Source organism: Coregonus lavaretus, assembly GCF_964263955.1.
Source record: "Coregonus lavaretus genome assembly, chromosome: 9".
NCBI lineage: Eukaryota > Metazoa > Chordata > Actinopteri > Salmoniformes > Salmonidae > Coregonus > Coregonus lavaretus.
In genome coordinates, this window is record NC_139996.1 from 23,693,717 (window position 1) to 23,912,858 (window position 219,142).

Here is a 219,142-nt window from a genome sequence, read left to right on the forward strand (position 1 = left end):
CACTGAGCTAAAGGGTAGAGCTGCCGCTTTCAAGGAGCAGGACTCTAACCCGGACGCTTATAAGAAATCCCGCTATGCCCTCCGACGAACCATCAAACAGGCAAAGAGTCAATACAGCACTAAGATTGAATCGTACTACACCGGCTCTGACGCTCGTCGGATGTGGCAGGGCTTGAAAACTATTACAGACTACAAAGGGAAGCACAGCCGCGAGCTTCCCAGCGACAAAACCTACCAGATGAGCTAAACCACTTCTATGCGAGCTTCGAGGCAAGCAACACTGAAGCATGCATGAGAGCACCAGCTGTTCCGGATGACTATGTGATCACGCTCTCCGTAGCCGATGTGAGTAAGACTTTTAAGCAGGTCAACATTCACAAGGCCGCAGGGCCATACGGATTACCAGGACGTGTACTCCGAGCATGTGCTGACCAACTGGCAAGTGTCTTCATTGACATTTTCAACATGTCCCTGATTGAGTCTGTAATACCAACATGTTTCAAGCAGACCACCATTGTCCCCGTGCCCAAGGACACTAAGATAACCTGCCTAAACGACTACCGACCCGTAGCACTGACGTCTGTAGCCATGAAGTCCTTTGAAAGGCTGGTCATGGCTCACATCAACACCATTATCCCAGAAACCCTAGACCCACTCCAATTTGCAAACCGCTCCAACAGATCCACAGATGATGCAATCTCTATTACACTCCACACTGCCCTTTCCCACCTGGACAAGAGGAACACCTATGTGAGAATGCTATTCATTGACTACATCTCAGCAGTCAACACCATAGTGCCCTCAAAGCTCATCACTAAGCTAAGGATCCTGGGACTAAACACCTCCCTCTGCAACTGGATCCTGGACTTCCTGACGGGCCGCCCCCAGGTGGTAAGGGTAGGTAACAGCACATCTGCCACACTGATCCTCAACACGGGGGCCCCTCAGGGGTGCGTGCTCAGTCCCCTCCTGTACTCCCTGTTCACCCATGACTGCATGGCCAGGCACGACTCCAACACCATCATTAAGTTTGCCGACGACACAACAGTGGTAGGCCTGATCACCGACAACGATGAGACAGCCTATAGGGAGGAGGTCAGAGACCTGGCCGTGTGGTGCCAGGATAACAACCTCTCCCTCAACGTGACCAAGACAAAGGAGATGATTGTGGACTACAGGACAAAAAATAGGACTGAGCACGCCCCCATTCTCATCGACGGGGCTGTAGTGGAACAGGTTGAGAGCTTCAAGTTCCTTGGTGTCCACATCACCAACGAACTATCATGGTCCAAACACACCAAGACAGTCGTGAAGAGGGCACGACAAAGCCTATTCCCCCTCAGGAGACTGAAAAGATTCGGCATGGGTCCTCAGATCCTCAAAAAATTCTACAGCTGCACCATCGAGAGCATCCTGACTGGTTGCATCACCGCCTGGTATGGCAACTGCTTGGCCTCCGACCGCAAGGCACTACAGAGGGTAGTGCGTACGGCCCAGTACATCACGGGGGGCCAGTATAAAAAAATATGTATTCACTAACTGTAAGTCGCTCTGGATAAGAGCGTCTGCTAAATGACTAAAATGTAAATGTAAATCACTGGGGCCAAGCTTCCTGCCATCCAGGACCTCTATACCAGGCGGTGTCAGAGGAAGGCCCTCAAAATTGTCAAAGACTCCAGCCACCCTAGTCATAGACTGTTCTCTCTGCTACCGCACGGCAAGCGGTACCGGAGTGCCAAGTCTAGGTCCAAAAGACTTCTCAACAGCTTCTACCCCCAAGCCATAAGACTCCTGAACAGCTAATCATGGCTACCCGGACTATTTGCACTGCCCCCCCCCCCCCCCCCCCATCTTTTTATGCTGCTGGTACTCTGTTAATTATTTATGCATAGTCACTTTAACTCTACCCACATGTACATATTACTTCAACTACCTCAACTAGCCGGTGCCCCCGCACATTGACTCTGCACCGGTACCCCCCTGTATATATAGCCTCCCTACTGTTATTTTATTTTACTTCTGCTCTTTTTTTCTCAACACTTTTTTGTTGTTGTTTTATTTTACTTTTTTATTAAAAATAAATGCACTGTTGGTTAAGGGCTGTAAGTAAGCATTTCACTGTAATGTCTGCACCTGTTGTATTCGGCGCATGTGGCCAATAAAATTTGATTTGATTTGATTTAGCAGACGCTTTTATCCAATGCGACTTACAGTCATGTGTGCATAAACTTTTACGTATGGGTGGTCCCGGGGATCGAACCCACTACCCTGGCGTTACAAGCGCCATGCTCTACCAATTGAGCTACAGAGAACCATAATAGATTTCATATGAAGCATATATCAACTTAAAACTCAATTTCCTCATTTATTTCCTCATCTCCTATGGCTTGTTGTTGCCTGTTGACGGACACATCTGTACTGGAATTGATCAGCTAACAAACAAGCTGCAACAAAGAGGTGTTGCCCCTGCCCTGTTCAGTCCACTCAACCTACTGCCAGTGAAGTCAATAGCAATGCAGACATAAGGATAACTAGATTTAGCAAACATTTTACTTCACAATTCTAAACGAGGGAGTGTAAATGGTATTCATCTAGTTAGCCAGCTAGTTAAACATACAAAAAAACAATCTAAAATGAAATATGCAATGTCAAATCTACATGTCTGGCTAGCTAGCTAGCGAATTAGCCTGTTTGTCCCATTGACTTAGCATAGATTTCTGTAAACCTGCTGCTAATCAATAAGCATGCGCACCACGTCGATATTTTCAGCAGTTAAACATAAACTGAACACAGTATTAACGTATCATGATAAGATATTGTAGTGAAGCAACATATGAGATCTGAATGGCCAACATTTCACTCCACAGCTATATAACAGCTGCTGCCACCGAGTGCACACTGTGTTGTGTGTTGTGCAAAATGGTCCCTGTGGAAACCTGTGCTTAAAAAGGGTCCCTGCAGTAAAGAAATGGAGATGTGATTAACGGTGTCCAAAAAATGTATGGCATTAAAAATCTAACGCATCAACACGTTATTAACACCTTAACGTTGACAGCCCTAGTATGAATTGAGCAGCTTTAAAAGGCAATGTTCCGTAATGCTGTGGTTTTCTAAGTGAAAACCTGAACGTGGACAGCTTTAATAGATTGATTAGTTCTGTGCCTGCCTGGGCTAGTTAAAAACACAGAGGACTAAAATGCCTATTCGTGGTCTGAGCTCTGAATTGGAGAGTGGCTTCTTGGTCCTGGGTTTGAATCATCATCATCATCTGGTCGTCTGAAGTCGACGGGATGAATAGTGAGACTTGCACAACTGCCTGTCCTCCGTTGCAGATGGAGGCTCATTCCTGAATCATCAGAAACATCAGTGGCCAAGACTCTGGCCTAAGTGTGTGTAAGTGTCTGTAAATGTGTGTGTGTGTTTGTGTGTGTGCGTGCGTGTGAGACAAGAAGACGGACAGCTGTGTCCGAGACTTTGGCCCGTCCCAGACTGAGTGACAGGTGGTATCTGTCAGGTGTGATAGGGACAGACAGGTGTCTGGCAACACACACTGATGAACAATGACCGTGTGGAAATGAGAGGGCCCAGAAATCCATCTCCCACAGACAGTCTTCATCACTCCTCTGTCCCCAGGTCTGCCAACATGACTTCCGGTCCACCCATCTGTCTGTAGGTCTGTCTGGATCTCCCTGGCTCTGGATCAGTTTGTGTCTCTAGAACTTGTCTGTCTCTCTCTGTCTGCTGCCAGGTCTGTTAGCCCATTCAATATGTCTGTCTGTCACTGGGAGTGTGTATGTGTGTGTAGAGATGATTGGTTCCTTCTCAGTCGGTGAAAACGGAACGTGTGTGTGAATAAAAGGTGATCCTGCGGCAGATACCCATCCTCCTGTTCTCTCTCTCTCTCTCTCTCTCTCTCTCTCTCTCTCTCTCTCTCTCTCTCTCTCTCTCTCTCTCTCTCTCTCTCTCTCTCTCTCTCTCTCTCTCTCTCTCTCTCTCTCTCTACTATCGGTTATCCCACAGGTACAGGTAACAGCAACGCAACAGAACTCTGGATTGCATCATCAAAGTGGTACATGAAAAGGCTCACCCCAAAAACAGTTTCATCATGTTTGTGTCAAGGAAGAATATTTGAGCATCCGACTCAGAATTTAAAACATTTCTTTTTTTTCTTCTTCTCAGAAAGAGAACAGCGCTGGTTGTTGTGATGATTCTGGCACCCGCCTACACCAGCTGTTCACTACAACCTGGCAACCCATCATGTCCACCCTCCTGCGTGTGTTCTCTCCATTCTCTTTCCTCCCTCCTTCCTCTCATCCCTCACTCTGTGTATGCGGTCTGTCACTATGTTGTTGTCAAAGGCTCCTCCGGAGCCTGTTAATTGCGGTGTCGACACAGGACAGTGTTTGAATCAGCAGGTCTAATTGCTCTGTCTAGTAGTGTGGCGGGCAGCGTGGCAGCACAGGGTATGCCACATGGCCTCTGTCCTGCCCCCAGGCCCTGCCCTCCTCTGGCACATCGCATCTGCTTTATGTTTGATGACATGGAAAGGTTGTTCTTTCTTCCCTTTCAGGGACTGTTAAAGGACTCAGAGACCTTGTTAGGAGTGTCAGCTCAAGGTATGCCAGTTTGCTACCTCTGCTTATAACTGTCACTCAAACCATTCTGCTCTTACTTGAGATTCAGGATGTGGGGGATGGAATTATACTGGTCACATTGGTAAAGAGAATCTGCTAAATGGGCAGAAATTGAGTGGTTTTAAAGTGACTTCAAAGCTATAATGACCCTGTTAAGACTTAAATGCTGTCTCACAGAGTTGAAATTATTCAGTCATTTTCTTTCCATAATGTGTGGCTCCAATTGGCTTTCAGATTGAAATACAGGAATATAAAACTTCAAGCTGTATTATATGAAGCTTTCTTGACTATTTAAATTGTCACAGTCATTTTGCGCAAAGTGAGTGTCAACTAAATGCTGAGCAATGAAATAGCATGAGTCCGCCATGTCTCACCCTTGTCTCACCGTGGGGTGATCTTGTCCTGTTGTTGTTGTTGTTGTTATCTGTCACGTATTATTGTATTCTGTCCTTGAGTCTCTCCACCCACTCACTCCTAATGTACATCATCCTGGTACTCTGCTCTCTCTCTCTCTCTCTCTCTCTCTCAGACTCTCCCCATGGTAACCGGTTCATCAAGATGACGGGCGGATAAAAAGTGGATCCTAATTGGATTTGGGTGATAATGATAAAACATTTACATGTAAATGTCTGTAGATGTCCTTATGATAATCACTGCTGATTCTCTGCAGTATTTTCTAAATGCTAAGAGCAGCAGCAGTGATGCTGGGATGACTGAGGAAGAGACTCTGGTGAACAAACCACTGATGGATAAGCATTCACTCACTGAAATGAGCAATCTGCATCTGGCTTGATGAATCCATCCACCCTATTAAACACAGCTGCATGCAGGCAGGAAATATACTGTATACAGAGTCTGGCTATGGTTGTGTGTGCGCCTTACACATTATTCCTGATTTAGAGAAATACTTTTGACCAGTCTCATATAGTGCACTAGTTTTGACCAGAGCCCCACATATTCCAGAAGACAGCTCTTTATCTGGTCTAGTTCTTACATCTCAAAGACTGCCCAGGCCTTTGACTGTCTACCATAGTACCTGTATTTGACATATTGTCAGGCTTCAGTTTATTTTTGTGAAAAATATCCTAAATAATCCCACAAATTACGGTTCTCAAAAGTGAATCACTAGTCTATTCTACTACAAGGACATACAGTGCCTCTGTAATTATTGGGACAGTGAATCATTTTTTTGTGTAATCAAACAATGACTATGAGGGTAAAGTGCAGACTTGAATTTGAGGGTATTTACATCCATATCGGGTGAACCGTTTAGGAATTACAGCACTTTTTGCACATAGTTCCTCCATTTTAGGAGACCAAAAGTTTTGGGAAAAATTCACTTTTATGTGTATTAAAATAGTAAAATGTGAAGTATTTGGTCCAATATTAATAGCACGCAATGACTACATCAAACTTGTGACTCTACACATTTGTTGGATGCATTTGCTGTTTGTTTTGGTTGCCCAATAGAAATTATTGGTAAATAATGTATTGTGTCATTTTAATTGTAAATAAGAATATAATATGTTTCTAAACACTTCTACATTCATGTGGATGCTACCATGATTACGGATAATCCTGAATGAATCGTAAATAATGAGTTACAGACGAACAAATATCATACCCCCAAGACGTGCTAACCTCTCACCAGTACAATAACAGCGGAGGTTAGCTTTTGGGGGGGTATAATAATGTGCATCTGCAACTTTCATTTCTATATTCACGATTCATTAAGGATTATCCATTCATGTAGAAGTTATTCTGTTCTATAATTATTTACAATAAAAGTGACTCCAAAATGACACAATACATTACTTACCATTCATTTTTACGTGGCACAAAATAATCTGAAACACAAACAAAACAAACAGCAAATGCAAAGTCACAAGATTGATGTAGTCATTGCGTGCTATGAATATGTCACGACTTCCGCCGAGGCTGGCCCCCCTCCTGGTTCGGGCAGGCTTCGGCGTTCGTCGTCACCGGAGTACTAGCTACTGCCGATCCCATTCTCATCACTCCACTTGTCATGTCTTGTCAATCACACACACCTGGTGCTCATTCCCCTAATTCGTATGTGTATAAGTGTTCCCTCTGTTCCCCTTGTCTTTGTGAGTGACTGTTTGTTGTGAGCCTGACTCCTTCTTTCACACCTCGTCACAGAATCACTCACCTGATCTGATATGGAGAGCAGGAGAAAACCGCATGCCTGGAGTTGTGGCAAGGATCCAGGAGCATTCCTCGATGTTGGCCAGCTTGGGGGAAGCGATGGATCGGGTTCTTCAGGTGGTAGAACGCCTGGAGAGGAGAGGATCCGATCTATCGAGACCAGCTGGTCAACCGGATCCAGCCACCTACACCCCAGCCCCTGGAGGGATCCAGATATCCCGGCCACCAGCGTTTGATGGGACGGCAGCGCGATGTAAGCGATTCCTACTCCAACTGGAGTTGTATTACTCTAGCATCAGGCCGGAGCCCCGGGAGCGGGAGAAGGTATCCATCCTCGTTTCCTGCCTTTGTGGGAGAGCCCTGGAGTGGGCCAACGCGGTGTGGAACGAGGGAGGTACCGCGTTGGAGAACTACGGGGAGTTTGCTCGCCTCTTTCAGGCCGTTTTTGATCACCCGCCTGAGGGTCGAGAGGCGGGTGAATGACTGGTTCATCTGAGGCAGGGGACGAGGACCGCTCAGGACTACGCGCTGGAGTTCCGGATGCTGGCAGCGGGGTCCGGGTGGAATGAGCGGGCCCTGATAGACAATTTCCGGTGCCACCTAAGGGATGACGTCCGACGGGAGCTAGCCTGCCGGGATGCCATGCTATCGTTCTCTCAACTGGTGGACATGGCCATCTGGCTGGACAATCTGCTAGCAGCCAGAGGACGTCCTGGTAGGGGTCTGCCCGTTCCCACTCCGGACGACTCTGACCCCGAGCAGATGGAGCTGGGGGGAGCCGCCGGTCGAGAGAGCGCAGGAGGACAGCGACACTCTGGTGGCACGAAGGGACAATCCACCTCACGTGGCAGTCAACATTCTTTTGGGTCTGGAGGCAGTAGGCAGGGTACTCACGCATCACCCCAGGTAACGAACACCCAAATGTGTTCAGAGCCCTTTGCGGCACACTGTACTTTATCTATCTCCTTTCCCGATCACTTGGTAGGTTCAAAGTGTAAGGCGCTAGTCGATTCAGGCGCAGCTGGGAATTTTATTGACAGGGCATTTGCACAGCGTCAAGGCATTTCATTGGTTCCCCTAACCATTCCACTCCCCATCAGAGCACTTGATAGTCGACCATTAGGGTCCGGGTTGGTTAAGGAAGTTACGGTACCAGTCACCATGATTAGGCAGGAGATGCATGTTGAGCAGATCACCTTTATGATTGTTGAGTCTCCTGCTTACCCTGTAGTCTTGGGTATCCCTTGGTTAGCCCTTCACAACCCCAATTTCTCATGGCCGCAGAGGGTTCTTACAGGGTGGTCGAGTGAGTGTCCGGGTAGGTGTCTAGGTGTTTCCGTTGGTGCGACCACGGTGGAATGTCCAGACGGTACCCCCACCGTTTGCATTCCCCCCAAATACCATGATCTGGCCCTCGCGTTTTCCAAGACGCAAGCGACTAAATTACCACCTCATCAGGAGGGGGATTGCGTGATAAACTTACGGGTAGACGCTGTACCTCCCAGGAGTCATGTGTATCCCCTGTCGCAGGCTGAAACGGAGGCTATGGAAATATTTGTCACCGAGTCACCGAGTCCCTGCGCCAGGGGTATATACGTCCCTCCACTTCACCTGCCTCCTCGAGTTTCTTCTTTGTGAAGAAGAAAGATGGCGGTTTACGCCCGTGCATTGATTATCGACCACTGAATAATGTGACGGTACGATTTAGTTATCTAAATTCCTTCAGTGATTCAGTCAATGCATGGGGCCCGTTTTTTCATCAAATTAGACCTCCGGAGTGCTTACAGCCTAGTGTGTATTCGGGAAGGGGATGAGTGGAAAACAGCATTCAGCACAACCTCGGGGCATTATGAATACCTGGTGATGGCCTACGGTTTGATGAATGCTCCATCCATTTTCCAGTCCTTTGTGAACGAGGTGTTTCAGGACATACTTGGTCGCGGTGTGGTGGTCTACATCGATGACATCCTGGTGTATTCCTCTACACTTGCTGAGCATGTGTCCCTGGTTCGCAAAGTACTGGTCCGACTGCTGGAAAATGATCTTTATGCCAAGGCAGAGAAGTGTGAGTTTTTTCCAGCAGTCAATCTCCTTCCTCGGATATCGCATTACCACCACAGGTGTGGAGATGGAGGGAGACCGCATTGCAGCTGTGCGTAATTGGCCGACTCCAACCACGGTAAAGGAGGTGCAGCGCTTCCTTGGCTTTGCCAACTACTATCAAAGGTTTATTCGGGGCTTTGGCAAGGTCGCAGCTCCCATTACCTCCTTGTTGAAGGATGGGCTGTCCCGGCTACGCTGGTCTGCTGAGGCTGATTTGGCATTCAGTAGATTGCGGGGTCTGTTCACCTCAGCCCCGGTACTGGCTCACCCCGAACCATCACTACCTTTCGTAGTGGAGTTGGATGCGTCCGAGGTAGGGATAGGAGCTGTCTTATCCCAACGCTCAGGCACGCCACCCAAGCTCTGCAACCGTGCCATCTTTTCTAAGAAGCTCAGCTCGGGAGCAGAACTACGGCGTTGGTGATCGAGAGCTGCTGGCTGTTGTCCGAGCTTTGATGGTGTGGAGACATTGGCTTGAAGGGGCGAAACACCCTTTCCTCGTCTGGACAGACCACCGTAACCTGGAGTACATTCGGGCAGCGAGGAGGCTGAATCCTCGCCAGGCCAGGTGGGCCCTCTTCTTCACCCGGTTTGATTTCACACTCTCATACATTCTGGGTACGAAGAACGTGAAGGCAGACGCACTGTCTCGGCTTTATGATACAGAGGACAGGCCCAGAGACAACACCCCCATACTCCCGGCCTCATGCATTGTGGCGCCGGTAGTATGGGCGATGGACGCAGATATAGCGCAGACATTACACACAGATCCATCTCCACCGCAGTGTCCAGCTGTGCTGCAGTACGTGTCTGCGCTTAATCAGTGATCGTCTGATCTACTGGGCACACATGTCACCCTCTTCTGGTCATCCAGGTATCGGTCATACAAAATGCGCTGCCTGACCGAGAAGTACTGGTGGCCTACCTTGGCTAAGGACGTGAGGGTGTATGTTTCCTCATGCTCAGTGTGCGCCCAGAGTAAGGCACCTAGGCACCTCACAGCGGGTAAGCTACAACCTTTACCAGTTCCACAACGACCATGGTCTCACCTGAGTATTGATTTTCTCACTGATCTTCCCCCCTCCCAAGGTAACACCACTATCCTGGTCGTTGTGGACCGCTTTTCAAAGTCCTGCCGCCTCCTTCCTCTGCCCGGTCTCCCCACGGCCCTACAAACTGCGGAGGCTCTGTTTACTCACATCTTCCGGCACTACAGGGTACCAGAGGATATAGTGTCCGACCGAGGTCCCCAGTTCACGTCTAGAGTCTGGAAGGCATTCATGGAACATCTGGGGGTCTCGGTCAGCCTGACATCTGGTTTTCACCCCGAGAGCAATGGGCAGGTGGAAAGGGTGAATCAAGATGTGGGTAGGTTCCTGCGGACCTACTGTCAGGACCGGCCGGGGGAGTGGTCGGTGTTCCTGCCATGGGCAGAATATGCTCAGAACTCTCTCTGCCACTCCTCCATTAACCTAACACCCTTCCAATGTGTTTTGGGTTACCAACCGGTCCTGGCACCGTGGCACCAGAGCCAGACCGAGGCTCCCACGGTGGATGACTGGTTTCGGCACGCGGAGGAGACTTGGGACGCTGCCCACGTTCGCCTCCAGTGCGCCGTGCGTCGTCAGAAGGCCAACGCTGACCGCCACCGCAGGGAGGCCTCGGTGTTCATACCAGGGGATCGGGTCTGGCTCGACTTGTCACGACTTCCGCCAAGGCTGCCCCCACTCCTGGTTCGGGCAGGCTTTGGCGTTCGCCGTCACCGGAGTACTAGTTACTGCCGATCCCATTCTCATCACTCCACTTGTCATGTCTTGTCAATCACACACACCTGGTGCTCATTCCCCTAATTAGTATGTGTATAAGTGTTTCCTCTGTTCCCCTTGTCTTTGTGAGTGATTGTTTGTTGTGAGAGCGTGTAGCTCGGTTGAGCTACATTTCACTGTGTTATTGCCAAGGTGGATGTTTTCCCTTGTATAGTTTTGTTTGACGCTTGGGGCGTTTGATTTATGCAAACGGATTAAACTCTGGACTTCGGTATTTTACCTCCTGACTCCTTCTTTCACACCTCCTCACAGAATATGGGACCAAATACTTAACTTTTTACTACTTTAATACACATAAATGAATTTGTCCCAATACTTTTTGTTCCCTAAAATGGGGGGACTATGTAAAAATAGTGTTGTAATTTCTAAACGGTTCACCCAACATGGATGAAAATACCCTCAAATTAAGGCCGACAGTCTGCACTTTAACCTCATAGTCATTGTTTGATTTCAAATCCAATCTTCTGGAGTATAGAGCCAAAATAAAAAATATATGTTTCACTGTCCCAATAATTACAGAGGGCACTGTACATGCTCAGCCCTGTATAAGGTACTATATTATTGTAAGGAAACTGAGAAAGTGTGAGAAAGAGAGAGGGAACAGAAATAAACAAGTATGAGGTGTGAGCAGTGGCGGCTCCTGAAAAAATTCTCAGGAGGGGCAATTTTTTTGATGATTTAGGTGACCTACACACATTTTAAAAAAGATTTGTCCAGCAACAACATGAAAACAGGGGCAGCATATAAGTCAATACCAGAAGCATTTATTGACTGATCTGGGGAGATGGATTCCAGTTTCTGTGACAGATTATAAATAATCTCTGATGCCTTTGTTATATTAGCTTTTGGTTGAATGTACTGTCGTAGTAAATATATAATGTTATAGCTTGGTCTGACTAAAATCTTGTGCATGACCCATTTTGTGTTGGGCCTTTGTATTCAATACAATGAACAAGAGTCCTATCTTGTCAGCCTTGTCAGCAGGTGGCTAAGGATAACACCCACGCCATAGGTCTCTCAGTTCTTCCAACTCACGAGTTCTTGCCCTGAGGACACACACACACACACCCACACACACACACACACACACACACACACACACACATCATCAGTGATAAACACACACACACACACACACACATCATCACTGATAACAAACACACACACACACACACACACACACACTGATAACAAACACACACACACACACACAAATCCTCTTCTCTTAGGCTGAACATCTGAAGACAGAGAACCCGACTCAGAGCCAATGCAACAGTGACACTAGCCTGGAGGTGACCTCGCCCAACTCATCAGGACCAATCAGAAGATCAGAACTACTAGATTCAACCTACTTCATTTTATTGTATAAAATGTCAGCACACAATGTTTAGGGGCTCTTCTGATAAACTCCCTACGAGTTTGACGAACGGGTCCGTGCACGCGATTCCAGATATCTTTACCTCTGAATAAACTGCCTTATATTATACAATTATCCACCTTGTCCAAAAGTCTCTACTTGGTCTCCGTTCTCCAGTAAACTTGTTTTATCAACAATAGTAAGGTTCAATGACACAGAAAGCAGTTCAATGTCGGGGTACAGAGTCGCTCTCTTACCAGTATCGCGGTCCGCTCTGACCAGGGTGAAGCCGGCCGGCTCCACCTCTCTGTCCGGGACTCTGTCATCCAGCCAAGTCTCCCAGCTGTATTGGGATTCCGCTGCCAGCAGCGTTTTCATTATTTAGTCCGTTCGTAGCGGGTATGTACACGATCAACAAGATCAGTCCAAAACCGAAGATCAGTCCAAAGCAGAATGTTTGCAGAATGTTTGTAAACTAAGTCTACAAATTAAAAACATAAAATAACGCCACACTGCAGGTCACAACAGAGACGCTGCTAGCCGCCATTGTCTTAGTTACGTTCAACGTTACGTCACGTATGACGAAAGCGCGTAAGTGCAAGCCCACAGACACCCATAGAGAATGTATTGAAAGCTTTGAAATGTGAAAAAAATAGATTTTACATGACAGGCTATGAGAGACTTCTGGGCGATTTTCAACCTGACTGAAATCGCCCAAAAAACGGGCGGGGCCATTTGAAGCACGACTTTAGCCTGATTTGACATTTAGTGGCTGGCAGATCAGACGTGAACACTGATAACTGCTGTTGCCGTGATATAATTGATTAGAAAAAAAATCCCTTCCTTTTCCCGTTTGGCAGTGCGTCGCCCATATCGCCCTATTGAACAAGCCGTCCCTGGGTGTGAGTGAGAGATGGACAGACAGTGTGCAGGCAGGGTGTGAGGAGCTGGAGGAATGACAGAGGTAACAAACAGTCTAGACACGGAATGACTCATTCTGGGAAGAGTGAGAGAGGGAGGAGGAGATGAGAGGAAAATAAACTTTGAAAGGGTGGTGGTTTGCCAGTGTGGGGAGTGAACATAAAGAATGGGGGACACTATGAGTAGGGAAGCTTTAAGGGGGAGCTCTGAGGGGGAAGCTGTATGTGCCGTCAGTGCTGGATGATAAGGACAAGGCTAGTTGGGAAATAAAAGACAGATTTAGCTCTTCAAGGCTGTATCCTCAATACAAACATATAGATCATACATGCGATGTCAGAAGGGCCAAATGTGTTTCCACTCTTTACTATACAGTGACGGAAAAAAGTATTTGATCCCCTGCTGATTTTGTACGTTTGCCCACTGACAAAGACATGATCAGTCTATAATTTTTTAATGGTAGGTTTATTTGAACAGTGAGAGACAGAATAACAACAACAAAATCCAGAAAAACGCATGTCAAAAATGTTATAAATTGATTTGCATTTTAATGAGGGAAATAAGTATTTCACCCCTCTGCAAAACATGACTTAGTACTTGGTGGCAAAACCCTTGTTGGCAATCAGAGAGGTCAGACGCTTCTTGTAGTTGGCCACCAGGTTTGCACACATCTCAGGAGGGATTTTGTCCCACTCCTCTTTGCAGATCTTCTCCAAGTCATTAAGGTTTCAAGCGTGACGTTTGGCAACTCGAACCTTCAGCTCCCTCCACATATTTTCTATGGGATTAAGGTCTGGAGACTGGCTAGGCCACTCCAGGACCTTAATGTGCTTCTTCTTGAGCCACTCCTTTGTTGCCTTGGCCGTGTATTTTGGGTCATTGTCATGCTGGAATACCCATCCACGACCCATTTTCAATGCCCTGGCTGACATTTGACCAAGATTTGACGGTACATGGCGCCGTCCATCATCCCTTTGATGCGGTGAAGTTGTCCTGTCCCCTTAGCAGAAAAACACCCCCAAAGCATAATGTTTCCACCTCCATGTTTGACGGTGGGGATGGTGTTCTTCAAATCAAATCAAATCAAATGTTATTGGCCACATGCGCCGAATACAACAGGTGCAGACATTACAGTGAAATGCTTACTTACTTACTTAACCAACAGTGCATTTATTTTAAATAAAAAAGTTAAATAAAACAACAACAATAAAGTGTTGAGAAAAAAAGAGCAGAAGTAAAATAAAATAACAGTAGGGAGGCTATATACAGTGGGGAAAAAAAGTATTTAGTCAGCCACCAATTGTGCAAGTTCTCCCACTTAAAAAGATGAGAGAGGCCTGTAATTTTCATCATAGGTACACGTCAACTATGACAGACAAAATGAGAAAGAAAAAAATCCAGAAAATCACATTGTAGGATTTTTAATGAATTGATTTGCAAGTTATGGTGGAAAATAAGTATTTGGTCAATAACAAACAAGCAAGATTTCTGGCTCTCACAGACCTGTAACTTCTTCTTTAAGAGGCTCCTCTGTCCTCCACTCGTTACCTGTATTAATGGCACCTGTTTGAACTTGTTATCAGTATAAAAGACACCTGTCCACAACCTCAAACAGTTACACTCCAAACTCCACTATAGCCAAGACCAAAGAGCTGTCAAAGGACACCAGAAACAAAATTGTAGACCTGCACCAGGCTGGGAAGACTGAATCTGCAATAGGTAAGCAGCTTGGTTTGAAGAAATCAACTGTGGGAGCAATTATTAGGAAATGGAAGACATACAAGACCACTGATAATCTCCCTCGATCTGGGGCTCCACGCAAGATCACACCCCGTGGGGTCAAAATGATCACAAGAACGGTGAGCAAAAATCCCAGAACCACACGGGGGGACCTAGTGAATGACCTGCAGAGAGCTGGGACCAAAGTAACAAAGCCTACCATCAGTAACACACTACGCCGCCAGGGACACAAATCCTGCAGTGCCAGACGTGTCCCCCTGCTTAAGCCAGTACATGTCCAGGCCCGTCTGAAGTTTGCTAGAGTGCATTTGGATGATCCAGAAGAGGATTGGGAGAATGTCATATGGTCAGATGAAACCAAAATAGAACTTTTTGGTAAAAACTCAACTCGTCGTGTTTGGAGGACAAAGAATGCTGAGTCGCATCCAAAGAACACCATACCTACTGTGAAGCATGGGGGTGGAAACATCATGCTTTGGGGCTGTTTTTCTGCAAAGGGACCAGGACGACTGATCCATGTAAAGGAAAGTATGAATGGGGCCATGTATCGTGAGATTTTGAGTGAAAACCTCCTTCAATCAGCAAGGGCATTGAAGATGAAACGTGGCTGGGTCTTTCAGCATGACAATGTTCCCAAACACACCGCCCGGGCAACAAAGGAGTGGCTTCGTAAGAAGCATTTCAAGGTCCTGGAGTGGCCTAGCCAGTCTCCAGATCTCAACCCCATAGAAAATCTTTGGAGGGAGTTGAAAGTCTGTGTTGCCCAGTGACAGCCCCAAAACATCACTGCTCTAGAGGAGATCTGCATGGAGGAATGGGCCAAAATACCAGCAACAGTGTTTGAAAACCTTGTGAAGACTTACAGAAAACATTTGACCTGTGTCATTGCCAACAAAGGGTATATAACAAAGTATTGAGAAACTTTTGTTATTGACCAAATACTTATTTTCCACCATAATTTGCAAATAAATTCATAAAAAAATCCTACAATGTGATTATCGGGATTTCTTCTTCTCAATTTGTCTGTCAGAGTTGACGTGTACCTATGATGAAAATTACAGGCCTCTCTCATCTTTTTAAGTGGGAGAACATGCACAATTGTTGGCTGACTAAATACTTTTTTTCCCCCACTGTATACAGGGGGGTACCGGTGCAGAGTCAATGTGCGGGGGCACCGGCTAGTTGAGGTAGTTGAAGTAACATGTACATGTGGGTAGAGTTAAAGTGACTATGCATAAATAATTAACAGAGTAGCAGCAGCATAAAAAGATGGGGAGGGGGGGCAGTGCGGTAGCAGAGAGAACAGTCTATGACTAGGGTGGCTGGAGTCTTTGACAATTTTGAGGGCCTTCCTCTGACACCGCCTGGTATAGAGGTCCTGGATGGCAGGAAGCTTGGCCCCAGTGATGTACTGGGCCGTACGCACTACCCTCTGTAGTGCCTTGCGGTCGGAGGCCAAGCAGTTGCCATACCAGGCGGTGATGCAACCAGTCAGGATGCTCTCGATGGTGCAGCTGTAGAATTTTTTGAGGATCTGAGGACCCATGCCGAATCTTTTCAGTCTCCTGAGGGGGAATAGGCTTTGTCATGCCCTCTTCACGACTGTCTTGGTGTGTTTGGACCATGATAGTTTGTTGGTGATGTGGACACCAAGGAACTTGAAGCTCTCAACCTGTTCCACTACAGCCCCGTCGATGAGATTGAGGGCGTGCTCAGTCCTCTTTTTTTTCCTGTAGTTCACAATCATCTCCTTTGTCTTGGTCACGTTGAGGGAGAGGTTGTTATCCTGGCACCACACGGCCAGGTCTCTGACCTCCTCCCTATAGGCTGTCTCATCGTTGTCGGTGATTCTTGAGGTCATAGGCAGCATTCCTCCTCCTCCAAACACGGCGAGTTGAGTTGATGCCAAAGAGCTCGATTTTGGTCTCATTTGACCACAACACTTTCACCCAGTTCTCCTCTGAATCATTCAGATGTTCATTGGCAAACTTCAGACGGCCCTGTATATCACTGCTAGGCAAATCCCCGTCTTATCTTAGCTCACTGGTCACCATAGCAACACCCACCCGTAGTCTGCGCTCCAGCAGGTATATCTCACTGGTCATCCCCAAAGCCAACACCTCCTTTGGCCGCCATTCCTTCCAGTTCTCTGCTGCCAATGACTGGAACGAACTGCAAAAATCTCTGAAGCTGGAGACTCTTATCTCCCTCACTAACTTTAAGCGTCAGTTGTCAGAGCAGCTTACCGATCACTGCACCTGTACACAGCCTTTCTGAAATTAGCCCACCCAACTACCTCATCCCCATATTGTTATTTATTTTGCTAATTTGCACCCCAGTATCTCTATTTGCACATCATCTTTTGCACATCTATCATTCCAGTGTTAATAAGAAATTGTAACTATTTTGCACTATGGCCTATTTATTGCCTTACCTCCATAACTTACTACATTCGCACAAACTGTATATATATTTTCTGTTGTATTTTTGACTTTATGTTTTGTTTACCCCATATGTAACTCTGTGTTGTTGTTTTTATCACACTGCTTTGCTTTATCTTGGCCAGGTCGCAGTTGTAAATGAGAACTTGTTCTCAACTGGCTTACCTTTTTTATATATGTGCTTTCTTGAGCAGGGGGACCTTGCGGGCGCTGCAGGATTTCAGTCCTTCACGGCGTAGTGTGTTACCAATTGTTTTCTTGGTGACTATGGTCACAGCTGCCTTGAGATCATTGACAAGATCCTCCTGTGTAGTTCTGGGCTGATTCCTCACCGTTCTCATGATCATTGCAACTCCACGAGGTGAGATCTTGCATGGAGCCCCAGGCCGAGGGAGATTGACAGTTATTTTGTGTTTCTTCCATTTACGAATAATCGCACCAACTGTTGTCACCTTCTCACCAAGCTGCTTGGCGATGGTCTTTTAGCTCATTCCAGCCTTGTGTAGGTCTACAATCTTGTCCCTGACATCCTTGGAGAGCTCTTTGGTCTTGGCTATGGTGGAGAGTTTGGAATCTGATTGATTGATTGCTTCTGTGGACAGGTGTCTTTTATACAGGTAACAAGCTGAGATTAGGAGCACTCCCTTTAAGAGTGTACTCCTAATCTCAGCTCGTTACCTGTATAAAATACACCTGGGAGCCAGAAATCTTTCTGATTGAGAGGGGGTCAAATACTTATTTTTGACATGCGTTATTCTGGATTTTTTTGTTGTTATTCTGTCTCTCAATGTTCAAATAAACCTACCATTAAAATTATAGACTGATCATATCTTTTTTTTCTTTTCTTTTTTTTGGGGGGGGGGGGGGGGGGGTAGGATCAGCTTAATATTGCAGATAGATTGTATCTTCTATCAATGTAATTGTCTGCATCACTTCCAATCCCCCATGTTCTTTTTATTTTTTATATATATACTCCCCTTTATTACTTTTCAACCCCACCATCCTTTCCCTACTTGGAGTAAATTAGTGAACAACTATGCCCAGGCCTCTACTTCCGGTCTATACTTACTATCTACACCTTATGGACAGAGTTAATTTTACAATAATTCTATTATATATATATATATATATATATATATATATATATATATATATATATATATATATATATATTATTTTTTATTTTTTTTTGCTCCTGAACTTCTTCTACTCTCAACCTCTCCGATCATTTTCATGGTGTCCATCCGGTTTGCTTCTATATGCCATATCTTTCTAACTGTGCTCCTTCCCAAAAGCTCCCAACATACAACCTATATACTTATTATGGACACAGTATGCTTACATTATTAGCTATCTTTGTTATTATTTGTTGTTATTTGTTATTAGTCCCATCCTTCAACTCTATTCAATACCTCCCATCTATCTCTTAACACCATCCATATAGGATTTCTATTTGCCATATATATTTCAACCGTACTGTGATGTTTTACAAAAATTCTGAACCTTTCTATTCTCATTGCTTCTACAGATTGTGAATTAAAAATAAACATTTTTGCTAAAAGTATTATTATATTATTGATTGATTGACTATGACTTTTCAGATCACCCAGTAATGCTATCTGCAAGGTTAGTTCCAGGTAAATATTGCAATCCTTTAGCCATTCCTGGACCTGTGTCCAAAAACAAGCTAAAAATGGACAGAACCAAAACAAATGATCTAATGATTCTGTCTCTTCACAGCAAAACCTGCAGAGCTGGGAAGATTGTATCCCCCATATAAATAACATTCTATTGGTAGCAAGAATTTTATATAATAATTTAAATTGAAAGACTCTAATTTTTGAATCCGGTGTCGTTTTGCGTGTCAGTTCATAAACACTATGCCATGGGATCGGTACGTCAAAGATCTCTTCCCAACTATTTTGCAATCTATATGGGACGGCTGTCAATCCTTTGGTCCTTAAGTGAAACTGATATACTTTTTTATTTATAGACTGATCATTTCTTTGTCAGTGGGCAAACATACAAAATCAGCAGGGGATCAAATACTTTTTTCCCTCACTGTAAGGTGACATACAACAGAATCCTCTCTGCTTTCTTTTTGATACGTCTCAGCTAGAGAGAGGCCCATAAAGGTTTGTCTATGGGGGATGGAATGAATCCGTTTCTATTTTGTGACACCCCTCAGAGTGCTGGAGGCCTGGGGAAAGGCTGAGGTGAGAGTTTGACTGACTGAGTGAATGTGTGTGTTCCAGGGCTCTGCAATTTCTTTAGTCCCTCTTCGGGCTCTGCCTGTGGGTGGCATAGTCACACACACACACACCCTTTCAACAGCAGGAACCTCTTGCGAAGGCCACTCTCTAACAATGTTTCTAATGAGTCTGGTGCTGGGATGCTCTCGGCCTAAACAGGGTCCTGGTTGGCTGATAGCGTAGCAGGCAAACAGATGGTGGAGATATGCATGCAGATGCACTGCGCTCATCTCATCTGGCCCACTGAGGAGGAGAGGAAAAGATGAACAGCTCGGCCTTGAGAAATACTGGAGACAGCCTATTTATTCACTTTACGCTTCAATTAAGGCCTCGCTGTATTCAGAGCACTGTTGCAACGATAAGAGCATTAGAAAGGGAGTGCATCTCTGAGTAGAAGTAACAAACCATTATCTCCTCCTTCCTGTCTTCCTGTCTCTGTTTTAATGGTTATCCGTACGCCCAGAATATTTTCCGGACCACAGGACTCCTCCTTGCAGGGCCTGACTGGCAAGGTCACATGGTCAGAAGACACTCAGGACCCTAGTTATTTGATTATATGTGTTTTGGTTCTTATATCACAGCCTATAAGAGTGCTGCATTTCGTCTGTGCCAGCCTCAGTACCCTAGCAACCACATGTATGGGTTCTCATAAAGATATGATAAAACACCCTTCTGATTAAACGAGCGCCCAGTCATGTTAATTGTTCTTCTGGTGAAAGTTCAGCCTCAGCATGTACCTGTGCACTAGCCGCTACTGGCAATGCTATTTAATGAGACTTTCTCAATTTAATGATCAGCAGGGAAACAAAGAGAGAGGCCAGCTTCCTCTGCCATCGGCTGACATTTATGTGATCTGCTGAGTGGTGGTGGTCTTTAAAATGACCTGGCAGGCAGTTTGGCAGTTTGTGGCCTAATGAAACATTCTGGTGGATGGGTTTGATGCACCTCTTTATACCCTCTATCCCCTCCAGAATCCTAAATACAGCCTGATTATCATTGTACTGCAGTGGCAGTTTGTAGCCCCATGAAAATGTTGGCGCAGATTGGAGCAGATTCCTACACCCCACCACACTTACGCACACACACACACACACACACTATCTTTCCAAAAGTCTAATGTGTGGTGCACCCATTCCTCCAAGGGTGCTGAGGTAGGCCTCTCCTCTGAGGATCAGGGCCGATCAAAGCCGGCATCATTTCACGCTTACATTTATATTCTCTGCGACAGGCGGCCGGGAGGGAGAGAGGGGGAGGGAGGGAGACAAACCCCACCGGCCAACACTCACACTAACTGTCCTGCATTAGAGGATCTAAAACAAGGATTTTTCCTTCCTACATAAATATAATAAATGTACCATGCATCTCCAATGTCTGGACCGATGATTTGGATCTACCTGTTCTAGTTGTTTAGTCTAAGACATGCACGCACGCATGCACGCACACACACACACAAACACACACCCTCTTTCCAAAAGTCTAATGTGTGGTGCACCAATTCCTCCAAGGGTGCTGAGGTAGGCCTCTCCTCTGAGGATTAGGGCCCATCAATGCCGGCCTTATTTCACGCTCACATTTCCTTCCTCTGCGACAAGCGGCCGGGAGGGAGAGAGGGGGAGGGAGGGAGACAAACCCCACCAGCCAACACTCACACTAACTCTCCTGCATTAGAGAATCTAAAACATAGATTTTTCCTTCCTTCCTAAATAAATAAATATTATAAATGTACCTCCAGAGTGGCGCAGTGGTCTAAGGCACTGCATCTCAGTGCTTGAGGCGTCACTACAAACCCCCTGGTTCGATTCCAGGCTGTATCACAACCGGCTGTGATTGGGAGTCCCATAGGGCGGCGCACAATTGGCCCAGGTTTGGCTGGTGTAGGCCGTCATTGTAAATAAGAATTTGTTCTTAACTGACTTGCCTAGTTAAATAAAGAAAAGAAAAACCTTGCATCTCCAATGTTCTAGTTGTTTAGCCTCAGGCATGCAGTCTGAGAGAGTTTATAAATGAGCATTCCTACGGTTGGACCTATTGTTAAGATGCTTCAGGACCTGTCCTTGCTCTTCAGTCTGTGTGGACTCAAGGGGAATGTTGCAGACAACCAGTCTGTCTCCTGAGTGGCGCAGTGGTCTAAGGCACTGCATCGCAGTGCTAACTGTGCCACTAGAGATCCTGGTTTGAATCCAGGCTCTGTCGCAGCCGGCCGCGACCGGGAGACTCATGGGCGGTGCACAATTGGCCCAGCGTTGTCCAGGGTAGGGGAGGGAATGGCCGGCAGGGATGTAGCTCAGTTGATAGAGCATGGCGTTTGCAACGCCAGGGTTGTGGGTTCGGTTCCCACGGGGGGCCAGTATAAAAAAAATATATATATATATATAGGTATTCACTAACTGTAAGTCGCTCTGGATAAGAGCGTCTGCTAAATGACGTAAATGTAACCACAGCGTCTCAGAAATTAAAATATTCTGACCTTATAGTTTATATTCTTCCAGACATTTTTCCTCGGTGCTCAGTCACTGTAAACGCAGGCACATGCATGGGGAGTTCTGCAGCCTGCTACAGCATCTACATTATTGACTCTCCACAAAGAAAGATTAGACATCTTTTGAATTCCACCATTTCCCACTATTCAGATCTATTCCCAGCTAACACATTTGGTTCCTTGGAAGTTGGTTTCCCATTGGTTCTGGGAATGAAGCCACAAGTTTTCTGACTGGTAAAACTGAATGTTCTGAGAACGGAAGTTAACATTTCACCTGTTCTGGGAACCTACATTTTTAGGTTGCTGGGAGGTTCTAAGAAAGTTTTACTATGGTTCCCTTAACGTTTTCTATTAATGTTCAGAGAACCGAAATGATAGGTTTCAATAAGACTACTAGTTTGGGTTAATTGTTTTGAATACCAAGCAAAGAGGACACATCGAAATTCCTTTCCTTAGGCATTAATCATGCAAACACATTTCTTTTTAATTGTGGCACAGCATCAGGGAGATTCAAACCTATGAGCTTCTGCTCTCTATCCATGGAATTAGTCCACTGCGCCACAAGGATGGAGCTAGCATGCCATGTGTTTTTAATTGATACAAAGCTGTTCATTTTAGTCTATTCAAACAGACCCCATTTCAAAGAAAACAAGCACTCATTAAGATCAGGTTTGGCCAATTAGGGCGTGGCCAACACACCTGATAGAATAGAGAGAGTTTTGTTGACGCTGAGAACGGAATGTATATGTTTTTAAATAACATTCTTAGAACGTTCTTTGAACATTACTAATGTTTTCTTGTGTTTTTTATGGAAAGTTTTCTGAATGTTCTTAGAACATGACTTCAAATAGAACAATGTTATGCTGAAGTAATGACATTCCCACAGAAGAAGATTGTTTCTGAACGTTCTCTAAACATTCTGAGAACATGACTTTAAATAGAACCATGAGGAAACCTGTAGAAAACGTTATGCTGAAGTACTGAAATTACCACCTAAGAAACATATGGTTCTCAGAACGTTATGTGCTAGCTGGGTATCCTGCACCATTTCCAGAACCATAGGACAAACACGTTAACACCAAACTCTAAGAAACATACCGTTCTCAGAACGTTATGTGCTAGCTGGGTTGTTTATGGCCATTAATGCTTGTCCTTGTGATTGAGTGAGACTCTACAGGCCTACAGACTCTGAGAATAGTTTGGCTGCCTGAAAAACATTGGATTATTCACAAAGAAAGGTTATGAACGTGCATTTTAACTGTTCAGACATCATTGCCTAGATCCTGCTAACGACATGGCTCTGTTGCTCTGTCTCTCTCTCACTGTGTATCTGTGTCTCTCTCTCACTGTGTCTCTCTGTGTGATTGAATGGAGTTTGGCATCACCTCTTCTTTATGTGTGTGTTTCTGTGTGTCTGTATGTGTCTGTGTGTCTCTGGTAATTCCTCTCTGGGTGATCAAAGGCCTTCCTCCCCTCTCCCCATCCCTCCCTCTACTCTCCTGTCCTCCCTACCCTTCCTCCCAAAAAGGCCCTTAATCACTTTCCTCTCTCCCTCCCTGTCCTCTCTACCTATCTCCTCCCCCTCTCTCCTCTCTGTGTTCTAGTCAGGGTTGAGGTAAGTCAGGCGTGAACACTAAGCATTCAGCGACAGCCCTCATTATCCCAGAGCCCAGGAGACCTCCGGTGCTACCGCCTGACCATTACCCCCTGCCCGCTTCAAACCTTACCCCCTGTCCGCTTGACCGTTACCCCATGTCCACTTCAGCTCTTACCCCCTGTTCGCTTAACTGCTACCCCCTCCCCGCTTTCAGTGTTATCTCCAGCCAGCTTTCACCCTCCACCGCTTTAACCCGTTACTTCCTACTCACTTTGTCCTCCCTATCCAGACCTCTACTCTTTTCCCCTTTCCTAGATATCACACACCCAGTTCTCTTAATCATAATAATTGTGTAACTCAAACACCTTACTCCTCTCCAGTTCAGTCACTCTCACTGATATCTTACAGTTTCCATTAATTTCTACCTTTTTTATATTTACATTTGAGTCATTTAGCAGACGCTCTTATCCAGAGCGACTTACAGGAGCAATTAGGGTTAAGTGCCTTGCTCAAGGGCACATCAACAGATTTTTCACCTAGTCGGCTCTGGGATTAGAACCAGCGACCTTTCGGTTACTGGCACAACGCTCTTAACCACTAAGCTGTTTTAATCGTCCCAAGGTTATACTCAATGTTACTCTTTCACAGGGCTGAGGTTTTTTATCTAATGGATATCCAAATATAGCCCAGAGCAAATATAGCCCAGAGCAGGCTTGTGAAATATGCAGGAGTGGGGGCATTGCGAGAAGATAGGGAATGTCCCACTTTGGTCCTGTGACGACCCTCCCCCTCTGTCTGCCGTATTCTCGCTCTTTGCTCTTGTTTCCTTATTAGGATGCCGGTGGGCGGAGATGGGAGGGTCGTCAGCTACATGGGAAACACCTGGGCTTGGGTGTGTCCCAGGATAAATGGACCTCTTCCACATTCATTGGGGAGACTCTCCATGCAGACACCTTGGTTGATTTTTGTTGTGTTATTTTTGTGGCTTTTTGGTTGTTTGCTTTGGCACCTTTCAACACCTTGCATTATTACATTTATGCATGCAAAACACTCACTTACACTACTGATTACTGATTACACACACAATTGTTAATTGTACTTAGTTTACTTTAGTTAATAAATATATATATTTTGGTATTCCTTGTCTCCACGTTGTCTCCCTTTTGTTACGAACTTTGAGCCGGTTTGTGACAAGTGCGGGCTCGTCTGGGATCTTGAAAGTGTTGTGTTTGGAAGAAAACGTGGAGTTAGTGTTAAATTCTGTAGGTGCTTTGGTTGTATATTTTGTTAGTTTGTTTGAGTTTGATAGGCCCAGTATTGGTTGCCTTTGTTTTTTTGGGTTGTGTACTGCGTTGGAGAGAGTACATTGGTTAGTTTCCAGGCCCTGCCCAGCCTTGAAACTCTTGCTCTACTCGCTGTTGGGACATTGGTCTGAGGAGGTGAGTACAATCGGCTGTGTACCTCAGTGGGAGATTTGGATAGGGTAGTGACATTTGCTATCCTGAGCTATAGCCTTTTCCCCTGATAGGCTTAGTGACGTGTTATGTTTTGGAATACGTTGGGCATGGTTAAATGTTTGTTATTTTTGTGTGGTGTCTGTGGACTGAGCAGTTGTCTCGGGGGCACATCCGTGGCTTGGTGGAATCTACCAGCGTGCTGGGGGGTTTATTTCCTTGCCAGCGGGCTACAGTGCGTAATTACCCACCGTGAATCCGCACGAAGACTAGGGTTTAGTTATTGTAGGTTTTGGGGAAGCTCCATATCCCATCTCTCTTCTGTGGTGCTCGGTGTGATTGTCATTTCTCGTGTTGTGTCTGGTGTGCTCAGCAGAGGGGTTGATTATGGCGTCTAATGTCGACGAATTCATTTACTTTCCATCAGAGGAACTGTTAGAATTATGTACTAAAGAACAGCTGTTGAAGGTTGCTGAACACTACAAGGTTGAAATTAGTGATAAACGTCTAAACAATTATATTAGGTTAATATTGAAGGCCAATTTGATGGAGAGTGGTATTCTTGAAGTTACCACTGGGGCAGTCTCTGCTGAGGACTCGTTGTCTCCCCGATATGTTACAATGACCGCTCCATCGGTTAGTCATAGTAGTCTTCTTTTTGAACAGCAGAAAGAACTGCTTCTGTTACAGCTAGGGCATGATCGTGTAAAATATGAAAGGGAATTGGAATTTAAACAGGATATGGAGCGTGCTAAAATCAAGCTGCAACAAGAGCGACTAGACTTGGTTAGGGAAGGAAAGCTCTCAGGGGAGAGTTTGCTCTGGGAAGGTGACCCAGAGTTACCTAGGGGACGTTCCTCTTTTGGTCGTGACCCAGACACATTTGATATTGTTGGGAACTTACGGTTGTTGCCTCAGTTGAATGAAAATGACAAATCCACACGAGGAGACATTCTTTTCGTTGTTTGAGCGTGTTGCTGACGCTAGGAGTTGGCCTGATTCTGACCGCACTTTGATGTTGCAGTGTGTGCTGACTGGTAAAGCGCAGGAAGCATATTCAGCTCTTAGTGTAGCCGACAGTGTCAGTTATGATAAGGTTAAAACGGCTGTGTTACAGATTTACGAATTGGTCCCTGAGGCTTACCGCCAACGATTTAGAACTTTAAAAAGGGATGATCAGCAGACTCATGTTGAGTTTGCGCGAGAATTATCTTCACAGTTTAATTGCTGGTGTTCCGCCTCTGCAGTTATGACTTTCCAAGGGCTGTGTGGTCTGATTTATGTTAGAGCAATTTAAGGACACAATCCCTGATCGAATAGCGACGTATGTTAACGAACGAAAAATAAAGACTGTCGCTGAGGCAAAGGTTTTGGCGGATGAATATGTTTTCACTCACAAAAATGTTTTTGCAGAACCCCGTATTCGGAGTGAGTGGGGGCGTTCGCAGAGATTTGGGCATCGCTCACCGAGATACTTCGGTTCACGGGCAGAGTTTTATTCAACTAGGGTTGAGCCTGATTCTCATGGGAAAACTGACTTTGGTCAAGAGTGTCACTACTGTCAAGACTTAGGTCATTGGAAAAACGAATGTCCGGTTCTCAGGTCTAGGGGTAAATTCAGTACAGGTGCTTATGTTAAATCTAAGCCTATGGCGTTAGCTGCGCCTGTTCCACATCAGTTCACTCCTGACACATTGTCTCATGCCCAGGGGCATGTGAAAGTCCATATTGATCCAGACTATTTACCTTTCATTACGGAGGGTTTTGTGTCTATGTTAGGAAGTAAGAACCTAGTGCCAGTGAAGATCCTAAGATACACAGGTGCCTCTGTATCGTTTGTGTTGGAATCTGTGTTACCCTTCTCTGTGGAGACTGATTCGGGGAATAGTGTTCTAATTAGGGGAATAGGTTTGAACACTGTCAGCTCCATTGCATAAACTGATGTTGGATTGTGGACTGGTGAAAGGTGAGGTTGTTATGGGGGTGCGTCCTTCATTGCCTATTGAGGGTATCGACGTGATCCTTGGGAGGGTCGTCAGCTACATGGGAAACACCTGGGCTTGGGTGTGTCCCAGGATAAATGGACCTCTTCCACATTCATTGGGGAGACTCTCCATACACACACCTTTATTGATTTTTGTTGTGGTATTTTTGTGGCATTTTGGTTGTTTGCTTTGGCACCTCTCAACACCTTGCATTATTACATTTATGCATGCATAACACTCACTTACACTACTGATTACACATACCATTGGTAATTGTACTTAGTTTACTTCAGTTAATAAATATATTTTGGTATTCCTTGTATCCACGTTGTCTCCCTTTTTCTATGAACTTTGAGCCGGTTCGTGACAGTCCATAATAAAACACCTGCAGCAGGCAGTTGGAGGGCCACTAAAGCAGGCCCTGGGGCTGAGGGCTGAGACAGGGCCAGCCAAGTTGCCGGCAGTAAAACAGGCCATGCCTGCTGGGAAGACTGGTGACGGGGTCTTTCTCCACTACTCCCCCCCCCCCCCTGCCCTTGACAGTCATTCTCTCGCACATGCGCTGTCTCTCTTTCCCTCACTCTCTTTCGTGCTAATTCTATCTCTAGCACACTTTAGATCTTTCTCTCTTTCTCCCTCTATATTTCTCCCTCTTTCTTTATCTCCCTCCTCCCCCTTCCTCTTGGACTCATATACTGACTTGTATGTCACACAGAGCATAAATGGAATGAATTAATTTATTTACATTTAATCTCATACTAATTCAAATCTTGTCCTTGATAAGCGGAACTAATAACTTAACAGGAACATCCTTGATGAGAGAAAGTGGTAGTCAATTCATTTTACATGTACATTTACGTCATTTAGCAGACGCTCTTATCCAGAGCATACATTTATTTTTTATTTATTTTTCATACTGGCCCCCCGTGGGAATCGAACCCACAACCCTGGCGTTGCAAACGCCATGCTCTACCAACTGAGCTACATCCCTGCCGGCCATTCCCTTCCCTACCCTGGACGACGCTGGGCCAATTGTGCGCCGCCCCATGGGTCTCCCGGTCGCGGCCGGCTACGACAGAGCCTGGATTAGAACCAGGATCTCTAGTGGCACAGCTAGTACTGCGATGCAGTGCCTTAGACCACTGCGCCACTCGGGAAGGTGGCTATTGGTGGAGGGGAGGGAGGGATAGATGGAGAGAGGAATGGAGGAGTGGATGAAGGGAGGGATGAAGGCTGGACACGGCACAAAGATGAAATAACTATAAAAATATTAGATGAATTAGCTGGAAAGTGGATGCTGGAAGAAGGGACAGGGTTGTGGGTTCAATTCCCATAGGGGGGCCAATATGAAAAATGTGTGCACTCACTAACTGTAAGTCGCTCTGGATAAGAGCGTCTGCTAAATGACTCAAATGTATTTTCACAAGAATGTGGTAAAATTGCACAACTCTTAGTACAGATCATCAACCAGGCTGTTCTTTCAAAACATTTTCAATTGACTAAGTACAACACACAAAATCACACATTAACTTTTCCACCAAACCTAATCAGTGTTTTATCTAGAAATATCTTTCATATAGAGTAATTGCCTTTCACAATGCAATGCTCACAATACTTTTCATATGACTCTCTTCTCATTTGTTTAAATATATTTGACCATTACTTAATCCAACTGCACTTAATGGTTAATCACTTAACCGTTTGGTAAACCTATAGATTTTAAACTTGTTTGTCTACTATATATGGATTTTGAGAACTACAGAAATAAAATGTGTGTTTTTAAAGTATAAACATCTAAATTACATGTATGATACATGATAACCATACATAATGACTACTCGTTACTGCTAATTGATTTCACATAGTGGTAATCACAATTGGTCACCATATAAAAGTGTGTGTGTGAACACTTGCAATTTATTTCAACATGGAGCAGGATAGACAGCAAGGGAGAGGAAGAAATCAAAGAGCTCGTGGACAAGGGGCAAGTCAGCATGGTGGGCAGGGGCCCCATCAAAGAGGTGGGCATGGGCCCCTTCAAAGAACTCAATGAGGTGGGCATGGACCCCTTCAAAGAGGTGGACAAGAGAGAGAGGGAGGCATACGGCAGGGAACTGTTGTGTCTAATGAAGTCCGGGCCATCACCGTTGACCATTTGGTAAACAGAGGCCTTACCATGGCAGAGGCTGCTAGATTAGTTCACCCAAATCTGAAAAGATCAACTGTCAATGCGATCATGAGAACATTTAGCCAAGAACACCGGTAAGTCTGCAGGATATGCACTATGCTTTACCATTACACCTCATTGTGTAAATTACATATTGTAATGCATGTAAATTCACAAAACATGTTACATTATTCTTACAGTATGATCTATTGACAGTATAGTCTGTTCCACCCTCAGAATTGACAGAAGACCCCATGGTGGGGGCCGTGTGCTGACCCACCAGCAGGAGTGGGCAGTGGTGGAAATGGTGAAGGCCATGAATGACATACGGCTGTCTGAAATAAAGCAGGCCATTGAGGAGAACGATGACACCTTTGTCAATGTGGCATCCATCAGCCTACCAACAATCGCCCGTCTTTTGAAGAGGCACCAGGTATCTATGAAACACATTTACCTGGTGCCTTTTGAGAGAAACAATGACCGGGTAAAACAACTGCGGGCCGAGTATGTTCAGGTATAGCACTATATACTGTATTACTGTTACTGTTTGATGCACATGCTACTTCACAATATCATGTTGGAACTATACTGTAAAAAGAACTAACCAAAATTTATTTTTAGAGGGTGATGGTGCTTGATGCTGCTGTGAACCATCACAAGTATAGAATTTATGGCCAAATGCATTTAATTTCTTACATTCGATTAAAAAGTACACCTACAGTGCATTCGGAAAGTATTCAGAACCATTCACTTTTTCCTCATCAATCTACACACAAAACCCCATAATGACAAAGCAAAAACAGGTTTTTAGAAACTTTTGCAAATGTTTTAAATATAAAAAATGGAAATAGCACATTTACATGAGTATTCAGACCCTTTACACAGTACTTTGTTGAAGAACCTTTGGCAGCGATTACAGCCTCGAGTCTTGGCGCTACAAGCTTGGCACACCTGTATATGGGGAGTTTCTCCCATTCTTCTCTCCAGATCCTCTCAAGCTCTGTCAGGTTGGATAGGGAGCATTTTTCAGGTCTCTCCAGAGATGTTGGATCAGGTTCAAGTCCAGGCTCTGGCTGGGCCACTCAAGGACATTCAGAGACTTGTCCCGAAGCCACTGCTGCATTGTCTTGGCTGTGTGCTTAGGGTCGTTGTCCTGTTGGAAGGTGAACCTTCGCCCCAGTCTGATGTCCTGAGCGCTCTGGAGCAGGTTTTCATCAAGGATCTCTCTGTACTTTGCTCCATTCATCTTTCCCTCGATCCTGACTAGTCTCCCAGTCCCTGCTGCTGAAAAACATCCCCACAGCATGATGCTGCCACCACCATGCTTCACCGTAGGGATGGTATTGGCCAGGTAATGAGCGGTGCCTGGTTTCTTCCAGGTGTGACACTTGGCATTCAGGCCAAAGAGTTCAATTTTCATTGCATCAGACCAGAGAATCTTGTTTCTCATGGTCTGAGAGTCCTTTAGGTGCCTTTTGGCAAACTTCAAGCGGGCTGTCATGTGCCTTTTACTGAGGAGTGGTGTCCGTCTGGCCACTCTACCATAAAGGGCTGATTGGTACAATTCTGCAGAGATGGTTGTCCTTCTGGAAGGTTCTCCCATCTCCATAGAGGCTCTGGAGCTCTGTCAGAGTGGCCATCGGGTTCTTGGTCACCTCCCTGACCAAGGCCCTTCTCCCCCGATTGCTCAGTTTGGCAGAGCGGCCAGCTCTAGGAAGAGTCTTGGTGTTTCCAAACTTCTTCCATTTAAGAATGATGGAGGCCACTTTGTTCTTGGGGACCTTCAATGCTGCAGACATTTTTTGGTACCCTTCCCCAGATCTGTGCCTCGACACAATCGTGTCTCAGAGCTCTACGGACAATTCCTTTGACCTCATGGCTTGTTTTTTTCTCTGACAACTGTGGGACCTTATATAGACAGGTGTGTGCCTTTCCAAATCATGTCCAATCAATTGAATTTACCACAGGTGGACTCCAATCAAGTTGTATAAACATTAAGGATGATCAATGGAAACAGGATGCACCTGAGCTCAATTTCGAGTCTCATAGCAAAGGGTCTGAATACTTATGTAAATAAGGTATTTCTGTTTTATTTTATATACATTTGCAAAAATGTCTAAACCTATTTTTGCTTTGTTATTATGGGGTATTGTGTGTAGATTGATGAAGATTTATATTTATTTAATCTATTTTAGAATAAGGCTGTCACTTAACAAAATGTGGAAAAGGTGAAGGGGTCTGAATACTTCCCAATGCAGTGTTTGTTGCAATTATATATGATTGTAGAGGATGTCTTCATTAATCACACCTTTGATTACACATTGGATAGACATTATGGAAATTATAGATTTTGTCGGGTAATGTCAGTGTATTGCCTAATGTGAAAACGGTGTAATTTACAGCATTGTAACATATTTCAGCACTTCTAATGGTGATTTGAAACAAGTATCTTGCATTGTTTGCTATTGGATTAACTAGTAGTTAAGATGGCTACATTGACAATATATTATTATGTTGTGTTTTGATAATTAAACCAATGTTTTCATTACATTTCACAAACGTATATTTTGAATCAATGGTTGTGTGGTGAGAGATGTTTACAGTCCAAATAAATGCACAATGACCGGTTTTGAATGTAAGACTGGCAGCGTTACACGTGTGACCAGTTTGGAGTTTTGTACTAAAAGTTATGAAAATATACCACATAATTGTGAAAATAGTACCAAAGCTAAAATAAAATGTAATTGGCATTGCCTATTTGCTGTTTCTCTGCATTGGCAGCTGGCAAGACGTCTGCCATACTAACTACCCATGTCAAAGGAGAGATAAAATTACGAGTTAATTGATTAATAAATTAATGCAATCAGAGGAGCATGAAGGAGACTTCAGGATGATGTGAAACAACGCATGGGTGTGCATATTTGCATAAGAGTGTGAGGGGAGGACTGTGTGAGTGTGTTACACGACACATGCATGGGTGTGTGTGGTCCATTTGCCACCAAAGTGGATGTGCTAATGGACTAGCAAGCAGATTCTTGCTGAAATCATCAGTGGTACGTCAGCTGACGTGTCCTCTGCTCCGTCAGACACACAAACACACACAGAGTTGTCCTTCACATCACACCACTCCTGACGTACTGTACACTATGGTGGTTATTAAGTGTGGGATGGGTGTTGAGGGAGGTACACACACACATCCTCCTATCAGCCAGTCCTTTAGGGACCTTGGCATTTCCCAGCTGCTGTGACAGCAGTCCAACATGACAAGGGCATGTCATCCTGAAGCCTCTGTGACTTTTATTACTCTCACTCAGATGCAGTAGTAAAGAATGATGGATTTAAAGGCATGCATTAAGGATGACCTCACAGTGGAGCACAACTGGCAAGGTTAAATTAACATCCCAGAATGCCTTGTGGCTTCCTCTGTTCCTCATTCTGCTTCTTTCTCCTCTTTCTATTTCTCTCCCTCGGTCTTTCCCACCTACCCTCCTCTTCCTCCCTCTCTCTCACTTTTTCTCTCACATTACCATCGTACTCATCTCCTCTCTGGCTTTGCCTCTACAGATTTCTCTACACTTCTCAAAATCAATTACTTTCATCAAATCAGATGTCTTATTCATCACAAAACCATTAGATGTTGCCAATTATTTTAATGATTATTTCATTGGCAAAGTGGGCAAACTTAGGCAAGAAATGCCAACAACGAACAGTGAGCCATCATACTTATGCATAAAAAAATCAAATAATGAAAGAAAAGCATTGCAAGTTTGAATTTTGTAAAGTTAGTGTGGGAGAGGTAGAATAATTATTGTTATTGATCAATAATGGCATTGAGAACTTAGATGGAGAGCTATTGAGGATGGTAGCTGACTCTATAGCCACTCCTATCTGTCATACAGTGGGGGAAAAAAGTATTTAGTCAGCCACCAATTGTGCAAGTTCTCCCACTTAAAAAGATGAGAGAGGCCTGTAATTTTCATCATAGGTACACGTCAACTATGACAGACAAATTGAGGAAAAAAAATCCAGAAAATCACATTGTAGGATTTTTTATGAATTTATTTGCAAATTATGGTGGAAAATAAGTATTTGGTCACCTACAAACAAGCAAGATTTCTGGCTCTCACAGACCTGTAACTTCTTCTTTAAGAGTCTCATCTGTCCTCCACTCGTTACCTGTATTAATGGCACCTGTTTGAACTTGTTATCAGTATAAAAGACACCTGTCCACAACCTCAAACCGTCACACTCCAAACTCCACTATGACCAAGACCAAAGAGCTGTCAAAAGACACCAGAAACAAAATTGTAGACCTGCACCAGGCTGGGAAGACTGAATCTGCAATAGGTAAGCAGCTTGGTTTGAAGAAATCAACTGTGGGAGCAATTATTAGGAAATGGAAGACATACAAGACCACTGATAATCTCCCTCAATCTGGGGCTCCACGCAAGATCTCACCCCGTGGGGTCAAAATGATCACAAGAACGGTGAGCAAAAATCCCAGAACCACACGGGGGGACCTAGTGAATGACCTGCAGAGAGCTGGGACCAAAGTAACAAAGCCTACCATCAGTAACACACTACGCCGCCAGGGACTCAAATCCTGCAGTGCCAGACGTGTCCCCCTGCTTAAGCCAGTACATGTCCAGGCCCGTCTGAAGTTTGCTAGAGTGCATTTGGATGATCCAGAAGAGGATTGGGAGAATGTCGTATGGTCAGATGAAACCAAAATAGAACTTTTTGGTAAAAAGTCAACTCGTCGTGTTTGGAGGACAAAGAATGCTGAGTTGCATCCAAAGAACACCATACCTACTGTGAAGCATGGGGGTGGAAACATCATGCTTTGGGGCTGTTTTTCTGCAAAGGGACCAGGACGACTGATCTGTGTAAAGGAAAGAATGAATGGGGCCATGTATCGTGAGATTTTGAGTGAAAACCTCCTTCCATCAGCAAGGGCATTGAAGATGAAACGTGGCTGGGTCTTTCAGCATGACAATGATCCCAAACACACCGCCCGGGCAACGAAGGAGTGGCTTCGTAAGAAGCATTTCAAGGTCCTGGAGTGGCCTAGCCAGTCTCCAGATCTTAACCCCATAGAAAATCTTTGGAGGGAGTTGAAAGTCCGTGTTGCCCAGCGACAGCCCCAAAACATCACTGCTCTAGAGGAGATCTGCATGGAGGAATGGGCCAAAATACCAGCAACAGTGTGTGAAAACCTTGTGAAGACTTACAGAAAACGTTTGACCTGTGTCATTGCCAACAAAGGGTATATAACAAAGTATTGAGAAACTTTTGTTATTGACCAAATACTTATTTTCCACCATAATCTGCAAATAAATTCATAAAAAATCCTACAATGTGATTTTCTGGAGAAAAAAAATCTCATTTGTCATAGTTGTCGTGTACCTATGATGAAAATTACAGGCCTCTCTCATCTTTTTAAGTGTGAGAACTTGCACAATTGGTGGCTGACTAAATACTTTTTTCCCCCACTGTATCTTTAATCTGAGCCTTGAGCAAAGTCTTTGTCCTCAGGCCTGGAGGGAAGCTAAAGTCATTCTACTACCCAAGAGTGGTAAAGCGGCCTTTACTGGTTCTAACAGGAAGGAGACGCGTTCTGTCTCCTAGAGATGAACGTACTTTGGTGCGAAAAGTGCAAATCAATCCCAGAACAACAGCAAAGGACCTTATGAAGATGCTGGAGGAAACATTTACAAAAGTATCTATATCCACAGTAAAATGAGTCCTATATAGACATAAGCTGAAAGGCCGCTCAGCAAGGAAGAAGCCACTGCTCCAAAACCGTCATAAAAAAGCCAGACTACGGTTTGCAACTGCACATGGGGACAAAGATTGTACTTTTTGGAGAAATGTCCTCTGGTATGATGACACAAAAATAGAACTGTTTGGCCATAATGACCATCGTTATGTTTGGAGGAAAAAGGGGAAGGCTTGCAAGCCGAAAAACACCATCCCTACCGTGAAGCACAGGGGTGGCAGCATCATGCTGTGGGGGTGCTTTGCTGCAGGAGGGACTGGTGCACTTCACAAAATAGATGGCATCATGAGGAAGGAAAATTATGTGGAGATATTGAAGCAACATCTCAAGACATCAGTCAGGAAGTTAAAGCTTGGTCGCAAATGGGTCTTCCAAATGGACAATGACCCCAAGCATACTTCCAAAGTTTTGGCAAAATGGCTTAAGTACAACAACTGCAGAACTGAAAAGGCGTGTGCGAGCAAGGAGGCCTACAAACCTGACTCAGTTACACCAGCTCTGTCAGGAGGCAAAATGGCTTAAGGACAACAATGTCAAGGTACTGGAGTGGCCATCACAAAGCCCTGACCTCAATGCTATAGAATATTTGTGGGCAGAACTGAAAAAGCATGTGTGAGCAAGGAGGCCTACAAACCTGACTTAGTTACACCAGCTCTGTCAGGAGGAATGTGCCAAAATTTACCCAACTTATTGTGGGAAGCTTGTGGAGGGCTACGCGAAACGTTTGACCCAAGTTAAACAATTTAAAGGCAATGCTACCAAATACTAATTGAGTGTATGTAAACTTCTGACCCACTGGGAATGTGATGAAATAAAAAAAAAGCTGAAATAAATCATTCTCTCTATTATTATTCTGACATTTCACATTCTTAAAATAAAGTGGTGATCCTAACTGACCTAAGACATGGAATTTTTACTAGGATTAAATGGCAGGAATTGTGAAAAACTGAGTATAAATGTATTTGGCTAAGGTGTATGTAAACTTTTGACTTCAACTGTACATATCCCAACCAGAAGCCATGGATTACAGGCAACATCCGCACTGAGCTAAAGGCTAGAAATCCCGCTACGACCTCCGACGAACCATCAAACAGGCAAAGTGTCAATACAGTACCAAGATCAAATCCTACTACACCGGCTCTTACACTCGTTGGATGTGGCAGGGCTTGAAAACTATCATGGATTACAAAGGGAAACCCAGCCGCGAGCTGTCCAGTGACGCTAGCCTACCAGACGAGCTAAATACCCCGTATGTGCGCTTCGAGGCTAGCAACACGGAAATATGTACAGTGGGGAAAAAAAGTATTTAGTCAGCCACCAATTGTGCAAGTTCTCCCACTTAAAAAGATGAGAGAGGCCTGTAATTTTCATCATAGGTACACGTCAACTATGACAGACAAATTTAGAAAACAAAATCCAGAAAATCACATTGTAGGATTTTTAATGAATTTATTTGCAAATTATGGTGGAAAATAAGTATTTGGTCACCTACAAACAAGCAAGATTTCTGGCTCTCACAGACCTGTAACTTCTTCTTTAAGAGGCTCCTCTGTCCTCCACTCGTTACCTGTATTAATGGCACCTGTTTGAACTTGTTATCAGTATAAAAGACACCTGTCCACAACCTCAAACAGTCACACTCCAAACTCCACTATGGCCAAGACCAAAGAGCTGTCAAAGGACACCAGAAACAAAATTGTAGACCTGCAACAGGCTGGGAAGACTGAATCTGCAATAGGTAAGCAGCTTGGTTTGAATAAATCAACTGTGGCAGCAATTATTAGGAAATGGAAGACATACAAGACCACTGATAATCTCCCTCGATCTGAGGCTCCACGCAAGATCTCACCCCGTGGGGTCAAAATGATCACAAGAACGGTGAGCAAAAATCCCAGAACCACACGGGGGACCTAATGAATGACCTGCAGAGAGCTGGGACCAAAGTAACAAAGCCTACCATCAGTAACACACTACGCCGCCAGGGACTCAAATCCTGCTGTGCCAGACGTGTCCCCCTGCTTAAGCCAGTACATGTCCAGGCCCGTCTGAAGTTTGCTAGAGTGCATTTGGATGATCCAGAAGAGGATTGGGAGAATGTCATATGGTCAGATGAAACCAAAATAGAACTTTTTGGTAAAAACTCAACTCGTCGTGTTTGGAGGACAAAGAATGCTGAGTTGCATCCAAAGAACACCATACCTACTGTGAAGCATGGGGGTGGAAACATCATGCTTTGGGGCTGTTTTTCTGCAAAGGGACCAGGACGACTGATCCGTGTAAAGGAAAGAATGAATGGGGCCATGTATCGTGAGATTTTGAGTGAAAACCTCCTTCCATCAGCAAGGGCATTGAAGATGAAACGTGGCTGGGTCTTTCAGCATGACAATGATCCCAAACACACCGCCCGGGCAACGAAGGCGTGGCTTCGTAAGAAGCATTTCAAGCTCCTGGAGTGGCCTAGCCAGTCTCCAGATCTCAACCCCATAGAAAATCTTTGGAGGAGGTTGAAAGTCCGTGTTGCCCAGTGACAGCCCCAAAACATCACTGCTCTAGAGGAGATCTGCATGGAGGAATGGGCCAAAATTGGGCCAGCAACAGTGTGTGAAAACCTTGTGAAGACTTACAGAAAACGTTTGACCTGTGTCATTGCCAACAAAGGGTATATAACAATGTATTGAGAAACTTTTGTTATTGACCAAATACTTATTTTCCACCATAATTTGCAAATAAATTCATAAAAAATCCTACAATGTGATTTTCTGGATTTTTTAAAATCATTTTGTCTGTCATAGTTGACGTGTACCTATGATGAAAATTACAGGCCTCTCTCATCTTTTTAAGTGGGAGAACTTGCACAATTGGTGGCTGACTAAATACTTTTTTTCCCCACTGTATGAGAGTACCAGCTGTTCCGGATGACTGTGTGATCACACTCTCCGTAGCCAAAGTGAGTGAAAAACGTACCGGCGGGAAAGTGGCCTCCATTTGCTATTCCAGTGCATACAGATGACACGTATTTGCATATTATACTGAACAAAACTATAAACGCAACATGCAACAATTTCAAAGATTTTACTGAGTTACAGTTCATATAAAGAAATCAGTCAATTGAAATAAATTCATTAGGCCCTAATCTATGGATTTTACATGACTGTGAATACAGATATGCATCTGTTGGTCACAGATACCTTTGAAAAAAAAGCAGAGGCGTGGATCAGAAAACCAGTCAGTATCTGGTGTGACCACAATTTTCTTAATGCAGCATGACGCATCTCCTTGCATAGTGTTGATCAAGCTGTTGATTGTGGCCTCTAGAATGTTGTCCCACTCCTCTTCAATGGCTGTGCGAAGTTGCTAGATATTGTCGGGAACTGGAACACGCTGTCGTATACAGTGGGGAAAAAAAGTATTTAGTCAGCCACCAATTGTGCAAGTTCTCCCACTTAAAAAGATGAGAGAGGCCTGTAATTTTCATCATAGGTACACGTCAACTATGACAGACAAAATGATTTTAAAAAATCCAGAAAATCACATTGTAGGATTTTTTATGAATTTATTTGCAAATTATGGTGGAAAATAAGTATTTGGTCAATAACAAAAGTTTCTCAATACATTGTTATATACCCTTTGTTGGCAATGACACAGGTCAAACGTTTTCTGTAAGTCTTCACAAGGTTTTCACACACTGTTGCTGGCCCAATTTTGGCCCATTCCTCCATGCAGATCTCCTCTAGAGCAGTGATGTTTTGGGGCTGTCACTGGGCAACACGGACTTTCAACCTCCTCCAAAGATTTTCTATGGGGTTGAGATCTGGAGACTGGCTAGGCCACTCCAGGAGCTTGAAATGCTTCTTACGAAGCCACGCCTTCGTTGCCCGGGCGGTGTGTTTGGGATCATTGTCATGCTGAAAGACCCAGCCACGTTTCATCTTCAATGCCCTTGCTGATGGAAGGAGGTTTTCACTCAAAATCTCACGATACATGGCCCCATTCATTCTTTCCTTTACACGGATCAGTCGTCCTGGTCCCTTTGCAGAAAAACAGCCCCAAAGCATGATGTTTCCACCCCCATGCTTCACAGTAGGTATGGTGTTCTTTGGATGCAACTCAGCATTCTTTGTCCTCCAAACACGACGAGTTGAGTTTTTACCAAAAAGTTCTATTTTGGTTTCATCTGACCATATGACATTCTCCCAATCCTCTTCTGGATCATCCAAATGCACTCTAGCAAACTTCAGACGGGCCTGGACATGTACTGGCTTAAGCAGGGGGACACGTCTGGCACAGCAGGATTTGAGTCCCTGGCGGCGTAGTGTGTTACTGATGGTAGGCTTTGTTACTTTGGTCCCAGCTCTCTGCAGGTCATTCATTAGGTCCCCCGTGTTGTTCTGGGATTTTTGCTCACCGTTCTTGTGATCATTTTGACCCCACGGGGTGAGATCTTGCGTGGAGCCTCAGATCGAGGGAGATTATCAGTGGTCTTGTATGTCTTCCATTTCCTAATAATTGCTGCCACAGTTGATTTATTCAAACCAAGCTGCTTACCTATTGCAGATTCAGTCTTCCCAGCCTGTTGCAGGTCTACAATTTTGTTTCTGGTGTCCTTTGACAGCTCTTTGGTCTTGGCCATAGTGGAGTTTGGAGTGTGACTGTTTGAGGTTGTGGACAGGTGTCTTTTATACTGATAACAAGTTCAAACAGGTGCCATTAATACAGGTAACGAGTGGAGGACAGAGGAGCCTCTTAAAGAAGAAGTTACAGGTCTGTGAGAGCCAGAAATCTTGCTTGTTTGTAGGTGACCAAATACTTATTTTCCACCATAATTTGCAAATAAATTCATTAAAAATCCTACAATGTGATTTTCTGGATTTTGTTTTCTAAATTTGTCTGTCATAGTTGACGTGTACCTATGATGAAAATTACAGGCCTCTCTCATCTTTTTAAGTGGGAGAACTTGCACAATTGGTGGCTGACTAAATACTTTTTTTCCCCACTGTATGTTGATCCAGAGCATCCCAAACATTCTCAATGGGTGACATGTCTGGTGAGTATGCAGGCCATGGAAAAACTGCACATTTTAGAGTGGCCTTTTATTGTCCCCAGCACAAGGTGCAACTGTGTAATGATCATGCTGTATAATCAGCTTCTGAATATGCCACACCTGTCAGGTGGATGGATTATCTTGGCAAAGGAGAAATGCTCACTAACAGGGATGGAAACAAATTTGTGCTCAGAATTTGAGAGAAATACGGTTTTTGTGCATATGGAAAATATCTGGAATCTTTTATTTCAGCTTATGAAACATGGGACCAACACTTTATATGTTGCGTTTACATTTTTGTTCAGTGTAGTAAAGACAAGATTAAATTGAGAATAGTCTGATGGGTGAAAATATGATCACTTGATGAGAGAACAGAGTGTGCAGCCGGAGGCAAGGAACAGAGCGCAAGTTTTATTTTTCAACTTTCTCAAATCATCAATAGCCTATAGTCGCATCATGCAGCCTATATATGTTTTAATTTCAAAGACATTCTAAGGTTTGTATTATTCACAACTAAAGTTGCCAAAATAACTCTAAATCTAGTATATCAAATGATCACTTTTACGCTCAACATAGCCACTTCATATGCACAAACTCTCGCTCCGGAATGGGAAAAATATCCTTTCTATTATATTCAGCTAAGTTCAATTATATTCTTCTTACTATAAAATCATATAATATAAAATAATGGCACGGGACGTATAAGCATATCTTGTCAGCTAAATGAACAAGCCTACAGGCTATGGCATGACGCATAGCCAGATAACATACAGTAGGCCAACTCATATTCTGTTCTTCTGAAATACACTTTCTTCACATCATAATGTTTATTTAGACCTGCCCAAAATAAATAATGTATTTATTGTGATGGTGTATATTCAATTGATTTATTATACTTTTTTAAATGTACAGTGGGGAAAAAAAGTATTTAGTCAGCCACCAATTGTGCAAGTTCTCCCACTTAAAAAGATGAGAGAGGCCTGTAATTTTCATCATAGGTACACGTCAACTATGACAGACAAAATGAGAAAAAAAATCCAGAAAATCACATTGTAGGATTTTTAATGAATTTATTTGCAAATTATGGTGGAAAATAAGTATTTGGTCAATAACAAAAGTTTCTCAATACTTTGTTATATACCCTTTGTTGGCAATGACACAGGTCAAACGTTTTCTGTAAGTCTTCACAAGATTTTCACACACTGTTGCTGGTATTTTGGCCCATTCCTCCATGCAGATCTCCTCTAGAGCAGTGATGTTTTAGGGCTGTCACTGGGCAACACAGACTTTCAACTCCCTCCAAAGATGTTCTCTGGGGTTGAGATCTGGAGACTGGCTAGGCCACTCCAGGACCTTGAAATGCTTCTTACGAAGCCACTCCTTCGTTGCCCGGGCGGTGTGTTTGGGATCATTGTCATGCTGAAAGACCCAGCCACGTTTCATCTTCAATGCCCTTGCTGATGGAAGGAGGTTTTCACTCAAAATCTCACGATACATGGCCCCATTCTTTCTTTCCTTTACACGGATCAGTCGTCCTGGTCCCTTTGCAGAAAAACAGCCCCAAAGCATGATGTTTCCACCCCCATGCTTCACAGTAGGTATGGTGTTCTTTGGATGCAACTCAGCATTCTTTGTCCTCCAAACACGACGAGTTGAGTTTTTACCAAAAAGTTCTATTTTGGTTTCATCTGACCATATGACATTCTCCCAATCCTCTTCTGGATCATCCAAATGCACTCTTGCAAACTTCAGACGGGCCTGGACATGTACTGGCTTAAGCAGGGGGACACGTCTGGCACTGCAGGATTTGAGTCCCTGGCGGCGTAGTGTGTTACTGATGGTAGGCTTTGTTACTTTGGTCCCAGCTCTCTGCAGGTCATTCACTAGGTCCCCCCATGTGGTTCTGGGATTTTTGCTCACCGTTCTTGTGATCATTTTGACCCCACGGGGTGAGATCTTGCGTGGAGCCCCAGATCGAGGGAGATTATCAGTGGTCTTGTATGTCTTCCATTTCCTAATAATTGCTCCCACAGTTGATTTCTTCAAACCAAGCTGCTTACCTATTGCAGATTCAGTCTTCCCAGCCTGGTGCAGGTCTACAATTTTGTTTCTGGTGTCCTTTGACAGCTCTTTGGTCTTGGCCATAGTGGAGTTTGGAGTGTGACTGTTTGAGGTTGTGGACAGGTGTCTTTTATACTGATAACAAGTTCAAACAGGTGCCATTAATACAGGTAACGAGTGGAGGACAGAGGAGCCTCTTAAAGAATAAGTTACAGGTCTGTGAGAGCCAGAAATCTTGCTTGTTTGTAGGTGACCAAATACTTTTTTTCCACGATAATTTGCAAATAAATTTATTAAAAATCCTACAATGTGATTTTCTGGAGAAAAAAATGCTCAATTTGTCTGTCATAGTTAACGTGTACCTATGATGAAAATTACATGCCTCTCTCATCTTTTTAAGTGGGAGAACTTGCACAATTGGTGGCTGACTAAATACTTTTTTTCCCCACTGTAGATGTTCCAAAGGCGAGCATCAGAGGCTTGTATGCTGCTTGTATGAGTGGAGCCTGGAGATGCTAAACATGTCTATCTTAATTAACGGTCAATTATCGTGAGATCGACAGCCTTTTACACGACAATAACTGGCTGACAAAATGTAATGACCGCCACAGCCCTTGCTGTTACTGTTTATTATCTATCCCGTTGCCTAGTCACTTTATCCCTACCTATATGTACATATCTACCTCAACTACCTCGTACCCCTGCACATCGACTCGGTACTGGTACCCCGTGTATATAGCCAAGTTATCGTGCCAGTTACCCCGATAGAAGATTATGGGATAGGGTTTCACACAAGTGTGTTAATATCCATTTAATCAGTTTTATTTAGAAATTCTTTAGTAAGTAATACTTTAAAGCTAAGTCTAGTTGTCTTCTTTTTATTATTTAGATAAAATATGGTGGGGAAATGGTGTTGCACATGTCACCATTAATATCCGCACTATGAGGAGATTTGATGTAAAGTCCCTATTTTTAACTCACCTGCACATTCATTTTCTTTGTTCTTTATTTGTTGTTCCTTTTCCATACAACCATTATGTGCAATTGCACTAAATACCAGCAGTCTTTAAAATGACATTCAGGAGCAAAAGGTTTTCAATAGTTGTTTTTAATTCGGGGGGGGCTAGGGGGCTAGTTACACCCTAGTACCCTAAGCATTTCACTGTTAGTCTACAACTGTTGTTTACAATGCGTGTGAAAAATAAAATGTGAATTGATTTTAACCTCTCTCCCTACACTCCCTACCTTTCTCTCTCTTTCTCTCCCTCTCAATATCCACTCTCTCCCTCTAACTAGCCTCTCACTACATGACCTCTTTCTTTCCCTCTCTCCACCACTTTCCCTCCTTCCCTTTATCAATGTAACCTCTCCCCCGCAGGTAAAGTCATCTCAGGTTGCACTGCTCTGTCCGCTCCCTTTTTCCCTGACAACCAGTCACATCGTCCCCTTTTCCCAAATTGCTGTCTAATTGGGTTTCTCCTGCAATTAGGTCAATAACAAACCTTCATATTAGAATTTAATGTTCCCTAATGAGGCCAGTGGTTGCCGGCCATTACATTAAAGGCATTTGTCAGTCGCCAAGAAGTTAATTAGGTCCTGCAGGCCTGCTGTTTATAAATAGCCTCAGCTAATTGATGGGACTTTACTGAGAGCTCTGAGTGTCAATCAATAGCTAGGTTTCCATCCAATTGGCGACAGATTTTCTAGAATATTCTAAAATCCGCATAAAAACAATATGCGTATTTTCCCATCAGAGATGTGTTCCCATCAAATTGACTTGTTGCTGATAAAAGGCTGTGCGTGATGACATGGAGCACATAAAAATAACTTTGTGGTTAAATTCCCATATAACAAATAACAAATCAACTGGGTTTCCATCGCATTTTCAACTCTACTGATGGATTTGTCACAAAAAATGTTGCGTTATATAGCAAATGTGCAGACTGGTCTTGGCAAGTGCGCTCTAGCCACCCAGCAAACATATGGCAGGTGGGCCAGTAGCGGTCCACCGGTGGCAAAGTTAGCGGACCACCAGCGGCAGCCGGCACTTTTCCGTCAGAGCTCCGCTACTGGGCCGCTGGTTCATAATAAGTATTTGTTGGCGGTCCACGGTCGGTCCACCGTTCATATTATCAGTATCTTTCCACACAGTAATGAATCCAAAATAATGTATTATTATAATTATTATAATAAAGGTTTCGGCGTTCGGCGTCACCGGCTTACTAACTACTGCCGATCCATTTATCATCACTCCATTTGTCTTGTCTTCAATCACGCACACCTGGTCCTTATTCCCTCATTAGTCATGGTATAAGTGTTCCCTCTGCGTCCTTGTCTGTGTGGGTGATTGTTTATTGTGGAGGTTAGTGAAGCTCGTGTATCGACGGGAGTATTGCCCGTGTGCCTTGTATTTTCCAGTGCGCCTGTTTTGTGCCCTGGAGTGTGTTTGACGTATTTCTGCGTAAACCTATATTTTGCAGATTAAAGCCTGTTATTCTGTGATTTACACTCCTGCACCTGACTCCTTCATCACCACCTCATCACAGAATCACCCACCCGCTATGGTGTCAGCGGGAGAGACGCACATGCCTGGAGTCCTGGAACGGGTCCAGGAGCATTCAACTATGCTAGCCAGCTTGGGTGAAGCGATGGGTCGGGTTCTTCATGTCGTCCAACGCCTGGAGAGGAGAGAGCCCGATCCGTCGAGACCAGCTGGTCAACCGGATCCCGCCACCTACACCCCAGCACCCGGAGGGTATCCCAACCAGGGGAGTTCGACGGGACAGCGGCGCTGTGCCAAGGATTCCTTCTCCAACTGGAGCTCTACTTCTCCAGCATCCGACCGGTTCCATCGGAGCGGGAGAATGTGTCCGCCCTCGTCTCCTGCCTCTCGGGGAAAGCCCTGGAGTGGGCCAACGCGGTGTGGAACGAAGGGGGAGCCGCGTTGGAGAACTACGGGGAGCAGCTGGTCCACCTGAGGCAGGGGACGAGGACTGCGCAGGACTTCGCATTGGAGTTTCGGACGCTGGGAGCGGGGTCCAGGTGGAACGAGCGGGCCCTGATCGACCATTTCCGGTGCCATCTGCAGGAGGACGTCCGACGGGAGCTAGCCTGCCGAGACACCATGTTGTCCTTCAACAAACTGGTGGACATGGCCATTCGTTTGGACAACCTGCTGGCAGCCAGAGGACGTCCTGGTAGGGGTCTGCCCGTTTCCACCCCGGACGACTCGGATCCCGAGCCGATGGAGCTGTGTGGAGCCGCTGGCCAAGAGAGCGGAGGAGAACAGCGACAGTGCCACTCTGGTGGCATGAAGGGACAATACACCACACATCGTAGTCAACGTTATATTGGGCCGGGAGGTGGCAGGCAGGGCACTCTCGCATCACCCCAGGTATCGAACACCCACACTCGTTCAGAGCCCTCTGCTGCGCACTGTAAAATACACATCTCCTTTCCTGAGCACATGGTAGTTCCCCAGTGTAAGGCGCTAGTCGATTCAGGCGCAGCTGGGAACTTTATGGACAGGGCATTCGCACACCGTATAGGCATTTCATTGATTGCCCTATCCATTCCACTCTCCATCAGAGCACTTGATAGTCAACCATTAGGGTCCGGGTTGGTTAAGGAAGTTACTGCACCAGTCACTATGATTACCCAGGAGACTCATTGTGAGCAGGTTACTTTTTCCATTATTGAGTCTCCTGCTTTCCCTGTGGTATTAGGTATCCCTTGGCTAGCAATCCACAACCCCACCTTCTCATGGCCGCAGAGGGTTCTCATGGGGTGGTCGCGAGAGTGTCAGGGTAGGTGTCTAGGTGTTTCCGTTGGTGCAACCACGGTGGAAGGTCCAGACAGTACCTCCACCGTGCGCATTCCCCCTGAATACCTCGATCTGGCGCAAGCGTTCTCTAAAACGCAAGCGACTAAATTACCACCTCATCGGGCAGGGGATTGTGCGATATACCTCCGGGTAGACGCTGTACCTCCCAGGAGTCATATATACCCCCTGTCACAGGCTGAAACAGTGGCTATGGAAACATATGTCACTGAGTCCCTGCGCCAGGGGTATATACGTCCGTCCAATTCACCCGCCTCCTCGAGTTTCGTCTTTGTAAAGAAGAAGGACAGGGGTCTGCGCCCGTGCATTGATTATCGACCACTGAACAGGGAGACGATAAGATTTAGTTACCCTCTCCCACTCATTCCTTCAGTGATTGAATCAATGCATGGGGCGCGCTTCTTCACCAAATTAGATCTCAGGAGTGCGTACAACCTGGTGCGTATCTGAGAGGGAGATGAGTAGAAGACAGCATTCAGCACAACCACGGGGCATTATGAATACCTGGTGAAGCCCTATGGTTTGATGAATGCTCCCTCAGTTTTCCAGTCCTTTGTGAACGAGGTGTTTCGGGACATGCTTGGTCGCGGTGTAGTGGTCTACATCGATGACATCCTGGTGTATTCTGAGCATGTGTCCCTGGTTCGCAAGGTGCTGGCCCGACTGTTGGAAAATTACCTTTATGCTAAGGCAGAGAAGTGTATGTTTTTCCAGCAGTCTGTCTCCTTCCTTGGATACCGCATTTCCACCTCAGGTGCCAACTACTATCTGAGGTTTATCCGGGGCTTTGGCAAGGTCGCAGCTCCCATTACCTCCCTGTTGAAGGGTGGTCCGTCCCGGCTCCGCTGGTCTGCTGAGGCTGACCTTCAGCAAACTGCGGGGTCTGTTCACCTCAGCCCCAGTACTGGCCCACCCCGATTCATCACTACCGTTCGTAGTGGAGGTGGATGCGTCCGAGGTTGGGATAGGAGCTGTCATGTCTCAACGCTCGGGTACGCCACCCAAGCGCCGTCCCTGTGCATTTTTCTCTTCAGCCCGGCGGGGCAGAACTACGGCATTGGTGATCGGGAGCTGTTGGCTGTTGTCCGAGACTTAACCGTGTGGAAGCATTGGCTCGAGGGGGCAAAACACCCATTCCTCGTCTGGACGGACCACCGTAACCTGGAGTACATCCGGGCAGCGAGGAGGCTGAATCCTCGCCATGCCAGGTGGGCCCTATTCTTCACCCGGTTTGATTTCACTCTATCATGCATCCCGGGTATGAAGAACGTGAAAGCAGACGAGCTGTCCCGGCTGTATGACACAGAGGAGAGGAACAGCGACAACACTCCCATACTGCCGGCCTCCTGCATTGTGGTGCCGGTAGTATGGACGATGGACGCGGATATAGAGCAGGCATTACGCACGAATCCTTCTCCACCTCAGTGTCCAGATGGGCTACAGTACGTGCCTGCTCTTATCCGTGATCGTCTGATCTACTGGGCACACACGTCACCCTCCTCTGGTCACCCAGGTATAGGCCGTACAGTGCGCTGCCTGACCGGAAAATACTGGTGGCCTACCTTGGCTAAGGACGTGAGGGTGTATGTCTCCTCCTGCTCAGTGTGCGCCCAGAGTAAGGCACCTAGGCACCTCCCAGCTGGTAAGTTACAACCTTTACCAGCTCCACAACGACCATGGTCTCACCTAAGTGTTGATTTTCTAACTGATCTTCCCCTCTCCCAAGGTAACACCACCATCCTGGTCGTTGTGGACCGCTTTTCTAAAGCCTGCCGCCTCCTTCCTCTGCCCGGTCTCCCCACAGCTCTGCAAACTGCAGAGGCCCTGTTTACACAAGTCTTCCGGCACTACGGGATACCAGAGGATATAGTGTCTGACCGAGGTCCCCAGTTCACGTCCAAGGTCTGGAAGGCGTTCATGGAACGTCTGGGGGTCTCGGTCAGCCTGACCTCTGGGTTCCACCCCGAGAGTAATGGGCAGGTGGAATGGGTAAATCAGGACATGGGTAGGTTCTTGTGGTCCTACTGCCAGGACCGGCCGGGGGAGTGTTCTTCCCATGGGCAGAATATGCCCAGAACTCTCTCCACCACTCCTCTACTAACCTAACGCCTTTCCAGTGTATTCTAGGTTACCAATCTTGTTCGGGCAGGTTTCGGCGTTCGGTGTCACCGGCTTACTAGCTACTGCCGATCCATTTGTCTTCAATCACTCACACCTGGTCCTTATTCCCTCATTAGTCATGGTATAAGTGTTCCCTCTGCTTCCTTGTCTGTGTGGGTGATTGTTTATTGTGGAGGTTAGTGAAGCTCGGTGGAGCTTGTGTATTGTGTATCGACGGGAGTATTTTTCCCGTGTGCCTTGTATTTTCCAGTGCCCCTGTTTTGTTCCCTGGAGTGTGTTTGACGCATTTCTGCGTAAACCTGTATTTTGCGGATTAAAGCCTGTTATCCTGTGAATTACCCTCCTGCGCCTAACTCCTTCATCACCACCTCATCACACATGTCCTGGACTATGAAATAATGAGTATGTACAGTACAATACAATATACACGGTACCGGAGCGCGAAGTCTAGGTCCAAAAGGCTTCTCAACAGCTTCTACCCCCAAGCCATAAGACTCCTGAACAGCTAATCATGGCTACCTGGACAATTTGCACTGCCCCCCCCCCCCCCCCCCCCCCACCCCCACCCCATCCCCCTTTTTTACTCTGCTGCTACTGTTTATTATTTATGCATAGTCACTTTAACTCTACCCACATGTACATATTACCTCGACTAGCCGGTGCCCCCGCACATTGACTCTGCACCGGTACCCCCCAGTATATAGCCTCCCTCTTTTAATGCTGCTCTTTAGTTATTTGCTTTTATTTTTTTTGTTAATACTTTTTTTTTTTTTTACTTTGCATTGTTGGTTAAGGGTTTGTAAGTAAGCAATTCACTGTAAGGTCTACACCTGTTGTATTCGGCGCATGTGGCAAATACAATTTGATTTGAAACAGAATTGTTTCTTGAGCCTCTTCAATTGGCCTATCTTTCTTTCCTACCCCCTTCTCTGTCAGCAGCTCCCTTCAGAAATTTTGCGACCACCTCTTGGAGGTTCCTCTCTGTTGCCTCTTTTGTAGAGGGGTTCTTTCTTATCGCTCCTGAAACAATTCTTATCAATACTTGTTCTTCATGAACAAACAAGGTCAATAACTATTTAAACACATGTTTCAGATTCAAAACTGTCTCCAGGTTTAATCAAATATATATATATTACCAGAAAGTGAATTCATAGACTAATAAAAACTTACTGTGAACAATGCTTTTTAAAGCTAGCTGCCTGAAAGAGATCTTATGTCCTAAGCCGGTCCAGTTACAAAGCCTGGACAGGTCGTTGGAGAAAAGGCAGGCAAACATCCTCCTCACTGAGTCTTTGATGGACTTGCACCCTTTAGCAGCCAAAAACCTCACTTGTAAAATGAATTGTCCATAGTGGTCTATAGAGCAGTGAACCATACAGAAACTACAGGTCTAAAGTCCCTCCAAAGAAAAGCAGTGGGGAGCTCTTCCGAGTCACAGACTTCATAAGCACTCAATTACTTAACATAACCCAAGAGTCTGCACTATATTTAATCCCATAGACAGAGCCCTAACGATGATAAAAAGTGTCACTGTCCAAAAACCTCTGGAGTTAACTGTATATAGTGTGATACCATGTTGTTGCCAATAACCAATTTCTCCTGAAGCTCCTCACTCCCAGCAAGCTGGTGTTCAAGCTCCTCCAGCCTCAGCTTGTTCTTCAGAGGAAGCACAATGTCCTCTGGCAGAACCATGTCCCCATGAGACCCATTGGTCAGTTGCATTAAGAGGTTCCTGTTTACGGTGGTCTGGTATTGCAACTCTCTGACATCCTCTGCCAATTTCCTCAGGTGCTGAAGAATCAGTCTGTGGAAATCTTAACATAATGATGTGGGCAAGTTATAAACTTTGGAAACCTATTCTGTTTGAATGACAAGATAAAAGCTCTATGAAAACAGGTTTGATTCTGAGTTATGGAACGCAAGGAACAAACATGCACAACCAATGCTGACACTGTAAGCTCAACATTGTATAACATTCCACCTGACGTAATTATGGATCCCCTCACACTACAACTAAGTAGCATATATTATAGTTACCTTCAGACTGACGAGCAGCAGGGCCCAGTGATGAGGAGGATTGAGCTGTTTGAGATGAGAATTTTCAAAATAACTACCTAAGAATGCAGCTAATAAGAATACTTCTTATTTTTATTTAATTTATCTTTACAGAATTGCTGCTGGTAGTAGCCAGACTTTGCTTTTCTAATAGACTGTATGCAGTAACAAGTGTACAGTGGAATACTTTAAATTACCGTGGACTGCTGCCAGAAAATCTTCTGACGAAGAGGCACGGGAACAGGGTCTTGATGATTTTGTTGCAAATTGAGCAGGAATATCTAACCAAGTCACTGTATCTGGATACATTTCTGGATACTTTTCCCCAGTTGAGAAGTGGGCGCTACTTACAGTGAGGGAAAAAAGTATTTGATCCCCTGCTGATTTTGTATGTTTGCCCACTGACAAAGAAATGATCAGTCTATAATTTTAATGATAGGTTTATTTGAACAGTGAGAGACAGAATAACAACAAAAAAATCCAGAAAAACGCATGTCAAAAATGTTATAAATTGATTTGCATTTTAATGAGGGAAATAAGTATTTGACCCCTCTGCAAAACATGACTTAGTACTTGGTGGCAAAACCCTTGTTGGCAATCACAGAGGTCAGACGTTTCTTGTAGTTGGCCACCAGGTTTGCACACATCTCAGGAGGGATTTTGTCCCACTCCTCTTTGCAGATCTTCTCCAAGTCATTAAGGTTTCGAGGCTGACGTTTGGCAACTCGAACCTTCAGCTCCCTCCAAAAATGTTCTATGGGATTAAGGTCTGGAGACTGGCTAGGCCACTCCAGGACCTTAATGTGCTTCTTCTTGAGCCACTCCTTTGTTGCCTTGGCTGTGTGTTTTGGGTCATTGTCATGCTGGAATACCCATCCACGACCCATTTTCAATGCCCTGGCTGAGGGAAGGAGGTTCTCACCCAAGATTTGACGGTACATGGCCCCGTCCATCGTCCCTTTGATGTGGTGAAGTTGTCCTGTCCCCTTAGCAGAAAAACACCCCCAAAGCATAATGTTTCCACCTCCATGTTTGACGGTGGGGATGGTGTTCTTGGGGTCATAGGCAGCATTCCTCCTCCTCCAAACACGGCGAGTTGAGTTGATGCCAAAGAGCTCCATTTTGGTCTCATCTGACCACAACACTTTCACCCAGTTCTCCTCTGAATCATTCAGATGTTCATTGGCAAACTTCAGACGGGCATGTATATGTGCTTTCTTGAGCAGGGGGACCTTGCAGGCGCTGCAGGATTTCAGTCCTTCACAGCGTAGTGTGTTACCAATTGTTTTCTTGGTGACTATGGTCCCAGCTGCCTTGAGATCATTGACAAGATCCTCTCGTGTAGTTCTGGGCTGATTCCTCACCATTCTCATGATCATTGCAACTCCACGAGGTGAGATCTTGCATGGGAGCCCCAGGCCGAGGGAGATTGACAGTTATTTTGTGTTTCTTCCATTTGCGAATAATCGCACCAACTGTTGTCACCTTCTCACCAAGCTGATTGGCGATGGTCTTGTAGCCCATTCCAGCCTTGTGTAGGTCTACAATCTTGTCCCTGACATCCTTGGAGAGCTCTTTGGTCTTGGCCATGGTGGAGAGTTTGGAATCTGATTGATTGATTGCTTCTGTGGACAGGTGTCTTTTATACAGGTAACAAACTGAGATTAGGAGCACTCCCTTTAAGAGTGTGCTCCTAATCTCAGCTCGTTACCTGTATAAAAGACACCTGGGAGCCAGAAATCTTTCTGATTGAGAGGGGGTCAAATACTTATTTCCCTCACTAAAATGCAAATCAATTTATAACATTTTTGACATGCGTTTTTCTGGAATTTTTTGTTGTTATTCTGTCTCTCACTTTTCAAATAAACCTACCATTAAAATTATAGACTGATCATTTCTTTGTCAGTGGGCAAACGTACAAAATCAGCAGGGGATCAAATACTTTTTTCCTCACTGTAAGTAGCGCCCACATCTCAACTGGGGAAAAGTATCCAGAAATGTATCCAGATACAGTGACTTGGCTAGATATTCCCAAAGGGCAAAGGGATTCCCCCTTTGCAACAATGTTTCCCACAAACTGCAACTGGCCGTATGTAGTAGCATTACTAGCGCTAAAGTAGTGATTTGGAAGTTAGCTACTGCTGGAGGAATGAAGCACATGCAATCTTAAACAGTCAACTGACGTGTTTCACAAGTGAACACATGGAGTGAACAAGACATGTTTGTTCATGGCTAGCTAGCGGTGAACTTTCCCAGTTGGACAACGTTTTGATTGCAAGGATTCGTTTTCGACTACTTGCTAGCAAAGGTAACGAACACTTTCCATTAACGTTACATTTTCTGTCACATTTCTCCATTATTTCTATATCCTACTTGTAAAAACATGTTTTGAATTAAATCTAACAAATGGTTTTTGTTGATAATCGTTGCATGAAAGCAATAATTATAGTGAAACACACCCGTGGTAACTTCCTGACAGACGATGTGTGTTCGTTTTATTTAAAAGATTAACATTGTAGAGCATTTCTCCCTTTATACTTCAGATAATAAATGATGATGGGCAAGATCAGGTACCTTCAGGCTGGTGAGAAGCTGGCCCCTGTGACGAAGAAGACTGAGGACCTGTTCAGATCAAAGTTAAGCATAGTTATGTGTCCTCTACACTACCGGTCAAAGGTTTTAGAACACCTACTCATTCAAGGGTTTTTCTTCATATTTACTATTTTCTACATTGTAGAAAAATAGTGAAGACATCAAAACTGTGAAATAACAAATATGGAATCATGTAGTAACCAAAAGTGTTAAACAAATCAAAATATATTTTATATTTGAGATTCTTCAAATAGCCACCCTTGGCCTTGATGACAGCTTTGCACACTCTTGGCATTCTCTCAACCAGCTTCACCTGGAATGCTTTTCCAACAGTCTTGAAGGAGTTCCCACATATAATGAGCACTTGTTGGCTGCTTTTCCTCCACTCTGCAGTCCAACTCATCCCAAACCATCTCAATTGGGTCGAGGTCAGGTGATTGTGGAGGCCAGGTCATCTGATGCAGCACTCCATCACTCTCCTTCTTGGTAAAATAGCCCTTACACAGCCTGGAGGTGTGTTGGGTCATTGTCCTGTTGAAAAACAAATGATAGTCCCACTAAGCCCAAACCAGATGGGATGGCGTATCGCTGCAGAATGCTGTGGTAGCCATGCTGGCTAAATGTATCTTGAATTCTAAATAAATCACAGACAGTGTCACCAGCTAAGCACGCCCACACCATAACACCTCCTCCCCCATGCTTTACGGTGGGAAATACACATGCAGAGATCATCCGTTCACCCACACTGCTTCTCACAAAGACACGCGGTTGGAACCAAAAATCTCAAATTTGGACTCCAGACCAAAGGACACATTTCCACCGGTCTAATGTCAATTGCTCGTGTTTCTTGGCCCAAGCAAGTCTCTTCTTCTTATTGGTGTCCTTTAGTAGTGGTTTCTTTGCATCAATTCGGCCATGAAGGCCTGATTCACACAGTCCCTTCTGAATAGTTGATGTTGAGATGTGTCTGTTACTTGAACTCTGTGAAACATTTATTTGGGCTGCAATTTCTGAGGCTGGTAACTCTAATGAACTTATCCTCTGCAGCAGAGGTAACTCTGGGTCTTCCTTTCCAGTGGCGGTTTCATCATAGCGCTTGATGGTTTTTGTGACTGTACTTGAAGAAACTTTCAAAGTTCTTGAAATTTTCCGTATTGACTGACCTTCATGTCTTAAAGTAATGATGGACTGTCATTTCTCTTTGCTTATTTGAGCTGTTCTTGCCATAATATGGACTTGGTCTTTTACCAAATAGGGATATCTTCTGTATACCACCCCTACCTTGTCACAACACAACTAATTGTCTCAAACGCATTAAGAAGGAAAGAAATTCCACAAATTAACTTTTAAGAATGCACACCTGTTAATTTAAATGCATTCCAGGTGACTACCTCATGAAGCTGGTTGAGAGAATCCCAAGAGTGTGCAAAGCTGTTATCAAGGCAAAGGGTGGCTATTTGAAGAATCTCAAATATAAAATATATTTTGATATGTTTAACACTTTTTTGGTTACTACATGATTCCATATGTGTTATTTCATAGTTTTGATGTCTTCACTATTATTCTACAATGTAGAAAATAGTAAAAATAAAGAAAAAACCCTTGAATGAGTAGGTGTTCGAAAACATTTGACCGGTACTGTACGTCTGAGTTCACAGCCAGACTATTTCAGCATTCCTTCAAAAAACACATTATAGCATTATCAGTTCTTAAGCATAATGTTATGTGATATACTTCATTACATTCAGTACATAAGAGGCACTTAACCCAGCAGAGAGTGACAAAGAGGGTCTAGAAGATACTGTTGCAAATTGTGCACATGAAATGCAGGTTGTGAAAATTAGACTAATACTTTGTATTAACAATTCATTGCCAAGAAATGAAATCTTGCATATACTTTTTATGTGTGTGGAATCAACCCTTTTTTGTGTGAATTTGGGGGTCTTTGGCGCTGGTGGGTGCTGGTTATGATCAGCGTCAGACTCCTCAGAGTCGGTCTGATCAAATGTAGGATTTCGCCTAGGAATGACAGCAAGCATGAAGTTTTCAGAGTAGTAGTGTAGTGTTTAGATTCCTTTTATTTCAAACACAAAATCTTACTTTCTCTTTCTTTGGTGAGACTCTGGCTCTGTTTCCAGGCTTGAGACCTTTTCTGCCCGAACCAGTCACTCATGGGCTTTCTCATAGGAATCTGAAAACATCACAAAACAGGAGCTTATCAGTTCATCTGTAAATGTCTGCAAACAAGACTTTTAATATCAGCTTAATATTGCAGATAGATTGTAACTTCCATCAATGTAATTGTCTGCATCACTTCCAATCCCCCATGTTTATACATACATACATATATACACACATACATACATATACACATATATATATATATATATATATATATATATATATATATATATATATATATATACACATACACACACACACACATACACACCCACATACATACATACATACATACATACATACATACATACATACATACATACATACATACATACATACAGTGGGGAAAAAAAGTATTTAGTCAGCCACCAATTGTGAAAGTTCTCCCACTTAAAAAGATGAGAGAGGCCTGTAATTTTCATCATAGGTACACGTCAACTATGACAGACGAATTGAGAAAAAAAAATGGGGGTGGAAACATCATGCTTTGGTGCTGTTTTTCTGCAAAGGGACCAGAACGACTGATCCGTGTAAAGGAAAGAATGAATGGGGCCATGTATCGTGAGATTTTGAGTGAAAACCTCCTTCCATCAGCAAGGGCGTTGAAGATGAAATGTGGCTGGGTCTTTCAGCATGACAATGATCCCAAACACACCGCCCGGGCAACGAAGGAGTGGCTTTGCAAGAAGCATTTCAAGGTCCTGGAGTGGCCTAGCCAGTCTCCAGATCTCAACACCATAGAAAATACCAGCAACAGTGTGTGAAAATCTTGTGAAGACTTACAGAAAACGTTTGACCTGTGTCATTGCCAACAAAGGGTATATAACAAAGTATTGAGAAACTTTTGTTATTGACCAAATACTTATTTTCCACCATAATTTGCAAATAAATTCATTAAAATCCTACAATGTGATTTTCTGGAAAAAAAATTCTGATTTTGTCTGTCATAGTTGACGTGTACCTATGATGAAAATTACAGGCCTCTCTCATCTTTTTAAGTGGGAGAACTTGCACAATTGGTGGCTGACTAAATACTTTTTTCCCCCACTGTATGTTATGTCTTCCGTCCCGTACAGGCAGCTGCAGTGGTCCACAAACAAAACCAGGAGGTTTCTGGCATAGTCTGCGTGGTCTGCACAGAAGGATACACTTAGGAAGATGGTCATGGCAACTGCACGCAACAGGAAGTTTTCATACATCATCCTTGGAATATTCCCTTTTAAACAGACAGGCCCAGTGTACAAGAGAAATGTACGGAGCTCAGTTGCCTTCCAACGGTCAGACTCATTCAGTGATCTGGGTTTTCTGTTGATTTCTGATGGAGTGTGAGGTCTTAGGTCAGTCAGCTGTGAAGATACATTTCTGACAACAGCTGGACCTAAACGTGTTTTCAGTGGCTCCTTCTAACATAGAGTTATCAGTTTCCGTGTAACTCCCAAACATACCAGGTGCATGTAGTCAAGAGGAAACGGTGTCACCAAACCAATTGACAATGATCCTAAAGGTGTTGTCCCACTGTAATGAGAGTCATCAGTCAAATCATCAAAAGTGTCGTGGTTGGACCTCAGAGGGGCTGTTGTTTTTGGGAAGGTCATACAATTCAGGTAGTAGACTCCCTTTTGACGACATTTGTCACAGCCATAGTAGCCATTGTGACCTTTTGCATTTCTGACAAAGGCCCTTGCTGGTGCGTCAGAAATAATGGCAGAGATTTGGACTAAGATTTCTGTCTCCCAAAAATACACCTTCAGTTTCCAGCTGCTGCATTTCCTCAACAAAGTCATGCAAGAAATCAAGACTGGTTGGTTTCTTCGCCACAAAAAAACATCCCAATGACAAATGGTGACTTGTTTGTCTGGACCACGCCTTTGTAGATTTCTACTAGCCCTAAAATAGGCCAGAATTGAGCATTTGAGCTCTTGTATAGAGGAAGGCCAGCAATATTGATTTGCAGGGACACTGACTCAGACGACCTTGTATGAACAGATGTTGTAAGGTGGGACAGCACACCATGTTTATTGCCAGAGTGGAAATTAGTTCCCCCAGAGACTTCTTTAGTTTCCACCACTGGTTTTGTTTTCAACAAAGTCCGTGAATCTTTTGGTAGGCCTAATTCGGGTATTTTCGTGGATAGAATCTTGAGTAGTTCAGTTAATGACGAATGTGGAATTCTTTTCCTAAGAGCCCAATCCGAAAGTAAATTTCTGATATCATCCTCCTCGTCTGTACTTTCATCAATGGTCTCCTCTGTGCTCTCAGTGAAGCTCTCGTTAACCCCACCCTCACTACCACTTAGTGTGCAAACATCAGCTGGCTCAACCCTACTATTTGACTCCTGCGTTGGAAGAGCCACTTGCACAAAATTGCTTATGCCATAACAATCATGCCTCGCTTCCCTTTCCACGGATCCTGACTTTAGTTTCTCATATAACTTCCATGAATTTTTAGGTAACATCAACTCACCTTGGCTTTCTACTGGGACCACAGAGATGCCGACTGAGTTTTTAAAGAGACAGATACACGAGCAAGGTGATCCAGATGTTCTCGCCAGAAGATTCCACAGGACAACGTTTATATGTGGTACCACACGGACCACACAGCAGGTAAAGGGCGCCTTTTAATGGTGATTCGCAAACAACACAGAGGGTAAGAGCGTCTTTTAATGGTGATTATTAACCTTTTGAGAATGATGGTGTTGTATACAGTTGGTATGAGTACCTTTACTGCTTGATTCCACAAATATAGAAGTGTAACATCGTACGACTTCATGTGAAATTCATGTAAAACCTGTAAAAACAGTCATTCCGATACATATTTTGGAGATTGGTATTCCATATGAATCACCATTAAAAGGCGTCCTTTACCTTCTGTGTGGTTTGCGAATCACCATTTAAAGGCGCCCCTTACCTGCTGTGTGGTACCACATATCCCCATATGAATGGCATGATTGGTACAACCTTTTGTATCATTTAATTGGGTGTTTTGATCGGGTGTAGGGTTAGTGTTACCTTGAATTTGTGGATTTGTGACCTTGTTCCTCAGCCTCAAGGCTCATGTATGACAACTAGGATTAATTATTTTAGAGATAGATATCTTGCAGTGAGGGAGGGCAGGAGAGGACAGCTCAGGATTTTTTAAAAATATTTGTCATCGATAGCTGTTGCTTTGTTCAAGCAGGTTCTAACCATAAGTACAAATCACAAACTGAATTGGTATGTAAAGTGTCAAATCAACACTACATATTGTGTATACCATTACCTGTCATCTTTAAATTTCTTAGAATATCATGAAGGGGGGAAAACGGGGAAATTCATACGTAAAACAATTGTGATGAAAGTCTGCAGATCTTTAATTGTGGCATTTCTTCAACAGGACTTCTCTCTGTGGTCTGGTTCCTGAAAGATGTTGATGACATCACTCACCCTCAAGCTCCACTAGAACATGCGCCCCACAGCATTAGACATGAAACCCTCCTGTCCATCTTCAATACCTTAAGCAACACACACAATGATATCCCCATAGACACGTAGGGTGGTTTGTGCCCATATTCAGTTTAAATGCATTCCCTGGTTGGCATGAATCTTCAGTTAGAACATTTTACTGACTCATCATCTCTGATCAAGTTATTCCACCAATGATTGAGAGAAATGTATCGTATTTTTTAACTTGTTTAGAACATAACATTTCTTAATGGAAACTGAAGACTAAGGAAGACTTTACAGAATATATTGCCTAGGGGCCTCTTAAGTCTAGAGTCTGCACTGTTTGTAAGTCTGTAACATCTATGTAAATACATTACATTGCAGTTTTGTGCTAAAGGTTGTTACACAAGACCATGTTAAAGGTAGTATTGTTAACCAATACCTAATACCATATCTTAATGTGTATTGTTGTAAAATAAAGATGCATTTCCTGTCATTTTTGTTCTATATTCACTAAAACTCTCATTCACAATGCCCAAGATTAGTGAATAGGTTACTTAAAAGTGAAAGTATGCAAGCTATCTACTTGTAAGAACACACATAAAAGTAGTGGAACTTGCTAGTACATTATGCGATTACATAATGTGGAACATCATAATGGGCATTTTCTAGACAAAGCTGAATGGTACAGTTCAATTCTTTTTTATCTTTTTTTTTTAGTCATTTAGCAGAAGCTCTTATCCAGAGTGACTTACAGTTAGTGAGTGCATTCATTATTATTTATTTTTTCATACTGGCCCCCCGTGGGAATCGAATCCACAACCCTGGCGTTGCAAACGCCATGCTCTACCAACTGAGCTACATCCCTGCCGGTCATTCCCTCCCCTACCCTGGACGACGCTGGGCCAATTGTGCGCTGCCCCATGTGTCTCCCAGTCGCGGCCGGCTACGACAGAGCCTGGATTCGAACCAGGATCTCTAGTGGCACAGCTAGCACTGCGATGCAGTGCCTTAGACCACTGCGCCACTCGGGAGGCCAATTCTTGTCAAATCCGTGTGGTCTATATTTATTGTTTTCAGCAATAGTAGCAGTACTTATTCAATTTATGAGAAGGTGTTACAGCAGGTCGCACGTACGGGTCCGCATACCTCAACTGAAGGTCAGACCTCCACCTAGCATAGCGGCTTGCCGCTCAAGAAACCCTAGTGGACCGATGAGCGATTGCAGACTATCGGCTTGCCGCTGACGGCGTGCCACCAAAAAACGCTGGCGGACCGACAGGTAATTGTTAGCTGGGCAACAACTCACAGCTACAGTGCAGGTTGGCTATAGCCTACATGAGATTATTATGGGCAAAAGAGCAGATTATTTGTATTTGTCAAACAGCAGCCAAGATTCGATCATCGTGTCACCAGAATAAGACCCTCGAGTAGTTGTGACAGAGCGAGTGTCATCACTTTTGCGCAGATGTGGGATATACATTTTAAAATTAAAATATTTTGTCCTATCATGATGGAACGGTGCCAACCCTATATCCTAGACACCAGTGTTGTAGTACTCCAGACGACCACATATTGAGTGTCTCGGTCTTGTCTCGGTGTCGGATAACTTTGTACTCGGTCTTGACTCTGTCTCAGACAGTGAGAACAATAGTTACCGGAGTTATAACTCCAGTTCTATGAGTGGAGCGGAGCTCGATGGTCTCTTAGGTGCAGGACCAAGCCTCCCTGCCAGTGGCAGGTGTCTGGCCAGCTGCTTCTTCTCATTCATCGAGCTTGATGAAACGCTCCATCGCATCTTTGACAGCGACCCCGAAAAAGCCGTCGTCGGAAATGGGGGCGTTCAATAATGCAGCTCTGTCTGACTCTTTCATGGCTGTAATTGACAGCCAAAGGTGTCGTTCCGTGACCACCGAAGTGGCCATGGATCTCCCCGCACAAACAGCCGATGCCTGCGTTAAGTGGAGAATAGCGCCAGAAATTCTGGACGCCTCTTCCACTTCCTCCCCAATGAGCGCAGACTTACCCGTAGTTAGACGGGACAGAGAGGCTGCTAGGAGGGCAATATTATTCGCCGCTGCTACAGCCTGGGCTCCCAACACAAAGGACTTCTCAACCAGCTGTGCTGTGAATCGGTCCTTCTGTGTGGGCAGAGCGGCTTTTTTCAACGAGGGCCAGGGACTCGAACCCGGCATGAGATACGCAGCCAAGGCGCTCTCGAGTCTGGGGATTCCCTTGGAAAAGCACTACTGTCTCCCTTCCACTCTTGCCAGCTTTAGCTGGCGAACGCACCGCCAAGGGTGCCTCCCATGAGCCCTCCACATACTTACCGAGCGAGGGCATGGTCGGTACCAGAGGCTCCGCCACCCTCCTAGGCCTAGAATAAGGGCCGCCCTCCATCATTTCCACTTCCAGGTTGGAGGCAATGGGGAGCAGTTTAATCTGCAGGCTGCTCAGCAGCCCTCTTAACGAGCCCTGGAAAGGCAGAGTGCAGAGAGGCTGTGGCGTATGACGGGGCTGCTGAATTTTCAGAGCCCGTGTCGTCATTGCCCAGGGATGAAAACGACCTCACGCTTTCCAATGGAAAGGGGGTCTTGAAAGTCTGGGTCAATGAGACGGATTGTTCCGCTGGAATATCTATCTCTTCCCCAATATCCCTGTCATCTCCTGAGTCAGCGCCCTCAGATGACGCCTCAGAAGCTGAGGCTAACACCGATTGAACATCCTCAAGAGGGATATCCTCCCTGAAAAATACCAAACCCTGCTTCCTCTCCTTTAAAGAAAGGAGGGCGCAGCTGGCGCATAGTGGGGGATCTATTAGGCTGTCCCTGGCGTGCTGTGACCCTAAACACACGAAACATAAGTCGTGGGAGTCGACAGCCGCAATAGAGGAACAGCGACATTGAGCTCTGAAAATAGCTTTTGGGGGTGGAAAATCTCCTGGTGTACTCATTCTCGGACGACATCGATGACCTGGAAAATCAACGGCATTTTCTTCGTCCTGAGTCTTCGTCTTCTATCAGCTTCTTCAGTCCAGTCCAGTCGCTGAAGATAATGGGAGGCTGATTGAGGGGAAGTGTCCCCTCTTATAGGGATACCTGTACTCCTATCGGCTGCAGGTGTGTGCATAATTTTGTCTCAGGCTGTTCGCTGCCTAGGCAGCGGGGTAAACCAATAGGACCAGAGCTCCTCTATGGGGCGGAGCTCCATGATATAGAACTCGTAATTTCTTCCCGAGACCAGCCAAGACCAGCAGAGTAAAAAACTAAATTATCAGCCTCCATTCAGTCAGCGCATAAAACCGCTTCGCCAGGCCAAATATATACACTCCTTTCTTGAAACATTAATATCTTAACCTATAGGGAGGACTTCAGTGTGTGACAGGTTCGTGACTCTGAAAGGACAGCAACCATAATACCAGCGCACTCATGTAGGAGAGTGTGCTTTTTGTAAAACACAAAGGGTCAGTGGTGTAGTGGAGGGTATACGCAGGTATAAACCGTACACCCACTTTTTTTTCAGTGGGCATTGCTTATACTCACTTCTTAACCCCTACTGATGTGTATCAAAGTAGTGTAGTGGAGGTATACGATTTATCAATTATGTAGTACAATAGAGAAATCATGCACAAAGTAGCCTACACAATCGCAAAGCACGTGAACTATAGGCTATTCACATGCGCGCCGCACACATAGCTTAGTTTCAGCGGAATATAATCTGCAGGCAGCAAGAGTGTGCAGCTCTCAACCGGTTTTGGCATGGAGAAATTCACATAAGAATGACGTTGGTAGCTGGTAGGGTAAGAAAGACGTTACAACGTATGCTAAATGCTAACTAATGCAATAATGGGTATGCAAACCAGGTATTGAAAAGGTTTAGTCCGAAGTGTTGGTTAGTAGGCTATATGTGATGGGCAATTGTCATCATTACATTTTACATTTTAGTCATTTAGCAGACGCTCTTATCCAGAGCAACTTACAGTTAGTGAGTGCATACATTTTTTCATACTGGCCCCCCGTGGGAAATGAACCCACAACCCTGGCGTTGCAAGCACCATGCTCTACCAACTGAGCTACACAGGGGGCTATATCATGAGCTATTTGCATCAGGGGCGTAGACATGGATGGGCCTGGGTGGACAGATGCCCACCCACTGGGGAGCCAGGCCCTGACAGGCCCACCCAATCAGATTGATGAGGTTTAAGCATTGTTGTGGACTTAGACCATCATTTTTTTGTATTTTTTTGTTCTATTTAAAAAAGTGTGATATTGAGAGTGAAAATCTTTTTTTTTTTAAACATAGGAAAACATTGGATTTTTCACACAGGGTGCCTTCCCTTCGCTGGGTGGGCCATTTGGGAACTTTTTGGCAAAATTAGAGTATACGCACTTCTCCAGGCACCACTACACCACTGCATAGGGCCGATGGAAAGACAGCAATCACACACAGCATGATGTTAAAGGTTAAGCAGTCCATAAACTCTGAGATAATAATCCCAATCATAAGAATACAAAAACACAACCATTGAGCATTTCCCAATTTAAATGTACAACTATTACTTCCCATTGCAAAAAACATTTCACGTTTAACACACAAAGTAACCGGTGACCTAAAGTTTAAAGTGGAACTGACAGCGTTTTAACTACTTTGCATATTTGAAACAAACAGACAATCATAATATCAGTAAAAAATATCAAATTCCCAGTTTATGCTACAATACAAACTTTAAACAAGGTTTTAAAAATAGGTGCTATTTGACTCAACGTTCAGTTAGGTACACTAATTGTGTACTTCATTCTGCACTGTTGCAGAATAGATGATGCAGTTCAATGCATGATTAATATAAATCACCAATACATTTCTTGTTAGTCCAAAAACATATTACTATCAGGTTGTAAATATCAGCTGGCCAGGTACATTGTTTGCTGCCTCCATTCGGGATACACTGTTTCAGTTTCAATTACAAAATATTCTGGACAAAAACAGACCAATGTAACTAAGGCTGGGAATGTTAATACAATCAAACTAGCAAGGGCAATGATCACAAGTCAGTCATAACATGGCTAATAGGCTAGCCTATCTATTTATGTAGCAAGCTAAAAACACGGAGCCTAAAGTTAGCTAGATAGCTGCTAGGAGGATGTCATGTCATGCCATTGGAGGAGTGACTGACTTTTTCCCCTCATATCGTTTTTCGGTGGCTATACACAGCTAGAGATGCAGGTGTCATTTGGTTAGCTTGCAAGAACTTGAACGACTTTTATACAGTTAGTATATCTCTTGCGTTCGCAAATTCACTCTAGCTAATTAATTCGATTTTTTTGGTTGTGAGCAAACAAGGACCTGTAGCCTATTCAAACTGCTCACTGAGTACACTCCTCCAACATGTATTTTCCCAGGTATGTAAAGTCAACAGAGATTTCCTCTCACAAGCCAATAAAGTACTTATAAAGGAGGAATAACTAATGGCTGAATAGAATAGGATGTGCGAAACTTTTCAAATAAACATTGGCCTGGCTATATCACACGTTCTGTGATAAATTAATGTGAGTGGCTGCCTTCGATGCACATGGCCCTACTCCCAACCGACCTCTAGTCTTCAAGTCTCCGCCTCTCTCCCACAGCCCTAAACCGATCCCCAATCACTCCAACTCCCCTGCCATCCCCCTCCCTTTATTCCCGACGTTTGTCCCAGCGATAATCCACCTCTTCACGCAAGCGATTTTCGAACTTTGGCCCGAAGAGAAAAAAAAGGATAAAACAACCCGAAAAGTGAAGATAGAAGCGAACCGGATAAGTTTTACATTGCCCCGATTGTTGGCCACGGCGGGGTGGATAAAAGCAGGCTGAAACAAGACCATATGATGTGGATCTGGTACCTCTTGCTTGGTTCGGGGACAGGCTCCAGCTTGGTTGGTAAGTTTCAAAACTACGTAGCATTCAGTGTTCAAGCTTTCTCTTCTGTCGGCGCTTCAAACAGTGCCGCTGTGACTGCTCTGGAAGAGAAAAAATAACATGCTTGGTTTCGCAACAAGTGTAACAATTACGATGTAGCCTCTTCGTTACTTTTGTGTCCACAATACCGTTGTTATCACAACCTTACAATGTAACCACCGCTACCTTCAAACAGAGTTGGGGAAAAGTATGTGCACCATCATAAGCTGCGATGTCGATTTAGTTTAGATACTGTAATTCCATAGTTTTGCTTTTGCAAACCCAGGTTATTTTATTGAGGTGTGTAGGCTGTTTCCCAGGACATGGCACTGCATGTGTGTTAATTTCGGAAAACGTTTGGCAACGTTGTGTAGGGTTATTGCCTTCAATATGTTTGTGAGTAAGTAGCCTAGGCTATGTGAAGTGTTATTAGAGGCGAAGTAGAGGGAGAGGACGTGGTCCAGTTATGACCAGAGGTTGTTGACAGGGCAGCGTTGACAAGTCAATCTGTGCCCCTCCCCCGCCATGGCAGCTAGGGGCCTGAGTAGATTAATGGTAGTCTAGCCTCTTCTGCCTCAATTTATCATTAAAAATAACAAGTTTAAATGTCTTGAGTCAGTAAGTATTCAACCCCTTTGTTATGGCAAGCCTAAATAATTCAGGAGTACAAATTTGCTTAACAAGTCACATAATAAATTGCATAGACTCACTCTGTGTGCAATAATAGTTTTTAACATGATTTTTTGATTGACTAACTCATCTCTGTACCTCACACATACAACTATCTGTAAGGTCCCTCAGTTGAGCAGTGAATTTCAAACACAGATTCAACCACAGACCAGGGAGGTTTTCCAATGCCTCGCAAAGAATGGCACCTATTGGTAGATGGGTACAAATAAAAAAAGTAGACATTGAATATTTCTTTGAGCATGGTGAAGTTATTAATTACACTTTGGATGGTGTATCAATACACCCAGTCACTACAAAGATACAGGCGTCCTTCCTAACCCAGTTGCCGGAGAAGCAGGAAACCGCTCAGGCATTTCACCATGAGGCCAATGGTGACTTTAAAACAGTTACAGAGTTTAATGGCTTTGATAGGAGATAACTGAGGATGGATCAACAACATTGTAGTTACTAACCTAATTGACAGAGTGTAAAGAAGGAAGCTTGTGTAGAATAAAAAATATTCCAAAACATGCATCCTGTTTGCAATAAGGCACTGAAGTAATACTGCAAAAATCGTGGCAAAGCAATTCACGTTTTGTCCTGAATACAAAGTGTTATGTTTGGGGCAAATCTAATACAACACATTACTGAGTACCACTCTTCATATTTTCAAGCATAGTGGTGGCTGCATCATGTTATGGGTATGCTTGTAATTGTTAAGGACTGGGGAGTTTTTCAGGATAAAAACAACAACAACTGAATGGAGCTAAGCACAAGCAGTATCCTATAGGAAAACCTGGTTCAGTCTGCTTTCCAACAGACGCTGGGAGATGTAATTCAGCATTCAGCAGGACAAAAACCTAAAAGACAAGGCCAAATCTACACTGGAATTGCTTACCAAGAAGACGGTGAATGTTCCTGAGTGGCCGAGTTACAGTTTTGACTTAAATCTACTTGAAACTCTATGGCAAGACCTGAAAATGTTTGTCTAGCAATGGTCAACAATCGATTTGACAGAGCTTGAAGAATTTTGAAAAGAATAATGGGCAAATGTTGCACAATCCAGGTGTGGAAAGCTCTTAGACTTACCCATAAAGACTCTCAGCTGTAATCGCTGCCAAAGGTGCTTCTACAAAGTATTGACTCGGGTGTGAATACTTAAGTAAATTAGATATTTCTGTATTATATTTTCTATAAATTTGTAAACATTTCAAAATTTTATGTTTTAACTTTTTTCATTATGGGGTATTATGTGTAGATCGGTGAGAAAAAACAAATAATTTAATCCATTTTGAATTCAAGCTGTAAACCAATAAAATGTGGAGTAAGTCAAGGGGTATGAATACTTTCTAAAGCCACTTTATGACACAGGCATTAAACATGTTAAAGTTATTAACGTTAGTGCCTGAGATTGTAGTGAATTTAGAGAGGGCCGTCAAACTTTAGGCCTCCACTAAGTCACCAACCGGCTTTGGTCTGACTGATCAAGGTCACCCAGTCCTAACTCCACACAGACACACACACACACCAAGCAAATTAAACCTGCATATATTGTAAATCTATCTTTCCAAAATGGACCCCCTGTCTGTCTGTCTGTCTGTTTGTAATCTCCCTCCCCCTGTGACTGTGTTCTCTGGCACCCTGTCTGTGTTCTGTCGGCTTGGATAGTAAAGTATTGTTGTTATAATGAACCATATCAATCACAATATAACTGGTTAGAATTACTGTATGTGAAGTGACAGAATGGCCAATATAGCTTTTATTAGTAATCTGTGAGCAGTATGGAATAATGGTGTTCCCCATGTCTCGCTTGTCAATATAAATGTATGATCAGGGGATATTGTTAGCATACCACATCTGTCAAACCTTATTGTCTTGCTGATGCCTCATGGCCTGATACTGCACTCTCAACCTGACAAACACACTAACACCAGCTATCACTTCTCTCTATAAGACGGTAGATACTATTTAGTACTGTATGACTATCCCCTATATTTGCATTCCTCACTTCTTATTGTATTTACTACTGTAAAGCAGCGAGCTGAAGATATATCATCAGCAATGGCAATGTGAGCAAGCTGACAGGAACATGCTCCGATATCTCCTTAATCAAGATTAATGTGTTCCATTACAGTTCCAGTAGTACCTCACACCACAGGAGACAGGTGGTCCGATGTTTTCATACATAAGCACCGTCGGATGGCACAGTAATTTCTCACCTGGTGATACTCAGTCAAGGAGCAGAACCATGTTGTGTATTGTTTTGGTTGATATTTTGCTCCTGGGATTTCCTGTTGTCAGGGGAAGGGTGGTTAGTGGCTAGCCCTTGTGTGTGTGTGTGTGTGTGTGTGTGTGTGAGTGAGAGAGGTATAGAGGTTTGAAATAATTTCACTATTCGAATAGTATCATGAATTTTTGTCGGGTATCCGGAAATTCGAAAAACGTGGCAGCCACAGTGTTATTTATCATCCCATATAACAGTGCCTCTCTTGACTGGAGTAGCCAAGAGAAGCTAGCTATCTAGCGAGCTAAGCTTGCCAGCTAAAGCTAACCAGGATAATTGAGGCTACATGCTGCGCTTTCTCCCCAACCCCATTCAGATGAAACAACAGCCTACCTGTTGGTTTCTCTTTGTAGCCTACTTGTTCTCATTTCACTAACTTTGAAGAACCTCTTTGCTGCTTTGATTGGCCAACATAAACAACAAGCTACACAGGTGAAGGCTATCGGTCGGCTACGGGTCTTTTTATGGTAAAGACTACATTGAATAATTAATCATTTTAATTGTCATGGTATGTCACATGGATATTGTAATTGAAATTAGAAAAATACATTTTAGTGTTAAAATAGGCAGTTTTTTGGGGGGTTCCAAAAATGTATGCTCACACAAGTATTTGAAAACTAATGTCAGTTCGAATATTCTAATAACTGTGCACATCTCTAGTGTGTCCCAGTCTGCGTGTCAGGCAAATGTCTGTGACTGTATGTCTTTCTGTACAGTATGTGCATACCGTGCATGCATGTGTGTGTGTGTATGCCTGTGTGTGTGTTTTTACGTCATCTGATAGGCTTCCAATCATAGTCCTATTATGTCCCTTGGATTAGGCCTGCCTTGTGTTTGAGAGAGGTGGTTCCAGTTCCTAGAGTTGTTAAACAAAGCCACATGACAGGAGTCACGTTTCCCCAGCACCACACTCTAAACCAAATACCAGTTCTGTGATTTGAACCTGTATGCCTGTTAAAGACCTGCGCTGGACCAGAGTACTACAGACAGAATTTAGTCGTTGCAGGAGATCTGGGATTTTTTTTCTGCACTGCGCAGACAAATCCTCTATCGGCAATCAAATCAAAACACATTTTATTTGTCACATGCGGCGAATACAACAGGTGTAGACCTTACCGTGAAATGCTTACTTACAATCCCTTAACCAACAATGCAGTTCAAGAAATAGTTAAACTTAATTTTATTTTGTAAATATTTTAATTTTTAAAATAAATAAAGTAACACAAAATAATAATAACGAGGCTATATACAGGGGGTACCGGTACCGAATCAATGTGCGGGGGTACAGGTTAGTCGAGGTAATTTGTACATGTAGGTAGGGGCATGGGCGGTGTGTTCAATAGGGCGATATGGGCGACGCACTGCCAAACGGGAAAAGGAAGGGATTTTTTTTCTAATCAATTATATCATGGCAACAGTAGTTCAGTGTTCACGTCTGATCTGCCAGCCACTAAATGTCCAATCAGGCTAAAGTCGTGCTTCAAATGTCCCCGCCCGTTTTGGGGCGATTTCAGTCAGGTTGAAAATCGCCCAGAAGTCTCTCATAGCCTCTAATGTAAAATATTTTTTTTTCAAATTTCTGAGCTTTCAATACATTCTCTATGGGTGTCTGAGGGCTTGCACTTACGCGCTTTCGTCATACGTAACGTAACGTAACCATGAACGGCAGACAGCAACGCTTGGACAGCGACTGGTGTAACCGACATGCACCATCTTTCAGAAAAGATTAAGAAAAATGAGCTGTCAAAGACCCACATTGATAGCTGTTTGAGATTGTCTGCTTTGGTGAGAGTGAATATTGCCACTCAACTGGATGAGGGATACAGGCTAGCTGTCCGCCGCCACAACGATGAGGTTAGCAACAGCAGAGTCGTGAACACTGTCTACGAGAATCGAGACGACCTCATAGAATGTTTTGAAGCCATCCGGACGGGTTCATTGGGTTCATTTGACCAGCCCACCGTACCAGAAGCTACAGAATAAGGACATCGATGCTGTCTTTATCAAACGTGCCCTCGACAGCTTCGCAAGCAGTGTGCAGGCCATAAGGTAAGATAAAGATTAAACAATATCATTCGATCTTTCTCAAAGCAGAGCTTTATTTGAAAATGTATGCATGAAAGGAGACTGCATTTGTGTTTGAAATTACATTATTGTCATTATATATGGCCAGTGGTGTAATCTATCTTATTTTATATACTATGTGTACTGTACAGTGGTGCTCATAAGTGTATGAACACATTCTAAAGCTGACTAAAAAGAGGAATAAAAAAATAAAAAAATCTGTTCATGTTCATTTTTACAAATCTATACAATTGGCCAGAATATGGTTGTTCATATTTACAAATCTATACAATTGGCCAGAATATGGTTGTTCATTTTTACAAAGCCATACATATTGTTTATGCAGTGTTGAGGAATGTGAAAGAACACCCTTGATTATTTTTACTGTGATAACTTATTTTGCTTTTGTAAGCCAACACTTTTGAGATCAGTCAATAAATGCTTCTGGTATTGACTTATATGCTGCCCCTGTCTTCATGTTGTTGATGGACATATCTTTTTAAAAATGTGTGTAGGTCACCTAAATCATCAGAAAAATTGCCCCTCCTGAGAATTTTTTCAGGAGCCGCCACTGGGTAGGGGTAAAGTGACTATGCATAGATAATAAACAGTGAATAGCAGCAGTGTAAAAGTAAAGGGAGGGAGGGGGGTGTCAATGTAAATAGTCCGGGTGGCCATTTGATTAATTGTTCAGCAGTCTTATGGCTTGGGGGTAGAAGCTGTTAAGGACCCTTTTGGTCCTAGATTTGGTGATCCGGTACCGCTTGCCGTGCGGTAGCAGAGAGAACAGTCTGACTTGGGTGACTGGAGTCTTTGACCATTTTGGGCCTTCCTCTGACACCGCCTAGTATATATGTCCTGGATGGCAGGAAGCTTGGCACCAGTGATGTACTGGGCCATACGCACTACCCTCTGTAGCGCCTTACGGTCAGATGCCGAGCAGTTGCCACAACAGGTGGTAATGCAACCGGTCAGGATGCTCTCGATGTTGCAGCTGTATAACCAGTCTGTGCTAGCAAAACAGTCCTGTAGCGTAGCATCCGCGTCATCTGACCACTTCCGTATTGAGCGAGTCACTGGTACTTCCTGCTTTAGTTTTTGCTTGTAAGCAGGAATCAGGAGGATAGAATTATGGTCAGATTTGCGAAATGGTGGGTGAGGGAGAGCTTTGTATGCTTCTCTGTGTTTTGAGTAAAGGTGGTCTAGAGTTTCTTTCCCCCTCTGGTTGCACATGTGACATGCTAGTAGAAATGAGGTAAAACTGATGTAATTTTGCCTGCTTTAAAGTCCCCGGCCACTAGGAGTGCCACTTCTGGATGAGCATTTTCTTGTTTGCTTATGGCCTTATACAGCTCGTTGAGTGCGGTCTTAGTGCCAGCATCGGTTTTTGGTTGTAAATAGACGGCAACGAATAATCTAGATGAGAACTCTCTTGGTAGATAGTGTGGTCTACAGCTTATCATGAGGTACTCTACCTCAAACGAGCAATACCTCGAGACTTCTTTAATATTAGACATCGCGCATCAGCTGTAGTCTTACCAGACGTAGCTGCTCTGTCCTGCCGATGCATGGAAAACCCAGCCAGCTCTATATTATCCGTGTCGTCGTTCAACCACGACTCGGTGAAACACAAGATATTACCGTTTTTAATGTCCCGTTGGTAGGATAGTCTTAATCGTAGATCATCCATTTTATTTTCCAATGATTGCACGTTGGCCAATAGCATGGATGGTAGTGGAGGTTTACTCACTCGCCTACGAATTCTCAGAAGGCAGCCTGTCACGATCGTCGTAGGGAATAGACCAAGGCGCAGCGTGATGAACGAACATGTTTAACTTTATTATCTTTAGTGATAATAGATAACAATAAACAAAACAAGAAACGACTCGTGAAGTCCACGGTAACAATGACCAACACGGAACAAGAACCCACAAACACAAAGGGAAAACAGACAGTTTAAATATGGCTCCCAATCAGAGACAACCAACGACAGCTGACACTCGTTGCCTCTGATTGGGAGTCACTCTGGCCAACATAGAAATAAACACAACAGAAAGAACACACCCTGGCTCAACATATAGAGTCCCAGAGCCAGGGTGTGACAGTACCCCCCCCTAAAGGCGCGGACTGCGACCGCGCCTCAACTTGAACAAAACAGGGGAGGGCTGGGTGGGCATACCTCCTCGGCGGCGGTTCTGGCTCCGGCCTTGCCCACCACCCTCCAATAAACCCCCCATAGCGCCCCTGGTCCAGTCTGGCCCCGCTGGCTGGAGCTGAACTGGACTTAGCAGGAGCGGTTAGCTTCAGCTCCGTAGTGGAGCAGTTGACCGGTACCTTACCAGGCACCGGTGACCCAGGCACGGGTTGTGCTGGACTGACGACGCGCACCCCTGGCTTGGTGCGTGGAGGAGGAACGGGCCTTACCAGGCTGACGACGCGCACCCCTGGCCTGGTGCGTGGAGGAGGAACGGGCCTTACCAGGCTGACGACTCGCACCCCTGGCTTGGTGCGTGGAGGAGGAACGGGCCTTACCAGGCTGACGACTCGCACCCCTGGCTTGGTGCGTGGAGGAGGGACGGGCCTTACCAGGCTGACGACTCGCACCCCTGGCTTGGTGCGTGGAGGAGGAACGGGCCTTACCAGGCTGACATCTCGCACCCCTGGCTTAGTGCGAGTGGCAGGAACAGGCCGGGCCGGGCTGGCGACGCGCACCGTAGACTTGGTGCGAGTGGCAGGAACAGGCCGGGCCAGGCTGGCGACGCGCACCGTATACTTGGTGCGAGTGGCAGGAACAGGCCGGGCCGGGCTGGCGACGCGCACCGTAGACTTGGTGCGAGTGGCAGGAACAGGCCGGGCCGGGCTGGCGACGCGCACCGTAGACTTGGTGCGAGTGGCAGGAACAGGCCGGGCCGGGCTGGCGACGCGCACCGTATACTTGGTGCGAGTGGCAGGAACAGGCCGGGCCGGGCTGGCGACGCGCACCGTAGACTTGGTGCGAGTGGCAGGAACAGGCCGGGCCGGGCTGGCGACGCGCACCGTATACTTGGTGCGAGTGGCAGGAACAGGCCGGGCCGGGCTGGCGACGCGCACCGTAGACTTGGTGCGAGTGGCAGGAACAGGCCGGGCCGGGCTGGCGACGCACACCGTATGCTTGGTGCGTGGAGCAGGGACAGGCCGGACTGGGCTGGCGACACACACCGTAGGCTTGGTGCGTGGAGCAGGAACAGGCCGGACTGGGCTGACGACGCACCCCGTAGGCTTGGTGCGTGGAGCAGGGACAGGCCGGACTGGGCTGGCGACGCACACCGTAGGCTTGGTGCGTGGAGCAGGAACAGGCCGGACTGGGCTGACGACGCACCCCGTAGGCTTGGTGCGTGGAGCAGGGACAGGCCGGACCGGGCTGGCGACGCATACCGTAGGCTTGGTGCGAGGAGCAGGAACAGGCCGGACCGGGCTGGCGACGTGCACCGTACACTTGGTGCGAGGGGCCGGAACAGGCCGGACCGTACTGGGGACACACACCACTGGCTCTACCTCGGGATCTGGAACGGGCCGGACCGGACTGGTAACACACCCCAGTACCTCTCGCCGTGCCTCTACACCTTCCTTCCCTGCTTTGACCAGTGGCCCCCGTAACCTGGTGGCCTTCTGAATCCGCCCCTTTTCTGCCTCCGTCAGCCCCGTCGTCCATGCCGTGTGCCCCCCCCTAAAAATGTTCTGGGGTTGCCTCTCGCCTGTCCGACGTTGACACTGCTGACGCCGCTGCTCCTCTTTCGCCAGGGCCTTTCCCGGCGCTTCCTCCCATGTCCAGTCCAAGTTCTGCCCCGGGACACGCTGCTTGGTCCTTACTTGGTGGGTTCTTCTGTCACGATCGTCGTAGGGAATAGACCAAGGCGCAGCGTGATGAACGAACATGTTTAACTTTATTATCTTTAGTGATAATAGATAACAATAAACAAAACAAGAAACGACTCGTGAAGTCCACGGTAACAATGACCAACACGGAACAAGAACCCACAAACACAAAGGGAAAACAGACAGTTTAAATATGGCTCCCAATCAGAGACAACCAACGACAGCTGACACTCGTTGCCTCTGATTGGGAGTCACTCTGGCCAACATAGAAATAAACACAACAGAAAGAACACACCCTGGCTCAACATATAGAGTCCCAGAGCCAGGGTGTGACACAGCCCGACCTCCACCCCCTTTTTCTCCGTCTTTTCTTCACACAAATGACGGGGATTTGGGCCTGCTTTCGAGAAAGCAGTATATCGTTCACGTCGGACTCATTATAGAAAAAATCCTCGTCCAGTTCGAGGTGAATAATCGCTGTCCTGATGACCAGAAGCTCTTCTTGGTCATAAGAGACGGTAGCAGCAACATTATGTACAAAATAAGGTACAAACAACGGCAGCCATCCCCTCCGGCCTATTACTCATAAGATTTAAAAAATAAAAATCATTGAACTCCTGAATAAAATTCTACATGCAGTGGGATGCATCAGACCAAATGTTTGCTATTCATTCTGTATCATTTTTGATTCATTTCGATGGGATCAATAAATGGTTGATGTGATTCTGTTTGTCTCTACCTGAGATGTAGCATCTCCTTCCATCCAACCTGAGCTCTGCTGTGTGATCTATTAATCATGCTGCTTCATGTTTCATCGAGCTGAGAGATCTGGAGATGAAAAAATGGATCGGAGCAGAAACAGGAGAGGAAAGCAACGTGGAGAGGTTTAAAAAAAAAATGTCCAGAGAACTCATTAGAAATTGATTGCTAATCGATCTAAAGTACTATGCTATTCCATGAAAGGCTTAGTTCTCTGATCATTGTCTTCTATTGATCATATTTACTTCCCTGGAGCCAAGATCAAACCCTAGGCTGGTTGAGTGGGTTTTATTAATTGATAGCTTAGAATATTTTCTGACATACTTTGAGGTTCAAAGACATTGTACCGATAACTTCGGTGGGCCAAAGTTTGTAGCCCTGGTGAAATATTTGAATAATGGCTATTCACCATGGGTCTGGCCTAGAATATGCTGTATGCTCTTCCCCTTGGAGTTGATCATATTGATGCAGTCACTTCTACTCTTCATCGTAATGGCGTCTCACAAATTCAACTTCCAAACTGTAATATGAGATGTAGGACTTAGTCTGTGACCTACGTCTGACTCTATTCTTGTCTGTTTGGCACTAATTCACTGCACACACTGGCACTCACACACACACACACACACACACACACACAATTAGGGCTGTTGCGGTGACCGTATTACCGCCACACCGGCGGTCACAATTCATGAAGGCAGTCAAATTCCACATGACCGTTTATTCACGGTAATTAGGCTTCTCCAAGCTCTGATGCTTGTCATTAGTAGCCTACCAAACTTGCTAACTGCCTGGTACTCAGCACTCTATTGTCCCTCTAATCACTCTGACATCAATGCAAATGTTTTCGAAAATCTAATCAAACACTTCATGAGAGCCCATGAGCTCATGTTGCACAACATTTCTATAAGCTATGCAATTGCATGAGAAAACAGAGTGATGACCTCTACTAAAAAGAGGAGGATCCCATCAGCTTTCTATAGGCTAGGCCTACTATATCTATTTCTCAACTTTCCTAATATTAAGCACATTGCTTATATTTACAACAGGTCTATAGCCTACCTGGCTGGCATGAAAATAAACCACGGGAAAAGCGTCCTCCATTCGCTATTTAAGTGCATAGATGACATGTACTTTTTTTTCCCGCTGTCCCTGTTTCGATACAGGTGCAGGATAATGGTCCATTCTAAATCAAAACAAATTTTACACATTGTTTAGTGTACAGTACCAGTCAAATGTTTGGACACTCCTACTCACTCCAGGGTTTTCTTTATTATTACTATATTCTGCATTGTAGAATAATAGTGAAGACATCAAACTATGAAATACACATATGGAAGTCATGTAGTAACCAAAAAAGTGTTCAACAAATCAAAATATATTTTATATTTGAGATTCTTCAAAGTAGCCACCCTTTGCCTTTGACAGCTTTGCACACTCTTGGCATTCCCTCAACCAGCTTCATGAGGTAATCACCTGTAATGCATTTCAATTAACAGGTGTGCCTTGTTAATTTGTGGAATTTCTTTACTTCTTAATGCGTTTGAGCCAATCAGTTGTGTTGTGACAAGGTAGGGGTGGTATACAGAAGATAGCCCTATTTGGTAAAAGACCAAGTCCATATTATGGCAAGAACAGCTCAAATAAGCAAAGAGAAACGACAGTCCATCATTACTTTAGGACATGAAGGACAGTCAATCCGGAAAATTTCAAGAACTTTCGAAGTTTCTTCAAATGCAGTCGCAAAAACCATCAAGCGCTGTGATGAAACTGGCTCTCATGAGGACCGCCACAGGAAAGGAAGACCCAGAGTTACCTCTGCTGCAGAGGATAAGTTCATTAGAGTTTACTGCACCTAAATTAAGCATATAGGAATACCTATTTCGTTGTTAACCGCTCAACACAGAATAGCCGCATGTGCGCACACGTTTGGAGAAAATATCCTTTCTATTTTATTCAGCTTTGTTCAATTGTATTCTTCATACTATAAAATAATGCCATGGAATTTTAAGAAAATCTTGTCTGCTAAATGAACTAGTGTAGGCCACAGATAGATCAGGACCTAACATAAGGACAACTCATAGTATGCTATTCTGTTCTTCTGAAATGGAATACATTTTCTTCATCATGCTTCTTTAGACCTGTCTAAAATAAATAATGGATTTGTTGTGAAGGTGTAGGCTATATTACATGGACTTATTAGACTTTTTGAAATGTAGATGTTCCAAAGGTCTGCATCAGTGGCTTGTAGGATTTGTGCGGAAGCCAGGAGATGCTAAATGTTAATTAACGGTCAATTACCGTGAGACCGACAGTTATTTGCTTGACAATCACCAGCTGACAATTTCGTGACCTCTACAGTCCTACACGTGAGGCAAATCCAAGGAGTAGCAGCAGAGCTGCTTTTACTTATTCATCTGAATGCAGTCTTTTAGAATGAAATGACAGCACAGTGTTGAGTGAGTACATTGCAGTGTTTCATGTCACTGCAGTGCTGTCTCCTGGCGACCCATTAACCCACCATCGCCACGGAAACAAGGAAGCCTGAGGAGGTTGGATATTCCATTCCCCTCATCCTGGCTGGGGGCGGCAGTGGATATGACTTGGTATCTCTCATTGACAACCAAATAAATGTTCAAATTGTTTAACGTGACGCCTACACACACCATTACCTCATCTCTCCATCTCTCTCTACCACTCTCTGTATGTTTTCTTCTGTTCTCTCTTGTTGTTCATGTTGTGTGTAGGAAAAGGCCATTATCATGGCCCTGTATTGTACCCCTCTCGCCTGACAGGGCGTTTGGCTGCTGCCTGCCAGACAGCTGGGTCCCCTGCTGTCCCTGTGATCAGGAGTCATTTGCTGTGTTGTGTCACACAGCGTGGCACCGGGGACACCGACAGGATATTTTTGACTGCAATCCCAGCATCCCTCTGTCAATCCAAACAAACAAAGAACTTCTAAGGTCAACAGAGACATGGTTCTCATCCAGGGAGGGAGGGAGGGAGACTGGATCATTTGGCTTATGGGATGTATTATTTGCTGTTGTGTACTATCTGTTATGTAACATTTGATTGTCTACTAAGGTGCTAAGTGAAGGTCACTCTGGATGAGAGCATCTACTAAATGTTATCATAGTGTTTGGGCTACAATGCATTTTGGTATGGATGTATTGGCAAAGTGTGTATGGGTAGTTTGTAGAAATATTATTGGCTATATTAATACGGTTGCAGTGGAGAGCTGAACTCTATACTGTATATATTCTACAAATCTTGGCTTATCCAGGAATAAACTCACTGTTTGAACAGGGTCCCACTCATCACTGAAGAAAGTATTTACTCATGGAATGACAATTTGTTTTACATGTGAAACTCCAACTCAAAATTGAGATGTCTCAGAATGGGTGATTAATAATAAACTGGTCTTAAATACATCTAAAACTAAAAGCATTGTATTTGGTTCAAAATATTCTCTAAGACCTAAACCTCAACTGGATTTGTATACCACCCTGCATCCCACTGCTGGCTTGCCTCTGAAGCTAAGCAGGGTTGGTCCTGGTCGATACCTGGATGAGAGAGTGTTGGAGGGCCAGTAGGCACTCTTTCCTCTGGTCTAAAAAATATATATCCCCAGGCCAGTGATTGGGGACATTGCCCTGTGTAGGGTGCTGTCTTTCGGGTGGGACGTTAAACAGGTGTCCTGACTCTCTGTGGTCACTAAAGATCCCATGGCAATTATTGTAAGAGTAGGGATCATCCCCAGCTTCCAATTGGCTAATTCGTCTCCTCTTCCCTGTAACTATACCCAAGGTCGTTGCTGTTAATGAGAATGTGTTCTCAGTAAGCTTACCTGGTATTTATTTTTATACAATAATAATATATGCCACCAGGGGTCTCTTCACAGTCCCCAAAATGAATTCATGGCAACACACAGTTTTATAAAGAGCCATGATCGCATGGAACTCCCTTTCATCTCCTATTACTCAAGCAAACAGCAAAATTACCATTATAAAAACAGATAAAAGAACAACTCATGGAACAGCGGGGACTGTGAGGGGACACACACACAAGCACAGACACACTCTAACACACACATCATTTTTGTTGTACTTTTTGTATTATATTTTTGTTGCATTGTTCGTAACTCAGCAAAATAAGAAACATCCTCTCACTGTCAACTGTGTTTATTTTCAGCAAACTTAACATGGGTAAATATTTGTATGAACATAACAAGATTCAACAACTGAGACATAAACTGAACAAGTTCCACAAACATGTGACTAACAGAAATTCAATAATGTGTCCCTGAACAAAGGGGGGGTCAAAATCAAAAGTAACAGTCAGTATCTGGTGTGGCCACCAGCTGCATTAAGTACTGCAGTGCATCTCCTCCTCATGGACTGCACCAGACTTGCCAGTTCTTGCTGTGAGATGTTACCCCACTCTTCCACCAAGGCACCTGCAAGTTCCCAGACATTTCTGGGGGGAATGGCCCTAGCCATCACCCTCCGATCCAACAGGTCCCAGACATGCTCAATGGGATTGAGATCTGGGCTCTTCCTGTCTTGCAGGAATCCGACCATCACCCCTGGTGAGACAAAACCGCAACTCGTCAGTGAAGAGCACTTTTTGCCAGTCCTCTCTGGTCCAGCATCGGTGGGTTTGTGCACATAGGCAACGATGTTGCCAGTGAATCTGGTGAGGACCTGCCTTACAACAGGCCTACAAGCCCTCAGTCCCTCTCTCAGCCTATTGCGGACAGTCTGAGCACTGATGGAGGGATTGTGCGTTCCTGGTGTAACTCGGGCAGTTGTTGTTGCCATCCTGTACCTGTCCCGCAGGTGTGATGTTAGGATGTACCGATCCTGTGCAGGTGTTGTTACACGTGGTCTGCCACTGTGAGGACGATCAGCTGTCCGTCCTGTCTCCCTGTAGCGCTGTCTTAGGTGTCTCACAGTACGGACATTGCAATTTATTGCCCTGGCCACATCTGCAGTCCTCATGCCTCCTAGCAGCATGCCTAAGGCACATTCACGCAGATGAGCAGGGACCCTGGGCATCTTTCTTTTGGTGTTTTTCAGAGTCAGTAGAATGGCTTCTTTAGTGTCCTAAGTTAACTGTGACCTTAATTGCCTACCGTCTGTAAGCTGTTAGTGTCTTAACGACCGTTCCACAGGTGCATGTTCATTAATTGTTTATGGTTCATTGAACAAGCATGGGAAACAGTGTTTAAACCCTTTACAATGACGATCTGTGACATTATTTGGATTTTTACGAATTATATTTGGAAGACAGGGTCCTGAAAAAGGGACGATTCTTTTTTTGCTGAGTTTATATCGTTGTATTTTACATTTGTGTAACGTTCCTTGTCTATCAGTGTTTTGTTACTTGTCACGTTCTGTGTTTTTTGTGGACCACAAGAGTAGCTGCTGCTTCTGCAAAAGCTAATGGGGATCCAAATAAACAAATAAATAAACACATTTGAGTGTGAAATTGCTGATGTTTGAACACTAGCTGTTCTACATGCTACAGTAAACAGTGCAGAGTTTTGGTTCTACGCTGAGGCTGCTCAGTGTTGGACTACATTGTACTTTACCCTTGGCAATTCCACGGTAGAATTGCGCTGAGACTCAGATTTTTCACTTAAAATGAATACCAAAACAAAAAACATTTTATTTAAACGTTTTTAACAAACCATACAACTACGCACAAGGAATACTTTAAACAATTTACAATGAACATTTTACAAAACAATTACTGGAAGAACTTCAGATGCAAAGTTTGGTACAGAATTTCATCATGGGTCCCTGATCTGTATTACACAGAAATTCATAATTATGGATATGAATGTCATTCTCTTCATGATGATGTATCCTAAATAGGTACACAAAAGGTATAAATATGCAATATCCTCCTTTGCATATTTGGGTATTATTCTACACACTGGCTGTTATTTAAATAAGCTCTGCCCCCAAACAAGCCCAAATTTGGTTGGTCCAGACCTGAACAAATTTGGACCAATCATAGACCTCTGTTTCACAAGTTTGGACATCAAAGTAGAGTACAGTAAAGTAAAGTATAGTTCAGTACAATAGTGTACTCAACTCGTGTACTGTACTGAACTTTACTGTACTGAACTCTATTGTACTCTACTGTGTCCAAACTTGTGAACCCAACTGTGGTTTGTGAGTATTATGATTTCCCATTGTAGCCAATTTAATTGCAGAAATTCCGTCACCAATTTATTTTGGAAATGAATTTCAGTTGTAATCACTTAAAAGAATATATCATAAAAATATTGTATCTAGCTTTCTATCTATCTATATCTCAGTAAAAACACTAACTCATTGATAGGTCTTCCTTGTTACTTCTGTTAACTTTCATTATCCTCCCTCCTATTAGAAAGATATGTGGGTTTTTGGTAATGGAATTTCAAGGCACAAGGCAATGTTTCTTAAACTTACAGAAGGCAGAAACATTTATCAAACTAAATATAAATGTTGATATTAGTTGTCAGGAGTCTTTACTTCAACATGATTGTGTTTTTATGTATTTCTAATACCTTTTAAGACTTTTTCTGGTAGATGTTTTTTAAGACCCCTTTTCTATCTGTTTGACCAGAAATCAACACCTTTGCTTATTCCTAATTTTAGGATGGAAAATGGTTGAAAAATGCCATCAGAAAGTATTCACACCGCTTTCATCTTTCCATATTTTGTTGCCTGAATTTAAAATGGATTAAATTGTGATTTTGTCACTGATCTACACACAGTACCCTATAATGTCAAAGTGGAATTTTGTTTGTAGAACATTTTCGAAATTTATAAACAATGAAAAGCTGAAATGTCTTGAGTCAATAAGTATTCAACCCCTTTGTAATGGCAAGCATAAATAAGTTCAGGAGTACAAATGTGCTTAGCAAATCACAAGTTGCATGGACTAATTCTGTGTTCAATAATAGTGGTTCACATGATTTTTGAATGACTACCCCATCTCTGTACCCCACACATAAAATTATCTGTAAAGTCCCTCAATCGAGTAGTGAATTTCTAGCACAGATTCAACCGCAAAGACCAGGAAGCATTTGTGCATGGTGAAGTTATTAACCCTTTAGACCCCAATAGAATTCTAGAATGCTGCTGTAGATTACTGAGAATTTTCAAGATAAAGCTAATTTTCTCACACATTTCAAACATACATAGCTCACAAACAAAGAACAAATGACAATTACAAGTTAACTTAGTTTTAAAGAGCACAACCTCTTCTTTAATATGACACCACATTCATGTCAATAGAAATAACACTCATTTTGTCTTCCATTGTGTAAAGACACTATCAAAACACGATTAACACTCAACACAACAAAAAAAGTATTTAAATTGTAGTAAATTTGACTAAATTACTCAATGTACCAAGTATAACATATTATACTTATAAATATGATTTACATATAAAAAAAATGTGACGACGACAATATTCAGAAAGTATTTCAAAACCCACACAAAGTAGGCTATTTGATTGACAACAATTCTTACTTCTGTAACAATATAAAAAGGCAAACAACTATTCAGAGACTATTTCAAAATGTAGGTAACCTCTCTCAATAAGATTTAGTACAGACCGGCCTGACACAATTTAGAAATAGTAGCCTACTTTGACAACAATTCAGTGAATGCAGCAAGTATTAGATAGACAGATAAAGAGAAAATATACAAAACACAACTGTTCAGAGACTAAATATTTGTAGGACAAATTCATATTTCACACTTTAGTGTTTGCATTTAGCCTACAACATGTCATTGAACTTCTGGAAGCATGGACCCATCCTGCAAAGTGGCACAGAACACGTAGAGCACCCAAAGGCGGTTTCTGCACATCTCCCACTCTTTGCCCTGCGTCCACACCACACACCCTCTCTTGCACTCTACAAACTTAACCTGCTTTCAAATGAGTTACAACTCGGTCCACACGCCCTGGTGCCACACTCTTGGCTCCCTTCTTCCTGCCACTGCAGCCATATCAAAAAGTGAATGCACAAGCTGCATTTTGAATGCCTTCATTAACCAGCACATGCGGTTTCTGGGAAGGCGCCTTTGCAGGGTCCCCCACACAATGTACGCATTTATGATGGCAATGTTGAGCATCCCCCAAAACACATATTTCCACCATATTCTGCCTGTGCATCAAGCATTGTTAATAGCTCCTCAGCTGGTCAAGATGGTCAAGCTCTTAAACAGATAAGTTCCTACTACTTTTACAAACAACTCCAAAACCTTTAGGCCCAGGATGTGTGGTACAAGGGTAAATGGTGGGACTTGGGGCAGATACACACAATGGAAACGTAGACTCCCCTCCACTCCTCGCTCCACATCTCTATCCCTCCAATCATCTCTAACTCCTCTTCCTCCCTGCCTTTTGCAGCTGAGCCCTGACTCTCCATATAACAGTGGGAGAGGAGAGGAGCAACAAATGGGATACAATTGCGGTCAGGAACATAATCTCTCTCACACTGTCTCTCTCTTCCTTCTTATTTTTTCTCAACCAATAAGGGGTTTCCATAATAAATTGTGTGATACAGTTACACGCCTCCCATTCCACACACACTCTCTCTCTCTCTCCTCCAATCAACTCTTGCTTTCTTGCCTGACAGACCCACTACAGAGTTTACCAATGTTAGCTGATTAGTTACGAAGCTGGGACAGTTTCCAAATGAATTGCATCGGTAGAAACAGGACAAAACAAGCAACTTCTTATCTGGCTATGTAAACAAATATCCAACTCATCATATGAACTCCACTGCGCAGGCATCTACTACCCTAACACGACAGCTAAACTGTCAAATAATAGCAAAACAAGGCAATTTTTAGCCTATGAATATCTGCACCTGGCAAACAACAGTTAACACACAAATTACACTCTAGCCTTCATTTCAGTGGCTAGTTAGCTGGTTGTATGTATGGCTAGCTAGTGAAAGTGACAGCTGAGGTTGACGTTTCATGAGCGCAGCCCAAATATACCGCTACACGCAACTTTTCTTCCCTGACAGACTAACTAGTTAGCTTGGGCCGTTTCCATATGAATTACATCAGTAGAAACAAGACAAAACAACCAACTAGTTAGCTGACTATATACAGCTAAACACTGCAACTATTTCCATGAGACAGAGAGCAATCATTTGAGCTCCAATGCTGATGTGTTCGCCTGTACCAACCAAGTTATCATGACATGACAGGATTTGCTAATCTGAGTTATTCCCAAAATTTCACAGCATCGAACATCGACAACACCAAACATATATTTGCTGTTTACTTATTTCACTCATCTCAACATCATCGCTTTTCAAAGTGCAATGACATGTCCATATCACCAACCAACATAGATACAGCCTCATTCACAGTGAAAAGTTGTCCGCTGCGTCGTCGTCATTTTGAGTAATGAAGTAAACATTTTTTTGTTTTAAGTCAAATGACATCATACCCTATTTCCGGTTGACAGCCACGCGAATACTACAACAGGATGTTAGCATGTTAATTTTGCGATATTGACACAGATATTATTGTTAGAAAAACAAGGCAGTTCGCACCGCTATAGTAATTTTAAAGAAAGGTTGTCGACGGCCGCTATCGGTTCTAAAGAGTTAATTACGCTTTGTATTGTGTATCAATACACCCAGTCACTACAAATATACAGGAGTCCTTCCTTACTCAGTTGCCAGAGAGGAAGGAAACTGCTCACGGAATAGTGATTTTAAAACAGTTACAGAGTTTAATGGCTGTGATAGGAGAAAACTGAAGCTCTATCAACAGCATTGTAGTTACTCCACAATACTAACCTAAATGACAGACTGAAAAGGAGGAAGGTTGTACAGAATACAATTATTACAAAACATGCAGCCAACACGTCACGGAGTACCACTCTTCATATTTTCAAGCATGGTAGGTATGCTTGTCATTTAGGGAGTTTTTTAGGATAAAATATTTATGGAATACAGCTAAGCACAGGCAAAATCCTAGAGGAAAACCTGGTTCAGTCTGCTTTCCAACAGACACTGGGAGACTAATTTACCTTTCAGCAGGACAATAACCTAAAACACAAGGCCAAATCTACACTGAAGTTGCTTACCAAGGCGACATTGAATGTTCCTGAGTAGCCTAGTTAGTTTTGATTTAAATCGGCTATCTAGAAATGATCAACAACCAACTTGACACTGCTTAAATATTTATTTTTAAGAATAATGGGCAAATATTGTACAATCCAGATGTGTAAGCTCTTAGAGACTTACCCAAAAAGACTCACAGCTGTAACCGCTGGCAAAGGTGTTTCTAACATTTATTGTCTCGGGGGTGAATACTTATCTAATCAACATAGATTAGTGTTTTATTTTTCTTACATTTTTTGACATTAGAGTATTTTGTGTAGATCGTTGACCAAAAAGGACAAATCCATTTTAATCCCACTTTGTACTTTCTGAAGGCACTGTATGCCTTAATTTCTAAATGTCATTTCATTTGACACCCAATTTGACATGCTCCTATGTTTCTGCCTTTTCTCAGTCATCCCTCCACAGAGAAGACTGCATTCCTTTGGATAAATATTTATATGAATACTAAACCAAAACCATTGCATATGCTTTATCTCTGTGGTTCTTCATGTAAACATAATTGCAAGAGTAACACATTCTTATAGAGACTGGTGACTGGCAGAATGACAGACTCGTGGACTCACATCATATTGCAATTCAGCTGAGGCTGCCAGTTGAATTATCTCCACCTTTTATTTAGTGCTCACTCACATGGATACGCATCTCATTCACCAATCTCTGGGGTGAAACTCCAATCACAGATGAAAATCTCACAACGCAAAAGCCATTACGCACTTGATGTAACTCTCCCAGGGAAATGCATAAATGAACAAATAAGATCAACCTCAATTTTGCAGACTATAAATAATTACCACTTTGTCACAGTTAATTTAAAAGCTTTGACTTAAGACCCCATGATATTGATATTGAATTTCTCATTATTGCACCCTGAAAATCCCTCATTAAGCCCAGGTCAGCTCAGAGCATCGTACCAGAGCCTGGCTGTTCTCCCTGGTGTGTAATGGCTGATGGAATATGTCAAGTAAGGCAGGAAAGCAATAATATTTGCCTGTCTGAACGATTTTAGGGAGGAGAGGAATTCAGGCAGAAGAGAGAGCAGGAGCACATTGTTTCACTCCTGATGTGTCAGAAATCTGGCTTTACCCCCCCCCTCCCCCCCCCCCATTTTCAAGTCTTGCCATAGATTTTCAAGCTGATTTAAGTCAGAACTGTAACTAGGCCACTCAGGAACATTCAATGTCATCTTCGTAAGCAACAGCATTGTGTATTTGGCCTTGTGTTTTAGGTTATTGTCCTGCTGAACGGTGAATGTCTCCCAGTGTCTGTTGGAAACCAGGTTTTCCTCTCAGATTTTGCCTGTGCTTAGCTCTTCAGTTTATTTTTATCCCCCACAAACTTTTTAGTCCTTCACAATGACAAGCATACCCATAACATGATGCAGCCAAGACCATGCTTGAAAATATGAAGAGTGGTACTTAGTGATGTGTTTGATTTGCCCCAAACATAGTGCTTTGTACTCAGGACATAATGTTTATTTCTTTGCCACATTTGTTACACAGTTTTTCTTTAGTGCCTTATTGCAAACAGGATGCATGTTTCTGAATATTTTTATTCTGTACAGGCTTCCTTTTCACTCTCATTTAGGTTAGTATTGTGGCGTAACGACAATGTTGTTGATCCATCCTCAGTTTTCTCCTATCACAGACATTCAACTCTGCAACTGTTTTAAAGTCACCATTGTCCTCATGGTGAAATCCTTGAGCGGTTTCCTTCCTCTCTGGCAACTGAGTTAGGAAGGACGCATGTATCTTTGTAGTGACTGGGTGTATTGATACACCATCCAAAGTTTAATTAATAACTTCCCTGTTACGTTCCCCAGCAAGAAAAACCAAATGTCGCTCAAACAGAAGGGGAAACTGACAACAACCAAAACAGGTGGTGTTTTAGGAGGGGTTCTGAAAGACACTCATGGGAGTGTCCCACTGAAAGTTGATTAGCAACAACTGGAAACAAAGACACCCACCCCAAAAGTAAGGAACTTGTATGTCGGCCTTGCATTAAAGAACATAATTGGTTAAAGAAAACTGTGATAAATAAAAAAGTATACCAGTTTCATTTAAGGACCAAAAGATTGACAGCCGTCCCATATAGATTGCAAAATAGTTGGGAAGAAATTTTTGACGTACCAATTCCATGGCATAGTGTTTATGAACTGATACGCAAAACGACGCGGGATTCAAAACTTAGAATTTTTCTATTTAAATTATTATATACAATTCTTGCAACCAATATAATATTATTTATATGGGGGATACAATCTTCCCAGCTCTGCAGATTTTGCCCGCGAAGAGACAGAATCATTAGATCATTTGTTTTGGTACTGTCCATTTGTAGCTTGTTTTTGGACATAGGTCCAGGAATGGCTAAAGGATTGCAATATTTACCTGGAGCTAACCCTGCAGATAGCATTACTGGGTGATCTGAAAAGTCATAGTCAATCGATCAATAATATAATAATACTTTTAGCAAAAATGTTTATTTTCAATTTACAATCTGTAGAAACAATAAGAATAGAAAGGTTCAGAACTTTTGTAAAACATCACAGTACAGTTGAAAAATATATGGCAAATAGAAATCCAATATGTATGGTGTTAAGTAAGCATACTGTGTCCATAATAAGCATATAGGTTATAGGTTGAGAGCTTTTGTGAAAGAGCACATTTAGAAATATATGGTATGGCATATAGAAGCAAACCGGATGGACATCATGAAAATGATCGGAGAGGTTGAGGGTAGAGGAAGTTCAGGAGTAAAAACAAACAAAATAGAATTATTGTAAAATTGACTGTGTCCATAAAATGTATATAGTATGTATAAACTGGAAGTAGAGGCCTAAGCGTTGTTGTTCAATAGTTTACTCCAATTAGGGAAGGGGTGGTGGGGTTGGAAGATAATAAAGGGAAAAATATTTTTTTAAAGGATGTGTACATGTTATGTATGTATGTATGTATGTATGTATGTATGTATGTATGTATGTATGTATGTATGTATGTATGTATGTATGTATGTATGTGTATATGTATATGTATATATATTTGCGAGGGGGGAAAAAACATATGGGGGATTGGAAGTGATGCAGACAATTACATTAATGGAAGTTACAATCTATCTGCAATATTAAAGCTGATCTACCCCCTAAAAAATAATAAAAAAAGACACCCACAATGAGCACCCACCAAACAAAAGAAAAACCCACACCAAACTTAAAGACAGGAAGCAAACCAAAGAGGTGGAGCAAAGGGAAATCAGATAAAGGATCATATGTTAAAAACTAAATAGGACGCGGCAACTAAAGGTGTTAATCGTCCACATCTATCAAGACAACTGGATCACTGGCCAGCCACTCTTAAATAGCACCTAGGCCAGTACAGGTTAAACACCTTCCCACTAACGAGATGGCAACCAGCACAGGTGTAACACATACTGACTAACGAGGTGACACCAATTGGTGCGCCCTATGTACTAACGAGCTATACGTGCAAAAGTCCAACATCAAAACATAAATGGAAAAACCAAAGCCTGTAACATTCACCATTATTTTACATACTGGCTATTATTTTAATGAGCTCTGCCCCCAAACAAGATCAAATTTGTTTGGTCCGAACCGGACCAAATCTGAACCAATCATAGATGTCTATGTTTCACAAGTTTGGACATCAAAGTAGAGCTCAGTAGAGTACAGCACAGAACCGTAGAGTAAAGTATAGTTCGGTACAATACAGTACATTATAGTGTACAGTCGTGGTCAAAAGTTTTGAGAATGACACAAATATTAATGTTCACAAAGTCTGCTGCCTCAGTTGTTATGATGGCAGTTTGCATATACTCCAGAATGTTATGAAGAGTTATCAGATGAATTGCAATTAATTGCAAAGTCCCTCTTTGCTATGAAAATGAGCTTAATCCCAAAAAAACATTTCCACTGCATTTCAGCCCTGCCACAAAAGAACCAGCTGACATCATGTCAGTGATTCTCTCGTTAACACAGGTGAGAGTGTTGACGAGGACAAGGCTGGAGATCACACTGTCATGCTGATTGAGTTAGAATAACAGACTGGAAGCTTTAAGGTGGTGCTTGAAATCATTGTTCTTCCTATGTTAACCATGGTTACCTGCAAGGAAACACGTGCCGTCATCATTGCTTTGCACAAAAAGGGCTTCACAGGCAAGGATATTGCTGCTAGTAAGATTGCACCTAAATCATCCATTTATCGGATCATCAAGAACATCAAGGAGAGAGGTTCAATTGTTGTGAAGAAGGCTTCAGGGCGCCCAAAAAAGTCCAGCAAGCGCCAGGACCATCTCCTAAAGTTGATTCAGCTGCAGTATCGGGTCACCACCAGTGCAGAGCTTGCTCAGGAATGGCAGCAGGCAGGTGTGAGTGCATCTGCACGCACAGTGAGGCGAATACTTTTGGAGGATGGCCTGGTGTCAAGAAGGGCAGCGAGGAAGCCTCTTCTCTCCAGGAAAAACATCAGGGACGGACTGATATTCTGCAAAAGGTACAGGGATTGGACTGCTGAGGACTGGGGTAAAGTCATTTTCTCTGATGAATCCCCTTTCCAATTGTTTGGGGCATCCGGAAAAAAGCTTGTCCAGAGAAGACAAGGTGAGTGCTCCCATCAGTCCTGTGTCATGCCAACAGTAAATCATCCTGAGACCATTCATGTGTGGGGTAGCTTCTCAGCCAAGGGAGTTGGCTCACTCACAATTTTGCCTAAGAACACAGTCATGAATAAAGAATGTACCAACACATCCTCCGAGAGCAACTTCTCCCAACCATCCAAGAACAGTTTGGTGACGAACAATGCCTTTTCCAGCATGATGGAGCACCTTGCCATAAGGCAAAAGTGATAACTAAGTGTCTCGTACCAATAACTAATCCAAAGGGCTTTGAATTCTCAAACACAGCAGAAAACTAAAACAGTATGATGCCCTGTCACTTTATTAATTCAGCCACTTACTTAGATTAACTAGCAAGTTACATTTAGGGGTCGGGTTAAGGCAGAATTAAGCTTTTTTCACACAAGAAATAAAGATAAAACGCATAAGAAATATCTTTCTGCGTTTTGTAAATGCAGATGTAAAATGCTTCTTATTGTAATTTGTGTTCGGTATCAGACTAAGTTTGTGCTTCAATTGCACTTCTCCACTCGGATGATAATTCACGAATGGGCATTCTATCAGCAGACAGTGCTCTGACAGATGTGTAGCTACTTTTCTCCCGTACATTTCTCGGTTTCTTCGGTAAAATGCAAGATGAACTTTAAGCAAAACATTAGGAAATGTAGCTGGCTACATTCTTTCTATGATAAACATTAGAAATATGATGGCCATGCATCGTTTTTGCAAAAAAGACCGTGCGTTTTCATTGTAAGCTAATTTACTTGTGTGGCTGCCAGCTAAATAGCATTGCACTTCTGTTCTCATCTGATGAAAATGAAGCTGGATGTGTGCCGAATGTGTTGCACTAATGTATTTTCTGTGAAGGAAAACTATATTAGCAAGTCCCTGATCACGCTATTGAAGCAAAATAAAAAATAATAGACTCATTATAAAACGCGACCCCTGTCAATACACAGCTGGACTCACCTGCTCCCGCTTTCTCCTGTTGTATAAACAAACACGTGACTGGCTCAACTGTTCTGGGGAACTATGGTAAGCTTCATAATGTAAAATAATGTGACAGGTGAAATGAAGAATGTGATTGCTTTATCTCCTAATGTATTGCACAAGATGACTGCAGGTATTTACTTAAAAAATTGCTACAAATATTTAAATGTATTGAAAAACGTAGAATACCAGGACACATATTCACAGCATGCGCTGACCTTCTGCCAAGTGTTTTCACTGATATTTTCAATCTATCCCTGACCCAGTCTGTAATACCAACTTGTTTCAAGCCGACCACCATAGTCCCCATGCCCAAGAACCCCAAGGTGACCTGCCTAAATGACTATTGCCCCGTAGCACTCACATCTATAGCCAGAAAATGCTTTGAAAGGCTGGTCATGGCGCATGTCAACACCATCATCCCAGCCACCCTGGACCCATTCCAATCCGCATACTTCGAATTCACAGATCCACAGATGACGCAATCTCTATTGCACTGCCCTCACCCACCTGGACAAAAGGAATACCTATGTAAGAATGCTGTTCATTGACTACAGCTCAGCATTCAACACCATAGTCCCCTCCAAGCTTATCAAGCTCAGGACCCTGGGACTGAATGGCTCCCTCTGAACCTGGACCCAGGGGAAGAGGGTAGGCAACAACACATCCGCCACACTGACCATCAACACGGGGGCCTCTCAGGGGTTTGTGATTAGTCCACTCCTGTACTCCCTGTTCAACAACGACTGCGTGGCTGCACACGACTCCAACACCATCAAGTTTGCTGATGACATGATGGTGGTAGGACTGATCACCGTCGATGATGAGGCAGCCTATACGGAGGAGGGCAGAGACCTGGCAGTTTGACAAAGGAGCTGATCGTGGACTACAGGAAACTGAGGGGCGATGGGGCTGTAGTGGAGCGGGTCGAGAGTTTCATGTTCCTCTGTGTCCACATCACTAAGGAATTAACATGGTCCACACACTCACACAGTTGTGAAGAGGGCACAAAAGGGGTTCTTCCCCTTCAGGAGGCTGAAAAGACTTGGCATGGGCCCTCAGATCATCAAAAAGTGACTAGCGGCATCACCGCAAGGCGCTACAGAGGGTGGTGAGTATGGCCCAGTACATCACTGAGGCCGAGCTCCCTCTCATCCAGGATCTCTATATCAGGCGGTGTCAGAGGAATGCCCAAAAAATTGTCAGACTCCAGCCACCCAAGCCATAGACTATTCTCTCTGCTACCACATGGCAAGTGCTACCAGTCTGGAACCAACAGGACCCTGAACAGCTTCTACCCCCAAGCCATAAGACTGCTAAACAAGGCTGCTAAATAGCTAATCAAATTGCTACCTGGACTACCTGCATTGACCCTTTTTTTTGAGTAAATCTCTTGCGCTGACTCTATGCACACACACTGGACAATATCATATTGTGAAGTTCATGGCAATTCCCAGCCCTAGTGTGCACCCACTCCTGCATGTATGTGTCTTTTGGGAGTAGGTGTGGAGGGGTGGAGGTGCAGGGGTTGCTTAGTAGTAGTGCTGAGCAATTAGTGCTTTTTGAGGTCTGTTCGGTTTTGTTCAGATTATTAAAAAAATAATCACGGTTTTTGATTTTGGTTTAGATTATTTTGGTTGAATGCTGTTACAACACAGAATAAAACAATTAATAAAAGTCCCATGATGGTAGTGACTGCCCATTACTGCATATTTCAGTTGTTGTGTATATTACATATGTTTTATTTGATTACTTTATTATTTTATTCCAAATCATCATCTCATCTCTATAGAGCTGCTGCCTATGCTGTCTGACAACATCGCTATTTTGTAGTTCTTCAAAGAAAAAAATGCAACGGTCAATCACTTAGATCATGTATTTTCAGGTATAGATACCTCACGAAGCAACAGATGCTCTCTATATCCCCTCACGATCACACATTCTTCTGTTTCCTTCCACAGCAGGCGTAAAAGAAACACAGACAGGACAAGTAGATGTGCAATGGATTATGGTCATTGTTGTTAATTACCACTTTTTATGTGCTAAACTATATAGAATATTGGCCTGTCAGAAACTACAACTCCCTACTACAATGCACAGTTCAAATTGGATCTGATTTATCTCTAGAGAAACTGTGCAGTGTGCACATTGCACTCACAGAAAAAAACTAAACTAAATGGAATTCAAATTGAACCTACAGTTGAAGTCGGAAGTTTACATACACCTTAGCCAAATACATTTAAACTCAGTTTTTCAAAATTCCTGACGTTTAATCCTAGTAAAAATTCCCTGTTTTAGGTCAGTTAGGATCACAACTTTATTTTAAGAATGTGAAATGTCAGAATAATAGTAGAGAGAATGATTTATTTAAGCTTTTATTTATTTCATCCCATTCCCAGTGGGTCAGAAGTTTACATACACTCGATTAGTATTTGGTAGCATTGCCTTTAAATTGTTTAACATGGGCCAGACGTTTCTGGTAGACTTCCACAAGCTTCCCACAATAAGTTGGGTGAATTTTGGCCCATTCCTCCTGACAGAGCTGGTGTAACCTGACAGAGTCAGGTTTGTAGGCCTCCTTGCTCGCACACGCGAAGAATGCTTGGGGTCATTGTCCATTTGGAAGACCCATTTGCGACCAAGCTTTAACTTCCTCACTGATGTCTTGAAAGGTTGCTTCAATATATCCACATAATTGTCCTTCCTCATGATGCCATCTATTTTGTGAAGTGCACCAGTCCCTCCTGCAGCAAAGCACCCCCACAGCATGATGCTGCCACCCCCGTGCTTCACGGTTGGGATGGTGTTCTTCGGCTTGCAAGCCTTCCCCTTTTTTCCTCCAAACATAACGATGGTCATTATGGCCAAACAGTTCTATTTTTGTTTCATCAGACCAGAGGACATTTCTCCAAAAAGTACGATCTTTGTCCCCATGTGCAGTTGCAAACCGTAGTCTGGCTTTTTTATGGCGGTTTTGGAGCAGTGGCTTCTTCCTTGCTGAGCGGCCTTTCAGGTTATGTCGATATAGGAATCATTTTACTGTGGATATAGATACATTTTCCTCCAGCATCTTCACAAGGTCCTTTGCTGTTGTTCTGGGATTGATTTGTACTTTTCGCACCAAAGTACGTTAATCTCTAGGAGACAGAACGCGTCTCCTTCCTGAGCGGTATGACGGCTGCGTGGTCCCATGGTGTTTATACTTGCATATTATTGTTTGTACAGATGAACTTGGTACCTTCAGGCGTTTGGAAATTGCTCCCAAGGATGGACCAGACTTGTGGAGGTCTACAATGTTTTTTCTGAGGTCTTGGTTGATTTTCTTTTGATTTTCCCATGATGTCAAGCAAAGAGGCACTGAGTTGGAAGGTAGGCCTTGAAATACATCCACAGGTACACCTCCAATTGACTCAAATGATGTCAATCAGAAGCTTCTCAAGCCATGACATCATTTTCTGGAATTTTCCAAGCTGTTTAAAGGCACCGTCAACTTAGTGTATGTAAACTACTGACCCACTGGAATTATAAGTGAAATAATCTGTCTGTAAACAATTGTTGGAAGAATGACTTGTGTCATGCACAAAGTAGATGCCCTAACCGACTTGCCAAAACTATAGTTTGTTAAGAAGACATTTGTGTAGTGGTTGAAAAACGAGTTTTAATGACTCCTAAGTGTATGTAAACTTCCGACTTCAACTGTATGTAGGTTAATTAGTTGTTTAAAAAACGAAAAATAACCGACATTTCGGTTAAATTCCCAGCAGTACTTAGTAGAGGGCAGGCAGGTCAGGCCGGAGTTTGGCCATTACTGAGGCTGTATTAATCTGCAGGAGAGGAGAGGAAGTGATGTCGGAGATGGTAATTGAGTTAGTCTCTGTGCAGCGCTTGTCTAATGAGAAGCTACAGGCAGGAATTGTGACTCATTTCTTCTGCTCCGGATAATGTGTCAGACTATCAGAGAGACTAGCCCTCCTCCATCTCAGCTAATGACTACATAGGCCTAATGTAGGATTGGTGGGATTTCTCTGACTGACTTTGGAGCTTAGTATTATTACACTCTGAGGTTGTTCTCGCCCCTATTTTTGAAGTTCATTTACTAGATTGACGCTTGAATTTAATTCCAAGGCTGATGTTAAGTAAGTGTTTTAATGATGTTCAGAAATGCTTTTCATGGTGCCACTTTTGATCAACACTTCAGGTATGACTAGCTAAGTAACAGGAGAAAGCGTGATCTGACTCTGTTATTAGCCTGTCTAGTCTCCTTTTTGACTGTGTGAAGAAATCTATTGACATGCCACAAGTGTCCTCACTCCTCAGTGTAAAGTCCTAACTGTGTTGTAAAGTAACACGCTTAAATGTCAAGAAAGCTGATCCAAATTACCAAAGATAGTGAACATTCCATGTTTTCTCAAATGATGTTTATCTTGCAACATGTCCAATACGGGTCAGGAGCTGGTGTCTGAAGGAGCAGCCAAGCAGCTGATTATGAAGGATCATGATAAATGATCTCCCTTTGACTGACCTCTGTAGACTAGACACACAGTCCTTTAGTAGGACGTTACCAACACAACACAAGACCTGGGTTCAAATCAGAGCATATGAGCGGAGTGGAGCGGTGAGAATCTCAGCTCCTCGCTCACGGAGCTGTTCACCCCTCCGCTCCCCCCGCTCAAAGCCACATCAGGCCAGTCCGCTCATTATCGCTCAGCGCTCAACGCAGTTTGCATCGCGCTCCACTCAAATCGCCCCCCGCTCACTCCAAAAAAGGAACAAAATCTGCATGTATTTCACTTTTAGCTTAAACCACAGCCTTACTTTATCTCCCCGAATTTGTTGCATACAGACTCATCTCGGATTATCCATTCTGTCTTGAAACGGGGATCTAACACTGACGCTAAAATTAGATGTTAATCAGTATAGTATATTCCATAGCGAATTGACACGTTGTTTGCCAATGTTTCTGCAAAAGCAGCGATGCCCATTGGAAGTGCAGCGTGAGTGTAATCGGTGAGCAGGGATTTGATTTCTGTGACAGCAGGGAGGATCATCCCCAGGTTCCCCAGCTCCTTCTGCATTTTGTCTGTGAGATCTGCTAGTAGTGTCAGCACACTGACAAGGTGCGTCAGCTGCCGTACTTGATTCAGGGTGATGTTAGCAACATTAGACTTGAGTTTGTTTTGCCATAACGGGTCTTTTTGGAACAACCGGATGAATGACTGAATCATCCGCAGCTGGCTGCTCCATCGAATGGCGCAGGCATTTGTGGGGCGGACACCTAATTGGTCGGTTTCCTCTGTGCTCTTGCGTACACTTTTCACCAGGTGCCCGACTTTCACTAACAGCCTATTAATGTTGTTGTGCTCGTTAAAGGCGTTTTTGATCGCCAGCTGAAGCATGTGAATGGGGCATCTCAGATGTAAATTTGACAAAGTAAAGTACTGATTTATCATAGTTTCTTGGGGGGGTGTAGCCCAGTTGAGCTGCGCTGGCGAAGTGTTGCATCCCTTCGCGTTCTCCTTTACTCAGTGGTTCATAGTCCATGAAAATCATTTCAAAAAATGCTACATCCAGCTCTCTTTTTCTCTCCCTTGTTATGGTTGGGCCTTTGCGTGCAGTGAATAAACTTTTGAATTCCTCAACCCTTTTCTCTTGTTGCTGCTGCTGCTCCTCTCGCTCTATAAAATACAAATTCATGGACGACACAAATTAAATTAAACAGATGGATTCTGGGTCAGGCTTGAGCATGCTTCAGACTCGTGGTGTGAGCGAGCGAAATTGGAGCGGGACATAGGGCGACGCTCTGTCCTTTTAAAAATGCCGCTCTGCGCTCTGTTCAAAATCCGTCCGCTCACGCTCCACGCTCGCTCCCGCTCCACTCCGCTCATATGCTCTGGTTCAAATACATGTTTATTTAAGTATTTCACATTTAAATACTTATAGTCTGTGTATTTGACTATTTTCAAATAAGGTGGTGCTGAATGAACTGCTTTTATTTGAAGTATTTGAAAGTATTTTCAAATAATTTCCTATAAATAGCCTACTATTTGAAACTGTTTTGAAATACTTGTTTCCAAATACACTATTTCAAATAACACGGACCAAACAGACCTGAGTTCAAATGAATGGGATATTTGCATATTTGTATTTGAAAATACACTTGTCTGAGTATTTTTAAATACATGCAAATACTTTCAAAGTATATTTTCCACAACAAAAAACTCTAAATAATTGAAATAGTATTTGAACCCAGGTCTGCACAACACAATACACAACACAACACAATCTACTCTGACAGACACCGGTTCAGTAACAGATTATCAGAGCTTCAGCACTTCCTGGTCCTCAACCAAACCCAATCAAACATCAAACTCACCAGACAGACAGACTGACAGAAACCGACCGACAGGAAGAAAAAAAACCTGTGGAAGCTGTTTTGGAGTGGTTCATTTGTTTTTATTATGGTCCGGTGTCGTCACCGTTGTCACACACAAACATTATCACATATGGTGCGGGGGAGGTAGTGAAAAGAAATGAGGTGGAGCTGCCGTGCATGTGCATTCTCATTCATGCACAGTTGTGCACATGTGTCTCCATACATTACCCTCCAGCAGACCTCCAAAACGCTTGTCTCTACTTTCTTCCATATACTGATGTGATGGGCAGACTAAACGGAGGGTAGAACCAACCTGACGGAGGAGAGGAGGAGAGCAGGAAATGTTCAGGATGACTGGAGGCACACTAGGTAGGGAGGGAAGCTTTAAGGGTTCTGACTGTGGATATCAGATCTAACTCTGAGTCCCACAATGGTGATGGATTCTGACTTGAGACAAACTGCAAAAGCAGAAGCTGTAACATATATGCACAAAGAGAAGAATAGATGGGTTAGTTCCTCTTTCGTAAGCATCATTCCGTGGAGAGATAATAAAGAAGTGTATTAAGAGTGCATCATATGGCCAGAACAGGTGGCCTTGCTTTGTTTATTGTATTATAGTTCCTCTTTAATAACTAATTCTCTGAAACTGTTACATTTATGTGCCAGTGCAATGGGACTGATTCAATTTTACCATTATCATGACTGTCTGTGTGTGTGTGTGCGCGCGCGTATAATCCCCCCACTGAAGGATTGGCCTTGAAAGTGGATCTTGTAGTTTCTGCCATGACCTTGGCTCTGACCTTCAGGGTCAATCAGATGCTGCTGGGAGGGAGGAGAGGAGGGTTTCTGTTGTTCCCTGCCTCTCTCTCTCTGCACAGCATCTGGTCTGCTTAATGTAGCCACTCTCACAGTGGGGAGGTAAAGCCAGGATGAAACAAGCTGGACTTTGTTGTTGTTATGAAGTCCAGCTGTATTGTTCAGGACTTCCAAGTCTCAATGATGACACACAGCAACATCTGGCTAATACACTTATCCTCCACATGCACCTCATATCAGCCTCTCACTACCAGGAGTTCACTCACCTCCCTAGAACAACATGAACAACTCCTCTTGGGAGGGAGAGGAAATGAAACACCTGCTCCTTCTCCTCTTTCTCATCCCTCTCTTCTTCCCTTCAGCCTATTTTTTTAAGTGCAGCACTTTTCATGCCCTCCTTTGTTTGCTAATTTCCCTCTTACCCTCCCACCTCCACTTCTGAGCTTAATGTTATGAGTATAGAGAGAGTGTGGAATGTGATCAAAAATAATTGGACATACATTACCACTGCTTCCCAAAGTGAATGTAGTGTCTGCATAAAGACAGACAACGTTCCGACCCCCACAGTGAGTGTCATGACCTGGACGTGTTTGTTGATGTACTTTGCAGCGAGTCCTGGTTCTTGATCATGTTCTGGGAGAATAGGTGTTCAAGGTTCCTGTGACTGGTCATTATCCTGACCAACAGTACGTCCTCTTCGGGACAGGGCCAGAGGTTTTGAAGTGGAGCCTTCCGTATCATGTCTCATTCCAAGCTTCATTCTAATGTCTCTGTGTTCTTCTGTTTTTCCCACATATTCAAATGATCTTAAAACTCAACCAATAAATCAATTTAACTTTGAACTCAATTTCATCCCTGATAATGCCCTCTAATTTTGTGTGTGGGTAAACAACATTTTTTTCTATTGATATTGAATGGGACTTGAATAAGGGCCAGCACCAGAAGTATCATCCCAGGCCAGTGTTACAGTATAACTTATGTGTGACCCCAGACAGGGCCAAGGTCATGGCCTGGTCACATAGAGAATCTCAGTCACATCAGGTCTACACTGCCTGGCAGCCCCGCTTCGTGCCACGCCATCATCCATCACTGTCTGCCACCGCTCCCCAAATGTCACCGTGCCCAACGTGGTCTGCATCGTCATGGTGACCAACTGTGATTTGAAGGGTGGAGCGTGTGGTTTACTTTGGCCGACGGATAAGTAAAGAGAGTGTGTGCCTGTGTGTGTGTTTGTGCCATGCCATACAAACAGAGTCAGGGGGGACTGGTGACATTTATTTTAGCTGCGGGCTACTGACGGCCCAAAGTAGAGAATCAGAATTAATACGAAAGTTGTCTGTGAGGCAGGGGAGGCTTCCTACTGTGCCTACCTGGGACTGATCTACACAGACACATAAAGATGTCATTCTGTCTGGGACTACTGCTTGGGTGCGCATTTTATGGCTATATTTGTATGGGGAGTGGATCGCTCTCAATGCCAAACTCTGAATCTCATTTTAGGCATCAACAAGTCACTATTGCCCTCTCCTCTCTTCTCCTCCTACCAAGGTGATATTAAAGAGGCTTATAAAAATTGCCACTGGTGTCTGTGGGAGGATTAAATAGATTGTGGGTTTACTTTAAGTCCAAGCCAAGTATGTGGGAACCCCAGAACTAACTTCTCCACAAGTCTGTCAGCAACGGCAAAGATATAGTACTGAGGGCTGCAGACGACAGCTTATAATATACCATGACATCCTTCTGTCTTACTGCTTTTCTTTCTTTACACTAGGATAATCTAATTAGCTACATTAGTTAATTAGCCTCAATCAGATATGCTTGATGCGCGATTGTCTATCATACAAGCACTGAATACACCTGTTGCCGAACCGAGTTCATTCATTGACATATAATTTTGAGTGAGTGTGTTTTTTTCCCCCTCTCTATCCGCTACTGATGCGCCCAGAATAAAATGTTGTGTTAGATTAGATTAGAGGCAGTTTGAGCTGTGATTCCAGAGTAATGTAAGAGCAGTGCAACAGTGTCTGACTCACAAATGGCACCCTATTCTCTATGGGGCTGATTCCAACCCGAGTTAAGCGCGTAAATGGAATGTAATTCCCTTTTTATACACTTTTCTCTCTATGCGTATTCTAACCTTGAATTTAAGCATGACAATAGCATGCTATTCACCCGCTATTCATTCGGGGTGGAGATCGAATAAATGAAGGTGTGGCAGAGGTGTGTCTAAAGATGCAAAAAAAAGAGCAGAAATAAAATAACAGTAGGGAGGTTATATACAGGGGGGTACCGGTGCAGAGTCAATGTGCGGGGGCACCGGCTAGTTGAGGTAGTTGATGTAATATGTACATGTGGGTAGAGTTAAAGTGACTATGCATAAATAATTAACAGAGTAGCAGCAGCGTAAAAAGATGGGGTGGGGGTGGGGGGGCAGTGGAAGTACTCCGGGTAGCCATGATTAGCTGTTCAGGAGTCTTATGGCTTGGGGGTAGAAGCTGTTGAGAAGCCTTTTGGACCTAGACTTGGCGCTCCGGTACCGCTTGCCGTGCGGTAGCAGAGAGAACAGTCTATGACTAGGGTGGCTGGAGTCTTTGACAATTTTGAGGGCCTTCCTCTGACACCGCCTGTTATAGAGGTCCTGGATGGCAGGAAGTTTGGCCCCAGTGATGTACTGGGCCGTACGCACTACCCTCTGTATTGCCTTGCGGTCGGAGGCCGAGCAGTTGCCATACCAGGCGGTGATGCAACCAGTCAGGATGCTCTCGATGGTGCAGCTGTATAACTTTTTGAGGATCTGAGGACCCATGCCAAATCTTTTCAGTCTCCTGAGGGGGAATAGGCTTTGTCGTGCCCTCTTCAAGACTGTCTTGGTGTGTTTGGGCCATGATAATTCGTTGGTGTGTGGACACCAAGGAACTTGAAGCTCTCAACCTGTTCCACTACAGCCCCGTCAATGAGAATGGGGGTGTGCTCGGACCTCTTTTTTTCCCTGTAGTCCACAATCATCTCCTTTGTGTTGGTCAAGTTGAGGGAGAGGTTGTTATCCTGGCACCACATGGCCAGTTCTCTGACCTCCTCCCTATAGGCTGTCTCATCGTTGTCGGTGATCAGGCCTACCACTGTTGTGTCGTCGGCAAACTTAATGATGGTGTTGGAGTCGTGCCTGGCCATGCAGTCATGGGTGAACAGGGAGTACAGGAGGGGACTGAGCACGCACCCCTGAGGGGCCCCCGTGTTGAGGATCAGCGTGGCAGATGTGTTGTTACCTACCCTTACCACCTGGGGGCGGCCCGTCAGGAAGTCCAGGATCCAGTTGCAGAGGGAGGTGTTTAGTCTCAGGATCCTTAGCTTAGTGATGAGCTTTGAGGGCACTATGGTGTTGAACACTGAGCTGTAGTCAATTAATAGAATTCTCACGTAGGTGTTCCTCTTGTCCAGGTGGGAAAGGGCAGTGTGGAGTGCAATAGAGAGTGCATCATCTGTGGATCTTTTGGAGCGGTATGCAAATTGGAGTGGGTCTAGGGTTTCTGGGATAATGGTGTTGATGTGAGCCATGACCAGCCTTTCAAAGCACTTCATGGCTACAGACGTCAGTGCTACGGGTCGGTAGTCATTTAGGCAGGTTATCTTAGTGTCCTTGGGCACGGGGACTATGGTGGTCTGCTTGAAACATGTTGGTATTACAGACTCAGTCAGGGACATGTTGAAAATGTCAGTGAAGACACTTGCCAGTTGGTCAGCACATGCTCAGAGTACACATCCTGGTAATCCGTCTGGCCCTGCGGCCTTGTGAATGTTGACCTGCTTAAAAGTCTTACTCACATTGGCTACGGAGAGCGTGATCACATAGTCATCCGGAACAGCTGGTGCTCTCATGCATGCTTCAGTGTTGCTTGCCTCGAAGCGAGCATAGAAGTGGTTTAGCTCCTCTGGTAGGCTTGTGTCACTGGGCACTCGCGGCTGTGCTTCCTTTTGTAGTCTGTAATAGTTTTCAAGCCCTGCCACATCCGACGAGCATCAGAGCCGGTGTAGTACGATTCAATCTTAGTCCTGTATTGACTCTTTGCCTGTTTGATGGTTCGTCGGAGGGCATAGCGGGATTTCTTATAAGCGTCCAGGTTAGATTCCCGCTCCTTGAAAGCGGCAGCTCTACCCTTTAGCTCAGTGCGGATGTTGCCTGTAATCCATGGCTTCTGGTTGGGGTATGTACGTACGGTCACTGTGGGGACGACGTCATCGATGCACTTATTGATGAAGCCAGTGACTGATGTGGTGTACTCCTCAATGCTATCTGAAGAATCCTGGAACATGTTCCAGTCTGTGCTAGCAAAACAGTCCTGTTGCTTAGCATCTGCGTCATCTGACCACTTTTTTATTAACCGAGTCACTGGTGCTTCCTGCTTTAGTTTTTGCTTATAAGCAGGAATCAGGAGGATAGAGTTATGGTCAGATTTGCCAAATGGAGGGGGAGGGAGAGCTTTGTATGTGTCTCTGTGTGTGGAGTAAAGGTGGTCTAGAGGTTTTTTTCCTCTGGTTGCACATTTAACATGATATTAGAAATTAGGTAGAACGGATTTAAGTTTCCCTGCATTAAAGTCCCCGGCCACTAGGAGTGCAGCTTCTGGATGAGCGTTTTCCTCTTTAGTGATGGCCTTATACAGCTCATTGAGTGCAATCTTAATGCCAGCATTGGTTTGTGGTGGTAAATAGACAGCTATTAAAAATATAGATGAAAACTCTCTTGGTAAATAGTGTGGTCTACAGCTTATCATAAGATAATCTACCTCAGGCGAGCAAAACCTCGAGACTTCCTTAGTATTTGATTTTGTGCACCAGCTGCTGTTTACAAATATACACAGACCGCCACCCCTTGTCTTACAGGAGTCAGCCGTTCTATCCTGCCGATGTAGCGTATAGCACGCTAGCTGTATGTTGTCCATGTCGTCGTTCAGCCACGACTCGGTGAAACATAAGATATTACAGTTTTTAATGTCCCGTTGGTAGGATAACCGTAGTATTAGGTCATCTAATTTGTTTTCAAATGATTGAACATTGGCTAATAGGAATGATGGAAGAGGCAGTTTACTCGCTCGCCGTCGGATCCTTACAAGGCACCCCGACCTATGTCCACGATATCTCTGTCTCTTTCTCCTGCGAATGACAGGGATTTGGGCCTTGTCGGGTGTCTGTAGGATATCCTTTGTGTCCGACTCGTTGAAGAAAAAATCTTTGTCCAATACGAGGTGAGTAATCGCTGTCCTGATATCCAGAAGCTCTTTTTGGTTATAAGAGACGATGGCAGAAACATTATGTACAGAATAAATTACAAATAACTTCAAAAAACACACATAATAGTACAATTAGTTAGAGGGCTGTAAAACGGCAGCCATCTTCTCCGGCGCCATCTGCGCCTAAAGGCTATTTAGTGTGGTCTCAATCAAATGATCTATAGGTTACGAAGTGCATGCTCTGAGAAAAGTTATTTTTCTAAGATAGCTGCTGGGATGGTGTAAATAAAACTAGGCTGCATTACACACTGCAATGGATATTCCAACCATGAGCCCCGGCCTCCTCTGCTCTTGCTGATAAAAACGTTTTTGTATGCTGCCAAACCAATGGCTGTGCTGTGTAGGGCTACGGTGGCAGTTCAGGAGGAGAGTCAAAGGCTTCTTCCAAAAATATTTTTTGATTAATCATAGTCCCAAAAATGCATATTGCATGTGGACTAGCCTATAGCCTACTGTATGTTCTGTTCCGTTTGAGAAGGAGAGCTCGAAGATGAGAAGGAGGACCGGAGGTCAATTTTGATAGTTTGCTACTACTATAATTGATTTGATTAAAATCAATATGTTTCTTGCCCATGATGTAGGCCTATTTATCAGAGCTATTGACCTCACAATAAACCAGATTCGAGTATCTTACATTGTGGTGCTGAAACTTGAAGCAGCAGCTGTGGCACAATCAATCTTAAATGGACAGATCATGGTGTAGAACGTAGGTACATTTGAGTAGGCATAATTCATTTAAACCGTCATTTTAATTAAACTTCACTAACAACAAGTGGGCTTTGTGTTGGAGTCCTTTCTTCCTATTTTAAGAAATAAGAGGTAGGCCTAGCTGTTTGACATATGAAATTAGGCAATAGGCTGCTTATATTTTTCATTCAATTACTCCACCCGCCATGCACTCTTTAAATAGCCTACCTCCGTGTCAGTGAAGGGCTGTTAAGTTAAAACCAAGACTCGAATTGAGGGGGTATGAGAGGGTATGCCATAGGCCTAGTTTATATAAAAGAAAATGGCAAAAAGCACAGGCCTACCTCTTGTTAGCTAAGATTTTGAAGAAAATTAAACAAATCTGATTATACAAAGTGATCTATAACAGTGCTTTGGTCCGTGATGCTTTATGCTAGAAACAAGCTGTAAAATACCTGGGAAAGACTTGACTCCGATGCATATGGGGATATCATTTACATGCTGAGTAATAATTCAATATTAAACTGATTATGGCAGTAGGCAGATTATGCAATAGTCATGTAAACTATGTAAATTGTAATTATTTTGCACTATGGCCTATTTATTGCCTTACCTCCATAACTTACTATATTTGCACACACTGTATATAGATTTTCTATTGTGTTATTGACTGTACGTTTTGTTTATTCCATATGTAACTCTGTGTTTGTTGTTTTTATCGCACTGCTTTGCTTTATCTTGGCCAGGTCGCAGTTGTAAATGAGAACTTGTTCTTAACTGGCTTACCTGGTTAAATAAAGGTTAAAGAAAAATAAACAAAATAAAAAAAACACCTTACTCTGCTTTTCTTAATCAGCGTCAGTTCAAAATCTAAGTGAGCGTACACCGATTAAAACACCTGGTTTTCTGAGCAATCTTTCTAATTATTAGGACATCTTAAACAGCTTAATCAGAGGTCCAGAGGTGTATTTGATCTGCGCATGTTCTAGCACCAGCCGAGCGAGCCTCCCTCTTTAGCACGAGTGAAGTGAGTTCAGAACAAGTGAATGTATGCTTTTTAGAAGTAGTTTTCACATACAAACTTTATATGTCCAAACTCGGAATCAAATATGCTTCCCAAAAATAATATGGTCGCTGTGGTAGAACGTTTATTTTGATTGGCAATTTTCTGCATTTATCTGAGTGCCATCAGGTAGCCTGATTTCAGATGTGTCATGTAAACATGATTATTAGGGAAATCGTTCTTCTTGCAAAGCATGTAAACTTTTTAATCAAACTATTATATTCATCTGACTATCCACAATAATTGCATTATTGTGTGCATGTAACTGCACTCACTGTTTCGTTTCTTTGACATTCAGAGGCTGAGCTACAACCTTCTGAGCAGACAAAACATTTACTTTGCATCAGGGGTAATCAAATTCTGTCTCTATCAATTGATTAGGCTATTCACTTTCTGTACAATAGAAGATGTTTAAACCCAGACAGCTTTTAGGAAAACACTTGTGACCTTCTCGCATTGGGTTAAGCCACAGAAAAAGAGGAGCCAGCAGTTAAAGCTTACATTTTTCTGCGTCTGTAGGCCTACTCTGTCTGGGGTGGAAAGGAAAGCCTAACTTTTGAAAGTACCATGCTCAGATTTGTAGTGATGTCTCAGATTTAATTATTTGCAAACAGGGACAGTTTTGTTGCAAACAAGACAGACTTATTTGGCATTGGACAAATATGATAAGATGAACACATATGCCTATCTATCTCTCTGTCCATTCTTAGCCTGAATTTTTGGTAATTTAACTGGTGTTAAAAAATATTATGCTAATATGTAAAATGATGTAGAATTGCATGAAATGTTTATAAAAAGGCAATTTTTCCCTTATAATTGCTGTAAACAAATGTGAAACCAGCCATATTGCAGCAAACTGAAGCATATCAACATATCAACTTTCCCAATGTAAAGTTTATGAAATGCTGTGCCATTATGCAGAATTTTAATTGTATGGCATTTTAACTTGCAGGGATGGGCACTCTTGAATGTCTTAATTATAGGCTACCACAACTTTCTCTGTTTCCTATTTCTGTCATGTTAAATATTAGCCACTGTCAGTATCAACCGTCAGTAGGCCTAATAACAACACATATCAACTGCCTATTTACTATTAGTTCCCTTCAGTTGGTATAGCCTACATTATCATTCCATTGAATTACCTTCATTTGCTTCCTCTGTAAACGCCATCACAGCTGTGTGGTTGCCTGTGTGTGTGGTTGCCTGTGTGTGTGGTTGCCTGTATGTGTGTTCATGCCATGCCATACAACAGAGAGAGTCAGGGGGGACTGGTGACATTTAGTTTAGCTGTGGGCTGCTGACAGCCCAAAGTGGAGAATCAGAATGAATGGGACAGTTGTCTGTGAGGCAGGGGAGGCTTTCTACTGTACCTGACTGGATCAGAGTATTTCTTAATCTACAAATTGTTGCTGAAATGGAGACGAATATGCATATATTTAGATGGCTTTCTTTCATTGATCCCTAATATTCTGAACCCGTTCTCAATATATTCTAGTGAGTCTGTCAACAAAATTCTAACTAAAAGGTACACCGTATTTAAAGGGATGGCTTAAGATAAATGTACTGAAAACCCTATTGAATGAAAACTCCAAGAGAAAATCTGTTGGTTAGCAAGTGGGATGGATTTCAGTGGTTGAATGAAATTTATTCAGAGTACGTAAGGTAGCCACACCTGCAAAGTGTGTTATGCGGCTCAATAAGGTAAGACTGAATGCCAAATACTGAGAAGTGTGTAGGAAAGGCATACATTCCTAAGCCTGAATCAGCCCCCTGTATATAGTGTACTACTTTTAACCAGGGCCAATAGGTTTCCGGTCAAACTTAGTGCACTAGGGTGCCATTTGGGATGTTTCCGATGTGATTATTATCAGTGTGTTGGCTCAGGCCAGGCTAATGTGGCCAGTCAGCATCCAGTGTGAGTGATCCAACAGCAGCCTTCACAAGCCCTATTAAACACACTGGAGACTGGAGCACATTAGGTCTATGACTGTGTGATGGTAATACCAGCATTATGTTTGTGTTTACCAAGAGCACTGACTCAAACTACAGTTGAATGATTTAATTATATGGAATGGTGTGTGCGTGTCTGCCTGTATATTAAACAAACATCATTTAGGATATTACTGTGGATTCACTTTTAATTTAATCAGCTAAGTAGAAAACATAAGTCGACAGAAGTTTGGAATCAATTCTGCAATAAACATTAAAACCATTAAAACAGCAAGATTGAGTTGAGATTAGGAAAGCATCCCAAATCATCCAGCCAATCTCTGCTAATGTAATTAGCCTGGGCCATAGTAGAAACTGCTCTGTAATTTAGGGGTCATTGTAATTGCACTCATATTAATCACGTTTATGGGAGGGAGCATTGCATTATGCATCAGTGTTTCCTCTTTTGTCTAGAAGGAAAAAGGCCAATCGCCTAATGTTGTCCTGCTAATGTTGAATAGGCCATGTCAGAGGAGACAAGGCTATTTACTGGATCTAATGGTACTTAGTGGAGATAACGGAACTGGCCCAGGCTACTGGAGACAGTGCTGGCTAGACAGTTGGAGGAAAGTTTGAGCTATTACATCATCACTGAAATGAAAAGGTAGCGAAATTGTGGTGGAATTGAGCATGTGTGTGTCTGTCTGTGTGTGTGTGTGTGTGTTTGCGCTTGCGTGCGTACGTACGCGTGCACATAATCCCCCCACTGAAGGGTTGGCCTTGAAAGTGGATCCTGTGGTTTCTGCCATGACCTTGTCTCTGACCTTCAGGGTCAGGCAGATGCTGCTGGGAGAAACAGTAGAGGAGGGTTTTCTCTCTTTCTCTCTCTCTCTCTCTCTTGTTCTCTCTGTCCCATTCTCTCTCTTTCTCTCTCCATCCTCTTTTAGCTCCACATCTGTTTTTAAGCCACAGATGGATCATCAATAACATATGGTTCAGAACAGAGGTTGGAGCGTAGGCTTTTAACTGGGCTTTAGTGGCCCTATCCTCGCTACAAGCTAGTCACTGGGTGGTCACATTCCAGTGGAAAAGCTTAGATTTTTACCCAAACTATAAATAAACACGCTGTTAATGTACACTCTGTATGAGAGCACTTCATGCAGGGAGATCAACACATCACTGTCTGGCCAAGAATGAAGTGGCATTGATCGCCTGGATCTCAGCGACAACAGGCACACGCACACACACACACACACACACACACACACACAGCTCCAGTAGGCTAATCTTTTTGAGTGTGAACTGTATTACTGTACTCTTGTATTATACTGTGTTATATGACTGGAATTACGCACCTTGTTCAAACCATGATGAAGCTGTTCAAACCATGATGAAGCTGAGAGAACATGCAATTCTGGTGCAGCAAATGCGGCCTACAAAGTTACAAGTATAGGCTAGCGAATTTGTTTTTAATTTTGAAATATAATAGGGCATATTTGTATAGTTAATAGGCTGACACATATATAGGCTACCTTACATAATATTTCCCCTAATGTTATTAGCCTACCTTTTTATTTCTCTCTCTATTGTTGCTTCATTCCTTCCTCGCTTTAAACAGTTAAATGAAATACGTTTTGTTGTCCTTATCTTCATCATTCTAATGACAACCTTGAATAATATAGGACTAGAATTAGATGCAGAAGGCTTTCACTTCTCTTCACGAAGATTGAATGGCTAAATGGCATATTATTGAATGGTTATTGGTCTGAATAAATAACTGCTATAGCCTACCGCCATCACGCGTTCACTCTTCTTTCAAACTACCCGTGAGTTCTATTGGCTGCTGTATTTAACATTCAGCAAACAAGAGCTTGCGTCCCTCCTCGAATAGTCTATTGGTATAACAAATGCACAAAAAAAAATCCAACAAGCTATTCTAGTCTAGCTTTTCCTGCATGGGACTCCAAGAGCTAAGGAGCGTTTTTTAAGGAGAAAGGCCAGCGGAGCACGGGTGCGTGCGTATTGCGCTGGAGACAGAGGCTATACGTTAGAAGCTTATTATGCATAACCCATCATTCAATAGCTAAATATAAGACAAACACTGCATTGAATTACCTGAAAGAGGAAGGCAAGGACATCTACTGTGTGTATATAAACACTGCATTCATAAGTATTCAGACCCCTTGACTTTTTCCGCATTTTGTTACGTGACAGCCTTATTCTAAAATTGATTACATTTATTTGTTTCCTCATCAATCTACACACAGTACCCCATAATCACAAAGTGAAAACAGGTTTTTAGAAATTAGTTTGAAAAAACAGAAATACCTTATTTACATAAGTATTCAGACCCTTTGCTATGAGACTCGAAATTGAGCTCAGGTGTGTCCTGTTTCCATTGATCATCCTTGAGATGTTTCTACAACTTGATTGGAGTCCACCTGTGGTAAATTCAATTGATTGGACATGATTTGGAAAGGCACACACCTGTCTATATAAGGTCCCACAGTTGACAGTGCATGTCAGCAAAAACCAAGCCATAAGGTCGAAGGAATTGTCCGTTGAGCTCCGAGACAGGATTGTGTCGAGGCACAGACCTGGGGAGAGTACCAAAAAATGTGTGCAGCATTGAAGGTCCCCAAGAACACAGAGGCCTCCATCATTCTTAACCCTCCCGTTGTCCTAGGGTCAAAATGACCCGCCACTGTGTTGAACCTACTTTATTTAATTTTTATATTTTTGGGATCATTTGTGAGAAGGAGGCAGTGATACTTTAAGGACTCTCAGACCATGAGAAACAAGATTATCTGGTCTGATGAAACGCAGATTGAACTCTTTGGCCTGAATGGAAAGTGTCACATCAGGAAGAAACCAGGCACCGCTCATCACCTGGCCAATACCATTCCTACAGTGAAACATGGTGGTGGCATGATCATGCTGTGGGGATGTTTTTCAACGGCAGGGACTGGGAGACTAGTCAGGATCGAGGGAAAGATGAACGGAGCAATGTACAGAGATATCCTTGATGAAAACCTGCTCCAGACCTCAGACTGTGGTGAAGGTTCACCTTCCATCAGGACAATGGGGGGCTGAATACTTTCTGAATTCACTGTATATCAATCTTGAACAGGATTATCTATTTTGGATGCAATTTGAATGGAATTGATGTACAGTCATGGTCAAAACTTTTGAGAATGACACAAGTATTGGTCTTCACAAAGTTCGCTGCTTCAGTGTTGAGATATTTTTGTCAGATGTTACTATGGTATACTGAAGTATAATTACAAGCATTACATAAATGTCAAAGGCTTTTCTTGACAATTACATTAAGTTTATGCAAAGAGTCAATATTTGCAGTGTTGACCCTTCTTTTTCAAGACCTCTGCAATCCGCCCTGGCATGCTGTCAATTAACTTCTGGGCAACATCCTGACTGATGGCAGCCCATTCTTGCATAATCAATGCTTGGAGTTTGTCAGAATTTGTGGGTTTTTGTTTGTCCACCCGCCTCTTGAGGATTGACCACAAGTTCTCAATGGGATTAAGGTCTGGGGAGTTTCCTGGCCATGGACCCAAAATGTCGATGTTTTGCTCCCCGAGCCACTTAGTTATCACTTTTGCCTTATGGCAAGGTGCTCCATCATGCTGGAAAAGGCAGTGGTCGTCACCAAACTGTTCTTGGATGGTTGGGAGAAGTTGCTCTCGGAGGATGTGTTGGTACCATTCTTTATTCATCGCTGTGTTCTTAGGCAAAAATGTGAGTGAGCCCACTCCCTTGGCTGAGAAGCAACCCCACACATGACTGGTCTCAGGATGCTTTACTGTTGGCATGACACAGGACTGATGGTAGCGCTCACCTTTTCTTCTCCGGACAAGGTGTTTTCCGGATGCCCCAAACAATCGGAAAGGGGATTCATCAGAGAAAATGACTTTACCCCAGTCCTCAGCAGTCCAATCCCTGTACCTTTTGCGGAATATCAGTCTGTCCTGGAGAGAAGTGGCTTCTTTCAGGCCATCAGGCCATCCTCCAAAAGTCTTCGCCTAACTGTGTGTGCAGATGCACTCACACCTGCCTGCTGCCATTGCTGAGCAAGCTCTGCACTGGTGGTGCCCCAGTCCTGCAGCTGAATCAACTTTAGGAGACGGTCCTGGCACTTGCTGGACTTTCTTGGGCGCCCTGATGCCTTCTTCACAACAATTGAACATCTCTCCTTGAAGTTCTTGATGATCCGATAAATGGTTGATTTAGGTGCAATCTTACTAGCAGCAATATCCTTGCCTGTGAAGCCCTTTTTGTGCAAAGCAATGATGATGGCACATGTTTCCTTTCAGGTAACCATGGTTAACAGAGGAAGAACAATGATTTCAAGCACCACCCTCCTTTTAAAGATTCCAGTCTGTTATTCTAACTCAATCAGCATGACAGAGTGATCTCCAGCCTTGCCCTCATCAACACTCTCACCTGTGTTAATGAGCGATTTGCTGACATGATGGCAGCTGGTCCTTTTGTTGCAGGGCTGGAATGCAGTGGAAATGTTTTTTGGGTATTAAGTTCATTTTCATGGCAAAGAGGGACTTTCCAATGAATAGCAATTCATCTGATCACTCTTCATGACATTCTGGAGTATATGCAAATTGCCATCATCGAAACTGAGGCAGCAGACTTTGTGAAAATTAGTATTTGTGCCATTCTCAAAACTTTTGACCATGACTGTAGAGAGAGCAAGACTGCTTGCACATGCTCTAATTCAACTGCAACAATATTTGAGTGATAGGCTGTTTTAAAACTCTGCAGCTCCAATAAAAAAACAAAATACGGTGACCCCTGAAAGCCAGATGGAGATGTGGAAATTAGACGTGCATTCGGTCCATATATTACTGTAGCATAGGCTATACTGCAGCAAATGTAGGCCTACCTGTCACAAGAAAAAAAGTTTCCATAATGAGATGATAGGTCTACATGCATTGTGAACTGCACTCTATAGTGAGATGGGCTGTCCCCAACATGAGCGTTGATGATTGATCATGCAGAGAGAAGACCGCAGAGAAGCAAGATTTAGACATTGCATATAATTTAACATTTCAATTTCATTTAATTATATAAATAATTTACCAGTTTCTCGCAGTTACAGTGGCTTGCGAAAGTATTCACCCCCCTTGGCATTTTTCCTATTTTGTTGCCTTACAACATGAAATTAAAATGGATTTTTTGGGTGTTTGTATCATTTGATTTACACAACATGCCTACTACTTTGAAGATGCAAAATAATTTTGTGTGTGAAACAAACAAGAAATAAGACAAAAAACAACAGGAAACTTGAGCGTGCATAACTATTCAACCCCCCAAAGACAATACTTTGTAGAGCCACCTTTTAAGTCATACCACAGATTCTCAATTGGATTGAGGTCTGGGCTTTGACTAGGCCATTCCCCTTAAACCACTCATGTGTTGCTTTAGCAGTATATGTAGGGTCATTGTCCTGCTGGAAGGTGAACCTCCGTCCCAGTCTCAAATCTCTGCAAGACTGAAACAGGTTTCCCTCAAGAATTTCCCTGTATTTAGCGCCATCCATCATTCCTTCAATTCTGACCAGTTTCCCAGTCCCTGCCGATGAAAAACATCCCCACAGCATGATGCTGCCACCACCATGCTTCACTGTGGGGATGGTGTTCTTAGGGTGATGAGAGGTTTTGGGTTTGCACCAGACATAGCATTTTCCTTGATGGCCAAAAAGTTCAATTTTAGTCTCATCTGACCAGAGTACCTTCTTCCATATGTTTGGGGAGTCTCCCACATGCCCTTTGGTGAAAACCAAACGTGTTTGCTTATTTTTTTCTTTAAGCAATGGCTTTTTTTCTGGCCACTCTTCCGTAAAGCCCATCTCTATGGAGTGTACGGCTTAAAGTGGTCCTTTTGACAGATACTCCAATCTCCGCTGTGGAGCTTTGCAGCTCCTTCTGGGTTATCTTTGGTCTCTTTTTTGCCTCTTTGATTAATGCCCTCCTTGTCTGGTCTGTGAATTTTGGTGGGTGGCCTCTCTTGGCAGGTTTGTTGTGATGCCATATTCTTTCCATTTTTTAATCATGGATTTAATAGTGCTCCGTGGGATGTTCAAAGTTTCTGATATTTTTTTATAACCCAACCCTGATTTGTACTTCTCCACAACTTTGGCCCTGACCTGTTTGGAGAGTAAATCTCGTTAACTGGGTTCCCGCCATTCCGTACTAATACACACTCCCGCACATCCGCATGCATGGGTGCGCGCACACACACACACACACACGAGAGAGAGGAGAGACACAGAGAGTGGAAACAACAATCTAACTAAGCCAAGCCAGCGCTGTGCTATTTATTCTAGGGGTATGAGCGTTATAACGTTTTTAAAAGAAATTGAATCCTTAACTTCAAGATAAATCCCTAACATAATAATGATGTTTATTTCGTTTTTTCCCCTCACAAATTTTAAATCACAGTGCTGCTGACTCGTCTGCTCCTTCTCTTCGCTAATGATGCGAGTGTGTGTCCAGTTTTCAGTCTGTTGCGTGTAGAATATCCTAGCCTATTTATTAATGATAGGCCCTGCTTTACTGAAGTTGCGAGACATTGCAAGCCAAGAAATTGCTAAATACAGCATTCCATTGCGAGACACAATGCACGGTTCTTACTCCGTCAGCCTGATGACTGATCTGCCTATACTGGGAGACCTCTCTCTCCGTTTCTTGCTAGCTCGCTATGAAAGTATTGTGTTTGTGTTTCGGGAAGCACGGCAACTAATCAGTCTCCGTTCCAAAAATACTGAATCTTTCAGAGCTTAAATAGCCAAAATGATTAGTCACAGGAATCAGGACTAATAAAGCCAATGTAACAGCCTGTTTTACAAATGGTAGGCCTACCACAGGGATGGGCATTCATAAAATTCCCTTGAGGGCCAACATTGTAGGCTACACCCCAGTAAGCATGGACCGGACGTCTTTTTTGAAAATAGTTTTGGTCCAGTCTAGACCGGCCTATATTTGGCCCAAACATAGAAGTCTATAATTGGTTCAGATTTTCTCCGGTCCGGACCTGCCTTGACTTGGCCCAAACATTTGAACCAATCATAGACATCCATGTTTTACAAGTTTGGACAGCACAGCACAGCAAAGTATAGTAAAGTATAGTTCAGTACAGTAGAGTACAACAGTACAGTAGAGTATAGTACTGTATTGTACCCTACTTAACTCTAATGTACTCTACTTAAGACGTATTTTCACCTTTCATTCAGAACCTAAAATGAACCTAACTTCAACGTCTGGGGGGAAAAAAGTATTTTCTACGTAATTTTGCTTACTGGGACTAATCTAGTTTCGCAGGGGTAAAGGAGGAGGGCGGCACATTTATTTGTCTCGCCTAGGGCGGCAGAACGGCCAGGACCGGCCCTGAGTCTATTCCTAGTGGAAGATGTTTTCTTTCTACTAAATGCCATAAGTCAAGGTATTTAACTGACTTAAAAGTGCTTTTTAGGAGAGAGTGGTCTGTGCGCAGGAAGCAGGCAGGCAGTTGACAGTTCTGGACGCTTAGTGATGGACGTTACTGTAGTCCCACTTCAGAAGCGGCATAGAGTGGTGAGGAAGAGGGGTCTGCCGTGTCTGTAAGTGAATTCACCATTCATTTTCTGTATTCAGGTTGACTCAAACATTGTTTTAAGCTATGTTTTACTATTGACAGTTACAGCTGATTTCGGGATTGTATATCAATTTGCTCTCCTTAAATATACACTACCAATCAAAAGTTTGGACACACCTATATCATTGCTACTTACCTAACGCGGATCCAAGTTCAGTTTTGAGATCCACCGGCGTCACTGGTGTAGGGTTAGCTGGACGTTTCTGACTGGTCTTGGAACTGTGACAACAGGCAGCCCCTCCCCGCTTGACTCGATGGGATATGTAGGGATTTTGCCAACACAGCGAGATATGTACACAGTACCCTTAACCTTTTTACAACTGACTATCGTATTAGTTGATTAAATCAGACTTTATTCATATAATGAGTAATTCAGGAATGTCACGAGCTAATTGACATGCGAAAACTCAAGAGAATAGCAACTCTACAGATCGCAATGGCTACAGTGAATGGCTAAATGACTTCCGGACACTAAGTGTCCACGGAGCTCCTCTTCCTCCTCACCACTGTATTCCTTTACAGACAAGTAAAATGCCCATTCAGTGGCGCTTCGAAACTATCTCCAGAGAAGGTTTTGTGTCGCCATTTTAAAAGCCGTAGACAAACAAACATGCCATAGCCTATGCGCTTTCAAGGGCATATGACTGCGGTAGATATACTGTAACTTCATTGCCCGGCCCTAGTGGTCATACATATATAATAGGATCATTATTCGGCATTGGGAATTTTTTCTTCTCATGGAAAACCGATGATAAAATGTCCGTTTTAAATGTTTAGCAAAATTGTCCATTTGTCACATCCCTCATTTATTCATATGCAAAGTGTGTTTTTTAACTCAGTGAAGTTGGTGTCATTATATTTTTGTGTGTGTTAGTTTATGTGTGTGTACTTTGTGTGCAAAGAGAACAAGAGAAAATAGAGTGAGGCACTGACTGTATTGGGCACAATGGACTGCATGCTGTATTGTTATTACACTCCACCTAGAGCCCAGACCCATGTGGGGCAGCTTGTTTAGTACTCAGGGTGTAGTACATGTGTTCAGGTGGCTAGGGAGGGGGTCCAGACATATTTGTTTTGTTTACTGGATAGATCTCTCTGGTGAAGGCTGTGTGCGCATGTGTGTGTTTGTTTTTATGCAAGCCCCCTTTAATCCAAACCCAACACCCTCAATGGCAAAGGCCCTTGGAGAGTCTTCATTCTGCATATTTTTGCATGCTGACTGAACAAGAGTAGTGTTTTTGATTGGCATTTACAACCAGAATTTCAAGAACTTAAAATGTACAATAATAAGAGAAAATAAATGTAATGCTGTTGAAGCGTAGTATTCTAGTATGAGTCTCTAGTGTTATTCTGTTCTAGTATGAGTCTCTAGTGTTATTCTGTTCTGGTATGAGTCTCTAGTAGTGTTATTCTGTTCTAGTATGAGTCTCTAGTGTTATTCTAAATTTACATTTACGTCATTTAGCAGACGCTCTTATCCAGAGCGACTTACAAATTGGTGCATTCAACTTATGATAGCCAGTGGGACAACCACTTTTTTTGTTGTTTTTATGGGGGGGTGGGGGAAGGGGGGTAGAAGGATTACTTTTATACTGTTCCAGGTATTCCTTAAAGAGGTAGGGTTTCAAGTGTCTCCGGAAGGTGGTTAGTGACTCCGCTGTCCTCGCGTCGTGGGGGAGCTTGTTCCACCATTGGGGTGCCAGAGCAGCGAATAGCTTTTGACTGGGCTGAGCAGGAACTGGGCTTCCGTAGAGGTAGGGGGACTAGCAGGCCAGAAGTGGATGAACATAGTGCCCTTGTTTGGGTGTAGGATCAGAGCCTGAAGGTAAGGAGGTGCCGTTCCCCTCACAGCACTGTAGGCAAGCACCATGGTCTTGTAGTAGATGCGAGCCTCAACTGGCCTCATTCTGTTCTAGTATGAGTCACTAGTGTTATTCTGTTCTAGTATGAGTCACTAGTGTTATTATGTTCTAGTATTACATTTACATTTTAGTCATTTAGCAGACGCTCTTATCCAGAGCGACTTACAGTTAGTGAATACATGTATATATTTTTTTTATACTGGCCCCCTGTGGGAATCGAACCCACAACCCTGGCGTTGCAAACTCCATGCTCTATCAACTGAGCTACATCCCTGCCGGCCATTCCCTCCCCTACCCTGGACGACGCTGGGCCAATTGTGCGCCGCCCATGAGTCTCCCGGTCGCGGCCGGCTGCGACAGAGCCTGGATTCGAACCAGGATCTCTAGTGGCACAGTTAGCACTGCGATGCAGTGCCTTAGACCACTGCGCCACTCAGGAGTGGTCTGTTCTAGTATGCGTCTCTAGTGTTATTCTGTTCTAGTATGACTCTAGTGTTATTCTGTTCAAGTATGAGTCACTAGTGTTATTCTGTTCTAGTATGAGTCAGGCGGGCTCAATACAAACCCAACAGTAGGGAATAAAACATGAGGCTGCCAGTATGACTGCCAGGCTGTTGTTCTGGATCTAGTCTACTCCATAGTGAGATTTGGCCTGGCTGACTGCTAGTGTTCTCTGTGTTATCCCACCTCTACAGAGAGAGCTGCTACAATACAGGCTCCTTTACCTTGCTGTGTGTGTGTGTGTGTGTGTGTGTGTGTGTGTGTGTGTGTGTGTGTGTGTGTGTGTGTGTGTGTGTGTGTGTGTGTGTGTGTGTGTGTGTGTGTGTGTGTGTGTGTGTGTGTGTGTGTGTGTGTGTGTGTGTGTGTGTGTGTGTGTGTGTGTGTGTGTGTGTGTGTGTGTGTGTGTACAGAGATACATCCAAGACTTTTCTGTAATTTCATCAATAAAACCAAAGACAGGACAGTATGAAGACAGACAGAAACTGCTTCTCCGTGGCGACATTGGCTAGCTAAGCTCATGATCGGGTCCAAGTGTTTTCTTCAAACTAAAAGCACTCCTTTGATATAAAGTTGATTTTGACGAAAATCTAAACGTGTCAGTTTGTCACTTTTACGAGGTTGTCCAACAACTTAAGACATTGGCTTGAATCTAGGTTGTGCCTTTAGATTTTTTGAAAATTAACAACTAAGGAATCATTTTTCACTTCTCATTGCCTTCCCAAACCCCAGCCTGGTCTTCTTGGTCTGTTTCGCAAGCGTTCCCGGAAGTCTCGCGATGTTGAGCCTCTGGGTTTAGAAACTCTCTGGTGAAACACCGTAGAATGCACAATCAAATACTGTAAGTGTTTTTTACAGCATTAATGCTGTAGATTGCAAATATACTGTTATTAACTGTAATTTGAAGCATGCTGTAAAAATTACTCTAACATACTGTATTTATAGTAATAGCTTATGCCTACTGTTGATTCAAATCTGCTCTAAATTGCTCGTAAATATGTTGCTGTGCGACCTATATTTTTTTTGGGATAATTGTTGTGCCATAGAGAGCGCAGATTTGTGACCGTTATGTTTTCACCTTGCCTGATGAATCAAACTGAATGATTCCGCTACTCTATGTTCGCTACATACTTCAGTCTGAGACTGCCATCATTGAAGTTGTTTGTGGTGGTGTCAAAATGAGGGGTGTTGTACAAAACAAAGTAATCAGCGATTGGATCATTTCTAACCAATCAGAGTATCAAAGCCAATGACACATTGTCTAAACATTGCTTTATCCAAGTGTGTTCTGGCTCTGGCCCAACACACCAGTTTCTGGGACCAATCAGAAAGGTTAGAATGTGTTTGCGTTCTAGAAATCGTTTGGGAGGTACTCCGATCCAGACTCATTGTGGGTGTGGTGTAGCGTTTGGCCGGAGCAAGGAGTTTGGATAGCCACGCAAGTTTTCACCATTACTACAGAGAAAATGGCTTGTTTCTAGCAGTTGAAAATATATTACCCATATTACTGGCGTGAATGACCAGTGTTGTATCGAGGTGCCTGCCAACCTAAGGTGCTTCCCACTGGGCAGCTTTACTACAGTGTCGCCGGCGGTATAGTAACGTGGCAAAAACATTTCCCTCCCAGGATTATATTTAAAGTACGATAGCAGCCTACACAAGAAATAACTAATATTGGGAGCCATCTAGATATCCCTGTGATGCAGTCTACTCAATAGGGAGAGCATGAACGGCAACCACAACGGGACACAGTCTCCTTAGCTGTCACAACACATTGTGATTCGGTTCACTCAGCTCTCAGCTGCGTGACATACTTCATTGTTTTGCAGGCCAGGAGTTTCCATAAAGAATCTCCCAGCTAACCATTTGTTTACTTTAAACAACATTGTTCCATAATGTTACAGTATTAGCTAAACGGGTTCACTTTACCAGCAGTATGCAAACATTTGGTGGCACAGAAAGAAAGGAAAATGTTGGAGTCTGGTAAAAGAATCTATGCTATTGTGTAGGCTATAGCAATGTTTTATTAGTTAGTTAGGGTTTGAAGGAGGTGTATCTATACTGAACAAAAATATAAACACAACATGTAAAGTGTTGGTCCCATGTTTCATGAGCTGAAATAAAATATCCCAGAAATGTTCCAAAGGCACAAAAAGCTTATTTCTCTCAAATATTTGGCACAAATTTGTTTACATCCCTGTTAGTGAGCATTTCTCCTTTGCTAAGATAATCCATCCACCTGACAGGTGTATTTGTATTTATCATAGATCCTCATCAGCTGCTGCCAAGGCAGCAGCTACTCTTCCTGGGGTCCAGAAAAAAGTAAGGCAAAAATATACAGTACCAGTCAAAAATGGACTCATTCCAGGGTTTTTCTTTATTTTTACTATTATATACATTGTAGAATATTGGTGAAGACATCAAAACTATGAAATAACACATATGGAATCATGTAGTAACCAAAGAAACTGTTAAAGAAATCAAAATATATTTTATATTTGAGATTCTTCAAAGTATCCACCCTTTGCCTTGATGACAGCTTTGCACACGCTTGGCATTCTCTCAACCAGCTTCATGAGGTAGTAACCTGGAATGCATTTCAATTAACAGGTGTGCCTTGTTAACAGTTCATTTGTGGAATTTCTTTCCATCTTAATGTGTTTGAGCCAATCAGTTGTGTTGTGACGAGGTAGGGGTGGTATACAGAATATAGCCCTATTTGGTAAAAGGCCAAGTCCATATTATGGCAAGAACAGCTCAAATAAGCAAAGAGAAACGACAGTCCATCATTACTTTAAGACATGAAGGTCAGTCAATCCGGATAATTTCAAGAACTTGGAAAGTTTCTTCAAGTTCAGTCGCAGAAACCATCAAGCGCTATGATGAAACTGGCTCTCATGAGGACCGCCACAGGAAAGGAAGACCCAGAGTTACCTCTGCTGCAGAGGATAAGTTCATTAGAGTTAAATGCACCTCAGATTAGAGCCCAAATAAACGCTTCACAGAGTTCAAGTAACAGACACATCTCAACATCAACTGTTCAGAGGAGACTGCGCGGGAATCAGGCCTTCATGGTTGAATTGCTGCAAAGAAACCACTACTAAAGGACACCAATAAGAAGAAGAGACTTGCTTGGGCCAAGAAACACGAGCAATGGACATTAGACCGGTGGAAGAGATTTTTGAGATTTTTGGTTCCAACCGCCGTGTCTTTGTGAGACGCAGAGTAAGTGAACGGATGATCTCCGCATGTGTGGTTCCCACCGTGAAGCATGGAGGAGGAGGTGTGATGGTGTGGGGGTGCTCTGCTGGTGACACTGTTGGTGATTTATTTAGAATTCAAGGCACACTTAACCAGCATGGCTACCACAGCATTCTGTAGTGATATGCCATCCCATCTGGTTTGCACATAGTGGGACTATCATTTGTTTTTCAACAGGACAATGACCCAAAACACACCTCCAGGTTGTGTAAGGGCTATTTGACCAAGAAGGAGAGTGATGGAGTGCTGCATCAGATGACCTGGCCTCCACAATCACCCGACCTCAACCCAATTTGAGATGGTTTGGGATGAGTTGGACCACAGAGTGAAGGAAAAGCAGCCAACGAGTACTCAGCATATGTGGTAACTCCTTCAAGACTGTCGGAAAAGCATTCCTCATGATGCTGGTTGAGACAATGCCTAGAGTATGCAAAGCTGTCATCAAGGCAAAGGGTGGATACTTGGAATAATCTTTTTTTAACACTTTTTTGGTTACTACATGATTCCATATGTAGTAATTAATAGTTTGTCTTCACTATTATTCTACAATGTAGAAAATAGTAAAAATAAAGAAAAACCCTTGAATGAGTAGGTGTGACCAAACCTTTGACTGGTACAGTAAATTATAAAACAGAAACCAGATGTGGAGGTCATGTGCTTGGCATGGTTACATGTGGTCTGCAGTTGTGAGGCCAGTTGGACGTACTGCCAAATTCTCTAAAATGACATTGGAGGCAGGTTATGGTAGAGAAATTAACATTACATTCTCTGGAAACAGCTCTGGTGGACATTCCTGCAGTCAGCATGCCAATTTCACGCTCCCTTAAAACCAGTAGTGGTGCGTGGGTAAAATCACTGGGGAAGCCACCCCCCCCCAAAAAAAAATTAAGAATAACAAGCCATATTACAACCTATGTGTTTTGATAATTGTGTTTGCTCTATAACCTGTTCATTCATATGCCTTGCGACCATGATATATAGGCCTAAAGGCCGAGACAATAAGAAGACACAGAATAAATTCAACCACACCTTTGTTTTATCACAAAGCTGGATAACAACCTCTGTCCAGTGAAGTCCACAAAACATATTGCATGTATAATAACAGACAGTTACATGACCTACAGCATGGTCAAGCAAGTTTATTTTTCAAACATTTTCAGACCACTAAACGCTTATTGATTTAGAACCACAGAGAGTTAACGCAAGACGCAAAGAAAACAGGAGCTGCCTCCACTATTCCAGCACCATTTCAACTTCAACATTTCAACATCATCAAATCACCTCTGCTTAGTCTAATACAGTGACAACTAAAAGATACCAAAAACAATGTAGTCCAACATAAGCTAAGTATGATGTGGCTGTCCATGGTTCTGATTTCTGTGTGTGTGTACGTGCGCATTCGTTAAAGTAGAAAAACATATTGACTCCCCCTACTTGTAGAGAAACGCCAATGACATCCTCCTCTCTTTCATGTTAATGAAATGATCTATCATGTCATACGGTACACGCTTTTATGTTTTGTTGCTCTAGGCTACCTGGCTAAAATCCTTGCTCGCTAGCCTAACTTCAATTCATGGGCAACATTAGCTAGTTAACATTAGCCTTCTACATCTAGCTACATATTAAACTTCCATCCTCTCAGGCCAGGGCACAACAATGTATGAATTAATGGTTGGATCAGAATCGCCATTACAATCATTGGCCAGTACGGAGAATTAAGTAAAACCACAAGTCCAAATCCCTATCTCCATCCATTGCTAATTTAGGAAAGGGCCAATTTTAGCTAGCTGGCTAGCTAGCCTCCGGAGAACAACAACACAACGAGATGCAACAATTCAAGTTTTTCTGTCAATGACGTATGCTTTCAATGGGATTTGATAGGAGTGACTCCAAATCCAAGCTGGCTTCCCTTGACAATTTTTTGGGTGCGCCAGGACCATTCACAGTTGAGCTTGCTCAGTTTAGCTCAATGCTGATTGGCTAATTTTTTATACTTTTTTGTCAAGGGAGGCCAGATGCTCGCTGGCTTCCCTTGCCTTCAATGCTATGGGCAGCAACAATGTTATATTCGTTTGGACCAGACAGCATCAGATAGATGGCCTACACGTAGAGAGACAGAGGGGCGTCTTTTACTTTCGGTTTTGTACACATTTTACATTTACATTTTAGTCATTTAGCAGACGCTCTTATCCAGAGCGACTTACAGTTAGTGAGTGCATACATTTTCGTACACAAGCTTCAAAAAGCTGAAAATACAATATTTTTGGTTATGGAAAATATATTTCACAGCAGTTTAGATGGTACAATGATTCTCTACGCTATACTTGCTTGTTTTGTCACATAAATGGAAATTAGCCAAACTATTAGGACATTTAGCAACCAGGAAATGGCAGAGCGATTTCTGCATAGTGCGTCTTTAACGGAGAATTCCAATGTACATTTAAAGCATTATCCTAGCACCAGAGTTGCCAGCTTAATACTGTAATTTTGCTTTACAGCAGGGATGCCGTATGCTGTAATATGTTTTACAGTAAGGAAAATAGTACTGTAAAATATATTACAGCATCTCTGCTGTACAGCAAAATTACAGTGTGTGTGTGTGTGTGTGTGTGTGTGTGACAGTTCATAGAGGAAGGACAGGATTCTCATTCCTCTCCCTCAGACTCAACAGAGAGAATCTTAGAAATGAGCCAACACCCTTTGGTCTGGTCTAGATCAATTAAAGATACCACAGACAGATATATAACAGCAGGCTGCAACACATACATCTAGCCGGTCCTGAATGAGGAGAAATGCACAAAGAGCAGTGATGCATGAAAGCTTCCAGCAAAGCCTGTACAGCACATTCGGAAAGTTTTCAGACCCCTTCATTTTTTCCACATTTTGTTACGTTACAGCCTTATTCTAAAATGGATGAAATTATAATTTTGCCTCATTAATCTATACACAATAACCCATAATGGCAAAGTAAAAACAGGTTTTTTTTAAAACATAAATACCTTATTTACATAAGTATTCAGACCCTTTGCTATGAGACTCGAAATTGAGCTCAGGTGCATCCTGTTTCCATTGATCATCCTTGAGATGTTTCTAAAACTTGATTGGAGTCCACCTGTGGTAAATTCAATTGATTGGACATGATTTGGAAAGGCACACACCTGTCTATACAAAGTCCCACAGTTGACAGTGCACATCAGAGCAAAAACCAAGCTATGGGGTGGAAGGAATTGTCCGTAGTGCTCCGAGACAGGATTGTGTTAAGGCACAGATCTGGGGAAGGGTACCAAAAAATATCTGCAGCACTGAAGGTCCCCAAGAACAGCGTCCTCCATCACTTTTAAAAGGAAGACGTTTGGAACCCCCAGGAGCAATCAGGAGAGAAGGGCCTTGGTCAGGGAGGTGACAAAGAGTCCGATGGTCACTCTGACCGAGCTCCAGAGTTCTTCTGTGGAGATGGGAGAACTTTCCAGAAAGGCAACCATCTCTGCAGCACTCCACCAATCAGGCCTTTATGGTAGAGTGGCCAGACGAAAGCCACTCTTCAGTAAAATGCACATGACAGCCCGCTTGGAGTTTGCCAAAAGGCACCTAAAGGACTCTCAGACCATGAGAAACAAGATTCTCTTGTCTGATGAAACCAAGATTGAACTCTTTGGCCTAAATGCCAAGCGTCACGTCTGGAGGAAACTTGCCACTATCCCTATGGTGAAGCATGGTGGTAGCAGCATGCTGTGGGGATGTTTTTCAGCGGCAGGGACTGGGAGACTAGTCAGGATCAAGGGAAAGATGAATGGAGCAGAGAGATCCTTGATGAAAACCTGTTCCAGAGCGCTCAGGACCTCAGACTGGGGTGAAGGCTCACCTTCCAACAGGACAACGACCCTAAGCACACATCCAAGACAACCCAGGAGTGGCTTCGGGACAAGTCTCTGAATGTCCTTGAGTGGCCCAGCCAGAGCCCGGACTTGAACCCGATCTAACATCTCTGGAGTGACCTGAAAATAGTTGTGCAGCAACGCTCCCCATCCAACCTGACAGAGCTTGAGCGGATCTGCGGAGAAGAATGGGAGAAACTCCCCAAATACAGGTGTGCCAAACTTGTAGCGTCATACCCAAGAAGACTCAAGGCTGTAATCGCTGCCAAAGGTGCTTCAACAAAGTACTGAGTAAAGGTTCTGAATACTTATGTAAATGTGATATTTTAGAGTACATACATTTGCAGAAATTTTTTAAAACCTGTTTTTGCTTTGTCATTATTGGGTATTGTGTGAGATTGACGGAAAAATCTGTTTAATCCATGACTAGAATAAGGCTGTAAAGTAACAAAATGTGGAAAAAGTGAAAGGGTCTGAATACTTTCCGAATGCACTGTATGTTATTACACTGGCCAATGCTACAGGCTAGCTAACTACATATAGGAGACCTTCAGAGACCTAGCCTCAGACCTGGACAGGGAATTCAAACAGACTGTTCATTTATATTGGATGACCTGTGCCCTGTGCTCCCTGCCCTGTGTGTGCGTGCTTGTGTCTGTGTATATATGTGTGTAATATGTAATGCTATGTGACTTGTGCCCTGTGCTCCCTGCCCTCTGCACTGTTCCCATCTAGAGACAGAACAATAACACACAGCAGAGAGCTAGGGGAGAAGGAGAGAGAAAGGAGCTGAGGAGGAAAAAAGAGAACAATGACGGAGGAGGAAAAGGAGGAGGAGGACAGAAGAGAGGGATGACTAGAGAGTTGGGTGTCAGTCATTCTTCCTCTAATGTGACCTTGATGTCCCCAACCAAGACTCCACTGTAAAACAAGCAAGGTGTTGTAGCAAACAAGACCCCCATAATGCAGCAGCGGCACACATAGAAATATAATGAATAGAACGTGCTTGGAACCTCTAACCCTGGCAATTTGACTGGTAAACTCATGGGTACACTCGCAATGGCTGCCTGGCATTGTGATGCAATAATCCTGCTTCTACTTCCTGTTTTGCTCCTATGGACAAAGATTAGTTTGGCCTCTTCCTCTCTGCTATGGGTACACTCACAATGGCCTCCAGTCCACCTATTATGCCATCATTGACTTGAATGGGGACGTCCGTTCTATTCTATTTTAATGTCAGCACATGCAGTCAGGAGAGGAGAAAATGTATGTTTAATATTTTATTTTTACAAAAATATATTATTAGTATTATTATTATTTCTGTTTTTTTTTTTTTTTGGGGGGGGGGGGGGGGGTCATTTGGCTGGCCAATTACCGTCATCCAAAGTTCCATCACCATCATAGCCCTAACACACACACTGACACACGTGCACACAGACTCTGACAGACACAAATACACACACACGCACAGGGCTCCAATTTCCCTCCAACTCGCTGTGCTTCAGAAGCTCCTGATACAGCCAGCCCATTAAAGTCAGTGTGTAATTGGAAAATAAATTCCTACCTCTAGCCATAAAAAAAGACGGGCTTATTCAGAGCTGTCCAATAGTTATCCGTCCCCTCCCTTATTTTTACCTTCCTCAAACACGAAAAGCCCTTCCATATTTGGATTGGATTTGTTTGTATTTTTTCTGCTTCAAACTGAAGTTTACATTCTTAATGGCTTTTGTGACATTATGTGGAGCTTTGTTGTGGACCATTTTCTGCAGTGACCATGGGAGATGAGTGATTTTGCTTGTAGACAGTGTGTGTCAATGCTAACATCAGTGCTACTATACAGTATATACACCCTGTGCTAAAATCCCCTCGTCAATTATCTACCGTTCCAATCTGTCTCACCTCTTCCTCCCTCCTGATCAATGGAGGTGAGATATGATACCCTGGCTGGGTCAAAGAGCCCACTTTAATGTCAGGTTATAGATTGATACAGCCCAGGGTGTACAGTCCAGGGTACAGGGATCAACATGCTGAGGGATGATGGTATTGCTGGGGAATGTAGAGGCAGGAAAGTTCAGGCCAAAACTCATCTCTCCATACCCTCTGTCTCTCCATACCCTCTATCTCTCCATCTATCCCTCTCTCTCTCTCTCTCGCTCTCTTTCTCTCTCGCTCTCTCTCTCTCTCCACCCCCCCCCCCCTCCTCTCTCTCTCTCTCTCTCTCTCTCTCTCTCTCTCCATCCCTCTCTTTTCCCTGTGTCTACAGGAGAGGTATGTGTGTGTGTGTGTGTGACAGTAGTGATTATGCGTAGACTGGTCCAGGCGTGTCTACTGTGTCTCTGTGGAGGCTTAAAGCCCAAGGAGTCTAGTTGACAGAGGGTGAGGGAAGCGGGGGGCTGACGGTGGGTGAAGGGAGCAGGGGGCTGACAGGGTGAGGGGAGCTGGGGGCTGGAGGAGGGTGAGGGGAGCCGGGGTCTGACGGGGGGTGAAGGGAGCGGGGGGTGAGGGGAGCAGGGTGCTAGTCAATATTTGCCCAGGGTAAATGCTTTCATATTCATATTACTGTTAACACATAGTTCCAGGTATGCTTCGTTTAGATACTCCTACAGGTATCCTACTAACTGATGATTTTATATGGAGTAAAAATGAAGAGTGAATTAGGTGAAGAGTAGTAGTGTGCTGGGGTGTGTGCCGGTGCGCGGGTGTGTGCTTGCATGCATGCATATGTGGTGTTCATGCTGCAAGGGTAAATGCATTGCCAAATCAATTAAAGGGTATCTCAAGTCACCTTGGGGGATTTAAGTAGGAACGATGCACTTAAGGTATACAGTTAAGTGTTACTAATGAAAACCCTACAGTAAGCTGATAGCATACAGTGTAATAAGATGGCCTTTTTATTACGAAAAGGAGCCAGTGAACCGGAATGCGTACTGTATGTGTCCTTGTGTAGGAAGACATCGTATGTAGGGAAGGACACGCATCTCTGAGTGAATGAATGATGGACTGAGTGAGGTGTAGAAGAGTGAGTGAGTGAGTGTAGGCTAGTGCGCGCACACACACACACACACACACACACACACACACACACACTTACAGTCCCAGAGCAGCTCTCCAATTAACTCATTGCCCCTCTCAAACAGCCCAGTTCTCTCAAGTCTATATGCATGGCTCCCTCGTACACTTTCTCAATGTGTGTGCACCCATGTGAATTTATGTGCTCGAGCATTCGTGTGTGTGTGCGCGTGCGTGCGTGTCACTGCTACTGGAGGCTGGTTGAAGCAGCTCAGTGTAGCCATCCTACAAACCCACTGGAACATCCTCCTGCCAATTAGAGAAATAACTATTAGAATGATACACATAAAATACCTGGCAACAGCCCTCTTTTCTCCCTTTGTCTCTCCCTCACTCCCTTTCTCCTTTTATTACCAGAGACAAAAGTAAGGCTTACATCACCCTCTCTAAGGATCAGGAGAGGGCTGCCGTGTGCCATTCTGAAGGGATGTTATATAGACGTTTCCAGAACCTCAAGGTTTACGCCTCGATCACACCGACAGTCTCATTGCATTTTGGGGCATGAGGGAAAACATGTTGGTTCTGTTGCTAGTTAATTAATAATACAACATATTTAAAATACTGTGTTGCCTGTTGCACCTCAATAACAATAACACAAGAACCGTTACTAAAAGCAGCAGCTATCTAACACATCTCACAATCTACTTACTAGTTCCAGTTTGTCAACTTTAATTATACTGCATTTAGGCCTATTATTTATATATTGACACTGGACTCTTATCATGTTGTTTTACTCCCCTAGCTTGGTCCAGTTTGTTATGCAGATACAGAGTGAAAATGTGTATGGGTCCAAAATGATCCCTATTTAGTGCACTACTTTTGACCAGAGCCCAATGGGTACAGTATAGGGAATAGGGTTCCATTTTGGACTCATCATGTGCCTTGTTGTCCTTAAAGGGATAATTCTGGATTTTGGCAATGTGGCCCATTATCTACTTGCTAGCAGATACCCATAGACTTCCAGTCATTGCGCTAACGTGAATGTTGGCTCGCGAAACTACCTCTAACTTCCTTCATACTGGAAGATATAAAAATGGTATCCACAAGTCAATCTGACTCTGGGGAAGTAGATAAAGGGCCTCATTGCCAAAATCCTGAAGTATCTCTTTAAGTCATAATTAGGCCGACTATAGTGTAGTGTTGTTTGTTGGTGCATACCCACAACCAGTGTCAGAGCCCAGCCAGCCCAGCAGCACATGGTTTACATTCCAACTCATTAGTCTATACTGCTGGAGTGCATCAACAAGTTCTGCCTCATCATATCCCGCTTATTAAAGTTCAGACAGGCCACTGTGCTGCTCTGCGGCTCTGCTTGGGGGTCAATGGATCATACAATGGAAGAGCTTTATGGATGTACTTGATGCCATAAATACAGTACCAGTCAAAAGTTTGGTGTTTTTTATTTATTTTACAATTTTTTACATTGTAGAATAATAGTGAAGACATCAAAACTATGAAATAACACGTGGAATCATGTAGTAACCCAAAAAGTGTTAAAGAAATCCAAAAATATTTTATAATAGCCACCCTTTGCCTTGATGACAGCTTTGCACACTTTCTTTTACTTTAGTTTATTTAGGAAATATTTTGTTAACCAACAATGCAGTTTTAAGAAAATAGAGTTAAGGGCTTGTAAGTAAGCATTTCACAGTAAGGTCTACACCTGTTGTATTTGGCACATGTGACAAATAAAAGTTGATTTGATTTGTCTACAACAAATGAAACAACAGCCTACCTGTTGATTGATCATTGTAGCCTATTCATTATTATTTGTCAAAATTAATACAATTTTGCATTTATTAGAAATCTCCCACTTCTTTGATTGACCAACAATAACAACAAACTACATGTGTGAAACGTTTGTAGGCTACAAGTGCATCTTTTTTATGGGGCGCACAGTCATAAAACGTTTTTTTCTTTCTTTTTTTTAAATTGAATGTAATCATCTATTCTTGTAGGCCTTAAAAGGTGCAATATGTAACTGACCAAATTCACATAGAAATATGAGTTATAGATCTGTCATTATCATTGAAAGCAAGTCTAAGAAGCGGTATATCGGTTCTATGTGCGCTATTTCTAAGCTTCTCGTTCTTAAGTTTCATTTTTGCTTCTGTACACCAGCTTCAAACAGCTGAAAATACAATATTTTTGCTTATGGAAAATATATTTCACAACTGAAATTAGGTGAACTATTTGAATTTTATTCAATTTACAAATCTAAAAAATGAATGCTCTCCCAAGTAATTGAATACTAACGTCTGTTCGGATACTGGGGTATTCAAATAGCCATGCCCATCCCTAGTGAGTGTGTGTCCTTATCTGTCTTTCGTTATATTAGCCAGCAATAGACTGACTCAGAGACTGACTGTTATCACCATATGACCCTTTCGTACCTCTCATATTGGTATTCATGATGCTAGCCTCTGTTTGTGTGATCTGCCTGGATACTGATATAGGAATGGAGCCACTGCCTTTAATATTTTCCATTTGGAGATAATAATAGCATGCCTTTTGACTGTGTGATTATTATCTTTTGAATGCAATATCGTTTAACCGTTCTAGTTCTGTTTGGACTCAGATTGTAACATTATTTCCCTCTTCCTCTTCCCCTCCTCCCATCCTCCTCCCACCCCCATCTTCCCTATCTTCCCTATCCTCCTATCTTGCCTCATCCCCTCTTTCTCATCCTTTCCTCCTCCCCCTCTCCTGCTCCTCTCCCCTCCTCTTGCCCTCTCCTCCTCCTCCTCCTCCTCCTCCCTCTGCTCCTCTCCTCCTCCCTCTCTCCTCTCTTAAAGAGAGCCAGCTCCTTCCGGGGAACAACTTCACCACAGACTGTAACAACCCAGGGAACTTCATGTGTGGGGACGGGAAGTGTGTCCCAGGTGCGTGGCAGTGTGACGGACTGCCCGACTGCTTCGACAACAGTGATGAGAAAGGCTGCCGTGAGTACAGATCCCTTTCTCCGATGGCTAATTCTCTCTTCCTCTCTTCCTCTCTCCCTCTCTCCTTCCCTGTCACCCAGGGTTGGCCGTATCCCGATTTTCATACCGTTTCTGTACCATCCCAGGGTATACAGTATTATCGGAAGTGCACACAAGGGGCACTATTTCAAACAATTCAAAAATATTATTATTCTTAAGCAAGAAAACAATTTGATACAGGAGGGGTTTGGATGTCTCTGATGTAACCAAGAAGCTTGATCTTGACATCTCTCTCTCTCGCTCTCGCTCTCGCTCTCTCTTTAAGCATTCTAAGGGAACCAGAGGCCAGGTTTAGTCAGGATCCTCTTGCTTCTCCCCTTCTTTCTTCTCTAGCCTTTCTCCCATCCCCCTATCCAACTGACCCATCCCCATATCCAACTGACCATCCCCTATCCAACTGACCCATCCCCTATCCAACTGACCCATCCTCTATCCAACTGACCCATCCCCCTATCCAACTGACCCATCCCCCTATCCAACTGACCCATCCCCTATCCAACTGACCCATCCCCTATCCAACAGACCCATCCCCCTATCCAACTGACCCATCCCCTATCCAATAGACCCATGACCCCTATCCAACAGACCCATCCCCCTATCCAACTGACCCATCCCCTATCCAACTGACCCATCCCCTATCCAACAGACCCATCCCCCTATCCAACTGACCCATCCCCTATCCAATAGACCCATGACCCCTATCCAACAGACTCATCCCCCTATCCAACTGACCCATCCCCCTATCCAACTGACCCATCCCCCTATCCAACTGACCCATCCCCCTATCCAACTGACCCATCCCCCTATCCAACGTAATACCATCAAAGCAACGGATGATTATGCCTGTGTGTAGGAATAGCACATGTATAATGCTACTGTAACACCAGCGTAATATTAGCCTGTGTGTAGGAATGGATGTCACTTTGCTGGCACAATAGAGAACATCTAAAAGTATCCCCCCCTCTCTCTCTTACTGTCTCTCTCACCCCCCTCCTCTCTCTCCCACCTCCAGGTGGGTTTACCCCCTCTCTCCCCTCTGATGATTGGTGAGTGTAAGGCAGGGAAACAAAGGTTTGATTTCAATTAAGGAATACAGTGGCTTGTGAAAGTATTCACCCCCCTTGGCATTTTTCCTATTTTGTTGCCTTACAACCTGGAATTAAAATTGATTTTTTTGGGGGTTTGTATAAAATAATTTAAATGTACACACCACTCTGAAGATGCAAACTATTTTTTTATTGTGAAACAAACAAGAAATAAGACAAAAAAAAAACAGAACTTGAGCGTGCAAAACTATTCACCCCGCCAAAGTCAATACTTTGTAGAGCCACCTTTTGCAGCAATTACAGCTGCAAGTCTCTTGGGGTATGTCTCTATAAGCTTGGCACATCTAGCTACTGGGATTTTTGCCCATTCTTCAAAGCAAAACTGCTCCAGCTCCTTCAAGTTGGATGGGTTCCGCTGGTGTACAGCAATCTTTAAGTCATACCACAGATTCTCAATTGGATTGAGGTCTGAGCTTTGACTAGGCCATTCCAAATGTTTCCCCTTAAACCACTCAAGTGTTGCTTTAGCAGTATGCTTAGGGTCATTGTCCTGCTGGAAGGTGAACCTGAGTCCCAGTCTCAAATCTCTGGAAGACTGAAACAGGTTTCCCTCAAGAATTTCCCTATATTTAGTTTGCCTGCCGGGGCATTCCAAGGTGTCTTCGTTTGGGCACATACGGAACAGGAGTTGATATAGCGGGAGACATCAGAAGCCAAGGTGGGCCACCAGTATTTTTGTGAGAGAGAATGTAGGGTGCACGTCATGCCGGAGTGCCCTGCCGTAAGGGTGGTATGTGCCCAGATCAGCAGGCGGTCACGGACCCTGGTGGGTACATACACGCGCCCCGTAGGGGCGTTGGCAGGTGCTGGGTCCTCCTGAGCCGCCAGGCGGATGTCTTCGTCCACATCCCAAACGACAGATGCCACGATGAGAGACGGTGGCAGGATCCCACAGATCCTTCCTTTCTCCGGTGTTGGGCATCCTGGAGAGTGCGTCGGCTTTCACATTCTGGGATCCTGGGCGGTAGGACAGAATAAACTGAAAGCGAGTAAGAAATTGGGCCCACCTGGCTTGACGAGAGTTCATCCATTTCGCTGCCCGTATGTGCTCCAAATTACGGTGGTCAGTGAGAATCCAGAATGGATGGACTGCGCCCTCCAGCCAGTATCTCCATTCTTCCAGAGCGAGGACCACCGACAACAGCTCCCTGTCTCCAACTCCATAGTTCCTCTCTGCGGGGGTAAGCTTTTTCGAGAAAAGGCAACGGGGATACATTTTCTCTGGCTTACCTTGCCGCTGAGAGAGGACCCCACCCACGCCCTCCTCAGATGCGTCCACCTCCAGGATGAAAGGACGAGCTGGATCTGGGTGTTTTTAGGAGGGGCGCTGTGGTGAACCTCTCCTTCAGCCTCTTCATTTCGTCGTTTTCCCGTCATAGCGCTCCGGCAGGGTGAAGGGTCCCTCAGACGTTTGTGATAGCCCGGGAGAAGGTGGACTGGGTGAACTTGCCGCTCCTTGAGGTGGAACTGGAGCGATGGTTAGTTTATGCAGCATTGGGAGCACTTCCTGCATGGCGGCGTTCAGCTGGGAAATCTGCTGCTGGTGCTGGTCGAGGCGCTGGGAAACTCCAGGAGGATTACCTGCTGCATCCATTTTCGTGAGAGGTGTGTGATTCTGTGACGAGTACTGAGGATACGAAGAGGTAGGACGCAGACGCAGGAATCAACAATATAAAGGTTTACTTAACACTGAGCAAGAGAACAACAAAGAGCGAGTACACGACAAGACACTAACAATCACACACAACACAACACTGAACAGTCCAGGGCTATATAGGGGTGGTGACGATGAGGTGCGGGTGCGCTGGAGGTGATTTAAGGTGCGTTGGGTTTCCATTCCAGTGTTGCCGAGGTGGTGCGCTCAGACCGGTGGCTCAGTAGACCGGCGAATCAGAGCGCCGGAGGGGAGCAACGGGAGGAGACTTGACATTAGGTTAGACTTGGTTCTGTCAGGTGTTTTCACCTCACCACTGCACTGATGCTAACGTGCAGTAATTAATCATAATAATAATAGTAATAACACATTTAATTTGTATAGTGCTTTTCATTACAGTGTTATGTCAAAGCTTTACATAGGCAAAACATTGATAATGATGATAAAATAAAAAAATACATTAAAAACATCATACATTTAGAATCAAAGCAGGAAATAGTAGGCTAGGTGCTAAAATGACTTTCCAGGTTAGGACTATAACAAAGACAGTCTGTAGAAATGTGAAATTCTGAAAGATTTGTTTTTAGAAGCAATGTGCACAGGCATAAAAGGCAAGGGAGCAGAAGGCTCAGTCCCACATAGTACGGAGACTTGAAGTAGTGGTGAGTTGCTGGAGCGGAGAGTGAGAGGTGGCTCATTAATAGAAATTAGGTTGCTGATGTAGGTGGGACTCAATCCATTCAAGGCTTCAAACACTAGGAAGAGGATTTTAAAGTCAATCCTATAGTTGACCGGTAGCCAGTGGAGTTCAGCAAGGATGGGGGTGTCCCCTGTAGCTCAGTTGGTAGAGCATGGCGCTTGCAACGCCAGGGTTGTGGGTTCGTTTCCCACGGGGGGCCAGTATGAAAATGTATGCACTCACTAACTAAGTAAGTCACTCTGGATAAGAGCGTCTGCTAAATGACTAAAATGTCAAATGTGATGTGGGCTGAATTATTGGTCCTGGTCAGGACTCTGGTAGCACTATTCTGGAGAAGTTGTAGATGAGAGGACAGATGGATGGCTTGACCATCAATTGTAGGGCAGATGTTTCCAGCACAGGTAACCTGCTTGGGTGTCCCAATAAGTATAACCTCAGTCTTGCTGTTGTTCAGCTGGAGGACGTTATTGTTCATCCATGCCCTGATGTCATCTACGCAGCTGCCATGTTTTGCTAGGGCTGAGATGGTGTCCGGTGTGGTTTTAATATATACTTGGCACTGGAAGTTGATGTTATAGTCTTGGAGGATTTGGCCAAGAGGGAGCATGTAGATTAGGATCAGAATAGGCCCCAGCACTGAGGGACTCCGCATGTGACTGCAGACTCCTCTGATCTGGACTCTCCAATCATAATGTATTGCTTCCTATTGGAGATGTAGGAGGAGAACCAGTGTAGAGCTGTTCCAGAGACTGCAGTGTGCTCTCTGAGACGCCACAGGAGGATATTATGGTCAACTGTGTCAAAAGCAGCACTGATATCTAAGAGGAGGAGGAGGCTAGGCGATCCAGAATCTGCAGCCATCAGTAGGTCATTGGTAACTTTCACCAGAGCTGTTTCACTGCTGTGCAAGGGCTGGAAGCCAGTCTGGAGAACTTTGTACAGCTGATTTGAAGACAGATGGGATTGAAGCTGGTTTGCAACCACTTTCTCCAGTACTTTTTATAGGAAGGGGAGGTTGGAGATGGGCCTGTAGTTGGATAGGATGTCCTGGTCAAGGTTGGGTTTCTTCAGTAAGGGGGTGACTGCAGCTGTTTTGAAGAGTGATGGTACCTCCCCGGTCAGTAGGGACTTGCTGATGAGGGTAATGACAAACTGAAGAAGGCTAGATGAGCAGGTTTTCAGTAGGGATGTAGGGATAGGGTCAAGGGAGCAAGTGGTGACCTTCATTTGAAAGATGATTGACTGCACAACGGTGGATATGACTTCTGTGAATTTTCTTGAGGGGAGGGGCAGTCTGGGTTGGGGGCTCAGGAGGTGGGGTGCAGGTCATCTTAGAGGCCATGATGTTTGTTCAGATGGTGTCCAACTTACTGTTCAAAAATTCTGAGAAGCGATTGCACTGCTCAGATGAGGCTGCAGGAGGGCATGAGTTTGCAGGGTTGAGAAGGCGGTTGATGGTTGAGAACAGGGTTCTGGGATTATCTTAGTTGTTTTCAATCGTGGTAGAGTTGAAGGCTGATCATGCTGCTTTTAGGGCAGCAGAGTAGCTTGCTTGGTGGTCTTTATAGGCCAGTAGATGGACAGTGAGGCCATCCTTCCTCCAACACCTCTCAAACGTACGTCCATGAGTCTTCATTCTGCGCAGTTCATCAGTGAACCAGGGTGAAGAGCGTTGGAAGGTTACTTTTTGTGTTTTTTCGGGAGCAAATATGTTTATGGTTGTACTCAGAATGCTCATACAGGTTGACCATGTCATCGAGGGCAGTCAAACTTAAAGGTGAGCTGGATGTGTTCCAGAATGAGGGATGGGTTGTTTCGTTAGGTTGCAGAATGTAATGGTCCTCTTTGGGCGGTGGAGAGGAGAGGGAGCAGTCAGAGACAGTGTCACAGCCATAGAATTAGGTCAGCCATGTTGGTCAGGTAGTTGGTGAACCATGGTTTGCCAGTGCTGTGATAAGATATTGTGTAAAACAATGCATGTGAAGAATGTATCTGCACTGTATGTGTGTTAGCTAGCCAGCCAGTTTTATAGAAATTATTCCATTAATTTGTCAAATTAACAGCCAATATGCCAACATTCCATTCAAACAATGCAGTCAATCCACATCGATACATTGACTGAAATCAGTTGATGATAGGACTTAGATAAGTTGTAAATGCAACAAGTACTGATATTGTCTCATATAATTGCACTCACAGCTTTCCAAGAAAACAAAATATGAGACAATTATGGTCTGTTTACATATTTTAGAGGCTATTTATACAGAACATGTGTATAAAACCTGTATAAACTGTATTTATAATTATATGACAATATTTTTAGTTGAGTATAATTCCATCACATGCCTTACTTTTATTTTCCTGCATAAGTAAAAGCAATGCATTACCTATGCCTCTACTGCAATTCATTCCAAATTGACTGGTTTTGGATTTTCTCCCTGACCAAGATGGCTGCCATTTTTCCCCATTATGGAACTTTGAGGGTTTATGATATATCCCCTCTAGTAATTTAATAGGACCTATATGGTCACAGCCTTGTTGTCAGATATGCCAAGTTCGTGGCCATCTCCAGTGATAATGAGGTCTGTGTGTACATGGTTGTGGGTGGGGACTTTAACATGTTGCACAAGGTTTAGACAGTTCTGCAGAAATGGTGTCCTTTATCATCCAACTCCGCTGGGCATGTTGTACTGCTCTCATTGCGAGTGCACACAAAAACTTAACTTTGATAATTAGTCTCCTACCACCTCGTCGTCCTCGCCGTCTGCATATTTTCCAGAGGAGCCCATATTGGAAGAGGCTGTTCTTAAACTCCTTACACAGGGTTGTTTTAATCTGTGCAAATCTTCTGAGAAATCCTGAATGAAGGTTGCTGCCATTTCTGAATCTTTTGGTCCAGCCTTTCGTCCAGTAGATGGTAGATGAGATTAGGATCTAGGAAGATCTAGCTAGGCTGTTATTTGAATCAACACAATTTGCTAGTTGAGTGGAGAGGTTGGAGAAGTAGCCAAATATGTTAACTCATTTAATCTTGATGATGAAAAACAAAAAGTGATTCCTGTGTTCCTAAAAACAAATAGTTATGGATAATTTTGCAGGAGTAAACTACCAAGGCTGCCTCTAGGCGCTATGGCAACCATGGAACTCCTTCGTAGGATAACATTTTAATTGATGCTGAAACAAAGTGAATGGGTTCACATTAAGTTATTCTAATTGACGCTGAAGCAGAGTGAATACATTGGTATAAAATTACCTTATAGCTCTCCCTACTCCATTGTGGGAGCATTTAGTTGTTATTGTCGCTCTCCTTCTGGGCTCCAGTCTGAGACACGCACACACACACAATGCCTGAGACGCTAGGGCGTAGGTGGGCCGTAATATCCTGCAATAAATGGTTGTGTGACCTGATATCTCCAGTGACTGCTCCTCCAAATCTCCAGCAAATCCCTCCCTACTCTATTAGAGGCTTTGTAGCTGGCCCTCTGAGTGGGGAGTAGGAGAGGAGAACTTCATTACAGCTGCTGGGCCTGCAGCTGGGGCTGATATACACAGATCCCTAATGTCTAGGGCTATGCTGTCGGCATAGATTGGGCTTTACAATCATTTACAAAAATACTTAGAAATCTATTTAAAATTACAAAGAAATAAAAATAAACAAGAAGTAAGGATCTTTAAAAAGAACTTGCAGTGTTTTGTGTAGGGGGTTGTCCACGCTAATAGACCTTTTATAGAAGTATACTACAAAAGTATGTGGACACCCTTTCAAATTAGTGGATTTGGCTATTTCAGCCACACCCGTTGCTGACAGGTGTATACAATCGAGCACACAGCCATGCAATCTCCATAGAAAAACATTGGCAGTAGAATGGCCCGTACTGAAGAGCTCAATGACTTTCAACATGGCACCGTCATAGGATGCCACCTTTTCAACAAGTCTGTTCGTCAAATTTCTGCCCTACTAGAGCTGCAACTGTAAGTGCTGTTATTGTGAAGTGGAAACTTCTAGGAGCAACAACGGCTCAGCTGTGAAGTGGTAGGCCACACAAGCTCACAGAACGGGACCGCCGAGTGCTGAAGTGCATAGCGCAACACTCACTACCGAGTTCCAAACTGCCTCTGGAAGCAACGTCAGCACAATAACTGTTAGTCCGGAGCTTCATGAAATTGGTTTCCATGGCCCGAGCAGCCGCACACAAACCTAAGATCACCATGCACAATGCCAAGCGTCAGCTGGAGTGGTGTAAAGCTCACTGCTATTTGACTCTGGAGCAGTGGAAACACGTTCTCTGGAGTGATGAATCACGCTTCACCATCTGGCAGTCTGGGTTTGGCAGATGCCAGGAGAATGCTACCTGCCCCAATGCATAGTGCCAACTGTAAAGTTTGGTGGAGGAGGAATAATGGTCTGAGGCTGTTTTTCATGTTTCGGGCTAGGCCCCTTAGTTCCAGTGAAGGGAAATCTTAATGCTACAGCATACAATGACATTCTAGATGAAACTGTGCTTCCAACTTTATGGCAACAGTTTGGGGAAGGCCCTTTCCTGTTTCAGCATGACAATGCCCCGGTGCACAAAGCGAGGTCCATACAGAAATGGTTTGTCGAGATCGGTGTGGAAGAACTTGACTGGCCTGCACAGAGCCCTGACCTCAACCCCATTGAACACCTTTGGGATGATTTGGAACGCCGACTGCGAGCCAGGCCTAATCGCCCAACATCAGTGCCCAACCTCACTAATGCTCTTGTGGCTGAATGGAAGCAAGTCCCCGCAGCAATGTTCCAACATCTAGCGGAAAGTCTTCTTAGAAGAGTGTACAGTCGTGGTCAAAAGTTTTGAGAATGACACAAGTATTGGTCTTCACAAAGTTTGCTGCTTCAGGGTTTTTAGATATTTTTGTCAGATGTTACTATGGTATACTGAAGTATAATTACAAGCATTCCATAAGTGTCAAAGGCTTTTATTGACAATTACATTAAGTTTATGCAAAGAGTCAATATTTGCAGTGTTGACCCTTCTTTTTTAAGACCTCTGCAATCCGCCCTGGCATCCTGTCAATTAACTTCTGGGCCACATCCTAACTGATGGCATCCCATTCTTACATAATCAATGCTTGGAGTTTGTCAGAATTTGTGGGGTTTTGTTTGTCCACCCGCCTCTTGAGGATTGGTCACAAGTTCTCAATGGGATTAAGGTCTGGGGAGTTTCCTGGCCATGGACCCAAAATGTCGATGTTTTGTTCCCCGAGCCACTTAGTTATCACTTTTGCCATATGGCAAGGTGCTCCATCATGCTGGAAAAGGCATTGTTCGTCACCAAACTGTTATTGGATGGTTGGGAGAAGTTGCTCTCGGAGGATGTGTTGGTACCATTCTTTATTCATGGCTGTGTTCTTAGGCAAAATTGTGAGTGAGCCCACTCCCTTGGCTGAGAAGCAACCCCACACATGAATGGCCTCAGGATGCTTTACTGTTGGCATGACACAGGACGGATGGTAGCGCTCACCTTGTCTTTTCCGGTTGCCCCAAACAATCGGAAAGGGGATTCATCAGAGAAAATGACTTTACCCCAGTCCTCAGCAGTCCAATCCCTGTACCTTTTGCAGAATATCAGTCTGTCCCTGATGTTTTTCCTGGAGAGAAGTGGCTTCCTCAATGCCCTTCTTGACACCAGGGCATCCTCCAAAAGTCTTCGCCTCACTGTGCGTGCAGATGCACTCACACCTGCCTGCTGCCATTCCTGAGCAAGCTCTGCACTGGTGGTGCCCCGATCCCGCAGCTGAATCAACTTTAGGAGACGGTCCTGGCGCTTGCTGGACTTTCTTGGGTGCCCTGAAGCCTTCTTCACAAAACTGAACCTCTCTCCTTGATGTTCTTGATGATCCGATAAATGGATGATTTAGGTGCAATCTTACTAGCAGCAATATCCTTGCCTGTGAAGCCCTTTTTGTGCAAAGAAATGATGACGGCACGTGTTTCCTTGCAGGTAACCATGGTTAACAGAGGAAGAACAATGATTTCAAGCACCACCCTCCTTTTAAAGCTTCCAGTCTGTTATTCTAACTCAATCAGCATGACAGAGTGATCTCCAGCCTTGTCCTCGTCAACACTCTCACCTGTGTTAACGGGAGAATCACTGACATGATGTCAGCTGGTCCTTTTGTGGCAGGGCTGAAATGCAGTGGAAATGTTTTTTGCGGATTAAGTTCATTTTCATGGCAAAGAGGGACTTTGCAATTAATTGCAATTCATCTGATCACTTTTCATGACATTCTGGAGTATATGCAAATTGCCATCATAAAAACTGAGGCAGCAGACTTTGTGAACATTAATATTTGTGTCATTCTCAAAACTTTTGACCACGACTGTAGGCTGTTATAGCAGCAAAGGGGGGACGAACTCCATATTAGTGCCCGTGATTTTTGAATGAGATGTTCGATGAGCAGGTGTCCACTTGCTTTTGGCCATGTAGTGTATCTATCTCAGCTAATTGAAGTTCAATTCGCATTGTGTGCTTATTAAATAAGCCTACTAACTTCTATTGATTTTGTTTAGTTTCAAAACAATTATGTTTCTAAATGATTATGCCTATGAGACCTGAAACAACTTTGTGTCTTTGTTTTCTACTACAAACCTGTGGTTTAGAGCTGTGCCTTTACTCAATATTTTGGGTGAGGCAGTGTTTATCCACCTCCATACCAGTAGTATACATACTTGCCATTTCTGCATCTCTTGTTTCTTGTCAGGCTGCTTGCTTACCTGTATGCATGGCAACCCTTATTATCACTACTACCGTTAGTGTTAACCTTGCTTCCTTCCTGCCATCGCAGCAGCAGCAACAGGACGTTGTGAGGCCATATCTACAATATGTCTACTGTAGAGGTTGAAGCCTGGACAAGGCTGTTATTCCATTAGCCTTAAACTGCCCTACCTCTGTGTCCTGAATAGTAATCACTATTTTATGTGGATATAGCCTATTTCTCAGGTGCTCTAAGTGCTTTACATGTAAAGGTAGAACGTTAGGAACTCACCTCAACTATTACCATGTATAACCCTTGTGAGGCCATGGCAGCTGTGTTGTACCAGAATATTGTACCAGGTAGTGCAGTACCCTTTAAACTCCCTACTCTGCCTCTGTCTTCCCCAGAAGACAGGGCTACTTAGCCAGCGGTCAGCGCTGATGTGGGCGGTCTTCACACAAATTAGGTTTTTCATGCAGAGCTGGAAGGAAAGGTCATATTCAATGGGATCTCCCCCATGTCCCATTAATGAGAATTTGTTTTTGGAAATGATGTAGCCGAGGGGGAACGAACAGGCTGGAGCGCTGGCTTGCTGGCTGAACTGGACTTGCAAATGACTGATTTGTACACACTGAGACCCATACAGTGAGGGAAAAAAGTATTTGATCTTCTGCTGATTTTGTACATTTGCCCACTGACAAAGAAATTATCAGTCTATAATTGTAATGGTAGGGATTATTTGAACAGTGAGAGACAGAATAACAACAACAAAAATCCAGAAACTCGCATGTAAAAAATGTTATAAATTGATTTACATTTTAATGAGGGAAATAAGTATTTGACCCCCTCTCAATAAGAAAGCTTTCTGGCTCCCAGGTGTCTTTTATACAGGTAATGAGCTGAGATTAGGAGCACACTCTTAAAGGGAGTGCTCCTAATCTCAGTTTGTTACCTGTATAAAAGACACCTGTCCACAGAAGCAATCAATCAATCAGATTCCAAACTCTCCACCATGGCCAAGACCAAAGAGCTCTCCAAGGATGTCAGGGACAAGATTGTAGACCTACACAAGGCTGGAATGGGCTACAAGACCATCGGCAAGCAGCTTGGTGAGAAGGTGACAACAGTTGGTGCGATTATTCGCAAATGGAAGAAACACAAAAGACTGTCAATCTCCCTCGGCCTGGGGCTCCATGCAAGATCTCACCTCGTGGAGTTGCAATGATCATGAGAACGTTGAGGAATCAGCCCAGAACTACACGGGAGGATCTTGTCAATGATCTCAAGGCAGCTGGGACCATAGTCACCAAGAAAACAATTGGTAACACACTACGCCGTGAAGGACTGAAATCCTGCAGCGCCCGCAAGGTCCCCCTGCTCAAGAAAGCACATATACAGGGCCGTCTGAAGTTTGCCAATGAACATCTGAATGATTCAGAGGAGAACTGGGTGAAAGTGTTGTGGTCAGATGAGACCAAAATCGAGCTCTTTGGCATCAACTCAACTCGCCGTGTTTGGAGGAGGAGGAATACTGCCTATGACCCCAAGAACACCTTCCCCACCGTCAAACATGGAGGTGGAAACATTATGCTTTGGGGGTGTTTTTCTGCTAAGGGGACAGGGCAACTTCACCGCATCAAAGGGACGATGGACGGGGCCATGTACTGTCAAATCTCGGGTGAGAACCTCCTTCCCTCAGCCAGGGCATTGAAAATGGGTCGTGGATGGGTATTCCAGCATGACAATGACCCAAAACACACGGCCAAGGCAACAAAGGAGTGGCTCAAGAAGAAGCACATTAAGGTCCTGGAGTGGCCTAGCCAGTCTCCAGACCTTAATCCCATAGAAAATCTGTGAAGGGAGCTGAAGGTTCGAGTTGCCAAACGTCAGCCTCAAAACCTTAATGACTTGGAGAAGATCTGCAAAGAGGAGTGGAACAAAATCCCTCCTGAGATGTGTGCAAACCTGGTGGCCAACTACAAGAAATGTCTGACTTCTGTGATTGCCAACAAGGGTTTTGCCACCAAGTACTAAGTCATGTTTTGCAGAGGGGTCAAATACTTATTTCCCTCATTAAAATGCAAATCAATTTATAACATTTTTGACATGCGTTTTTCTGGATTTTGTTGTTGTTATTCTGTCTCTCACTGTTCAAATAAACCTACCATTAAAATTATAGACTGATCATGTCTTTGTCAGTGGGCAAACGTACAAAATCAGCAGGGGATCAAATACTTTTTTCCCTCACTGTATGCATATGCATACACTGACAATGTATAAACTCACATAATCAAGCTTTAAAATAAATACTGAAATATTTACTACACAACAAATATTTTAAAAAGAAAGAATAACAATCAAAACTGAACGACTCAAAAGCACCCTAAGGAAAGCATGGTAACTAAATGCTGCCTCTCCATGCCTCTTGGTCCTAGGCTTTGGGATTGTTAAAAGGCCAGTGCCAGAGGACCTGAGGGACCTACTGGTTACATAACTTAAAAGCATGTCTGACATGTATTGGGGTGCACAATTATGGATTGATTTAATAACCAATAGAATAATCTTTAAAATGAATTCTAAAACTCACAGGCAGCCAGTGCAGAGACCTTATAACCAGTGTAATGTGTATGGCTGGTCTTAGTCAGTACCCGTGCTGCAGCATTCTGTATGTTTTATAGTTGACCAATGGCTTTCTCGGGTAGACCATACAGGAGAGTGTTACAGTAGTCAAGCCTGCTTTTAATAAAAGCATGGATGAGTCTCTCGGTGGAAGAACTTGACTGGCCAGATTGTCTCTCCGTGCTTTGGCTCAACAACAATAACTACCTCGGTCTTGTCTTGATTTAGCTGGAGGAAGTTGTGAGCCATCCAAATATTTAAATCACTAATACAGTCTAATAATTTATCCGTGGAGCTAAAATCCTCTGGTGACACAGAAATGTAAAGTTGTGTATCGTCTGCGTAGCAGTGAAAATCAATGCGGTGCTTTCTGATAACGCTGCCAAGGGGTAACATATATATATATATATATATATATATATATATATATATATATATATAACTGATTAGTACCGGACCCAAAATCTAACCTTGTGGAATGCCACATGTGATATGAGAGGCCAACCCACCTCTCTAGTCTGTCCAGAAGGACATAATGTTGAACAGTGTCAAATGCAGCACTTAAATCCAAGAATACAAGGACAGAGAGCTGTTTGGCATCTGTGTTGGCTCCAAGATTATTTACCACTTTAACTAAGGCTGTCTCTGTGCTGTGGTGGGCCCAAAAACCAGATTTGAAAGTGCCTGTGAACAGGGAGTGATTAACAATAGCTTGCACTTCTTCAGATATGCAATTAAAAACTGTTGAAGAAGGTGGTGGGGAGAGGATCAAGAAGGCAGGTAGAAGTCTTAAGTTGTGATATCACTTTCCTGAGCATGTCTGTCTCAACCAGGGAAAATAAATCCATCATGACTTTGCGTGGTAGGCTAGGGCACAGATCATCAAACTTCTCATCAGGTCTTGCTTGACTGATACCCAGCCTAATGTTTGTCATCTTATCTCTGAAATATGCCGCAAACTCATCACATTTTGATGTGGAGGACAGTTCACATAGGTTTGCGGAGGTAGGAATTATCAGCCCATCAATGGTTGAGAAGAGCACTCTAGAATTATTCTGATTTATTAGTGATCAAGTTAAATGAGCCCGTCTGGCATTTCTAATTGCCTTGTTATATATGCCAAGTTGCTCTCTCAGAATATCATAATGGACCTGCAACTTTGACTTTCTCCTCTTCCGCTCTGCATTTCTGCAATTTCTCTTAAAATTTATTAGTTTCCTCACTCTCGAATAACACCTGTGATTGCTTTATGCCTCTCTCCCATGTCAATATGCCTTGCCTATTGCTGTTCCAGTTAGTTCGTATTATAAAATTTCACTGTAGAGCCCCAAGTCCCTCTCAAACTGCCTCAAATAGCTCCTTTGTTCCACCCCCCATACACGCGAGACCAGCTCAATCGGTGCCTCCAGTGATGCTATATCTGCTTGGTGACCTAAACTGGGATATGCTTAACACCCCGGCTATCCTACAATCCAAACTAGATGCCCTCAATCTCACACATATTATCAAGGAACCTACCAGGTACAACCCTAAATCCGTAAACATGGGCACCCTCATAGATATCATCCTGACTAACTTACCCTCTAAATACACCTCTGCTGTCTTCAACCAGGATCTCAGCAATCACTGCCTTATTGCCTGCTTGTGTAAGGGGTCCGCGGTCAAACGACCAACCCTCATTGCTGTCAAATGCTCCCTAAAACACCTTAGCGAGCAGGCCTTCCTAATTGACCTGGCCCAGGTATCCTGGATGGATATCGATCTCATTCCGTCAGTAGAGGGTGCCTGGTTGTTCTTTAAATGTGCTTTCCTCTCAATCTTAAATAAGCATGCCCCATTCAAATAATTCAGAACTAAGAACAGATATAGCCGCTGGTTCTCCTCAGACTTGACTGCCCTTGACCAGCACAAAAACATCCTGTGGCGTACTGCATTAGCATCGAATAGCCCCCGTGAGTTAGGAAAGCAAAGGCTAGCTTTTTCAAACAGAAATTTGCATCCTATAGCACTAACTCCAAAAAGTTTTGGGACACTGTAAAGTCCATGGAAAATAAGAGCACCTCCTCCCAGCTGCCCACTGCACTGAGGCTAGGAAACACTATCACCACTGATAAATCTACAATAATTGAGAATTTCAACAAGCATTTTGCTATGGCTGGCCATGCTTTCCACCTGGCTACCACTACCCCGGCCACCAGCTCTGCACCCTCCGCTGCAACTTGCCCATGCTCTAGATCCAAACTGTTACAGACCTATATCCATCCTGCCCTGCCTTTCGAAAGTTTTTGAAAGCCAAGTTAACAAACAGATCACCGACCATTTCGAATCCCACCGTACCTTCTCCACTATGAAATCCGGTTTCCGAGCTGGTCATGGGTGCACCTCAGCCACGCTCAAGGTCCTAAACGATATTATATAACCGCGATCGATAAAAGACAGTACTATGCAGCCATCTTCATCGACCTGGCCAAGGCTTTCGACTCTGTCAACCACCGCATTCTTATTGGCAGACTAAATAGCCTTGGTTTCTCAAATGACTGCCTCGCCTGGTTCACCAACTACTTCTCAGATAGAGTTCAATGTGTCAAATCAGAGGGCCTATTGTCTGGACCTATGGCAGTCTCTATGGGGGTGCCACAGGGTTCAATTCTCGGGCCGACTCTTTTCTCTGTGTATATCAATGATGTCGCTCTTGCTGCTGGTGACTCTCTCAGATCCACCGCTACGCAGACGACACCATTTTGTATACATCTGGCCCTTCATTGGACACTGTGTTAACAAATCTCAAAACGAGCTTCAATGCCATACAACACTCCTTCCGTAGCCTCCAACTGCTCTTAAACATTTACATTTACATTTTAGTCATTTAGCAGACGCTCTTATCCAGAGCGACTTACAGGAGCAATTAGGGTTAAGTGCCTTGCTCAAGGGCACATTAACGTCATTTAGCAGACGCTCTTAGCCAGAGCAACTCACAAATTGGTGCGTTCACCCTATAGCCAGTGGGATAACCACTTTACAAACACTAGTAAAACTAAATGCATGCTCTTCAATCGAACACTGCTGGCACCCACCCACCCGACTAGAATCACTACTCTCGACGGGTCTGACCTAGAGTATGTGGACAACTACAAATACCTAGGTGTCTGGGTAGACTGTAAACTCTCCTTCCAGACTCACCTTAAGCATCTCTAATCTATAAGGCTTCCTATTTCGCAACAAAGCCTCCTTCACTCATGCTGCCAAACTTGTCCTCGTAAAACGGACTATCCTACTGATCCTTGACTTTGGCGATGTCATTTACAAAATAGCCTCCAACACTCTACTCAGCAAATTGGATGTAGTATATCACAGTGCCATCCGTTTTGTCACCAATGCCCCATATACTACCCACCATTGTAACCTGTACGCTCTCGTTGGCTGGCCCTCCCTACATATTTGTCGCCAAACTCACTGGCTCCAGGTCATCTATAAATCACTGCTGGGCAAATCCCCGCCTTATCTTAGCTCCTTGGTCACCATAGCAACACCCACCCGTAGTATGCGCTCCAGCAGGTATATCTCACTGGTCATCCCCAAAGCCAACACCTCCTTTGGCCGCCATTCCTTCCAGTTCTCTGCTGCCAATGACTGGAATGAACTGCAAAAATCTCTGAAGCTGGAGACTCTTATCTCCCTCACTAACTTTAAACATCAGTTGTCAGAACACCTTACCGATCACTGCACCTGTACACAGCCCATCTGAAATTAGCCCAGCCAACTACCTCATCCCCATATTGTTATTTATTTTGCTAATTTGCACCCCAGTATCTCTATTTGTACATCATCTCTTGCACATCTATCATTCCAGTATTAATACTAAATTGTAATTATTTTGCACTATGGCCTATTTATTGCCTTACCTCCATAACTTGCTACATTTGCACACACTGTATATATTTTTTTCTGTTGTATTTAAAAAAAAAAAAGTTTTACCCCATATGTAACTCTGTGTTGTTGTTTTTATCGCACTGCTTTGCTTTATCTTGGCCAGGTCGCAGTTGTAAATGAGAACTTGTTCTCAACTGGCTTACCTGGTTAAATAAAGGTGAAATAAAATATCCAAGTTTGGATGTGGCCTTTTTCAAATTTACTGTAGCAATGGCATCAATGGTTGCCCTTAATTTGCTGTTAAAGTTATTAACTAAATCATCACAAGAGGAAGGCAGAATAGGTAATGGAGTATTGTTCATACACTCAATAAAATCTGTAGCAACTTCAGAGGTAAGATAGTGTTTCTATGGGCAACAAGGTAGTAAAAAATACACAGTGGTGATTAGGGCTGTGGCGGTCACGAAATTTCGTTAGCTGTTGATTGTCAATCAAATAACTGTTGGTCTCACAGTAATTGACCGTTAATGAACATTAACACATTTAGCATCTCCTGGCTTCCACACATAGCCTACAAGCCATTTAAAAAAAGTATAATAAATCCATTGTCATGACTCTCATGTGATGGTCCCACATGAGAAGCCCAAGATCAGAATACAGAGAAGCAACAGTCTACAGATCTCTCTCTCTCTCTCTCTCTCTCCCGTGGTCAGTTTTATGATGTGGGGGGTTTAATGACCCCTCGCGCCTTTCCTAAATGGTTTGCAACAAACGACTCCTTGTTGGTCTTTAGTATTGGCGATCTGAATGTCTCTGTGTTACAGGGACAGATTGCTGCCAAAACCTTTTTCTCCAAAAGATTGGACATTGGAACGTTATTTCTGATATCTAAGTGGTTGGAATGGTTGGTGGGGATCTAAAGAATAATCATGTCATATTGTTTATTGTTTTGTGATGTCATTAAGGATGGTATTACTAAATAACTGTATCTCTGGAAGTATACACATTTCAGTTATCAGGTTTGCATCTACTGTAGGTCCTGATGTGGCTATGCCAAATGGCTGTGGGCTACACTAGTTCATTTAGCAGACAATATTAGCTTGTAATTCCATGGCATTATTTTATATTATTTTATAGTATGAATAATACAATTGAACAAAGCTGAATAAAATATAAATATTTTCTCCAAACGATTTGACAGAGTGCGCTATTATCTGTTGAGCGGTTAACAAAGAAATAGCCTTCATTTCTCAGAACAAGAATAGACTGACGAGTTTCAGAAGAAAGTTATTTGTTTCTGGACATTTTGATCCTGTAATCGAACTCACAATTGCTGATGCTCCAGATACTCAACTAGTCTCAAGAAGGCCAGTTTTATTGCTTCTTTAATCAGCACAACAGTTTTCAGCTGTGCTAACATAATTGCAAAAGGGTTTTCTAATGATCAATTAGCCTTTTAAAATGATACACTTGGATTAGCAAACACAACGTTCCATTGGAACACAGGACTGATGGTTGCTGATAATGGGCCTCTGTACGCCTATGTAGATATTCCATAAAGAATCAGCCGTTTCCAGCTACAATAGCCATTTACAACATTAACCATGTCTACACTGTATTTCTGATCAATTTGATGTTATTTTAATGGACCAAAAAAAATTATAATATTGAAAACAAGGACAGTTGTAGGTGACCCCAAACTTTTGAACGGTAGTGTATATGTGTTGTAAATGTATGTGCAGCCAGAGAAGAGAGGAAAAGAGAAAAGGGGCTGACTGGACCTGGCTCTCATAGTTGAGATTAACCCCCAGCCTTAATGAAGGGGGCAAGGAGGGGAGGAGAGGTGGGAGAGAAGGAGGATGGTGAGAGAAGAAGAAAGAGAGGAGGTAGAGATATACAAAGGACACAGGGAGGGAGAGCGAGAAAAAGGGAGAGATGAGAATATATAGAGGCAGAAAAAGTAGGGGGTGTAAAAAAATGAGTGGCCATCAGTAAATCCCAGAGGGGAAGGCTTTGCCCTCTCTGTGCAGGAATCCATCTCCTACTGGCTGTGTTTGGCCATGATCCTTTCAGCTCCACCACAATGCCTCTCTCTGTGTGTGTGTGTGTGTGTGTGTGTGTGTGTGTGTGTGTGTGTGTGTGTGTGTGTGTGTGTGTGTGTGTGTGTGTGTGTGTGTGTGTGTGTGTGTGTGTGTGTGTGTGTGTGTGTGTGTGTGTGTGTGTGTGTGTGTGTGTGTGTGTGTGTGTGCAACGGGCTTGTTTCTCTCTCTCTTTTTCGCTGCATCTCTCCCTTGGCCCCTCCATGTCTTTCCTGGGCCAGTAGGAGTGTGGCGCTTATGAGCAGTCTGTGTCATAGAGGAGAGGCCAGAGAGGATTGTGGGGCTTACAGAGGGAGTGTGTGGCTTTATTTCTGTTGTTACAGCTCTGTCTCAGACACACTCCTTGTACAGCACAGAGGAGAGGAGACTCTATTTCAACATTAAAGGAACACATTTCTATTATTATAGATATTGATCATCACAAATACATCAGGAGAGAATAATAAGAACTAAGAGGAGGAACGGAGAGGAGAACATAAGAGGAGAGGCGGGGAGAGGAGGAGTGCAGAGTTTTGGGAAGTATAATGGGTCGGTGTCAGGTGCAGCCCAGACACTTAATGGATGACTGATCAATGGGCTTCTATAATTAATACCACAGACCAGGATGAAATATTGATTAAGGCCTTGCCATCTTTCTTTCTTCCGCTCTCTATTCTCACTTTCTCTCTCTCTCTCCTTCCCTCTCTCTGTTTCTCTCTCTCTTTCAACTTCAGATTAAACCCCCTCTCTGCCCCTCAGACAGTCCCACTCCAGCAAAACGGCTTCCCTGAAATCTACAAAAGAATAAGAAATGATGCCGTGCCGTTGTCGAGCACACATTGTTGGACGCACTGACTTGAAACAATGCTATTAGGAGATGAAAATTGCAACCAAGTCGTTACCGGCGAGATCTATCGCTGCACTGTACAACACTCATTCTCAACACCATGTAGCCTGTATCTATCCCCATCTGGCTTCCCATCCGTTAACAAAGACAGCTTTCTAAAGGAAGATGCATTCGACATGATGTTTTCATATTTGATATTGCACACACTTTTCTTGACAGAAGGTTGCATATAGTGCCTTGACAGTTTATGACGTAGACTGATCGAAACGTTGTCATTTTCAATCATTGCAAAGGCATACAGTGTCCGGGAGTCACTGCTCCCTTCTACACATGTAATATCACCTGAACGTTGCTGGCCTGGGCGTGATTGAAAAGTTCCATTAACGTTCCTGGGCCAAGAGAGAGCAAGTCTGAAGGCTGCTCTTTAGGGCCAACCTACTGTACATTGTTCTCCCTCAGATGTTTATTGTATTGTACAGCGTCAGACTGGGCCAGGACTCTGAAGGGGCCAGATTGATTAGTTTGATTTCCCAACCTCCTAGCAGACTGCCTCTGTCTCTGCCTGCCCACCTTGCTTTCACCCAGACTCCATTACCCATCGATTTTTCTTCCCTCACAAACACAAATGCAAAGGCAAGGTCAGAGAGTATCCTTTCAACTCCTCAGCCTTTTCCTCCCTCACTCACTCACTCACTCACTCACTCACTCACTCACTCACTCACTCACTCACTATCTCTCTCTCTTTGTTCTCTCTCTCGCTCTCTATCTCTCTATTTTATTTTATTCCCCTCCACTCCCTGTCACTCCTCACTCTTGTTCATGCATGCTCGTCACGACCTGGTCTACCTGTGCTCAGAGACTTATTTTCTTATGGAGCGAGGGAGAGAAGGAAGGAAGGAGGGGGTGAGGGGGGATATGCGGAGGGGGAAGGAAAATAAGGAGGTAAAGTATTGGCTGGGGAAGGAGAGGAGAAGGGAGGAGGGATGCTGTTAGGAAAAGTATTTAATTAAAGCTAAAACTATCAGGCGCTTCGCTGCTTGGAAGTTTTATGGCAATTAAGAATGTTCTCTAGTATAAGGTTTAGGAAGGATTTGAAAGGAAAAGCACTCACCCATGAAGTCTGTGTGTGGGTGCGTGTGTGTGTGTGTGCCTTTGCGCCAGGGGCGTCAATTGGCAGGTAAAGATGGCTGTAGTAGATGGCTTGGGCTAGGTACTGTAACTGCTGTTTGACTTGACATGAAACTAAACTAGAGTTTTAATCCCGGTGCTTAGCTAGTGCATAGCAGTGTTATTACCACAGGTGGACTCCAATCAAGTTGTATTAACATCTCAAGGATGATCAATGGAAACAGGATGCACCTGAGCTCAATTTCGAGTCTCATAGCAAAGGGTCTGAATACTTATGTAATGTGGAAAAAGTCTAGGGGTCTGAATACTTTCCGAATTCACTTTAAATGAAGCTACAGCAACAAGGTAATAATTTCTGGAGTCAATTTAGCTTGTTTTTTGCTGTTCTCCAAATTGCATTTGATAGTTTTTAAATTGTGTAGAAATGCTGTAAATAAGCTTCAATTTTATTTTCCTGCTGGTATTAGCCTTACCTGACTGCAGGCGCATGCGTTTTAATTTGTGCTGCTAAACTGAACACCCCCACTGACTTTGAAAGCCAATCAACACAAAAAAATTAAACTGGAAGGGGAAAAACTTGGCCCAGAATTAGAGAAGTTCAACTAAGAGGGAGCGCATGGTGGGAGAGTGGCGAGAGGGAGCGAGTGGGAGAGGTTGAAGGACAATGCTCTGGAAAGGAAACAAGGAAGTACTTCCATTTAGAGAGGTGGAGAGTAAGTGATTCCAGGCAACAAAACAAAGAGAACACCTTCACGGAGGAATAAACAAGGGACATTTAATAACAGGGTCTGAGTTTTTATTTTGTGAAGTCTCTCCCCTCTCCGCTCCCCCTCTTTTACCCAAAACTATGTAGCTTCTCTAATTAACTTTGATTGTTTTTTATGTCCTGAGAGCTGAGCTCTGCTCTGCCTGTGAAGGACGAGGTGACCCCAAACAGATGTGAATGCAGCTATAAGCACATTAACTTCCCCCCTCCACACCCTTCCACTCACCCCCCCCCCCCCCCCCCAATCCAGTTTCTGTGCGACCGCCTTGAAATTACCATTAATGCGACTTTTTCAACTAATTCTGACAATGTAAGCTTGGATCGGACAGTGGCTGTGGGAGAAGGAGGAAAGGTAGCAATGACAGGGCGCATCTCCCGGACCAGGGGTGCATCTCAGCAGTCTTAAATGGCTTCCTTTCCTCGTCTCCTGTCCTTCGTATGAGTAGATGATGAAGGAAAGGAGCAGACAAGGAGTAGTGGGTTGAGACTTGAGATCCATGTAGCCACCTCGTACCCACAAACCATTCTCATCTTGAATTCTCACTTTCTTAGGAGGCCAAAATAAATGTAAGGAAGACATGATACGTGAGAAACAGACGGCAACATGTTTAGATTGTTTTCTACAGAAAAGTGAGGGCGAGTGAATGAAAATGTATTTTTTCTCCCCAGAGTTTAATGAATGTGATATACCATCCATGCAGAATGGGCTTTAAGCACTCAGGGCCTCCACTGTGGCTGTAAACAATGGCGGTACACACACAAACATGCACACAAACACATGCACACACACACACACGCAGACTAGATGCTCCAGTTTTGAGGAATTGCATTTCAGCAAGGAGAGGAGAGAGTATGCGGGTGCTCTGCGTACCCCTCCTTCTTCCACACATAATCGCTGCAGCTTGAAAGAGCTCATAAATCAGCATACCACAATGGATTGTTGGGGGAGAAATATGTGCCCCTGGCATTTTACATGGTGCGGTGCCAAGCCATGGACAATAATAATTATCCTTGTTATTCAAAGTGGAGAAAACACATGGGAGATGTTTGGGTGTTGGCTGGCTCAGAGATATGCTGTGTACCCACTCACTACACCCCTTTCCTGTGTCAGTGTTTCAGAGGGTTGAGGCCTTGCTTTGTAATGCTGGGTTTTACTAGAGCCGCCTGTTATGTATGCAGTGTCTGAGCCCACATATGGGTGGCTAACTGGTTACTGGTGGTTGCTAAACTGACTGCTTAGTTGACTATGCCACCTACTTGCTCTCGTATGAGTTGAATTACTTAGACAGAAAGTTAGATCTCTTCCTATAGCGTCTGAGTTACTAATCTTTTGTGTTGCATACATTTTCCAGAGGGAATTAAACTTTAAATGTGGGATAAATGGTAAAGCACAGATTAAGAAGTAGAAGTTCTGAAGGATAAGTGTTTAGAAAAATGTTTCATGTTTTCAGCTCTCTCTCTCTCTCTCTCTTACTAAATAGAAACCCGACGAGCTGACTATTCTGCGTTGTTAGTTGCACATCAACTGCCACCCTACCGCCGGGTGGCCTTATTACTCAACACAATGCAACACACTTGTGAGGTTTAAAGTTCCCTTTTCACTCCTCATATCTAGCTTTAACCCAGCTTTGGTCGAACGAGCATCATCTCTCTCTCTCTCTCTCTCTCTCTCTCTCTCTCTCTCTCTCTCTCTGTCTCTCTCTCGCTCTCTCTCTGTCTCTCTCTCGCGCTCTCTCTCTCTCTCTCGCTCTCTCTCTCTCTCTCTGTCTCTCTCTCTCTCTCTGTCTCTCTCTCTCTCTCTCTCTGTCTCTCTGTCTCTCTCTCTCTGTCTCTCTCTCTCTCTGACTGTCTCTCTCTCTGTCTTTCTCTCTGTCTCCCTCCCCCCCTGATAGTCTATTTCTAATCTAGATAATGCTCTCAGAGGTGCTTTGATTTGCACTGCAAGCGTGTCCCACTCATCTTGCCGTAGCAGGTTTGGGTCACACTATGGGACGGACTCCATGGGTCTCTGCAAATCCAATGCACTTCTCAAAACGCCTATCCAGGCCCTGGAAACTAATTATCTGCTCTGGACTGAAAATCAGTATCAGTAACCTAGGTCTTTTCTGGTTTGACTTCTCTCCACACGTCTCCCTGTCTGTCTTCTGCCTGATGTAGCTACTTTCTCCACAGTGTTTTCCTCCTCCAGAGAGGGGAGATCAATGTCTCTAAAGCAGGCAGATGAAGTTAGGTGCTGCTGGGGTTAAACAGGGCTGGGTGATAGGGGTGGAGGCTCGTCAATCTCCTGGCTATCCACTGAGATCTGTGCTCTGGCCCTCCCTCCGTCTACCCTCTGTTAGACTGATCGATGGTGGATCTTTACTAACGCTCCCCTCCACTATTTGTTCTCTCTTTGTCTCAGTCTGCTTTCTGTCTGCTCTCCTTCCTAACTGTTTTCTATTCTGTTTCCAACCAGTAGCTCTTAAGCTGAGGGGGTAGGTCTATAGATAAAGTGCAAAGAAGTACTGCAGGACAAGTAGAACTGATACATTCACTGACCTTTAGTATAACAGAACTACATTTGTAACATTTTATTAGAACTGCACCATTGCCAGAATAACAATAAGAAGGATCCCTTAAGGCCATGAATGAAACGCTAGCAGCATCCTGTAATATACACTGGTTGTCTGGTAGGGCCCACATAACACATCCCTCTATCCCTACCATGCTCCTCCTGCCTCTCACTCCTTCTCCCCCCTCTCCCTGTCCTGTTCTTCATCTCTCTCTCTTCTTCCTTCCCTCCCTTTCTCTCCCTCTCCTCTCCATCTCTCTCCCTCTGTCCTTCCCTTCTTCTCATTCTTTCTTCTTTCTCTATCTCTTTCTCTCTCTTATTCCCACAGCTCAACTCTATTATGAGACACTTAAAACTGCAGCATCATTCATCCATATACATTTCTGCCATCATCCTAATAACAGACCCTTCTCCCCCTCCTCTACGTCGCGCTCTACCCCTCTCCTCTCCTCCCCACAGCCAAGATAAAGTCCAAGTGTGCTCCGACGTTCTTCGCCTGTGCCAACGGGATCCACTGTATCATCGGGCGGTTCCGTTGCAATGGCTTCAGTGACTGTCCTGACGGGAGCGACGAGAAGGATTGCAGTGAGTATCCCACAGCAACCACCTCCCATCCCATAATAACCCTGGCAACCACACCCCATCATGACCTTAATGTACAGTATGTCATGGAAACCACTCTCTATTTAGCCACATACTGTATTTAAACTCTGGTTGGTCTTCTGGACCTACTGTATGATCAGTGCAACTTGTCCTCTTGTTAGCAGACACCTTAGCACTCTACAGGGATAGGGGATAATTTGGGAGGCAGCTTTAGCTGTAGTATAGAGTAGTGGTGGATTTGGGAGTGGGCTCACGTGGCTCCCTCCCTCTGTTCCTGTTTCTCTCCATCTCAGCAGAGCAGCTTCTAACGAGCCAATCACTCTCCATTGTCAGAGACACTGTGCCTAGCCTGCAGGCCCCCACGCTGACGCACATCTAATCTAGCCATTTAAATGGAACTGCGCTCCCTCCGTGTGCTCTGTGCTGTGAACGCCGCGCTCTGAGAACCGACCGCTACGTCTCTACTGCCTAATTGTCTGGATCTTCTTACAAGATAATTCCGCCTCATTCTGCCCAGGCTTGGAACAAAGGCCAAGCAGCACAAGCGTGCAAAGAGGAATCAGAAGTGTTCTGAGGTCTCTCATGCTAGTTGGATTTTTGTATCTAATCAAAAACCCAGATTTAATGGTTTTACTGTATCTCTCGATGCGGTGTGATGCATACATTTTTTTCATTACTTCCCTCTTGATATTTCTCTGATAAATTGTTAAATTGGACCGTGTTAAAGGTTTTAGATTGATGTTTGAGGTTTCTATAGTTTTTTTTGGTTTCTTCCACTTCAGTTTAAGGAGCTGGTGGTTATAAAAACGAAACAAAAGAATGCCTACAGTTTGTTTATCACATACCTAACCCCTGACCTCTAACCCCTGACATCCAACTCCTGAGCTGTGTTGTGGTCCTCTCACAGCAGGTAACCCGCTGGTGTGTCTGGAGGCCCGCTTCAAGTGTCGTAACGGGCACTGTGTGGACCGCAGTTTCCTGTGTAACGGACAGGACAACTGTCAGGACAACAGTGACGAGGAACACTGTCTCACCACCGCAGGTAAGGAGCTACACACTACATAGTAACTACCCGCTAGCTACATGCTAGCTACACGCTAGCTATACACTAACATGGCTACATGCTAATGGTTTCACAGTCACAAGGCACCATTATACTAGCATCCAACAGTGCTCACTAGGATTCAATACTTTGCTACCACTTGCAATCCAAGCCAACTTTGTAAACTTTAAGTCAGAAACAAGAAGATAGCTTGTTGTTCCTACAGAGGAAGTTGACATGCACATGTGCCTCCATACACATCTGCCAGACCTCCGTGGCCATCCTGATATAGGCCAGAATCCGGATCCATCGGGTGGGAACCGTGTGGAGGTCTGCTATCAAGACAGAATACAGCACAGCAGAGAGGAGAAGCTCAGGGTTTATTATCCCTCTGTGCTGAGGAAGAGGAGGGGGAAATTAAACTGCATAACACACACACCCACAGGCATACACACACACAATCTATGTCGTTGCCCCCCCCCCCCCCCCCCCCCCTGACTTTGCCTCTCTAGAATAAGAGCAGAGGTGCTGCAGACGACAGATAAGGCACACAATATCAGCGTTAAGCCACCTGGACTCATCCCACACTCCCTCTTCCTCTCTACACTCCCCATCTCCTGTAGTTAGAATGCTGTTTGGGTTACCTGCCTCTGAGGTGTCTGATAATTACATCTAGCCTGCTCTCAGCGTTTTATCCTTCCCTTGTTTTATTCCTGCAATCTGATTTAGTCCATTTGGCACTGTTAGACAGCCACAGAGGATGGCCGCTATGTTGTTTATCTATGTATTTATTGGGTAACGGGTTTTTAATTTTTTGGAAGGGGAAGTGACAAAGTGGCAAACAATGCAATGTAGCAATATAAAATAGTGATGAGGGAAAAAATCGATACAGTTACAAATCTCAATATTATTTTGGATGATATTATATTGATACTTTGACTCCATGTATTGATTTGTAAAAAATAAAAAGTGGGAGCATTTATTTAATTTTTTGCAACGTATTGTTAAGGGTTTATCATAGTCCAAAACGTGTACACGTATGCACAGCAGTGTCCTAGAATATTGGACCGTTGGTTTTCATACTTTTTAGAATTCTTAGCGCAGATCAAACAATTTCTTCAACGGTCAACACATTCAAATGAATAGAGGATGCATACCGGAGACGCGTTGGTTGGGAATTGTGGGGAGGTGCGCGTTCAGGCTGCGCTTCCCCTGCAGATGGTGGTCTCAGAGCTGCGGAGTGATTTCACAATGGGATGCCGGACTATCGCTTATCTGTATCTGCAGACTATGATTTACACTTTCACCAGCGCTACTCGGCTATACCTGCGCCAAAACTCAGGTATTTTACATCCTATAGCTTTTTCTTCATCTAAAAAAAATTAATGTGAGCCAACATGTTTTCAGCACTTTTATTTCCATGACTGATCAAAACTATTTTTCTCTTGTCTCTCTACAGCACACCAGGCTGGTCTCATAGACTAGACGTAACATAGTAAATGAGAATTCGGGACACTCAAATTAGTATGAAATGATAAGTTTGGTATGGTTACATAAGACAGAAGGTTACTTAAGGTAAAAATGAAAGGCAGGTGGATGGGTGGGCGTATAATGCGAACGTCTAGCCACCCAAAGGTTGCTTGTTCGAATCTCATCACGGACAACTTTAGTATTTTAGCTAATTAGCAACTTTGCAACTACTTACTACTTTTTAGATACTTTGCAACTACTTAGCTTTTTAGCTAACCCTTCCCCTAACCTTAACCTTTTTAGCTAACCCTTCCCTAACCTTAACCTTTTTAGCTAACCCTTCCCCTAACCTTAAACCTTGAACCTAACTCCTAACTCCTAACCCCTAAACCTTACCCCTAGCCTAACTAACGTTAGCCAGAAAAAATTTGAATTCATACGTATAAGCAAATTCATAACATATTGTATGTTAAAGTTTTGGCTTTGATACCGGCAATGCCTTTCAGATATAAAGAAAAGTTGGAAAACAAGTTGGCAGTATAGTAAAGTTGGCGGAAAAACGTCTTGCGATGTAATCTAGGAAGTGCATGGGAAGATAGAGAGAGAGAATAGAGAGCGATAGAAACAATTGGAATAAAAGGCATGAGAGGTTAGAAGAGAGGCTAAGGGGGATTGGAGATCAATTCAAGGAGAGGGATAGTGCGAGTGAGTGATGCTGGAGTTGAGATAGAGAGAGGTAGAGTGAAATGGGAGCCAGAAGAGGGGAATTGAATAGATAGAAGTGAGTGAGAGGGATAGTAAGAGCGAGAGACAGGGAGAGAGGGATAACAGTAGTCTGGAGTCGAGCCCTGAGGCAGAGAGAGGGAGGGGGAGGGCTCTGTAATTCAGGAAGCAGAAATAACATTAAAGCCCATTCGGCAAAGCAGCGTTTCCTTTTCCTCACAAATCTGTATTTGGGTGCACGGTGTTGGGGGCGGTGTGTGTTTGACCGCCCTCTGCCTCGTCACAGCAGGAGAAGAGCCCGGGGGCACAGACGTCCCTGACACACACACACAAACACACTGGGGACCAGAGAAACACTCTGCATACCTAAGCACCAAACACATACACACACACTAAAGCAATAATACACCCAGTATAACTCCCTGACCTTCAGCAGTCTAAAGTTTGTGAATTTGAAATAGTGTGATACATGCAGAGAGCTGTGGATGAAGTGTTCTCTGTTAGATGGAAAATTGGAGAGTGTCTTAACAGTAATATTAATTCACAGAATGGAGGAACGTTAGTTCAAATCTGCTAAGAAGGGACATTCTTTCAAAGTATAGCCATTTAATTGTTTTAGTAGACTAATGACACAGTGTGTTAGGCATGATGACGCTGGAGTGAGTCATCCTCAAATCTGATGAGAGAGAGAGAGTTAAAGGAGGCTTTGATGGTTGGGAAAGCTTTCAACTGGCTTTGTGGATTTCTGAAGACATGGCATGCTTTGTCTGATTACCACCATCAAAGGCTTTTGTTTTGGCACGCTCTGTGTGTGTGTGTTTGAATAGTCAACACCCCCCTTCATAGTAAACTGTAGACATTCAACAACATAAACATTTTCAAATAGAGATTGTCATAAAATATTTACATTCCAAACAATATCCAGGAATTCAGAAATGCAGTGGGGATTATGCTAGTGTCTTCATGTAGGGTAGAGCACACAGGCTCAGAAAACATCTTCATTATTGCTCCCATTCACATCCACTTTCTACCAAAGCTCTGTTTCATGTCCCCAGTCCCAAACCTTACTCCTATTTCAGCATCCAAGGAGCATTTGAATACAGATGTCAAATCAAATCAAATTAAAGTTTATTGGTCGCATACACAGTTTAGCAAATGTTATAGCAGGTGCAGCGAAATGTTTGTTACTTGCGCCTAACAATGCAGTAATAAGCAAACAAGTACACAAATAATATTTTTTTTAAAGAAAAAAAATGTCGGAACGAATCCAATTAACAAACCAATTAGCACTGTAACAGTAATCCAAATGCAATCTATACGTTTCTACAAATAATAATAAATAATATATACTAGGAATTATATGTACAGCAGTAGATATATTAGAGTGAGCTATGTCAAGAATCCAGTATATAAATAAATATGTGGTGTGTATAAACAGTGTAACTAAAATACAATGTACAACATTAGAATGAGCTATGTCGAGAATACATTATTTAAATACACAGTACAAAACCCCATGGCAAAATTGATAGAATTGCAGGAAATTATCTTCCGGACATGTGTGAATGGTGTGTATAGACAGTATAGACAGTATGTGAATAGAAAAGTTATGTATAGCAGTAGTGATATAGGATGTCATGACTAGAATACAGCATATACATATAAAGTGGGTAAAACAGTATGTAAACATTAGTAAAGTGACCAGTGTTCAATGACTCTATGTACTGTACACAGGGCAGCCATATCTAAGGTGCAGGGTACACAGCAAATTTGAAAGTGTTAATTTAACACCAGGCGTGTTAATTTTAATACTCGTCCAGTGTTTATATAGGGCCACTCAGTGTTAATTTAACACTTTTGGTAGTGTTCATATTGAAACACTCTCTGAGTGTTAAGATATAACACTTCAGGTGTTGTTCAAATGACCTATTGGAGTGTTTTTTTAACACACATCCTGTGTTTATATAGGGCCACTCAAAATGTCAGATCAACTTTGACAACAACTTTGTCATAAACTCCATCAAACACAGTGAATGCATGGTAATGTTCACTGAAATTATCAGTATGCATCTTGTCCAGCAATAGGTATACAATATTGTCAACCACAATGATCTTAGTTATTTTACAAAAGACTGGCATTTTATGCTCCATCTTACTGCAAACTAACAGTCCCTCTCTGTACTCTGTGCCATCCATCTTAACCCAGCTGGTAGAGTAAATGGCTTTCTGCATAGAGACCTGAAGTGACACTGCCAACTCCTCACCACCATTAAAATCACTCAGGGAAAATGCTTTCATCATTCCATACTCAGTATGTCGCAATGGTGATCTCCCAGTGATGGCCTATAGCAAATTGGTGTTTTTTGGCAAGGGACTTAGTAATGTTCTTGAAGTTTTTGAGGGTGTTCTTAAAGAGTTTGTGCTTTGCCTCAAACCTCATGCTCCACATATGTAATAATGGACCGATTTGTCTTATGCATGCTGGGTAATGTATCATAAAGTGATGTTTGGGTATCAAGTTTTTATGTGGGTACAACTGTTTGAAAAGTGTGTGGTGTTCAATTATCAAATGATTCAGATACAAAGTCATGCCCTGGCTAAGAAAAGGGGAAAAAACAATGTTGATTATTTGCAGTAAGAGGAGCAGCAAATTCCAGTTTTCATTTCCTGGTGGAACAACATCACCCAAAATCAAGGGAACGTTTCTCACAAGACACAGAGTTTGAATAGAATTAAGTGCTATGCTATTTCCACTGTAGTCAAACGAGTAGATTCTAGAGAGAAGCACACGTTTCGAAATAAAATGTTCAGAGACCTATTCAAACAGAACTTGAGCGTGCATAACTATTCACCCCCCCAAAGTCAATACTTTGTAGAGCCACCTTTTGCAGCAATTACAGCTGCAAGTCTCTTGGGATATGTCTCTATAAGCTTGGCACATCTAGCTACTGGGATTTTTGCCCATTCTTCAAGGCAAAACTGCTCCAGCTCCTTCAAGTTTGATGGGTTCCGCTGGTGTACAGCAATCTTTAAGTCATACCACAGATTCTCAATTGGATTGAGGTCTGGGCTTTGACTAGGCCATTCCAAGACATTTAAATGTTTCCCCTTAAACCACTCGAGTGTTGCTTTAGTAGTATGCTTAGGGTCATTGTCCTGCTGGAAGGTGAACCTCTGTCCCAGTCTCAAATCTCTGGAAGACTGAAACATGTTTCCCTCAAGAATTTCCCTGTATTTAGCGCCATCCATCATTCCTTCAATTCTGACCAGTTTCCCAGTCCCTGCCAATGAAAAACATCCCCACAGCATGATACATGTTCTCGGGGTGATGAGAGGTGTTGGGTTTGTGCCAGAGATAGCGTTTTCCTTGATGGCCAAACAGCTCAATTTTAGTCTCATCTGACCAGAGTACCTTCTTCCATATGTTTGGGGAGTCTCCCACATGCCTTTTGGCGAACACCAAACGTATTTGCTTATTTTTTTCTGTAAGCAATTACTTTTTTCTGGCCACTATTCCGTAAAGCCCAGCTCTGTGGAGTGTACGGCTTAAAGTGGTCCTATGGACAGAGACTCCAATCACCGCTGTGGAGCTTTGCAGCTCCTTCGGGGTTATCTTTGGTCTCTTTGTTTCCTCTCTGATTAATGCCCTCCTTGCCTGGTCCGTGAGTTTTGGTGGGCGGCCCTCTCTTGGCAGGTTTGTTTTGGTGCCATATTCTTTCAATTTTTTAATAATGGATTTAATGGTGCTCCGTGGGATGTTCAAAGTTTCTGATATTTTTTTATAACCCAACCCTGATCTGTACTTCTCCATAACTTTGTCCCTGACCTGTTTGGAGAGCTACTTGGTCTTCATGGTGCTGCTTGCTTGGTGGTGCCCCTTGCTTAGTGGTGTTGCAGACTCTGGGGCCTTTCAGAACAGGTGTGTATATATATACTGAGATCTTGTGACAGATTATGTAACACTTAGATTGCATACAGGTGGACTTTATTGAACTAATTATGTGACTTCTGACGGTAATTGGTTGCACCAGATCTTATTTAGGGGCTTCATAGCAAAGGGGGTGAATACATATGTGCGTGTGTGTGTGTGTGTGTGTGTGTGTGTGTGTGTGTGTGTGTGTGTGTGTGTGTGTGTGTGTGTGTGTGTGTGTTAGCACATCTACAATATGTGTTCTGATCGCTTTCGCCCATGTGTTTGAATGGTGATCGCCAATCATCTAAGTTATTGTTATTCTCAAATGGCAAAGAAGGAATTTAGGCTTTTGAGGGTAGATAATCATTAAACTGAAAACTTGTGACAAAACAATTAATCTTCCATTACAGATTGTTCTATAAGAACCTGTTGAAGCTGGCTTCAAAAGTTTGTCACACACAATTTTCTCTCTTTCCTCTTAGTAAAACTCCAGAGAGCCTCTTTTGAACTCCAGAGAAGCACTCAGACTACAGAGTATAATCTACAGCTCTATATTTAATAAGTTCTTCTTCAGTGTGAAAGGAGATTCACGGCTGCATCTGCTGCTTTGCATAGGCGTTATGCATGAGAAACCTGGATCCCCGGGCCAGCCGTTTACACCAGCTCATAAACAGATACATAATACTCATTTCCACCTCACCATTAGAGTCCACAGTAAAGCACCCATTAGGGCCTCCAATCACACTGATATATAGACTGAATGGAGAATGTCAGTGATTACAGATTCCTGGGTTGTATTCACCACTGGTGGTATCTTTCTGCTTTTAATGGCTTTTCAGCCTCCATATCCCACATTGATTTCTGCAGAAGTTTGTGCCAGAAAATAGGCGCAGTAGTTTAAAATGACAAGTTAATCCAAGGGTGTTTTGGAGGTGTGTGTGCGTGCATGAGTGTGTGCGTCTGTCTTTGTGTGTGAGGTATGGGTCTGTGTGTGTGAGGTGTGGGTCTGTCTTGTCCTGTCATTAACACAGAGAGCGAAGGCAGAGACAGTGGCAGAGGAAGAATGGTGTGGGAGTGGAGGGCAATATAATGGCTGACGTTACTGCCCAGGGAGTTCAACTAGGAGAAACGTTTAGTTTGTGTGTGCGCGTATGTGCGTGTGTGTACCCAAGTTTCTCTTCCCTCTATTGTTCTCCTCTTGCCCCCCCCCCCCCCCCCCCCATCTTCCATGTTCGTCCATTACAAGTAGCCCTCTAACCTTGACCGTGGATGAGTGTTAGTGTTCATGGAGCTCCTTGTGTTAGGACCTAACTGTCTTGGCCATGCCCAGAAAGAGCACTCCCCCCTGGGCTTGTGTCTGTGTGAATCCCTATGTCCTTGAACCAGGGCCAGCCATTCCACTCTGTCTGAGCTCCCCGAAATTAATAACCTGTATCTGCTACATCTAACCCCATTCAGTCACCATGACGATGGTGGTCAACTGGCAACCGGCACCCACGGATGTGAAGAGGAATTCCAGTCGGGACAAAAGCTCTACTGTTCTTATTACCCAATGCCCTTCTTCTCTAGTGTGTGTGTGTGTGTGTGTGTGGTGAGTGGTGTGTGATGTGTGTGGTGAGTGGTGTGTGATGTGTGTGTGAGTGGTGTGTGATGTGTGCATGTGCACGTACGTGTGTAGAGCCTGCTCTTCCATACCCATTATATGTGTGTTTGAATAGGGCTCAGGAACGGCGTCCCTCTCTGTGCCAACTTCAAGCACTCTACACTTACATTAACATTCAGTCATTTAGCTCCACTCTGCTCACAATACACTAGCTCTCCTGCCAGAGTAGAGTAGAGGCTACTGTAGCATTTACATTCAGCTGCATTGTGCTTCTGTTGCAAACACTGATGACACTCATAGGGTCAGGTCTTTTGTTGAACAGTTGAGGGTCTCTCTCTTTGCTTCTCTCTAACCTATTTCCCTATCTCTCACTCTCTCTTTTTCTCTTGCTCTCTCTCTTTCCTGAATAGAACCACTCTACTGTACCTCCTCTCCTTTCAGCCTGTTTTTGCATAACCATCTCAACCTCTTGGCCAGGACGTAATTGCCGAAGAGAATGTGTTATCAAGGAACTCAAAAGAGGCGTTTGAATATTTAGGCCTACACTTGCCTGACCTGTTATAATGTTAAAACACTGCTGCATGCATACAAATGAAGCTTTTTAATAGTCCAGACCTCTTTGCCTAGGAGGTGTGCAAACCCCCTTTTCTGTCGTTTAATAAAATTGAGAATTAAGAGGAATTCATAGATAAGAGTGTAGAGGTGCAGCATATTACTTCATCCTTCTGGGCAGCAGGGTTGATGATGAATGTATGAAAAATAGACCTACCCTCAGAGGTGGTGATGTTCCCAGAAGCCCATTTAATTTCACCAGCACACTATTTTTATCATATCATTACTTTACCTGGCTGACATGCCTAATGCGCTCATCCATAAGCAGCAGAGCGAAGCAGATAGCTAGGCAAGGTCATAAAGGGCATCACAACTCAAAGAACTGTTCATCACTGGGAGCTAATGCCAGCGTTTGTGCCATAGCTGTTTCTATGGCTATAGGGCCACTTTTCTGATGGTGGAAACTAAGAGCTTTTATGAGTAAAGATTATGTTATTGAACAGTGGGTAAAGAGCATCACTTCCGACACAAGAGTTGTGTAATGTGTCTTGTCAAAACACTTACCCTCACCTTTGACCTCTAAGCTTAATCTCTATTGGCCTACAGCAGACTAACCTCCTCTGATTGGTTGTGTGGTCATTTGGATCTTTTAGGGACCAATCTGTAGCACTAGACATTAGCTGCCTGCAGGGGATCCATTAAAGGTCTCTGGCTCCGTTCAGTTCTGAGAACTACTGTTACCATTACACACTTCATCTGTCAATTATCTACTCATGAGACATGATGTACATGTGTGTCCCATAGTAATGCTAATGTACTCTTTGGGCCCGTCCCAAATGGCACCCTATTTGCTGCCATTGGTCAAGAGTAGTGCACTATATAGGGAATAGGGTGCCATTTTGGGATGCAGCCTTTATCCATCAGTGCCACAACAGGCTAATGGACAGCATAGAGAGGAGCTAGTGAATCCATCAACCTTAATGCATATGAGTTAATACGCATGATGCATTGGGTCATTGTGAGATGTGTAAGGTCATGGGTATGTTTGTCTCTCTCTGATGTCAATGTGTTTGTATTGAGCCATTGGCATTATGACTGGCAGAGTTGGATTACTGTTAATGGGCTACTACTTATAGACATTGTGTCCTTCCAACAAATTGATACTAAGATCACACGGTATAGGTGTTCAGACATAGACAAGTGTTTAGGTGTTGGAGCTGTGTGTGTGTCGATCAGGGAGGTGTGTGTGTGTGTGTGTGGGACGGTGGAGGTGTAAGTTTGTGTATCCGTCAGGGAAATGCAGGAGGGAAAGAGCCTTGAGTAGAGTGAGACGAAGGAGTGCCCAGGAGAGACAGAAGAGTGATTGTGTGTCAGAGAGAGGGAGAGCGATAGAAATGTGAGAGGAGGAGGAAATGAAAAAGAGTGGAATGGGAGCGGAGAGGGAGAGGGAGAGAGGGAGAGAGGGAGAGAGAGGGAGAGAGAGAGAGAATGGGGACAACAAACAAAGAGGGGGAAAGGAAAGGGACTGGAATGGGAGGGAGTTAGGACGGGCTGGAGAGCCTGGATGAGGAGATAGTAGGGAGACAATGAGAGAATTTAAATTCTATACTCCTCGCGTCCTCTCTCCTCACCTCCTTCTCAAAACCCATTGGAGGAGAAAGCCAGAGGTCCCTCCCATCTGACCTTCTCCTCCAATGCGTTATAAGAAGGAGGTGAGGAGAGTGGATGCGGAGGGTGAAAGGGAGTAAACGGTGAAAAGGTGGGAAAGTGGAGCTGATTTTGGGCTGTGTCCCTGAGGCCCAGACAGTGAATAGAAGAGCAGGATTAGTCCCTGCATGCAACACTGCTTTCATTAATGGTCATTACTGAGCTCAACTGCCCTCTCTACCTCTCTCTCATTTTCTTCTCTCTCTCTGTCTCTCACTCTCTCTGTATTTATCTCTCTCTATATTCCCCTATTTTTCTGTGGAAAATGCACAGCTTTAGAGGGCATCTATGTGTCTCTCTCTGTACATTTGGTAACACTTTATTTGCTCTACAGACCATCTACAGCCAATCATTAACATTTCAACAAATATCTACTAACCTTAACCCTAACCCTAGCCCTAACCTTAACCCTTACCCTTATTCTAAACCTAACCGTAACCTTAGCAGTTGCTTATCAATAGATAGTTTGTTGATAGTATGACTATCCAGACTATCAGAATAAAGTGTGACCGTACATTAATATATAATGTGCAGTGTGCACACAGTATAAACACACACACACACACACACACACACACACACACACACACACACACACACACACACACACACACACACACACAACTTTATGCTCTTATCCCTGTTTGACAGCAGGGGTGTGTGTGCATCCTGACTCACTCTCCATCCTCCCCTCCTCCTTTCTCCTCTGCTCCTCCTTCCCCCTCTCCTTCTCTGTCCTCATGCCAACAGTAAAGCATCCTGAGACCATTCATGTGTGGGGTTGTTTCTCAGCCAAGGGAGTGGGCTCACTCACAATTGTGCCTAAGAACACAGCCATGAATAAAGAATGGTACCAACACGTCCTCCGAGAACAACTTCTCCCAACCATCCAAGAACAGTTTGGTGACGAACAATGCCTTTTCCAGCATGATGGAGCACTTTGCCATAAAGCAAAAGTGATAACTAAGTGGCTCGGGAAACAAAACATCGAAATTTTGGGTCCATTGCCAGGAAACTCCCCAGACCTTAATCCCATTGAGAACTTGTGGTCAATCCTCATGAGGCGGGTGGACAAACAAAAACCCACAAATTCTGACAAACTCCAAGCATTGATTATGCATGAATGGGCTGCCATCAGTCAGGATGTGGCCCAGAAGTTAATTGACAGCATGCCAGGGCGGATTGCAGAGGTCTTGAAAAAGAAGGGTCAACACTGCAAATATTGACTCTTTGCATAAACGTAATGTAATTGTCAATAAAAGCCTTTGACACTTATGGAATGCTTGTAATTATACTTCAGTATACCATAGTAACATCTGACAAAAATATCTAAAAACACTGAAGCAGCAAACTTTGTGAAGACCAATACTTGTGTCATTCTCAAAACTTTTGACCACGACTGTATACAAAAGCCCAGTTGTCCATTATTTTGGCTACCATGGCTAGAAGAAGAGATCTCAGTGACTTTGAAAGAGGGGTTTCAAAGGAGCATGGTGGGTTTAAAGTGTGTGTGTGTGCATGTGTCAGTCACCAGATCTCAACCCAACTGAACACTTATGGGAGATTCTGGAGCAGTGTCTGAGACATCGTTTTCCACCACCATCAACAAAACACCAAATTATGGAATTTCTCATGGAAGAGAGTTCTAGACATTTGTAGAATCTATGCAAAGGTGCATTGAAGCTGTTCTGGCGGCTCTTGGTTGCCCAAAGCCCTTTTAACATACACCTTAGCCAAATACATTTAAACTCAGTTTTTCACAATTCCTGACATTTAATCCTAGTAAAAATTCCCTGTCTTAGGTCAGTTAGGATCACCACTTTATTTTAAGAATATGAAATGTCAGAATAATAGTAGAGTGATTTATTTCAGCTTTTATTTCTTTCATCACATTCCCAGTGGGTCAGAAGTTTACATACACTCAATTAGTATTTTGTAGCATTGCCTTTAAATTGTTTAACTTGGGTCAAACGTTTCGGGTAGCCTTCCACAAGCTTCCCACAATAAGTTGGGTGAATTTTGGCCCATTCCTCCTGACAGAGCTAGTGTACCTGAGTCAGGTTTGTAGGCCTCCTTGCTCGCACATGCTTTTTCGTTTCTGCCCACAAATGTTCTATAGGATTGAGGTCAGTGCTTTGTGATGGCCACTCCAATACATTGACTTTGTTTTCCTTAAGCCATTTTGCCACAACTTTGGAAGTATGCTTGGGGTCATTGTCCATTTGGAAGACCCATTTGCGACCAAGCTTTAACTTCCTGACTGATGTCTTGAGATGTTGCTTCAATATATCCACATAATTGTCCTTCCTCATGATGCCATCTATTTTGTGAAGTGCAGCAGTCCCTCCTGCAGCAAAGCACGTCCACAGCATGATGCTGCCACCCCGTGCTTCACGGTTGGGATGGTGTTCTTCGACTTGCAAGCAACCCCCTTTTTCCTCCAAACATAACGATGGTCCTTATTGCCAAACAGTTCTATTTTTGTTTCACCAGACCAGAGGACATTTCTCCAAAAAGTACGATCTTCGTCCCCATGTGCAGTTGCAAACCGTAGTCTGGCTTTTTTATGGTGGTTTTGGAGCAGTGGCTTCTTCCTTGCTGAGCGGCCTTTCAGGTTATGTCGATATAGGACTCGTTTTACTGTGGATATAGATACTTTTGTACCTGTTTCCTCCAGCATCTTCACAAGGTCCTTTGCTGTTGTTCTGGGATTGATTTGCACTTTTGGCACCAAAGTACGTTCATTTCTAGGAGACAGAACGCGTCTCCTTTCTGGGCGGTATGATGGCTGCGTGGTCCCATGGTGTTTATACTTGCGTACTATTGTTTGTACAGATGAACGTGGTACCTTCAGGCGTTTGGAAATTGCTCCCAAGGATGAACCAGACTTGTGGAGGTCTACAATTTTCTTTCTGAGGTCTTGGCTGATTTCTTTAGATTTCCCCATGATGTCAAGCAAAGAGGCACTGAGTTTGAAGGTAGGCCTTGAAATACATCCACAGGTACACCTCCAATTGACACAAATGATGTCAATTAGCCTATCAGAAGCTTCTAAAGCCATGACATCATTTTCTGGAATTTTCCAAGCTGTTTAATGGCACAGTCAACTTAGTGTATGTAAACTTCTGACCCACTGGAATTGTGAAACAGTGAATTGTAAGTTAAATAATCTGTCTGTAAACAATTGTTGGAAAAATGACTTGTGTCATGCACAAAGTAGATGTCCTAACCGACATGCCAAAACTATAGTTTGTTAACAAGAAATTTGTGGAGTGGTTGAAAAAACGAGTCTTAATGACCTAAGTGTATTTGTATCTGGAGCCTTTGTGCATTTCAGAGCTATGTGTGTGTAAGGGTAGTTTCTGTGTGCATGTTTTTTTGTTTGTTAACTAAGCAGGGTGGATGTACGGTATCTTACTCTGATCGCCTCAGATAGAGCCAGTGTCTGAGTATCCCTCCCTCCCTCCCAGTCCACTCTGGACTCATCTTTCAGAGCATGGCATGGTTGAATACAATGGGTCTATGGGAAAAGCCACTGGTTTCTGTAACTATAGCAGATAAGCCATGCCCAGAATCTCTATGTCCTTGTCTGGTTCAGCATGCAATAGCCTTCTACAGACACACACACACACACACACACACACACACACACACACAAAACTAACTATAAGGGGGGGTATGTGTGTATGCATTCGTGGGTGTGTGAGATATGGAGGGCCCCACACGCGTTGTTGTCTTTTCATTAACCCTGCCACATGATTTCCTGTGCTGAGCACATATCACATACTTTCAACCTGATCTTCAAACGCTCACAAAGACTCCTGTCGCCACCAGTTCCCATGTGGCTAGAGTTACAATGAGGAATGCTCGGTGTGTGTGTGTGTGTCTCAGCCCCCTACCTAATTTCTAGATGAGTTTCCCATCTATGCTCCAAAATCTTTTTGTCTGTAATGTCTTTTTTGTCATGGCATCAGCTAAATGGGGATCCTATTTAAATCTTAACACTTGAATGTTTTCTCCAGCAGCTGCGATATACCTCCCTGGCCAGAGGGGGAGCACTTTGAGTTAACATCCTGTAGTTACAATTCTCCTAGGATCATTAATTTTGAGGCATATTCTATTCTATAGGATCTAAGGGGAGCAATATAAAGTTCTCTAAAGGTAGCTTGAAATATGGCTAACATTTAACATGTCCCTGTTCAAAGCCTGTGAATGTTAGGATAGGAACCCCAAGGAAAGGTATTAAGTTGGATAAGTACCCAGCGCTGTCTGAGTCTCTTATAATGGGATTTGATATAATCTGTGTACATTTGAAGGGGAACATATCCTAAACTCTGCTAGTTTTCATATCCAGAGCCCTGGGACATGGGGTACTGTAGGATTTGTTGCTGTAACAATGAGTGAGCCAAAGGACCTGTTGGATTACTATACATGTAGGTGTGCGCGTGCGTGCATGCGTCATAACCATTTCATATCTTCAGAAGGTTGACTACTAAAACCAGTAGATGACAGTCAGAACAGAAAGGAAAGAATGGAAAGACACTACTTCTCATGGCAATATCCTCAAATAAGATACATTTTTTAATCAGCTTTTGGGGGGATGAATTGGATGTTGAAAGAAAGAGTAAAAGACAGAAGAGAGAGTACCAACAGAACAGAAGAAGAGAGGATTGGGGGGCAGTTATGCATTCAGGGGGCCTCCTCTGCTCCCTCCCTCCCTCCCAAACTTGCTCCATACAGCCTCCTCTTACCCAGAACCAGTCTCTCTCTCTCTCTCTCTCTCTCTCTCTCTCTCTCTCTCTCTCTCTCTCTCTCTCTCTCTCTCTCTCTCTCTCTCTCTCTCTCTCTCTCTCTCTCTCTCTCTCTCTCTCTCTCTCTCTCTCTCTCTCTCTGTCTCTCTCTCTGTGTGTGCCACTGAAAATAATGATCTCGTTTAGCTCCAAACACCCCAACCGATGGCATCCATTCTCCCCGTGACAGCATCATTAGCTCGCCCCATTAGCCCCTGACTTCAAACATAGCCGCTCCCTCCATTTAATTCATCCATTTCTAAAAACACCTTTTTTTTTTGCAGTTGTGTGGAAAATAAGAATGGTCTAATTTCATGTTCCTGTCATGAAGTTCGTGGTAGTTATTCAGCCCTGTCTGTGTCTGTACACTCTAAAAAGTAAAGGTTCCTGGAGGATCCTTTAGGGGTTCCTTGAAGAACCTTTTAGGGTACATTTTTGAACCCCTATTATTAGTAGTAATACGCTTAACAATAACAACAATAAAACAATATTTTAGTTGGCAGTGTTTATTAGGATTTTAGTGGCAAAGCAGAATAAAAAAATCCAAATATAAGGTAAACTAGAAAGATTACTGTTATACTATTCCAGGTATTCCTTAAAGAGGTAGGGTTTCAAGTGTCTCCGGAAGGTGGTCAGTGACTCCGCTGTCCTGGCGTCGTGGGGGAGCTTGTTCCACAATTGGGGTGCCAGAGCAGTGAATAGCTTTGACTGGGCTGAGCGGGAACTCATACACATACCTTGTCCATAATGTAGAGGCCTATGGGATTTTCCTTGAAGAGGTAAGGGAGGAGGATTGTACATGTGATCTGCATAACATACCAATACCAATTGATTGACATACCTTTGTATGCCTCCTCATCTGCAAACCTGCAGACACAGACATACTGTAAAAGTGAGCAGTTCAGTCATCTGCACCCAATACAGCTAGCCTTCAACATATTCTTATGGCATACATATTCTTACCTCTTTGTTGATTGATATCCATTGAATTGTATCAATTTTCTGTTTTAGAAAGATTTGCACAAATATGAAAAGATAGATGGTATCATCATAAAACAATATCAATTTAGGGACAAACCTTACCTTAAATTGTGGAGAACTTTACATTTTTCAGTTAAGTGCCTGCACCTGCTGTCCTTTCAAATTCAAATCCAAATGTTTCAGTTGGGCAGTTAGGTTCCTGCAAGAACCCCCACCAACTAATGAGGTTCCTCGATGAACCCCACCTCCTATGGGGTTCTTGGAAGAACCTTTTGGAAGAACCCTAAGGTTCTTCGAAGAACTTTGAGGATCTTAGAAGAACCCTTGTTGAACCCTTAATTTTTAGTTGTGTACTTTGAATTTTAATGAGTCTGATTTCTGCAGTTTTTAATCTCACCTGCATAAATAAAGGGACAATCAAATAAATGTGTTTCCTAGATTTGGCTGTGGCCATGGCTCTGTATCTCTCTCATACCGTGTTTCTCAAAATGCATACTACCGTGCTCCGAGCACACACATTGGAGCACGGGAGGGTCGGAGTATGAGTCCAAATCAAAGTATGCGAAACAGAGCATGGAGGGCACTTCTCAAAAGCGTACTCCGTATGTACATATTTTGAAGCATGCATCGATGCAAGTTTCAACGGAAAGTATGCACAGAAATATGACACAACCACGCAAAAACGACGAAAAATGTAATACATCTATAGCTAGGTTTCCATCCAATTGCCGACAGATTTTCATGAGATATTCTAAAATCTGCAAAAAAACAATATGTGCATTTTCCCACCAGAGATGTGCTTCCCTCAAATTGACTTGTTGCGGATGAAAGGCTGTGCGTGTTGACGTAGTGCACATAAAAATACATTTTTTGGTTAAATTCCCATGTACCGAATAAAACATACAAGTTAAATGGGGTTCCATCGCATTTTCAACTCTACTGCTGGTTTTCTCACCAAAGTTTTGGGGTTATATAGTAGCCAACAGCAAACAGTTATAGTACAGTACAGTATCTGCGCACTGTTGGCTAGAGCGCACGTATAGCCTACATGATGAGATTATTATGGACAAAAGAGCGAGAGAGATGGGGAATGTGACTTCTAAAGGTAATTGGTTGCACCAGATCTTATTTAGGGGCAGCAAAGGGGTTAATACATATGCACGCACCACTTTTCCGTTATTTATTTTTTAGAATGTTTTGAAACAAGTTATTTTTTTCATTTCATTTACCAATTTGGACTATTTTGTGTATGTCCATTACATGAAATCCAAATAAAAATCCATTTAAATTACAGGTTGTAATGCAATAAAATAGGAATATTTTTGCAAGGCACTGTACGCTATGCTATTACTGCTGAGGAGAGCAGAATGTCCAGCCACTGGAATACAGTGTTAATACTATCACGGAGAGGACAGGAGAGGGAAGAGAGATGAAAAGAGGGAAAGGGAGGATAGAGGGAGGAGAGGAAATGAGAAAATAGGAAAGGTGAGGAGAGGGGGGAGAGGAGAGAGGAAAGGAGAAAAGAGGAAATGTGAGGAGAGGAGAGGGGGGAGAGGAGAGAGGAAAGGAGAAAAGAGGAAATGTGAGGAGAGGGGGGAGAGGAGAGGAAAGGAGAAAAGAGGAGAGGAGAGAGGGAGTGTGGTGTCAGTCCCTCAACCAAGTTGCCCACCACATCTGCCACAGTCATTTTTAAGAGTGTTTTTCCCTCTCTCCACTGTTCAACAGACAGAGGAATGTAACAGTGAGTAGCTAACATACGTAAGACAGCATGGCATCTACTACTTGTTTGTAGTTTCTCCTCCATTTATAGATTTCCCTCCATGTGGGAAGGGTTTAGTTAGTGAAGTTTGGACCAAGATGAAAGACGTGTTGGAATTCTGGAATAGTGTGTATTGTGTATTGTGTATTGTGTGTGTGTGTGTGTGTGTGTGTGTGTGTGTGTGTGTGTGTGTGTGTGTGTGTGTGTGTGTGTGTGTGTGTGTGTGTGTGTGTGTGTGTGTGTGTGTGTGTGTGTGTGTGTGTGTGTGTGTGTGTGTGTGTGTGTGTGTGTGTGTGTGTGTGTGTGTGTGTGTGCGTGTGCGTGTGCGTGTGCGTGTGTGCGTGGATGCGTACATATGTGCGTGCGTGCTGGTGTGGATGTTTGAAGCCAGTTAGCTTGTCTCTCTGTTTGGCCTGTGTTATACCCCGCCCTCTGCTGGTGATCTGGAGGGCTGCCCAGGGGGTGAGGGGGGTCGACCTTGGATGGGAGGAGTAGTCCTGTTTGAGTTTGTAGGCCTGCACTGAGGGGAGAGATTTTTTTTTGTCAAACGCAGCCAAGCATCGATGATCATGTCACCAGAATAAGACCCTCAATATTTATTGGAAAGGAGCATCAAGCTCATCACCTTGCACAAATTCATCATAACTTATTTAATCTGTAGCCTAATAAACTGTACGTTTTCCTGACGAGTCGTAGTGGGAGGACCACACAACATGTCATCGCATGCCTCCGCAAGTTTCCACCAACATTTCTCGCATAGTTCATTTTATAGACACAAAAAGATCCCACCTTGTCTAGCATATTTTGTTTTGTCGACATTTGGAAAGCTTACCGAAAAATGTTCTGTTTTTAATTTTATTTTTCTGACATGTACTTTACTCGCATAAAAAGGTTGGATGGAAACCTGGTTAATGGCGGACATTATGTGAGCTGAAGCGAGAAAAAATCAACTCTGACTTGCCCATTCACATCTCATATGTTGTCTGAATACAATATTTTATATTGATACGTTAATAAATACATACTGTGTTAGTTTTAGCATGTTTACAGTGGCTTGCGAAAGTATTCACCCCCCTTGGCATTTTTCCTATTTTGTTGCCTTACAACCTGGAATTAAAATTGATTTTTTGGGGGGGTTGTATCATTTTATTTACACAACATGCCTACCACTTTGAAGATGCTAAATCTTTTTTCTTGTGAAGCAAACAATAAATAAGACAAAAAAAATGAAAACTTCAGTGTGCATAACTATTCACCCCCCCCAAAGACAATACTTTGTAGAGACACCTTTTGCAGCAATTACAGCTGCAAGTCTCTTGGGGTTTGTCTATAAGCTTGGCACATCTAGCCACTGGGATTTTTGCCCATTCTTCAAGGCAAAACTGCTCCAGCTCTTTCAAGTTTGATGGGTTCCGCTGGTGTACAGCAATCTTTAAGTCATACCACAGATTCTCAATTGGATTGAGGTCTGGGCTTTAACTAGGCCATTTCAAGACATTTAAATGTTTCTCCTTAAACCACTCAAGTGTTGCTTTAGCAGTATGCTTAGGGTCATTGTCCTGCTGGATGGTGAACCTCCGTCCCAGTCTCAAATCTCTGGAAGACTGAAACAGGTTTCCCTCAAGAATTTCCCTGTATTTAGCGCCATCCATCATTCCTTCAATTCTGACCAGTTTCCCAATCCCTGCCGATGAAAAACTTCCCCACAGCATGATGCTGCCACCATCATGCTTCACTGGGATGGTGTTCTCGGGGTGATGAGAGGTGTTGGGTTTGCGCCAGACATAGTGTTTTCCTTGATGGCCAAACAGCTCAATTTTAGTCTCATCTGACCAGAGTACCTTTTTCCATATGTTTGGGGAGTCTCCCACATGCAAATTGCAAGACAGGGCCATTCCATTCCATAAAATGCAAATTAATTACTTAAAAATCATACAATGTGATTTTGTGGATTTTTGTTTTAGATTCCGTCTCTCACAGTTTAAGTGTACCTATTATAAAGATTACAGACCTCTACATGCTTTGTAAGTAGGAAAACCTGCAAAATCGGCAGTGTATCAAATACTTGTTCTCCCCACTGTAGCTAGCTAATAGTTATGAAGTAAAATGTTTGCTTTGTGTATATCTTGTTTCGTCTCTATTGTTGCCATTGTCCTGGCAGGAAACAGGTTCAGTGAATGGGGAGGTGCAGCATGAGGTAATACAGTAGGGTGAGTTCGAGTGCTGAAATTTAATGTTTTATGCATTCTCCACACTCTCTTCCTAACAAGAACATACTCGAGAATGTCCTCTGAGATGACACTTGGAGCATGAGAGTGTGGAGCACGGTAGATGGATATTGTGAAACACCCATTGTGTCCAGCTGCAGCCTGGTGTTTTGTGATAGCTCCCTTTGAAAACACACACACACACACACAGCATAACTGGGTCCTCTGGTCCGTCTGGCCTAATCCTGTGGATCCTTCCCGTCACTGCAGTCACAGAGTCACACAGACACAGATATGAATAGGTCTTATGATCAGTTATCACTCATCTCAGGCTTAGACCTAGGGGGCTTCAGTGTGTGTGTGTGTGTTGGTGTGTGTGTGTGTCTCTCAGTGCAAAGCACACAGTTACCATGGAGATGGGCCCCCTCAGGTTCAGTGGGAGTGGCCTGTAGTCAAAGCGCTCTCTGACCTTTGACACCTCACTTTTCTTACCATTCCTCCAGAAGGTTCTGACCCTCCAACCACACTACCCACTACGTAAGTCGCTCTGGATAAGAGCGTCTGCTAAATGACTAAAATGTAAAATGTACACACACACACATCACACCACATCACCGCTCATCTCTAAAGAATTCTACATTTGAAAGTCTTTGACACACTCAGTGTTGCACCAAAACACCCAACCGTTTTTATTCACTGGGATCCCAATTGACATCTTTGTTGCACTATTCCAGCCAAATCTGTCTCACTGCAATACAATTATTAATCCACTCTGTCACCCTCCATTTGTCCCGCCATCCTCCATCACTCTTTCTTCTTCACTTATATTCCTTCTATCAGTCTTTCACCCCCCTCCATTCCGCCATCCCTCCATTCCTCCATCCCTCCATTCCTCCCCAAGTGTGTATGGATGTGGTGCTATCTGTGACGTGGTCTGTTAACTACCCTGCCTCCCCACATGGCTGGCCGTGCTGCTGTAACCGTGTGACTGAGTGTTATGGCTGCTGTGATAGTGGCAGGCAATGGACCGGACAAGTTATTACAGGACAGGCAAATGGAGACCTGATAGAGCATGAAAACCTCTTCTCTCCTCACATATCTGCGGGGTTGCCTCCCTTCCTCCCTACCGCACTACCTCTCACGCTATCTTTTTTATGTATACCTCTCTCTCAGATGAGGCTGTTGGGAGGAACTATGGGAGGACGGGCTCATTGTAATGGCTGGAATGGAATCAATGGAACGGTATGAAACACATCAAACATATGGAAACCACATGTTTGTCTCCGTTCCATTGATTCCTTTCGAGTCACTACAATGAGCCTGTCCTCCTATAGCTCCTCCCACCAGCCTCCTCTGCTCTCTCTCTTTTCTTCTCTACCCCTTTGTCTCCCTTTTTCTTTTTCACTCGCTATCGTGGCCTCACTCACTTTCTCTCTTTTTCTCTGTTGTTCCCTCTCACTTCGTTGATCCCTCCCTTTCTCTCTCTCCCTCATCCTAACTCTCTCCTCTCTCTCTCTCTCTTTCTCGCTCACTTCAATTCAAAGGGCTTTATTGGCATGGAAAACATGTTTGCATTGCTAAAGCAAGTGAAATAGACAGGAAATAAACAAGGGAAATAAACAGTCAAAAATTAACAGTAAACATTACACTCACAAACATTTTAAAATAATATAGACATTTCAAATCTTATATTATTGGCTATGTACAGTGTTGTAACAATGTGCAAATAGTTAAAGTATGAAAGGGAAAATAAATAAACAGATAAATATAGGTTGTATTTACAATGGTGTTTGTGCTCCACTGGTTGCCCTTTTTTTGTGGCCGCAGTTCACACATCTTGTTGCTATCGTGGCACACTGTGATATTTCACCTAATAGATATGGGAGTTTATCAAGATTGGATTTGTTTTCAAATTCTTTGTGGGTCTGTGTAATCTGAGTGAAATATATGTCTCTCATATGGTCATACATATGGCAGGTTAGGAAGTGCATCTTGGTTTCCACCTCATTTTATGGGCAGTGTGCACATAGCCTGTCTTCTCTTTTGTTGATTCTTTCCAATGTGTCAAGTAATTATCTTTTGGTTTTGGTTAGGTCTAATTGTGTTGCGGTCCTGGGGCTCTGTGGGGTCTGTTTGTTTGTGACCAGAGTCCCCACACCAGCTTGCAGAGGGGACTCGTCTCCAGGTTAATATCTCTGTAGGTGAGGGCTTTGTTAGGTTTGAGAATCACTTATTTTTAGGTGGATGTAGAATTGAATTGCTCTTTTCTGGATTTTGATAATTAGCGGGAATCGTCCTAATTCTGCTGTGCATGCATTGTTTGGGGTTTTACGTTGTACAAGGAGGAAGTTTTTGCAGAATTCTGTATGCAGTCTCAATTTAGTGTTTGTCCAATTTTGGGAATTTTTGGTTGGTCTCTCTCGCTCTCTCTCTCAGGACATATTAATCTCAGCTTGTTACCTGTATAAAAGACACCTGTCCACAGAAGCAATCAATCAATCAGATTCCAAACTCTCCACCATGGCCAAGACCAAAGAGCTCTCCAAGGATGTCAGGGACAAGATTGTAGACCTACACAAGGCTGGAATGGGCTACAAGACCATCGCCAAGCAGCTTGGTGAGAAGGTGACAACAGTTGGTGCGATTATTCGCAAATGGAAGAAACACAAAAGAACTGTCAATCTCCCTCGGCCTGGGGCTCCATGCAATATCTCACCTCGTGGAGTTGCAATGATCATGAGAACAGTGAGGAATCAGCCCAGAACTACACTGGAGGATCTTGTCAATGATCTCAAGGCAGCTGGGATCATAGTCGCCAAGAAAACAATTGGTAACACACTACGCCGTGAAGGACTGAAATCCTGCAGCGCCCGCAAGGTCCCTCTGCTCAAGAAAGCACATATACATGCCCGTCTGAAGTTTGCCAATGAACATCTGAATGATTCAGAGGAGAACTGGGTGAAAGTGTTGTGGTCAGATGAGACCAAAATCGAGCTCTTTAGCATCAACTCAACTCGCCGTGTTTGGAGGAGGAGGAATGCTGCCTATGACCCCAAGAACACCATCCCCACCGTGGAAACATTATGCTTTGGAGGTGTTTTTCTGCTAAGGGGACAGGACAACTTCACCGCATCAAAGGGACGATGGACGGGGCCATGTACCGTCAAATCTTGGGTGAGAACCTCCTTCCCTCAGCCAGGGCATTGAAAATGGGTCGTGGATGGGTATTCCAGCATGACAATGACCCAAAACACACGGCCAAGGCAACAAAGGAGTGGCTCAAGAAGAAGCACATTAAGGTCCTGGAGTGGCCTAGCCAGTCTCCAGACCTTAATCCCATAGAAAATCTGTGGAGGGAGCTGAAGGTTCGAGTTGCCAAACGTCACGCTCAAAACCTTAATGACTTGGAGAAGATCTGCAAAGAGGAGTGGGACAAAATCCCTCCTGAGATGTGTGCAAACCTGGTGGCCAACTACAAGAAACGTCTGACCTCTGTGATTGCCAACAAGGGTTTTGCCACCAAGTACTAAGTCATGTTTTGCAGAGGGGTCAAATACTTATTTCCCTCATTAAAATGTAAATACATTTATAACATTTTTGACATGCTTTTTTCTGGATTTTTTTGTTGTTATTCTGTCTCTCACTGTTCAAATAAACCTACCATTAAAATTATAGACTGATCATTTCTTTGTCAGTGGGCAAACGTACAAAATCAGCAGGGAATCAAATACTTTTTTCCCTCACTATGTATGTCTTTGGTTTGCATTTAAAAAATAAAATAAAAAATGTAGTAAATATTAGCTTATTCCACAAAGAAATCCTAAAATGGCCCTAACAATATTATTGACACCTTCTAGAAGTAGTTAGAAGTAATTAGATTTCAAGCAGATGATTCTCCTTTACTTTGGAATGAAGGTGCCTGCAATATAAAAATCACTAATTCAACCAGTTCGAATAGAGAAAAGGACTCATTCTCCTGTTTTGTGTAACTGTATGTACCGCAATGAGCATGGAGAAAAGAAAACCAGATAATTATTTGAGGAGGTCAGATACAAGATTGTAGCCAAGCATGGACAATCTCAAGGCTACAAGTCCATGTCCAGAGACCTTGATGTTCCTGTTTCCACCATACGTAATGTTATCAAGAAGTTTAAGGCCCATGCCTCTGTATCCAATCTCACTGGACATGGCCGCAAGAGAAAACTTGATGAAAGATTGCAGTAAAGGATTGTTCAATGGTGGATAAGGCACCTCGATCAACTGCCACACAGATTCAAGCTGACCTTCAGACACAGGGTACGACAGTTTCAACGCGCACCGTCCGTCGCCCTCTCAATGAAAGAGGGTTGTATGGTAGGAGACCCAGGAGGACCCCACTGCAGAGAGAGAGACATAAGAGATCCCGACTGCAATTTGCCAAAACACACCTGAACATGCCAAAATCCTTCTGGGAGATTGTCCTGTGGACAGATGAGACCAAATTAGAGCTTTTTGGTAAAGCACACCATCTCTATGTTTATTGAAAACAAAATGAAGCCTTCAGAGAAAATAACACCTTCCCTACAGTCAAACATGGAGGAGGTCCAGTGATGTTTTGTGGTTGCTTTGCTGCCTCTGGCACTGTGAGCCTTGAACGTGTGCATGGCAACATGAAATCAGGAGAATACCAAGGCATTTTAGAGAGCAATGTCGGACCCAGTGTCAGAAAGCTGGGTCTCCGTCGAAGGCTATGGGCCTTTCAGCAGGAAAATGACCCCAAACACACTTCAAAAAGAATCGGCTTCCTATTTCGCAACAAAGCCTCCTTCACTCATGCTGCCAAACATGCCCTCGTAAAACTGACTATCCTACCGATCCTTGACTTCGGCGATGTCATTTACAAAATAGCCTCCAACACTCTACTCAGCAAATTGGATGTAGTCTATCACAGTGCCATCCGTTTTGTCTCCAAAGCCCCATACACTACCCACCACTGTGACCTGTACGCTCTTGTTGGCTGGTCCTCACTACATGTTCGTCGTCAAACCCACTGGCTCCAGGCCATCTATAAATCACTGCTAGGCAAATCCCCGCCTTATCTTAGCTCATTGGTCACCATAGCAGCACCCACCCGTAGTCTGCGCTCCAGCAGGTATATCTCACTGGTCATTCCCAAAGCCAACACCTCCTTTGGCCGCCATTCCTTCCAGTTCTCTGCTGCCAATGACTGGAACGAATTGCAAAAATCTCTGAAGCTGGAGACTCTTATCTCCCTCAATAACTTTAAGCATCAGTTGTCAGAGCACCTTACCGATCACTGCACCTGTACACAGCCCATCTGAAATTAGCCCACCCAACTACCTCATCCCTATATTGTTATTTATTTTGCTCTTTTGCACCCCAGTATCTCTATTTGCACATAATCTCTTGCACATCTAGCATTCCAGTGTTAATACTATTGTAATTATTCTGCACTATAGCCTATTTATTGCCTTACCTCCATAACTTGCTACATTTGCACACACTGTATATATATTTTCTGTTGTATTTTTGACTTTATGTTTTTTTACCCCATATGTAACTCTGTGTTGTTTTTATTGCACTGCTTTGCTTTATCTTGGCCAGGTCGCAGTTGTAAATGAGAACCTGTTCTCAACTGGTTTACCTGGTTAAATAAAGGTGAAATAAAAATTTTTTTAAAAAGCACCCAGGAATGGTTAAAGACAAAACACTGGACTGTTCTGAAGTGGCCAGCAATGAGTCCAGATCTAAATCTCATTATAAAACTGGGAGAAGGAATCCTTCAAATATGGGAGAACTGGAGCAGTTTGCACAAGAGGAGTGGGCCAAACTGCCAGTACAGAGGTGCTGGAAGCTCATCGAAGGCAATAGAAAGCACTTGATTGCAGTTATTTTGACCAAAGGCTGTGCTACCAAATATTAAGTCTAGGGTGTCAATAATTTTGTCAATGCCATTTCTGTTTATTCTCTGATTTAAATGGATATACAGTGCCTTGCAAAAGTATTCATCCCCCTTGGCGTTTTTCCTATTTTGTTGCGTTACAACCTGTAACTTAAATGGATTTCATGTAATGGACATACACAAAATAGTCCAAAGAAATATTGTATTCACCCCCTTTGCTATGAAGCCCCAAAATAAGATCTGGTGCAACCAATTACCTTCAGAAGTAACATAATTAGTTAAATAAAGTCCACCTGTGTGCAATCTAAGTGTCACATGATCTGTCACATGATCTCAGTATATATACACCTGTTCTGAAAGGCCCCAGAGTCTGCAACACCACTAAGCAAGGGGCACCACCACGCAAGCGGCACCATGAAGACCAAGGAGCTCTCCAAACAGGTCAGGGACAAAGTTGTGGAGAAGTACAGATCAGGGTTGGGTTATAAAAAAATATCTGAATCTTTGAACATCCCACGGAGCACCATTAAATCCATTATTACAAAATTGAAAGAATATGGCACCACAACAAACGTGCCGAGGGGGCCGCCCACAAAAACTCACAGACCACGCAAGGAGGGCATTAATCAGAGAGGCAACAAAGAGGGAGCCTGAAGGAGCTGCAAAGCTCCACAATGGAGATTGGAGTACCTGTCCATAGGACCACTTTAAGCCGTACACTCCACAGAGCTGGGCTTTACGGGAAGAGTGTCCAGAAAAAAGCCATTGCTTCAAGAAAAAAATAAGCAAACACGTTTGGTGTTCGCCAAAAGGCATGTGGGAGACTCCTCAAACATATGGAAGAAGGTATTCTGGTCAGATGAGACTAAAATTTAGCTTTTTGGCCATCCAGGAAAACGCTATGTCTGGCGCAAACCCAACACCTCTCATCACCCCGAGAACACCATCCCCACAGTGAAGCATGGTGGTGGCAGCATCATGCTGTGGGGATGTTTTTCATCGGCTGGGACTGGGAAACTGGTCAGAATTGAAGGAATGATGGATGGTGCTAAATACAGGGAAATTCTTGAGGGAAACATGTTTCAGTCTTCCAGAGATTTGAGACTGGGACGGAGGTTAACCTTCCAGCAGGACAATGACCCTAAGCATACTGCTAAAGCAACACTCAAGTGGTTTAAAGGAAAACATTTAAATGTCTTGGAATGGCCTAGTAAAAGCCCAGACCTCAATCCAATTGAGAATCTGTGGTATGACTTCAAGATTGCTGTACACCAGCAGAAGCTATCCAACTTGAAGGAGTTGTGAATAGTGGTGAATAGTTATGCACACTCAAGTTTTCTGTTTTTTGCATCTTCAAAGTGGTAGGCATGTTGTGTAAATGAAATGATACAAATCCCCCCAAAATCCATTTTAATTCTGGGTTGTAAGGCAACAAAATAGGAAAAATGCGAAGGGGGGTGAATACTTTCGCAAGCCACTGTATTAAGTTCTGAATCAAAAACAAAGGTTCTGTAAAATGAACAGTGAAATAAAGAATTGTGGAGACTAAATACTTTGGTCAATTTCAACGTATTTTTAGGGAACATTTTGGGTTACTTGAAAAAAGTGCAAGGTTGCCAATATTTCTGGCCACAACTGTACATGTGAAGGCATTATGCGTCCTAGGTGTGGAGAGAAAATATTTGCTGTGCTGTGTACAGCTATATTTATATAGATGCTGGTCGTCTCCTCCCCTATAGGATAAGCAGGGGAAAGGTCTCTATTCCTTTATTCCAGTATTCCCAGCTCCCTCTTTTTATTTATTTAAGATAGTCGTTAATTGTGAAACAAAGGTCTAAATAGTGCAGTCCGGCAGTAGCATACAACGAACGAGTTCATCTGTGTGTGAGTCGTGGGACAGTCAGAAGCTGTCTGTCTAGCTACATTTTGGTGGAGTGTAGATGGCTTGCTAGTAGTTGTCAAAGCTAGCTAACTATGAATGGGAACGCGGTCGCTGTTTTGGCTGCAATGAGCTTGATACTTGGCTAAAAAATTGCTAGAAGAATAGTGATAGCTAGCTACCTAACTGGGTTGCTTGCATGGTCACTTAATGATTTTGTAGCTAGTAGCACAGCAGAAACATTCGATTGACGTTAGATAAATAACTAGCTAGCTAGCCCGGTGGTTAGTATGCTAGTCTAGCTAACGATGTAAACAGCTAACTTGGCTAGCTAGCTAACCTTTATTAACTAGCTAACTTTGAGCAGAGGGTCAGTCCCTCTCATTTGAGCACCGGATCCTTTTACATTATGAAAAACTGTGAATACCAGCAAATCGACCCACGGGGACTTTCAACACCCTCGTCAACGCAACCCTGTAACGTTACCGAAAAGAATGTGCAGAGCAGGCCTCGAAGAAAATGGGAAGTATTTCCAGGGAAAAATCGCTTTTATTGCGATGGACGGATTATTCTGGCCAGACAAAGTGGTATCCTGCCTCTGACACTCGGCCTTATCATTGTCACAAGTGGCCTTTTCTTTGCATTCGACTGCCCATTCCTGGTGACTCACCTGACCATCTGCATACCTGTGATTGGTGGAGCGTTGTTTGTGTTTGTGGTCACCTCCCTACTGCAGACCAGCTTTACAGACCCTGGCATCCTGCCTAGGGCCCTGCCAAATGAGGCTGCAGACATTGAGAAGCAGATAGACACCTCAGGTTCCTCCACGTACCGCCCCCCTCCACGCACTAAAGAAATCCTCATTAACCAGCAGGTGGTGAAGCTTAAGTATTGCTTCACCTGCAAGATGTTCCGCCCTCCTCGGACCTCACACTGCAGTATGTGTGACAACTGTGTGGAGCGGTTCGATCACCATTGCCCGTGGGTGGGGAACTGTGTGGGCAAGCGCAACTACCGCTTCTTCTACAGCTTCATAGTCTCTCTCTCCTTCCACACCTCCTTCATCTTCGGTTGTGTCGTCACACACCTCATGCTGCGATCCCAAGGAGGGAATGGCTTAGTCCTGGCCTTACAGGAGAGTCCTGCCAGTGTGGTTGAGCTAGTTATTTGCTTCTTCTCCATCTGGTCTATTCTGGGTCTCTCAGGTTTCCATACATACTTGGTGGCCTTCAACCTCACAACAAATTAAGATATAAAAGGCTCCTGGTCGAGTAAAAGAGGTGCAGAGGACTCTGGGAATCCCTACACTTACGACAACATCTTTACCAACTGCTGTGCAACGCTGTGTGGGCCCATGCCCCCCAGTCTAATTGACAGAAGAGGCTTTTTGACCCCTGAAGACATTCCACCTGCTGTTGCAGTGGATATGGAGCGTCCCCCTTTCCTGTCCAAGAATGACACAAACATGGTAGGGGCGCCATCTAGTGGCTACTTGTCCTGACTGTACTGTAGCTCCAAAGTTCCAACCCTGACCCTCGGAGAGTCTCGGTTGCATGCTCTTCACGTCCTCTCTCCGCGAGGAGTATGTAATTGAGATTCTGCCCCTGTGTGCCTGTCCTGCATGAGCCCACTATATCCCCTTCAGACCCCCCCCCACACACATATTGTGTCATAAGAGGGAGGATGGTTTGTAAGTCGCTCTGGATAAGAGCGTCTGCTAAATGATGTAAATGTAAATGTAAATGTTTGTTGATAGGTTTTATAAAGAGGGGCAATTAGGATGAGGTGCTACTGTTTTCTCTTTCTATTATATATATATATATAATTTCAATTCAATTTAAGGGCTTTATTGGTATGGGAAACATATGTTAACATTTCCAAAGCAAGTATTTGTATTTATTAGGGATCCCCATTAGCTGCTGCCTTGGGGTCCAAACATATTAAAGCACTTACATTACATATAAAACAAAATATAAAAAAGTACATCACATGACATTATGATACCACTACCTATCTACAATACAAAATGTTTAATACCACCATTCAACAATATCACAATGTGTGCGTATGCATGTGTCTATACCCTTGTGTGTGTCTCTTCACAGTCCCCGTTGTTCCATAAGGTGTATTTTTACCTGATGTGGAATAGAGTTCCATGTAGTCATGGCTCTATATAGTACTGTGCGCCTCCTATAGTCTGTTCTGGACTTGGGGACTGTGAAGAGACCTCTGGTGGCATTTTTTGTGGGGTATGCATGGGTGTCCTAGCTGTGTGCCAGTATTCCAAACAGACAGCTCGGTACATTCAGCTTGTCAACACCTCTTACAAAAACAAGCAGTGATGAAGTCAATCTCTTTTCCACTCTGAGCCAGGAGAGACTGACATGCATGACATTAATGTTAGCTCTCCGTGTACTTTTAAGGGCCAGCTGTGCTGACCTGTTCTGAGCCAACTGTCCCTCTTTGTGGCACCTGACCACACTACTGAACAGGTCTTTGACCATGACAGTCTACAATCCAGGGTTACTCCAAGCAGTTTAGTCACCTCAACTTGCTCAATTTCCACATTATTCATTACAAGATGTAGTTCAGGTTTAGTGAATGATTTGACCCAAATACAATGCTTTTAGTTTTGGAGATATTGAGGACTAACTTATTCCTTGCCACCCACTCTTCGTTAAGTGTTGCAGTTATTTCAGTTGCTGTAGTAGCTGACGTGTATAGTGTTGAGTCATCTGCATACATAGACACACTGGCTTTACTCAAAGCCAGTGGCATGTCGTTAGTAAAGATGGAAAAAAGCAAGGGGCCTAGACATCTGCCATGGGGAATTCCTGATTCTACCTGGATTTTGTTTGAGAGGCTTCCATTAAAGAACACCCTCTGTGTTCTATTTCGCAACAAAGCCTCCTTCACTCATGCTGCCAAACATGCCCTTGTAAAACTGACCATCCTACCGATCCTTGACTTCGGCTATGTAATTTACAAAATAGCCTCCAACACTCTACTCAGCAAATTGGATGTAGTCTATCACAGTGCCATCTGTTTTGTCACCAAAGCCCCATATACTACCTACCATTGTGACCTGTACGCTCTCGTTGGCTGGCCCTCACTACATATTTGTCGCCAAACCCACTGGCTCCAGGTCATCTATAAATCACTGCTGGGCAAATCCCCGCCTTATCTTAGCTCATTTGTCACCATAGCAACACCCACCCGTAGTATGCGCTCCAGCAGGTATATCTCACTGGTCATCCCCAAAGCCAACACCTCCTTTGGCCGCCATTCCTTCCAGTTCTCTGCTGCCAATGACTGGAACGAACTGCAAAAATCTCTGAAGCTGGAGACTCTTATCTCCCTCACTAACTTTAAGCATCAGTTGTCAGAGCAGCTTACCGATCACTGCATCTGTACACAGCCCATCTGTAATTAGCCCACCCAACTACCTCATCCCCATATTGTTATTTATTTTGCTCATTTGCACCACAGTATCTCTATTTGCACATCATCTTCTGCACATCTATCATTCCAGTGTTAATACTAAATAGTAATTATTTTGCACTATGGCCTATTTATTGCCTTACCTCCATAACTTACTACATTTGCACACACTGTATATAGATTTTCTATTGTGTTATTGACTGTATGTTTTTGTTTATCCCATATGTAACTCTGTGTTGTTGTTGTTGTTTTTATCGCACTGCTATGCTTTATCTTGACCAGGTCGCAGTTGTAGATGGGAACTTGTTCTCAACTGGCTTACCTGGTTAAATAAATAAATAAAAGACAAGTAACTCTTTATCCACATTATAGCAGGGGGTGTAAAGCCATAACACATACTTTTTTCCAGCAGCAGACTATGATCGATAATGTCAAAAGCCGCACTGAAGTCTAATAAAACAGCCCCCACAATCTTTTTATCATCAATTTCTCTCAGCCAATCATCAGTCATTTGTGTAAGTGCTGTGCTTGTTGAATGTCCTTCTCTATAAGCATGCTGAAAGTTTGTTGTCAATTTGTTTACAGTAAAATAGCATTGTATCTGGTCAAACACAATTTTTTCCAATAGTTTACTAAGGGTTGGTAACAGGCTAATTGGTCTGCTATTTGAGCCAGTAAAGGGGTCTTTAATATTCTTAGGTAGCGGAATGACTTTTGCTTCCCTCCAAGCCTCGGGACACACACATTCTAGTAGGTTTAAGTTGAAAATATGGCAAATAGGAGTGGCAATATCATCTGCTATTATCCTCAGCAATTTTCGATCCAAGTTGTCAGACCCCGGTGGCTTGTCATTGTTAATAGACAACAATAATTTTTTCACCTCTTCCACACTCATTTTACGGAATTCAAAATTACAATGCTTGTCTTTCATAATTTGGTCAGATATACTTGGATGTATAGTGTCAGCAATTGTTGCTGGCATGTCATGCCTAAGTTTGCTAATCTTGCCAATTAAAAGATTAGTAAAGTAGTTGGCAATATCAGTTGGTTTTGTGATGAATGAGCCATCTTATTCAATGAATGATGGAGCTGAGTTTGCCTTTTTTCCCAAAATGTAATTTAAGGTGCTCCAAAGCTTTTTACTATCATTCTTTGTCATTTATCCTTGTTTCATAGTGTTGTTTCTTCTTCATTTTATTCAGTTTAGTCACATGATTTCTCAATTTGCAATACGTTTGCCAATGGATTTGGATAGTGCTTTCAAACAAATCTCTTCAGCATTAGTAAAGATATGCTCAATACATGTTGATGATTTAATTCCTGTACTGTTTGTAACCACCCTGGTAGGTTGACTGATAACCTGAACCAGGTTGCAGGCACTGGTTACAGTTTGAAGCTTTCTCTTGAGTGGGCAGCCTGATGAAAGCAAGTCAATATTTAAATCACCCAGAAAGTATACCTCTCTATTGATATCACATACATTATCAAGCATTTCACACATGTTATCCAGATACTGACTGTTAGCACTTGGTGGTGTATAGCAGCTTCCCACCAGAACTGGCTTTGGGTGAGGCAGATATTACTTCAACAGTATTTAACATGAGATCCTCTCTAATCTTCACAGGAATGTGGTTTTGAATATAAACAGCAACACCTCCACCATTGGCATTTCTATATGTTCTGTAAATGTTATAACCTTGTATTGCTACCACTGCATCATCAAATGTATTATCTAAGTTTCAGAGGTTGTCAGAATATGAATGTAATCTGTTACTAGCAAATTATTGATTTCATGAACCTTGTTTCTTAAGCTACATATGTTAACGTGGGCTATTGTGAGCACTTTTCTTCTGGGATGCTTACATGTTTTTATTGCTTTACTGGGAAGCTTAGCAGCAGTAGATGTGCTCATGTTCTTTATGTTAGTGCAGGGTGAGCTGCACACAGTGGACTGCCTCCTCGGGCACACCGGCTCAGTGCTAACAGTACAAATCTGGTTCTTAGGCACATGATTACTGCACACAATAGCTGTAGGATCAGCAGAGGCATTCAGGGCAGTTAGAGGGACATAAATTAGGTTACGTATATTGTGTCTACCGACACACCTGATGTAATGTACATTTGCTGAAGCATTTTGACAACTCTGCGTCACTATGGTAGGGATTAGCTGAGCTGGGCTTGGGTCATTGCTAAGTCATTGTCTCAACGCAGCCTTATAATGCTGTCAAAGGATCCAGGAACCCAAATGATCCCATCCTCCTTATAAAACGTGTTTTGTTTCCAAAAGGTATCGAAATTGTCAACTCATTGAGCTGCAATAATCACGTAGCCAGTTGTGAAGAGGAAGAATCCTGCTAAAGCGTTCAATGCCACGATTCAGAGAGGGCACAGGGCCAGATATTATGGGGTTTTTGTTAGTGTCTAGCAGAGAGTCAATCAGCTCTTTAAAATCCAGTTTTAACTGTTCAGAGCTGCCCTTCATAATGTCATTAAAACCCACATGGACTACGATAGAATCGATTTCCATGTCCTGACGTAGTACATTCGGGAAGTAGATAGTAAACAAGAGTGAAATAAACAATCAAAATTAACAATAAACATTACACTCAGAAGTTCCAAAAGAATAAAGACATTTCAAATGTCATATTATGTATATATACAGTGTTGTAATAACGTGCAAATAGTTAAAGTACAAATGGGAAAATAAATCAACATAAATATGGTTGTATTTACAATGGTGTTTTTCTTCACTGGTTGCCCTTTTCTTGTGGCAACAGGTCACACATCTTGCTGCTGTGATGGCACACTGTGGTATTTCACCCAGTAGATATGGGAGTTTATCAAAATTGGGTTTGTTTTCGAATTCTTTGTGGATCTGTGTAATCTGAGGGAAATATGTGTCTCTAATATGGTCATACATTTGGCAGAAGGTTAGGAAGTGCAGTTCAGTTTCCACCTCATTTTGTGGGCAGTGTGCACAGCCTGTCTTCTCTTGAGATAATTTTGCTCTGCATGCATTATTTGGTGTTTGTCCCATTTTGTGAATTCTTGGTTGGTGAGCGGACCCCAGACCTCACAACCATAAAGGGCAATGGGTTCTATAAATGATTCAAGTATTTTTAGCCAGATCCTAATTGGTATGTCGAATTTTATGTTCCTTTTGATGGCATAGAAGGCCCGTCTTGCCTTGTCTCTCAGATCGTTCAAAGCTTTGTGGAAGTTACCTGTGGCACTGATGGTATGTAAGATATGTATAGTTTTTTGTGTGCTCTAGGGCAACGGTGTCTAGATGGAATTTGTATTTGTGGTCCTGGCAACTGGACCTTTTTTGGAACACCATTATTTTTGTCTTACTGAGATTTACTGTCAGGGCCCAGGTCTGACAGAATCTGTGCAGAAGATCTAGGTGCTGCTGTAGGCCCTCCTTGGTTGGTGACAGAAGCACCAGATCATGTCTCCCGCACTGCATCACAGTGCTAGCTGTGCCACTAGAGATCCTGGTTCGAATCCAGGCTCTGTCGTAGCCGGCCATGACCGGGAGACCCATGGGACGGCGCACAATTGGCCCAGCGTCGTCCAGGGTAGGGGAGGGAATGGCCGGCAGGGATGTAGCTCAGTTGGTAGAGCATGGCGTTTGCAACGTCAGGATTGTGGGTTCGTTTCCCACAGGGAGCCAGTATGAAAAAAATAAAAAAATAAAAAAAATAACTGTAAGTCGCTCTGGATAAGAGTGTCTGCTAAATGACTAAAAAAATAAAATAAAAAAAAACACAATCATCAGCAAACAGTAGACATTTGACTTCAGTTTCTAGTAGGGTGAGGCCGGGTGCTGCAGACTGTTCTAGTGCCCTCGCCAATTCGTTGATATATATGTTGAAGAGGGTGGGGCTTAAACTGCATCCCTGTCTCACCCCACGGCCCTGTGGAAAAAAATATGTGTGTTTTTTGCCAATTTTAGCCGCACACTTATTGTTTGTGTAAATGGATTTTATAATGTTTTTCCCGAACACCACTTTCCATCAATTTGTAAAGCAGACCCTCATGTCAAATTGAGTCAAAAGCCTTTTTGAAATCAACAAAGCATGAGAAGACTTTGCCTTTGTTTTGGTTTGTTTGTTTGTCACTAAGGGTGTGTAGGGTGAATACGTGGTTTGTTTTACGGTAATTTGGTAAAAAGCCAATTTGACATTTGCTCAGTACATTGTTTTCACTGAGGAAATGAACTAGTCTGCTGTTAATTATAATGCAGAGAATTTTCCCAAGGTTGCTGTTGACGCATGTCCCATGGTAGTTATTGGGGTCAGATTTGTCTCCTTTTGTGGATTGGAGTGACCAGTCCTTGGTTCCAAATATTTGGGAAGATGCCAGAGCTAAGGATGATGTTAAAGAGTTTAAGTATAGCCAATTGGAATTTGTATATTCTATCATTTCATTGAGGATACCATCAACACCACAGGCCTTTTTGGGTTGGAGGGTTTGTATTTTGTCCTGTAGTTCATTCAAGGTAATTGGAGAATCCAGTAGGTTCTGGTAGTCTTTAATAGTCGATTCTAAGATTTGTATTTTATCATGTATATTTTTTTGCTGTTTGTTCTTTGTTATAGGGCCAAAAAGATTGGAGAAGTGGTTTACCCATACATCTCCATTTTGGATATATATCTCTTCATGTTTTTTCTCTCTCTTTCTCACTTCTCATTCATGTTGCTCATTAGAATACTTGCAGGCAGGTGTCTAATCAGGATAAAGGAATGTCCTTCAGAAAATGCCCTGGTATCCCAGCAACTAATCGGCAGTGTTCCGTTGATGTGTCTGCATAGTTTGATACGATCAGACAAAGAAGAGTTTCAGTGCTGCTCGTTATAACCACTGCATGTTCAATAGGCTATTATGTTACAATGTTGGCCCTCAGCTTGTTTCAGTCACTCAATACAGCAGGCATTCTCCAATACTGTGTCTCACTCTCCTGTCTGTGCCTCCTGTCTATGCATCTGGTCCATGAGTTAACCGGGTGGTTTATGTGTCATACTGTAACTGTAACTGTGCCCTCGTGTTTCTGTCCGTGGTGTGTGAATGTGTGTTATTCCTTTATACACACACACACACACAGACACACACACTGTGATTACACTTCAAAGGATCTACCTCCCACACCACCACCTCTCTCAGTTCAAATGAACACACTCGTCTCTCTCTCTCTCGCTCTCCTCCTCCTGTTGGTCTCTGTCTGACCTTTCTCTCTCCCTATAATTCTCTCCTTCCCCCGCACAGCTAATGAGATGGATGCAGACAGCAGATAATGGGATGAGAGGTAGAGGGAAACAGCATAGAGGAGAAATGGGAGGGAGAGAATGCTGTATATGGTGTATATTGTATTGAGTGTATAATACAGTGAGGGGAAAAAAGTATTTGATCCCCTGTTGATTTTGTACATTTGCCCACTGACAAAGAAATGATCAGTCTATAATTTTAATGGTAGGTTTATTTGAACAGTGAGAGACAGAATAACAACAAAAAAACGCATGTCAAAAATGTTATAAATTTATTTGCATTTTAATGAGGGAAATAAGTATTTGACCCCCTCTCAATCAGATTCAGAAAGATTTCTGGCTCCCAGGTGTCGTTTATACAGGTAACGAGCTGAGATTAGGAGCACACTCTTAAAGGGAGTGCTCCTAATCTCAGCTTGTTACCTGTATAAAAGACACCTGTCAACAGAAGCAATCAATCAATCAGATTCCAAACTCTCCACCATGGCCAAGACCAAAGAGCTCTTCAAGGAGGTCAGGGACAAGATTGTAGACCTACACAAGGCTGGAATGGGCTACAAGACCATCGCCAAGCAGCTTGGTGAGAAGGTGACAACAGTTGGTGCGATTATTCGCAAATGGAAGAAACACAAAATAACTGTCAATCTCCCTCGGCCTGGGGCTCCATGCAAGATCTCACCTCGTGGAGTTGCAATGATCATGAGAACGGTGAGGAATCAGCCCAGAACTACACGGGAGGATCTTGTCAATGATCTCAAGGGAGCTGGGACCATAGTCACCAAGAAAACAATTGGTAACACACTACGCCGTGAAGGACTGAAATCCTAAAGCACATATACAGGGCCGTCTGAAGTTTGCCAATGAACATCTGAATGATTCAGAGAAGAACTGGGTTAAAGTGTTGTGGTCAGATGAGACCAAAATGGAGCTCTTTGGCATCAACTCAACTCGCCGTGTTTGGAGGAGGAGGAATGCTGCCTATGACCCCAAGAACACCATCCCCACCGTCAAACATGGAGGTGGAAACGTTATGCTTTGGGGGTGTTTTTCTGCTAAGGGGACAGGACAACTTCACAGCATCAAAGGGATGATGGACTGAGCCAGGGCATTGAAAATGGGTCGTGGATGGGTATTCCAGTATGACAATGACCCAAAACACACGGCCAAGGCAACAAAGGAGTGGCTCAAGAAGAAGCACGTTAAGGTCCTGGAGTGGCCTAGCCAGTCTCCAGACCTTAATCCCATAGAAAATCTGTGGAGGGAGCTGAAGGTTCGAGTTGCCAAACGTCAGCCTCGAAACCTTAATGACTTGGAGAAGATCTGCAAAGAGGAGTGGGACAAAATCCCTCCTGAGATGTGTGTAAACCTGGTGGCCAACTACAAGAAATGTCTGACCTCTGTGATTGCCAACAAGGGTTTTGCCACCAAGTACTAAGTCATGTTTTGCAGAGGGGTCAAATACTTATTTCACTCATTAAAATGCAAATCAATTTATAACATTGTTGACATGTATTTTTCTGGATTTTGTTGTTGTTATTCTGTCTCTCACTGTTCAAGTAAACCTACCATTAAAATTATAGACTGATCATTTCTTTGTCAGTGGGCAAACGTACAAAATCAGCAGGGGATCAAATACTTTTTTCCCTCACTGTATATACTAAACATTAAGAACACCTTCTCTTTCCATGACATAGACTGACCAGTTGAATCCAGGTGAAAGCTATGAACCCTTATTGAAGTCAGTGTAGATGAAGGGGAGGAGACAGGTTAAAAAATGATTTTTAAGCCTTTAGAAAATTGAGACACGGATTGTGGATGTGTGCCATTCAGAGGGTGAATGGGCAAGACAAAAGATTTAAGTGCCTTTGAACGGGGTATGGTAGTGGGTGCCAGGAGCACCGGTTTGAGTGTGTCAAGAACTGCAACGCTACTTGTTTTTTTAACGCTCAACAGTTTCCCTTGTGTATCAAGAATGGTCCACCACCCAAAGGACATCCAGCCAACTTGACACAACTGTGGGAAGCATTGGAGTCAACATGGGCCAGCATCCCTATGGAAAGCTTTCGACACCTTGTAGAGTCCATGCCCCAACGAATTGAGGCTGTTCTGAGGGGAGAGTATAGAGCACTGAGAGTATAGAGACTCTGCTAGAGGTGATGTTGTAATCTGGGAAGGGGCTCCTTCCTTTGTGTGAAGAGTTTCACGGTACATAAGGGGTTAAAACACGAGCAATCACACACACAGCAGGGGGAAGAGACAAGACACTACCTTCTTCCTCTGACAGCTAGGGAATTGCTGTAGAGTCAAAAAATAAACCACCTCTCTCTCTCTCCCTTTTCTGTCTCTCTCTCTCTCTCTCTCTCTCTCTCTCTCTCTCTCTCTCTCTCTCTCTCTCTCTCTTGCGACGAGCAAAACTCAGCAGGCTTTCCAGTTAGGCCCTCTGTTGATAAAATCACCAAATACCCACCAATTGTTTATGTGGTGGCATTATGAGTTCCTTTTGTCTGTGAACTCTGTGAAAGAGGCCATTGAGACCAGGCGGGCGGGACTGGTGGCAGCAGTGGGATCCCTTTATCCATTTTTTTATGAGGTAATTACTGTAATAAATTCTCTTTGTTTTGGACCTCTCTCTGCAGAGCTCGGCGCATAATGAATAGAACCAGGGAACTGAGGAAAAGAACAGCCAGGTCTGAGTAAATGAGCATAGTTCTAAGAGAGAAAACAAACCCATACTTTCTCTCTCTCATTCTCTCACACACACACACTCTCTCACACACACACACACACACACACAGACACACACACACTGTTTACCATCCATACAGCTGGAGATACTCTTGATGCAGGCTTGGTCCTCTGTTACACTAGCTGAAGTGCTTTGAGAGACTAGTTATGGACCCTATCACCTCCACCTTACCCGACACCCTAGACCCACTACAATTCGCATATCGCCCCAACAGATCCACGGATGATGCAAACGCCATTGCACTGCACACTGCCCTATACCACCTGGACAAGAGAAATACCTATGTAAGAATACTGTTCATCGACCAGCTCAGCCTTCAACACCATAGTGTCATCCAAGCTCATCACTAAGCTCAGGGCCCTGGGTGTGAACCCCGCCCTTTGCAACTGGGTCCTGGACTTCCTGACGGGCCGATCCCAAGTGGTGAAGATAGGCAACAACACCTCCGCCACGCTGATCCTCAACACGGGGGCCACATTGGGGTGCGTGCTCAGCCCCCTCCTGTACTCCCTGTTCACCCATGACTGCGTGGCCATGCACGTCTCCAACTCAATCATCAAGTTTGCTGACGACACAACAGTGGTAGGCCTGATAACCAACAACGATGATACAGCCTACATGGAGGAGGTGAGAGCCCTGGCGGAGTGGTGACAGGAAAATAACCTCCCCCTCAACGACAACAAAGCGAAGGAGCTGATCGTGGACTTCAGGAGACAGCAGAGAGAGCACGTCCCCATCCACATCGACGAGGCCATAGTGGAGAATGTCAAAAGCTTCAAGTTCCTCGATGTGCACATCACTGACAACCTGACTTGGTAGGAGTGCCTCTTCAACCTAAGGAGGCTGAAGAAATTTGGCTTGGTCCCTAAGACCCTCACGAACTTCTACAGATGCACCATTGAGAGCATCCTGTCAGGCTGTTCATTGCCTGGTACAGCAATTACACTGTCCGCAACCGCAGGGCTCTCCAAAGGGTGGTGCGGTCACCCCAACACATCACTGGGGGCAAACTGCCTGCCCTTCAGGACATCTCCAGCTCCCGGTGTCACAGGAAGGCCAAGAAGATCATCAAGGACCTCAGCCAACCGAGCCACAGCCTGTTCACCCCGCTACCATCTAGAAGGCGGAGACAGTATAGGTGCATCAAAACTGGGACTGGTAGACTGTTAAACAGTCACCACTAGAAAAAGAAAAGGAGAGCCTCACACTCTAGGAGCTCAGATGCAATAATTTTATAACCAACGTTTCGACAGACAAGCTGTCTTCATCATCTTCAAACAGTCACTACTAGTCTTAGTCACTGTTCTAGCCGGCTACCACCCGGTACTCTACCCTGCACCTTAGAGACTGCTACCATATGTACTGTACATAGTCAATGAACACTGGTCACTTTAATATTGTACATACTGTTTTACCCACTTGATATGTATATGCTGTATTCTAGTCATTGAACACTGGTCACTTTAATAATGTTTACATACAAAACACACCATTATATGAACTGTATATATACAGTGAGGGAAAAAAGTATTTGATCCCCTGCTGATTTTGTATGTTTCCCACTGACAAAGACATGATCAGTCTATAACTTTTAATGGTAGGTTTATTTGAACAGTGAGAGACAGAATAACCAACAAAAAATCCATAAAAACTCATGTCAAAAATGTTATAAATTGATTTGCATTTTAATGAGGGAAATAAGTATTTGACCCCTCTGCAAAACATGACTTAGTACTTGGTGGCAAAACCCTTGTTGGCAATCACAGAGGTCAGACGTTTCTTGTAGTTGGCCACCAGGTTTGCACACATCTCAGGAGGGATTTTGTCCCACTCCTCTTTGCAGATCTTCTCCAAGTCATTAAGGTTTCGAGCGTGACGTTTGGCAACTCGAACCTTCAGCTCCCTCCACAGATTTTCTATGGGATTAAGGTCTGGAGACTGGCTAGCCACTCCAGGACCTTAATGTGCTTCTTCTTGAGCCACTCCTTTGTTGCCTTGGCCGTGTGTTTTGGGTCATTGTCATGCTGGAATACCCATCCACGACCCATTTTCAATGCCCTGGCTGAGGGAAGGAGGTTCTCACCCAAGATTTGATGGTACGTGGCCCCGTCCATCGTCCCTTTGATGCGGTGAAGTTGTCCTGTCCCCTTAGCTGAAAAACACCTCCAAAGCATAATGTTTCCACGGTGGGGATGGTGTTCTTGGGGTCATAGGCAGCATTCCTCCTCCTCCAAACACGGCGAGTTGAGTTGATGCCAAAGAGCTCGATTTTGGAGAGAGAGCTCTTAGGTCTTCTTTGGAATCTGATTGATTGATTGCTTCTGTGGACAGGTGTCTTTTATACAGGTAACAAGCTGAGATTAGGAGCACTCCCTTTAAGAGTGTGCTCCTAATCTCAGCTCGTTACCTGTATAAAAGACACCTGGGAGCTAGAAATCTTTCTGATTGAGAGGGGGTCAAATACTTATTCCCCTCATTAAAATGCAAATCAATTTATAACGTTTTTGACATGCGTTCTTCTGGATTTTTTTGTTGTTATTCTGTCTCTCACTGTTCAAATAAACCTACCATTAAAATTATAGACTGATCACGTCTTTGTCAGTGGGCAAACATACAAAATCAGCAGGGGATCAAATACTTTTTTCCCTCACTGTACAGTATCTGCAGGGCCACTAAAAACCATGTTAAACCCTTATAGATCCAGATAAAGCTGACAGATAGGATCCTAATATAGCAGATCAACGAGAGATCCACATGAGAAAGCCTTTAAAACTCCTACAACAAGACACTTCCCCCTCTAAAGTCTACTGCTACAATTGTAAATCAAATCCAAATCAAAGTTCATTGGTCGCGTTCACAGATTTGCAGATGTTATCGCAGGTGCAGCGAAATGCTAGTGTTTCTAGCTCCAACAGTGCAGTAATACCTAGCAATAATAATAGATTAAAAAATACACACTTTCCAGAAAAATAAAGAAATAAAGAAATAGCAGAATGCGCAATATCAGACTGGAATATAAATATAGACTGAACAAAAATATAAAAGCAACATGTAAAGTGTTGGTCCCATGTTTCATGAGCAGAAATAAAAGATCCCAGAAATGTTCCATATGTACCAAAAGCGTATTTCCCTCAAATGTTGTGCACAAATGTGTTTACATCCCTGTTAGTAAACATTTCTCCTTTGCCAAGATAATCCATCCACCTGAAAGGTGTGGCATTTCAAGATCATTACACAGGTGCACCTTGTACTGGGGACAATAAAAGGCCACTAAAATGTGCAGTTTTGTCAAACAACACAATGGCACAGATGTTTCAAGTTTTGAGGGAGCATGCAATTGGTATGCTGACTGCAGGAATGTCCACCAGATCTGTTGCCAGAGAATTGAATGTTCATTTCTCTACCATAAGCCGCCTCAAACGTCATTTTAGAGAATTTCGCAGTACGTCCAACTGGCCTCACAACTGCAGACCACATGTATGGTTGTTGTGTGGGCGAGCGGTTTACTGATGTCATCGATGGCAATTTGAATGCAGAGAGATACCTTGACGAGATCCTGAGGCCCATTGTCATGCCATTCATCCCCCACTATCACCTCATGTTTCAGCATGATAATGCACGACCCCATGTCGCAAGGATCTGTACACAATTCCTGGAAGCTGAAAATGTCCCAGTTCTTCCATGGCCTGCATACTCACCAGACATGTCACCGTTGAGCACGCTTGGGATGCTCTGGATCAACGTGTACGACATCGTGTTCCAGTTCCCACCAGTATCCACAACTTCGCACAGCCATTGAAGAGGAGTGGGACAACATTCCACAGGCCACTATTAACAGCCTGATCAACTCTATGCGAAGGAGATGTGTCGCGCTGCAAAATGATGGTCACACCAGATACTGAATGGTTTTCTGATCCACGCCCCTACCCTTTTTTTAAGGTACAGTATATGGAGTAGGTAGAATCTCAACCTGAGAAAACAACAATACAAAACCCCCTCTCAAAGCAAGGTAGTTCAAACAACTCTGGCAAAGCCTGACATATTTGAAAGTGGATAGGATTCTAATCTCTATACAAATGATTGGGGTTACTCCTATCCATATGTCATAACAATCAGCACATTCTGTGTAGGCTACTGAAGTTGCTTAATTTCATTTGCTGTACAGCTGCAGACTATCATAAATGAGGTGCTCCTACTTCTACAGTTGTAATCAGGCTTTGAATTATGCATCCAATCTTTTGAGTGCGATAGAACAAATGTGCTGGGCCAATATGGATATTTCCTAAACTTATGGAGGTGTTCTGAATTGTAATGGGATTGGCTATAGCACCCTTAGGGACCCCAGTAATCCTACTCCTTAATGTCTTGCTCAGACTCTGACAGAAACGTATAAGCCTATCTGGTACTGGTCTTGATTCTCATCTAGCCAGTCAATGTGATTTCTTCTCTCTGCCTCAGAGCAGTAATCAGCCAAAACAAGGCAGCATTACGCCACTCCTAATATGGATGCCGTACCAGTCAATCGTAATAAGATTCCTTACCGGTAAGTCCTAATATGGATGCCGTACCGGTCTCCCATCTCACCCCCAGCAGCTGATTGAAATTCTCAGCCAGTACTATCAGTCAGAGGAAATGTTTAAGTGCCATTCCTTCCACTCATCTGGAATAATAAGGCACAGTGCTCCTTATTAGTGTGGCAACTCCCTCTGTTCCGTTTCTGACCATCAACTATTCCACTATTCCCTTTTCTCATCCTGAGCTGTGAGTTCCTAAGTGTTACTCTCGCTGGTGCATGTGTGCGGGCGAGCAAGAGGGTGTGTGTGTTGCCCTCTCCTCAACAGCAGTAATCTGAGTTTCCCTGTAGTGTTGCTCTCTGTTTTCATCTCAGATACTATAAGCTCCTGAACTCTGCATAGGTTTTTTCTTCTCCCATTTGCCCCTTAGAGCTAGTCCTTGCTCTCCTCTCCACTGGGAACAACTGAAATTCCTCAACAATTATGAATGTGACGTTATAATATTAAACATGACAGTAACATCAAACTGACCCATTCTTATTCGATTCCCCCTCTCTCCTCCAGAAGCTCCAGGCCAGGACTTTGTAAACCTGGACTACCGGCTGCGCTACTACCCCAGCATCACCTACGCAGTCATCGGCAGCGCTGTCATCTTTGTCCTGGTGGTGGCACTGTTGGCCCTGGTCCTGCACCACCAGAGGAAGCGCAGCATGCTGTTGCCCCGGGGGGTCCGGGGGTCCTCCTACCACCACCACCACCATCAGCCCCTGCTGCTGTCCCGCCTGGTCATCCTAGACCGGGGACACGTCCACCCAGCTGTCCCTGGCCTCTCCCCCACCTCCCCGTCTGCAGCAGCCCAGTACAGTGCAGGTCCCCCAGGGCTACAGCTGCTGTCTAGGGCCCTCTACCCTGCTGGCATGCCCATGGACTCGCCACCCTCCTACTCCCAGGCTGTGCTGGATGTCAGGTAGACATACAGTAAATCTAGTGTACTGGAGGGAGTAGCATGAGGCTAATCGTTTTGTCAACTGTAACTTTGCCTATTTAAATGTGTTTTTTTGTATTGATCTGCCTCTAAACTTGATTTTAGAATACTTTGGAGCATAATTTATTCATTTATTAGGTAGGACGCTCGAATACAACAGTGCAATAGTATCCTGATTATATGTGTGCTTCTTCCTGTATCTATTTTTCCTTCTCCATCACGCCTCCAGCCGGCCTCCCTGGTTTGACCTTCCCCCGCCTCCCTACCTCCCAGACAGGGAGCTGCCGTCAGAAGGAGAGCTGCCCCAGTACGAAGTCCCCACAGAGCCCTCCACTCAGCCCAGCACACGCCCCTCTGAGCCCCCCACACCCAGAACTGTGGCCCCAGGCTTGTCCCGACCTAGCTTCAGCTCCAGCTCCAGAGAGGAGTCGGACTAGCTGTAGTCCTCCTCTGGTGACTACATGTACATAGGACTACAATACCCAGCCTCAGGGCTGTGGCAGGCTGAAGAGAGAGGGGCTGTTCAATATGGGAAGGCCCAACAGACTGTCCTGCCTAATGTGAGAATGAGAGACAAGGCTCTATTCTACCGATAGCTACAGCTGACTGACTAAGGCACTTGGAATCATTGCTATTGTATGCTGTCGCCCTCTGATGGAGATGTATCTACATATCCCCTGACTGGACTAACTCGCTTAGTCAATCAATCAATCAAACATCAGTCAATTGCATTTAATCTGTGGCTATATAGTGCTTTTTACAATTTAATTTCTCACAGTGTGCTTAACAACAGCAAGGGCCTAAACTTCCAAAGATAAAGTAAAAACTCCCACAGCCTCCCAACGCTATGCATCTCCTGTTGGACTGGTGAAGAACCTGGTTGGTGCGAGATCTCGTAGCTTGGTTGAGTTGATTGGATGGATGGGCAACCTGTGTAGTACAGTCATGCATTAACAATGTAGTAGGACTCACAGTGACTAACATTGTTTGTGGTACTCATAAAGGGTCAAATGTCACATGGTATTACAGTTACAGTAGCAGATGTAGATGTTGTGCAAACATAGTGAAAGAGATACAGGGTCAGATCTGTAATGTTACAGTTTAGCACATTAAAACAGCCAGTTAGAAACAGAAGCACATGCGTAGTGGATACATTGATATGGGGCACGTTTTTCCTCCCATCCATATTGTATAATTCTGGTTCTCTTCAATCTCTATTCTCATTGGCCATCTCTTTCATTTCATAGGGATAACTGTATTGTTCTGTCATATAGCACTTATCATGATTGCTGGGTTTACACGTAATTCATGTTTTGGCATGAACTCAAATGGAAGTATTATTTGAGGAAGATAAAATGTTGATAAAAGATACTCCTACTGAGTAATGTCCCAAAGCAATGTAGTTTTTGGGGTATCTGGACCTTTTCAAAGCACTCAAATATATGTTTAACAACTGTGTGTCTGCTGTCCCACTCAGGGTCTAGTTTGACAGAAGTTAATTGAGGTCATGTTCTACTGCCCATGAGGACAGTGCATATTGCTTTGTTTTGATATTATATCTGTCCAGACATCAGTAGTAACTTTAATGACAGGAAAACAAATGGCGCGTGACGAGAACATCGCCACACCTAGACTATCTAACCATAGAGAATACATCATAAAGTGCTTTCTCCTGTAGACTGGAGCAGAGACCCTTCTACTTGTTGCCTTGAAACACAAATGTGTACATTGAAATAAGCATTTGGGATCCTCCTCAAGTTAAAGAACATAATTCAAGTCAGTAACAAATACAGAAGTTGTTCAATTGGCTCTTATGTAGTCACTGAACAAAAATATCAGCCATTTTCTACTTGGTTCCATAATGATGTCTTACTGACTGCACCATGTACCTCCTACCTCCATGTTTTTTTTGACAAACTGAAATAGTTGATAGTCATGTAAATGGTTGGTCATGCATACAGTGTTATCGCACACTAAATGGTATTAGTGTATTTCAATCAATGCTATATGTCAATCAGAAAATGTATTTTTTGCTCCACAAATTACATTTAGATACATTAATTATATACAGTTTTGACTCCATACATATTAACATTTTAACCCTTTGTAGTGCTTATTTAAACAGAATTGTATCAGATCAATGTCCTTACTGGGTTGTTGAGGCAAATCAAATCACATTTTATTTGTTTCAGGTGCCTTACCGTGAAATGTTTACTTACAAGCCCTTAACTAACAATGCAGTTTTTTGAAAATATTTACTAAATAAACTAAAGTAAACGTGTAAATAAACTTAGACAAGCTTCTTTGTATGGAGCTCTAGAAGTGAAATTCCATGTGGGGCTGATTTACCTACAGTACCTTGTGCCGTGGTTCAAATGTCTCTCATATTGTATTTATTGGATACATACTCAACCACTTACTCATAGGATCCCGACTGTCTCAAATGCTGTAACTGCCATTCCTATTTTCTGAATTTGCACCATCTGACCAATTCAATTGACACCCAATAATGTTTATGTTTGGATAAAGAAGAAAAATACCCAATTAATTGTATGTTTAGAAATGTGTAAGTTGCATGACAGATGTCTCGGCTGTACAGATGATGTGAGAGAGAAGACTGACATTCCCTGTCTGTTTGTCTGTCTGTCTGTCTGCACCACCCTGCCCAGCCTACTGTGCAGTAACTAGCAGTAATCATTGACTGACTGGTGAAATGCCTATCTGAAGGATCTGTGCATATGTAATGTATTGTTGTTGTCGTGTCATTTCATTTCAGAACTTGTCAAGGGTTTCATGTGACCATGTACATATAGAGAGAGCGAGAGTAGAGACGTATTTAAAAGCAGCATATTTAGACATTAAACTAAGAAAATACTGTTTAACTATGAAACGTACTTTGGATGGTACCTCTGTCTTTTGTCCATGTCCCCAGCAGTCATTAGGCTGCTGGCATTATTAAACAACCTAGAAACCTAAGATTATCACTCATCATCCCCATCAAACCCAGAAGATAAGCCTTACTCTCCAGAGTCACATCCCAAAACAGTGTTGTGCCTCGTTTTGTTTCAGATACCTAGCTGACTAGAGAAAGAGGAGTCGTATTACTCTTATACAAAGGGGGAAATCCTCTTCATCATTAGATAACTGGAGAATGATACTCAGAGTCTCAGGATGAATCTACTCATAGCTGGGTTGTATTCACTAGGAACCAACAGAAGCGAACAGGCTGAAACGGGGAGGGACTACCTGAAATTGTACAATAAGAAATGTGTGTTTTTGTTTTCCGTTGCAAAACGTTTTGCTATGGTGTGCACTAATGAATAAAGCCCTGGTCTGTTGCGTTTCTGTTACAACACACTGTTACACTCTTTTCATGTCACTATATACGTTTGGTTTTTGACATAGTGATTACTGATTTGTTGTTCCATTCTGTTGGAGACTTCTGTTTCGTGTTTGTATCATTTATTAATGATGACGCCACCTTTTTGTTTCTAATGAAAAATATTATGTACATTGAAAGTAATATAAAGTGGTTCTGATTCAAAGATGTGTCAAGTGTTTTTCTCATAAAATTCAGTATTTGTTTCCCATCATAATCTATGGGAAATGTAATTATTGTTGTTTATTTCACATGGTTGCACATGGGATTCAGTTCACTAATCCTACCACATGGTGTCACTCTTTCCATACAATACAATTGGCCTGGATTAGAGATGACCAACTGTTGTCTTCAACAGAATGGTCTTCACACCTCGACAGTGCATGTCTGTTGTGTGGGCAGGGTTATGCTAACTCTCCCTATAGGCTCTATCTCTATCTATTAACTAATTTCCCGCCTTGTGATGTCTCCAGGCAGGCAAAAACCCCATCACACCAAAACAGGCTGAAATTTCAGCTCTTATTTTATCATACAATTACACTGGAGGAAAACAAACTCTTATTAAAGGCCCAGTGCAGTAAAAAACATGATTTTCCTGTGTTATATATACACTGCTCAAAAAAATAAAGGGAACACTAAAATAACACATCCTAGATCTGAATGAATGAAATAATCTTATTAAATACTTTTTTCTTTACATAGTTGAATGTGCTGACCACAAAATAACACAAAAATGATCAATGGAAATCAAATGTATCAACCCATGAAGGACTGGATTTGGAGTCACCCTCAAAATTAAAGTGGAAAACCACACTACAGGCTGATCCAACTTTGATGTAATGTCCTTAAAACAAGTCAAAATGAGGCTCAGTAGTGTGTGTGGCCTACAACGCCTGGGCATGCTCCTGATGAGGTGGCGGATGGTCTCCTGAGGGATCTCCTCCCAGACCTGGACTAAAGCATCCTCCAACTCCTGGACAGTCTGTGGTGCAACGTGGCGTTGGTGGATGGAGCGAGACATGATGTCCCAGATGTGCTCAATTGGATTCAGGTCTGGGGAACGGGCGGGCCAGTCCATAGCATCAATGCCTTCCTCTTGCAGGAACTGCTGACACACTCCAGCCACATGAGGTCTAGCATTGTCTTGCATTAGGAGGAACCCAGGGCCAACCGCACCAGCATATGGGCTCACAAGGGGTCTGAGGATCTCATCTCGGTACCTAATGGCAGTCAGGCTACCTCTGGCGAGCACATGGAGGGCTGTGCGGCCCCCCAAATAAATGCCACACCATGACTGACTCACTGCCAAACCGGTCATGATGGAGGATGTTGCAGGCAGCAGAACGTTCTCCACGGCGTCTCCAGACTCTGTCACGTCTGTCACATGTGCTCAGTGTGAACCTGCTTTCATCTGTGAAGAGCACAGGGCGCCAGTGGCGAATTTCGCCAATCTTGGTGTTCTCTGGCAAATGCCAAACATCCTGCACGGTGTTGGGCTGTAAGCACAACCCCCACCTGTGGACGTCGGGCCCTCATACCACCCTCATGGAGTCTGTTTCTGACCGTTTGAGCAGACACATGCACATTTGTGGCCTGCTGGAGGTCATTTTGCAGGGCTCTGGCAGTGCTCCTCCTGCTCCTCCTTGCACAAAGGCGGAGGTAGCAGTCCTGCTGCTGGGTTGTTGCCCTCCTACGGCCTCCTCCATGTCTCCTGATGTACTGGCCTGTCTCCTGGTAGCGCCTCCATGCTCTGGATGCTACGCTGACAGACACAGCAAACCTTCTTGCCACAGCTCGCATTGATGTGCCATCCTGGATGAGCTGCATTACCTGAGCCACTTGTGTGGGTTGTAGACTCAGTCTCATGCTACCACTAGAGTGAAAGCACCGCCAGCATTCAAAAGTGACCAAAACATCAGCCAGGAAGCATAGGAACTGAGAAGTGGTCTGTGGTCACCACCTGCAAAACCAGTCCTTTATTGGGGGTGTCTTGCTAATTGCCTATAATTTCCACCTGTTGTCTATTCCATTTGCACAACAGCATGTGAAATGTATTGTCAATCAGTGTTGCTTCCTAAGTGGACAGTTTGATTTCACAGAAGTGTGATTGACTTGGAGTTACATTGTGTTGTTTAAGTGTTCCCTTTATTTTTTTGAGCAGTGTATATATATTTCCACACTATGAGGTTGGCAAATACTGTGAAAATGATGATAATGTAAGAGCTGAAATTTCAGCCTGTTTTGGTGGGATGGGGTTTTTGCCTGCCTGGAAATTAGTTAATAGACCAATAACGAAGAGTTCCAAACCTCTCTGCCAATAAAATATAGTTTTCAGTGTTCCCCTCCCAATTTAGATCACTCCCAGACAGTCTTTGCAAAATTCTTGCTTGAGAAATTGCTCTTTGCTAACAAGCTATTTTTGTTTCTTTTTGACCATTTTAACTGAAAACAATCACAGCAAGGTACTTTAACTGTTACCCAGAAATTATTTGATATTGAGATAAAAATGGCTGGATTGGACCTTTTTTTTTCATTTTATTTTTTCCTCAGAGTAAGTATGTCTATTCCTTGATCGGTATCAGGGCACAAGAGGAAAATTATATAATATTTGTCAAGGGTTTGTATTTGAAGAAAACATTGATGAAATTGTAAAGTCATAGAGAAAAGGTATATTGCCTTTGGGCCGGTCACCCATTCCTCCTTAGTAAGGTATTGTTTGAACACCCAGGTCCCCCACCATCACATTATGACTCAACAGATAGAATCATAACATATTTGAATCAGGCTGTCCCTAGTCTTCTATCTCCCCACTCCCTAGCTCCCCTTCTCTACCCTCTCATCCCTTTCTGTCCCCCTCCCCCCTTTGTCCCTATGTCTAACTCTTTGCCCCCTCTCCCTTCTCTCACCCTCTGCCTCTCTCTCATCCTCTCCCTTCTCTCACCCTCTGCCTCTCTCTCACCCTCTCCCTTCTCTCACCCTCTGCCTCACTCTCCCCTCTACCCAAACACTGATGGTGGGGTACCCTGTTTGCTTAGCCCCAACCTAGCCACACAAGCCTTAATTAAAGGACTGCTCTCTCTCTCTCTCTGTGTGTCTCTCACTCTCGCTCTCTCTGTCCCGTGTCTCTATCTCCGCTAGGACCTTGTAATCTGTAGATCGTGGTCCTCTGTAGCTCAGCTGGTAGAGCACGGCGCTTGTAACGCCAAGGTAGCGGGTTCGATCCCCGGGACCACCCATACACAAAAAATGTATGCACGCATGACTGTAAGTCGCTGTGGATAAAAGCGTCTGCTAAATGGCATACTATTATTATTATTATTATTATCAGGGTTAGGCAGACCAGGCCAAGCAGACAGCTGGTGTGGAGGAGAGAGGACATCAAATAGCTACCAAGGGAGATGAGAGGCGGCGTGGCGACACACAGAGACACAGATGAAGTGTTGATTCAGTGTGGCCCGTGATCTGGAGATGATGACCTTCATTGAGTCCCCAAGGAAATGAGAGCAAGCACATAACTCTGATTTAATGGCCCAGGATATGATGGCGGAGCTGGGGGTTGTTGGGTGATGGAGGAGGTATGCTGGGGGGGTGGTGGTAATGATGGAGGCAGTAATGATGGTGATGGTAATGATCGTGGTGGTAGTGTGATGATGGTGGTGGTGATGATGGTGGTAGTGATGATGGTGGTGGTAATGGTGGTGGTGGTGGTGGTGGTAATGGTGGTGGTAATGGTGGTGGTGGTGATGATGATGGTGGTAGTGTGATGATGCAGATGCTATAATAAGTTGGCAGGTTGACAGGGTATATAGCTAAGGGGCAAGGGCTTCCTCTCTCCTGGGACTCTCATTTGTGTTACATTACCACCACCCATGGCTGTTGGATGCACTATATGTGTGATGCAGCTGGCTGACGCCCGATTTCATTAGACTGTAGTAGTTCCATCTCATGATTCCACATGACCTATTATAGAATGGCCATTCTGAAGTATGCACTTTGAATATAACTGAAAGAGTATACTGTAATCGACAATACAATTCATTGCAAAATAATATACATACAGTAAATACCAACAAACGATCACAAAACTCTCTCTTTTCTGTCCTCACACACTCACATTAAGATAGTGATTTATTCATCCCCCAGAGGCTAAATGTTATTGCACAAGCCAAAGCATACATCAACAATAAATACACAATGAAAACACACAGACACTAAAAGCAGCACATCATCAATGAATATAAAGGTAAAAAGTATCTGCCGTTTGCACTCACACACACACTCTTCTTCCCACTCACTTACACTCTCAAAAACAGCCAATCTCAAAAACAGCCACTCTCAAAAACAGCCCACAGTCTTCTACTGGGCTGCTCATCCATAGCTCCAGTGAACTGGACATAAGACTGTGTTTTCTCATGTAAATGTAGTGATTGTGGAGGGGCAGGAGAGGGGAAGGAGGGTGTATTGTTAGCGTGGAGCGGCTCTGAGGGGCTCCGCTGAGGACTTGGCGAGCTGGACCCTTATCAGATGAAGAGCAGACCACTGGGGGTGGGGGGGGGGGGGGGAGAATAGAACAGCTGGCAGAGTCACACGTGCAACCCCAAAACACACAGAGCTCAGACGCACTGAGCACGGTGGGAAAGCCCAACGCTAAGAAGTCCACAAACACACACAGTCTCGTGTTATCAGCCACCGGACAGCGAGGCTGAGCACACACACACACCACAATCCCAAAATAACAAGCTCAATCACACACATTAGAGTAGACACAATCATACACTGACACACAGCAGCATCAAGCTCAGCCACCAACCAGCATGCCTTAGTACACACACACACACACACACACACACACATGATTACACACATCAGACGTGTTAATCACGTTCACATTGGCACATACTGTATACACACACAAGCACACTCATATTCGAAACACACACAGGAACACACACAGACAGATTTTTTAAAAATCAAGCAGTCTAGATGCCAGGGTCTCACACAGAGCAGATCAGTGGCCAGACCACTGTTCTATTTGTTTAGGAGTTATTATGGAAAACACCCAGACAGCCAAAGTGGTGTTATCAGCATTCACCCATTTTCACAGACTGGGATTGTAGAAAACGAGCCTGAATTGCAACTGTTGGATCAGATCTTGTTTAAAGATCTGTGCCTTGCTCCAGTCTGATCCAGAGTGTTAAGTCTCTGTGTGTATGTATGGGTCCAGTTAGCTGTGTTTGCTCTGGTCTGTCTGAGAGTTCCAGGCCACTGACAGGACTGTGATACAGTATCTCCCTATGGCAGTTTGTCCTGGCTTAATTGGGTTTAGGGTCCGAGCAAAATAATTCCATCCTGGCCAGAGTCATTGGTTTTATGTGTTTCTTAGTGTAAAATAACAAAGCTTCACAAGCTGTAGGTGGGTCTCTGTACCAATAGGTTTGGGATCTTCTACAGTCCTACTCTATTTTGTGCAGTGTGGATGGCCCAAGACCAACTACTGAAGGAAGAAGAAGGCTACTGGTCTGTGTCACTGACAGTACAACTGTCTTCTGAACTGTATTGTCTTCTGCTACCTCCCTTCATCATTCACATGTCATCTACACATTGCAGGTGTCAATCCTCATCATTGATCAAGTCTTGGCCATTTGTTTTAAAAGTATTTAATACATACCATTCAAATACACTAATTCATTTATATACCATATTTACTGTATGAGAAAATGTAATTCCTAAAACCCAAATGTCGGTGCAGCACAAAAACCCACATACCGATAGATAATCAGAATCCTTTCATATATATGGATGTATGCCCGTATATGCTTAACTCAGGGGGGGCATTAGCAGCTGAAACAGTAACACTTCCCTGCTTAAGAATAGCCTGGGTCCCTGCCTCTTGCCCTCCCCATTCAGACCAGGCCTAAACACACACACACACACCAGCATGCTAATAGCTAATCCCCAGGGCAGGCCACCTTTGTCCCCACACACCCCACTGCCAATGTCTCTTTTTGGGCACCGGGTGACAACCACCAGCCTGGATGGGCCTGCTTTAGCCAGCAGGTTGCCAAATCCTAAAGGCTTGTTTCTTCTGTGCAGCAAACAGCGGATTGCCAGGCCCTGACGGATTTCTGAAGGGCGTAAGATTGGCATTTGTCTTAGTTTCCTTTTCTGTCCGGGATGTGCAAAGAGAGGTATGTTAGCTGTCTCTGGGTAGTGAGAGTGTGGCGTGTGGTGGCTGCCTTACAGCGGGTGGTCTGTGTGAGAGACAAAGCCCCTCGGCTGGCCTGATAGACTGCAGAAGGGAGGGAATGCACTCATCACTGTCACTCTTTGTGTTAGGGAGGGGATTGGTGTCAATTGGGGCTGAGAAGGCTTTGATTTTGGGGGAGAGATTTTAGGGACAGTCCTGGGAGATGTGTGGCTGTTTGTATGTCCCTAAGGAACAGTGAATTCCTCATCGCAAGGTGGAGAGCTGGGGGAGAAGCAGAGGATCGAAGAGGGGAAGTCAGCATTGATTGGTTGTGTATGGACATTCCACAGTGCGAGGTGCAGAGAGGAGGCCACGGCTTGGGACAGAAGAGGACACCTCTGGGGAATAAGATACTCAATTTATTGGGTTATGGGCTTACATACGGTAGAGAAAATAAAGGATAGATGGATTGGTTGACAGAGAGACAGATAATTATATATATATATATATATATATAAGAGAGAGACATAGAAAGGGAGATCTTGTTAGAGAGCTTGTCTGAAAAGAGGAAAGGGCTTCTTGCACGTGTGTGTGCTAATGTAGTTTCAATAACGTAGGTTCAATCAGTAATGCTGGTCTGAATGGATAGCTCACTTTACTTCATTGAGTAAGCATAATGTACAGGTAACTGCCAAAATGAAGGAAACACCAACATAAAATGTCTTAATAGGGCGTTGGGCCACCACGAGCCGCCAGAACAGCTTCAATGTGCCTTGGCATAGATTCTACAAGTGTCTGGAACTCTATTGAGGGATGCAACACCATTCTTCCACGAGAAATTCCATCATTTGGTGTTTTGTTGAGCATTATTCAGCTATGCTCATCAACAGCACAGTGTCATGTCACTCCTCCTTTACTATCAATTAGCCACATGAGAAATGTCAGTCACCTATTACCCTAGGGCCAATGAGCATAGCTGAATAATGCAGCTTTACCATGCTTGCTAAATAATCTACATGTGCAATCACCTTGCTGTCTTCTCACCAATGGGAATACATATTGTAATGTATTTAAATTACGTCTTATTTTTGTATAAGTGCTACCTGCCATCACAGCATCTGGCTCCGAGGATTATCCCTCAGAGACGAGGCCCCTCCCCAAACAATTTTAATAAATGTTCATTCTTGCATTTTGTCTCTGTTGTTCATTCAGTTAAGCCTGCCCTCGATTGAACTGTGTTGTGTTGGTGGTAGATGATGATTATTATAAACTCTTGTAATCCCAGCCCTGGTTCTATCCTGTCGGTGATGAAAGATGGTGGCCTGGTTCCAACACACACCCTCATCTGTCTCTACACCCTGGGGATGAGCTGGGACACACATAGCACCACTGTTCACACACACACACACACACACACCACCCAGTCTTGTAAGGGGCTAGCCTCAGCATTCTGCTCTTGGCCATCAGTTCATCTTCAGTGTAGTTTGGAAGTTTCCAGAGTTCTAGTTGTATATACCCTGGTCAATTTGAGCATTTTATTTGAAGCATCATCAATATTTCTGTGAATCTAGCAGGTTCTTATGGACAGAAATAGAAGGGGAATAGTTTAGAATGTATATGCCCAGAAACCATATTGTCAATGTTAACATTCCAGCTCTCATTACTCTGAACATTTGTTGACAATCACAGTAGTCTGTTGCAGATTTCTCTTACAAAGGAGAAACAATGTGGGCATGCTCTCTATCAGACATATTTATCTTAAGAGAGTAGCCTGGAGGTGAAAGCCCAGGCTAAGACTGGTCAGAGCCATTGTCTGACCTCCTCCACCACCTCTTCATGCTGGAGCCCATCTACACCACTCCTTAAGTACTACTTATTCAACCCACACACTCCCTTGTTCACAATGCATTCCCTCACCCACACACAGCACGTACCCCCTTTTCCACCCCCCCAAATCCAATCATGTATTTCCATCCCACCATTACATATACGCCAGTTCAAGTCCCTGACCCCCCCCATACATACACCCTCTCCATCCATCCCTCACCCCCCCCCCCTTCCGCCCGCCCATCCCTGCAGGGCAGCACAACGCCTCGCACGTTCCTCTGAGGCATCGCCCCCCCCACCCATATCTCAACATGTAGCTACCTACCCCCTCTCTACAGCCTAAACATACCCCTTCTCCCCCATCTTTACCCCCACCGACCCGCCCACCCCCCAGGGCAGCCCCTCACCTCGCACGTTCCTCTCAAACAGGGAGCATGACACTGCCCCCCCACCCACCCCAAACCTCCAATCCCCCCCCCCCGTATCCTTATATCCCTCCATCTCCCCAGTCCCATCCATCATATCAACCCCCCAGCCTACACCTCAGCACCACAATAGCAGCCAGAGAAGAAAAGAAAAGGCAAGAGGAGAAGAATAAGACCGCTACCATGCAGAACAGTGCTAGCCTTAGGACCAGGCCTTTGTTCCATGGCCTGCCTCTCCTCGCCTGGCCTCTCCCCCAAACACACCCTCTCCTGTTGGAGGAAAACGGGCTGGGGACGGGGGGTATTGAGAAAGGGATGTGGTGCTCTTTAAAGCAGGCGGCTCGGCCCACTCTATGGCCCCCTGGTCACCAGTAACCTCTCTGTGTTCGGCTGTCAAAGGGGGGTACCCCAGCCTGGCCCTCCCCTCGCCTCCCCGGGCACTCACTCAGAGGGCCAACAGGGGGGCAGGGGCCCCTCCACTCAACTGTTGGGCTCAGATCACTGGTGCTCAGTGGTGTGGATCAGTGGTCTGCAGGTGAGGAGGGAGGAAGAAAGCTAGAGAGAGAATGAGGTAGAGAAAAACAGGGAGATCAACAGGGAGTGTTTGTGTGAGAGAGGGGGAGGGGTGAGATTGAGAGAGAGAGAGAGAGAGAGAGAGAGAGAGAGAGAGAGAGAGAGAGAGAGAGAGAGAGAGAGAGAGAGAGAGAGAGAGAGAGAGAGAGAGAGAGAGAGAGAGAGAGAGAGAGAGAGAGAGAGAGAGAGAGAGAGAGAGAGATATTGGACCTGGATAATTTGCTCACAGGTGAGAGACAGATCAAACATGCAGGGGCTTTATCAGTGCCTAAGGACACACTTCTCAGGTTGATCTAAGAATACAACACTAGATTACCTTTCTTCCAGCTATACAAAGATGAGAGAGGTAGAAAGAGAGACAGAGAAATAAAAACAGAAGCCTCCTCAACTAATTTGAGAAAGACAAAGGGAGAGAGAGAAAGACACAGAGAGGGAGAGAGAGAAAAACAGAGAGTGAATGGAAGCATCCCTAACTACCATTAAGTGTAAACAAAGGCAGGTCCTTTTCTGTGTGTGTCTGTTGGTCCAGGCTGCAGGCTGAAGTCTTTCAGCCCAGAGGAAGAGAGGGTAGTCCCACGTTGGTCACGTCCACACCCTCTTCTGATAGAGCAGCCATCAACACCCTCCATACCTGTTAGAGCACTCTGCAGATGGCCATGAAGAGAGAGGGGGGGGGGGAGAAAGAGGGAGGAATGGAAGCATTGAGAAATTTGTGAGGATAGATAAAAGAAGGAGAGAGAGGAAAATAAGAATAAAGAGAAAAGAGACTGAGAAATACTTTTTAAAAAGAATGGATAGAGAGGGAGTGAGATGCTTCCTTGATAGGTGGAAGAACACAAACACATACACACAAACACACACAGAAACAGCCCCCTCCCCCCAAGAACACACCATTCCTTAAAGGGATACTTCAGAATTTTGGCAATTTTCCCAGAATCAGATGAACTCGTGGATACCATTTTAATGACTCTGCGTGCAGTTTGAAGGAAGGTGCTAATTAGCGCTAGTGCAATTGCTAACTACCGTTAGCACAATGACTGGAAGTCTATGGGTATGTTAGCATATACAGTACCAGTCAAAGGTTTGGACACACCTATTCATTCAAGGGTTTTTCTTTATTTTTACTATTTTCTACATTGTAGAATAATAGTGATGACATCAAAACGATGAAATAATACATATGGAATCATGTAGTAACCAAATAAGTGTTAAACAAATCAAAATATGTTTTATATTTTAGATTCTTCAAAGTAGCCACCATTTGCATTGATGACAGCTTTGCACACTCTTGGCATTCTCTCAGCCAGCTTCATGGGGATGCTTTTCCAACAGTCCTGAAGGAGTTCCCACATATGCTGAGCACTTGTTGGCTGCTTTTCCTTCACTATGCGGTCCAACTCATCCCAAACCATCTCAATTGGGTTGAGGTCGGTGATTGTGGATGCCAGGTCATTTGATGCAGCACTCCATCACTCTCCTTGGTCAAATAGCCCTTACACAGCCTGGAGGTGTGTGTTGGGTCATTGTCCTGTTGAAAAACAAATGATAGTCCCACTGTGATGAGTGTGATAGAAGGGGTCAGGCGCAGGAGGGGAATCACCAAATGCAGAGTTTATTCCGTCGTTCACAAATAGCGCTGGATAGCGACAAACAAAACAGGCACAGGGGAAAATCTACCCTGGCAATAACAATGTACGAGTAGCTCCACCGAGCTACACAACTCTCACGAATAAACAATCACCCACAAGGACAAGGGGGGCAGAGGGAACACTTATACAATGACTAATGAGGGGATAAGAACCAGGTGTGTGTGATTGACAAGACAAGACAAATGGAATGATGAATAATGGAGCGGCAGTGGCTAGTAAGCCGGTGACGACGAACGCCAAAGCCTGCCCGAACAAGGAAGGGAGGCAGCCTCGGCGGCAGTCGTGACAGTACCCCCCCCCCCCCCCCCCCCTTGACGCGCAGCCCCAGCAGCGCGCCGACCCTGGCCTCGGGAACGGCCAGGAGGACGCGGAGCAGGGGGAGCAGGATGGCGACGGTGGAAATCCCGCAACAGGGAGGGATCGAGGATTTCACTCACCGGGACCCAGCACCGTTCCTCCGGGCCCCCCACCCGACACCTCGAATCCAGGATGGAACAGACAGAGTACGCCGGGGCCCCCTCGATGTCCAGAGGAGGTGGAGGAACCTCCCGCACCTCAGACTCCTGATGAGGACCAACCACCACCGGCCTGAGGAGAGACACATGAAACGAGGGGTTAATACAGTAATCAGGGGGAAGTAATAACCTATAAGTGACCTCGTTGATTCTCCTCAGGACTTTGAACGGCAGGGCAGGCGGAGGGGCAGATTCCGGGTCGAGAGCCAGACCTGATCCCCCGGTACGAAGACCGGGGCCTCACTGCGGTGACGGTCAGCGTTGGCCTTCTGACGACGCACGGCGCGCTGGAGGTGAACGTGGACAGCATACCACGTCTCCTCCGCGTGCCGAAACCAGTCATCCACTGCTGGAGCCTCGGTCTGGCTCTGGTGCCACGGTGCCAGAACCGGTTGGTAACCTAAAACACATTGGAATGGTGTTAGGTTATTAGAGGAGTGGCGGAGAGAGTTCTGGGCATATTCTGTCCATGGCAAGAACACCGACCACTCCCCCAGCCGGTCCTGGCAGTAGGACCGCAGGAACCTACCCACATCCTGATTTACCCGTTCCACCTGCCCATTTGACTCGGGGTGGAACCCAGAGGTCAGGCTGACCGAGACCCCCAGACGTTCCATGAACGCCTTACAAACCTTGGACGTGAACTGGGGACCTCGGTCAGACACTATATCCTCTGGCACCCCGTAGTGCCGGAAGACGTGAGTAAACAGGGCCTCCGCAGTCTGCAGGGCCGTGGGGAGACCGGGCGGCAGGACTTGGAAAAGCGGTCCACAACGACCAGGATGGTGGTGTTACCTTGGGAGAGGGGAAGATCAGTCAAGAAATCAACACTAAGGTGAGACCATGGTCATTGTGGAACTGATAAAGGTTGTAACTTTTCCGCTGGGAGGTGCCTAGGTGCCTTACTCTGGGCGCACACTGAGCAGGAGGAGACGTACACCCTCACGTCCTTAGCCAAGGTAGGCCACCAGTACTTTCCGATCAGGCAGCGCACTGTACGACCGATACCTGGGTGACCAGAGGAGGGTGACGTGTGTGCCCAGAAGATCAGTCGATCACGGATAAGAGCAGGCACGTACCGCAGCCCAGCTGGACACTGAGGTGGATATGGATCTGTGCGTAATGCCTGCTCTATATCCGCGTCCATCGCCCATACTACCGGCGCCACAATGCAGGAGGCCGGGAGTATGGGGGTGTTGTCTCTGGGCCTCTCCTTTGTCACATACAGCCAGGACAGTGCGTCTGCCTTCACGTTCTTCGTACCCGGAATGTATGACAGTGTAAAATCAAACCGGGTGAAGAATAGGGCCCACCCGGATGTACTCCAGGTTACGGTGGACCGTCCAGACAAGGACAGGGTGTTTCGCCCATTCGAGCCAATGCCTCCACACCGTCAAAGCTCGGACAACAGCCAACAGATCCCGATCACCAACGTTGTAGTTGTGCTCCGACGGGCTGAGCTTCTTAGAGAAGAAGGCACAGGGGCGGAGCTTGGGTGGCGTTCCCGAGCGTTGGGACAGGACAGCGCCTATCCCTACCTCGAACGCATCCACCTCCACTACAAACGGTAGTGATGGATTGGGGTGGGCCAGTACCGGGGCTGAGGTGAACAGACCCCGCAGTCTCCTGAAAGCCAGGTCAGCCTCAGCAGACCAGCAGAGCCGGGACGGCCCATCCTTCAACAGGGATATAATGGGAGCTGCGACCTTGCCAAAGCCCCAGATAAACCTACGATAGTAGTTTGCAAAGCCAAGGAAGCGCTGCACCTCCTTAACCGTGGTTGGAGTCGGCCAATTACGAACGGCTGAAATGAGATCTCCCTCCATCTCCACACCTGAGGTGGTAATGCGGTATCCGAGGAAGGAGACGGACTGCTGGAAAAACATACACTTCTCTGCCTTGGCATAAAGGTCATCTTCCAACAGTTGGGCCAGCACTTTGCGAACCAGGGACACATGCTCGGCGCGCATAGCAGAATACACCAGGATGTCATCGATGTAGACCACTACACCGCGACCAAGCATGTCCCGAAACACCTCGTTCACAAAGGACTGGAAGACGGATGGAGCATTCATTACACTGTAGGGCATCACCAGGTATTCAAAATGCCCCGTGGCTGTGCTGAATGCTGTCTTCCACTCATCCCCCTCCCGAACACGCACCAGGTTGTATGCACTTCTGAGATCTAGCTTAGTGAAGAAGCACGCCCCATGCATTGACTCAATCACTGAAGGAATGAGGGAGAGAGGATAACTAAATCTTATAGTCTCCTTGTTCAGTGATCGATAATCAATGCACGGGTGCAGACCGCCGTCTTTCTTCTTCACAAAGAAGAAACTTGAGGAGGCGGGTGAAGTGGATGGACGTATATACCCCTGGCCCAGGGACTCGGTGACGTATGTTTCCATAGCGTATGTCACCTCCGTTTCAGCCTGCGACAGGGGGTACACATGACTCCTGGGAGGTACAGCGTCTACCCAAAGTTTTACCGCGCGATCCCCCACCCGATGAGGTGGTAATTATGTCGCCTGTGTCTTAGAAAATGCATGCGCCAGATCATGGTATTCGGGGGGAATGCGCACGGTGGAGGTACCGTCTGGACTTTCCACAGTGGTTGCACCAACGGAAACACCTAGACACCTACCCTGACACTCTCGCGACCACCCCGTGAGAACCCTCTGCGGCCATGAGAAGGTGGGGTTGTGGAGTGCTAGCCAAGGGATACCTAATACCACAGCGAAAGCAGGAGACTCAATAATCGAAAAAGTAACCTGCTCACAATGAGTCTCCTGGGTGATCATGGTGACTGGTACCGTGACTTCCTTTACAAACCTGGACCCTAATGGTCGACTATCAAGTGCTCTGATGGGGAGTGGAATGGATAGGGGAACCAATGAAATGCCCTGTCCATAAAGTTCCCAGCTGCGCCTGAATCGACTAGTGCCTTACACTGGGGAATTACCATGTGATCGGGAAAGTGGATAGGTAGGGTACAGTGCGCAGCAGAGGGCTCTGAACGAGTGTGGGTGTTCGATACCTGGGGTGATGCGAGAGTGCCCTGCCTGCCGCCTCCAGGCCCAAAAGAGCGTTGACTACGACGTGTGGTGTATTGTCCACCAGAGTGGCACTGTCGCTGTCGTCCTCCACTCTCTCAGACGGCGGCACCACCCAGCTCCATCAGCTCGGGATCCGAGTCGTCCGGGGTGGAAACGGGCAGACCCCTACCAGGACGTCCTCTGGCTGCCAGCAGGTTGTCCAAACGGATGGCCATGTCCACCAGTTTCGTGAAAGACAACATGGTGTCCCGGCAGGCTAGCTCCCGTCGGACGTCCTCCTGCAGATGGCACCGGAACTGGTCGATCTGGGCCCGCTCGTTCCACCCGGACCCCGCTGCCAGAGTCTGAAACTCCAACGTGAAGTCCTGCGCGGTCCTCGTCCCCTGCCTCAGGTGGACCAGCCGCTCGCCCGCCTCTCGACCCTCGGGCGGGTGATCAAAGACCGCCGTAAAGAGGCGAGCGAACTCCCCGTAGTCCTCCAATGCGGCTCCTCCTTCGTTCCAAACCGCGTTGGCCCACTCCAGGGCTTTCCCAGAGAGGCAGGAAACAAGGATGGACACCTTCTCCCGCTCCAATGGCGCCGGCCTGATGTTGGAGAAGTAAAGCTCCAGTTGGAGGAGGAATCCTTGGCAGAGCGCCGCCGTCCTATCGAACGCCCGTGGTCGGGATATCTGGATCCCTTCGGGTGCTGGGGTGTAGGTGGCTGGATCCTGTTGGCCAGCTGTTCTCGGCAGATCGGGTCCTCTCCTCTCCAGGCGATGGACGACCTGAAGAACCCGATCCATCGCTTCCCCCAAGCTGGCCAGCATCGTGGAATGCTCCTGGACCCGTGCCACGATTCCAGGCATGCGCTCTTCTCCCGCTGACTCCATAGCGGGTGGGTGATTCTGTGATGATTGTGATAGAAGGAGTCAGGCGCAGGAGGGGAATCACAGAATGCAGAGTTTATTCCGTCATACACAAATAGCGCTGGATAGCGACAAACCAAACAGGCACAGGGGAAAATCTACTCTCACGAATAAACAATCACCCACAAGGACAAGGGGGGCAGAGGGAATACTTATACATGGACTAATGAGGGGATAAGAACCAGGTGTGTGTGATTGACAAGACAAGATAAATGGAATGATGAGTAATGGAGCGGCAGTGGCTAGTAAGCCGGTGACGACGAACGCCGAAGCCTGCCCGAACAAGGAGGGGAGGCAGCCTCGGCGGAAGTCGTGACACCCACTAAGCGCAAACCAGATGGGATGGTGTATCGCTGCAGAATGCTGTGGTAGCCATGCTGGTTAATTGTGCCTTGAATTCTAAATAAATCACAGACAGTGTCACCAGCAAAGCACCCCCACACCCACTCCTCCTCCATGCTTCATGGTGGGAACCACACATGCGGAGATCATCCATTCACCTAGTCTGCGTCTCATAAAGACACGGCGGTTGGAACCAAAAATCTCAAATTTGGACTCATGAGACCAAAGGACAGATTTCCACTGGTCTAATGTCCATTGCTCGTGTTTCTTGGCACAAGCAAGTCTCTTCTTCTTATTGGTGTCCTTTAGTAATGGTTTCTTTGCAGCAATTTGACCATGAAGGCCTGATTCCCGCAGTCTCCTCTGAACAGTTGATGTTGAGATGTGTCTGTTACTTGAACTCTGTGAAGCATTTACTTGGGCTGTAATCTGAGGTGCAGTTAACTCTAATGCACTTTTCCTCTGCAGCAGAGGTAACTCTGGGTCTTCCTTTCCTGTGGCGGTCCTCATTAGAGCCAGTTTCATCATAGCACTTGATGGTTTTTGCGACTGCACTTGAAGAAACGTTCAAAGTTCCTGAAATGTTCCGTATTGACTGACCTTCATGTCTTATAGTAATGATGGACCGTCATTTCTCTTTGCTTATTTGAGCTGTTCTTGCCATTATATGGATTAGGTCTTTTACCAAATAGGGCTATCTTCTGTATACCACCCCTACCTTTTCACAACACAACTGATTGGCTCAAGAAGGAAATAAATTCCACAAATTAACTTTTAACAAGGCACACCTGTTAATTGAAATGCATTCCAGGTGACTCATGAAGCTGGTTGAGAGAATGCCAAGAATGTGCAAAGCTGTCATCAAGGCTTTGAAGAATCTCAAATATAAAATATATTTTGATTTGTTTAGCACTTTCTTGGTTACTACATGATTCCATATGTGTTATTTCATAGTTTTGATGTCTTCACTATTATTCTACAATGTAGAAAACAGTCAAAATAAAGAAAAACCCTTGAATGAGTAGGTGTGTCCAATCTTTTGACTGGTACTGTACCTATAGACTTCCAGTCATTGCGCTAGTCGGCATTGGCTCACGGAACTACCTCTAACTTCATTCATACTGGACACAGAGACATAAAAATTATATCCATCTGACTCTGGGGAAGTAGATAAAGGGCCTCGTTGCCAAATTCCCAAAGTATCCCTTTAATGGAGCCGTGATG

At 44.0% G+C, this 219,142-nt stretch overlaps 2 protein-coding genes across 3 annotated transcripts; both read left to right on the forward strand.

Annotated features, from left to right (window-relative positions):
• The first annotated feature begins 63,866 nt into the window (after positions 1-63,866).
• ldlrad3 (low density lipoprotein receptor class A domain containing 3) lies at positions 63,867-202,596 on the forward strand. Of its 2 annotated transcripts, none has more exons than XM_084168550.1 (6): positions 63,867-64,131; positions 128,734-128,880; positions 153,433-153,558; positions 154,484-154,618; positions 198,637-199,039; positions 199,287-202,596. In XM_084168550.1, the coding sequence occupies exons 1-6, from the start codon at positions 64,077-64,079 to the stop codon at positions 199,492-199,494; spliced, it is 1,074 nt and encodes a 357-aa protein (XP_084024676.1). In that variant the 5' UTR covers positions 63,867-64,076; the 3' UTR covers positions 199,495-202,596. The 2 variants fall into 2 exon arrangements, with proteins under 2 accessions (XP_084024676.1, XP_084024677.1); XM_084168551.1 differs by having other exon boundaries at positions 154,487-154,618.
• Positions 182,469-183,629, forward strand: LOC311134770 (palmitoyltransferase ZDHHC18-A-like). Its single transcript, XM_084168549.1, is given in 2 exon segments — positions 182,469-183,350; positions 183,354-183,629. Coding segments are annotated over 2 exon segments (1,089 nt in total). The 5' UTR covers positions 182,469-182,513; the 3' UTR covers positions 183,606-183,629.
• Positions 202,597-219,142: the final 16,546 nt, after the last annotated feature.

Excerpts from the sequence above, each read along its gene's own strand:
- ldlrad3 (XM_084168550.1), top strand. The coding sequence starts at position 64,077 with ATGATGTGGATCTGGTACCTCTTGCTTGGTTCGGGGACAGGCTCCAGC. Across the intron at positions 153,559-154,483 it reads GAGCGACGAGAAGGATTGCA|CAGGTAACCCGCTGGTGTGT; the intron begins GTGAGTATCCCA and ends GTCCTCTCACAG. Across the intron at positions 199,040-199,286 it reads CAGGCTGTGCTGGATGTCAG|CCGGCCTCCCTGGTTTGACC; the intron begins GTAGACATACAG and ends TCACGCCTCCAG.